The 288,358-nt window shown below is 44.8% G+C and overlaps 3 protein-coding genes, 4 long non-coding RNA genes and 1 pseudogene across 18 annotated transcripts; 6 read left to right on the top strand and 2 right to left on the bottom strand.

The window, feature by feature from the left end:
• Positions 1 to 34,089: 34,089 nt before the first annotated feature.
• On the top strand, positions 34,090 to 35,005 carry LOC133254008 (small ribosomal subunit protein uS15-like; annotated as a pseudogene).
• A 59,416-nt stretch (positions 35,006 to 94,421) lies between these two features.
• Positions 94,422 to 128,747, top strand: IFNAR2 (interferon alpha and beta receptor subunit 2). Of its 4 annotated transcripts, none has more exons than XM_061413175.1 (9): positions 94,422 to 94,512; positions 105,223 to 105,314; positions 108,735 to 108,776; positions 110,383 to 110,506; positions 112,231 to 112,403; positions 114,504 to 114,658; positions 116,054 to 116,222; positions 122,602 to 122,732; positions 127,188 to 128,747. In XM_061413175.1, exons 2-9 carry the CDS (start codon positions 105,260 to 105,262, stop codon positions 127,929 to 127,931), a joined length of 1,593 nt encoding a protein of 530 aa, XP_061269159.1. In that variant the 5' UTR covers positions 94,422 to 94,512; positions 105,223 to 105,259; the 3' UTR covers positions 127,932 to 128,747. The 4 variants fall into 4 exon arrangements, with proteins under 4 accessions (XP_061269159.1, XP_061269261.1, XP_061269235.1 ...); XM_061413227.1 differs by lacking the exon at positions 94,422 to 94,512 and adding an exon at positions 94,790 to 94,878; XM_061413277.1 differs by lacking the exon at positions 122,602 to 122,732 and having other exon boundaries at positions 127,188 to 127,281.
• Positions 128,748 to 130,180: 1,433 nt separating this feature from the next.
• On the top strand, positions 130,181 to 172,146 carry IL10RB (interleukin 10 receptor subunit beta). Of its 7 annotated transcripts, XM_061413346.1 has the most exons (8): positions 130,185 to 130,388; positions 132,750 to 132,873; positions 137,313 to 137,470; positions 138,968 to 139,134; positions 144,148 to 144,295; positions 151,705 to 151,862; positions 156,987 to 157,043; positions 157,826 to 157,915. In XM_061413346.1, exons 1-7 carry the CDS (start codon positions 130,340 to 130,342, stop codon positions 157,017 to 157,019), a joined length of 837 nt encoding a protein of 278 aa, XP_061269330.1. In that variant the 5' UTR covers positions 130,185 to 130,339; the 3' UTR covers positions 157,020 to 157,043; positions 157,826 to 157,915. The 7 variants fall into 7 exon arrangements, with proteins under 7 accessions (XP_061269273.1, XP_061269580.1, XP_061269494.1 ...); XM_061413289.1 differs by lacking the exons at positions 156,987 to 157,043; positions 157,826 to 157,915 and adding an exon at positions 161,796 to 172,146 and having other exon boundaries at positions 130,181 to 130,388; XM_061413596.1 differs by lacking the exons at positions 151,705 to 151,862; positions 156,987 to 157,043; positions 157,826 to 157,915 and adding exons at positions 144,423 to 144,619; positions 147,961 to 148,993 and having other exon boundaries at positions 130,183 to 130,388.
• A 17,781-nt stretch (positions 172,147 to 189,927) lies between these two features.
• LOC133246183 (uncharacterized) lies at positions 189,928 to 215,522 on the top strand. Its single transcript, XR_009735944.1, has 3 exons — positions 189,928 to 193,013; positions 194,523 to 194,608; positions 201,632 to 215,522. It is a non-coding gene; the product is annotated as an uncharacterized LOC133246183 (long non-coding RNA).
• A 10,273-nt stretch (positions 215,523 to 225,795) lies between these two features.
• Positions 225,796 to 256,338, top strand: IFNAR1 (interferon alpha and beta receptor subunit 1). Of its 3 annotated transcripts, none has more exons than XM_061412970.1 (11): positions 225,796 to 226,117; positions 231,997 to 232,117; positions 239,166 to 239,347; positions 241,615 to 241,772; positions 241,879 to 242,020; positions 243,555 to 243,669; positions 246,488 to 246,687; positions 246,796 to 246,953; positions 250,592 to 250,742; positions 251,234 to 251,379; positions 252,607 to 256,338. In XM_061412970.1, the coding sequence occupies exons 1-11, from the start codon at positions 226,048 to 226,050 to the stop codon at positions 252,844 to 252,846; spliced, it is 1,683 nt and encodes a 560-aa protein (XP_061268954.1). In that variant the 5' UTR covers positions 225,796 to 226,047; the 3' UTR covers positions 252,847 to 256,338. The 3 variants fall into 3 exon arrangements, with proteins under 3 accessions (XP_061268954.1, XP_061269010.1, XP_061269086.1); XM_061413026.1 differs by lacking the exon at positions 225,796 to 226,117 and adding an exon at positions 227,341 to 227,469; XM_061413102.1 differs by lacking the exon at positions 225,796 to 226,117 and adding an exon at positions 227,994 to 228,074.
• On the bottom strand, positions 250,924 to 252,608 carry LOC133246305 (uncharacterized). Its single transcript, XR_009736003.1, has 2 exons — positions 251,499 to 252,608; positions 250,924 to 251,418 (listed from the first exon to the last, which is right to left on the bottom strand). It is a non-coding gene; the product is annotated as an uncharacterized LOC133246305 (long non-coding RNA).
• Positions 256,339 to 257,682: 1,344 nt separating the features above from the next.
• On the bottom strand, positions 257,683 to 272,017 carry LOC133246230 (uncharacterized). Its single transcript, XR_009735977.1, has 2 exons — positions 270,924 to 272,017; positions 257,683 to 260,380 (listed from the first exon to the last, which is right to left on the bottom strand). It is a non-coding gene; the product is annotated as an uncharacterized LOC133246230 (long non-coding RNA).
• Positions 272,018 to 272,026: 9 nt separating this feature from the next.
• LOC133246265 (uncharacterized) lies at positions 272,027 to 286,234 on the top strand. The gene is made up of 2 exons (XR_009735995.1): positions 272,027 to 274,035; positions 278,701 to 286,234. It is a non-coding gene; the product is annotated as an uncharacterized LOC133246265 (long non-coding RNA).
• Positions 286,235 to 288,358: the final 2,124 nt, after the last annotated feature.

The following is a 288,358-nucleotide window of genomic DNA, read 5'->3' as shown; positions in this document are numbered from 1 at the left end:
AGTGGGTCAGCGGATCACAGGAGAGCAATGGAGCCTGGCAGAGCAGCAGCTGGTGGCAGGGGCAGGGGGGTGGGAAGCTGGCCTGGGTTATTTTGGGTAAGGGGGTTGGCACACAGGGACACAGAGAGGTGGAGGGAGTTTATTTTGATAAACTGAAGTCCTGAAGTCCATTCTCCTCCACATTCATTAGAAGGGCTATTAATATTATCCAAAAGACAAGGACTTCGTTGGTGGTCCAATGATTAAGAATCTGCTTTCCAATGCAGGGGACATGGGTGAGATCCCTGGTCAGGGAACTAAGATCCCACCTGCCTTGGGGCAACTGGGTCCTCGCACACCACAACTACAGAGCTTGTGCCTCAAGTAGAGAGCCCATGCACTCCAGAGCAACTAGAGAGAAGTCTTGGTGCTGCAAGGAAGAGCCCTTGCAGAGCAACATAGGACCTGACTCAGCCAAAAAAGATAGATAGATTTTTTTTTTTTGAAAAATAACAAGTGTTGGCAAGGATGTGCAGAAATTGGAATCCTTGTGCACTGCTGGTGCAAAAGGAAAAACAGTCAGTGGCTTCTCAAAAAACTAAAAATGGAATTAACATATGATCCTGGAATTATACCTCTGGGTATATACTGAAAACAGGGTTTCAAAGATATATTTGTACACCATGTTACATGTAACATGTAACATGTAACAAAAAGCATCATTCACAATAGCCAAAAGGTAGAAATAACCCAAAGGTCCATCAACAGATGAATGGATAAATAAAATGTGGTCTGTCCACACAGTGGAATATTATTCAGCCAGGAAAAGGACACAGGCTACAACATCTGAACCTTGAGGAAATTATTGCTGTGGAGTCACTCAGTCATGTCTGACTCTTTGTGACCCCCTGGACTGCAGCATGCCAGTCTTGCTGGTCCTTCACCACCTCCCAGAGCTTTCTCAAACTCATGTCCTTTGAGTCTGTGATGCCATCCAACCATCTTGTCCTCTGTCGTCCCTTTCTCTCCCTGCCTTCACTCTTTCCCAGCATTAGGGTCTTTTTCAGTGAGTCAGCTGTTCGCCATCAGCTTCACTATCAGTCCTTCCAATGAATACCCCAGGCTGATTTCCTTTAGAATGGATTGGTTGGATCTCCTTGCCGTCCAAGGGACGTTCAAGAGTCTTCTTCAACACCACAGTTCAAAAGCATCAATTCTTTGGTGCTCAGCTTTCTTTATGGTCCACCTCTCACATCTGGAGTGAGAAGAACTGATGCATCAGAGGAACTGAAGCATCTCACCTCTCCACATAACTACTGGAAAAACCATAGCTTTGACTATACAGACCTTTGCTAAGTGAAATAAGCAGACACAGAAGGACCAACACAGCGTGATTCCACCAATCCAGGGTACCTTAGTAGAGTCAGATTCATAGAGACAGCAAGTGGCATGATGGTTGTCGGGGCTGGAGGGAGAAGAGAATGCGGCATTCTTGTTTAACAGGTGTAGAGTTTCTTTTACAAAAAAAAAAAAAAGTGTTCCGTGGATGGATGGTGGTGATGGCTGCAAAGAATGTGGATGTACTTAGTGCCGATAAACTATACCATTAAAAATGGTTAAGGTGGTCCAGTGCTTAAGACATGGAGCTTCTGTGCAGTGGGCATGGATCCCATCCCTGATCAGGGAAGTAAAGTCCTATAAGCTGCATAGTGTGGCCAAAAAATAGTAAAGAAAAAAAAAAAGTGTCAAGATGGTAAATGGTATATTATGTATTTTACCACAATTTGTTAGAAAACAAAAACCTTGTCTCTTTACCAGTAGGGTAGGGAGGAGGTGGTTGTTAAAATTAAATGAAATAATTATACAGCAAACACCAAGTATGAGTTTTTGGTATTTCATAGGTGCTCAGGTGGTAAAGAATCCGCCTGCAACGTGGGAAGCCTGGGTTCGATCCCTGGGTTGGGAAGATCCCCTGGAGGAGGGCATGGCAATTCACTCCAGTATTCTTACCTGGAGAATCCCCATGAACAGAGGAGCCTGGCGGGCTACAGTCCACGGGGTGGCAAAGAGTCGGACACGACTGAGTGGCTAAGCACACAGCACAGGTGCTTAACAAATGATAACTGTCATGATGGTTTTACAAGATGCTTAGGAAATCTTGGATAAATCAATAGATCCATTAGGAGATATATTTTGTTCTCCTTCAAGAAAAGTCTTCTGAGTTTTACATGTTGGGAAATTGAATAGAGGGATGCGGATGCTGAAGGGTTTGGCCAGACTTTTGTTGCAGAGGTAAATCAGGGGTTGCAGACTGATCCCACTGCAAGAGTCCCTCCCACTGCCTGCAAAGCCAGTCCACTAGAGTCATTTCCCTGGCCAAAGCATCGTCTCCAGCAGGCCCCTCTGTAGAAGGACATATGTTAACCTAGAGGGAGAACCCATTAGCACCCTAATCCCCATTAGTAAGGAGTGTGTGGCTGGATTATCTGGCTGTCACCTGGCAGAAAGCAGGATCCTGCAGAGAAGGACGCCCGTCAGGCATATTGTGATGGGGGAGCGGAGGAGGAAAGGCCAGGAGAGCGGCATGTGGTCCAGAGGCGATGACCAGATGGAGACCACGGTCAGCTCCCAGATCCAGAGGAAAAGCCCAAGCTTCTCTCCAAACCAGCTGCTCCAGCGCCATCCACAGTCAGCGCATCGCAGCTTACAGTACATGCCGTCTTGTTGATGCTTCCAATAACTTTGCAAGGCAGGTATGGTTAGCTCCATTTTACAGACAGGAGTTATTCATTGGAAGGACTGATGCTGAAGCTGAAACTCCAATACTTTGGCCACCTTCTGCGAAGAACTGACTCATTAGAAAAGACCCCCATGCTGGGAAAGACTGAAGGTGGGAGGAATTTTCTAGCAGTCCTATGCAGTTTCTCCAATAGGCACGTGGGGGCCAGCCCCCTCTCCCCTCATTTCACAATTTCCAGGCTGCAGCTGCCCACCAACACTTGCCCCAGGGCTTGCGGGTGGACTGTCCCCTCGAGATGGAGCAGGTCTCAGCACGCCATTAGTTTTGGAGACGTTTGGGTCTCAGTGAACTGCACTACAGACCATCAGAAAACTGCATTTGTCTCCTGGAAAGTTTTATTAAAAGAAAGTGCTATTTATTTTGCTGACTTTAGCTTTCACCTGATCATTATTTTGTTTTGTACATTCCTCTTATTTTAATATGTATATATTATTTACAACCCTTACATAGGTGCTTATGTATCATACTATAATAATATTCATATATTAAATATTATTATATTTTAGAAGATTTCTTTTGTTTTTAATTGAAGTATAGTTGATGTAGAATGCTGTGTTAACTGCTGCTGTACAGCAAAGTGATTCAGTTATACATATATATACATACATATATATACATTCTTTTTTTAATAGTCTTTTCCATTTTGGTTTATCATGGGATATTGAACATAGTTCTCTGTGCTGTACAGTAGGACCTTATTTATCCATTCCACATATAAAAGCCTACATTTGCCAACCCCAACCCCCTACTCCATCCCTCTCCCAACCCCCTCCTCCTTAGGAAGCATCAGTTCCTAACTCCTAAAATATAGCATAATGAGCAATCAAAGTTATTATTAGTTGTTACGTAAGGTTTTATTTTACCCCTCAACCACCCAGAACATTTTTTTTTAATATCTGGATATATGATAAGTACATGTGTCATACATCAAACAAAATTATATGTTTTAAATACTTAAGTAGAATATGAGAACTTCGTGAATCTTGAGGCACCAGGCGTATCTCATATTCTAGTTTTCCAGAACTGCGAATTCATGGCATCATAGGAAAGGCCCTCAGCTATCAGGTTAAGGTTTTGGTCAATTGTAATCCCAACTCAGCCCTGTAGCCCACTGAATTGCTTTGGAGTTATTGGACTACTTTAGTTTCGTTATTATATCCATAAACCAGCCTACCAGCGGGAAGAGGGGAGGAGTCACCACCATTTATTATCTGTGTGTGTGTGTACATACACACAAAGATGATTCCTCCCTTCCAAAGGAAAAGAACTAGCAACTTCATGTGACTTTAAAGCATCTCTCAGAGAGAAGCGAGTCAGGCGAGAAGGATGCTGGCTTAGACGGAGGCAGGTGGGTACAACACTGTCCAGGAGCTGAGCCAGGACCCCAGAGCCCAAGTATCCACGCCTTTGCTTCTCAGCTACCGCTCAGGCAAGGAGAATGTAGCAGTTCACTGGGACAAAATGACCCTTTGAGAATGTTTTGCTTCCCCCAAATCACAGTAACATCATCTTAAGACCAAAGGCCCGTAAAATTGGAAATTTAAGGCCCTTGAAAATTTAAGGATGCTAATTTTTCCATGGCTAGCTCTTTTCTCAAATGAGTTAGCCTGAAAAACGGAAGCCATTTCTGACAAGGGGCTGAAAATATGTGCTTGGCATGCATTTATCAGCAACATGAGTCCGTGACCAAGGTTTGCACTTCACTCGGGACTTCTTGCCACGCGGCCCGGGTCTGCGCAACACAGGAACGTCCGCGGAGCCTGATTTTATCTCCGTCTGCACCTCATTACTGTGTGGTAGCTTGTTTCTAGCATAACAAGGAGGCCCGTGGTGTCTGTGTGGAACTTACTCCTTAGAGAATGAGAAATCTCCAACCGGGAAAGAGGAGATTCTTGTTAAGCCCTGGAAATAGGCTGAAATGTGAATCTGCGTCCCCTTCCACACGTGCCTAATTGCCCATAAATGTCATTAAATTGAGAAATGTTTTCCACCAAATTAACTTTGACTCATGATGTCTAATTAGCAGGAGAAGCTGGAAGATAACAACTTATCAGTCACTGTTTAAGAAAACATGTTTCAACGGGTGACTTCTGGCTAGCAGCAACGTGAAACCAGGTACTGTAGCTGTCAAAACCATGGGAGAGCCCAGCAATTAAGCACAATGTCTGTTTTTGGGGTCAAGAATTTTACAAGTCCCTCACAGATATTTAAATATCGTGGTGAGCGTGGTCTTCCTAGGAATCTGTCAGGCACCCAAACGAGGGGGTTGAAGAGGAGTAGAAAGAAAGAAGACCTCGGTGATGAACCTCTTTGGCAAAAACTCAGGGGGCAGTGCCTTTAAAAGGATTGACTCAGTTCTTAGTCTTTCTTAAAACTTTAGGAGAAAAATCTCATTGGCGATTTAAAGTTAAAAGTGCACACGTAGTGCTTTTGCTGCTTGCAAAAAGCCTGGTAAGTTCTAGATCCCTGGCATCACAGAAGAGAAAGCTGGGTTCAGAGAGATAAGGTGACCCATTCACGTTAACCCAACTAATAAGTGTCAGAAGCCAGCAACGAGGCGAATTCTCTGTCACTAACACACGTGCTCTTCACACCAGGCTCAGTGGGAGAGTCAATCCTGAAGGAAGGGACGTGTTTTCTACCAGCACGGAAGTACTCTGAAGGCATCAAAGAGTTTTAAGGCTCCTCTTTACTCCTCGTGGCTGTCAGACCATCTGGCACTTAGTAGGTACTCAATTAATGTTTATTGATTGACTGATGAATGGATGAATGAATTTCAGTCTCCTGAGGGCATAACTTGAGAAGCATTATCAGAAAGTGTTTCATATACCACATCTTTTCTAGCTGCTGGAAATGAAACAGATGGGAAACCTCTGAAATTCTGGGGTTGCTTAAGCCTGAGGGAGCCAAGTGGGCAGCCTGCGATGGGGAGAACAGTGGTGGCCCAAGTCTTTCATTCATGTTGCAGATTTTTTTTTCACACATCACACAAATATCCATCAACATCATGGGTGAGGCAGTTGCCCAAATGGACACACACTCTGCCCTCACAGAACTTAGTGATGGATGTTGCTATTCATTTGCTGTCTTGGCGACTCCATAAACTGCAGCACATCAGGCTTCCTTGTCCTTCACTGTCTCCCAAAGTGTGCTCACACTCTTGTCCATTGAGTTGATGTATAGAGACAAATAATCACATTAAAGGATGAGCAAAGGGTTCTGATGGAAAAGAGTGCAGGTCTGTAACAGAAACACCAGTGAAATCTACACTGAGGAAGATCTCAGAAGGCTTCCTGAAGGAGGTGTCCTGGGCACAGGCCTGGCTGTGAACCCAGTTAAGTGCAAAGCATGAGCAGCATCAGCATCACATCCTACCCCATCCCAGTGTTGTCCTAGTGAAAAAGATATTTCTTGCAGAAAGATTGGGAGGGAGGTCCAGCACCTCTGCGGGCTTCCTTGGTGGCTCAGATGGTAAAGAATCTGCCCACAATACGGAAGACCTGGGTTCGATCCCTGGTTGGGAAGATCCCTTGGAGGAAGGCATGGCAACCCACTCCAGTATTCTTGCCTGGAGAATCCCATGGATGGAGGAACCTGGTGGGCTACAGTCCATGGGGTCGCAAAGAGTCGGACATGACTGAGCGAATAAGCATGAATGCTAGCGCCTCTGCAGACACCTCATGGGCTGAACGAGGCAAACCTGACACGCAGACCCATCAGTCACACGTGGCGGGAGGGAGGTGGAATACCCGCCTTCTCTCCCCACCCCAAGGGGCAGCTGTCCTTGGTGGACACTGTGAAAGGACCAAGCCTTGATCTAGAAGAGTTGGGAGGGGAGCGGTGCTGAGGGACTGGGGATGGTGAGGACGCAGGCAAGCAGATCCGGCTGGCAGGGGCTTTGGTCCTGTGGGTGTTCGGAGCTGGGAGATCTCCCAGTTAGATGGGTATTCTAGCTCTCTGGGGACGGGAGTGGTGGTTTGTGCAGTTGGCCTGCACTGGCTCCAATTGTGTCTCTTCACAACTCTGTTTTGTGATCCTCTCGGGAGTATTTATACCACAGAAATTAGTAAATGCTAAAAATCAGGGCTTTCTCCACCCCACTGCAGAGAACTAGATGTTAACTCTTTATACCGCACACCACTGGCTGAAGGGAACTTTTATCTTGGAGGGTCTTAGATGCTGAGTTTTAGACTAATCAAGTCAGGGTTCAGAGGGCAAGAGAAGAGAGTTAACAAAGAACCTAGGGTGGAGAGAAGAAGGCAAAGCTAAGGGCTGACCAGGCATTTGGCTGGAAATCCCCCTGGGCTCGATCGTTAAGGAGCCTGGAGGTACAGACATAAGGATGTAAGGGGTTGGAGGCTCAGTCGTGTCCAACTCTTCGTGACCCTATGGACTATAGCCCACCGGGCTCCTCTTGTTCGCAGAGTTCTCCAGGCAAAAATACTGGAGTGGGTTGCCATGCCCACCTCCAAGAGATCTTCCTGACCCAGGAATCAAACTCATGTCTCCGGCACTAGAGACGGATTTCTTTACCTGCTGAGCCACCTGGGAAGCCCAGTTCTCAGAGCATCATCTGTAAAATGTGTATGGATGGCTGGGTCCTGTCGCTGTTCATCTGAAACTGTCAAAACGCTGTTAATCAGCTGTACCCCAGTACAAAATAAAAAGTTTTAAAATAACAATAAATTAAATTAAATGCCCCTCACCAGGCAGGTGAAAAAGGGATCTGCTTCTCTATTCTTTGGCCACTGAATAAAATTTGTGCTGATTCGATCGTAGCTTCGAACTCATCACTCGGCCACTCAAACCTGAACCGAGAAAGGACCCCTGCCCTGCCCAGGAACTCTAGGCTGGACTAGAGCCTGAGCAGGGTTCATACGACTTAATTGGAAACAGGGAGTTTAATTCCCTGTGGAGCTTCTGGAGGAGCAAAGACATGTTTGACCTAAAGTGGTTTTGGATCTGGGTCTTGCTCAAAAAAGAAAGGATGAGAGAGAGGCATCCAGGAAGGAAGGGAGGAGGGGAGGAAGGAAGGAAATAAGATGTGTACATCTTCTAATCTTACAGCTCTACCGTCACCAGTGTTTCTGGACTGTCCTAAAAGGACCTGGAGACTAGGGGATACTCAGGACAATAAATAAATTCATAGGGGCTTCCCTGGTGGCTCAGTGATGAAGAACCCATCTGCCAATGCTGGGGACACAGGCTCAGTCCCTGGTCCAGGAAGACCCCACATGCCGCAGAGCGACTAAGCCTGTGAGCCACAACTATCCAGCCTGTGCCCTAGGACCCGTGTTTCACTGCTGGCCAGAGAACCCTAGAGCCGGTGCTCCGCAGCAAGAGAAGCCTGGGTACCACGACTGAAAGCCGGCCCTGCCCGCCCCCAACCAGAGAAAAGCCCGCAAGAACAAGAGCAGATACATAGGTCATTAAACAAATAGACAAACGTGTGCCACAGAATTCAATAGTCCAAGACAGAGAGCTACAAACAGGTAAAGATAAAACTAGCTGGATGAGTAAAACTTGGCAAAGTCCTCCTTTCGAAAGGAGGAGACTCCTCTTTCTAGACATACGTTGTTACGTCAACAACGTTAGAGAAAGGACAGAGGTGCTCAGTTACGCACTCTCTGGGTCAGAAATGACCTCAAGAGAGGAGGGTGGGGTGGCCCCCAGGGGTCTCTGTTTGCCGCTTTGTCTCTGAGCTCCGCAGCCTGGCACATGTGGTTCATAATGTTATCCAAACACCATCACACATGTGGACAAAGGGGCAGCCACAGCCCCAGCAGCGGTCCCCTGTCTTAACATTTAAGGCATCAGGCTGTCTTCAACACCATTTTGATGCTACAAGAGAAGAAAGAAGGGAGGGATAATAAATAATCAGCTTTAAGCACAGCTCTAAACCACATGCTGGAATATGGGTTTATGATTAGGGAACCGTGCACACACAAAGGCCCCTCTGGAGACTCCCTGGGGCACAAGCTGCGGTCCAGGGAAAACGCATGTATAATCGGTGCCCTCCTACCCACAGCAGCAGAAGCGTGAGAGAACTGATTTATTTCAAGTTCTTCAGACCCTGGGGAGATTCATACTCCATGGGCCAGTCTCAAATCTTCCCAGCAAGCCGTTTCAGGTGAGGGATTGAAGCAAAGCGAGGAGCCCAGAATTCTACCAGGGATACCTCCCTTGCTAACACGGTGCGTTCTTAACATTTTGCTCTCCTTTCTAATTCATAAGCGCTCTCACAGGGAGCCAGACAGATCTCCATCCCGTATCTGCTCAGATGAGGAATCCACACAAAGCCCCCGAAGATTTGCAATGGAAATGGCACCCGGCCCTTAACTACAGAGCCCAACGTGACACTTGCCACGGTTATTGCGGAGTCTGATTTGGAATTCAAATTCCACTCAAGACAATCGTCCTTTATTACGTGTCTGACATCATTACCTTGCCTGCTGGCCTGCCATGTCCCATGTACCACTTATCCTGAGGGACAGCCTCATGCTTCACTCGTACACACCAAGGAGACGAACTGACCCAGGAGGGGGCCACTTGGAAAGATGAAAGGAGTGAAACCAAGTCCCACCCGTGCTACCCGCTCCAGGCCACTCCACGGCCCGGCTGGCTCAGGGGTCTTTCTGAGCCACGACACCCTTCCAGAACGGCTGTTTCTGCGGACCAGCCAAGGAACCTGTTGACCAGCCTCTCCCCCTCTCCATTGCAAATCCTCTGTTGCTGTCACTGACACATGCCTTCTGGCTCATCTGGGTGGCCCAGCCTCATTAGGAAGGGATTTGGGGCCTGTTAGTTAATTGAGGCCCGTTCCCGGCCACCTGCCACTCGCAGGCCTCATCTGCACACTAACAGCTCCTAATTGTCATCATACGGCGGGGTCCCTGCAACAACTTGAGAACAGACCTCGAGCAGCGCGCGCAGCCTCCGCACTGGGCCTGGAGCACGGCAACGATTTATCAAGGGGCCAGATGTTTGCAGAGGAAAGGCACCTTGCACCCACAGTGCTGGGGAAACTTGCTGTTCAGCACACTCTCCGGTGTGATCAGTGTGGCGATGGTCTTCTGGGGAAGACTTCATGTCGGGCGAATAAGAGGCATCGTGTGGACCAAGAGTGGACAAGAGGGCTGAGATGCTCGGCTAGCGCGTCATTTAGAAGCAGCGCCGCCCATCCAGCACTGAGCCCGTGCGTTTGGTCAGCTTCTATTCAGAGACCAAGAAATGTTTAGGGTGTCACAGTGCCATCCCACGCCCAGTCTCCAAAGGGTTTTGAGTAGGAAAAAAATGCAGAGGTGAGTACCAAAACGCGATCAGCCCCTTAGGGATAGAGAAGGGAGGTGGGGAGGAGTCATACGACACAAAGGGAGAAGGTCAAGCACACAGGTGTGCAAATGGGAGAGAGACGGGAAGCAGCATCCAGCTGCAGAGTCCGGACGGACTTCGCTGTAGGTAGAGGAGATGGGGGCGACAGAGGATGAGATGGTCGGATGGTATCACCGGCTCACTGGACATGAGTTTGAGCAAGGCTCCAGGAGATAATGAAGGACAGGGAAGCCTGGTGTGCTGTGGTCCATGGGATCACAGAGTCAAGCATGAATGAGCGACCGAACGACAACCATAAGAACATAGGTATATCATTAGTGAGTCAGACACGACTGAGCACCTGAGCAGCAACAAGAACACAGGGTACATGAGAGATGGAAGCAAATTCTAAGACATATGATGTGAGGACTACATCTCTCTAGGGAGAAAGTGAGGAAGAAAAGAAATAAGGAAGGTTCCATCATCATGGGAAATTACAGGATTCAGGAGCTCAGGAATCCACCTCCGTAAGGAATCAGTCTGGGTTTAACAGAAATCAGACTATGGCAAGTAAAATGATTAGGATTTGTGTTTGCTTGCTTGTTTATTTTCTAACTGTAAGCGCAACCCCAAGGCACTTAGCTGGGCTTTGGGGGCCTGAGGTGCCTAGGATGCCCCATCACTAGGGTATTTGTCAGGTCTCTCCACCCACAAGTGGGAAGTATTCTTTGCCTAGAGATTTCTGAGTCCTTTCTGACTTATTAGTCCCTCCGTGATGGATGAGGGATGGAAAGGAAGTAAGAAGTGAACCCCAAGAGGGGCACAGCACTAAAAGAGAGAGAAAGGAGACGAGAAAATCCAAACACCAGAGCTTGACTATGGAAGGAAAGGTTAGTGAGACACATGGCTTTTCACCCCCAGACTCAGCCCACTGATACAAAGGTTCGTCTGAGCCCCACTGCAGTCTCATCTCCTCAGCCCCAACTCCAGGCTTTCAGAAACAAGTAGAAAGTATAAACCTGCCCTGGCAGTGTGGGGTCTTTTTCACGTAGCCAAATCCTGGAAATCCGTCCCACCTTCATAATAAGAAAGAGAGAAAGAGAGGAAAACTGAGTGGATCCAAGACGGGAAAAGGCCAGGTATTTCAAGTCGCTCCCAGCAGAGACTTCAGAATTCTTGGCAGCCAACACCGAATGGAGTCCGTTCCATCCAATTGCCCCCACACATTGGGGTGAGGGCAGTTATATTAATTAAACACCCCGGAGACCTGGGAGAACAAAGTGCCTTTTTGCCAGAACACTGTGAGTTCCTCACAAATACACCTGTTCTTTTAGTTTCCTTCTCGAATAGATCAAGTGATTCTTAGAAAATCTGATATTCCTGGCTTCCTTTGTAAGTGTCCGTAAAGAACACTTCTAGTCTCCCCCAGAGCCCACATGTACATCCCAGAAGTAAAGCCTGAACACGCCCTCCTAGGTAGGATGAGTTGAGAAAGTAGCGTTGACATACGCACACTGTCAAGTGTGAAATAGTTAGTGGGAAGTTGCTATGGAGCACAGGAAGCCCAACCTGGAGCTCTGTGATGACATAGCAGGTAGGGTGGGGGCGGGGAGGGAGGCTCTCGGGGGAGGGGAAACAGAATTATGCCTGATTCCTGTTGTTGTAGGGCAGAAACCAACATGATGCAAAGCAATCATCCTCCAGTGAAAACCAGTCAGTAAGATAAAATGCCCTCCTAGGTAACTCGCTAAGTGCCCAGTCTACACTGAATTCTGCCCAGGACAATGCCAAAGCCAGGCACCCCCTCCTCCACAGTCACATCTTTCTGGGCTTGCTGCTGGCGCTCTGGCGCTCCCCCTCCAGCGTCCCTCTCTAGATGTCACTCACTGCTTTTCCCTGCTCGCCTCCTCCAGCCTGCGAACCCGAGGGGCCCAGTCTATGCGGCTTCCGAGAGCTGGCAGATTTCAGAGGAAAAAAAAAAAACCACAAAAACCACCCGAGAAAGAGAGAATGGCAGGTTGACACTGCACTGTCACTGTGAAAATGGGCCCTGCGCCTGACCCGGGCTTGGACACCGGCGCCTCGTGCCCAGTCACAGCTGAGGCTGCATCTGTCACGGTTCACGGACCTGCCGCTCCATGCTGGGGGACCAGATGCCTCTGTTTATACGCCCTCCTCCCGGCCTTCTGCCCGACGGCAGCGAGACAGGGCCGCTAGCCATCACTGAACTTCATCTGTCTCCGCGATCTTGTCTTTCAGCATATCCTTTCCTCCACCCTGGCTCTCTCCACGCACCCCCTCAAATGACCAGAAGGGGTGTTTCTCTTTTGAAACTTTGATTCCGTAGAATAAAGCAGAAGAAAAGCCTAGTCAGGAGACTTCAATTCCTGCTCTACGCCAGACAGCCTGCTAGTCCGAAGATACAGCCAGCACCCCCGTTCTGTGTGCCATCGACTTCTGCCTTTAAGTTTCGCCGGGGTTGTGTGAGACGATCACGCCGAAGGACCAACTTGAAAAACCCACACTTAACCTTGTTGAGTCAAAGTGACCTAGTTGGTTGGAAGTTGGAATCTGGGCGAACGAGAGAGATGTTTGAAGTGGGCAATCAGTCAGCTGTCATTTCTCAAAGGCTCTCAGAATGGTTCGGGTTTAGTATTTTAAGTGGGCTTCCCTGGTGGCTTGGTCGGTAAAGAATCTGCCTGCAAGGCAGGAGACCCAAGTTCCATCCCTGGGTCAGGAAGATCCCCTGGAGGAGGACATGGCAACCCACTCCAGGATTCTTGCCTGGAATAGCCCAGAGACAGAAGAGCCTCGAGGGCTACAGTCACTGCCTCCTATGCTGCCTACCCCGCAGCTGTGGGGAGCCAGGCTGGAGCCCTGGAGCCACTGACTCTCCACCTCGTGGAGCACAGAGAAGAACCAGCCCTATTCTTCTGTTGTTCAGTCGCTCAGTCATGTCCAACTCTTTGTGAGCCCATGGACTGCAGCACGCCAGGCTCCTCTGTCCTCCGCTGTCTCCCAGAGTTTGCTCAAACTCATGTCCATGGAGTCAGTGATGCCATCCAACCATCCCATCCTCTGTCACCCCCTTCTCCTCCCGCCTTCAATCTTTCCCAGCATCAGGGTCTTTTCCAATGAGTTGGCTCTTCACATCAGGTGGCCAAGGAATTGGAGCTTCAACATCAGTCCTTCCAATGAATATTCAGGGCTGATTTCCTTTAGGATGGACTGGAAATAATCCCTGGCTCCCCCAAAATACCACCAGTCAGGTCAGAGAGGGAGACAGCTGGGTTTTCACTGACAGCGCCCTCAGATGCCCAAATGGATGGCGGTCCTTCACATGTCAATGGTTGTCTTTGCTAAAGACACACACCCTCATCACAGGACCTGAAAGTCTTCCCAACAGTATTACTATTGGAAATACCTGGGACTTACTTCCTCTTCTCATTTCCCCTCCCCTTAAAGACCCTTTCCATCACCCTCTAACCTCCATACCGGACCCTTGGTCTTTCTAACACTGAACTTTAGAATGAGTTTTTGCCAATAAATGATATTACACATAGAGGTAGGTTCCAAGCACTAGAGTTTAGCCACATTACAGGTTACAGTTATATGCAGAGTACATCATGAGAAACGCTGGACTGGATGAAGCACAAGCTGAAACCAAGATCGCCGGGAGAAATATCAATAACCTCAGATATGCAGATGACACCACCCTTATGGCAGAAAGTGAAGAGAAACTAAAGAGCCTCTTGATGAAAGTGAAAGAAGAGAGTGAAAAAGTTGGCTTAAAGCTCAACATTCAGAAAACTAAGATCATGGCATCTGGTCCCATCACTTCATGGCAAATAAATGGGGAAACAGTGGAAACAGTGACTTTGTTTTGGAGGGCTCCAAAATCACTGCAGATGGTGATTACAGCCATGAAATTAAAAGACGCTTACTCCTTGGAAGGAAAGTTATGGCCACCTAGACAGCATATTAAAAAGCAGAGACATTACTTTGTCAACAAAGGTCCATCTAGTCAAGGCTATGGTTTTTCCTGTGGTCAGGTATGGATGTGAGAGTTGGCCCATAAAGAAGGCTGACTGCCGAAGAATTGATGTTTTTGAACTGTGGTGTTGGAGAAGACTCTTGAGAGTCCCTTGGACTGCAAGGAGATCCAACCAGTCCATCCTAAAGGAGATCAGTCCTGAGTGTTCATTGGAAGGACTGATGTTGAAGCTGAAACGCCAATACTTTGGCCACCTGATGTAAAAAGCTGACTCATTTGAAAAGATCCTGATGCTGGGAAAGATTGAGGGTAGGAGGAGAAGGGGACGACAGAGGATGAGGTGGTTGGGTGGCATCACCAACTCAATGGACATGGTTTTGGGTAGACTCTGGGAGTTGGTGATGGACAGGGAGGCCTGGCATGCTGCGGTTCATGGGGTCACAAAGAGTCGGACACAACTGAGCGACTGCACTGAACTGGACTGAAAGGAAGTGTAAAATCCTTAGATCTTTAGACATGCAGTAGAACCATGAATATATTTTTATTAACTCAAAGTGGACCCTTATGACCATCAGTTGTCTCTGGTAACTTACATGTCATATACATAGATACTTACATAAGAAAATGAGTGCAATGGTACTGAGGGGGTCCCTGTGACATGCAATCCTTGAATTAGACTTCCACAAGATATCACTCCATGCCCAAGGACCTGGCACAGAGAAGGTGCTCCTTGAATACTTGTTGGTTGAATGAATGAATGGATGCATTTCTAGCTGCTCTGCTGACTAGAATGATAAATAAGACTTACCTAGTGTTTTTAATGAAAAAGATATGGAGTAAATGATTGAATAAACTTGAGCTGTTTAGTCTACCAGTAAAGACTTCATATCATGGCAAGTCCTGTTTTCTTATACAGACTCAGTGTAAAAAAAGAAAAACAGTTGTGGGGAAGGAAAAAAAGAAAGATAATGGAAAGAGTCAGTTTCTTAAAAATCCCATTGACTCTAGTTCTCCCTAGATTTCCAACATATTTTTCTCAGATGTCACTTCACAAACTTCACTTTAACCTAAAAAATTTCAGCTAAAATTAATCCGCATGGTTTAGCAGGATTCATTCATGTAGCACAAAAGAGTGCTTTTGAGTATGATATTACCTGTACCAGGGCCCCACTGCTCGGAAACGGTAACACACCATTTTCCTTTTGAAAATAGTTTAGCAGCTGAGCCATAGCTCCTTGAACATGGTTCACTCATAGTGACTCCAAAATAAGACACCAACATTGACTAATATCCCCATGACAACACAAAAAAGCCCTGAAAATCTGTGGGAAATCCCCACCCGCTGGGCTTCACTGTGGATTTATTTTTAAGAATCTTGTTCTCTCTAGACTTTCTTTAATCAGTACGTTCCCCCACCCGCTCCTTCCAAAACAAAAATAAAAACAAACAACCCAGAATGTATCGTGAGTCATGTTTTTCCTCCTCTCTCTCCACTTCTATTTCTATCTCTTATCAAAGGCAGAGATGTTGGTCTTGGGTGTTGATAAACTGACCCTCTGCCTATAATTCAACATCAAGGACACCTCCCACACTTTTGGGATAGACTTAAAAATGAAAAGAGAGTTTTGATCTAAAGAGCAAGAATACCAGCCTACCAAGAAAACTATCTCACCCCAGACATAATTCCAGCCTGCTCTCACTACAAAGACTTTCAGACAAGAAAGAAAAATATGTATCTTAAATGTAATCCATACTTAGGCAAACATCTGATAAAATGTTTTCATTTGCAGTATAACAAGAAAGGCGCAGACGTCCAGCTGTGCGTGAGCTCAGAAAGTAGTTGGTACCACATACTCTTCATTTCACAGGTGATGAGACTGAGTTCCATCAAGATAGTGCCGCCTTCTTGAAGTCCCAGGCACAAAGGACTATTTTCTACCGGCCACACTTCTATGCATTCCTCGAATATTAGAAAGTCAGAAAGTGAAAATGAAAGTCACTCAGTCGTGTCCAACTCTTTGCAACCCCATGGACTATATAGTCCATGGAATTCTCCAGGCCAGAATACTGGAGTGGGTAGCCATTCTTTTCTCCAGGGGATCTTCCCAACCCAGGGCTCAAACCCAGGTTTCCCACATTGCAGGCGGGTTCTTCACCAGCTGAGCTACTAGGGAAGCCCATATTAGAAAGTCAGCTTTATGCTAAAAGAAAACATTCCTTTTCTCTCCTAAGAACATTTCCCCTATTGACAAAGTTTTAGATAAGTATGTACTTGAAAGACCATTTCTTTGGGGATTTATTATAAATTAACAACTTACAAAACTTTTTCTCCCCCTTCTCCCAACCCCCACCTCAGCCTTAATAAGAACAGCTTACATCTTTGTGAACCTCCTGTGGTGCTAAGCCCCCTTTGCACTCTAGGGTGTGGTGGCTCAGTGGTAAAGAATCTGCCAGCCAATGCAGAAGACCCAGGTTCGATCCCTGGGTTGGGAAGATTCCCTGGAGAAGGGAATGGCAACCCACTCTAGTGTGCATCCCACTCTAATTCTCATGGTAACCCTACAATTTGTGGAATATTATTCTTACTTCTACAGATGAGGAAACAAAGGCAAAAACAGCTGAGCAACTTGCCCCAAAGTAGTTAACAAGTGGTAAAATAAGGATTTTCATCTGTTCTATCTTATTCCAAACTCCCCAAAAGACACTAACTCCACATGTGTTAGTGCCAAAAAAGGTCAGCGATGTATGAGGGAAAAGAAAAATACTAATTTTTAATTGTCTGCTATTATGTCCCTCGGAGAAGGCAGTGGCACCCCACTCCAGTACTCTTGCCTGGAAAATCCCATGGACGGAGGAGCCTGGTAGGCTGCAGTCCATGGGGTCACGAAGAGTCAGACACAACTGAGCGACTTCACTTTCACTTTTCACTTTCATGCATTGGAGAAGGAAATGGCAACCCACTCCAGTGTTCTTGCCTGGAGAATCCCAGGGACGGGGGAACCTGGTGGGCTGCTGTCTATGGGGTCGCACAGAGTCAGACACGACTGAAGCAACTTAGCAGCATTATGTCCCTTCTTTAGAAACGAACCAGGCCACCTCTTAAGGAATGTCCTTAAAAGCTATGGCATTACTCTTCTATTTACATCCTAACCAACAGAACAGAAATCAGTCTCATGACCTCCTGCATCCGTGTGTGCTCAGTCACTCAGTTGTGTCTGACTCTGTGTGACACCATGGATGTAGCCCACCAGGCTCCTCTGTCCATGGGATTCTCCAGGCAAGAATACTGGAGTGGGTTGCCATTGCCTCCTCTGGGGGATCGTCCCAAACCAGGGATTGAACCCGCATCTTTTATGTCTCCTGCATGGCAGGCGGGTTCTTTACCATTAGCACCTCCTGGGAAGCCCCATTAATCAGCTATACTTCAATACAAAATAAAAAGTTTAATAATGGAAAAAATTAAATGTCTGGGCTGCATTACAGCTCAGCCCTATCCAAATCACACCATCTGGCTCACCACAGCCAATCACAACTCAGTGAGTCTAGCTTCTTGTTTCCCACTCTCTGGAATCAGGGAAAGTTCAGTGACAAGTGCCCAAACAGAGCAGCAGATCTATCTGGAATGGTCATTCCCAGCCTTGGCTTTATAAAACCCAGAGCATCTCCAAATTTCTCAAACAGCATAGTAAAATCAGTGAAATATTTTCATAAGAAAGTTACATCCATGGTGCTTAAATTGAAAATCACATGTGTATCTTTTAAAGCTCTTTTAGAAATGGTTCAAGGTGGTGGGAACTTCCCTGGTGATTCAATGGTAAAGACTCTGCCTACCAGAGCAGGAGAGACAGGTTCAGTTCCTGATCTGAGAAGATCCCACATGCCTTGGAGCAACTAAGCCCGTGTGTCTCAACTACTGAGACCGTGCTCTAGAGCCAGTGAGCTGCAGCTACTGAAGCCTGCGTGCCTAGAGCCCCTGCTCTGCAACCAGAGAAGCCACCACAGTGAGAAGCCTGAGCACTCCAACTAGAAAGGAGCCCCCACTCACCATGACTAGATAAAAGCCTGAACAGCAACAAAGTCCCAGCAGTTCCAAAACTGAGTAAACAAATAAATATTTTTAAAAACAAAATAAGGGTCATCGTTACCATCTTTCTAAATTCCATATATATGCTTTAATATTCTGTATTGGTGTTTTTCTTTCTGACTTCACTCTGTATTATAGGGTCCAGTTTTATCCACCTCATTAGTACTGATTCAAATGCATTCTTTTTCATGGCTGAGTAGTACTCCATTGTGTATATGTACCACTGCTTTCTTATCCATTCATCTGCTGATGGACGTCTAGGTTGCTTCCATGCCCTGGCTATTGTAAACAGTGCTGTGATGAACATTGGGGTACACGTGTCTCTTTCAATTCTGGTTGCCTCGGTGTGTATGCCCAGCAGTGGGGTTGCTGGGTGGTATGGCAGTTCTATTTCCAGTTTTTTAAGGAATCTCCACACTGTTCTCCATAGTGGCTGTACTAGTTTGCATTCCCACCAACAGTGTAAGAGGGTTCCCTTTTCTCCACACCCTCTCCAGCATTTATTGTTTGTAGACTTTCTGGTGGCAGCCATTCTGAGCAGCATGTGATGGTACCTCACTGTGGTTTTGATTTGGATAATGAGTGATGGATAATGAGTTTCTCGGATAATGAGTGATGTTCTGTGGGAGAAGGCTAGGGTGGGATGATTTGAGAGAATAGCCTTGAAACATGTATATTACCATATGTGAAATAGATCGCCAGTCCAGGTTCTATGCATGAGACAGGGCGCTCAGGGCTGGTGCACTGGGATGACCCAGAGGGATGGAATGGGGAGGGAGGTGGGAGGGGGGTTCAGGATGGGGAACACATGTACACCCATGGCTGATTCATGTCAATGTATGGCAAAAACCACTACAATATTATAAAGTAATTAGCCTCCAATTAAAATAAATAAATTAATCAAATAAAAAATGAAATAAGGGGAAATGTCACCTGTTAAATCTTTGCATTCAAAATTTCTGGTGGCTATTTTGATTTTTGTGAGTTTTGATTCAATCACCACCTTTATTTTGCCTATAGCACTGAAGAAAACTTAGTGAAGACAGGCAACAGTCTTAAAGAGCCATATTTGCTAAAACCGTTGCTCTGCAAAGATGGTAAAATCAGGGGCAACTAGAAGCCACCACTGAGCTGGCCAGAGGTGCTTTAGTGGCCTTGCTCTTTGCAGGATCAGTAATTCTCAACAGCCTTGACTCATGGGGTTCTGATGATGGTGGCGGTCATGATGGTGGGCATAGTGGGGGTTTCCTTATTGTTTAAATACTCTTATGTCTGCAAAGCACTTCTGACACTTGGAGGGGTCTGTTCTGTTTTCTTTTGAGGTCTTTTTGCCATGCCTTGCAGCTTGTGGGATCTCACTTCCCCAACCAGGGATTGACCCCAGGCCCTCAGCCGTGAAAGCACAGAGCCCTAACCACTGGACTGCCAGGCAATTCCCCATTTGGAGGTTTTACATCTAATACATTTTCATCAAAATGGTATAATTTTTATTTGCTTCCATTTCTTTCAAGGTCAGGTAGACTTAGCTAAAATCAGGCAGAATTCACTAAGATGGTGTTACTATTGCCAGAAACGAATTTGAAAAGTGGCTCTGATTCCTGGGCCTCCTCTGATAGAAAAGGATAAGAAGTGTGAAGTTCAAACGCATTGATGAGATAACATCAGAACAGTCTCAAAAACAAACAAACAAAAAAAAATGATAGCTCAAAGGCATCGGGTTGTTGAATCAAACATATAATAATCCAGAGGGATTTATTGCTGCCCTCACATGTTTAGAAACATGAAGTAAAGCCTCCATGCTTTCAGGGATCTCAAAGTAAAACCAGCCTTTTTCTTGGGCTCTTCTTAACCAACCTTAGGGATTTCAGCAATGAAGACAGATTCCTTGAATAGATGAACTGTAATAGATTAAAAAAAAAAACAAAAAACCAGCGTCCATATTTTTTTTCATCTCTTTCCACTTATTTAATTTGAGTTACTAAAATAAATGAGATAAAATATTTCAAACAGTGTAAAGAATTCACATTTTGTCCATTTCTGGTCCCCCCGCCACCCGTACCCCTGCCACGAGGAGTTTGAGGTCGAAATAAAACTCGGTTTGCATCGTCACTTGGAGCCCATAAGATATCTGTAGTCACTGCAGCTCATTCCGACAGAATCGGAAGGAACTGCTGTGAATCTTACAGAAGTCACTGTTCTGTGACAAAGTTCACGGCTCCCCGCACCGCCGGCCTCCACTCCCACCAGAAGCCATCATCCCTGACGAAACCGAACTCTGTCAATTAGGCCGCAGCCCGAACGCTCAGTCCGCTCTGAAAGCACTGCCAGGACGGATCTCTGCTTGGGTCACGTCAGGTCGCAGTATCCACGGGTGGACAAAATGTAGGAGAAATTTTACGGGCCTCTTGAGACGCATCGGATCGGTGCGGAACAAGCTCTGCTCGAAAAGGCGCAGTTGGCGTCAAGTTAAACTCCTCGGCATATGGAAACTTCCCCGAGATTCCTCTCGCCTCCTCAGCAGTCCGTTGCCCCCATCATTCCTCTGCCAGTGCAGACTGCACGCTCATGCTCCTTCAGCTTCATGCCTCAGATAGAACAAAGGAATTTTCGCATTTGGGTCGCTCTCCTTTGTTTAAAAACGACAAGAGCTCTTCAGGAAAAAGAGGGTGGGTGTCAGGGGTGGGGAGCACAATGGAGAAGCTTTTCCAGAAACTGTTATCTTCACCAAATGCCTGTCAGCCTCCAGCAAGTAGGAATTAATTTTGAGGAATGATTTACATAAGAAACCACCTGTCAATGCAGGGGACACAGGACACACGAGTTTGATCCCTGGGTTGGGAAGATCCCTTGGAGAAGGGAATGGCAACCCACTCCAGTATTCTTGCCTGGAGAATCCCATGGACAGAGAAGCCTGGTGGGCTACAGTCCATGGGGTTGCAAAGAGTTGGACACGACTTAGCAACTGAACAGGAATGCACACACAGTAAACTGGATCATTTCATCCCCTTGGTGACACTGATGCTGTGGGAAGACGGCAAAGCATCTGATCTCTGCCTTCGAAGGCAGACCTTGAGGGAGCTTGTCAGAACCCGGAGAGCCCTGAACATCCTGCGAAGAGATTTAGACCTGATCCTCTGTGTGTCGGGAACCGCTGTAGAGCTCCGAGCAAAGAAGCAAACTGTTCTCGGTTTTGTCTGAGTCTTGGACATCGCATCATCAGCTCCTGGACACTGCAACATGACTCCTGGAAACTGGAACGGCTTCTTCACACCCAGGGGGATCGCTTGACAGAGCCTCTAATGTGGAATCCAGAATTTACTTTTTAACTGTGGTAACCACACACACACACACAACACGAAATTGACCATCTTAATCATTTTTAATTGTACAGTTCAGTAGTGTTAAGTATTCATGTGGAAACCAGGAATTCTTAACCCTAGTTAGTCCCAGCTCTGTTATTATGCTGTGACTTGGGTCTGTTCTCTGAACCTCAGTTTACTCATCAATGAAATGGGAAGAAGTATTTCTTAAGCACCCATCCAAGTATAATCAAGCAAGTAATTTTAAGTGATACCTGAAGAAACATTATTTACAGTTTAGGTCTCAAAATGCACTTGACATATTTTCAGATGAACAAAGACTCCCAGCTCCTCACTTTCAAAATGAAAAGCTCCAACTCCTTAAGAACAGTTCAAGGACATGGGGCTTTCACCAACAGACTGATCAGCCAGGGAACTTTCTGTTTTCAAAACAATGTTTTGATTCACGGTGTAACATAATATAACATATATTTTCACACCCAGAATCAAATATATATGTATTGAAATATATATTATATATATTGGAATACATATTGTATATAATATAAAATGTTCCGATATGTATATTATATATAAACTTATACATACAGGCTTTCCAGGTGGTGCTGATGGTAAAGAACAGGTCTGACAATGCAGGAGACATAAGAGATGCGGGTTCAATCCCTGGGTTGGAAAGATCCCTGGGGAAGGGAATGGCAACCCACTCCAGTATTCTTGCCTTGAGAATCCCATGGACAGCGGAACCTGGCAAGCTACAGTCCATGGGGTTGCAAAGAGTCGGGTATGACTGAAGCAACTTAGCACACCAACATACACATACACATATATAAGTTCCAAGAGGGCTACAAGAACATCTACTGTCCCACATGATCCTCTATAGTCCATGACCACTCTGACAGTCCTTCCAGTGAGAAGTGGTGTCTACTCTCTTTGAATCTAGACAGGCCTGTAACTCACTTGTAACCAAGAGAATGTGTCAGACGTGATACTGTGTGACTTTTCAGGCCGAGTCACAAAGGGAGATGGAGCTTCCACCTTGTTCACTGGACCGCTTGTGCAGAGCTCCAAGCCCCTACACTTTCAAAAGGGCCCATGAGGCAGCCAGGCTGTAAAGAAGCCCAAACGATCCCACACAGAAAGGCCTCCTGGAGAAGCAAGTGCGAGTAACCAAGAGAGGGGAAGCCAGCTCTCTGACCACCATCTGACTGCAGCCAAGTGAAAGTCGCCCAGTCGTGTCTGACTCTTTGCGACCCCATGGACTCTACCGTCCATGGAATTCTCCAGGCCAGAGTACTGGAGTGGGTAGCCTTTACCTTCTCCAGGGGATCGTCCCAACCCAGGAATCAAACCCAGGTCTCCTGCATTGCAGGCAGATTCTTTACCAGTTGAGCCACAAGGGAAGGCCAAGAATACTGGAGTGGGTAGTCTATCCCTTCTCCAGCAGATCTTCCCGACCCAGGAATCAAACCAGGGTCTCCTATACTGCAGGCAGATTCTTTACCAACTGAGCTACCAGGGAAGCCAAATGAAAGACCCCCAACAAAACTACTCAGCTGAGCCTTTCCTGAACCTGTGACCCACAGAAGCTATGAGAGACAATAAAAGGACTGCTGTTTAACCCAAAATGGTAGTAGTTTCAGAGGTTAAGAATCTGCCTTGCCATGCAGGGCATATGGATTTGATCCCTGGTCAGGGAACTAAGGTTCCATGTGCCACAGAGGAAGTGAGCCTGTGTGAGCTACAACTAGAAGGTTTGTGTACCACAAGGAAGACTCCATATGATGCAGCTAGGACCCAATGCCACCAGATAAATAAATTAAAAAAAAAATTTTTTAATAAATATTCCACTAGGGTTTGGGGTGGTGGGCTGCACACCAGTGGTAACCAGGAAAAGTGGCAAGGTGACATCTGAGATCTCTGATCTGATAACTGATACCTGAGGCTCAGGGGGCGCTTCCCTAAAGAGCCGCCAGCACCATGGCACACCCTCCACCCCACCCAGCACATAGGCCTCCTCCTGTCCAGTCACTTACACTAGTCCCCGCTTCTCAAGAGCCAGCAGCTTACCCCATCTTCCCCAGCCTACCTCCACCCCAGAGCTTGAAGTCATGGGTCCCAGGCCTCAGTGTGTGTAACAGACACCTGCAAATACCTCTGCCTCTCCCTGCCTCTACCCAGATTCTTTGCTTGCTTGTTTTTGGCTTGGGAGGTGTTGTTTTGTTTTGTTTTGTTTTGTTTTTTGCCCCACACCATGAAGCATGTGGGATCTTCCCCAGTCAGGGATTGAACCTGGGCCCCTTGCATTGGGAGTGTGGAGTCTTAACCATTGGACCATAAGGGAAGTACTCTACCTAGATTCTGACTGAGCAGGCTCTAATGGGAGCTAGGTATTTCTGATTGCAGGTGGAGAAACTGTCCTAGGAAGACCATACGGCAGGATGAAAGGGACCCCTTTTCTTGAATCCAAGCCTCAAATTCAATCTTCCCTGGTGCCTCAGACGGTAAAGAATCTGCCTGCAATGCAGGAGACATTCAATCCCTGGGTGGAGAAGATCCCCTGGAGAAAGAAGTGGCAACCCACTCCAGTATTCTGGCCTGGGAAATCCCATGGACAGAGGAGCCTGGTGGGCTACAGTCCATGCAGTCACAAAGAATCGGACACGACTGACCAAGTGACTAACAAGCCTCAAATACCTGTTACAAGGAGCGGTGTTGAGGTTAGAAGCTCCCTTCCCCCCTCACAAAAGGGATCTTTTTCTGGATTAATTCTGAAGCTACAAGTTTTAGGTCCCCCAGGAAAGGGTTTTCTCTAAAGATTTGTTGGCCAGAGACTGCTCTCTGGTGTCAGCCTGGCAGAGACATGAAACCCAAAGCTGGGAGCTTTCAACGGCTCTCCCAGGACATCTGGGTTATCTTCGGCTGAAAGCTAGTGAAACGGGGTCAGCAACTGCTCTGTCGGCCTGCTCCGGGTGCACCCGTCCCCTTCCTGACCCTCATGGGTACGGCCCTTCCCTGCTGGCCACTGTGCGGTGGGAGACGGCCCGTCCTCCCAGGACCGTGGTGCCCAGCGGCGCCCACCCCTTCCTCACTGCTCGACCAACACATCTGCTCTGCTCTGTGGTCCACATTCCATCCAAAACCGGAGGCTCACATTCTCAGAAAGTGTCACTGCTCAGGCTTCCGTGTTATCTCTTAATATGCTGACATTGTATTTTTGACAGTGTTCAGTGGCTCAGTGTAAACAGTTAAAATGTCTTATCCTTTAGGGACTTCCCTGGCAGTCCAGTGGTTAAGATTTTGCCTTCCAATGCAGAGGGTCAGAAAGTTTGACCCCTGGTCAGGGAGATAAGATCCCACAGACTTCGCAGCCAAAAAAAAAGAAAATATATATATATATATATAAATAACAGAAACAATATTGTAACAAATTCAATGAAGACTTTAAAAAATAAATTAAGTAACTGGTACTTCAAAGAAGTCTCTTTCAGCATGTCTTGTTTTAGTCTCTTAATATGTCAGGAGCTTCAGAAAATAAAAGTAGCCCAGCCTTGCTCAAGCTCTGATTCTGAGATGTTTTGTAATTGCATATCTATTTGTCTTATACACATTCTTCCATTTTCTTGGAATAGTTTGGGCCTGACTCCACCATCAAGACTTCAGCTTGCTGAAGATAAAGCCCAGGGTTCCTTTTTTTCTGTGCAGTGAGTGCTCAGAAGTGTCTGACTCTTTGCAACCCTCTGAACTGCAGCCCGCCAGGCTCCTCTGTCTATGGAATATTTGCAGCAAGAATACTGGTGTGGGTTGCCATTTCCTCCTACAGCAGATATTCCTGACCCAGGGATCACTCCTGAGTCTCCTGTGTCTCCTGCATGGAAGGAGGATTCTTTACTACTGAGCCACCATGGAAGCCCACTTTTCCCGTATCCCCGTCCGAACCATCTGCTCACATTGCCCACAGAGGTGGTGATATATGATGTACGCCATAGTGTGGTCTTCTTTCTTAACTAGCTGTGGGGCCTCTCTGAGCATCAGGGTCCCTGCGTGTGAAATTGGGGTGATAATATAACCTAGCTGGCAGGGTTGTGGGGGTGACTGAATATGATTCTACAGTCAACACACGTAACATGATCCTGAACACATAGAAGGTGTCCAGTGAATTGCAGTTGCTTGGGGTTGAATTGTATCCCCTAAAAAAGATGTGTTGAGGGCTTCCCTGGTGGCCCAGTGGTTGGAGGTCTGCCTGCCAATGTGGGGAACACAGGTTCAATCTCTGCTCCAGGAGGACCCCACATGCCACAGGGCAACTAAGCCCTTCACCTCAACTACTGAAGCCCTTGTGCCCTGAAGCCCAAGCTCTACAACAGAGAAGAGAAGTCACTGCAACGAGAAGCCACCCAATGCAAAGAGGAGTAGCCCATACTTGCTGCAGCAAGAGAAAGCCATCACACGGCAACGAAGACCCAGCACAGCCAAAAATAAATAAATACATCTTAAATAAAAAAAGACATGTTGAAATCCTAACCTTGGCCCTCTAAATGTGACCTTATTTGAAAATGGGGTCCTTGCTGATGCCATGGAGTTAAGATGGGAGTAACAACACCAAACTGGAGTACGGTGGGCCCTAAATCTAATGCCAGGTGTCCTCAAGAAGAAGAAAAAAATTTGGGAAAGTGGTTGGGACTCCACACTTTTCATTGTGGAGGGCACAGGTTCAGTCCCTGATCAAGGAACTAAGATCTTGCATATCATGCAGATCATAGCCAAAAGTAATAAGAAATCTGGAGACACACAGTGTCCACTACTAACAAAGCTAGTGGAGGTGATGGAATTCCAGCTGAGCTATTTAAAATCCTAAAAGATGATGCTCTTAAAGTGCTGCACTCAATATGTCAGCAAATTTGGAAAACTCAGCAGTGGCCATACGACTGGAAAAGGTCAGTTTTCATTCCAATCCCAAAGAAGGGCAATGCCAACGAATGCTCAAACTACCATACAGTTGTAATCATTTCACACCCCAGCAAGATAATGCTCAAAGTCCTTCAAGCTAGGCTTCAGCAGTATGTGAACTGAGAACTTTCAGATGTTTAAATTGCATTTAGAAAAGGCAGAGGAACAAGAGATCAAATTGCCAACATTCACTGGATCATAGAAAAAGCTAGGGAATTCCAGAAAAATATCTACTTCTGCTTCATTGACTATGGTAAATCCTTTAACTGTGTGGATCACAAAAAACTGTGGAAAATTCTTAAAGAAATAGGACTACCAGACCACCTTACCTGTCTCCTGAGAAACCTGTATGTAAGCCAAGAAGCAGCAGTTAGAACTGGACATGGAACAACTGACTGGTTCCAAACTGGGAAAGGAGTATGTCAAGACTGTATATTGTCACCCTGTTTATTTAACTTATATGCAGAATACATCATGAGAAACGCTGGGCTAGATGGATCACAAGCTGAAATCAAGATTGCCAGGAGAAATATCAACAACCTCAGATATGCAGATGGTACAAATCTAATGACATGACAGAAAGTGAAGAGGAACTAACGAGCCTCTTGATGAGGGTGAAAGAGGAGAATGAAAAAAACTAGCTTGAAACTCAGCTTTCAAAAAACTAAGATCATGGTATTCAGTCCCATCACTTCATGGCAAAAAGATGGGGAAACAATTAAAACAGTGACAGACTTTATTTTCTTGGGCTCCAAAATCACTGTGGATGGTGACTGCAGCCATGAAATTAAAAGATTCTTGCCTCTTGGAAGAAAAGCTATGACAAACCTAGATAGTGTATTAAAAAGCAGAGAATATCACTTTGCTGGCAAAGGTGCATATGGTTTTTCCAGTAGTCATGTATGGCTGAGTGCCGAATAATTGATGTTTTCAAATTGTGGTATTGGAGAAGACTTTTGAGAATCACTTGGACAGCAAGGAGATCAAACCAGTCAATCCTAAAGGAAATCAACTGTGAATATTCATTGGAAGGACTGATGCTGAAGTTGAAGCTCCAATACTTTAGCCACCCTATGCAAACAGCCAATTCTTTGGAAGAGATCCTCATGCTGGGAAAGACTGAAGACAAAAGGAGAAGGGGGTAGCAGTGGATGAGATGGTGAGATAGCATCAGTAACTCAATGGACACGAGTTTAAGCAAACTCCAGGAGACAGTGGAGGACAGAGGGACCTGGGGGGCCTGCAGTCCATGAGTCTGGCAAGACTTAGTGATTGAACAACAACAACGGAGACTTTACCCATCTTGTTTCCACTGCATGGAGCACCTTTCGCCTTCATGTCCAATGATCCAAACCCTGCCATCCTCTGAGCCCATCTCAAATAACACCCCCTCTTCCAGGAAGGCCTCCCCAATTCCTCCCCACCAGAATTCACCTCTTCTTCCTCTGTACTGTGAAGGCACTTACTTGGTTTGTTTTTGTCATTCTATTCTATCTTGCTATCACAGCCGTCTCCCTGCATGGTGCACGGCGTTTCTCCTCTCTAGGGAGTAAAAGCACATTCATCATCTTCACAACAGCCACTAGGGTGTGGTGGACACAGTTGACTGTCCCAAGACCCACCTTCTTTTCACACTTTCTCATCTCTGAACTAGGAAAGTGTCTTACACTGGATAGTGTATTACAATATAACCAGAAGTATTCTCCTTAGTGCTTCTGAGAATAACAGCATGCCTTACAGCCAGTGATGTCTTTTGTTACAGTTAGTCTCTCAGACGTGTCTGAGTCTAGTGCAACCCCATGAACTGTAGCCCTCCCAGGCTCCTCTGTCCATGGGATTTTCCAGGCAAGAATACTGGAGTGGGTTCCCATTTCCTTCTCCAGGGGATCTTCGCAACCCAGAGATCAAACCCACATCTCCTGCTTGGCAGGCAGAGTGATGTCTTAGATTCCTTTAAATCCAGGAGAAGGTGTCAAACCAGTATTTGCTATAGTGGATGAGTTTAAGTCACTTGAAGTGGGAGAGAGAATCTAGCCCTGCTGTCTGGGTTAGAACACATTTCAGGGCAATTTAGGGCTCCCCCAGGCCCTCTACTTACTTTGCTGCCCACTTGAATGATGATGATGGGGGAGCCTGGAAAGACTTCACATGTTCTAAACCCATCCGGGAAGGGACTCTTGAAGGCATTTTCTCACTGGCAAAATCTCTGTTGCCTCCAGCAGCAATCTCCATCATGGACTTCTTGGTGATTCCTCACTCTGTTTCCCAACCCTTGCTTGCTGGAGTGTCCCCCAAATAAAGCACCCACACCCAAACCCTTGTCTCAGGCTCTGCATTGGGAGAATGCAACTAAGAGGCCAGGATCACCATGCACCATCTTCAAGGGGGCTATGCCTGCACTTGACAAAGAAGGGCAGTGGCGCCAGGGTCTGTGGGCAGTGCAGGAGGGTCCAGCAATCATGGTGGGCACTGCCTCTTCCGTGTCTCCCTGTCGTCCTGCTCTGTACTTGTTCCAACCCCTCCTGCAGGCAGGTAGAGAGCCAGATTTACCTAGACAATGACAACTGATTTGGGGCCCCATGACAAGGCACTTCCCAGGTGGTCCTAGTGGTAAAGAACCTGTCTGCCAACGCAGGAGACATAAGAGACGTGGGTTCAATCTTAGGGTCAGGAAGATCACCTGGAATAGGAAATGGTAACCCATTCCAATATTCTTGACTGGAGAATCCCATGGACAGAGGGCCCTGTGGTCCACAGGGTCGCCAAAAGCCGGACATGACTGAAGCGACTTAGCACACATGCTTAGCACCCGACAAGGCACTTAGGGAGGGACGGTCTCTAGGGAGAGCAGGGTAGGGGATGGGAGTTCCGCCTGGTCTGGGAGACAGAGGGCTTTGGGGATTGGAGGGGCACATTGTCCTGGGAGCAGATGGGGCTTCCTGTGCACCAGCGTTCACTAACCAGCTCAGTCGCTGAGGTCCTGGGTCCAAGCATATTCCCTGCAGCCCCGGTGGGGGTGCTGAGCACACATGGCCACACATGGGAGGGAGCCCACCAACCCCGGGTCCAACTTTGAGACCTCAGGCCTGGAGAAGGAGGGAACAGGAACAGATCATGACCACGCTCCCCCGGTCAGGGAGCAGCAGCTTCCAAGACAGATCTGGTCTTCTTCAGCAGAGACAGGAGGGGAGGGACGCGGCAGAGGGGGCAGTAAGGGAGCCCGGTCCTAAGGGGGCTGTGCCCCCACCAACTGTGCTAGGCCCACCGCACCCAGGTGATGAAAGTGGGACCCTCAGAGCTCCAGAGAGACTCTGTGTGTGTGCGTGTGTGTGCATGTGTGTGCGTGTGTGAGACAGGCATTTGACAGCAATTCAGTCACTTCATCTCCAAACCCAGGCACTGGCTGGCACCTCCCACCAGAGAGGCCCTTGGGGACTTGGTCACGCTGAGGCCCCTGCTGGTATCTGCCCTCCTCCTCCTCCTCCTCCTAACCTTCCCACCATGTTCCCTCTCTTCCTCTTTCCCTTCTTCCAAGAAAAGAACTCATATTAGGTGTTTCTGCTACCAAACCAGAAGCTATGTACGTGCCGTTTGGGGACGAGGCTGGAGAGAAACAGTGCAAGCCTTTTTATTCGAGCTGCACACGTCAAGCTGCATCTCTGGTCTGTTTGTGATCAAATGGGTTGTAAGTTGCGTATCCCTGATTAATTAATGAGCCACTTGCGACATTTAACTGGGATCAAGGTGCATTTCTAAAGTGTAAGCAAGAGAAAGAAATATCTCCCAGACAGAAAAACGATCCATACACACCTCTGCCAGAAAAGCATTTCAAGGTCTTTGTATCCAGGCTGATTTCCCAGAGCCAGCCGTTCTGCCTCCAAGTCCCCAGTACTAAACCCAGTCCTGGCTCACAGTAGGGTTAGTCAGAATTTGTTGGATAAATAAATCGGCCTTCAAAATCTAGTCCCAGGATATACACACAGAATAGCTAATATATCCATTTTTATTGAATAGGAAAGCATGTCCCAAGTAGCAAGTCAATAGTGACAAAATAAAGCTAGAATTAGCACCAGCCCACAAGCCAGGAGTGTGGATCCTTGCTGGAGCTGGCTGATGGATACCTAGGATTGATAAAAACCATTCTCTCTTCTTTGGGCATTACATTTTAAAAATATGCTTGAAAAAAGTAAAAATATGTTTGAGTTCTTCCACAATACATTTTTTTTGGTCCCTATCCTAGGAAAAATTTACTTGAAACAAAGTAGAAATTTTAGGGAAAATGACACATACGACTCACAAGGTTGGTATCACACCCTTTTTCAACAGGGACGCTCACCCACATTTCCCCTCTGTCCAGCCAAAGAAGCATGAAGCTCATAGCACGTTTATTCAGGGATGCTCTTTGGTGCTAACTTGATGCTCCTGCAAACGCGAACTCTAACCCACCAAATATGAGCGATGATAAATGATTACTTTGTGACTTCTTCAATGGCAACAGATTAAAAAGAAAAAAATAGCAAACAATCCTAAAGAAAGTGTTTTGGCTTGTGGCTCAGCACTGCGGGAAATCATTAAACCCTTTGAAAGTGAAAGTGGCTTAGTTATGTCCAACTCTTTGGGACCCCATGGACTATATCAGTTCAGTTCAGTCGCTCAGTCATGTCCCATTCTTTGCGACCCCTATATAGTCCAAGGAATTCTACAGGACAGAATACTAGAGTGGGTAGCCTTTCTCTTCTCCAGGGTATCCTCCCAACCCAGGGATTGAACCCAGGTCTCCCACCTTGCAGACAGATTCTTTACTAGCTAAGCCACAAGGGAAGACCAAGAATACTGAAGTGGGTAGCCTATCCCTTCTCCAGCGGATCTTCCTGACCCAGGAATAGAACCAAGGTCTCCTGCATTGCAGGCAGATTCTTTACCAACTGAGCTACCAGGGAAGCCCTATTAAACCCTTTAGGAAAACCGATTTTAGAAACAAATCTAGCAGGAGACACTGTTGCTGCTGCTAAGTCACTTCAGTCATGTCCAACTCTGTGTGACCCCAGAGACAGCAGCCCACCAGGCTCCCCCGTCTCTGGGATTCTCCAGGCAAGAACACTGGAGTGGGTTGCCATTGCCTTCTCCAATGCTTGAAAGTGAAAAGTGAAAAGTGAAAGTGAAGTCGCTCAGTCGTGTCTGACTTAGCAACCCCATGGACTGCAGCCTACCAGGCTCTTCCATCCATGGGATTTTCCAGGCAAGAGTACTAGAGCGGGGTGCCATTGCCTTCTCCAGCAGGAGACACAAACCACCAATTTCTAGCAAAGTTCCATTACTTCAAGAAATCTTGTACAAAATGTAAAACAAGGACAGTGAACACGAATGCTCTATCTTCTGACGGCGCTGTTTTAGTGTCCGCATTTGTGTTTATCAGGTGCTTTCAGTTTTGACCATTTGTAAAGGGTTTTATTCTATATCTTTTCCATGCAGTTGTTTTCAATTCTTGAAAACAATTTTAAAGTACCTGGAAATTTAAACCTCGATCATAATTTGAAAAGACAAGTATCATACTGCTATATTTAAAATGGACAACCCACAAGGACCTCCTGTACAGTACAGGGAACTCTGCTCAATGTTTTGTGGAGTCTGGATAGGAGGGGGGTTTGGGGGTGAATGGGCACATGTATGTGAATGACTGAGTCCCTTTGCTGTCCACCTGAAACTATCACAACGCTGTTCATCAGCTCTACTCTAATACGAAATACAAAGTTAAATAAGAAAAGACAAGTACCTAAATATTGACTATGTAAATATTCAAATAAGTGCCATTCATATGGGCAGTAAAATAAGTCAGCATGCTTGGGCATTTTAATGGGTTCCCACATGCTCTCTGAATGATTCAAACTGTCTTGTTAAACAGGCAGATTACAACAGATTTTCAAAAGGGAACACACTGCAAAGTCACAAAACTCTTCTTAACCCTGTGATTTGAAGAAGCAGAATCATTTCACAAATGCTGAGACTGTATTCCCAAACACATTCCAGAATGACCTTGGAAATTCAGTGCAAAGAATATATTATTTTTGGAGTTTGGGGGAAAGACTTAAAGATAGTTACCAGGGGCTGGGGGAGATAAGAGAGATATTATTTAAGGATACAAATGTGTAGGAATTCCCCAATGGTCCAGTGGTTAGGGGGCTTCCCTGCTGGTTCAGATGGCAAAGAATCCACCTGAAATGCAGGAGACCCAGGTTCCATCCCCGGGTTGGGAAGATTCCCTGGAGAAGGGAATGGCTACCCTCTCTAGGGATCTTCCCTGTAGCTCAGATGGTAAAGAATCTGTTTGCAATGCAGGAGACCCAGGTTCGATCCCTGGGTCGGGAAGATCCTCTGGAGAAGGGAATGGCAATCCACTCCAGTATTCTTGCCTGGAGAATCCCATGGACAGAGGAGCCTGGCGGGCTACAGTCCTTGGGGGCGCAGAGTCAGACACAACTGAATGACTGACACTTTCACTTATTTTTTTCACTTTCCAGTGGTTACGACTTGGCACTTTCACTGCAGGAAGCCCAGGTTGAATCCCTGGTAGGGGAACAAAGATCTCACAGGCCTCCTAGAGTGGCCAAAATAATAATAATAATACAAATTTGCAACTAGTATATAAGTAAGTCCTGGAGATCTAATGCACAGTGTGATGATTATAAATAACAATGTTAATTGTTCAGTCATGTCTGACAACAAATATTTTATTAGAAATATCAAACTTGCTCAGACACTATATCGTAAATATTCTCACCACACAAAAAAAGAAATAACTATGTGATGCCATAGAGGTGTCAACTGACACTACAGTGGCAATTGTATTACAATATATATATGGATCAAATCAACATGTTACGCAACTGAAACCTACACAGTATCACATGTCAAGTATGTTTCAATTAAGAAAGAAAAAAATCACACATTTATTTTTTTTTTTTAATCACTGAGACAGAAGCCATGTGAAAAAGAGAGTTCAACTCCAAAGACTGGACCTAAAATTAAAATTTGTTTTCAATCGCCACCACATTAAATGTATCCATATACACACTTTCCAAATAAACACTCAAAATGAATGATTGTGAAGGAGCGCTCCATGGACCAACCAAACATCAGCCTTATCAAAAGCAGTTGATTTGTCTGTAAAGACGGAGCTTTCCATGGGAAGTTCCACCAAAGGCTGGAACAAACCAGGCCATTTTGGTAAAAATCGTTGCTGTTCAGTCGCTCAGTCATGTACGACTCTTTGCGACCCCATGGACTGCAGCACGCCAGGCCTCCCTGTCCATCACCATCTCCCAGAGTTTGCTTACACTCGTGTCCATTGAGTCAGTGATGCCATCCAACCGTCTCATCCTCTGTCGTCCCCTTCTCCTCCTGCCTTCAATTTGGTAAAAAAATAAAAAGTGATAAACCCACCTGGGAACGATCAAACAGGCTGTGACTTTGCAGGACTAGCAGATGGTCCCCAAAAGGTCACTGCAACCTTTCCCATCTCAGTGAGTGGCAGCTGTGACTTAGGCCAAAACCTGGGAGGCATCTTCCTCTCTCTCTCTAACCCTGCATCCAATCTGTCGGCAAATCCTAAACTTGAAAGCGTATCTCTCTCCTTTGGCACCAGACTGCCTCCATCATGGGTTGCATGCACGCTCCCCGGAAAGGCCTGTCCCAGTTGGTTCTGTCCCCCCGTCACAGGGTCCCCACCTGGCTGAAGCTGACGCCTGAGGTCATGAAGGAGCAGACCTACAAACTGGTCAAGAAGAGCCTGACTCCCTCACGAATCGGGGTGGTCCTCAGAGACTCACATGCTGTTACACAGTACATTCTGTGACAGGCAATAAAATCTTGAGAATTCTTAAGTCTAAAGGACTTGCTCCTGATTTTCCTGAGAATCTCTACCATTTAATTAAGAAAGCCGTTGCGGTTTGAAAGCATCTTGAGAGGAAAAGAAAGGATAAAGATGCTCAATTGCATCTGATTCTGATTGACAGCCCTATTCACTGGTGGGCTGGATATTACAAGACCAAACAAGTCCTTCCCCTCAACCGGAAATACGCATCTGCAGCCTTTGGCTTGATTGCATAAACTTGTCTGTTGTACTCAAGCAATAAAACTAGAAAGAAAGGGGTTTCCCAGGTGGCTCAGTGGTAAAGAATTTGCCTGCCAATGCAGGAGATACGGATTCGATCCCTGGGCCAGGAAGATGCCTCAGAGCTACTAAGCCCAAGCACTACAATTACTGAGACCACGTGCCACAAGCCTGAACACCCTAGAGTGTATGCTCCACCACAAAAGAAGCTCCCACAGCGAGGAGCCTTCACACCACAACTGGACTGTCACCTCACCTAGCAGCAACTAGAGAAAAGTCTGCACAGCAACAAAGACCCAGCACAGCCATAAATAAAATTATTTTTTAAAGGACTAGGAAAAAAAAAGAAAGAAAATATATCCAAAATATGACCACTTCTCACACCTCTATCCGGGCCACCACGGTGTGATGTCTGGATTCTTTCCGAAGCCTGCCCCTGGTCTCCTGACCCCTTCTTACCTATGATATCAGGGATTATTTGTGAGAAAAAATTAATAAGTGAACAAATGATCATGGAAGCAAAACAAGAACTGAAGAGGAATATTCCAAGAATCCTTCCAGTCCCCCTCCCCACGTCCTCCTCTCACCATGAAAAAATAAATAAATAAATAAAGGTGATCTGGGAGAAGAAGGAACCATAATCTTGAGAAAGAGTGGACTTTTCCCCAAAAATTAGATTAACAGTAAACAATAAATGTAGACACTGACTGAGATCTTCTATGTCCCAAGCACCATGAGAATAGCTTTCCCTGCCTCTTCTTGCTTCTTGAAACCAACCCTAGGAGGTACTCACATCTCCTTTTGTGAGTGTGCAACTTTAGTCTTTGGTAACTCTTCTGCCACCAACTGCAACACAGTTCTAGCACGACTAGCCAGTCACTTCCCCACCCCGGCCCACTGCACCCCAAGTTAAAGTCTGGGTCCTTCACAGGACAGCCCTTCCCTCACACTCTGGCCACACTCCTGGGGGGGTCCCAGGCCATCCACACTTCTGAGACTGGCTACAAATTCAGAGCTTCCCACAACCCCTCGAGTTTAGTAATTCCCCAGGAGGACTCACAGGACCCAGGAAGGTGCTCTACTTACAATCACTGTTTTATTATAAAAGAGCCAGGCCAGGCCCAGCCAAGTGAATGCTCACATAGGCAAAGGTCTGAGAAGTCCAGATGCAGAGCTTCTGTGGTCCTCCCTGTGATCCTCCCTGTGGACGCAGGCACGCCAGCCTCCTGGAACGTCAATGAGATCGCCAGCCACCAAGCTCCATCCAGCCTCAAAGTCCAGAGTTTTTCACCGGAATCTCATTACGTCAGCCTGATAGACTGACTCATTGCCCATGTGGGCAATCAATCTCCCACCTCCCTCCCTCTCTCCCTCTCCCTCCCCACCCCTACCCCTGCCAAGGTCAGACCAACCAGACCCCAACTCTCATCACATGATTGGTCTTTCTTGTGTCCTATCCTTGGGTCATCATAACTCTTAGTATAAACTCAGGTGTGATCCAAGAGGCTCATGAGTAACAAAGGCTCTCCTGTCACCTGGGAAATTCCAAAGATTTAGAGACTCCTTCTTATGAACTAAAAATGAAAGCCAGCCAAACACTTTATTATACAACAGGGTTGTTGTTGTTTAGTCACTAAGTCGTGACCAACTCTTTGCCACACTATGGACTGTAGATAGCTAGGCTCCTCTGTCCATGGGATTCTCCAGGTAAGAACACTGGAGTGGGTTGCCATTTCCTTCTCCAGGGGATCTTCCTGACCCCAATATCAAACTGGTGTCTTCTGCATTGGCAGGCGTATTCTTTACCACTGAGCTACCAGAGAGGCCCCTTGTCTACAACAGGAGTGTCACCTGAATTCTCTTTCAAGGCCCCATTCAGCTGGCAGGAAGGCACCTCAGTCCACTTCCTGGGTAAATTTCCTCCAGGAGCCATTCCTATCTGGGGAGGAGGAGGCTCCTAGGGCCCCCAGGTGACAGGAAAGGAGGGTGCATGCATCTGGGCTTTTGTCACCTCTGCTCCAGCTGCCGGATCATGTAGCCCTTGGCCTTCCAGGGGACATTGTGAGGCTTCTAAAGCAGGGACCACCTACATGCCTGCTGACACCCACAATCTCATTTCTCTCTGGGCACTTGCTGCCTCTGCTAGAATCTGGAGCACGTAGCCAAGCCCCTGTCCTCGTCCAGCCCATAGACCTTTCTCTTAAGACCCATCTGGATTCAGCCAGTGGGGAAGAGGGGTAGAGGACCCTTTTTCTCTCAGGGACCACAAATATTCATGCACTCACTTCTCCTATTATCCTTTCCCTACAGCCACGAGCATCCTTTTCTAATTCAGAAGCAAGGGGTCTGGGTTCTTACATCATTATCCCTCTCCTAGATCTGAGAGCTACAGCTGCATCAGTTCCATTCCTCACCAAGGATTGGCTTTTGAAACCCAAAGGCCTGTTTTTCATCAGACATCACAGTAGGAAGTTCCTGAAAGCCTATTTGTACCATGGAATCTCCCCCGGAGGAGCAGAAACTGCTTCTGATGCAGAGAGAGACCTAGAGGACTAGAGCCATATGAGGTGGTTCCACGCTGTCCCCAGGCTTCCCTGGTGGCTCAAATGATAAAGAACCTGCCTGCACTAAAGGAGGCCTGGGTTGCATCCCTGGGTTGGGAAGACCACCTGGAGAAAGGAATGGCTACCCATTCCCATATTCTTGCCTGGAGCATTCCATGGACAGAGGAACATGGTGGGCTGCAGTCCATGGAGTCCCAAAGAGTTGGACATGACTGAGTGACCAACACACACACACACACACACACACTCTTCCCAGGTCAGTGTGATCCACTCCAGTTTTTCTGTGAACTTATCTTTACACTGACCACTGCTAAAATGTACTTAGTCCTCTCTTTTGTTGTTGCTGCTATTCAGCTGCTAAGTTATGCCCGACTCTTTGTGACCCCATGAACTATAGCTTGCCAGGCTCCCCTGTCCTCCACTATTTCCTGGAGTTTGCTCAGATTCATGTTCATTGAGTCAGTGATGCTATCCAACCATCTCATCCTCTGCCACAGCCTTCTCCTCTCTTTCAGTTCAGTTCAGTTGTCGCTCAGTCGTGTCCAACTCCATGACCCCATGGACTGCAGCATGCCAGGCCTCCCTGTCCATCACCAACTCCTGGAGTTTACTCAGACTCATGTCCATCAAGTCAGTGATGCCATCCAACCACCTCATCCTCTGTCATCCCCTTCTCCTCCCACCTTTCCCAGCATCAGGGTCTTTTCCAATGAGTCAGCTCTTCGCATCAGGTGGTCAAAGCATTGGAGTTTCGGCTTCAGCATCAGTCCTTCCAATGAACACCCAGGACTGATCTCCTTTAGGATGGACTGGCTGGATCTCCTTGCAGTCCAAGGGACTCCCAAGAGTCTTCTCCAACACCACAGTTCAAAAGCATCAATTCTTCAGCACTCAGCTTTCTTCACAGTCCAACTCTCACATCCATACATGACCACTGGAAAAACCATAGCCTTGACTAGACGGACCTTTGTTGGCAAAGTAATGTCTCTGCTTTTAATATGCTATCTAGGCTGGTCATAACTTTCCTGCCAAGCAAACATCTCTTAATTTCATGGCTGCAGTCACCATCTGTAGTGACTTTGGAGCCCAAAAAATAAAGTCTGCCACTGTTTCCACTGTTTCCCCATCTATTTCCTCTCTTGAAAGACTAATTTTTTTAACTTTTTTATTTTGTATTGGGGTATAGCCGATTAACATACAGTGTTGGCTATTAATAGTTTTGGGGGAACAGTGAAGGGCCTGAGCCGTATAGATACAGGTATCCATTCTCCCCAAACTCCTCTCCCATCCAGACTGCCGCACAACATTGAGCAGAGTTCCCTGCGCTGTATAGCTGGTCCTTGTTCGTTATCCAGTTTAAATACAGCAGTGTGTACACGTCCATCCCAAACTCCCTAACTATGCCTCCCCCCTACCCAGCCTTCTCTTCTCCCGGCAACCATAAGCTCGTTCTTGAAACCTGGAGTCTGTTTCTGTTTGTAAAGACTAATATTTTTACACACTTTACATTTTCCAAAGTACTTTCTCCTACCTCGCCTTACCTTGTGAGGTAGCAACTAACTGGTCATCTCCAATGAGAAAATGTGCTCCGGGTCTCAAGTGGCACGTGGAAATGCGCTGAGTTGCAAAAAGCTGCCAGCCGCATCGTGCACTAGCCGAGTGATCAACTCAGTAACTTGCTGAATTGACAGATAATGTATGGAAGTCTTCATCTCCCTGTAGATTCACTAGAGTTCCGTTCCAGTCTTTTCACTGCAGTTAATCCGTTGGCCCAGCACAGCTGTATGTTGGCCCTGCTGCGGCTTCGCGTTTCTGGGTCAAGCACTTGCCCATCACGTTTTTACATATGAACGCGTGAGTTCGGCCCTGTGTATGAGTTTCCCTGTCCTCTCTGTCTGCAGACGGACGTCCTGCCCCTAGTGTGTCTCTGCTTTCGGTGGAGAAGCCAAAATCTGTTCAGACCAAGACTGAGGAATCTATTTCCCAGTTTCTGCAAAGAGTTTTTCTGTGAATTAATTTTCTGACAACTGAACTGGAGCCCGAATAACCAGCAGGACCAGGAGAACTTGAAGGCAAAATGCAATGCTGTTTGGTGCGGAGGATGGGGGATAAACTAGGAGTTTGAAATTAGCATATACAGACTGCTCTATACAAAACAGATAATCAACAAGGACCTACTATATAACATGGGGAACTCTACTCAATACTCTGTAATGACCTATATGGTAAATGAACCTGAAAAAGAATGGATGTATGTATATGCATAATTGAATCACTTTGCTATATACCTAAAATGAACATGATATTGTAAATCAACTATATTCCAAGATAAAATGAAAATTTAATTTCAGAAGAAGAAAAAAAAAGTGCTATGCTGTGGTCCTCTGATCCTGTCGCCTCTGTTGAGCTTACATGGTGTGAGCCCCTGGCTATGCATTGCGGTGCTCATTCAACCTTCATGTTCTGGCCTGTGTGGCCTCCGTAGGGGTTCTGGAACCTCCGATTCAGCCTTGGGCATCACCCCAGGCAGGCCTGCTCTGAGCCTTCCTGTATTTGCACTCCATCTCCCAGCACCACTGGACAAGCCATTGGGTGCCTAATAAAGGGCCTGCCCTGATGATGAATAATGGTGACATGATGGCGATGGTGATGGTCACAACTGGGAGAAGCTAATGGAGTTAGGCAGGGGATGTGAAACAAAATGGAGAAGGCAATGGCACCCCATTCCAGTACTCTTGCCTCGAAAATCCCATGGACAGAGGAGCCTGGTAGGCTGCAGTCCATGAGGTCACGAAGAGTCGGACACAACAGAGCGACTTCACTTTCACTTTTCACTTTCATGCACTGGAGAAGGAAATGGCAACCCACTCCAGTGTTCTTGCCTGGAGAATCCCAGGGATGGCGGAGCCTGGTGGACTGCCGTCTCTGGGGTCGCACAGAGTCGGACACGACTGAAGCGACTTAGCAGCAGCAACAGTGAAGCCAAACAGCAAGGCCTCCTGATGCTGAAATTCACACACCTGTTGACTCCTACCTAGGGTGGCATAGAAAAAATCCTCCCAGGAGACAGCCCATCTCTCTATGTCTGTAGAAGAGTATTTTGGAAAGAGTTTCCCAAAAGTGTGCTTCCAGACTCAGGGTACATGAAAGGGATGAGTATATGCCCCTTTTTAAAAAAAGCTGCTTCTAATAACGATTCATCAGAAATCTATAGGAATGAGACGGTTGTCACTATAGTGCATTTAAGATGGCCATCCTCTCTTCCTGCGCCTCCATTGAAGGGTGGAGTCTATTTCAGCTTCTCCCATTGACTCTGAGCTGGTCTTAAGAGCGGCATTGACCAATAACACAGGGGCGGAGTCACCTGGCACCCATTCCGGGTCCTTTGCTCTCGCTGCTCATCTGCTATGTCATAAGGCGGAGTCCTGGATGGTGAGGCCGTGTAGAGAGAGGACAGGGGGATGAGTGGGTATTTTGGACATTTCAGCCTCAACTGGATGCAGCCACATATATGATCCGATCTGACATTGCCTGGAGCAGAGTAGCCTGCTAAGCCCCTCTCAGCTCTTAAACCATAGAACCCGGGGAACTAGTACGTTGTTATTGTTTGAAGCCAGCCACTAAATTTTGGGGTGATGTGCTGCACAGAAATACGTCACATGACAACAGGACACTAAAAGAATCCATTGCAAACTCTGCAGAATCAGTGCCTCTAGAGGAACTCCATTAAAAAGCCCTTCCAGTCAGGCCTGGTCCATCTTAGGGACAGATGTGAAGAGCAGTGCAGTCAGAGGAACCTTGGTTCTGGTTGAACTAATTGCCCCTCGGACTCCTAGCCAGGCCCAAGCATTCCCCGGGTATGCACTCAAATATTTATGGTGGCCGGCATATGATATGGATGAATGGAGTGGGTGGAGTGTTTGCAAATCAGTTACACAGGAATGAATATTCTTCACTTCCAAAAGGACCAATGTCTTCGCCCATTTTTCTTGAAAGAGACAGCTTTCCCTGGGTATTCTGTTGTCACTTCTGCTGACGGCATGCATGCTCAGTCACGGAGTTGTGTCCAACCCTTTGCAACCCCTTGGACTGCAACCTGCCAGGCTTCTCTGTCCATGGGGTTTCCCAGGCAAGAATACTGGAGTGGGTTGCCGTTTTCTCCTCCAGGGGATCTTCCTGACCCAACGATGGAATCTGTGTCTCCTGCATTGCAAGTAGATTCTTTACTACTGAGCCACCTGGGAAGCGCAAATCCTGCTAGAGACATATCTCTACCATCAGACAAACAACAGTTCAAGGGCAACTACAAATGACAAATGACCCTGGCTTCAGGCTCAGGGAGGTAATGGGGTGGTGGTGTAGTGGTTACTGTGGTATGCTGCCCAGATGCCCTACGGGATGAACACACTGCTCGGACTGTGGATGCTGGTGGCGCTCTGCAAAGTCATTCTCTGGGAACTGTCCTCAGCTGAAAACTGCCATTTTGCCCAAGGTCACACCCCTTCCTGGGGATAGCCCATGTCCAGGGATGGTCAAAGTGGGATATAAAGTTCTGCCTCCATTCTCTTGAGACACGACAGACCTGAAAGACCATCTTACCTCCTCCTCTGGGACGGGCCGAGACCTTGGTTGTGACTGATTCACCTCACTGTTATTCAGTTTCTCCAACCAATCCTTTCTCCTTCCTGCCATTACCAGTAACGATCCAGAGTTGTTGTTATCTGTTTGTGACCCCATGGACGATAGCCCACCAGGTTCTTCTGTCTGTGGGATTTCCCAGGCAAGAATACTGGAGGGTTGCCATTACCCTCTCCAGGGGATCTTCCTGAATCAGGGATCAAACCTGCGTCTCTTGCATTGGCATGGGGATTCTTTACCACTGCGCCACATGGGGCGCCCACGTTCTTGAGACCACTCTCCAAAATAATCCTGACTACAAATCCCCCTCTCAGTTGGTTACCCAGGGAGTCCCACTGAAGACAGGTGGAGACTAGAATGAACAGAAGTGGGCAGCTTTCAATGACTTCAGCCATTCTTCCCTGTAAAAAGAGGTTCCAAATATATTTGAGAAACAAGCAGTTAGACAAGATTAAGTGAACACCTTTAAGACTTTTCAGAGTCTTTCACATTAATATACTTTTAAAGTTTCTAAGGAGATTTCCTGTTTCATGTTAAGCAAAATTAATTGATCAGTTTGGTTCAATTCATTCATTTAGTCATGTCCAAATTTTTGCAACCCCATGGACTGCAGCATGCCAGGCCTCCCTGTCCATCACCAACTCCTGGAGGCTACTCAAACTCAATGTCCATTGAGTCAGTGATGCCATCCAACCATCTCATCCTCTGTCGTCCCCTTCTCCTCCTGCCCTCAATGTTTCCCAGCATCAGGGTCTTTTCCAATACGTCAGCTCTTTGCATCAGGTGGCCAAAGTATTGGAGTTGCAGCTTCAGCATCAGTCCTTCCAATGAATTTTCAGGACTGATTTCCATTAGGATGGACTGGTTGGATCTCCTTGCAGTCCAAGGGACTCTTAAGAGTCTTCTCCAACACCACAGTTCAAGAGCATCAATTCTTTGGTGTTCAGTTTTCTCTATGGTCTACCTCTCACATTCATACATGACCACTGGAAAAACCATAGCCTTGACTAGATGGACCTTTGTTGGCAAAGTATTGTCTCTGCTTTTTAATATGCTGTCTAGGTTGGTCATAACTTTCCTTCTAAAGAGCAAGCATCTTTTAATTTCATGGCTGCAGTCACCATCTGTACTGATTTAGGAGCCCAAGAAAATAAAGTCTGTCACTGTTTCCATTGTTTCCCCATCTATTTGCCATGAAGTGATGGGACCAGATGACATGGCCTTCATTTTTCTTAATGTTGAGCTTTAAGCCAACTTTTTCCACTCTCCTCTTTCACTTTCATCAAGAGGCTCTCTAGTTCCTTTTCACTTTCTGCCATAAGGGTGGTATCATCTGCGTATCTGAGGTTACTGATATTTCTCCCAGCAATCTTGATTCCAGCTTGTGTTTCATCCGGACCGGCATTCCACATGATGTACTCTGCATATAAGTTAAATAAGCAGGTGACAATATACAGCCTTGATGTACTCCTTTCCCAATTTGGAACCAGTCTGCTGTTCCATGTCCAGTTCTAACTGTTGCTTCTTGACCTGCATACACATTTCTCAGGAGGCAGGTAAAGTGGTCTGGTATTCCCATCTCTTTAAGAATTTTCCACAGTTTGTTGTGATGTACACAGTCAAAGGCTTTGGTGTAGTCAATAAAGCAAAAGTAGATGTTTTTCTGGAACTCTCTTACTTTTTCGATGATCCAACAGGTGTTGGCAATTTGATCTCTGGTTTCTCTGCCTTTTCTAAATCCAGTTTGAACATCTGGAAGTTCATGGTTCACATATTTTTGAAGCCTGGCTTGCAGAATTTTGAGCATTACTTTGCTAGCATGTGAGATGAGTCAATTTTTCAGTAGTTGAAGTATTCTTTGGCATTGTCTTTCTTTGGGATTGGAGTGAAAACAGCTTTTCCAGTCCTGTGGCCACTGCTGACTTTTCCAAGTTTGCTGGCATATTGAGTGCAGCACTTTCACAGCATCATCTTTTAGGATTTGAAATAGCTCCACTGGAATTCCATCACCTCCACTAGCTTTGTTCATAGTGATGCTTTCTAAGACCCACTTGACTTCGCATTCCAGGATGTCTGGCTCTAGGTGAGTGATCACACCACTGTGGTTATCTGGGTCATGAAAATGTTTTTTGTATAGTTCTTCTGGGTATTCTCACCACTTAATATCTTCTGCTTCTGTTAGGTCTATACCATTTTTGTCCTTTATTACGCCCCTCTTTGCATGAACTATTCCCTTGATATCTCTAATTTTCTTGAAGAGATCTCTAGTCTTTCCCATTCTATTGTTTTCCTCTATTTCTTTGCACTGATCACTGAGGAAGGCTTTCTTATCTCTCCTTGCTATTCTTTGAAACTCTGCATTCAAATGAGTATATCTTTCCTTTTCTCCTTGGCCTTTCCCTTCTCTTCTTTTCTCAGCTATTTGTAAGGCCTCCTCAGACAACCATCTTGCCTTTTTGCATTTCTTTTTCTTGGGGATGGTCTTGATCACTGCCTCCTGTACAATGTCATGAACCTCCATCCATAGTTCTTAAGGCACTCTGTCTATCAGATCTAATTCCTTGAATCTATTTGTCACTTCCACTGTATAATCATAAGGGATTTGATTTAGGTCATACCTGAATGGTCTAGTGGTTTTCTCTACTTTCTTCAATTTAAGTCTGAATTTGGCAATAAGGAGTTCATGGTATGAGCCACTATCAGCTCCTGGTCTTATTTTTGCTGACCGTATAGAGCTTCTCCATCTTTGGCTGCAAAAAAATATAACCAACCTGATTTCAGTATTGACCATCTGGTGATGTCCACGTGTAGAGTCTTCTCTTGTGTTTGCTATGACTGGTGCATTCTCTTGGCAAAACTCTGTCAGTCTTTGCCCTGCTTCATTTTGTACTCCAAGGCCAAAAATGCCTGTTATTCCAGGTATCTCTTGACTTTCTACTTTTGCATTCTAGTCCCCTGTGATGAAAAGGACATCTTTTTGGGGTGTTAGTTCTAGAAGGTCTTGCAGGTCTTCATAGAACTGTTCAATTTCAGCTTCTTCAGCTTTACTGGTTGGAGCATAGACTTGGATTACTGTGATATTGAATGGTTTGCCTTGGAAATGAACAGAGATCATTCTGTCATTTTTGAGATTGCACCCAAGTACTGTATTTTGGACTCTTTTGTTGACTACTAGAGCTACTCCATTTCTTCTAAGGGATTCTTGCCCACAGTAGTAGATATAATGGTCATCTGAACTAAATTTGCCCAATCCAGTCCATTTTAGTTTACTGATTCCTAAAATGTCAATGTTCACTCTTGCCATCTCCTGCTTGACCAGTTCTAATTTACCTTGATTCCTGGACCTGACATTCTAGGTTCCTATGCGATATTGCTCTTTACAGCATCGGACTTTACTTCTATCACCAGTCATATCCACAACTGGGCATTGTTTTTGCTTTGGCTCTGTATCTTCATGCTTTATTTCTCCACTCTTCTCCAGTAGCATATTGGGCACCTACCAACCTGAGGAGATCATCTTTCAGTGTCCTATCTTTTTGCCTTTTCATACTGTTCATGGGGTTCTCAAGGCAGAATACTGAAGTGGTTTGCCATTCTCTTCTCCAGTGGACCACGTTTTGTCAGAACTCTCCACCATGACCTGTCTGTCTTAGGTGGCCCTACACAGCATGGCTCATAGGTTCATTGAATTAGACAAGGCTGTGGTCCATGTGATCAGTTTTATTAGTTTTCTGTGACTGTGGTTTTCATTCTGTCCACCTTCTGACAGAATAATGTTTATGGAAGCTTCCTGATGGGAGAGACTGACTGTAGGGGAAACTGGGTCTTGTTTTGATGGGCAGGGCCATGCTCAGTAAGTATTTAATCCAATTTTTTGTTGATGGTCAGGGCTGTGTTCCCTCCCTGTTGTTTGAGCAACAGCAACAATTGATTAATTAATTGATCTGCTCAATTAATTGATGAAAGAGCCTCTTTTTCATGCATATCATCACTGAACCAGGTCTTGCAAGGTTTCAAGAAAAGCAATAAACCTAGAAGTTTATGTGAAAGCTTGTAATATTTAAATGCCAACTTGTTTTTTCATTATCTCATTTGCAATCTCTGAATTCAAGTCTCTACACCAAAGACCATAAGATGTAATTATGAAATATAGCCAACCCCTTGAACTCAGTACGTGAAATCTAGAATCCGTCTGCAATGCAGGAGACTCAGGTTCTATCCCTGGGCTAGGAAGATCCCTTGGAGAAGGGAAAGGCTACCCACTCCAGTATTCTGGCCTGGAGAATTCCATGAACTGCATAGTCCATAAGGTCACAAAGAGTTGGACGTGACTGAGCCACTTTCACTTTGCTTCGCTTCCCATCCAACCTCTTGAACTCAGTAAGCACAATCTACATACTCCTACATTTCACATTATCTCCTCAAATTCTCAGATGATTGATCAGATGTGAAAAGGGATAGTAATAGGGTTGACCTTTAGGTAGGTTAGCAATTTCATTGTACATCCACTGTTATTATGGACTAATGTTTGTGTCCCTGCTGCCCTGTAGAATTTGTAAGTTGTTGCCCTAAACCCTGATGTGATGGTATTTGGAGGTGGGACCTTTGGAAAGTGACTGGGGTTAAAAAGTCATGAGGGTGAGGCCCTCATGATGGAATTAGTGCCCTTATAAGAAAAGGAAGAGACACCAGAGAGCTTGTTCTCTCTCCCCACTTGAGTTCACACACAAAGAAGAGGGTCATAGGAGTATGTAACAAGATGGTAGTCCCCTGTAAGTCAAGGAAAGAGACCTCAGAAAGAAACTCATCTTGCCAGCACCTTGATCTTGGACTCCTCAGTTTCTAAAATAATGACAAATACATTTCTATTGTTTAAACTACTCAGCCTTTGGTATTTTGTTATAGAAACCCAAGCAGACCAAGAATTGCCTGTCATTATTCTTCATAAGGATGAGGTGATTAGATATCGAATAATATCACCAACTCAATGGACATGAATCTGAGCAAACTTGGGGAGAGAGTGGAGGACAGAGGAGCGTGGTGTGCTGCAGTCCATGTGGTCACAAAGAGTCATATACATGACTTAATGACTAAACAACAACAGTTCTGCATAATTACACTGTATCATTTAAATCCTGGGTCATTTACCCTCTTTGCACACACTGGAAATTCCTGTATCAGAATCTGAGGTGGGTCATCAGGCACAGCTCCTACCTACAGGGTGAAGATACTCCAGCTACTCAGCCTCACCATCCCGCCCGCTTGCCTTGTACTGGTTATTTGAATAGAAAGTCATGCCTTCAAGTCTGAGTGGAACAGAAATGATTGTCCTTGTGAGCCTTTCCCAAGTTGCAGATTGACATGCAAAATAAATATTGCCATTGCTTTCAGCCTCTAGGTTCTGGAGTGATAGCTTACACAGGAACAGATGCCCAGAACAACAACTCCACAGACAAGAGCATAGCACACAGTGCATTGCAGGGGTGCTGCAGTGAAGGCCTGCGCCACTCCTGCTGGGCAGAGACCCCCAAAGTTCATATCGGGGACACTGGACACCGCATTCAGTGCTAGAAACTCTGCCAGGGCTGCCCCCAAGGGTCCATGCAGATCACACTTCTTGGTGTCGGCTGGTCCTGAATCAAACTTCAAGTTGGGACGTTTGATTGGTGGGGCCAGGTCTCAGGTGGCACCGAGAGGCTGGGAAAGCAAGTGTCTGGGTGCTTCCTAGAGGAGGAGCAGACTCAGGGGATGGAGATATCTCCAAACAAGGAGAGGATGCTCAAAAGAGCCCAGGGCCAGAGCGCTCCTGTGGGCACCTCACCCGGAGGCCGTGGCCAGGGACTTAATATGCCTGTGATCTGACACTGTCAAACCAGAGGACCACCACCTCGCAGAACTCTCACTCAGGGTGAAAAACACATGTGAGGGTCTGAGCACGAGCCTGGCACAAAGTCAGTGTGCTACAGGTGAGGCTGTCAGAGAGCTGGCGTTATTAGCAGACCCAGGAGACTGTAGCTGATCGAACTCTGTAATTCTCACACTCCCTGTATCAGAATAGCTGTAGGGCTTATAACTAAGCAGATTCTCAGGCTCTCCCTGGGACTGACTAAATCAGTATGAGGCCGGAGAACTAGCATTTTAACCCCTTCTCCAGATGATTCCCTGATGTAGTTAGGCCTTCTCTCCCCAGCATTCGTTCATCCATGCATCCATTTATTCAACCACCAACTCCCAACAGTAAGCTCTAGGCTGTGCGAACAGGACTAGACAGATTTCCAGAAAGTGGGGGTCTGACTGCAAGGTGGATGGTAAGCGTGGCTGGTGGAGAGAACAGGTGCTGTGGGAGGAGATGGGGGGGGTGGGCGTGCCTCCCGCCCTGTGCCTGCTTCTCACGCTTCCCCTGCAGGAAAGACCACCTCTGGCAGCCATGTCCCGGTTCATATCCAGCCACCCCTAAGGCCTGCCTCAGCTCCATGCCAAATTCTTGGGACAAGCATCTGCTGGGCTCACCTGATTGAGGTGTCCTCCTGGGGCTGCAGGAAGTCCACCCTTCTGACCCAGCACCCTGTCATGTCGGAGGAAGAAATCCGCAGATGCGCGACCCATGTAGGTCATCGAGGCCTTTACTCCAAGGTGTGCTCCAGGCACTGTTGTGGCCAGACAAGGAAGAAGGGAAGGTGAGCAGGTGGCTACTGACCAGCTGTGTGACCTCAGCCAAGTTTCCTAACCGCTCTGGTCTCAATGTCTCTTCTCTAGAATGGGATTACTAGTGAAAAAGTGAAGTCGCTCAGCCGTGTCCGACTCTTTGTGACCCAGGCCAGAATACTGGATTGGGTAGCCTTTCCCTTCTCCAGGGATCTTCCCAACCCAGGAATCATACTGAGGTCTGGTATCTAGTTTGTAGTTGTAGTTTGTAGTTTGTGTTGTGAGGATTAGACAGACTAATGGATACAGTTGACAACCATACTTGCTCACTGAGGGTCATCATTTTGTAAATTATCTCCTCCATCGCTCTGTTTAGTGATACTCTTTCCTTCGTGGCTATTATCACTGTATGACCTAATGATATACATTTGTTCCTTTGCTTGTTTGCTCTCTGCCCTCCTTGGACTGTAAAGTCAACGCAGGCAGAAGTTTATTCTGTTATCACTGAATCCTCAGCACCTAGCACGTGTCAAGCACTTGGTAAATGTTTGCTGAGCAAATTATTGAAGAGGCTGATAATGTCATAGTTAAGATAGGGCCTCAAATAACACTAAGACAAAACAGAATACAGACTTGTGGACTCAGGGCGGGGACGGGAAGGTGGGATGAATGGACAGAGTAGCGTGGAAACATATCCACGACCATATGTGAAAGAGAGAGCCAGTGGGAATTTGTTGTACGACTCAGGGAGCTCAAACTGGTGCTCCATGACTACCTAGAGGGGTGGGATAGGGTGGGAGGTGGGAGGGAGACAAAGAGGAAAAGGACATGTATACCTACGATTGATTCCTGTTGATGAATGGCAGAAACCAACACAGTATTGTAAAACAATTATCCTTCAATTAAAAAATAAATAATAATCCAGAATGCAGGGAGGCTCATGGGAGAGAAACACAAGCTACAGGGTTTCCAGGGCAAGAGAAATAAATCACGTCAACTGAGAATTCTAGGAAAGGCTTTGCAGAAGGGGCATCTTGGGGAGGTGGATCCCAAAGGGGACAGAGGGTCCCAGGGGATGAAGATGTGCTAGGAGGTCTGACTGGAAGGGGAATTAATAACAGCAAAATCAAGGGAAGGAAAGCCAGAGAAGGCTTAGGAAATGGCCAGGGGTGTCCTTGGGCTGGTCCTCAGGGGCTGGGTGAGGCTGAGGTCACAGAGGCCAGTTGCCACAGTGGGTGGAGATCTGACACAAGAGTCCAGTCGTGTGCTCCGAAGGGTAGAGATGTCCTCTGGGTCCCAGTGCAGGCGCTGTCTGGACCCGACCCTTCCTGTGTGCGCCTGCGAGTTCAGAATAACGATCCATGGTGCCACGGCCACGGCTGAAAAGATCCCAGTAGCTTTTAGTCTTTTCCACTTTTAAGAATGTAAAAAGAGCAGAAGTTGGGTTTTCAGTTCTGATTTCTAAACCACAGAATACATCCCACCTTTAAAGCAATGAAATTGTGAGTTGCTCAGTCGTGTTAGGCTCTTACGACCCCATGGACCGTAGCCCGTCAGGCTCCTCTGTCCATGGGATTCTCCAGGCCAGAATACTGGAGTGGGTTGCCATTCCTTTCTCGAGGGGATCTTCTTAACCCAGGGATCAAACCCACGTCTCCCACATTGCAGGCAGATTCTTTACCGCCTGAGCCACCGAACCTGCCTGTAGAGCAAAGAGGCTCCCCCCAAATTATTCAGCACTGGAACCGAAAAGCACACTTCCAAAATGCCCAGTATGGTTGTTCACCCACACAGAGAGTTTCAAGTTCTACTTGACCAGTCGGAGGAAACTGCCTCCTCAAAGGAACGTGTGAGGGACAGAGTGGGAATGACTCACATGTGTGTTTTCTCCTACGTCTGAGGGGGAAAACTCAAATCTGTCACTTCTGAGCATATTCACCCAAAGGGACTCTGCATTGTCTGTTTAGAAGGCAATACCAGTACCAGCTTCCTTGCCAACGAACTGATATTCTGACGAGTAGGGTACAAAAAGTATGCCCTTTCCATCAGTGTGTTTAATACCACAGATGCAGTGAAAGTTAAAACAATTACCTACGAATGACTGTGTATGTTTGTCATCTAATTAGGTAATCTGCCCAGGTGTTTAGCACCAAGGCCTCTATGCTTTAATTGGAAAAAGTCAAGGACAGAAACTAATTAGCAGCATTAAACCAAACCAGAAGTCTAATGACATTAACCACCAATCACCATTGCAATTGGGAGTCTTTATTGTAAAACATTTTCAAAGTGGGGGAAGGGGGAAAGAGAATGTATTTTTGAACTTTAGAATATTGACTTCTAACCACCAGTTCCTGTTGACTTTGATCCACTCACTCAAAGAAACGGAAAGAATCATGATTACGGAAAAGGCAGTATGGAATAAGTGAATGAGTACCCCTTCCATACTTTTTTTTTTTGGCAAGAAAAAATTAAATACTATTTTAAACTCAATAGCCCCCAGTTCTGTTTATTCATCCTTACCTCCTTCCTGGAGTCCCCTCCAAATAATAGATGATTATCTACCTTCACCTGGAACTTTCAGAGGGCACAAAGAATTTTATGACCTTAACCTCTAAAATTTCCCTTTCGTTCTAGTTTCTATTTCAAATCGAGAGAGGAAAATAACCAAATTCCATCAGAAGAATCCCTAATTTCAAAGTGGCTAATGGATTATTGGGTTTGTAGAAAGAACCACCGGGTTGCTATTATTATGGCCTTTTTCTGTTCATATCTTTGGCTCTTTTCCAGAATGTTTCATTTCTTGTAATGTTTTTTAAGAGAACTGGCAGTTTGAAAACACAGGTAGGGTCAGAGGAGAGTTTTGTTTGGGGTTTTGTTTTATTAGCTAATATAAAATGACATTAGTACTCTGATATCTTAAGTGATTAATTAGATCAAAAGCAAAATGAAAAGGCCCAATCTGAGACGAGGCTGAAGACAAATGAAGCCTGCTCCAAGGATTAGGAAAGTCAAACAGGACCCTACTGTGTTGGAAGGAGTGCATTCTCCTGTTGCTCCTCTGCCCCGCTCTGACCTGGGTTTCGTGACTCTTGCCAGCCAAATCCCTCCCAGTGAGCGCTGACTAACTCAGACTTGGGCCCCGCCAGGAAAAGGAACTTGGACCGTCATTCTGAGACCCACTTCTCCTCTGATTCTCTGTTCCCCATTCCCCACCATCTCTACCCCCACTCCCCCAAACTCCTCCCCAAACTCCCCCTAAATAGAACAAAAGTTAAAGAAGAAGAAGAAAAAAAACTAACTTTTCAATGAATAAAATCTAGGGATGTACATAATTCAGTATCTACCTTTTGGAGGAAAAAAAAAATTTTTTTTTTAAGTTTTCAAGTGCTTTCGCTCTAGAATGAAAATTGACTCTGCTTCGTGAAAACATCCCTGTGTCCCAAGCACTGGCCCTCTAGAGGCTGCGGCTTAGAAACCAGGGTATAAATAAAAGCTGTGTATAAGGTAGTGCTGCGGCCGAGCAGTTGCCTTGGGAGGTGCTGCTGCTTTGGTTTGGGGTTTTTATGTTATTGTTGTTGTTGTTTTGTTTTGTTTTCATTCTCTCTTTGTTTGACACATGCCAGGTTTTTCCAAGCTAGCTACCAAACACAGCTCACGCTGAAGGGTTAAAATAATGGGGTCATTATTGGACTATTCCCGAGAAACAGCCAGAAGAGACGCACAGCCGACTGGCTGCAGCTGCTAGGCGGCCCAATTGCCATCCACAAGGGGACTGGCTTATTTCTATATCACCATCTCCCACCTTGACGAAAAAGAAAAAAAACACACCCATTTCATTTGGACTGTGTACTAAGAATAATTGCCACCAATATTGATTGGCCCTTGGGGACCCAGCTGAATTTAAAAATTGCAGACTGTGAAATCCCAGCTGATATAGCCTCGTGGAGCTTGCTGCTTATTTATGACATGTTCCTATGTTTAAACTTACCCACAAAAACTGTGAAATTAATATCCTCACGTTGAGTACAATATGGTGACACACCCAGCTGATATGAGCAGCTATTTTTGTTCCTATTGTTTTCATGCTGGCTTCTGTCTGTAAACACAGCAGATCTTTCTGATGATGAAGCATAAGTCCATTTGTTTCCTGGAGTCTCCTTTTCCGACCATTTTCAGGGGTTGGGCCAACACGTGAAGTTTTTCAGTTTCTTTGGCTGCACGTTTCGCTGTAATGAGTCAACGCAGCAGGGTCTCCCGGTGGCCTCTGGCCTGGGGTGAACTGACTGCGCTGGCCCCATTCAGCTTCTCCTTGGCTATGCCTGCCTCTAGCACAGGCAGCTTGAAGCTAGACATTCCTGTTAAAAGCAGGGGGGAAGATGTGTTAGTTTGCCTAAATCCACGTAATGAAGGATGACTACGTAGACTTGCACGTACATGGATTGCAAGCTTCAAATATGTCAAGGATGGAAATTTCAAATGTTTCTGAAATGAGTCACAACTATAAATGAAAAGTTAATCCTACGTATCCTTCCTTCTTACGTCATGAAGATGTACACTTTCAACCAAGCAAAACATATAAACAACTCTGATGGTGAAATTTTCAGGGCGCCACGGATTGTTACTTCGACATAAATAAAAGCAGCAGAGAACGCGGGCACTCTGTTTTTCTCTGTCTAGAAGCTCTTTGTGTCGTGTGTTATTATCGGAGTCACTGCAAAATTTCATTTTTCTTCGTCGCCATTCCAGTCTCCTTCCTTCCTCATGTAATATACAAATAAAACAAGAAATTTTAAAGAATGTGGGCAATACCATTTTTTTCTAAAAATACATGTAGAAAAAAGAACTGGAAAGAGGTACCCTAAAATTCACAAAGTTCCTCCCTGTCTGGTGTGATTATTATTGTCTTCTTTTTGCTTATCTCTATGTCCTCAATTACCCACAATATATATGCATCAATATTATACTAAGCAAAGAATTATTTTAAAATATATAACTGCTACAAATAGCATGACTTCTACAGTTAGTGTGCAAATTATATAAAGTTTCTCTTCTAAGCTACTTAATGTGAAAACTATATTCATCAACCAAAAAAAACCCCAAACTGGTATCAAACTTCCTACTTAAATATTATGTTTAAAAAATTCACCTGTAAGTTAATTTTTTTCAAATTCATGCTGATATAACCTGAGTTATAAAAATTAAAATGTGGGTAATTAAAATGTAAGTGTTCTTTCTTCTTCTTGTTTACTTTTTTGGTTGGCTGGTTAATTGCTTTTGTTTGATCTTTGGTGGTAGTTTTCCTGTTTTCCATTTTTATGGAGTATTCTACTTTCATCCTGAAGTTTCCATCAAAGAGTACAAGTTTCACATATTTAAGTCCATAACTGATGAGTAGAAAAGCCTGTAGAATGTGAAAAATACAAATGCAATACACACATCAATTTAATTCACAATCCCAAATTTTGAAACTAGTTTTTAGAATTGCAAATCAGTTGATCCAACAGAAATACTCTGGCACACCAAACAAGAGCAGACAGGGGGTCTACGCCTGTTTGCACCTGCAACAAAGCCACAAACTAACATAAACAGCAAATTAATTTCTTTTCAGATAGGCCTACTCATGTTCACTGAAAACAGAGCACAAGAAACAAAGATAAAGTATATTCCTAATTACATGGGGAAATTGTCACCTCCAGGGGTACTTTAGAATCCATGTCTTTGCAATTACTTTCAAGCTGAGTTCACAGTGCTGGCATTACTTGTACAAAATACTTCGATCAAAGTTATCCCATTGTCTGGCTCACTCCAGGCCCACCCCAGGACCTGTGACACATACAGAGAAGGATCTAGAAATTCATTACAATAGGCCACCGAGTCCCTGCTGCCAGCCACTGCCCTGAGTCAGGAGAAAGAGAGGAAGTTCTATTTCTAACACCAGCTGTGACCTCTCTTAAGCCGCACTTGTTATTGTGTGGGCTTGTGGTTGTGGCGCAGCTGGGGAGGATAGTGGGAGGATGGAGGGAAGGGATAGTTGGGGAGTTTGGATGGGCATGTGCACACTGCTGTATTTAAAAATGAATAACCAACAAGGACCTACTTTATCGCAGAGGGAACCCTGCTCGATGTTATGTGGCAACCTGAATGGGAGGAAAGTTTGGGAGAGAATGGATACATGTATATGTATGGCTGAGGCCCTTAGCTGTTCACCTGAAACTCACATTATTTGTTAATTGGCTATACTGCTGCTAAGTCACTTCAGTCGTGTCCAACTCTGTGCGACCCCATAGACGGCAGCCCACCAGGCTCCCCCGTCCCTGGGATTCTCCAGGCAAGAACACTGGAGTGGGTTGCCATTTCCTTCTCGAATGCATGAAAGTGAAAAGTGAAAGTGAAGTCGCTCAGTCGTGTCCGACTCTTTGCGACCTCATGGACTGCAGCCTTCCAGGCTCCTCCGTCCATGGGATTTTCCAGGCAAGAGTACTGGAGTGGGTTGCTATTTCCTTCTCCAGAGGACCTTCCTGACCCAGGGATGGAACCTGGGTCTCCTGCATTGTAGACAGACGCTTTACCATCTGAGCCACAAGGGGAGTCCTATTATTATTATGACATTATTATTATTATGATTATAGTTCCACCTCACATCATCAGCCTTAGATGCTGGAGGGTGGGGAAAGTGAAAGTGTTAGTCGCTCAGTCGTGTCCAACTCTGTGAGACCCCATGGACTGTAGCCTGCCAGGTTCCTCTATCCATGGGATTCTCCAGGCAAGAATACTGGAGTGGGCTGTCATTTCCTTCTCCAAGGGATCTTCCCGACCCAGGGATTGAACCCGGGTCTCCTGGATTGCAGGCAGATTCTTTACCATCTGAGCCACCAGGGACTACAGGAGGTTGGGGACCCCTGGTCTCAATGACCCTTAGGGTAAGAGAGCATCACTTTATCCTTTTGACCATGGACGCAGTAGTCAAATGTTAGATAAGCAGTTGATTAAACAAATGACATTAATTTTGATTAAAAAAGTGTGGAAGGGGTTTCCCTGGTGGCTCAGTGGTAAGGAATCCGCCTGCCAATGCAGGAGATGCGGGTTCAATCCCTCGTCTAGGAAGATCTCAAATGCTGTGGAGCAACCAAGCCCGAGTGCTGCAATTACTGAAGCCCGCGCAGAAACAAAGACCCAGCACAATCAAAATTAAATAAATAAATATCTTTAAAAACGTGGAAGGGTCATGGCTTGACTCTGAGCACAGGTAGAGGGATGTTGTGCCCTGTGTTCTGGGAAGTGGTGGGGCGGGCCCCTGGGCCACTTGCTCCCTTGAAAACAGCACTCAGGAAACGGCAAATGATACATTGTATAGAGTTTGCCTGCAAATAAATCAGGAGATTCTCCCACAGATACTAGATGGACAAAGGAACGATTGGCAATTTTTTTCCAGTGGGTGATGACTGATACAGTCACAATGCAATGTGTAACTAGAGGTATTCTAAGACGTGGGTGTTTTGTATTTTGCTTTTTTTTTTTTTTTTTTACAGGAAAGACTTTTTAGGAGAATTTAGCTCAGAAAATTCTTTTCTGACTGCAGAAGACAGGTTCAGGAGAACCCTGTCCAGCCATCACCCGTGGGGATAACACAACAATGTCGTGAACAGCCACTGCCTCCCGGGTTCCACTGGCCAAGGCCTGCGAAGCAAGCTGTGGGTTGATGGAGAAAGGAAATAGTGATTCTGCAGAGAAAGCCACCTCCTCCAGCCATGGCCTGCTCTGGGCCCACTGCTCACAGCTAAAATACAGGACACCCAGTCCAATTTGATGGGTATATGTTACATTTCAAATAAATATGTATTATTTATTATGCATATGGCCTGCTCTGGGGCCACTGTTCACAGATACAATACAGGACATCTAGCCCAATTTGATGCATATATGCTACATTTCAAATAAATATATATTATATATTATGAAATATTATATATAATATATTTCAGATAAATGGCGAAATTTTTTTAGTATGAATATTTCCCAAATATGGCATGGGATGTACTAAAATACATATATATACTGTAACTTAGGACAAAGATGTACTAACGCATGTATTAAATTATATATACATATATTATAAAAAGTTAGTATATGATGCCAAAAATTTATTACAGATCTGAAATTCAACCTCAAATTCAATTCAGAAATGCAGGGCATCTTGTTTTTTTATTTGCTAAATCTAGCAACCCTTCCACACAGTGACCCACGTAGTGACTTTAGAGGAGGGCCACAGAGGGTTTTCCCAGCCCCTCCCAGACACGTGCCCACCTTCACCTCCCTCCCCTCTCTGCTCAGAGGCCCGGCTGGTGGGACAGCCCTTCCCTGACCATCCCATATGTCACTGCACCCTTCATTCCCACACTCCCACCTTCTTACCCTGCCTTATTGTCTTCCATAGCTTATCTTCTATGACATGAAAGTGAAAGTGAAAGTCACTCAGTCATGTCCCACTGTTTGTGACCCCATGGACTGCAGCACACCAGGCCTCCCTGTCCATCACCAACTCCTGGAGCTTACTCAAACTCATGTCCATCAAATCAGTGATGCCATCCAAACATCTCATCCTCTGTCGTCCCCCTCTCCTTCTGCCTTCAATCTTTCCCAGCATCAGGGTCTTTTCCAATGAATCAGTTCTTCACGTCAAGTGGCCAGAGTATTGGAGTTTCAGCTTCAATATCAGTCCTTCCAATGAACACCCAGGACTGATCTCCTTTAGGATGGACTGGTTGGATCTCCTTGCAGTCCAAGGGACTCTCAAGAGTCTTCTCCAACACCACAGTTCAAAAGCATCAGTTCTTCTGCACTCAGCTTTCTTTATAGTCCAACTCTCACATCCATACCTGACCACTGGAAAAACCATAGCCTTGACTAGACGGACCTTTGTTGGCAAAGTAATGTCTCTGCTTTTTAATATGATGTCTATGCTGCTGCTGCTACTAAGTCGCTTCAGTCGTGTCCAACTCTGTGCGACTCCACAGGCGGCAGCCCACCAGGCTCCACTGTCCCTGGGATTCTCCAGGCAAGAACACTGGAGTGGGTTGCCATTGCCTTCTCCAATGCATGAAAGTGAAAAGTGAAAGTGAAGTCGCTCAGTCGTGTCCGACTCTTAGCGACCCCATGGACTACAGCCTATGAGGCTCCTCCGTCCATGGATTTTCCAGGCAAGAGTACTGGAGTGGGGTGCCATTGCCATTGCCATACATGTCTCTATGTCCACGGAACTCTCCAGGCCAGAATTCTGGAGTGGGTAGCCGTTCCTTTCTCCAGGGGAATCTTTCAACCCAGGGATCGAACCTAGGTCTCCCTCGTTGCAGGTGGATTCTTTACCAACTGAGCCACCGTATATATAAGTAAATATAAGTAAAGTTTATTTTCTACCTCCCATGATCAGCTCCATGAGGCCAAGGTCATGTCATCTTTACTCTCAGCCGTTCAGCCGCATCACAGACCTCACTAAGGATTTATGGAATTGCATGAACGGGAGAGATGAAAACAGAGACTAAACTAAGGTAAATGTTTCCAGGCACCTCAGCTCCCTGATAGATGTGTGTCCTAGCCAGCCCTCCTCTAACATTTGTGGGGGCCCAGCTTACCTGCTCCAGTGTTCTTGCCTGGAGAATCCCAGGGACAGGGGGAGCCTGGTGGGCTGCCGTCTATGGGGTCACACAGAGTCGGACACGCCTGACGTGACTTAGCAGCAGCAGCAACAGCTTACCTGGGGAACCCGACATGTCAGACACTGTTTCCCTGGGTCCAAGGTGGGCCAGAGGTTCTGCCTTCCTCACCGGCTTCCAGGTGCTGCTGATATAAAAAAGGGTGTCATTTAAGGGCATGTGGCTGGAGGTACCGGAAGATTCTGCAGTTCTGTTACATTTTAGGAACCTGCAATAGAAAAACATCTAAGTTCCTTGAGAAAGAATATTTCTCAAAAAAGTAGGAATCCAATCTTCCTGCATACAGTAGACCCCAATTTTATAAAAGAAAACATTTGCTTGCATTAGATTCCCTTATTTCTGAAGGAAAAAAACAAATACAGAACTAATAAACGCCACCTCTCCAAGGTGAATGGGGGAAAAGATGCCACTGTCACTGGGGAGGCTTTTTTTTAAATTTATTTTTTATTAATTTTTATTGGAGCTTAGTTGCTTTACAACACTTAATTTTTACTATACAGCAAAGTGAATCAGCTATATGTTTACATATATCCCCTCTTTTTTTGGATTTCCTTCATGTTTAGGTCACCACAGAGCACTGAGTAGAATTCTCTGATCTATAAAGCAGGCTCTCACTGGTCATCTATTTTATACATTGTATCAATAGTGTATATATGTGAATCCCAATGTCCCAGATCATCCCACGCACACCCTGGGATAATGTCTTCTATTCCGTCAGCATCTCAAGAGAAGTTTTACCTGGTGCCCAGAGCAGGGGCACAGGCCCTGCCTTGAATTCCGAACGCCTGGAGAACCACACTGAGCACACGTAACAAGGCCCTCATGAGAGAAGAGGACTTGCCTCTCTCACTCCCATCAGCTCTCAGTCTCCCTGGAAAGTAAGCAAAAGCTTACTTTAAAAAAAAAAAAAACCAGGTGATTTCCACAGAGGAAACCTTCTAAAAGACTGAATTTTGATTCTGTGCGTGCCTGCGGGGATGTTCCTACTATATCCACCCCCGATGTGTTTCACTTGCCATGAATTAGGAAAGGGGCTAAAAATGGCTACCTGGGAAGTATTTTCATTATCAGCCTTCTATCCACGAGCACCTTTTAAAAAAACCCACATGTCGTCTCAGCTGTGATCATTTAAACAGAAATCGTGTTTACGTTTCCCAAACAAGTCAGTATAGAATACAATTTCACCCATACCAATCATTTTCCTTCTTTCATCTGTGTGGAAGAGAAAAATAAATCATCCATTGAAACACAGATACATACAAATGCCTTGTATAATAAAAAACCAAAATAGATCCAACCTGGCCTGTGATTAGAAATAACAGGCATTTGAAATTCAATGACGATATAACTCTTTGGAAACATCACCAGTTTAGGTATATTCAATGATTCATTCTGTTTTGTTGTAAACACTATTAACTGCTTAATATCATTCGGACCAGGAAACCCTTAGTGAAAATTACAAAAGTGTATCATCTGGGAGACCTGTATCTAGCCTTGCTTCTGTGGTTTGGCTTCAGGAAAGAGTTCTCTATCTCTGGATCTCAATTTCCTTGCTTGGAAAAATGAAAGAATTGAACCAGATTACCTAGCAGTAACTCTATCATTTCATACTGCCTGGAAAATGAGGTGAGGGCATCCCAAGCCATCCTTCCTTGAGAAACAGCGCCACCTCCAGGTCACAATCACCATAGCGGAGAGCTGCTGGGGGGTTGCTCCTCCCGGAGACAGGAGTTGTTCACCAGACCTGCAGAAACCCACCCCACGGTGTCCTTGGGGACGTGATCACACATTTGCAAGTCTGCCAGCTGGGTTAAGATCAATGTGTGTGGACATGGAGCCAAGCTGAGCTAACTGGGCCACAGGGGACAGACGCATGACCTTGGTCTAATTATCACAGCCCCCAGCTCACAAAGTTCACCCACGGAACAATTCCTGGAAAAGAATGCAAGCCAGGAACACACGGGATTAACTAAAGCCCATAAAATAATGATAATGGACACATCTTTTCTGTACGTGATTCCACTTTAGACAGTTTCCACCTGCTCTTATTTTAGCAAGACGTCACGGGGAGAGAGCACTTGTGAACTTTTATCAAGAAAAATTGTGTGGCGGACTCCTAAGCAAACACCATTCTTTTCCCGCTCAGCAGAATATTTATCAAGCCACCACTTAATGCCAGCCCAGTGCTAAGGGCTCTCATAGAATTATTTTTATTGAATTTCCACCACAGCCCTTGTGTGGTGGGAATTAAGATCCCTGTGTTTCAGCACAAGGAAATCGAGACTCAGAGAGTCAGAGAAATGACAATTCTAGCCTTCGAGCTTGAAGGTGCAGACACTCGTGTTCACATAGTGCTCCAGAGTAAGGACGGAGCACAACCAACCAAGGACGTGACGGCAAACACCCCTTTTCAAGGCTTATCTGTCAGCACAGCGCTGTCCTGCTAAATGTAATCAGCAGTTTGGAAGCAAAGGCAGTTCAAGAACTCAATTTCTTTCTTTAAAGTGTGATCTGCACTCAGAAAACAGCCCTATCTTGGCCAGTCATACTCGGCCCCAGCTCCCTAAGCTGCATGAATGAGGCTCAGTGTAAGGTGTGATATGGTGATTCAAAACGATGACTCCTCTTAGAAATGGAGGACAGAATATTTATAGCAGTCCCTTTGAACCTTCCTACACTGCTGATGGGAATGCAAATTGGTGCAGCCACTATGGAGGACGGAGTGGAAGCTCCTTAAAAAACTAAAAATAGAACTACCATATAATCCAGCAACCCCACTCCTGGACATATATCCAGCTAAAAACATGGTTTGAGAGGATACATGCAACCCCCGCAGTGTTCATATAGGTACTGCTCACAATACCCAAAACGTGGAAGTGATCTAAACGGCCATCGACAGATGAGTGAATAAAGAAGATGTTGTATGTATACATAAAGAAATATTACTCAGCCGTTAAAAAGAATGAAATGATGTCATTTGCAGCAACATGGATGGACCTAGAATTATCATGCTAAATGACATAAGCCAGACAGAGAAAGACTAATAGCATATGATAGCACTCATATGGGAATCTCAAAAAACAAATAATACAAAGGAACTTGTATACAAAACAGAAGCAATCTCACAGACCTGGAAAAAGAACTTACGGTTAACTTGTGGGACAAGGGTAGTTGGAGGGATAAATTGCGAGTTTGAGATAGACATGGACACACTGCTATATCTGAAATAAATAACCAACAGGGACCTACTGTATAGCACAGGGAAGTCTGCTCAGTACTCTGTAACAACCTAAATGGGAAAAGAATTTTAAAAAGAATAGATATGTGTGTGTATAGAACTGAATCACTTTTCTGTACTTGTACACCTGAAACTAACACAACATTGTTAATCAACCATACTCCAATATAAAACAAAGATTTTTTAAAGATTGTCCCTTTGATATTATCCCATCATTCCCTTGGAGAAGGCAATGGCACCCCACTCCAGTACTCTTGCCTGGAAAATCCCATGGACGGAGGAGCTTGGTAGGCTGCAGTCCATGGGGTCACTAGGAGTCGGACACGACTGAGCGACTTCACTTTCACTTTTCACTTTCATGCATTGGAGAAGGCAATGGCAACCCACTCCAGTGTTCTTGCCTGGAGAATCCCAGGGACGGGGGAGCCTGGTGGGTTGCTGTCTATGGGGTTTCACAGGGTCGGACACGACTGAAGTGATTTAGCAGCAGCAGCAGCAGCAGCAGAATTCCCTAAATTTTCTTGATGGGGAAAGGGGCAGAGCACCCCCAAGACTGTGGAAAAGCATCGTGGCTAGAAATACCATGTTCCCTTGCATCCCTGAGGTGAGAGGTCCAGAACCCTGACCCAGGGCGAGGTGCTCCAGACTGCATATCTCAAGCTTTCCTGTATTCACACCCGCTGAGATGACTCCAGTTGGAAAGATTGGGTTTTCCAGTCTATCTCTCTGACTACGCTTTACAGAATACTGGGCAATAAATACAAAGTAACTAAATATTTCCTGACTAATATTAGCAAAATATTCATTTTTTTCGAACTCTGACGTTGCAGAAGATTCTTGAGAGTCCCTTGGACTCCAAGGAGATCAAACCAGTCAATCCTAAAGGAAATCAACCTTGAATATTCACTGGAAGGGTTGATGCTGAAGCTAAAGCTGAAGCTGCAATACTTTGGCCACCTGATGCGAAGAGTTGACTCATTAGGAAAGATCCTGATGCTGGGAAAGATAGAAGGCAGAAGGAGAAGGGGATGACAGAGGATGAGATGGTTGGATGGCATCACTGACTCAGTGGACATGAGCTTCAGCAAGCTCCAGGAGATGGTGAAGGCCAGAGAAGACTGGCATGCTGCAGTCCACGGGATGGCAAAGTGTTGGACTCAACTGAGCAACTGAACAACAACGACAAATATTAGTAACAAAAAAAAAGTATGATCTATGTGCAGAAAATGGAAATTATGCAAGTTGGGGTGACTTGGCATCTTTGAAGCGGCAATGAAGTTACCTTAGGACAGAGCCCAAGGAAGGAGCCTGGCTGAGGGGGTGAGGGAAGTACTGGTGAACTCTGGATCATGGGTAGAAGTGGGAACACGTTCAGAAGGAACAAATCAGCAGCGTGGAGTTGACCTTTGGGAAAGGAGAAGTTAAAATATGGCAGCTGAACCACAGGCAGAGGCCAGAAAAAGAAAAATGGCATAAGCAAAAAACTTCTCAGTTTTAAGCATCTCTTCTTATACTTGGAGGAAATTACGTTGTTCAAGGGTTGTGTGATCACCAAGTTACAGCTAATAAGAAATTGAGAACCAAATGCTTGATGGTTGTTGCTGTTGTTGTTCGGTTGCTCAGTTGTGTCTGACTCTTTGCAGCTCCATGGACTGCAGCATGCCAGGCTTCCTTGTCCTTCACCATCTCCCAGAGTTTGTTCAAACTCATGTCTACTGAGTCAATGATGCCATCCAACCATCTCATCCTCTGTCGTCCCCTTCTCCTCCCGCCTTCAATCTTTTCCAGCATGAGGGTCTTTTCCACCTCTTTGCATCAGGTGGCTTAACAGTTGGTATACAGTTTTTTGTGGTTTTTTTTTTTTGCATGCAATTAGAATGTGTCAGTTCCATGGTGTCTCGGAGGTTAGGGCTGAGAAGGAGGAAACAGAAGGAAGCCAGGGTGGCAGACAGCTAATGGTCATGCCAAAGAGGCAACGACCGAGGATGAACTAGAACAGAAAAGCAGAACTGTGTACAAGACATCTGTCTCTGAGAGAGTATTGTGCTGAGGGCCCCAGCAGCAGCAGCTGTGTCTGAGCTAACCCTGCTTGGAACCAGGTAAGATCTTTCTCAAGCCCCAGTGATGATGATGGTAGATTAGCAATCTGTTGTCGTCTGTCAATATCATCCAAGAGTCTAACCTTACTAGCTTCCTCTTTTCCTTCTTTCCGCTCTTTGACCCACGACCCAAGCTTTCCTTCTACAATTTCTATTCTGCAGGAGGCTAGGACAACAGAGAGTGAATATCAGTTATCACTGTTTGTAAAATAAGGGTTAATAAGCTAGGACAGAGAGTACCGACAGTTGTTTCTGCAGCATCCAGAGCATGGTCGTCAGGGCGTTGTTTTCTGAGACGGCTTTATTTTGTTTGTGGTGGCATCTGGAGGACTGATGTAAGTCCCAGAGAGGTGGAATGTTAGAAATTAAGAGTATGTATCCCCTTTGATGGCTGCAAGTAGCGTGCACAGAAGTGAGTGCTAAATGCATGTTATAATGAAGCCTGCATTCAGGCACAGCTGTTCCCATAGACAGGTCCCTGTGTTTTTGAAAACAGATCCATTCATTCAGCTAACGCATTTAGCTGAACACCTTCTATGTGCTATGTGCTGGGCGTAGGGGGATGACAGCAACAGACCCAGGTCTCAGGTGACTCTAATGGGATGTAAGCAGATGAGGCATTTGGTTGGATCTAGAGGAGATGAGCGGAGAAGGCAATGGCAACCCATTCCAGTGTTCTTGCTTGGAGAATCCCAGGGACGGGGGAGCCTTGTAGGCTGCCATCTATGGGGTCGCACAGAGTCAAACACGACTGAAGCGACTTAGCAGCAGCAGCAGCAGCAGAGGAGATGAGAGCTTATGCAGGGAAATAAGCGATACCTTCCTAAGGGGTAAGGTCAGTGGTTGGAGCGGGGCTTTACCTGGGCAGAGAGTCCAGGACATGTAAAAAGATGAGGACCATTATCTATGAGGAGCAGCTGGTAACTGACCAAGAGGTTTTAGCCCTTTGTGACCCGTCGTATTTTCAGTTCCATAAACCAGCCAGGCTTCAGGTCCCGCCAGCCCGAAGGTCCCCTTGTGCCAGTTTGGTAAAGACATCTCCTCTGGACTAGGACAACCAAAGAATGGGCATCGTCTCGGGGACTGAGTAAACCCACGTCCCCATACGTGGAATCGAGCCCTGCATGCCATTCCCGAGTCTGCTCTGAGGGAGCTGCTGCCTTAGACATTTGCCCAAGGTGAAAGGCTTCCCCACACCACACCCCCTCTGCCTCCCCTCCCAAGCCTCGCCTTAGAGATGACTGGTAAACCTGCCCAGCCCCTCACAGCTGGAAGTTGCTCCCATTTTTCCAGGCTCATGTCACCCTGTATTTCTCCCTAATTCGCCTCATCACGATTACAGCACGTGTGTGTGTGTGATTGTCCTCCCCATGAGCGCATAAGCTCCCAGAAAGAAGGATGTGTGTCCGTCACGCTCATTGCCATAACTCCTGCATGTGGGCTGCACTCAGTAAATGCTTCCTGAATCTGTGGGTGGTGGAACGGAAGGGAGGCCCAAGTCAGGACTCATTAGAAGCTTCCTTATCCTTCTAAGCAGAATAGCTTGACCACACTCCTCACTCCATGAAGACTGGACATGCCAGGCGGTCCTATTCAAAATGCTGAGTCTACGCATCAGACAGGATCATGGAGACTGAGCCTGGACAGGTTCTGGGCTCTCACCCTCTGTTTTCTTATTTGCTCTCTGAACAGCAGAAGACAACTCTCACTTTGCAGAAATAATCTACAATAGCCAAGTGACCACGGAACACAGGCTGCCAACCGTTTCCATTTCATGGTGTCTGGCCACTACTCGCTTATTTTAAAATTATTAATTGGACACCTACCGTGTGCTACCAATCTAGGGGCTGATCTTTCCATTCTCTTGGTAGCTTTCAGGAACACAATTTGCTTGGGTTGCCCTCTGTTTTGTAGCGATGGAAGAGATGGAGACTTTCACCCTCTAACTGTGATGCACCTGACTTAGTCTCCAGACTTGCTGTCTCATTCATAGAACTTTCCACGAGAAGGAGGGTGAGGTCAGTAGAATGAATCTGACTTACAAGGAATGTGTGTTGAATAACCACAAACCAAGGCCAAACAGTGATTTCCTGCATAGTAAAAAGTACTTGCTTGAGGACTATTTCTAGGAGCACTAACTAGGTTAAAGATTTGCAGTTTCATAAAGGAAGTACTAGAAGAAGATTTTTTGTGATTGCAAACTGATCTTCAATGGGACACCCCGAACGGCCACATCTTCTGTAAGGGGTTGGTGCATAGTCTTTCCCCCCAACTTCCTCCCGAGACTGCCCAGGCAACCCAGCCTTCCCCAGGGCCTCCCCACCCCTTCCTCCACACCTGGCACAATAGGAAAACCCCCCACCCCCAGTTGCTGAATATTTTAATAGCACCCCTACTTATTTTGGGGGCTCCAAAATCACTGCAGATGGTGACTGCAGCCATGAAATTAAAAGATGCTTACTCTTTGGAAGAAAAGTTATGACCAACCTAAACAGCATATTAAAAAGCAGAGACTTTACTTTGTCAACAAAGGTCCATCTAGTCAAGGCTATGGTTTTTCCTGTGGTCATGTATGGATGTGAGAGTTGGACTGTGAAGAAAGCTGAGCGCCGAAGAATTGATGCTTTTGAACTGTGGTGTTGGAGAAGACTCTTGAGAGTCCCTTGGATGGCAAGGAGATCCAATCAGTCCATCCTAAAGGAAATCAGTCCTGGGTGTTCATTGAAAGGACTGATGTTGAAGCTGAAACTCCAATATTTTGGCCACCTGATGTGAAGAGCTGACTCATTTCAAGACCCTGATGCTGGGAGGGATTGGGGGGGAGGAGAAGGGGATGACAGATGATGAGATGGTTGGATGGCATCACCGACTCAATGGACATGGTTTTGGGTGGACCCTGGGAGTTGGTGATGGACAGGGAGGCCTGGCATGCTGCAGTTCATGGGGTCGCAAAGAGTCAGACACAACTGAGTGACTGAACTGAACTGAACTGAACTTACAGGTGAAGGAATCTGTAAAGAATTCGATGAGGATTCTATATTCTTGATTCTATAAAGGATGCTGTAAAGAAGCATCTAAATACTTGGTTCTTTATTCTATGGTGTCCAAACATGAAATGCATTGTTTTCAGGGCATTTGGTGTTTATCACAGCAGAGGGAGCCCTTCCCTAGCTTAAAGGATGCTACAGACACGAACAAGATGGCTACTTAGCTGGCCAACTGCCCAAACGGCGTACCACAGACTGGGCAGTCTAAACAACAGACATTTATTTGCTCCGTTCCGAAGGCCAGAAGTCTGAAATTAAGGTGTCAGCAGGGTTGATTTCCCCTGAAGTCTCTCTCCTTGGCTTGTAGATGACTATCTACTCCCTGTGTCCTCACAGGGGCTTCCCTGTGCGTGTCCTAATTTCCTCCTATTGGGCACCAGTTGTATTATATTAGGGCCCAGTCTACTGACTTCATTTTCCCTTAATCACCTCTTCAGAGGCCCTGTTTCTAAACACAGTCACATTCTGACGTCCTGGGGGTTCGGACTTTGACGTATGAATTTGGAGCGGGGTGGAGTGGGGTGGGGGGGAGGGATACAATTCAGCCCTTAACAGCTAGCCATCCTGCTTTCGGTTTTGTTATTGCCAGGAGAAATATCAATAACCTCAGATATGCAGATGACACCACCCTTATGGCAGAAAGTGAAGAACTGAAAAGCCTCTTGATGAAAGTAAAAGAGGAGAGTGAAAAAGTTGGCTTAAAGCTCAACATTCAGAAAACGAAGATCATGGCATCCAGTCCCATCACTTCATGGGAAATAGATGGGGAAACAGTGGAAACAGTGTCAGACTTTATTTTGGGGGCTCCAAAATCACTGCAGATGGTGATTGCAGCCATGAAATTAAAAGACGCTTACTCCTTGGAAGGAAAGTTTGACCAACCTAGATAGCATATTGAAAAGCAGAGACGTTACTTTGCCAACAAAGGTCCGTCTAGTCAAGGCTATGGTTTTTCCAGTGGTCATGTATGGATGTGAGAGTTGGACTGTGAAGAAGGCTGAGTGCCAAAGAATTGATGCTTTTGAACTGTGGTGTTGGAGAAGACTCTTGAGAGTCCCTTGGACTGCAAGGAGATCCAACCAGTCCATTCTGAAGGAGATCAGCCCTGGCATTTCTTTGGAAGGAATGATGCTAAAGCTGAAACTCCAGTACTTTGGCCACCTCATGCGAAGAGTTGACTCGTTGGAAAAGACTCTGATGCTGGGAGGGATTGGGGGCAGGAGGAGAAGGGGACGGCAGAGGATGAGATGGCTGGATGGCATCACTGACTCGATGGAGGTGAGTCTGAGTGAACTCCAGGAGCTGGTGATGGACAGGGAGGCCTGGCGTGCTGCGATTCATGGGGTCGCAAAGAGTTGGACATGACTGAACGACTGAACTGAACTGAACTGAAAAATAATTTTAATATTTTAATACATTATTAAACTATATCTCTTTATACATTACATATGTATTACATATGGATGCATCTAAGTCACTTTAGTCATGTCTGACTCTATGCGACCCCATGGACTGTAGCCCACCAGGCTCCTCTGTCCATGGGATTTCCCAGGCAAGAATACTGGAGTGGGGTGCCATGCCCTTCTCCAGAGGATCTTCCCAACACAGAGATCAAACCCACATCTCTGGCAGCACCTCCATTATAGGCAGATTCTTCACTATTGAGCCACCAGGGAAGACCATATGTTATATATATTACATATTATATATCCACTTTGTTTATATTACATATACATGTGTGCATGCTTCAGTTGACTCTGTGTGACTCCATCAACCACAGCCTGCCAGGTTCCTCTGTCCATGGGATTCTTAAGCCAAGAATACCGGAGTAGGTTGCTGTGCCCTCCTCCAGGGGATCTTCCCAACCCAGGGATCGAACCTGTGTCTATTCAGTCTACTTCATTTGCAGGTGGGTTTTTACCATTAAGGCCACCTGGGAAGCCCACTTAATATATATTAAAAATAAATACGTGCATTAAAATTTTCATTGCTTTCTAAAAATTAAATCACCTACGCTGTTTTTACTCCCATAATGATGAACCTGTGGGTCAAAGGTCTTCACCCCACCACCATATTGGCAAGCATCAATGGTGTGCTCAAATTAATATAAAGCCCAGACCCAGTCACTCTTAGGAAAGCCACGCAAGTTCCCGTATCTAAAGATACGGAAGAAAGTAAGTTCAGGACACAAACAGGGCAGCTGGCAGTCATCTGTGGAGGCCCAGTCGGGTTCCTGACTCACCAAATGGGGAGTTGCAGATGGTAAGGCCAGGGTGGTAAGCGCCACTGCGGACATCCTCAAGCCCAGTCTCGGGGACTCTCTCTTCCCTCCCGACTCCCCCTTCCCTACCCATGCTCCCCCTAAGGCTGGAACAGTTCTGCTGCTTGGCTAGCCTGGGGTGACACAAGAAGCTTCACTGAGCCTGGGGTGGCCTCATTCATCCTGCAGTTAGACCATAGCAACCTGCCTACAATGGAGCACCCTCGCTCCCCAGGCAAATGGAGTCCAATAATACACCCTTAATTTAGAGCCTCTGAGAAGGAACAAAGGCAGGGACAGGTGTCCTGGGTGGTCAAGCTAACTGGTCCCTAGGCCCACCTTGGGTCCCACCCTGCCATCTTAAACTGTGATCTACCCAGTCTAAAGAGTTATCTTAAGGATAACAAATGCCTCCAAAGTCATCTTACTAAGCAATCAGTTCATTGCAAACAAACATCATTAGAAAGATTCTGTATATACAGCTTTATGCCTCCATGTATCAGAGACTTCATGCAAAATACACCATTACCAGGGGCTTCCCTGGTGGCTCAGATAGTAAAGCATCTGCCTGCAATGAGGGAGACCTGGGTTTGATCCCTGGGTTGAGAAGATCCCCTGGAGAAGGAAATGGCAACCCACTCCAGTACTCTTGCCTGGAAAATCCCATGGATGGAGGAGCCTGGTAAGCTACAGTCCATGGGGTTGCGAAGAGTCAGACACAACTGAACAACTTCACTTTCACTTTCACTACTAATATCCCAAATATGACCTGAAAAGAACAATCCTCTGCTAAAAGCGGGGGTGCTGCTCAGCTTTGCCTCTTTGTGACCCCATGGACTATAGCCCTCCAGGCTCCTCTGTCCACAGGATTTTTCAGACAAGAATACTAGAGTGGGTTGCCATTTCCTTCTCCAGGGGATCTTAGGATTCTTTGCTAAAAGTGCCCTTGGTTTACCATAAGGTTACTTGTACTTACTGGGCACATCAGGACATTGGAGGTAGAGCTTAATTTTTATAAAAGATGGAAAGCTAGGGAACTTCCCTGGTGGTTCAGTGGTTAAGAATCCACCTTCCAAGGCAGGGGACAAGGGTTCCATTCCTGGTCGGGGAACTGGATCCCACAGGGCAGCTAAGCCCGCCTGCCACAACAAAGATCCCATGTGCTGCAACTAAGACCCAACACAGCCCAAAATATAAATAAATTAATTAATAAAAAAGATGAAAAACTAGAGTCTGGGTCCAGAGGCAGGGCAGTCTTTCCAAACCCTCAGGGCTGTGGGATGAGGGGCAGGCCCAGTGAAATGAGAGGGGAGCGCTGAATCAAGGCTGATTCCCTCAGCCGTGCATTCTAGACCCCAGAAGTCGGCTAGGACCCCATGCCTTTGCAGGTCCATGTGTGGTGGGCTCAGGCCCGTCACTGTCATGACCTTTGAGGTCAGCCCACTGGGCCTGCATCCTTAGAGTTCTCCGAGCTCTGTCTGAGCAATCTGCTCACACAAAAAAAGCCCTGTGAGCATTTCAGAAAGAATCATGGCAGAAGATGAAGGGCTCAGTGGTTCCATCACAAAATCCACAGCAAACAGCCTCACAACACGTGCTTTGAAATATTGATTCTCCAGTGCCCTGCAGGGGGGTGGGGGTGGGGGGGGTTCCTCTCTGATGTCCGAGTGCCCCCCGTCTCCCCACTTCTCACACACTGTGCACACCCCATTGGAGCCCCATCTTCCATCCTGGAGCTCCCCCACCTCCAGGCTACCTCGAAGCCTATCCAGCTCCACAGTGGCACTTGCAGAGAAAGCCAGCTCTCCCCAGCCCCCAGGCCACCTACCATTCTCCACCCCACCTGGGGGCTCACCCAAGTGAAGTGAAGTGAAAGTCGCTCAGTCATGTCCGACTCTTTGCGACCCCATGGACTATAGAGCCCATATAATTCTCCAGGCCAGAATACTGGAGTGGGTAAGCCGTTCCCTTCTCCAGGGGATCTTCCCAGCCCAGGGATCGAACCCAGGTCTCCTGCATTGCAGGTGGATTCTTCTGAGCCACAAAGGAAGCCACCAGGGGGCTCACCCAAAACTTCCCTTTAAAGATCAGCTTAGGTTACGTACAGCTTTTACATTTTCTGTTCTCTTAACAACCCATCTAACCATCAAATGTCTTCTACATTGTGGTCACAGAGGGAACTCTGGAGCCAAACCCTAAAGTTAGAATCCTGGCTTGACTACTTACTGTGTGACTTTGAGCCAATTACTTAACCTCTCTGGGCCTTTGTTTTCTCATCTGTAAAATGAGGAGAGTGATAACAGCATCTGAATCTTCTTTTAAATTACATTTTTTAATTTTTAAAAATTTTAGACCATTGTCTAAGATTACTTTCCATTTACAGTTATTACACAGTATATTTCCTGTGTTGTATAAAACATAACACATCTTTGAAACTGTCTTATAGCACCTCCCCAGCAGTTCCTGGCTCTTTGGGTTGAAGTGAAGGGAGGACTTAGCATGTGACAGGCTTGTGCAGCAAGGCCCACGTGGAGTAAGAGTGTTTGGAGACCACTGTGTGGCAGGCACACAGCAGAGGGACAAGTCAATACTCCATGTGGTGTTAGCTATGTTCCTGAAAGTGTGGCATTCCCTCGGCTTTACGACTGAAAAGAAATGCACAAACCTAAAAACTGAGAATTATGTTTCATTTGGGGTTCCCCAGTGGCTCAGCAGTAAAGAATCTGCCTGCAAAGCAGGAGATGCTGGTTCAATCCCTGGGTCAGGAAGATCCCCTTGAGGAGGGCGTGGCAACCCACTCCAGCATTCTTGCCTGGACAATTCCATGGACAGAGGAGCCTAGCAGGCTATAGTCAGAGATCACAAAGAATCGGACATGACTGAAGCAACTCAGCACGCACACATAGGAAGTAAAGCTTGCTACTGCACAACTGGAACAGGCCCAGCATTTGAGGAGAATAAAGCTTTCCCCTCTTTAAAAAAATAATAGGGCATTCCAAATACAAAATAGGGACTAGCCTTTCCAAGTGGCTAGGGCCCTGGAAATTCAAGTTCACTAGCCTTATGGTGCAAATAATCAATAATCAATCTCTAATAAGGAACAGAAGAAAGTTTTATTTGAGCCAAACTGAGGATGGTAGCCCTGGAGGCAGCCTCTTGGTAGCTCTGAGAAATTGATGCGTAGAATCATGGTCGTCAGCAAATTCATACCTTATCAGAACAAAGGATATACATCTAACGTGACAAGGAACATTCCTTTGAGGTTTCAAAAGAGACAACTTTTTACAGAATTGTGGGAATCTGGACAGATGTTTCATTTCTGCAACTAATCGGTGAAATAGAATGAATGCTAAATTTTTCATATTAGAAGCTCCAGTCTGCTTTGGATCCATAAATACTCATTGCCAGTATAACTTTAGTTCAACAAAAGGATTGTACTGTATGAAGAGCCGATGAAAAAAATCCCCCTATAACATTTTTTAAAGAAAATACTTGTTGCGTAAAGAAAAATCTTGTATAAGCTATAAATTTTTTATTTAATTTTCTTTAAAAAAGAGACTGCTTACTACATATACAGTGAGCTGGCTGGGCCCTAGTGTCTGGGAAGGGAGTCTTATCTTCAGGGGACTGTTAACATGGACACATAGGAAGGGGGTCATTTATCCTCTCACCAAACTGGACATTCTTGACCTTGATGGTTAGAGACGTGCTGTGTACGTTTGACAGGCCTTGAGTCAGGCCGTTCTAGTTCATACAAAGTTCAGGCCAAACCACATATTAATGTAAAACAGAATGACTTCCCATAATCCAATACTTGAACATTTTCCCCATCAGACTTGAGGTAAAGTCACTTCTGATTACATCCTAATACATTCATGTCACATACACTGTGCATGCGCGCACACACACACACACACATACCCACACCATTCACCACATATACATATACACATACTGCCACACACCATATACCACACACACACACACACACCATTCACCACACACACACACATAAAATACACACACCACATACACCATTCACTACATGCACACATATACTCCCCTACACCATATACCACACACACAGGCCATTCACCCCATTACATGCATACATGTACTCCCACACACCATATGCCACACACATGCTATACCACACACAAAATACACCACACACACCATTCACCACACATACACACATACTCCCACACACCATCTACTACACACACCACACTCACACCCCACACACCACACACCATTCACCACATACACACACACCATACCACACATAAACTACACACACCACACACGCCATTCACCACATACACATACACACATATTCCCATATGCCATTTACCACACATACACACACCACACACACTCCCACAGACCATTTACCACACACACACCATTCACCACACATACATACACACACATACTCCCACATACCACTTACCACACACACCACACTCACACACCACACACCACACACCATTCACCACATACACACACACCATACCACACATAAAATACACACACCACACACGCCATTCACCACCCATACATACACATACACACTCCGACACACCATTTACCATACACACCACAATCACACACCACACACCACTCACCACATCCACACACACCATACCACACATAAACTACAGACACCACACACACCATTCACCACATACACATACACACATATTCCCACATGCCATATACCACGCGCACTCCCACACACCATTTACCACACACACACACACCACTCACTGCATGTACACCATGCACTGTGCACTTCAAACAGGTCAATACTTGTCCTTACTATGTACAATGTACTCTGCTATTTTCCACTCCATTTCTTGTTTTTTTTTTTTCTGATGTTATCTGAGACTCACTAAATTGATTTCATAACCCACAAATAGGTCCTGAACCAGACTTTGGAAAAACAAACTTGGAAGGAAGCAGAGGAAACCCACAGGTTGCTGTGAGGTGAACGTTGATCTGCTGGCTGGCTGGGCTCCCAGGGCAGCCTGGGTCACAGCTGTGGCACACGGGCACCCCCTCCCCACGGTGGCTGCCCCAGCCAAGAATGGGCAGGGGCAGAGCCTCCCAGCTGACCAGGACAGTTGGTGGCGGGGGCGGGGGGTGGTCCTTCATCACATTCGCCTAGCTAATTTTAACCTAAGCTGTAAACTCCCCATTTTTGTTTTTAATCACCCCCTCACACGAAGTGGCCTGTGGGTTTCCTCTGGGGTTCCCCTATGGCTCAGCAATTAAAGAATCTGCCTGCAGTGCAGGAGACATAGGAGACATGGGTTCAGTCCCTGGGTGGGAAAGATCCCCTGGAGGAGGAAAACGGCAACCCATTCCAGTATTCTTGCCTGGAGAATTCCATGGACAGAGGAGCCTGGTGGGCTACAGTCCATGGGGTCGCGAGGGTCGGACAGGACTGAGGGACTAAGCGTGCACGCCTGTGGGTTGCCTTTGCCTTCCACCAAATCAATGTTTTACAAATTACAGCCTGGAGTCAATTAGCGGATCATGAAATCACTGTAGTGCGTCTCAGGCAGTAGGAAAGAAGAAATGGAATAGAATAGCACATTTGCCACGTAGTAAGGACAAGTTCTGACTGGTATGAGGTGTTTCTACTATTAATATAACTTTTCTTCAAACTAGCTATTAAATAAGTGAAACTATAAATGCAGGACAGAGAGAATCGGTCACATCCAGTGATTCAGACATAGAAACACAGAGTGGAGCAACTCTGGAAACTACAGCCTGAAATGTAAAGAGAATATCCAACTCCCACAGCTGTAACTAAATCTGCCAGATGATGACTCATCGAGAGCACAGTACTTTGGTTTTGGGATGATTTTTTTTTCCTAGAAAATATTCAGTCCAACAGATGATTCTGAAACAGGAGGGAAGCAGGTAAGATACAGCCTTTGAAAGACTGACACAGCCCTAGAACATAATATAAACTAATTAGAACCAAATGGGTCCAAGACGGCGGATGAGTCAACTTCCACTAGACTGTGAGCCTCAGTGTATGCTCACTGTAACACATCAGCAAGCTGGATGACAGACCCACAGGCACCGCAACAGTTCCAAGGTCAGCCGTCAAAGACCAAAAAGTGGGCAGTGACCCAGTTCCTGGAAATCTCCACCCCCTTCCCCAAGGAGCTGGAATAATCCTCCCACTCATTAACCTATGAAGTTGCAAGTAGTGTAAGCGTAAGTCGCTCAGAAGTGTCTGACTTTTTGCAACCCCATGGAGGCCAGGCTCCTCTGTCCATGGATTCCCCAGGCAAGAATACTGGAGTGGGTTGCCCTTCCCTTCTCCAGGGGATCTTTTCGGCCCAGGGGTCAAAAGCGGTCTCCTGCATTGCAGGTAAATTTTTTACCATTGAGCCACCAGGAAAGCCCTGAGGGGGAAGCACTGAGCCTATGAAGTTACCCAACCCATAAAAGCTAACCACACCATATTTCAAGGCTGCTCTCACCTTCTGAGATGTCCCCCACTCTGTCTGTGGGGTGTGCTTCTCTCTAAACAAATCTACTTCTTGCCTATCTCTTTGTCTCTCACTGGATTCTTTCTGTGGTAAGACTTCAAGGATCTGAGCTTCATTAGGCCCTGAAACCAGGTGTGTGATCTCAGTTGGAAGACTGTGGGTTTTGGCTGAGTTCAGGTCTTCGCCACGTGGGTTTGAGTCCTAAACTGAGTTCTGTCTGGATTTGAGTCCCCGCACATGAGTTGAAGTCCCAATCTGAGGTGAACGGTTTCAATGTCTCTTGTTTCCAACCGACCTAAGTAGAACTGGGCTCACAGTCATGAAATGATTCATGCTTCACAGAGCCACTTCAAAAGCCCACAGGCCAAGGTCATTCTTTGCTCTTCTTAGACGCCTGTTTGGGCAGCCAGCCACTGCTCAAAAACATGTAGGAACTCCACCTCTGGAATTTCCCTCAATGCTTAGAGAACTCCTGATACTCTGACTGGGTTGACATGGCTTCTGGGACTGATCCTGTCTCTGCCTATCACCCTGGGGCAAGTGGACTAGAGTCCAGCTTTCTTCCGTAGATAATGCCTAACAAAGATGGTCAAGCCCTCTCCCCCCGACCTCCACTCTCATGATGGAAAAATGAGCTCATAGGTCAAAAGAGCAAAAGACATTTGATAAGCATAACAATTTCCAAAACAAACACTGGATTACAGATTCCATCAGAAACAGAGATGTTGTTAAAATCCAAGAAGTTAGGTTTGGAAGGCATCACCGACTCAAACGGACATCAGTTTGAGCAAACTCAGGGAGATAGTGAAGGACAAGAAGGAGCCTGGCGTGCTGCTGTCCGTGGGGTCACAAAGAGTTGGACATGACTGAGCGACTGAACAACAACAAATAAATTATCGAGAAATAAGGGATGAGGGGCAGTTAAAGATGGAGGTATAAGAAAATACTGAACTTCCCACATTTCATAGACACAGGAAATTTACAGACGAAGATGAATCAATTCCCTTCGGAAAAAATCTGAAAACTGGCTGAACAACTCCTCCACAACAAAGGGTAAACAAGGCACAAGAAGTTGGGAGAGGCAAGGATGTGGTCTCACCAAAATCCCCACGCTTGGTGCGGAGACCCACCATCAGGACGGAGTCTCACAAATAACAGAGCTTCTCCCTGAGGAGTGAAGCGGCTCTGCCCACATCAGGCACCCTGACCTTGGGACCAATCTCTGGTGGCCTCAGCCCAAAATACCTTCCAGTGGGGCTTGGGTTCCCAGCCAGAGACTAAGGCCTAGTCTTGGTGGTTAGAGTACCAAATTCTAGCCATTAGACCTGTGGTCAATGATGAGAGCCTTGGCCCCTCAGCTCTGCAGGAAAAAAAGTCCACAAAGACAGAAAGTAGGGAAGCAAGTAAATATTAGGAGGAAAAAGTGTACAGTACGTGTAGATAGACATACAGGCAGACTCGGAGAGAGAGTCACTGAATCGCACCCTTGTAGCTGTTTGAATTACTTTTATGGGGCATTTCTTCCAGATTTCCTTTGGCGAATCATTTTTGATTTGCCTTGGTCACAGTTCATATTTGGGATATCTCAAGATCATCCCATGTGTGCAGTCCGCTCTTAGCCAAAGTGGATATTACTGCAAAGGCCTGTGGGTAGCCTAGCATCACTTGACATCCCTCCCTTTTTGACCTCCAAGGAGCCCTTCTGCGCATGTGTGGTCGGGGAGGTCTTCTGGCTTCTCAAGAATGAGAAATATGTGGTCTGGGCAGTGCCCAGCCTCCTCTCTCAATTGTCCTGCTATTCTCATCTTACCTTTTCATACTGTTCATGGGGTTCTCAAAGTAAGAATACTGGAGTGGTTGGTCATTTCCTTCTCCAGTGGACCATGTTTTATGAGGGAAAACCACTAGATCTTCAGGTATGACCTAAATCAAATCCCTTACGATTATCTAGTAGAAGTGACAAATAGATTCAAGGGATTAGATCTGATAGACAGAGCACCTGAAGAACTATGGACGGAGGTTCGTACAGGAGGCTGTGACCAAAACCATCCCAAAGAAAAAGAAAAGCAAGAAGGCAAAGTGGTTCTCTGAGGAGGCTTTACAAATAACTGAGAAAACAAGAGAAGTGAAAGGCAAGGGAGAAAGGGAAAGATCCGCCCAACTGAATGCAGAGTTCCAGAGAATAGCAAGGAAAGATAAAAAGCCTGCTTAAGTGAACAATGCAAAGAAACAGAGGAAAACAACAGAAAGACTAGAGATCTCTTCAAGAAAATTGGAGAGATCATGGGAACATTTCATGCAAGGATGGGCACAATAAAGAACAGAAACTGTGACGACCTAACAGGAGCAAAAGAGATTAAGAAGAAGTGGCAGGAATACACAGAAGAACAATACAAAAAAGGTCTTAATGACCTGGATAACCACAATGGTGTTACCACTTACCTGAGCCAGACATCCTGGAGCTTGAAGTCAAGTGGGCCTTAAAAAGCATTACAACTAACAAAGCTAGTGGAAGTAATGGGATTCCAGCTGAGCTGTTTCAAATCCTAAAATATGAAGCTGTTAAAGTGCTGCACTCAGTTTAGTTAAGTCGCTCAGTCGTGTCCGACTCTCTGCGACCCCATGAATTGCAGCACCCCAGGCCTCCCTGTCCATCACCAACTCCCAGAGTTCGCTCAGACTCACATCCATCGAGTCAGTGATGCCATCCAGCCATCTCATCCTCTGTCGTCCCCTTCTCCTCCTGCCCCCCATCCCTCCCAGCATCAGAGTCTTTTCCAATGAGTCAACTCTTCGCATGAGGTGGCCAAAGTACTGGAGTTTCAGCTGTACTCAATATGTCAGCAAATTTGGAAAAGTCAGCAGTGGCCACAGGACTGAAACAGATCAGTTTTCATTCCAATCCCAAAGAAAGACAGTGGCAAAGAATGTTCAAACTACCACACAATTGCATGCCACATAATTTCACATGTTAGCAAAGTATTGCTCAAAATCCTTCAAGCTAGGCTTCATCAGTATGTGAACCAAGAACCTCCAGATGTACAAGTTAATTTAGAAAAGACAGAGGAATCAGAGATCAAATTGCCAACATTAGTTGGATCATAGAGAAAGCAAAGCAATTCCAGAAAAACATCTACCTTCGCTTCATTGACTACAGTAAAGCCTTTAACTGTGTGGATCACAACAAACTGTGGAAAATTCTTCAAGAGATGGGAGTACCAGACCACTTGGCCTGCCTCCTGAGAAACCTGTATGTCGGTCAAAAAGCAACAGTTAGAATCGTACATGGCACAACTGATTGGTTCTAAAGTGGAAAAAGAGTACATCAAGACTGAACATTGTCACCCTGCTTATTTAACTTATATGCAAAAGTACATTATGCCAAATGCTGGACTGGATGACTCACCAGCTGGAATCAAGATTGATGGGAGAAATATCAATAATCTCAGATCTGCAGATGACACCACCCTTATGGCAGAAAGCAAAAGAAACTAAAGAGCCTCTTAAGGAAGAGGAGAGAGTGCAAGAGGAGAGAGAAAAAGCTGGCTTAAAACTCAACATTCAAAAAATTAAGGTCATGACATCTGATTTCATCACTTCTTGGCAAATAGAAGGGATAAAGTGAAAACAGTGACAGATTTTATTTTCTTGGACTCTAAAATTACTGCCGATTGTGATTGAGCCATGAAATTAAAAGATGCTTATTCCTTGGAAGATAAGCTATTACAAACCTAGACAGTGTATTAAAAAGCAGAGACATCACCTTGCCCACAAAGGTCCATCTAGTCAAAGCTATGCTTTTTCCAGTAGTCATATATGGATATCAGAGTTGTATCATAAAGAAGATTAAGCACTGAAGAATTGATGCTTTTGAATTGTGGTGCTGGAGAAGACTCTCAGGAGTCTGTTAGACTGCAAGGAGATGAAGCCAGTCAATTCTAAAGGAAATCAACCCTGAATATTCATTAGAAAGGCTGGACTGATACTGAAGCTGAAGCTCCAATATTTGTCCACCTAATGCGAGGAGCCAACTCACTAGAAAACGCCCTGATGCTGGGAATGATTGAGGGCAGGAGGAGAAGGCGGACTGAATCCGCCTACAATGCAGGATACCCCGGTTAGATTCCTGGGTTGGGAAGATCTGCTGGAGAAGAGAAAAAGCTACCCATTTCAGTATTTTGGCCTGGAGAACTAATCCATGGGATCGCAAAGAGTCAGACAGGACTGAGCGACTTTCACTTTCATTTGTCTGCCAATGCAGGAGACTTGGGTCCAATTCCTGGGTCAGGAAGATCCCCTGGAGAAGGAAATGGCAACCCACTCCAGTATTCTTGCCTGGAGAATTCCATGGATAGGGGATCCTGGCGGGCTACAGTCCATGGAGTTGCAAAGAGTCGGACACGACTGAAGACACTTAGCACAGGAGAAGGAGTGGCAGAGGTTATGTTGGTTAGACAGCATCACCAACTAAGCCGACGTAAATTTGAGCAGCCTCCTGGCGACAGTGAAGGACAGGGAAGCCTGGAAAGCTGCGGTTCACAAGGTCACAAAGAGTTGAACAGGACTTACTAACTAAACAACAGCAAACTTACATTGTACGATAATTATATCTCAATGAAACTGGATAAATACTAAAAACAAAATAAAATAACTAATTGATTTGAAGCAGGACAAATATGGACCCATGATAAGAGAATGTCATGAACTGGAGTTGGTGATGGACAGGGAGACCTGGCGTGCTGCAGTTCATGGGGTCACAAAGGGTCGGACACAACCAAGCGACTGAACTGAACTGAACTGAACTGAATGATTATGATTATTTATTCCCACTCAGTGTACCTTGGATCTAATTTAAAATGAAGCAGAAAAGAAAGAATACTTTTAAAATGAAAGAACATGCGGAATAAAAAAGCAGGGCAGGGGAAGCCCTTGGTTTCCAGATAGCATCAAAGAAGCAGTGACTGATTTCTTCAAGACAAACTCATCACCCTGGAAAACTTCCAAAATGTAAGAGGAAATTAGCATTGATTCTTAGAAAAGCTCCCCTGTCCATGGTATTCTCCAGTCTAAGAATACGGGAGTGGGTTGCCATGCTGTCCTCCAGGAGATCTTCCCAACCCAGGGACTGAACTTGAGTCTCAAGTCTACTGCATTGACGGGCGGGTTCTTTACTACCAGCGTAGGAACCCCTAGTCTGAACATATCTGGAGAGATTGGCTGTCACTTCCACGCACTCAGACCTCAGGCTCTCTGGTTTTGTATTGCCTCCGCCTTCCCAGTGCTTCTGCATCCTTTCCATCAACCTTCAAATACACTTATGGCTCTCCCATTTGGGGGACAGAAAGGCTAAGAGTGAAGCCGGACCTCTCTCCTCCCTACAGCCAACACTTGCAGCACTAGCTCCGTCCCACGCCTTCCCAGCAAAACTTCTCGCAAACCGGTCCCCTCCATTCTCGATCTCGGCCCTAAGCCCACACTTTCACCCTCCACTGGGCAACACGTGTGCTCCGCCAGGTCACAGGAGACTCCTCAGCGCCTGACTCTCCTGACATTTTGGTGCCCTTTAACTCTGGGCCACTTCCTCTTTGCATCCTCTTCCCCTGGCAGCTGGGACAGCACCCTGATTTTTTTGTCATCTCCCTGACTCTCCTCTCCTTGTCTCATCCACAGGCTCAACTTTCTCTGCTGTCCCCTACATGTTAAATGTTGCTTGTGGCTCTGTCTTCATGTCCCTGGGTCCTACTCCCTCATCTCTCTGGAGTAGCCCATTTGCTCTCGGGGCATCGGTTGCCCTTATTACACCATTGCTGCTGTTGTTTCTCAGACAATAAGTCGTGTTTGACTCTTTAAGACTCCATGGACTATAGCACACCAGGCTCCTCTGTCCTCCACTGTCTCCCAGAACTTGCTCAAGCTCCTGTCCATGATGATGCCATCCAACCATGTCATCCTCTGTCACCCCCTTCTCCTCCTGCCCTCAGTCTTTCTCAGCATCAGGGTCTTTTCTAATGAGTAGGCTCTTCGCATCAAGCAGCCAGAGTATTGGAGCTTCAGCTTCAGCATCAGTCCTTCCAACGAATACTCAGGATTTGTTTCCTTTTGGATTGACTGGTTTGATCTGGTTCTAGTGATCGTGGAGGCTGGTGTCCTGCAGATTTAGGGAAGAGATGATGTTGCCGCTTGAGTGCGAAAGCATTCTAAAGGCAGAATTCCTTCTTCCCCAAGGGACTTTCAGTCTTTCCTCTTAAGGCTTTCAAATGACTGGATTGGACCCATCCTCATAATGGAGGGTGATCTGCTTTACTCAAAGTCTACTGATTTAAATATGAATCACATCTTTAAAAGTACCTTCATACTATATCTAGACTGAGATTTAATGTAAAGCTAGGTACCATGACCTATGTGAATAATCAAAAAACAATCTATAATAAGAATAGAAACGAGTTTTCTGAGTCAAATCAAAGACTAGCCTGGAAACTATTTTCCTAGATTAATCTGAGAAGCTACTCCAGAGAAGCCTGGTTTTTCAGCACAGTCTTATATCTTGTCTGAGCAAAGGAGATTAAATAAATTAGGGATATATTTCTCCAAGGTAAAACACACACACACAGATGAGCACACATACAGCAAGTCAGCCTGGCCTTGGCACCTGGGAAGGTTGTCTTAGCATCAAAGGAGCACCAGCATTGGTGTCCCGGGATGAGATACATTTCGTCTTTATTCTTTAACATGGACATTCTTTAGTTTTTCTTTCTGATGCCCTTTTGTCTAATAATTAAAGCATATGTACAATGTATGTTTGATAGACCACAAACAGATTGTTTTAGTCAGCATAAAATTCAAGATAACTCATGAATAAGTCAGAATGACTTCCGTATATCTCACTATGTGAACATTTATTTATCACCCACCATAGCCTGGGTACCTTAACCATCACACGTACCATCTTAGAAAATGGTACCACCGAATGTAAATTGGTACAGTGGCTATGAAGAACAGTATTGGAAGTTCCTTATGAAACTAGAAATAGAGTTATCATATGATGCTGCAACCCTATTCCTGGGCACATATACAGAGAGAACGATAATTTGAAAAGATATACGCACTCCAATGTCTACTGAAGCACTAATGACAGTAACAAGAACACGGAAACAACCTAAATGTCCACTGACAGAGGGACGGATAAGGAAGATGTGGTACATACATACAATGGAATACTGCTGCTGCTGCTGCTGCTGCTAAGGCGGTTCAGTCGTGTCCATAGACGGCAGCCCACCAGGCTCCCCGTCCCTGGGATTCTCCAGGCAAGAACACTGGAGTGGGTTGCCATTTCCTTCTCCAATACATGAAAGTGAAAAGTGAAAGTGAAGCTTCTCAGTCGTGCCGACTCTTAGCGACCCCATGGACTGCAGCCCACCAGGCTCCTCCATCCATGGGATTTTCCAGGCAAGAGTACTGGAGTGGGGTGCCATTGCCTTCTCCAACAATGGAATATGACTCAACCACAAAAAAAGAACAAAACAATGCCATTTGCACCGACATGGATGGATCTAGAGATTGTCATACCGAGTGAAGTAAGTCACAGAAAGATGAATGTCATGTGATACTGCATACATGTAAAATCTAAAAAATGGCACCAGTGAATTAACTTACAAAACAGAAACAGTGCAGACATTACAGGTACAGAAAACAAACCTATGGTTACCAGGGGTGGCAAGTGAGGGGAGGGATGGATTGGGAGGTGGAGACTGACATATACACACTACTCTATACAGAATAGGTGGCTAGTAAAGACATACTGTAGAGCCCAGGGGCTTCCCTGGGGACTCAGATGGTAAAGAATCTGCCTGCAATGAGGGAAACGTGGATTCCATCCCTGGTTTGGGAAGGTTCCCTGGAGGAGGGAAAGGCTACCCACTCCAGTATTCTTTTCTGGAGAATCCCCATGGACAGAGGAGTCTGACAGGCTACAGTCCATGGGGTCACATAGATTCAGATACGACTTAACACAGGGAATTCTACTCAATATTCCATAATGCCCTAACGGGAAAATATGTAAAAAAGAGGGAATATATGTATATGTTTAACTGACTCACTTTGCTCTATACCTAAACTAATACAACACTGTAAATCAACTATACTCCAATAAAAATGTTTAAAAAAGAAAAGAAAATGGCACCACCAAATGAGAGATGTCTAATCTAGGATGCTGGGGGTTTGCCTTGTCTTCTAATGTAACCCTCAGTCCACACAGTCAATCTAGCACCCAGTTCTATTTATTCTTCTTCCTAATATTTCTAATCCATCCCTACTGCCAAAATCCTGGTCCAGCAAGAACCTCTACACTGCACTCTGCATCCAGTCTCTCCTTCTTTAGATCTGTCCTAGACACAGCAAGGAGAGAACTTGTTAGTCTGTAAACTGGATTGTGCTAATTTCCTGCTCTGGACTCACCACGAAGGCCACAGCTGTCACACAAATTGAAACAGGCGTGATCTCTCACTGACTCAGACATCACAAATGGTGTTATTGGTGTGTGTTTCCAGAGTGGAGAACTCATGGTAAAGTTCTGAACAAAACAAAGCACAAGCTTCACTCAATTTACACAGCAGTTACATTTCTGGGAAATTCAATTATATTAAAACTATATGTCTAAGTCTGCTCAGGCTGGTATAACAGTATGCCATAGATGGAATGGTTTAAACAGCACGTCTTTATTTCTCATGGTTCTGGAAGCTGGCAGCCCACAATCCAGGTTCTGATGAGTACGGTTGCCGGGGAAAGTCTTTCTCTTCTTGTTGTTTAGTCGCTAAGTCGGGCCCAGGTTTTTTGTAACCCCATGTCTGCCCGCAGGCTCCTCTGTCCATGGGATCCCGCAGGCAGGAATACTGAAGTGGGTTGCCATTTCCTTCTCCAGGGGATCTTCCCAACCAGGGATCAAACCCATGTCTCCTGCATTGGCAGGCGAATCCTTTACCACTGAGTCACCCAGGAAGGCCCTTCTTCTTCTTAAGAGGGCACTAAGCCCATCAAGAGGGCTCATAGCATTTGTCTTGGGGCCTCTTTCTTTTTCTTTTTTACTATTTACTTATTTATATATTTAGCTGTGCCGGTCTTGTTGTGGTACTTGGGATCTTTCATCTTTGTTGCAGCATGGAAACTCTTAGTTGCAGTCCATGGGATCTGGCTCCTTGACCAGGGATCCAACCTGGGCCCCCTGCTTTGGGAGCAGAGTCTTAGCCACTGGACCACCAGGGAAGAAGTCCCTGTCTTGGAGTTTCTTATAGCCTCCCTCTGTGAACACTGATGGAATTCTCCCTGGGACCTAGGATTGAGTCCAGGCACCTTGATCTGCCAGCCTCATATGAGCGCCCTGTCTTCCTGGGCTTCTCTCCTAGAAAGGCAGGGTCTCCTGGATATCCATCAGCTTTCTGTGCACAGAGTTCTCCCAACACATGGTCAGGAGCCATTGGGAGAGTTAGGGTACATGAGAAAACAATGAGGTTTAGGCTTTAAAAAAAAATCAATCTACATTTCATTTATGTAGTAATTCACTAAATGATACATTTAGTAATGCATATGCAAAATTAATTCATTGCCACAATACAAAGTCTCAGGAGTCTTTAGGAATCACGTGGTCTATCAGCATGTTCTAGATGAGCGAGTTGTCTCAAATTCCCCGCTTTCTTTTTTCTTTCCTTTCCAGCCTTGGTGGCTCCCATTTCCCAAGCAAGCCTGGGGGATGATGTCAACCCCACTCAACCGCAGTGGCCACAGGGCCCCGGCATACTACCCCACTACCCCATGCAGGTGTGTAAGGGTGTGCGTGTGGACAGAGCCAAGCCCTAGAGGGTAGTGCTGGCTTAAAAAGAGGGTGAAGGAGGAAGGAAATGATTCACTCTGAGAACCGGATGTGGGGAAAGAGGGTCATGTGCTTATGGTCTAGTCCCCTAGCTGAGGTTGGGTGACAGAGGCCGCCCACTCTGCACGAGTCACACGGGGCCCCGAGGTGTCAGGCTGCAGTGCTCTGAACAATTAGTGGAGGCAACCTGCAGCTGGGTTGAAAGAAGCAAGCCCCTCGCTACCCCACTTCCTCCACCTGCCTGGGCGAAGGTGGGCAGCTGCATGGAGAGGCTAAATGTGGTCAAACTACCCAGGCTTGGGGTTTCTGGCCCGAGACCCAGGGGAGGAACTGACCCCCAACACGCTCACACGTGCAGCTCTGAGGGAGAATTCGCAGTGCACTGTGGGCGAGCATCGAGACTCTCGGTCTGGAGTCACCGAGCCCAAGCTAGAACTCAGCATTCAACCACACGAGTCAACTTGACCGAGGCTGAAACCAGAATCCCGTTCTCTGACTCCCTGATTTCCCATTCTTTCCACTGAACTCTTCCCCACGCCGAGGAGAGCAGAGAGGTGTAGGGCTGTGGGGTTTTATGAAAGGAAAGATCCTTCACAGATCCCCTCCCGTCTGGAAGCCTTTGACATGTTAAGAGTACTCCATGTTCAGAAATTCTCTCTCTACAAACCACCTTCATGACCCTGTTCACACACCTTGTTTTCAGCAGATGACTTTGCCTGACAACTTCTGCTTTTTGTAGAAGTTGTCAGGCACTCTGTTATCTTTGCCACCAAGTCTACCCACTCTGCCTTCCTTTCTCCTGTTACGAAAGACCTTTAAGGGGTCCCTTCCACCTAAGACAGGCCTCCGCCACCCCCAGTGTTCCTCCTATCTCAATAATCTCACTCTTTATCTCTTCCCCACAATTGATTTACCACTCTCTATGGGACCATTTTCAATAGACTGTGAACACATATAGTATTCTTCCGCCTTAAAAACAAAGTGAACTCAAGTGAAAGTCGCTCAGTTGCGTCAAACTCTTTGTGACCCCAGGGATTATAGAGTCCATGAAATTCTCTAAGCCACAATACTGGAGTTGGTAGCCTTTCCCTTCTCCAGGGGATCTTCCCAACTCAGGGATCGAACCCAGGTCTCCTGCATTGCAGGCAGATTCTTTACCAGCTGAGCCACAAGGGAAGCCCCATCTTAAAAATACCCATCCCTTAAAACAACAATGAGATAGCACTACACACCCACTAAAATGGCTAACATGTGAAACACTCACAGCAGCAAATGCTGGTGAAGATGTGAGGATGTGCAGAAGTGAAAACTCTCATTCATTGCTGATGGGAGTGCAAGATGGTATGGCCACCTTGGAAGACCATTTGGTAGTTTCTCCCAAAACTAAACATAACTCTTAAAATATGATCCAGCAATTGCAATCTTTGACATTCACCCGTGAGTTGGAAATCTTCACACCAAAACCTAATAGCCACAAAACATGGATGTGGATAGCAGCTGTATTCATAATTACCAAAATCTGGAAGCAATCAATATGTCTTTGAATAGGTGAATGGATAAACAAATTGTGGTACAAATGGTGGAATATTACTCAGCACTAAAAAAGGTACTATCAAGTCACAACAAGATGTGGAGAAACCTTAAATGAATGTTGCTGAGTAAAAGAAGCCAGTCTGAAAATGCTAGGAACTATGCGATCCCAATTGTATGTGATACTAGAAAAAGCAAAACTTTGGAGACAGTAAAAAGATCAGTGGTTGCCGGGACTACAGAGGAGAAAATGATGAACAAATGGAACACTGGGCACTTTTAGAAACTATTCTGTGTGATACTCTAACGATGAATACATATCATACCTTTGTTACAACTCTACAGAATGTACAGCAGGGAAAAAAGGTACAGCATGAACAGTAAGTCCTAATATAAACTAGGGACTTCAGTTGATAACAATGTATCAACCAAAGCATAATAGGCTCACCAAGTATAACATAGTCGTGTTGGACTCTATGCAACCCCATGGACGTAGCCTACCAGGCTCCTCTGTCCATGGGATTTTCCAGGCAAGGGTACTGGAGTGGGGTGCCATTTCCTTCTCCAGGGGATCTTCCCAGCCCAGGGATCCAACCAGGTCTCCCACCCTGCAGGCAGGCCAGGGCAGCCCAATTATAACACATGTACCACATTGTTACAAGATGTTACTAGAGGAAACTGGAGGGAGGGGAAATAAGAGGTTCCATTCTGAAGAGCCTGTTCCTAAGTCCAATTTGTTCATAAGTCCAACAAAGTTAGTCTAGGTACCCAACTAACCCTTGGCTTTAACGTACTGTACTATGATAGGTTTGTGATGCTTTTCACATAAATAATACATAAAAAAATAAACACAAAAAATAAAGAAAAAAATTTAATCTTACAGTATGGTACTCTGAAAAGTACCCGCTACATCACCACTGCTTTTACACTTGCTTCTGGACATTCTGGGCTCAACATAAAGACTCTGCACTTCTGTGCTCTATACAGTTGCTGTTCTTGTTCAGGCACAAGTCGGATCTGACTCTGCAACGCCATGCACCACAACCCACCAGGCTCCTCTGTCCGTGGGGTTCTCCCAGCAAGAATAATGAGGTGGATTCCCATCACCTTCTCCAGGGGATCTTCCCAGACGAGGGATCCAAACTGTGTCTCCTGCATGAGCAGGAGGATTCTTTACCACTCAGCCAGCAGGGAAGCCCGCTCTGTACAATACTGTGCAGGAAAGCACACAGAGCACCACCACTTGTAGGAGGTGCACGCGCGTGGCAGTGCACACCAGACACACGAACTAACATGTGATTGGAGGTGGCAACGCATGCTCACGTCTTTGAAAGTTTGCAGCTTGAAGGAGACATACTGTAAATCTAAAACTGCAGTTATTTTTGTTTGTTTAGAGTTTGTACCACCACCACCCCAACTTCCCCACCCACTGGAACATAAGCCCAGAGAACAGCAGGAACTCAGCCTGTGTCATATACATTAAGTCCCCTACGTACGGATGAATCCTGTTCATTTGTAAGTCCAGTTTGCTTGGGTAAGTCCAGCAAAGTTAGCCTAGGTACATAAAAAACAAAAAATACACACATAGAAAAACAAAGAAAATGTTTTTAGTCTTACAGTACATTACTTTGCCAACAAAGTAATGTAGTCAAAATCTACAAATCTAGTCAAAACTATGGTTTTTCTCGTAGTCATGTATGGATGTGAGACTTGGACTAAAGAAAGCTGATCACTGGAGAATTGATGCTTTTGAACTGTGGTGTTGGAGAAGACTCTTGAGAATCCCTTGGACTGCAAGGAGATCCAACCAGTCCATCCTAAGGGAGATTAGTCTTGAATATTCATTAGAAGGACTGATGCTGAAGCATAAACTCCAATCTTTTGGCCACCTGCTGCGAAGAGCTGACTCATTGGAAAAGACCCAGATGTTGGGAAAGATTGAAGGCAGGAGAAGAAAGGGATCACAGAGGATGAGATGGTTGGATGGCATCACCGACTCAGTGGACATGAGTTTGAGTAGGCTCCAGGAGTTGGTGATGGACAGGGAGGCCTGGCGTGCTGCAGTCCATGGGGTCGCAGCAAGTCCAAAGAGTTGGACATGACTGAGCAACTGAACTGAACTGACAGTACCTTGAAAATTACAGAAGTACTGGCTACATCCCCACTGCTTTCACAATCGCTTCAAGGCATCCTGGGCTTGACATAAACATAGTGTATTACTATACTCTATAGTACTGTACAGTGAAGCACAAAAAAGCACAATCATGCAGCAACATATACCAGACATATGACTAGACATGTGAACACACATTTGAGTCTTTGAAAGTTCACAGCTTGAAGGTTTGTATGTAGGGGACTGACTGTTCTGTGCTGTCTCTGAAACTTACAACAGGGCTTGGCATCAGTGAATATTCCTGAATAAATGAACAAATGTGTATTTTTAAACATATAGTAGACTTTATAGGAATATAGAGCATATAGTGGGGATTCCCAGGTGTCTCAGAAGTAAAGAATCTGCCTGCCAGTACAGGAGACACAGGAAACTTGGGTTCAATCCCTGGGTTAGGAAGATCCCCTGGAGGAGGAAATGGCAAGCCACTCCAGCATTCTTGCCTGGAGAATCCCAGGGACAGAGGAGCCAGGCTCCATGGGGTCACAAAGAGTCAGACATGACTGAGCGATTGAGCATGCACATGTTAACAGAAATTACAAAAAAAAAAAAAACCCCAAAAACCCAGGGAAGGCTGTCTCTTTAAAGAAAAATGGGAGGAAACATCGGTCCACAGATCATATAGGACAGAGAGGTCCCAAAGTCCCCTTCCCCTCCACACAGTTTCCCCATCTTTAACATCTTGCACTAGTGTGGTACATTTGTGAGAACTGATGAACCAATATTGATACATTGGTATTAACCACATGTTATAACAGTCACATTAGAACTCTCTATGTGTCTTATACAGCTCTATGGGTTTTGATGAAGGTGCAATATCATGTACCCACCTAGGCTAAGAATTCCAAATTCTCAATCCTAGTCTGGTTCTCAAGCCTACTTTGTCTCTTCAGATTGTGTTTTCCTGCCTTCTGGCATGCCTCATACTTTTTGTAGAGAGCTGGACATGATGTGTCAGATAACAGGAGCTGAGATAAATAATCATTCACTGTGAAGCACCATGCTTATCTGGCTAAGAGTTTGTGTTTAATGTTTGCTGCACCTATAGGTGTCTGATGCTTTCATTTTATCCCGTGTCCTCGTGTTTTGTCTTCCCCGTTGCCTCTGGGTTTCCCTACAAGCTCCTTCTTAAATAGAGTTGTAATCCACTGGAGTCCTATGGGTGTGGTGAAAGGTTTTGTGGAGGGGAAACATTCAGTAACCTCAAAGTTAAATTTCAGAGCCTGTTTCTCTTTTTAATGAGCCTGAACCTCTGGACTGTGACCTTCAGAGGAGCTTCCTAGCCTCTGCCCTGCTAGGTTTTTTTCTCCCCTAATGTCAGAAAAGCTTTCAGGGACTGGGTTGTCTAACTGTCTTTGAGCTGGGTCAAACTGGTGTTGTTGTTGCTGTTGTATAGTCACTCAACTGTGTCCAACTCTTTTTTGACTCCCTGGACTGTAGTCCACCAAGCTCCTCTGTCCACGGGATTCTCCAGGCAAGCATACTGGAGTGGGTTGCCATGTCCTACTCCAGAGGAACCTTCCCAACCCAGGATCAAACCCTCCCTCTGGCCAAATAGGAAGGAAGCTTTCTCTGTTGTTCACCATGAGAACCTGGTGGGACACCTGTGAAAAAAGCTCAAGAAAGCACAAGGACTCCACTAAAACTGGGTCTCAAGGAGTTTCTGACTCTCGAGCTATTAGTCAAGTATGGTTTGCTTTCCTGTTTCCTGAGGCTTCTGTTCCTTGTCCACTGATTCTCTGAGTCGCACTCTGACATCCTCTTATGATCATCTCTGTGCATTTCATATGGAGAGGCATTAGCAAATGTTAGTTTATTTGATGGATGAAAATTTTCCTTTTAATTATCTACAAAAGTATGAAACACCTTTGTTAGAAAGCTGAAAGTGAAAGTGAATGCTCAATTAGAATAACCAATATAGTAAGTATATTTTTTCCTTCTCTTTCAAAAGGATTTTAACATTTACATTTCAGTAGCTTTAATGTTTCGGAGAAGGCCATGGCACCCTACTCCAGTACTCTTGACTGGAAAATCCCATGGATGGAGGAGCCTGGTAGGCGGCAGTCCATGGGGTCGCTAAGAGTCAGATAGGACTAAGCAACTTCACTTTCACTTTTCACTTTCATGCATTCGAGAAGGAAATGGCAACCCACTCCAGTGTTCTTGCCTAGAGAACCCCAGGGACGGCGGAGCCTGGTGGGCTGCCGTCTATGGGGTCACACAGAGTCGGACATGACTGAAGCGACTTAGCAGCAGCAGCAGCAGCTTTAATGTTTAAAATATACATGTGTTTTATTGTAAATTACCTCGTATTCTAATTTGGAAATTGGCAGGATATAAATAATAGGTAAACAAAACAATGAGGGACTGCCTTGCCTCTCTACCTGCCCCCAAACATATTGATCAGTGGTTGTTCAGTCACTAAGTCTTGTCTGACTCTTTGCAATGCCATAAACTGCAGCACACCAGTCTTCCCTGTCCTTCACTACCTCCCTAAGTTTGCTCAAACTCATGTCCATTGAGTCAGTGATGCCATTCAACCATCTTATCCTCTGTTGCCCCCTTCTCTTTCCGTCCTCAATCTTTCCCAGCATCAGGGTCTTTCCCAGTGAGTCAGTTCTTTGCATCAGGTAGCCAAAGGATTGGAGCTTCACCTTCATCATCAGTCCTTCCAATGAATATTCAGGGTTGATTCCCTTTAGGATTGACTGGTTTGATCTCCTTGCAGTCCAAGGGACTCTCAAGAGTCTTCTCTAGCACCACAGTTCGATAGGCAACCAGAAGTCAAGGGGCAAGACCCACAGAGAATGGGGAGCCAATATTTGCAATGTAGACACAGGACTGCTTGAGCCTGGAACTATACAAAGCCTTTACAACTCAATGGTATTTTTATCTCAGTTTTATTGATTGGAAAATTATGATCTGAGCAGTTTTGTAGAACTTTGTGGGGGAGGAGTGCAGGAGAGAATTCATTACCTCTTTTTTTCACTATTCACTCTTTTATTCATTCATTCAACACATTTTTATTGAATGGATTAAATTGAGTGCATTGTTCTAAGTGCACTGTCCTAGCCCCTGAGGATACAACCGCCAAAATCCTTCGTCTCTTTTTTTGGGCTCCCAAATCACTGCAGATGGTGACTACAGCCATGAAATTAAAAGACGCTTGCTCCTTGGAAGAAAAGCCATGACCAACCTAGACGGCATATTAAAAAGCAGAGACATTACTTTGCCAACAAAGGTCCATCTAGTCAAAGCTATGGTTTTCCAGTAGTCATGTATGGATGTGAGAGCTGGACTATAAAGAAAGCTGAGCGGTGAAGAATTGATGCTTTTAAACTGTGGTGTTGGAGAAGACTCTTGAGAGTCCCTTGGATTGCAAGGAAATCAAACCAGTCAATCCTAAAGGGAATATTCATTGGAAGGACTGATGCTGAATCTGAAGCTCCAATACTTCGGCCAACCTGATGCAAAGAACCGACTCATTGGAAAAGACCCTGATGCTGGAAAAGAGTGAAGGCGGGAGAAGGGGACGACAGAGGATGAGACGGTTAGATGGCATCACTGACTTGATTGAGTTTGAGCAAGCTCCAGGAGTTGGTGATAGACAGGGAAGCCTGGCGTGCTGTAGTCCATGGGTTCTCAAAGAGTTGGACACGACTAAGTGACTGAACTAAACTTTCCCTATAGAGCTTACATGGGTGGGGGCAGAAGGCATGGTCTTAGTCAAGTGTGCCTGCATGCTAAGTCGCTTCAGTCATGTCGGACTCTTTGTGACCTACTCGACCATAGCCTGCTAGGCACTTCTGTCTGTTGGATTCTCCAGGTGAGAATACTGGACTGAGTTGCCATTTCCTCTTCCAGGGGATCTTTCAAACGCAGGGATCCAAAGTCTCCCATGGCTCCTGCATTGCCGGCGGATTCTTTATGGCTGAGCCATCCCAGAATGTTCAGTTCAGTTCAGGAAGTTCACGTACTGTTGAAACCTGGCTTGGAGAATTTTAGCATTAACTTGCTAGTGTGTGAGATGAGGGCAACTGCGAGGTACTTTGAACATTCTTTGACATTGCCTTTTTTGGGGATTGGAATGAAAATTGACCTTTTCCAGTCCTGTGGCCACTGCTGAGTTTTCCAAATTTGCTGGCATATTTAGTGCAGCACTTTCACAGCATCATCTTTCAGGATTTGAAAGAGCTCAAGTGGAATTTCATCACACTTCCACTAGCTTTGTTCGTGGTGATGCTTCCTAAGGCCCACTTGACTTCACATTGCAGGATGTCTGGCTCTAGGTGAGTGATCACACCATTGTGGTTATCTGGGTCATGATACAGTTTTTGTACAGTTCTTCTGTGTATTCTTGCCACCTCTTCTTAATATTTTCTGCTTCTGTTAGGTCCATACCATTTCTGTCCTTTATTGTGCCCATCTTTGCATGAAATATTCCCTTGGTATCTCTAAGTTTCTTGAAGAGATCTCTAGTCTTTCCTATTCTATTGTTTTCCTCTATTTCTTTGCATTGATCACCGAGGAAGGCTTTCTTCTCTCTCCTTGCTCTTCTTTGGAACTCTGCATTCAAATGGGTATATCTTTCCTTTTCTCCTTTGCCTTTAGCTACTCTTCTTTTCTCAGCTATTTGTAAGGCTTCCTCAGACAGCCATTTTGCTTTTTTGCATTTCTTTTTCTTGGGGATGGCCTTGATCCCTGCCCCCTGTACAATGTCATGAACCTCTATCCATAGTTCTTCAGGCACTCTGTCTATCAGATCTAATGCCTTGAATCTTTGTCATTTCCACTGTAAGGGATTTGATTTAGGTCATACCTGAATGGTCTAGTGGTTTTCCCTACCTTCTTCAATGTAAGTCTGAATTTGACAATAAAGAGTTCATTATCTGAGCCAAGGTCAGCTCCTGGTCTTGTTTTTGCTGACTGTATGGAGCTTCTCCGTCTTTGGTTTCAAAGAATATAATCAATCTGATTTTGGTATTGATCATCTGGTGATTTCCATGTGTAGAGTCTTCTCTTGTGTTGTTGGAAGAGGGTGTTTGCTATGACCTGTGTGTTCTCTCGGAAAAACTCTAGCCTTTGCCCTGCTATTAACTTCATTAGCCTTGCACTGCAAGGCCAAAAATGCCTTTTACTCCAGGTATCTCTTGACTTCCTACTTTTGCATTCCAGTCCCCTGTGATGAAAAGGACATCTTTTGGGGGTGTTAGCTCTAGAAGGTCTCGCAGGTCTTCATAGGACCGTTCAACTTCAGCTTTTCAGCATTTACTGGTCGGGGCATAGACTTGGATTACTGTGATGTGGAACGGTTTGCCTTGGAAAAGAACAGACATCATTCTGGCCCCAGGGTGTACACGCGGGTAAAGTATAAGCCCCGGTGGCTCCGCCCGCGCGGTATCCGAAAGCAGCCGGGCGCGCGCACCAGCGCCGGAGACTTGCTCCACCTCTCTGGGCGGAGACCCCGAGATCCATCCGGGGCGCCCCGGGTGCGGAGGCTGCGAGCCACCCCTACTCCCCTTCTGCTACCCTTTGCCCGGCGCCGGCGGTCCCTGCGGAAGGGGCCAACAGCAGCCCGCATCGGGGTCACGAGCGCCGAGCCGGGGTGCGGAGGGGCGGCGGCGGAGTCCGGCTGAAGCGGGTGGGCCCGAGGCTGGCACCCGGAGGGCAGCGGCGAGGCCACACTGCCAAGGTAACGCGGGCCGGCGTGGGCGGCGGGGATCACGGTGCGGGGGAGGCTGGGGAGGGCACCGGGCGACACCGTCTCTGCGCCGCCGTTTCCCGGAATCCCTCTCCTGGAGCCTATCTGCCCGGGACTCCTCCTACCGCCTGCGCCCCGGATCGCAGGGTTTTTCCGCGCGCGACACCGCACCCCTGCCCGGGGGCGTCCCCTCTCCAAGCTCCCCGCAGCCCTGGAGGGTTCCTGGGGAGCATCCACTGACTGTCCCCTGCGGCCGCGCTGCCCTCGGCCCTGTCCGGGCGTCCTCCGTTCATCGCCCCCCACGCAGCCCCCAGGGACCCGCACCTGACCCCCCACAAGGGCCCTGGCCGCTTAGAGGTGAGAGTCAAATTCCTTAGGGTCCACAGCGCCCTGCAAAACTGGGTTAACGGCTCGGGTCTCCGGTTCGGGGTCTTCCGTCCGCCCTCCAGCAGAACACAAGGTTAGGCATAGTTTGTCCCCGCGCCGGAGAGGAGTACGGAGGGACCCCCGAAGCTGAATGGTCCTTCGGCCTTACAAACCCATCGCTTGGAAGCAGGAGTGGGGACAGGGCGATGGACAGCGTCGCGGAGACAGGAGTGGACCCGCGTCCGGGGTCGGGAGGGAGTGAGGAACCGGGTGCGAGTCGACGCTTCACGTTTCGACTCTGACCGATGGAACCAGTTAAACCCAGTTAGGAGTTGGATCCTTCAACCCACTTAACGTAGCGAACGATGGCTGTGAGGAACTCTAGCTATCCTGTCTCTCTTTGTGTCTCTTTCTCTTTTAATATTTGTTTGATCTCCTTGCATTTGTTTGGCAAAAAAAAAAAAAGTCTTAGAAACTGAGTGGAACGAGGTAGGAGTTGCGGAGGCAGGTGCTGCCAGAGTCCTGGAGTCCCAGCCCCGCCTACCTGCTCCTGGTCTCAGGCAAACTGACCCCGAGACCAACTGGGCTGCCACCTGCCCCGCATCTTGGCCAGGTTTCAAAGTACCCGCCTCCTGCTGTCCTGACTGGGAGAGGACAGGGGTGAAAGCAAAACCGCAGCAAAATTTGCTCTAAAGAAAACATCCATCAGTGTGCCCTTAGTTGGTAAGATTTGACCTCTTTGTGGCAGAAAGTGAACTTCAGAGTTCTCTAGTCCATGAGTTGGATCATCAAAAATCTGTGTGACTCTTTTATCCTTACCTGTATTTCTTCTAATGTTTCTCATGTATTTATTTCAAACTTAAAGACAATCTGCCTGAGATTTGGTTCCGGAAATGTGACACCTGGTAATTTACCTTAAAAAAAAAAAAAAATAGAGGAAGAATCATTGCCTGGAGGTACTGTCTTGAAAGTGAAACTTTTATTAAAATGTATTTTCCATCCTCCTCCACTTGCATACACAGAGCATGTTGGCCTAACTGTGACATTTACAAATCTTCAAATTGTTGTAGTCTGAAGCATGTGTATTCTTTGATGGCCAATCATATTTTACCAAAAGTAAGACACAATGATGGATATAAGGTGTACTTTAAAAACTTTTATGTCACTGGGTAGGAAAAACCACTGTCAATTATGGTATGTGATGCCACCATACAGAGCACCCTAATCTCACAGATGTTCAGATGTCAGAAGGAAGTGTGTGTTTTATAATTTGTGAGATAGGCTCTCTTGGCAGAGCTTGATGATACTTTTCCCTGAGAACTTTTCATTGCTTCAAAGAATGAAACTGGTGGTGTGCAGTTCAGGAAGAATAAATGAAAACAGTTTGTGGGAGAGCAGTTGGCCAAAGTAAGGGTGGTAAGAAGTGGAATAAGGAGAATATGAAAGAGGGAAAGAGAGAGGGAGAGAGAGACATGGATGGATGTTGGGTAGGGAGTAGTTCAGAACCATTGAGAATCTTTTCAAGAACCAGCAGGAAAATGAATTCATTCAGTATCCCCATGAGCCAGGGTTTAACAAACTGGTACATGGGAGAGTTATTCTTAAACCTTGTTTTTCTGAAACACTGTTGTTTTAATTCTGAGGTTTTTTTAAATATATTTAAAATTTGAGTGTATCCGACCACCAGAAAAAAAAATGGTAGGGAATCCACAAAAATCCTAAAAGTGTTCCCTAATAAATAAGAAAGAACGAAACCATGAGTTTTAGCATGACTTCAAATCAGATCAGATCAGTTGCTCAGTCGTGTCCGACTCTGCGACCCCATGAATCGCAGCACGCCAGGCCTCCCTGTCCATCACCAACTCCCGGAGTTCACCCAGACTCACGTCCATCGAGTCAGTGATGCCATCCAGCCATCTCATCCTCCGTCGTCCCCTTCTTGCCCCAAATCCCTCCCAGCATCAGAGTCTTTTCCAATGAGTCAACTCTTTACATGAGGTGGCCAAAGTACCGGAGTTTCAGCTTTAGCATCATTCCTTCCAAAGAAATCCCAGGGCTGATCTCCTTCAGAATGGACTGGTTGGATCTCCTTGCAGTCCAAGGGACTCGCAAGAGTCTTCCCCAACACCACAGTTCAAAAGCATCAATTCTTTGGCGCTCAGCTTTCTTCACAGTCCAACTCTCACATCTATACATGCTGTTTCCTTTTCGGACAAAGGAGCAGCAGGTGCTTTCTGCTCAGGGGTGGGAGGGAAATATACTTGGGGTGGGGGGGGAGGCGCCGTACAGGACAGGAGAAGCCAGCACCAGAGTCAGGGGACCCCACAAAGGCCCCATGGTTGACCCACCCCTCCTCGACCATGCCTGCAGGACAGTTAACCGGGTGTTCCAGGAGGAAGCAGAGCCCAGACTACACTTCCTTGATAGGCGCGCCCATATCCCAGCACCTATGCCTTGGGCTAGAGAAGCTGCCCAGGCTTCACAGAACAAACTGGAATCAGGCACAGTTTTTAAAAGGAGGTCAGGATTTCACTCCACTGTATCACAATTGCAGGAGACAAAGGAATCAAAGTATGAATGAGGTAAGCAGAAGTGGTGTGAAAAAAAAGAAAGGAAAGAATATGATAATTTGCAGGATTAGTCACTCAGTTGTGTTCGACTGTTTGTGACTCCATGCACTCTAGCCCACTAGGCTCCTCTGTCCATGGAATTTTCCAGGCAAGAATACTGGAGTGGGTAGCCATTCCCTTCTCCGGGGATCTTCCTGACCCAGGGATCAAACCCCGGTCTCATGCACTGCAGGCAGATTCTTTACCACCTGAGCCACCAATGATAGCTTGCAGGAATCTTACTAAAAAGAAAATATTACTCTTGGGACAGAAGGCCATTCTTTACAATAGCTTTTTGTTGTTGTTTGGTTGTTTAGTTGTGTCTGACTCTTCTGCAACCCCACGGACTAAAGCCTGCCAGGCTTCTCTGTCCATGGGATTCTCCAGGCAAGAATACTGGAGTGGGTTGCCATGTCCTACTCCAGGGGAATCTTCCCAACACAGGGGTCAAACCCAGGTCTCCTGCTTTGCAGACAAATTCTTTACCATCTGAACCACCACAATAGCTTTAGATCCTTCAAAAATTGATTTAAAAATATGAATTCAATAAAAGAAACTCAAAGATAAGAAAAATTTTAATTGAGATGAAAAGAAGATTGCAGACTTACAGGAATACACTGAAGATCATTGAAACATATTACAGAAGAAAAAAGAGGAAAAAATAGAATAGATCCTGCTGAAAGTAAAAATATTTTAACAGAGGAAAGGCTCTTAATTCCAAAAATTCAGAGACAAACGTGAAGTCATTTATTAAGAATCCGATGTGGAAGACAGATAAAGCACAGTCAGGCATTAGGATACTTGAGTTTCCTGACATAGTGAAACCAACAAATGGGACTGAAAATGCAAACAAAAATGAGATAAATTTTATTGAAATGAAGAAAAAATGGTCTTTAGGCCAAAAGAGCATGACATTTTCCAGGAAATTTTCATATAGGAATGCTTAGTATCTTCAGTAGTTTAAATGCAAAGGAAAAGAATTATTATTATTTAGGAATTGAAAAAAGAGTAAATAAAGGAGAGAAAAATCACATCAAGTTGCTCTCAGATGTCTCCAGGGCTGTGCTAGATGCCAGAGGACAATGGTTCCAAGGGAAAAGTTCTAGGGAAAGAAACTTTTTCCCAAGAGGGTGTGTCATCTAGCTAGAAGATGTCATTCAGATTGAAAGTCAACAGAAAGGGGCTTCTTCAAAAGAACAAAGGAAATTCAGCACCCATGAGCCCTTATGGAAAAAACAAACTGCTGGAGAATAAAATCCAGCAAATAGTAAATAAAGAGAGAAGTCAAAGTAAAGAACTCAGGCACCAAGAACTCATGATATAAAGGACTGTTGGCCACAATAGAGAGTCCAAATGCCATAATGAAGACCCAGCACAGCCAAAAAAAAAAAAAAGGATTTATGTAAATGTGGAATTAATATAAAACATCTTTGGAAATTGTGGAATAAAATGTGATTATTACGCAACTCTAGGTACACACACAAAAAGAAAAAGTGATCAGGTAGGGGCAGAAGAGGAAGATGGAAGGAAATATGAGAGTGGGCCCTATAGTTCTCATCTTTGAAGGCGTGGATCAGTAAACAGAGATGTGAATATTGTATTCCAACTTCCAATGCCTTTGTAATTTTTTTAACTTTGGAGGGATATTTTAGGGAGTTATTCTTTCTTATGAAAATAATTGAAATGTCAACAATTGTTCTGCCTTTGCTTCAGTTTTTTTCCAAGTAAAATTAAATTTAGACAAAAATACCCTGTGTGTGTGTGTATGTGTGTGTGTGCTGCGTGTGTGCTGCGTGTGTACATAGAAAGATCTCTGGGATTATGTTGTTCATTAATGTAAATGATGGAACTATCTGGATACTGAGATTTTACTTTTATGCCTTATTTTTATTATTTTTTTTTAATGAGTGAGTTGAACTATTCTTACCAAAACAAGAAGTAAACCAGAAACAAATATGCCAAGACATTAACAATGGTTGATGCCCGGTAGTAAAAATAAAAATGCTTGTTACTTTCTTCTTTGTGCTTTTTTGTATTTTTTTTTAAATTTCAGGGGGAGGGGGGATATATGTCATTTTATTTGTAGAGTTTTTCTGAATCCATTCATTCACTGACCAGCGAAGATGTGCCAGGTGTCAGGCAGTGCCGGACAGAAGAAACAACACAGTTCTGCTCTCTACCCGGAGAATAGCAGGCAGCAAGTTCTGTGAGGGTTGTCTGTCTGTCTGTCTGTCTTTGTTAGGAGGAGTTGAAACTCAAAGAGTCACTTTGCCACAGTAGCATCTGTTTGAGCTGGGCCTTGAAAATTAGTAGTGTTTGTCTGGGGATCAGTGACAAGGACGGTTGGGGGCGGGAGGAAGGGAGAGGGGTCGTGGTGATAGGAGGTTCAGAGCAGGTGTGATTTGTGGCTCAGAGTTCAGAGCGAGACACTTGTGTGGCCACTTGAACAGTGGTGTTGGAGAAGACTCTTGAGAATCCCTTGGACTGCAAAGAGATCCAACCAGTCCATCCTAAAGGAGATCAGTCCTGGGTGTTCTTTGGAAGGAATGATGCTAAAGCTGAAACTCCAGTATTTGGCCACCTCATGTGAAGAGTTGACTCATTGGAAAAGACTCTGATGCTGGGAGGGATTCGGGGCAAGAAGGGGACGACGGAGGATGAGATGGCTGGATGGCATCACTGACTCGATGGACGTGAGTCTGGGTGAACTCTGGGAGTTGGTGATGGAGAGGGAGGCCTGGCGTGCTGCAGTCCATGGGGTCACAAAGAGTCGGACACGACTGAGTGACTAAACTGAAACTAGATCTAAATGCAAATATAAAAGCATTTAAGCCTGATGGTGAATCACCAAATAATAATACAGAGTTGGCATTTCCTAGCACATCTTGGGAGAATTCCTAGAAGTAGGTGGAAGCAGTAAACTCAGGCCCAGACTCAGGAGGGGAGCAAAGAGGAAGAGAGGGTTCCCATGGGCACACAGCCAGGGCCAGTGCCACTGCCCACAGCTGCCGGGGACCCTTCTGCCCTGGCAGCCCTGGGCACACATGCACTTGAACTTGAAGGCTGCCCACAACCCTCAACTGCTAGCCACCAGCCTGAGATGGACTCTGGACAAGGCAAACCCTGAGTCTCCCCTTTCCAAGGATCTGCCATCCCAACCCATAGCATGCTGGCAGACAGTGAAGAGTCTTTAAACCTCTGCTCCTGGCCCTGCTATGTACCCCGATCAAGACTGACCTTGACATTTAGCTCCCGCCAGACCAGGTAGCCACCCACTAGGCAAGGCGGGCCAGGGATAGCTTCCACTCTGCCTGGCCCAGCCTCCCTGCACACACGCCAGGAAGGCATCAATGCACCATGATTCAAGATGGCCACAGGAGAGCAATAAACCAAGGGTGGGACCCTTCTTGTGTGCAGGGCCCCTAGGGTGGCTGAAGCCGGCTCTGGCTGCAGAGATAAGAGTAACCAGAGCTTTAGGAAGGCTGAGCTGCTTGGAGTCAGAAAGTTTTAAAGAGCTTCATGAACAGTTCCAGGCGGGATGCCAAGATGGGAAATTAGATTTTCCAAGGAAGCAAGAATCTGCTATCAGATATCTAATTGGCAGTGGAGTATGAGTCACCAGGAACAAAGAAAGGGAGGCAACGTCCTGTGGCCCAGAGCAAGAGAGAGGGATTCTAGTTGTGTGGTTGTGTGTGTGTACTTTCAACTGCTGAGGAGAGGGAAGCTTCTGCAGAGGCAGAACAAGGGCAGAAATGTGCCGCCATCAGAACAAAACAGAGAGACCAGAGGCCACAGGACAAGTGGTCAGGTAGAAGCGAGTCACCCCCAAGGTGGTATTCCACGGTCTTGGTGCTCCCAGCATCTAGAGAACATCCACGACCAGGCAAGCCCTCTGCTGAGGAGTGATGATGGCAGATAACATCGCATGTCATAAAGACATCTCTGTGGTTGTTCTAATGATGGTACACTTCCCAGATGGCTCAGTGGTAAAGAATCTGCCCGCCAATGTAGGAGATGCAGGGGTTGTGGGTTCCATCCCTGGGTGGGGAAGATCCCCTCGAGGAGGAAATGGCAACCCACTCCAGTATTCTTGCCTGGAGAATCCCTTGGACAGAGGAGCCTGGTGGGCTACAGTTCAGGAGGTCGTGAAGAGTCAGACACTACCAAGCATGCACATGTCACGGGAAAAGTTGAGGTGCCTGGATAGCTCATGGGTGGCAGGTGGCAATTTTGACTTGGAGTCTTTGGGCTTGATAGCGTGATAGTCGAGGGGACTTTTTAATGTATTCTTAGCTTGAATTCACGTCTGCTACTCGGGGGTCATTTTTCACTTTGACTTGGGGCTTGGTGCTACCCCAGTGTTTGTGGGGACAGGAGAACACCCAGTAGTCTGGATGGAGACAGAGATCTGGGGGAGAGAGGGAATGAGACCGACTGGGGGCTCCGTAAAATGTTTCAAGACTTCCTTTCTCACCTTGGAGTGAAGAAGACTAACTTACTCAAAATGCAGATGCTAAGAAAGAAAATACCTTTAAGTCTAAAAGCTCAGAAGTTTCCGTTAAAAAAGAAAAAAAAAGCCGTACAGGCAAATCAAAGGACAAGTGACAATGGCGGAGAAAAATAAAAAAAGATGTGACTCATATCACAGAGGGCCAGTTTGCCTCGTACTTAAAAAGTTCCTTCAAAGTGATGTGAAGAAAGAAGTCTTAAAAAGAGGGGATATATGTATACGTATAACTGATTCACTTTACTGTACAACAGAAACTAACACAGCATTGTAAAGCATTTATATTCCAAAACAAAAATTTAAGAATCAATGTAAAAAAAAAAAAAGCAACGACTCAAAGATAGATAGTTAACTCAAAAGGAAACACCTCTGCCATATATGGTCGGTCTTACTTAGAATAAGAGAAGTACAGAATTAATGTAAGTCTGAAGACAACTTGGCATTTGATTTTGAATTTGAATTTTGAATTTGAATTTTGGCATGAATTTGATTTTCAGAAATCCAAGAGCTTGATAGTTATCATTATCATAATCATTATTTATCATTATCATTCCCTACAAGCTCTTTCTTTGTGGGGAAGCAGAAATTCTCACACACTGCAAGAGGTTGTGCAAACCACTACAGCCGTAAGGGCGAGAGTGTGGCCATCTCTATCAAAGCTGCAAATGCAAGGATGTCCCTGGTGGTCCAGTGGTTAAGACTCCGTGCTTTCATTGCAGAGAGGCTTTCATTGCAGAGGGCCAGGGTTCTATCCCTGGTCGGGGACTAAGATCTCACAAGCCTCACATTTAGTGAAGCCAAAAAAAAAAAACCAAAGACGTGCATGGTCACTTTGTGCCTGGTCTCTTCTGTCTGCCCCTGCAAACCAAGCCTCCACCTTCCCCACCTTTTACTGTGCCTTGGGATCCCATCTTGTATAGGTACAGCCACCAGCTGCCTTGTCCTATGGCTTCGATTGGAGTCAACCAATGGGGAGCCCCAAGGGAGGAGAGGGAAGACAGTGAGGAATATCTGTGCTCCTCACGCTGGACTCTCTCCTTTCTAATTCCAGGCTTGGGACGTTCCCTCTGTACCTCAAGCCCACGATGATAACAGCCCTCACTGCTGTTACTTTCAGATGCTATGCTCATCCTTATGGTTGGCCTGTAGCCTGCTCACACATTTGTATTAAATAGTCCCTTGATGAAAATCTTCCTTAACTTAGCCAGAGTTGAATGTGTTCTTACCTGCCGGGACCCTGACTGAACCCCCTTTGGCCTAGCAGTACTATTTCTGGGAAGCTTTCTCACACTTAGACTTGACATGCTCAGAATGAGGCATTTTCAAGAGAATCCACTGCAGAAACAGTTGGAAGTCACTCAAATGTTCTTTGTGGTGACTAGTCATATAAATCACGGTACGTCCACAGAGTAGACTATATGTAACTACATTAAAAAAAAAAAAAAAGAAAGAAATTCTCTTTGGTGCTGATACAGAAAGAGCTCCCAAATTTATTTTTAAGTGGGAAAAAAGCAGGAATTAGACAGGCAGTGTATATGCTATGTGTGTACTAAGTCGCTTGAATTGTGTCCCACTCTGACCCCATGGACTGTAGCCCACCAGGCTCCTCTGTCCATGGGGATTTCCAGGCAAGAGTACTGGAGTGGGTTGCCATGCCCTCCTCGACCCTTGGGTCAAGAAGATCTCTCTTCTGTCTCCTACACTGGCAAGCAGGTTCTCTACCACTAGCGTCACCTGCTATCTCCGATTTAGAAAAATAGGGTTGGGGAGAATAAGAATACATTTTTGTATTTGCTTATGCATGAAGGTGAACATGAACTTGGGCAAACTCCGGGAGACAGTGAGGGGCAGGGAGGCCTGGCGTGCTGCCATCCATAGGGTCTCAAAGAGTTGGACATGACCAGGCGACTGAACAACAACATGTATGAAGATATTCTGAAGGACTAACCAAAAAATAAAAATAAAAATAGTTTTCCGAAGGGAGCGAGACACTTCAAAATTTGCTTTTTCGTATATTTAAATTTTTGGAACCAAATGGCTATTGGTCCCACAAGCTGAGATAAAGCTCCTTGTGTAAATGGGGTGAATGATCCAGCTCCCAGAAGGGCAGAGAGGAAACCTGGAATCAGGAATTTCCTGCTGGGGACTTCCCTGGTGGCCCAGTGGTTAGGAATCCACCTTGCAATTCAGGGGATGCAGTTTTAATCCCTGATCAGGGAGCTAAGATCCCACCCACATGCCACAGGGCAATGAAGCCCACAGACCTCAACTACTGAGTCCAAGGGACACAACTAAAGAGTCCGTATGCTGCAACGAGATAAATCCCACGCACCACAAGTAAGACCCAGGTCACTTCAGTTCAGTTGCTCATATGTGTTCTTCCCATCTGGTGGCCAAAGTATTGGAGCTTCAGCTTCAGCATCAGTCCTTCCAATGAACGTTCAGGACTGATTTCCTTTAGGATGGACTAGTTGGATCTCCTTGCCATCCAAGGGACTCTCAACAGTCTTCTCCAACACCACAGTTCAAAAGCATCAATTCTTTGGTGCTCAGCTTTCTTCATGGTCCAACTCTTTTATCCATACACGATTAATGGGAAAACCAAAGCTTTGACTAGACAGACCTTTGTCAGCAAAGTAATACCTCTGGTTTTTAATATGCTGTGTAGGTTAGTCATAGCTTTTCTTCCAAGAAGCAAGCATCTTTTAATTTCATGGCTGTAGTCACCATCTGCAGTGATTTTGGAGCCCCCAAAAATAAAGTCTGTCACCGATTCCATTTTTTCCCCATCTATTTGCCATGAAATGATGGGACCAGATGCCATGATCTTAGTTTTCTGAATGTTGAGTTTTAAGCCAACTTTTTCACTCTCCTCTTTCATCTTCACCAAGAGGCTCTTTAGTTCTTCTTCGCTTTCTGCCATGAGGGTGGTGTCATCTGCATATCTGATATTGATATCTCTCCCGGCAATCTTGATTCCAGCTTGTGCTTCTTCCAGCCCAGCATTTCTTGTGATGTACTCTGCATATAAGTTAAATAAGCAGGGTGACAATATACAGCCTTGAAGTACTGCTTTCCCAATTTGGAACCAGTCTGTTGTTCCATGTCCAGTTCTAACTGTTGCTTCTTGACCTGTGTACAGATTGTCTTTGTCTGTTGTCTTTGCAGTTTAATTAGGTACTTCAGAATTCTGATCACCTAATATTGATTTCTTTTCAGATGTGAAAGGAAAGGAAGGACACATAAAACAACAAAAATGCTTTTGAGCCAGAATGTGTCAGCGATTGGACCACTGAATTTGTATCCCATGGGTGAGTGTCACTTTTTCTCACAGCTCCATCTACAGGGACCCTGTTAGGAAGTAGCCAGTTGATTTCCTGGTCCTGAGGACACAGTATAAGCTGCCCAATGTCAAGAGCCAAGTGGAACTTAGATAGGAATTCTGTGTTGATGGTTTGATATACAATGGGTTTCTGTTCTACTGGTGTTTTAGGAAAGCAACTAAATAATCATAGGCTTGAGACTCAATAATGAAGGGAGCTAGCTTCATTGTAATTTGAAGAGGAATTCCCCTTAATACTCTCATTCTAATCCAGGGTGGAGTTTATCACTCCATTCCTATATTTGGAAAGAGGCCAGACCCCTAGGACTTCCCTGGCAGCTCAGTGGTTAAGAATCTACCTGCCAATGCAGGAGACCTGGGTTCAATCCCTGGGTTGGGCAAACTGTAGGACAATATCTATGTATCCTAAGTGTAAAGAACGATTTCTTAAAGCTTATAAAGCACACATCATGACCAAAAAAGGTGTTCTATGAAAATTAAATGTTTTTCTATTCAACAAAGGGTAATAATGAAATAACAGATCAGGAGAATATATTTCAGTTCAGTTTAGTCAGTTCAGTTGCTCAATCATGTCCGACTCTTTGCGACCCCATGAACTGCAACACACCAGGCCTCCTTGTCCATCACCAACTCCCAGAGTTCACCCAAACCCATGTCCATTGAGTCAGTGATGCCATCCAACCATCTCATCCTCTGTCATCCACTTCTCCTCCGGCCCCCAATCCCTCCCAGCATCAGAGTCTTTTCAAATGAGTCATTCTTCACATGAGGTGGCCAAAGTATCTGATCTCCTTTAGAATGGACTGTTTGGATCTCCTCACAGTCCAAGGGACTCTCAAGAGTCTTCTCCAATACCATAGTTCAAAAGCATCAATTCTTTGGCGCTCAGCTTTCTTCACAGTCCAACTCTCACATCCATACATGACCACAGGAAAAACCATAGCCTTGACTAGACAGACCTTTGTCAGCAAAGTAATGTCTTTGCTTTTGAATATGTTATCTAGGTTGGTCATAACTTTCCTTCCAAGGAGTAAGCAAGCATCTTTTAATTTCATGGCTGCAATCACCATCTGCAGTGATTTTGGAGCCCAGAAAAATAAAGTCTGACACTGTTTCCACTGTTTCCCCATCTATTTCCCATGAAGTGATGGGACCAGATGCCATGATCTTAGTTTTCTGAATGTTGAGCTTTAAGCCAACTTTTTCACTCTCCTCTTTCACCTTCACCAAGAGGCTCTTTAGTTCTTCTTCACTTTCTGCCATAAGTGTGGTGTCATCTGCATATCTGAGGTTATTGATATTTCTCCCGGCAATCTTGATTCCAGCCTGTGCTGAATGGGAAAGACTAGAGATGTCTTTAAGAAAATTAGAGATACCAAGGAACATTTCATGCAAAGATGGGCTCGATAAAGGACAGAAATTGGTAGGGACCTAACAGAAGCGGACGATATTAAGAAGAGGTGGCAAGAATACACAGAAGAACTGTACAAAAAAAAATCTTCATGACCCAGATAATCACGATGGTGTGATCACTTACCTAGAGCCAGACATCCTGGAATGTGAAGTCAAGTGGGCCTTAGAAAGCATCACTACGAACAAAGCTAGTGGAGGTGATGGAATTCCAGTTGAGCTATTTCAAATCCTGAAAGATGATGCTGTGAAAGTGCTGCACTCAATATGCAAGCAAATTTGGAAAACTCAGCAGTGGCCACAGGACTGGAAAATGTCAGTTTTCATTCCAATCCCAAAGAAAGGCAATGCCAAAGAATGCTCAAACTACTGCACAATTGCACTCATCTCACATGCTAGTAAAGTAATGCTCAAAATTCTCCAAGCCAGGCTTCAGCAATATGTGAACCATGATGTGCAACCTGGATTTAGGAAAGGCAGAGGAACCAGAGATCAAATCGCCAATATCCGCTGGATCTTGAAAAAGCAAGAGATTTCCAGATAAACATCTATTTCTGCTTTATTGACTATGCCAAAGCCTTTGACTGTGCGGATCACAATAAACTGTGGAAAATTCTGAAAGACATGGGAATACCAGACCACCTGATCTGCCTCTTGAGAAACCTGTATGCAGGTCAGGAAGCAACAGTTAGAACTGGACATGGAACCACAGACTGGTTCCAAATAGGAAAAGGAATACGTCAAGGCTGTATACTGTCACTCTACTTATTTAACTTTTATGCAGAGTACATCATGAGAAATGTTGGGCTGGAAGAAGCACAGGCTGGAACCAAGATTGCCAGGAGAAATATCAATAACCTCAGATATCTCAAACCTCTCCAAAAAATTCCACCTGGAATAGATCCCCTGGAGAAGGATACAGCAACCCATTCCAGTATTCTTGCCTGGAAGATCCCATGGACAGAGGAGCCTGGCAGGCTACAGTCCATGGGGTCACAAAAAGTCAGACATGACTTAATAACTAAATAACAAAAAACTCCTATCTCCCTCCTCATCATAAAACCAAAATGTCACCCCTGAACTTTGGTTTCCACATTTCATTTATTATCATTTTTTTTCCATCACCCTATTCATTTGTGCCTTCTCTTTACCTTTGTTTTGGTTCTATTTCAGTATCACTGTGTCATCTGTTCCATAGTTTATCAGTAAGGGATCCATGGTTGGGACACTTCTCCCCCAAGAAATGTCATGCATTGGGAAGGATGTGACAGTGAGCACAGTAGGGCCTCAGCTACTAAAATAGGCCAACCCTGCCCTCCCACTTCTGAGTCGTGGTGACATCAGAAAACAAATGAGAATCCCCCTTCCCTTCACTGAGACCTTTCTCCCTCCACCAACCTTGGTAAATATCTTCGCCTCGGAAGTTTTAAAATTAGCAACATGCTTATTCACATTCTGAGAATTGTTCCAGATGGATGACTGCTTCTCAGGATGGTTCCCCAACCAGCCAACCCTCATTACTAGTATCAGTTCCCAAACAGCTTATTTTGGATCCACTGAGGACAAAACATCCTCGGAAGATGCACTGCTGATACCATCAACTCTTTAAGATCATTTTGTGTGCTCATTCAGTCGTATCCAACTCTGTGACCCCCATGGACTATAACCCGCCAGGCTCCTCTGTCCATGGAATTTTCTAGGCAAGAATACTGGAGTGGGGTGCCATTTCCTACTCCAGGAGGTCTTCCCAACCCAGGGATCAAACCTAAGTCTCCTATGTCTCTTGCATTGGCAGGTGGATTCTTTACCACCTGGGAAGCCCAGAACCATTTACTTGACCCTTTTTCTTTAGCACAAGAAAGTCTTAGTCCAATATTAATACACGTGTGTGGAAGAATGCCAGACTCAGAGCGACAGTCATAAATTGAGCCTGGAGAGAGTATTGTTTGCTTTTCTAACATGTTTTTCTTCTTTCCAGTGCACATCAGCCTCGTGTTTGGTATTTCGTATGTTGCGCCTGGTAAGAGATTTTCTTGACTTAACAAAATTTTGTCTAAGGGTGTGAGTGGGGGAGCAACCATTTAGAAGTCAAAAAATGTGGGAAATTGGATTTCTGAGTCCAAATCTGTTGCCATTTTGTTTGAATCTTTTTCCTCAAATACTTTCTCTGTAGAAGGAGAATTTAGCCAATTCTGATTTTCACATTTGTCTCATAAAACTATTACAGGAAATTAACACTAGAGTTAATTTTTAAACCCCTTAAAGGAATTGTTCTTGTGGTTGTTGTTTAGTCGCTCAGTCGTTCGATTCTTTTGTGACCCCATGGACTGTAGCCCACCAGACTCTTCTGTGTATGGGATTCTCCAGGCAAGAATACTGGAGTGGGTTGCCACTTCTCCCCCAGGGATCTTCCCGACCCAGGGATTGAACCAGGGTTTCCTACGTTGGCAGGTGGGTTCTTTCCCATTGAGCCACCAGGGAAGCCCCTTAAAAATATATCCAGCTCTCAATATTCTCACTAATAGAAGAATGAGGAGACTGTGCCAAACAAAAAAATCTTCCAGAAATCATTTCTCTTTAATTTACAATTTTCCACCTGTTACCTGGTACCTGGTACCAGATAAGAGAAAATACATTTTTTTAAACTAAATTTCTTGTCTACATATAAACCTTCCCACAAAACTTCGCTGTGGGTTAAATATGTATCCAGCCTTGTGATGAGCACTGGGGGATGAAGACTTAGCAACCAAGAGGTAAAGGTCCTAACCACAGGAAACTAAGATGCTCTTTTAAATTTTAACCATATAAGGCAGAGTTGACAAATGTAACTGTAAGGTTTCCTTTGCCACTGCCACATCCCAGCTGAGTTGCATAACTCAACTTCTCAATTTCACAGTCTGTGAAATGGGTCTGTGAGTCAAATCTACTCCAGCGTAGGCATGGGGATGAAATGCCTGGAAAGATCCGATCTGGGCACACAGTCTTCACCTCCCCTGTGTGATGGGGAACAAGCACAGTGGGAAATTCATGGGAAGGAAAGCTTGCCATGGGCTGAGCTATGTAGGGGGGACCAGAGGAGGGGTTGAGGATTGACTTGAGAGCATGAGGTAGCCCGGGATAACATAGATCATTTTGATCCAGATTGCTGCTGCAAGCCTGTGATAATTGGGTGAGCCCAAATTCTGGTTTCCCTTGTAGCTCAGTGAGTAAAGAATCTGCCTGCAATGCAAGAGTCCCAGGTTCGATCCCTGGATTGGGAAGATCCCTTGGAGAAGGAAATGGCAACCCACTCCAAATGCCTGGAGAATCCCATGGACAGAGGAGCCTGGTGGGCTACAGTCCATGGGTTGCAAGAGTCGGATATGAATTAACCACTTAAAGCACTACCACCAAATTCTCTTTACACGGTGCTGAGTTCCTGTATATTACTTGTATTAGCTCATTTCTAGTGTTCAACAAAACCATTTCCTTTGGGTTTCCAAGATCCCAGCCCTCTTGGAGGGGCTTCTCTGCTAGAAATGTGGGAGTTCAGATCCCAAGGGACAGTTTGAACCATGGCCAAGATAACAACACTGGGTTCCAGATTTCAATCTTTTTTTTTTTTTTTTAACTTCTGTTCCCTTTAGTTCTTTCAGATGAACATTGCACTTTAAAGATGAGATTCCGAAATTTCCAGTCAGTCTTATCATGGGAATTAAAAAACCATTCAATTGTACCAACTCACTATACATTATGGTACACAATCATGAGGTAGGTTTGACATTCTGTTTTTCTCTTGCTAATTTATATCATGTTCCTATTATGTGGAGAGTAGGGAAGAGGTGACCTTACTTGTCATAGAGCTTTTCTCTCTCTCTCCCCCTCACTCAGCCCCTCTCAGTCTCAGTGTTTTATTCAGAGCTTTAAAAGTCCAAGACAAAAGACTCCTCCATTTTTAATTGCACTGAATGCCTGAACACCCCAAAGTTATTTTTGACACACTTGTACTTAGAGAACCAATGCCAATTTCTACAGTCAAAGCCTCAGATGCAAAATAATTATCGTCATTATTCACAATCACTTCCCTAGTTCAGTAAGTCTGGGCATTGAAAGTGCTGCATCGTTCTGAGGACAGAAGTCCAAAGACCTGCTGACCATATTGATAGGTTATATTTACTCCTCTCTACTCAGGGAGGCACACGGGACATCAGAAACCCACCTGGTCCCGACGAGGACAGGCCCAGGTCCAAAGTCTGGCTCGGTCACTAACCAGCTGTGGCCCTCGGCACAGAGCTCAGCCTCTTTGTGCCGATCCTCCTGCTCAGGGGTGGCTGCAGGGAGTCATGCCTAATGGACGGTGTCCTCTTCGGCTCTCTTATTCCCACATCCAACAATCACACTCCTAAGCCTTACTTTGGTCCAGTTGCCCCTCGGAGTGTCCTTAGTTGGCTGTTCATCTTATTGCTCTTACTGCTGCTATCTGACCTGCTGAAGGACCTCTGGTGGGTGTCTCTTAGTTGTTGGTGTTCAGTCGCTAGGTCATGTCTGACTCTGCCACCCCACGGATTGCCACATGCCAGGCTTTCCTGTCCTTCACTATCTTCTGGAGTTTGCTCGAGTCCTTTGAGTCCGGGATGCTATCTAACCATCTCATCCTCTGCCGCCCTCTTCTCCCTCAATCTTTGCCAGCATCAAGGTCTTTTCCAACGAGTTGGCTCCTCGCATCAGGTGACCTTAGTCCTTTCAATGAACATTCAGGGTTGGTTTCCTTTAGGATTGGGTTTCTGTTTGTTACCTGCTAACACTGTAAGTTTCTCCCTGCCTTAGGCAGTCACGTGTATCATCCACCTGCCTTTCTGAAGCTCAAGAGAGCAGATGTCTGTGCTGGTCCCATATAGGCTGACTTAGGACCAGACCGTGACATCCTCAATCTGAGAAAGAAGGAGTCTCAGGGAGGGGCAGTCATGATTGTCCTGTAGAATTAAAGAGATCTGGGGCCTCTTCCATGAACACCCAACATTTGCTAATTCATTCACCCAGCAAATATTTACTGAGCACCTACCACATGCCAGGGGTAACACTCGGAACCCAGATCCCTGTTTTCTTGGGGCAGACATCCCAAAAGTAGGCAGAGGTCTCAGTCAGCAAAGATATAACAAGCCAGGTGGGGGCAAGCAGTATGAAGAAAGATAAAGACAGGAAAGAGGGATCAAGAGAGGGGGCAAGGTGTTCCACTTGAAATAAGGGGGTGAGAGCCGGTGACAACATGGAGATACTTCCCTTTGCTGTCCGCCTGAAACTGTCACAGCATTGTTAATCAGCTGTGCTCCCACACAAAATAAAATGTTTAAAATTTCAAAATTAAAGGAAAGAAAACCCACAAGGGACCTTTGAGAGCAGAGCCACACAGGAACATGCAATCGGGGCTTCGGGTTAATGGACCCTCATCACATACAGGCTAACACTTTCTTTGACCATCTCTTTGCCTTTCAAAGTAAACGAGAAGATATGAAGGTCGTCAAGGACTGTATAAACGTCACAAGATCGTTTTGTGACCTCACAGACGTGTGGGTAAACACGACGGACATGTACATCCCCCAGGTGGTTGGATTCAGAGAGAACGCAAAGCTGGTCATTTGTATGGGCTCTTTCTTCCTGGCGCCAGACAGTGAGTTTGTCTTGTTTATTACCTTCATCATCATCGCTAAGCACATCGTTACTTGCTTTGCCATAAAGCAAGAAGTTCTGTAAAGGTGTTTTAGACGCAGGGCTGGGTTCACCTCCCAGCCCTGCTACCTCCTATCTCTGTCACCCTGGAGTGGTTACTTGGCTTCTCTGAGCCTCCGTTTTCTTCTCCAAAAAAGTGGAATGATAACCTGTTCTTTGACAATAAGGGCTCTCTGTGCCTGTATAAGGCCGTCACTCAGGCAGGAGCAGCTGCTACGTTTTTTTGAAGCTATTATTCATTAAAGTATAGTTGATTTAGAATGCTGTGTTCACTTCTGATATACAGTAGCTGCTACTTTTTGCTTTGTTTCACAGCCTGACAGGAAGTGTGGAACGGGGTTCAGAAAGGCCTGTGTCTGAGCTGTCATAACTTTGGGGGTCTGTGTTTTCCTTAATACTGCAGCCCCTCCCCCAGATCAGATCCCAGTAGCGCTGGCATGTGTGAGCACCCAGGTGTGTGTGCACACGGGGCCCAGAGAGAGAAGCCTGGATGCCAGGAGTAGGCGTGCCCGCTCTTCCTTTCCCTACCGTGGGAGGCGGCTCCTTCTGGCCTTTGTGTTAACAGCTCCAGAGCAGCTGGCAGTGGCTCTCTGCCAGACTCCATCACATCTCTGGTATCCTGATCTTGCAGAGGGCTTTGCAGGCAGCTCAGTGGTAAAGCATCTGCCTGCCAAGCAGGAGACATGGGTTTGATCCCTGGCGTGGGAAGATCCCCTGGGGAAGGAAATGGCAGCCCACTCCCATATTCTTGCCTGGAGAATCCCATGGGCAGAGGAGCCTGGTGGGCTACAGTCCATGGGGTTCCAAGGAGTCAGACGTGCCTGAGTGACTCAGCAGCAAAAGGAGCCATGTTAAAGGCTGTGTGGGTGTGCATGCACACTCATCTGTGCTTCCAAAGTGATGATAGCTGAATCCCATGGAGCAAACTTGGATACTTAGAGATTCTCGGAATTGTGGGACTGCGTGTTTGTGTACGTGTCCTCGTAGAAAAGAAAGAAAAGCCCAACTTATAGAACATGGTACTCAGACTACTCAGACCATTGAAGAATGTATATTAACACAGTTATGAGATATCTTTTTTCAAGACTCAAATGGTAAATATAAAAAGTAAGTAAATACCCAGACTTAGAAGAAATGCAGAGAATATAGCTTGACACAGTCTTTCCGAAGGTATTTGGCAGTATGTGTTGAAAACCTTAACCTGGGCTTGCTCTAATCCCAAATTCCTCCAAGAATTTGTCCTAAAGAAATGATTACAGCCAAATGCAAAGACTGAGCTCTGTTAATACTCACTGATATGCAGATTCCATTCAGAAAAAGTAGAGCCAATCTAACTGTTTAAAAGAGTGAATCAATCTTTTGAAGACTGAGAAAAAAACTTCACCCTTTTTGAGCCATATATGGTCTCTGTCACATAGCCTTAATTCATTCACAACCCTTTCAAAAATAAAAACCATTCTCAACTTTCAGGCTGTGCAAAATCTAACCCACAGGCCCTAGTTTGCCAGCTCATAGGCAAACATGCATTTAATATGTTTATGAAATAAGTGAAAATATACACCATGTAAAACAGTATGATTTAATTTTAGTTTCGGTACATGTGTACACTAGTTCAGTTTTATATGTGTGAGTGTATTTATCCACATACTGCATACACAAAAGAGGATTAACCGCATTCAAAGACAATTGCCTGTCTGTATTTTCTGATATTTCTGCAATGGTTATGTATTGTTATTATATTATTATTAGATGAGAAGTCATTTTTCACTCTTATGTTTCGAATACAACCTGAAAATTGTGAAATACTTTCACCCCAAAATCTGTCCTCCATTTCTTGTGGTAATAGTAAACAAATCACTTCACTTTTACTGTTCTCAGTTTTTCACCAAATAAAATATGCATGTATATAACCCATGCCTCGAGGGCCACAGGAAATCAAAAAGAGAGCTGTAAAGAGGTATGGTTGTATCAGGACAATGGTTATCATTACGGTTATGCTATTTATTGATTAACCTTGGGGTTTATTTCATTTTCTAAACAGAGCCTTTGGACCCACCAGAGTTTGAGATTGTTGGTTTTACAAACCACATCAGTGTGAATGTGAAATTTCAATTCGACAGTCCCGGGATACTAAGTGAAGAATTACAGTTTTACTTAGCATTTATTGAAGAGCATGCAGGGAACAGTGTTAAGAGGGTAAGTGGTCAAAACAGTTCTGACTTGGCAATGAATACATTGCTAAAAGACACCTGTGATGATTTGGACAATCAAAACCGAAGGGTCTGGGCTTCATTGCTTTTGAGTTCAGGAAAGACGTCTCCAGGGTTTTCTATAAAGGGGAGTAGGGAGATGCTATGATAGCTGGAAGGGGAAGTGGGGTCTATGGAGGGACTTTTTAGATGGAAGAAATGACAGCAAGTCCCTATACGGAGGGAATGTCCCAGGTGGTAAGGGGAGTGGGGGAGGGGAGTGATGTTCTGGAGATGAGTGGGCAGACTGTCATGACCTTGGGCAGGGGTTGACCTTGGCTCTGAGCAGGAACTACCCATCTGAGTCATAGTGGGGGAGGCGGAGTCCACGGCCACCAAGGGGGAAGGAGCTTCCAGTGAAACAGGAAGCAAGCGTTGCAGACTGCAGATCACATGATGACCACAAAGATCATCCCATGTGTGGAACCCAGAGTTCTGGTGCCCAGCTACGCTTTGGTGGTTTCCCTTCCAGGCCAGAGCACTCCCACCAGGGCACTTCTGCTCCGTCCCGCCATGCATGACCTTTAAGTTTATTGCGGGGTGGGGTGAGAAAAAAAATTCCTCTTCCTTCCAAATAGAAACTTGCAGAAAAATATTATAGAATGCTGTATTTGAGCTGGTGGAAAGCTTCATTTATTAAACCTTTGGTAAGAATGTACTTTAAAGACTATAAACCATTCTACAAAAGTTATTTTTCATGCAAGAACCTCTTCAGATCATCTCTTTAATTCCAAAATGGAACAGAAGTAGCCAGGGAAGAAGAGGCAAGGTGTTTTTAGGGAAAGGACAGGGAAATTAGACCTCAGCTTCAGTTCTGCCACAGAACTGTGTGGCCTTGAGGAGGTTACTAAACCACTCTGAGCTAGTTTCCTCATCTGGAGAACGGGAATAATGCCTACTTTTCAGACTCTTTTGATAATCAGATGAATTAATATATATGAAAGCAGTTTCTGAAGTGTAGATTCATATCATTAATGAAGTAGGATAATCTTATTTTCTGATTTTTGCAAGGTGATCTTGAGTAACATCACCTTACAAAAATGACATCCTGGAGACCTTTATTCCTCATTGGGTCTTTTTCTCCTCATTTGTCAAAGGAAGTTGCTAGACTAGATTTCATGGTTAAAGATGTGTGTGTTTATACATGTGCATGTAATTTTGAATAAATCATTTGCCTGAGTAACTTATAAATAACTTTTTTCTTGCCAAGCCTATGATATTTCTATCTGTGTTTTTAAGATTTGAAGACCAATTCTCAAAGACTCTCTTAGGGCTTGCCTCTAAACGAAATTCTCACTTAATGTCTTACTGATGTTTTTTTCTCTTTTGCACATTTTTACAGCATCAACCCCAAATAACTGGAAACATCACCAAAAATTTCAATTATGTCATCGACAAGTTAATTCCAAACACAAACTACTGTATATCCGTTTATTTTGAGCCTAAAGATCCAAGAAAAATAAACAGATCTCCCTTAAAATGTACCCTCTTTCGACCCAGACGAGAATCAGGTATGACAGTTTTTGAAAATTCATGGTTTGCTTAATCTGAAAATCGCGAAGCACTAATGATATTTCATCTGACAAGGTACATCACAGAGATGTCTTCTGTTGGTCAGACTCTACCATGTGGTAGAGCTGCTTTTATGTTGCCATCCCATGGGGACAGTCAGGTAACTTCCACTTCAGGAGGCTAAAGTGGAAATGATTTATTTCTGGGGCAGGATCGGGTTCAGTTCTGTGTGGCCTTGGTTTGGCCGTTATTCAAGTCAAGTGTTGGAGGAGGCTTGGTTCCTGAAGCAACTGCCTGCAGAGGTGCCAAAGGGTAGGACGACAGTCGCAGTGAGGTCCACAGACATGGCCTGGCTCTCCAGAAGGTTGGCTGTAACTCATGGATGAAAATGGAACTTGCCAGTGTGGATGAGCTGGTCACAGATGAAGGCTGAAAGCCCTTCTGTGGCCAAGGCGTCAAAACAGCATACAACCTCCTCCCCGAACCTTCCTTCGAATGGAGGAATTTGCAGGAAGGACAGTCAGCCTTAGGAACATCCACTGCTCATTATTTTCTCAGGAAGCCAATTGTTTTGCCCAGAGTGAAAATCTATGAAAATCTCCCCCAAAGAAGCCTTTCTGAATTTCCCAATCCCAGTGAGAGTTTCTTTAGTGCTCTGATTTACCAGAGTCAAAATAAGATGAGATTTAGAAGGGAGTGACTGTAAGTGTGATGGCTTCTTTGTGGATGAAGTGAGCTCCACTAATTAGCAGCTGACATGTCAAGTTGCCTGGTGTTTGCTATAACTCCAGGCAGTGTGAGTTTATTCACCAGTGTTACTCAGAATCAAATGATACACAGATCAATTTTAAAGGAAAAAATATTTCACAGCTTTAACTTAAATGTAATGTCAGTTACATATGGGTAAAACTTTGCCCATATTTAACTCAACATTAAAAAAAACTAAGATCGTGGCATCCAGTCCCATCACTTTATGGTAAATAGGTGGGGAAACAGTGGAAACAGTGACAGACTTTACTTTCTTGGGCTCCAAAATCACTGTGGATGGTGACTGCAGCCATGAAATTAAAAGATGCTTGCTCCTTGAAAGAAAAGCTATGACCAACCTAGCAGCTGACAGAGGTCCGTATAGTCAAAGCTGTGGTTTCTCCAGTAGTCACGTAGGGATATGACAGTTGGACCACTAAGAAGACTGAATGCTGAAGAATTGATGCTTTCAAATTATGGTGCTGGAGAAGACTCTTGAGAGTCCCTTGGACAGCAAGGGGGTCAAACCAGTCAATCCTAAAGGAAATCAACCCTGAATATTCATTGGAAGGACTGGTGCTGAAACGGAAGCTCCTATCCTTTGGCCACCTGATTTGAAGAGCCAACTCATTGGAAAAGACCTTGATGCTGGGAAAGATTGAGGGAAAGAGAAGGGGACAATAGAGGATGAGATGGTTGGATGGCATCCAACTATTGGACATGAGTTGGAGCAGACTCTGGGAGACAGTGAGTGAAGGACAGGGAAGTCTGGCGTGCCATAGTTCATGAGGTTGCAAAGAGTTGGACATGACTTAGCAACTGAACAAACCTAAAACTGCATATAGTCTCTTCATGCCTATGGCTCTTATAAAAACGTAAACCCAAAATGAATGAACATAATTTGCGTCCTAACACCAATTCCTGGTATATTATAAAAGATTATAACTCAGGAACAGGCAGAAGGAAGAGATACACAGGGCAAAACAATAGGCTTCCTGAGAAAATAATGAGCAGTAGATGTTCATATCCGTTGACATTTGGAAAGTTCCCCCGGCAACCAACCCTGTGATGTAGAGGGTTGGAACTATCAGCCCCACCCCTTGACTTCTGGGGAGGGGAGAAGGGCTAGAGGTTGAAGTGACCATCAGTGGCCAAGAATTTAATTGGTCATGTCTATATAATGAGTCCTTCTTAAAAACCATAAATGATGGGGTTTGGAGAACTTCCAAGTTGGTGAACATACTGAGATGCTGGGAGGATGGCGTGCCCAGAGACGGCACAGAAGTCCAAGCTCCATCCCCCATACCTGGCCCTGTGTATCTCTTCCTTCTGCCTGTTCCTGAGTTATAATCTTTTATAATATACCAGGAATCTAGGGAGTAAACTGTTTTCATGAGTTCTGTGTGCCATTCTAGCAAATCATCAAAGCCGATAGATAGCCCTGTGGGTTCTGCACTAACTCCTAGTACTATCAGAAACGAGTCAAATCTCTGGACACCTAGTTGATGTTGAGAATTGGTGTTAGGACACAAATTATGTTCATTCATTTTGGGTTTCACATAAACCAAGTGAAGTTCAGAGGGGCTTGTTCTGAATAACAAAAAAAGCTCCTTTCACTTTCTTTACTCTTATTATTTAGGAATTTCTAAGGGTTTCAGAATTGAGGACAAAGACCAAATATGTACTTCTTATTATAAATCAGAGTGTCACAGCAATAAAAACTCAGATTAGAAATAGGACATGACGGACGGTGGTTGGCTGAAACTCAGTATGCCCTTAAGTGAACCTGCTCCTGCTGCTGCTGCTAAGTCGCTTCAGTCGTGTCCGACCCTGTATGACCCCATAGACGGCAGCCCACCAGGCTTTGCCATCCCTGGGATTCTCCAGGCAAGAACACTGGAGTGGGTTGCCATTTCCTTCTCCAATGCATGAATGTGAAAAGTGAAAGTGAAGTCACTCAGTTGTGCCTGACTCTTAGCGACCCCATGGACTGCAGCCTACCAGGCTCCTCCATCCATGGGATTTTCTAGGCAAGAGGACTGGAGTGGGGTGCCACTGCCTGACCAAAGGTCAGGTGATGTCCTTGCTCTGTGGTGACTCAGTGTCTCCCCTGACTCTTCCCTGTTTCACCTGCTAAGAATGGTCATATGGCAACATGCTGGCCCATCGCTTCATGCTTCCGTGGTGTGAACACATCACTTTGTATACTTCAGCATCTGTTCTTTTATCATTACATGAGACAGTTAAGGTACAGGTATGCCTCGCTATCCAAATATTTCATGCCACAATTCTTGTCTGAAACTTCAGGAACCGAGTAGGTTCAGATCATGTGACCCCTCTCACTGTGTAAACTGGCCATGTGAGCCACCCTCAACCAGCTAAACCCAGGGACCAGGTAGGTTTGGATGGTGGGGGATTCTTAAAGGATGAGCTAGAACCAGAGTTAAGTTACTGGGATATCAGTGGTAAAACACTGATATCTTAAAGCAGTATTGATAAAGGGGGATTTATTCCAGAGAAATGGAGAAATGCCTCCCTCTTGTCAAATCTTAAACTAATCAGCTGACTTTTTTTCAGTAAGTTCCCCAGGGAAAGGTGTCCTCATCCATTTGACAAATGTTTATTGGGGCCCACTATGGGCCAGATACTCTTCTAGATAGGGGATACAGCAGTGAATAAAACAGATAAAAATTCCTTAGTTTATAGAGTTTACATTGGGAGACAAAAGAATAAGATTCAAAAAAATAAAATATGTATTGTGTTAAGGGATGGTTAAGTATAATACTATAATACTCTGGAGAAAAATTAAGCAGAAAGGGCAGGGGAGGGGTAATGTCTGGTAAAGGATGGTCAGTTCAGTCAGTCAGTTCAGTCACTCAGTCGTGTCCGACTCTTTGCAACCCCATGAATCGCAGCACACCAGGCCTCCCTGTCCATCACCAACTCCCGGAGTTCACCCAAACCTATGTCCATCGAGTCGGTGATGTCGTCCCCTTCTCCTCCTGCCCCCAATCCCTCCCAGCATCAGTGTCTTTTCCAATGAGTCAACTCTTCACATCATGTGGCCAAAGTATTGGAGTTTCAGCTTTAGCATCAGTCCTTCCAATGAACACCCAGGACTGATCTCCTTTAGGATGGACTGGTTGGATCTCCTTGCAGTCCAAGGGACTCTCAAGAGTCTTCTCCAACACCACAGTTCAAAAGCATCAATTCTTCAGCACTCAGCTTTCTTCACAGCCCAACTCTCACATCCATACATGACCACTGGAAAAACCATAGCCTTATTAAGTTAAATAAGCAGGGTGACAATATACAGCCTTGACATACTTCTTTTCCTATTTGGAACCAGTCCTAACTGGTTCTAACCAGTTAGATTAGCCCATGTCCAGTTCTAACTGCTGCTTCTTGACCTGCATACAGATTTCTCAAGAGGTAGATCAGGTGGTCTGGTATTCCCAGATCTTTCATAATTTCCCACAGTTTATTGTGACCCACACAGTCAAAGGCTTTGGCATAGTCAATAAAGCAGAAATAGATGTTTTTCTGGAACTCTCTTGCTTTTTTGATGATCCGTCAGATGTTGGCAATTTGATCTCTGGTTCCTCTGCCTTTTCTAAAACCAGCTTGAACATCTGGTAGGTCTCTTTAACTTGAATATATGTATATAAAATTTGACTGCATTGAGTCTTAGTTGCAGTGCATGGTTGCCCCATGGCATGTAGAATCTTCCCAGACCAGGGACTGAGTCTACATCCCCTGCATGGCAAGGCAGATTCTTTACCACTGGACCACCAGGGAAGCCCCAGGTCTCTTTTAAATAGGGTGGTGTCATGTTTACATTCCCTGGAAGCAGAGCCAAAATAGAAATTCTAGTTCAAGGGACTCAGAGGGGTGGGACCCACGGGTCAAGATCCCATGACATCATATTGCTCCTCCAAAGAAACCACGTAGGTTCACAGAATCCTCTTCAGGAATGTAAGCTCTATACATGTAAGGATTTTGTATTATAAAGGTGTGCCTTTATGACTAGATCTGATTCTATAGCTGCCATTGATATGACACATCTTCATTCTTTTTTTTTAATTTTTATTGGAATATAGTTGATTTGTAATATTACTCTAGTTTCAAGTATACAGCAAAGTGAATCGATTATACATATGTATATATACACTCTTTTTCAGATTCGTTCCCCGTATAGGTCACTACAGAGTATTGAGAAGAGTTCCCTGTGCATTATAGTAGGTCTTTATTAGTTAGCTACGTTATATATAGTAATGTGTATATGTCGATCCCAGTTTATCCCTCTCCCACTTCCCCCTTGGTAACCATAAGTTTGTTTTTTACGTCTGTGAATCTATTCTGTTCTGTGAATAAGTTTTATTTGCACTATTTTTTTAGATTCCACATATAAGCGATATCATATATTTGTCTTTTTCTATATGACTTACTTCACTCAGTATGACAATCTCTAGATCCATCTGTGTTGCTACAAATGACATTATTTCATCCTTTTTTATGGCTTGGTAATATTCCATTGTATATATGTACCACAGTCTTCTTTATCCATTCCTCGGTGGATGGACATTTAGGTTGCACCATGTCCTGGTGATTGTAAATAGTGCTGAAGTGAACACTGGTGCATGTATCTCTGTATACATGCCCAGGAGTGGGACTGTTGGATCATATAGTAGCTCTATTTTTAGTTTTGTAAGGAACCTCCATACTGTTCTCCTTAAGTTTGTACCAGTCTGCATTCTCACCTGCAGTGTAGGATGGTTCCCTTCTCTCCACACCCTCTGCAGCATTTATTATTTGTAAATTTTCTTGATGACGGCCCATTCATTCTGGAATGAAAGGGGTTCATGAGTCTTCTGCCGTCTAAGGGCTCAGATCTTCACCGAGTTTCTTTCTGTCCATTCTTTAACCTTTTAAAAGACATTAGAAAGATATGAGCCATCTTTAGTTGTTTTTCTCCTGTATTGTTTTGCTTGAGGCTGTGGTTATAGGATTAATATTAATAAAAGATTTTCTGGATATTAAAGACAGCCTTAATTCTATAAGTACTGATTTCTTCTCAGCCTAGTTGGACTTACAGGAAAAAGCTGTTTACATTCAGAAAATTGAAATTTTCGAAAAGTTATTTTGACAAGAAGCTAAAGGAGAACTCATAACTGGACAAAACAAGATCTACCACACCCCAGTTCTGGGTTCTGGCATGGCCAGAGTCCAGCTTCCAAGTGACCCGATTGTCATCTTCAGACAAACTCCCTTTTTCAACTCCCTCTGGAGACCTGGCTAGTATGACTCAGAAACAGTTTTTTGTTTTTTCGGGTTTTTTTTGGATAATTTATATTTAAATGGTCACATGTGGCTAAACCACATTATTGGACAATGCAGTCATAAAGCATAATTATCAACTGGAAGAAATTTTACTTTTAGAAACTGAATTTTAACATTTTTTAAAAATGTATACTTGGATTACTTTCCATTCTTTGATATTAAACAGTAGATTTTCCAACTTTTGCCCCCATAATAAACCCTTCCACCACCAGATTAATATACATTTGTTCCCAACTGTGAGTGTTCAGTGGATTTACTCTTAAATAAAGCCATTTAATTTTTCATCAACAGAGTCATCAGAATCTGCTACAATAGGAGGAATAATTACTCTGTTTTTAATAACTGCTGTCTTCATAAGCACTGTAATGATACTGAAACGGATTGGCTATATATGCTTAAGAAATGATTTCCCCAAAGTTTTGGTATGTATTTTTTTTTCATTTCTACCTTTATTTTTCATTTTGACTTAAGAATTTTTATTATATACTTAAATATCTTCATAGAAGAAACCCTATTTTCTCAAAACATCAAGGTGTTGTATCACTCTGGGTTCTTTACCATTCCTATAAACCTATATATTGCATTTTCTGCTTTCTTTTCATACTTTGTCCACATATAATTTTCCATCGTCACAGTGTTCCATTATTATTAATGTCTCCTTTTTCCTTAATCATTTCTCAGCTGTCGGGCATTTGGATTGATTTCCTTTTCATTATTTCTTTTCCTTTCATTTCTTCGGCCATTAGGAGTAACACAATGAACATTTTAATACAGGTTGTCATTTTAGTTTGGATTACTTATGTGGAATATATACACAAAGTGAATATATCTTATATGAAAATATAAAGAACTGATTTATAATGCTAGTGTCAACATCATGGTGTACAGCTTTCTCCAAAGCTTTGCCTACATTGATTAATCTTTTTTTTCTACTTGTACTCATTTATCATAGTATAACGGTCCCCCAGGGGTCTCTTATGTGTGTCATTCGTAAGTGGAACCAGCCACTTGGTCTTGTGTTTTCTCTGTGTTTCATGAGGCATATCCTTCCCGCTCAGAATCTTTGGCACTCAACCAAGTCTAGGTACTGATCTTACATATTTCTAACACCTCCTCACATGTTTTGATTCAACCACTTTGCCCATCATTTTTCATTTTCCCTGTCCTGTCACTTTCCTTCTGCATTAGAAGATATTCAGATAGTTCCTTCTACATTAGAAGATATTCTATGTTTGAACTCATTCACCTTCTATTTTTTAAATAGCCACAAATAAATCTCTCTCTACAGGTGGTAAAAGTATAGTCCTTTTTTTTTATTCTTTTGTTTCTTTAAATGTTTTTAATTGAAGTATAGTTTATTTGCAATGCTGTGTTCAAGCATTCAGAAACTGATTCAGTTTAATAATATATATATATATAAGAATTTGAAAAAGAATATATATAATTTCTTTTTCAGATTCTTTTCCATTATAGCTTATTACAAGATATTGAATATAGCTCCCTGTGCTATACAATAAGTCCTTATTGTTTACCTACTTTTATACAGTAATGAAAAAGTAAAGTGAAAGTGTGAGTCGCTCAGTCATGTCTGACTCTTTGTGACCCCACGGACTGTAGCCCATCAGGATTCTCTAAGTTCATTTGTATCATTTTTTTTTCCGATTCCACAAATAAGTGATAGCGTATGATATCTGTCTTTCTCTCTGACTTAATATGTCTTTCTCCACTTAATATGATAGTCTCTAGGTCCATCAAAGTCTTTGCAACTGGCATTATTTCACTCTTTGTTATGACTGCTATTCTCTTCTTTTTCTTGTTCTTATTTGTTTAGGTTGAGTTGGGGGATGGACTGTTTGGGAGGAGGGGTGCTTGTGGAGTTTTTCATTATAATTAGTATTTGAACCTAGGTGGCATTTGGCTGTGGCTTACGAGAAGTAAATGGCTCTGTGTTGGATTTTATCCATACTGTGATCCCTGTCGTGGCTTTTTTTTTTTTTTTTTTAATCTATCAGTATAACTTAATCTTTTGTAGCTTTAACAGTATATCTTTTTGAGTTTTTTATGTTACTGTTCAGTTGCAGGCTTACTCTCAGCCTCCACTCCAACTCTTCCGTTGGCCATGTATAGCTGTGGCTTTGAGCTCTTAGATAAATCCCACTCCAACTGATGTTTCTCATGCAGCCTTGAGATATAAAAACCCCTAGCACTACACCCATCATGTCCTGGATAATTTTCTGCCTGAATTACCTAAACTCATTACTAACCCTTCTCCCAGGTCTCCCTGGATTTTTCCTGTCCTTAAAATGAACCCAAATTATATGCCAATTATATTTATACCAGTTATTATGTTATCTCCAAGTAATGAAAGCAAGTATAGTTATCTTGTGTCTGTCTGCTATTTCTCCAGTAAAAAGTGTTGCTCTGTGTTTAAGTACAAACTCTAGGAACAGTAAAACACAACACCCTAGGTCTAGTATGTTTGTGTATGTATGTCTAAACAAGAACAGAAGTTAAAAATTTTAAACTGTCTTTTCTTTTCTCCTCCTCTCCCCCCACCGCCTTCCCCCTTCTCTTCGTTTCCTCCTCCTACACCTCCTCTTTTGCATTTAACAAATATGTGTTGTGTATTTACTGTATATCCACATGTGCTGGGTGCTGGGGATCTAGAGGTGAATAAAACAAACAGAAAAGATGCCCTTGTGGGGGTTAAAGTCTGAAAAATGGGGGCAGAGACAATGATCATTATTAGATGATATGACTGGCTAAGTAAGAAATTCAGAATCTAGGGATGAGGTATTAGGACTAATAAGTTGAGCCACATTAGCCACTTATTTAGACTAATAAGTTTGTTACACACAAAGTAATCAACATAAAAACGCTGCTTTTTATACCCTAGCAACAGTCACTTAAAAATAAATATGTTTTTCTATTAAGTTGCTTTTCAACATCCAAGAAATTGAGTGCACAAGTCATAGCAAAAAACTGAATTTTCATGAACTCAACAAACCCACATAAGTCACATACAGATCAAGAAAGAAAACATGACCAACCCCTTCCAGAAGTCTCTCTTCCACCTCTCAGTCACTGCCCACACCCAGGATAACCACTCTCTACACTCTAACAGCATAGATTAGTCTTACCTGGTTTTGACCTTAGAATCATACAGTTCAATGGAATCATGCAATTTAAGTGAAATACAGTTTTAAAAACGTCATTACAATAGTAATAAAAATATTTTTTAAAGTATTTAAGGAAGAAATCTAACAGAAGATGTCACAAGCCCATTGTGGAGAAAATTATCAAACCCTGTTGAAAGGCATTAACAAAGATCTAGTCAAATGGGGAGCCCAGAGACAGACTCACATATGTGGAAACAAGGTTAGGCTTAGGGTTTTGTAGGAATTGCTGTGGGGAAAGGATTGAGGTCAGTAAATGCTACCCATGTGGGGAAAAATGAAATCAGATTCCTACCTCACACTATACACAAACATCAGTTTCAGGCATATTAAAGACTGTAATATGAACAGCAAAACTATTAAAAGTTTTAGAAGGGCATATAGGAGTCATACTTAAAGATAAGGAAGATTCAGCAGAAACCATGGAGAAAGAAAATTGATATACCTTCTTAAATTAAGATGGAAATTTTCTTTCCATTAAATGTCATCATAACAAGAGTAAAACGTTAAACCACAGACTAGGAGAAAATCCATGCAGCATAAACAATCAACAAATAATTAACATCTAGGTTCTATAAGTGCTCACTCAGTCGTGTTCAACGCTTTGTGGCCCCATGGACTATAGCCTGCCAGGCTCCTCTGTCCATGGAATTTTCCTGGCAAGAATACTGGAGCAGGTTACCATTTCCTACTCCAGGGGATCTTCCCAACCCAGGGATCGAATCCGCATGTCTTCTGTCTCTGGCACTGGCAGGCAGGTTCTTTACTACTAGGGCCACGTGGAAAGCCCAAGGTTATACAAACAGCCCCTATAAATAAATAAGAAAAATGACGAAACAACCCAATAGAACAATTCATCCTAAGGCTGTATCTGAATAGAGTCAGGGAAAAGTAGACTTGTCACATTGGGCAGCTTGACCAAGACAATGGAAAGGAGAAGGATGCTGATGATGATTCACGGTCTGCAAAGGGAATCTCACGACCACCCTCCTCACCATGACCCCATTGTAGCCGGTCTCCTTAGCCCACCTCACCTGTTGTATCTTGGAGGTGCTGGGTTAGAGCAACCTCCAGTCTCTCTGTTCCTTCTCAACTCTGACCCTTTAGGGGTCACCTGCATCTCTAAGGTCCTCCAGTCCAGGGACCTCTGACCCCAGTGGGATCAGCTCCCTAGAATCTCTCCTTACTCAGTTTCCTGACACCCATAAGAATGTCAGCAATCCGGAGGTGAAATCTATCCAGTTGAAATCTATCCATCTATCAAAACTACTGACGGATAGATTCCCCTAACAAGCAAGAAGCAGCAAGGGGACAGCAGTGGGAAGGAGTGGGCCAGTCTCTACTGCAGGCAGCCTCCTAGTTTGAAACCCAGACTCCACCACTGAGTGTTCCTTGCAACTTGGGCAAGTTTCCTAACCTCTCTGCATTGTAAAGTGAAGCAAGACTAGTAAGCCTACTTTATAGAGAAGTCGTGAGGATGAAATGAATTATAACGTGTAGTTTACTAAAAGCAGTACTCCGCAAACAGTAAACCCTGTGTAACTGTCCGCTATTGTTGTAGTTGCTGTCATCATCTTCATGGCCACCTTTCCCATCTCTGTGCAGTTAGTTAACTCCATTAAGTTTTAAGATGTCAAAAAGATAGAGAACAAACACTCAGGACTGATCACTCTCTCTCTCTTTTTTTGTTTTTCTTTAAAGAATTTTTATAAACTGTCAGTCTGGGTGTTTCCCGAGCTGCCCCCGTTGGAAAAAGTGGCTACCGTGGAAGTCATTCACGTCAACAGGAAGAAGAAAGTGTGGAATTATAATTATGACGATGAAAATGACATCGAAAATGAGGCAGCTCCCCACTTAAATTCAGGTGGTTACACCAAGCACGGACTAACGGGCAAGCTGTGTCCAACTTCCACCACTTCAGCCAGCTTGGAGGACTGCAGCTTGGAGGACTGCAGTGAGCCCAGTGCTGAGGAGCCGTATCTGCCTGAGCCCAAGGGGGACGCCGAGACCCCCATGGCACCAGGGCCCGGCCCCTGGCAGTCAGAAGGCACAAGTGGGGGCTACCAGACGAGAGGGACTCTGTGGCAGGACCCCACTTCCGAGGAGGACAGTGACTCCACGGAGGGGTCTGAGGGCAGAATCGTCTTCAACGTGAATTTGAACTCTGTGTGTGTGAGAGCCCTTGAGGATGACAAGGACTCAGAAGTCACTCTAATGTCCCCATCTTGTCCAGAAGAGACAGTCGAGCTGGAGGACCTCAACGAGACAGAATCAAGCGTTTTGGTGGCCAGTGAAGAAGGGACACAGCTGCCCTTCACCAACCCCTCTACGGAGTGCCCGAGGCCCCAAGATGCTCCTTCTGATAAAAGTGACACTTCCGAGTCAGATGTTGACATGGGGGATGGGTATATAGTAAGACAAGTGAATCTAAAAAAATTTAATTAACTTGGACACACGCTGTCTCCGGACATCACCCCCCACCCCCAGCACCTGCACTTGCTCCTTTGGGGCCTCCGAGTGTTCTCCCTGGGGAGGAGTAGGACACTGGTGACATCATCTATGCAAATGCTCACTCTGGGGGGAGGGGAGGTGGGAAACAGAGAATTCTGCTATTATTCAGTGCACTGTTTACCTGTTCAAGGCAATTTGCCTTGATGGGGAAAATGCCCTGCCTGTTCCCTTTCCTGTCATGGATGTCTAATGATTCTGCATCATGTTTCCCAGAGTAAAGAACAAAGTTCCCTGTGGTTTTCAGGCGATGTTCCAGGGCCCTGTAAGATTTCTGGGAAATTATTAAATCGGGTCAGTGTGGAGTAGGGAGAGAAAAGGAAGACATTCAGCAGAGTTCATAGCAGGAGCAGCAGTCAGCAGTGGTTTTTTTTTTTTTCCCCCACAGGCTTGAGGAAAGACCAGAAAAGCCACAGAAAAAGAGAAGGGAGGGTGGGCAGTTAGAAAGCAAGGACACGCACGAGGAAACAGAAGCACATGCTCTGGGTTGGGATTGGAAAAAAGGAAGCCCCAACCAAGTCTGGGGCACCCCTAGATAATATTGTGTCGCCTACACTCTTGAGAATTCAACTCTCAGCCCTCCTCAATCTGAGTGAGGAAGACAGACACACACACACATAATAACTCTGGTGCCAGACAGGTGACTAATAGAGAAACATTTGCATAAGGGAGAGGGACAGGGTCTGTGTCATATTTTAAGATATAATTTTGTACAGTGGTTGGTAAAAAATAAAACATACTTTTTAATATGAACTTGGAAATGTTTCCACATTTGTTTCTTATTAGACAGGAGATATATGCAGCAGATGTGTAGTTCTGCTGGCATCTCTGGGTTACACAAAACTCCCTCTACTTCGTGGCCTCTGGGAGCCAAAGGGACCTTCTGCCTCCCTGAGCTCGTGTTCCTGTGGAATGTTCTAGCGACAGAAGTCAGCCAGTGTCTTACATCACCTAGTACTTACCCTGCTCTGGGTTTTCCAACCTCATCACTGCTACTAACGCATTGAAAAGGAGGAAATTAAGCCTTTGTCAGCAGTCTTGTGAGAGAAATGATTCTGGTCACGTTAATGACTTGGTTCTCTGTTGCCGCTTATCCCTGAGGGGAGAGGGGAGTTAAAGTAAAGAAGATCCTCTCAAGCTAGATTTGCTAATGGAATGCTTTAAAATCAGTTTATTTGCGGGGGAGAGGCGATCATAGAGACTGCAACCGTTCACTGGAGAAAATTTGGGGAATACGGTACAGTGTTAAGAAAAACCTGAGTCGTTGGGAAAGACCCTGATGCTGGGAAAGATTGAAGGCAGGAGGAGAAGGGGATGACAGAGGATGAGATGGTTGGATGGCATCATCGACTCGATGGACATGGGTTTGGGTGGACTCCAGGAGTTGGTGATGGACAGGGAGGCCTGGTGTACTGCGGCTCATGGGGTCACAAAGAGTCAGACACGATTGAGCGACTGAACTGAACTGAACTGAACACTATATGAGTTAGCATTTACCTGGACAAAAACTAATATAACAGCAAGAAGGGAGGGAAAAATATATTTTAAAAAAAGAGAGACAGAGGATGAATTAGAATTAGCTCAAAATGAATTGCTGTATTTTCTGATAGACCTCTGTATTCCCAAATATTGAAGATCATTCCTCATCTTCTTTGAATAAAGTACAAAGCAGGAAAAACAGAAGAAGAAAAAAAAAAAAAAAACATCACCACCCTTAATCCCACCACCCAGATACCAACTCTGGGTTGGCTCTGTGTTAGTCTATCAGCCGTATCCGACTCTTTTGAGACCCTACGGACTGCAGCCCCCCAGGCTCCTCTGTCCACGGAATTCTCAAGGCAAGAATCCTGGAGTGGGTGGATGGCCATGCCCTTCGCCAAGGGGATCTTTCTGACCCAGGAAGCAAACCCGGGTCTCCTGCGTTGCAGGCACATTCTTTACTATATGGAGTGTATTCATTTAACTTGAGGGCTCCTTTCAAAGCATGCGTTTAATGTAATCGGGGACACTGCATGTACAATTTCGCACCCTGTTTTACTAACGGTGTTTTCCACTCACCCGCAGGGGAAAAGTCCCCTTTCACCTCCTTTTCTGCCACAGTCAAGCGGCTGACAGCGGCCCCTGGAGCAGGGAGCGAGAGGCGGGGCCCAGACGGGGGCGGGCCCTGCAGGGCGGGGCCTCTATCGCCCCGCCCCTCCCCCGGTTCCCGGAAGCAGCCTCGGAGTTGGCAGGCGGGCGCGCGTACGTGCGACCCCGGCGTAAGGGGTCGGGGGGTGTGCCCCGGTGCCTGGCGGCTGTCCGCGGGGCTCCCCCGCTTGAGCGCCCTCCTGGGTCCCGGCGCGACTATGGCGCGCAGCCTCCGGAGCTGGCTGGGCGGCTGCCTCCTGATGTCAGGTGAGGGGTCTGCGGGGAGGGGACGCCGGGTAGCCTCCGGGGCGTCAGCTCGACCCCCGGGGCTGCCCGCGCTGGGACCCCGTCTCGCCTGTGGCGCTGCGTCCCGACTGGAGGAAGTGAGCGCGGGAAGCGGGAGGCGTGGCTACGACGCCGGGCAGCGTTGACCCCCAAAGACAACCCCCCCGCCCTCCCCCGAGCACACCCCCAGAGGCGCGCTCAAAGTTTAAGTTCCTGGGCGGGCTGTTAGGCCCAGCACTCCAAAGTCTGAATTCTGCCCCTCAACTCCTACAGCTCTAGGGCTTCTGAGTTCTAAATCCAGTGAAACCTTTCCTGCCCTGCTCCAAACTGTGTGTGTGTGTTAGTCACTCAGTCGTGTCCGACTCTTTGCGACCCCATAAACTGGGGCCCGCCAGGCTTCTCTAGCGGTTCATGGAATTCTCCAGGCAAGAATACTGGAGTGGGTTGCCGTTCCCTCCTCCAGGGGATCTTCCCGACCCAGGGATTGAACCCTGGTCTCCTGCATCGCAGGCAGATTCTTTACCACTTGGGCTACAGGATAGTCCGCCAAACTGCCTGCCCAGGTTCAAATAACACTATGGATCCCTCCTTCCTTTCTGATGGATCTCTCATTCTCCGGCTTCCCTCCCACCTATATCAGGCTGTTTCTCCCTGGGATTCTCCACCTCTATCAGCCAAGTTCATACCCAGTTCTCTTCTCCCGTTCTCCTACACTACTACCTCTCTGGGGGCTACCAGCAGAACTTTGGCATTAAATACCAACTCTGGGCTTCCCTGGTGGCTCAGATGGTAAAGAATCTGCCTGCAATGCAGGAGATCCAGGTTCCTTCCCTGGGAGGGGAAGATCCCCTGGAGAATGAAATTGCAACCCACTCCAGTATTCTTACCTGGAGAATTCCTTGGACAAAGGAGCCTGGCCAGCTGCAGTCCATGGGGTGCCAAGGAGTCTTAACACTGTGGCGGGACTAACACTAACACTGGACTTCCCTGGTGGCTTGGTGATAAAGAATTTATCTTGCCAATGCAGGAGGTGTAGGTTTGATCCCTGGTTAGGGAAGATCCCCTGGAGTAGTAAATGGCAACCCACTCCAGTAATCTTGCCTGGGAAATCCCATGGTTAGAAGGAGCCTGGTGGGCTACAGTCCATGGGGTTGCAGAAGAGTCGGACACAACTTAGTGACTGAACAACAACAACATGGGCTCGTGACTTTCAAATTTCTATCTGTTGGTGCTAGTTGGGTGATGGTCCAGTGGCAGTTATTATACTCTTCTCTGTACTTCTGTGTATGTTTGGCATTTTCTGTTAAAAAGTTTAACAACTATTTCTATCTCTAGCTCAAATCTACCCTCTGTGCCCCAGGCTTATTCATCCAGCTGTCTCTGACATTCCTACTTATGTATCCTTCAGTATCTCAAACCTAATGCAAATCCTAAAATTGTTGTTTTTGTTCAGTTGTGTCTGACTCTTTGCAACCCCGTGGACTGCAGCACACCAGGCTTCTCTTTCCTTTCCTTTGCTGTCTCCTGGAGTTTGCTCAAACTTATGTCCATTGAGTTGGTGATGCCATCCAACCATCTCATCCTCTTTCGTCCCCTTCTCCTGTCTTCAATCTTTCCCAGCATCAGGGTCTTTTCCGATGAGTCAGTTCCTTGCATCAGGCGGCCAAAGTATTGGAGCTTCAATTTCAGCAACAGTCCTCTCAGTGAATATTTGGTGGTGTTTGATTTCCACCCCCAGCCCCAGTCAGAGCATAAGGTGCTTAAGCAGGGAGTGGCTATTAACATCTACTTCTTCACACCGAATGTATCAGGAAGTCTAAAGTTTATACATCTGGAAATAGATTTAAAATCTACCCCCTCACACCTTTCTGTTGTTGTTTTAGTCACTCAGTCATGTCCTACTCTTTGGTGACCCCATGGACGGTAGCCCACCAGGCTCCTTCTGTCCATGGGATTTCCCAGGCAAGAATACTGGAGTGGATTGCCATTTCTTTCTCCAGGGGATCTTCTTGACCCAGGGATCAAACCCACGTTTCCTACATTGGCAGGTAGATTCCTTACCACTGAGCCACTTGGAAAGCCCTCACACCTTTCTGCCACCACCCAAATTCCAGGTCACCTCATCCATCCCCACGTCTCTATTGCTGTCCTCCCCTTAGCAATTTCTTCTCTTCAAATACCATCTCAGACTCCTCAGCACTGCTAAAGCGTGTCTCCCTCTCCCACAAGCCCATGTGAAGACTTTGAGCCAGAGTACATGACCTGAGTATTGGACATGGTTATTTTCTTGGGCAACTATTTTGAGAAAGAGAGTTGCCAACTTTTTTCCCTTTATGTTTACAGCATTAGGAATGGTTCCACCTCCTGAAAATGTCAGAATGAATTCAGTTAATTTCAAGAATATTCTACGATGGGAGTCACCTGCTTTTCCTAAGGGGAATCTGACGTTCACAGCTCAGTACCAAAGGCAAGTCTGGGCCGCTCTTGGCAGGAGGGCACCAAAGGATGGTGGCCTTGGCAGGGCTGGTCACTGGGCTGGACCAAGGAGAGAGCCTGACTGCTGTCACCCAAGTGACCATAATAGCCCAGGGAGAGCATTTCCCCTGGCCTTTTTCATTCTGTCCCAGAATTCTTGTGAAAGCTCTGTTCCCTGAAAACAGACAGTAAAATCCTTTCTCCTGTTTCTTGTGATGGTTCATGGTGTGACAGACATTTTAGCCTATAGATCGTGGGTGTCATCAGCCACCAAGGCAGCTTGCTGCAATGTGAACTTATCAGGCTTATCACTGTTGATGTTTTTTAAGAGAAAAATGCCAATGATGAGACCATCTTCCAGTTATTAGAGTAGTATTGCTGAAAATGAGAGTGTTAGTTGCTCAGTTGTGGACAACTCTGTGCCACTCCATGGACTGTAGCCCACCAGGCTCCTCTGTCCATGGAATTCTCCAGGCAAGAATACTGGAGTGAATAACCATTCCCTTCTCCAGTGGATCTTGCCGACCCAGGGATCGAACCCAAGTTGCCTACATTGCAGCCAGATTCTTTACCGTCTGAGCCACCAGGGAGGCCCAGAGTAATATTGCTTAAAGTCAACAGTTTGTAAGTGGGAGCTATCCAAGAAAACCGAGGTATGCAAAGCAGGCAGGAAGCCCCTTGCTAGCTTACCACTCACCCGCCTAGGTTATAAACTGCATACCTCAGTGCTGGGAGGTACAGATCATTTGCATAGTGGGTGCTCAGCTACTCTGAGGTGGTGTCCCGAAACTGAATTGTAAGAGAGCTGCTGGCTGTTGAAAGCTGTCTCCTCTGAAGACAGCAGAGGCTTAAGAAGAAAGGGTGAGTGTGACCTCAGTGATGTTCCGAGCTCCCAGGACCTGCCCTCCCTGTCAGTTTCTCCCTGTGCCGGGCCTGCCACCATATGTCACAGGCTGGGCTGCAGGTGACGCATCTTTGTGACGGGTGCAAAACAGCAACAGGAGGCCAAAGGGCAGTGAGCCGCACACCTGCTTCCTGTGTGGCTCAGAAACAGATAAAGGCAGATACACGCCCTCAGTGAGCTGGGAGGGGGTGCAGACACCCTCCGTGAGCCGGGAGAGATGCAAGTCTCAGATGCTTTGATCCTACACTCCTCGTTTTACCACCATATCCAGAGCTTGCTGAGTCAAAGAAGAAGGAGAAAGATAAATAAGATCACCTTGTTTACACTTTTTTTTAAACTTTTTAGTTCAAAATAATTCCCAAGTAATAAAACATTTCAAAATATCAAGTATAATGCAGAAAACTTCCAAATAGCCTATATCCACATTCACCAGTTTTTAAGGTCTGCCATAGTGTCTCTAGCAGAGACATTACTTTGCCAACAAAGGTCCGTCTAGTCAAGGCTATGGTCTTTCCAGTGGTCATGTATGGAAGTGAGAGTTGGACTGTGAAGAAAGCTGAGTGCTGAAGAATTGATGCTTTTGAACTGTGGTGTTGGAGAAGACTCTTGAGAGTCCCTTGGACTGCAAGGAGATCCAACCAGTCCATTCTGAAGGAGATCAGCCCTGGGATTTCTTTGGAAGGACTGATGCTAAAGCTGAAACTCCAGGACTTTGGCCACCTCATGCAAAGAGTTGACTCATTGGAAAAGACTGATGCTGGGAGGGGTTGGGGGCAGGAGGAGAAGGGGACGACAGAGGATGAGATGGCTGGATGGCATCACTGACTCGATGGACATGAATCTGAGTGAACTCCGGGAGTTGGTGATGGACAGGGAGGCCTGGCGTGCTGTGATTCATGGGGTCGCAAAGAGTCGGACACGACTGAGCGACTGAACTGAACTGAACTGAACTGATAGTGTCTCTGTCCTACATAATGCCTTCTGCCCCTTGATATGTCATTGTGTGTTTCATAAGAGCAAGGATAACCTTTTACATTACTGCAGCAGCAGCATCAAGATTTGGCAGTTTCGCCAGTGGTGCTGTCCTGGCATCTCAGTCCATGTTCCAGTTTTGTCAGTCTCCCCGAGGACTTAAGATGGGTCAGCCGGAGACTTAATTTTTTTCCCATGCTGTGTATTTTCTAGCCTTGATTGGTTAATTTCATCTCTGTGTTTTCTCCACTCTGTCTTGATAGCTCTGGGGGTTTCGTTGTGGAAAATTAGCTTTCCTCTCTGTCTCTCTCTCTCCCTATAGTGTATTTCTTATTGTTCTGTTCTTTGTTTCTTTGCCATTGGAGTAGAAGGGTTTGGTTTTAGATGTTTGTCTTTTAGATGAGAGCTGCAAATAACTAAGAGTGAAACCTGGATTCCAGTCTCCTGAGCATAGATGTGTAGACCGAGCCGGGCCTCTGCTGGGGAAAACAAAACATACGCTGGGTGTGGAAGAAATTTGACCCTGAAAAATGTGTTTACCCTTCTATGGCTCTAGAAAACATTTGATTAGAATTCAGCCTGAGTGGTCACACAGCACAAACTCTCATTGTCTGTGTGCATTGCATAGGGGTGGCCAAGGGTGGGGCTTCAGAGAATGTACTGGTGTTTTTAATATGGAAACATCTAAAACAACTAGGTGTAAATACAGAACTACTTAATGGAAAGAAAAGTATGTGTAGATACTATTTAAAAATGACCTAATGAAAGGGAAGTCACTGCAGAATAACCTGAAAGACTCTGTGTTCTGCTCAATTGATGCGTTAATTTAAATGTATGGACGAAATGGCTACATGTGGGAAAAGCCCCTTCAAGGAATGACCCCTGGATTTTCCCAATGATGGGATGTTAAGCAGCCATAAAAAGTTGATTGATTGAGAAAGTGTTTATGGCCTATTTAGTGAAACAAGCAGACAGTAAGCCCAATTATCTCTGCCTCCTGAGAGTGGGGTGGAGTGTGCAGGTGGCGCTCTGAAGTCAAGCAGACCTGAGTTCCATGAGCGAGTTTCTAGACTTTCCACCCTGTTCCTTGTCTGTAGAATAAGGGTGATGTCATTTCTGCCCGCCTGTGAAAATTCAGTGAGGTAGTACTGTTGAAGTAGCGCACTGCTGGACACCTGCATGCTGACAAATGTTGGTTGTTACTATTTTTATCACCTTTGTTGTCACCTCTGAGAGCAGCTAGATTGTTTTTGGCACCAAGGCAGGAGGGTGCCAGTCAGACAAAATCTTACTTTTTGCAAGACAAGATCCTGGATTTCCTTACATCAGGTGGCACTGATTATAGTTCCTGAGGCTATTATGAGGTTAAGTTACATCCCTTTCCTTCCACACCATGTTTCTGCCACCCTCCCTCTGGGTGTTGGCCTGGAGATCTGAGACCAGTGAGTTTTTTTTATAATTTTTCCAGCATAATTGAGCCACAGTCGCATATAGGGCATTATTTGAAATCGTTGTGATATACCTATTTTGGCTAATGTGTGTATATCAACATTTCACAAACTATGCCTCACAACTTTCAGAGATACATAATCAAAAAGGGAAGCTTTCTCGGTCAAATATGTTGAATACTCAACCCCTTTTTGGAGAAGGCAATGGCAACCCATTCCAGTACTCTTGCCTGGAAAATCCCATGGACAGAGGAGCCTGGTAGGCTGCAATCCATGGGGTCACTAAGGGTCAGACACAACTGAGTGACTTCACTTTCACTTTTCACTTTCATGCATTGGAGAAGGAAATGGCAACCCACTCCAGTGTTCTTGCCTGGAGAGTCCCAGGGACGGAGAGCCTGGTGGGCTGCCGTCTATGAGGTCGCACAGAGTCAGACACGACTGAAGCGACTTAGCAGCAGCAGCAGACACGTGCTCTGAGAAGTTCTGTTGAGAAGAGACATCTATTCATGTTTCACCTTGTTTTTGCCCCAGATTGTTTGACCGTGGGATGGATTATTTTTGAAATGTCTTAATGATACGTCAAGGATCATTAAGGTCCCACGGAGCACAGTTTAGAAAATGCACATATACAATGACAACCTCAGAGAGACTGAAACTGAGACCCCCAGCCACCAGGAGTGGTTGGCCAGACCTCCAGGAGCTCCCTGGTGGCTCAGCTGGTGAAGAATCCGCCTGCCATGTGGGAGACCTGGGTACAATCCCTGGGTTGGGAAGATCCCCTGGAGAAAGGAACGGCTACCCACTCCAGTATTCTGGCCTGGAGAGTAACATGGACTGTATAGTCCATGGGGTTGCAGAGTCAGACACAAGTGAGTGACTTTCACCAGAAGCTCAAGAATTCCAAGGTCCAGTCCCTTTCGTATCTAAAATGCTACCTGACTAGCTGTGCTTACGGGCAGGCATGGAATCCAGGCAGTGTCCAAGCAAGTCAGAAGCAAGGTCAAGGGCCTGCTTTCCTGCTTCTGAAGCCTGAACAAGACTTCTTCTGTTTTAATTTCCCAAATAGAATTCTCATGATTTTTTTTTTTTTCTCTGATTTTGTAGTTACAGGAAATTCCAAGATACATGCACGAGTATTTTGTTGACGGAATGCGATTTCTCAAGTCTTTCCAAGTATGGTGACCACACCTTGAGAGTCAGGGCTGAATTTGCTGATGAGAGTTCAGAGTGGATAAACATCACCTTCTGTCCTGTGGATGACAGTAAGCCACCTTAGTTTTCATCTCATTGTCATGTCATCACCCTGCCTTGATTATTTCCCCCTTGGTTGGCCCATGGGCAGAAATTCTTTGAGTGCCCACCAAGTGGATGGCCTTGGATGAGGAGCAAAGGGGTTGTAACAAAGAAGGCTGTGACCTTAAGGGAGTTTGTGGGAGAGACAGGCCAGGATCAGTGTAAGGCAGAAAACACAGTACAGGTTTCTGCTTCTGCAGTGAGCAGACTTACAGGTTCCTGACTGGTTCCAGATCCTATCTTAGGGCCATTTATGGAAGTTCTCTTTAGCAACTGATGCCAAATATCAGTAGATATGCGGTTTGCCCCAAGGCCACAGGGGTGATGAGCAAGCAGCACAGGAATTCACACCCAGGCTTCCTCTGTGGCAGGGCTTTCAGCAATGACAACCCCGCATCCGATATTTGCCTCTTGAAGTTTATATGATGGGAGAGTGCTTCAAAATGTCACGTGAACCTATTTATACTTGCTTCGGTAAAACACATGATGAATGTTCTTATCTGGTCTTCAACTTCTAGCAGAGTAGAAATAGGGTAGAATGCTAACCCAGGCCTATTCGCAGCCCCCCAAATGTAACAGTCGCCACACAAGAATACAAGGTATAACTCAAACAGCATGATTGCCAGGGGCCATTCATGATTCATTCCACAGTTCTTATTGAGCACCTTCTGTGTGCCAGCACCTACTGTGTGCTGAAGCTACCGCGGTGAACAAGACTAAAACCCCTGCCCCGTGAAATGTACATTCCAATCGGGAAGACAGACGATAAATAGACAGGTACGTATTTTATGACAGATACTGACCGTGGCTCTAAAGAAAATAAAGTAAGATGCCAGGACAGGGAGTGGTGGGAGTGCTTTTTACATAGCATGGTGAGACAGTTCTCTCTGAGGTGGCAGCAATTGGCCAGAGACCCAAATGAGTTGAAGGAACGCATCATGTGAATGTCTTGTAAAAGAGCTTTGGGGAGAGGGGAGTAGTTTCAGACTTTGTTGGAAAATGTATTTGTTGGAAAGTGGTTTAATTATATAGGTTAAACACTAAAAATAGAAATACCATCTCTTGCTTCCAACCCAGCAATGGAAATAAAGAAAACTCAACCCAACCAAAAAAAAATTAAAATAAAAGGGAGGTGGGAAAAGGAATGAGCCATTAAAAACAAAAAAAGCAGTCTTTACAGAAAACACAAAGTAATGTAGTTGGAGTAATTGCAAATATATCAGAAATCACAATAAATATGAAAGGACCAAACCTGATTAATAAAGGCAAAGGTAAAAAGGTTTTTTTTGTTGTTTTAAGAAACAAAATCTAACTGTTCTCAGCCACATCGGTCAACATCACCACAGTGGTGTATCAAGGACAGAGTATTTCAGTAGCCCAGTTGGGCTGCCCAGTTACGAAAAGTAAATGTTGATGTTTTTAACATGGGAATTTTGATTGTCATTTTGCTTTGTTCTCGTCCTCAGCCACTATCGGACCTCCCAGAATGCAAGTAGAAGCACTTGCTAATTCTTTACATGTGCGTTTCTTTGCCCCAAGAATCGAGAATGAACCTGAACCGTGGACCATGAGGAACATTTATAACTCATGGACTTACCATGTGCAATATTGGAAAAATGGCTCTGATGAAAAGGTAAGTGCGGTGAATCATGCGCATTGCAGAGGCCAGCTCCCTGTCCTTTGCTCAGCTGGAGCATGGCTGGAGGTCATGATGATGGAGAAAAGCTTTGCCAGGTGGCAGCACCTTATGGTCCAGAGGCTCTCAGGCCTGGTCCTTTGAGCTCCAGAAGCTACCCATTCTGGGGGTGACTGGTATGTCTGGTCACACTTCCTGGGCTTCAAGGGCAGACGTCCTGGGTGGTCTGGTGCAGGAGAACAAGCCTTTCTCTCCCCAGAGGGAAATTGCTGGAGAAGGCCAAGCTGACTCAGCAGCTGGCTGGGGGAACTTGGGGTCACCAGAATCAGGTGACCAGTGAATGACTACTGTTTCATGGCATGAGGGCCCACATACACCACAGAATAGTCAAGTCCATGGTCAGGGCAGCCCAGCCCTGGATGAATGGTGGGTGTCACATTTTATAGGACTCACCCCACCTCTCCCCATTGCTTTCTTCCTCTTTCAGGAACAGTGCTTTTCAAAACATGAGCTGGGAGTGGAAAGACCCTGCTGGCATGTTGCCCCTGCCACTGTGTGACTCTGGTCACATTCTTGACCTCAGCTTCTCAGGTCTGAAAAATGGGCATATAACCCATTTCATTAATAAAGTGGGGATAATAACCTACTTTGGGGCTTCCCTGGTGGCTCAGCAGTAAAGAATCTGCCTGCAATGGAAGAGACCTGGGTTCGATCCCTGGGTCAGGAAGCCCCCCTGGAGGAGGCCATGGCAACCCGTTCTTAGTACCCTTGCCTGGATAATCCTATTGACAGAGAAGTCTGGCAGGCTGCAGTCCATAGGGCCGCACAGAGTCAGACACGACTGATGCATCTAAGCAGCAGCAATAACTTACTTCACAGGGTTGTTGAGGAATTTAATGACATATGAAAAAAAGTAAAAAGAAAGGTAAACGTGTCCCATTGCCTGAACAATGTGTTATGGGTCAACATGTGAGATTGCCTTCCCCTTGTGTAGACAGGTTAAAATGCTGTTTTCATTCATCTTTGATCACCTTTAAGTCTTTCAGTGCTTCTGAGCCAAATGTCATTTCTGGTCCTAAACTGACTTACATATATGTTATGTAAGTTATGTTACATATATGTTATCTCCTCTACATTAAATCACTAATGCTCATGCATTTGGCAAGAACAGGTCACCCATATGTGTTATCTGAAGTGAAAGTCGCTCAGTCATGTCCGACACCTTGCAACCCCATGACTATATAGTCCATGGAATTCTCCAGGCCAGAATAATGGAGTGGGTAGCCTTTCCCTTCTCCAGGGAATCTTCCCAACCCAGAGATCAAACCCAGGTCTCCTGCATTGCAGGCGGATTCTTTACCAGCTGAGCCACAAGGAAAGCCCAAGAATACTGGTGTGGGTAGCCTATCCTTTATCCAGTGGATCTTCCCAACCCTTGCCAGGAATCGAAACGGGGTCTGCTGAATTGCAGGCAGATTCTTTACCAGCTGAGCTACCTGGGAATCCTGTATTGTCTGAGGAATGATGTAATTAAATTTATATCTACATGCTCTGTAGTCCCCCAAAATCTCAAGTTAATTTTCCCCAAAAAAGGCTCCGTTGTGATCAATTCATAACGTATACAAATATCAGATCACACTGTTGTACACCTGAAACCATTAAGATATTGTGTATAAACTACACTTCGATTTTTTTAAATGCTTTGTTAAATGATACAGGATATCTGCCTTCTTCACAAGAAAGATGATTTTGCTTATAATCAAGACCCTGGGATTTCATGTACCTAGGAAGCAATACAGAACCATAAGTTTTATGATCACTTGTTGAACACAGGGGTCCCTGCTAAACTCTGAGATACAAAGATAACTCCTGGAGCTAGCAGCCTACTGTGATTTTTTTTTTTTTAATTGGAGGCTAATTACTTTACAATATTGTAGTGGTTTTTGCCATACATTGACATGAATCAGCCGGGGGTGTACATGTGTTCCCCATCCTAAGAATCAGATTCCACAGTTACCCAGGGCCTGAGTGCCTCCTGCCCCAGGCACGAAGTGCAAACCTAGTCTATCTTTAGCTTCTTATCTAGAATATGCCCTCAGGACTGGCATCTGGTTACACGTTTGTCCCTTCCTTCTGCCTGGGGTTTGAAGACTTCGGTGTGAACACACAGAGATCTGGAAAGGCTGCATGCTCCCCAGTGCACGTCTCTCACCAGCGCCTGCAGGGCCACCTTTGCCAGTTTATCTTGCTATCAACTCAGTGTTTTGTCTCTTTACCTCTATCCCCACCCTCACCCTTCTGCTAATTCACATGTTGAACTCCAATCCCCAGTGTGATGGTGTTAGGAGGTAGATCATAAAGATGGAGCCCTTGTGAATGGTCTTAGCACCCTTTGAAAGGAGGCCCCAGAGAGCTCCCTCACCCCTTCCACCTCTTGGGGAGGACTCAGCAAGAAAGCCTAGTTATGAACCAGGAACCTCCTGAGAGGCTAGATCTGCTGGTGCTTTCATCTTGGACTTCCCAGTATCCAGAGCTGTGGGAAAGAAATGTGTGTCAATAAGCCACCCAGTCTTCTGCATTCTATTTACAGCAGCCTGAAAGAAATAGGATTAAATGGTTCCCTTTTAGAATGCAGGTGTCTCTGAGAGAGTGCCACCAGTTCGGGTCCCTGAGCTAAAAACATTAAAAGCTTCTAGAAATTCTTTCTTCCTGGCGGGAGACAGCAGGGAGAAAAGTTGGGGCTTCCCTGGTGGTCCAGTGGTGAAGAATCAGCCTTGCAATGCAAAGGACATGGGTTCCATCCCTGGTCCAGGAAGACCCCACGTGCTGTGGAGCAACTAAACCATTTGCCACAACTCCTGAAGCCCGTGTGTCCTGGAGCCTGTGCTCCACGAGAGAAGCCACTGCGGTGAGAAGCCCATTCACCTCAACGCAGAGTAACCCCAGCTTGCCAGAACTAGAGAAAGCCTGAGCACAGCAACAAAGACCATCACAGCAAAAATATAAATAAATCTTTTTAAAAAAAAAAAAGAAAAAGAAGAAGCTGTCCAGAAGTTAAAAAAAAAAAGAAAAAAGACTTCACATCTCTTCTCTATCTACTTCTGACGTGTCAGCCTCTGAGTTTAGCCTTGAAAAAAATGCATTGTAAGGTTTTCGAGATAATTGGGTTTCTGGAAATGAAAGCCAGGGATTTTTGTTTTTATTTCTGTTTTTAATCATTAGAAGTTATACTATACTCTTCATGTTTCAATTGGTAAAATCCAGTTCTTGCCTTCAGTGAGCTCAGCTTCTAATACAACAAAAGAAAAGAGACAAGCTATCAGCAAACCCAGCACCCAAAGAAAAGTAAACAATTACTAAAGTAAAAACAGAGTCTTTGTTCAGTTTCTATTGAAACTCCTATTCACATGGCAAATTTTTCATAAGGCCCTTTTATAAGGAATTTGTAACCATGCTGGAAATACAGGCTGTATGTATGTACTCTTTTAATTCCCTTTATTTTGCTGGAAACTATTGTTACCAACTCCATGCTCACTCTGCTCACCACACAACACGCCAGTAAATCAGAGACAAGATATTGAGCCAAGGAAAAATGACTTTATTTGAAAAACCAGAAAACCGAGAAGATGGCAGACTAATCTCTCAAAAATAAACTTCTTATCAGGCTCTGGATGCCAGGTTCTTTTATAGAGTAGAGAGGGAGAGGAAGTGAGGAAGTAAAAAGGCTATTAATCTTGCAAGTATCTCCTGGAATGGCCAACCTTGGAGGGGTTGGGGGAGGGTGTGTGTTCATTTCTTCCTTCCTATAGTCAGCTGTTCACAGGTGGACAGCATCCTGAACAAAGAAAGACACTTTGGTTTAATAGTAAAGGAGAGGGGCAGGGTACCCGCAGGCAGGCCATTATGTATAAATAGTATGCTCGTAGTGAACAAAAACAAATAGTATCCTCGTAGGAAGCAAAGGTTAAAGTCAAAGAAACAGATGCAATGTGGAGTCAGATTTTCTTCCCTGCAACACTATTTTGGTTTCTCAAATTCAGAAATATGTCATCAATTATGATATATTCAAATTAAACTAATGAGTCTGGGATGGCCCCACCAGAGGCAGGCTATGGTGTATATCCTTGAGGTGAGATGAGCCGCTCGGGGAGGGCAGCCCAGGTGCGTGAATGGAGAAGTGATTCAGAGGAGAACCCCAGGCAGCTAGGGCCAGAAATCACATTGGGTCTTACTGTAGATGGCTGGTGTGTTCGTTTGCCAGGGCTGCAGTAACCAAGTACCATAAACTGGATGGATGAAGCAATAGAAATGTGTCGTCTTGAGGTTCTGAAGGCTAGAAGTCCAAGATCAAGGTGTCAGCAGGATTGGTTCCTTCTAAGGACCAAGAGGAAGGATCTGTTCCAGGCCTCCCACCCAGCTCCTGGTGGGTGCTGGCCAATTTTGGATCCTTTAGTATATAGAGGCATCAGCCCAATCCCTGCCTTCATCTTTATGTGGCATTCTGTGTGCCCGTCTGTGTCTAAATGTCCTCTTCTTTTAAGGACACCAGTCATACTGGATTGGGGCCCATGCTAATAACCTCATTTACGTTGATTACATCTAAAAAGACCTTCTGTCTAACCAAGTCACTTTTGAAAGTACTAGGGTTTTAGAATTTTGATGTAAGAATTTGGGAGGACAAAATTCAACCCATACAACTGGTTTATCTTTAAAAAAAGAAAAAAAGAATGCGGGATGGTTTGCATATCATTTAAACTAGGGAATTCAGGGAATAAAGCAGTTTGCCAGGACCATGGTCAGTCCTTTCCCTTCCCCCTCCTCCCCACTTAGAATGATCTCAGGGTCACCTGAGGTGACATGGGAGGAGCATCTGCTTCCTTTATCCTCCTATTTTGAGCCTGAAGTAAAGATTATAACCAGTAAGTGGCAGGTGGCGGGGTGGGGTGGGGTGATGGGAAATGATGTCCCTTCACTGCTGAGGCATGTTCTTAATTTTTTCTCTGTTACTAGTTTTTAATTTCTGGTCAGTATGACTTCGAGTTCCTCCGAAATCTTGAGTCACAGACAACTTATTGTGTTCAAGTTCGAGGGTTTCTTTCTGATCGGAACAAAGCTGGAGAATGGAGTGAGCCTGTCTGCGAGCAAACAACCATTGACGGTGAGTTTTGAGACGCACTATCTGCAGCTCTGTGTCTCTGAGCACCCCCCCCTTTTTTTTTAACATGTGGGTAATGGTGGTTGGGCCCCATGCTGCAAGGCTTGTGAAATCTGCATTCCCCAAACAGGGACTGAACCCGTGTCTCCTACAGTAGAGCAGAGTCCTGACCCCTGGACCGCCAGGGAATTCCCTCCTCTGAGCATCTTAAGTGGCTTTAGAGACTTCCACCGAGTGTGCCGGCTGAAAGGCTCCTTGGAGATTATCACCCAGCTCAAACTCCAGTTCATCTCTGACTGATCCACCAGCTCAGATGCATACAAGGAGGTCTGATCCTGGCTCTTTTCATTTATGGAGTCCCTTTGGAAAGCAAAGCAGTGATCTGGGGATTGCAGAATACAGAGGAGAGCAATTGTAATAAAAGAATTCCCTCTGGAGTTTGAGGGAGACTGGAAGCCTGTATTTGTACGGCTGGGTCGCTGTCCTGTGCAGCTGAAACTGTCACAACATGGTTAATTGGCTATGAAAGTGAAAGTGAAGTCCTCAGTTGTGTCCGACTCTTTGCGACCCCATGGACTGTAGCCTATCAGGCTCCTCCGTCCATGGGATTTTCCAGGCAAGAGTGCTGGAGTGGGGTGCCGTTTCCTTCTCCAGGGTATCTTCCCGATCCAGGAATCGAACCCAGGTCTCCCGAATTGCAGGCAGACGCTTTACCGTCAGAGCCACCAAGGAAGCCAATAATTGGCTATACTCCAATATAAAATAAAAGGTCTGAAAACAAAAAGCAACAAGAATGATGCCCAGCAACTGAGTATTCATATGCAAAAAAAAATATTTCCTCCAGAGAGAGGGGAAAACTTTCCATCTTCTGTGTCACTGCAGTCCCGAGGCCACTGTGTTGCTGCCGTCATGATACTTCATCACTTCAGCTTATCAAGTTCTTCCCGAATGTGGGTTTTTGTCATTGGACGTATTTCTTGCCCAATTTTGCGTTGTCTTATCAAAGAAAACTGATTTGCTAGGAAGAGCTTCAGGATCTTTACCAGTTTGTGGTTTAAACTGTTGGTGTGTCCAGGATATGCCTTTCTCTAGACCCCTTAACTACTTAATGGTCACCAATCCATAGGAACACACTGGACTGTTTTGTAAGCTGTTGTGTTTGACTGTCCGCAAAGTCACCGTGAAAGACTTTTTGGCAAATCTCAGCTGAAATCAACACCCCGTGCCACGTGCTTATTGTCCCAGCTGTGTCCCATGAGCGCTTATGAAGCATTTCTCAGAACAAGAGCCCTGTGGTCAGATGGGCCTGAAGGCTCACCCCATCTCCTTCTCAAAAAAAACACGCTATATATGAGCATTTTTAGCACATTTGATCTTTCAGTACCTTTTTTGAGAAGGAGCATTTCCAAGAACACAGCTTGAGAAAAACAAGCCCACAATAGAATGGGAAAGACAAGATATATATTCAAGAAAATTGGAGATATCAAGGGAATATTTCATGCAAGGATGGGCACAGTAAAGGACAGAAACAGCAAGGACCTCACAGAAGCAGAAGAGATGAAGAAGAGGTGGCAAGAATACATAGAAGACCTGTACAAAAAAGATCTTCATGACTGGGATAACCACGATGGTGTGATCGCTCACCTAGAGCCAGACATCCTGGAGTGTGAAGTCGAGTGGGCCTTAGGAAGCTTTACTACTAACAAAGCTAGTGGAGGTGATAGAATTCCAGCTGAGCTGTTTCAAATCCTAAAAGATGATGCTGTGAAAGTGCTGCACTCAATATGTCAGCAAATTTGGAAAAGTCAGCAGTGGCCACAGGACTGGAAAAGGTGAGTTTTCATTCCAGTCCCAAAGAAGGACAATGCCAAAGAATGTTCCAGCTACTGTACAGTTGTGTTCATTTCACACCCCAGTAAGGTTATGCTCAAAATCCTTCAAGCTAGACTTCAGCAGTATGCGAACCAAGAATTTCCAGATGTACAAGCTGGGTTTAGATAAAGCAGACGAACCAGAGATCAAATTGCCAGCATACATTGGATCATAGAGAAAGCAAGGGAATTTCAGAAAAACATCTACTTCACTGACTATGCAAAGCCTTTGACTGTGTGGATCACAACAAACTGTGGAAAATTCTTCAAGAGATGGGAATACTGGACCACCTTACCTGAGAAACGTGTATGCTGATCAAGAAGCAGCAGTTAGAACCAGACATGGAACAACTAACTGGTTCAAAATTGGGGAAGAAGCATGTCAAGACTGTATATTGTCACCCTGCTTCTTTAATTTATATGCAGAGTATATCATGTGAAATGCTAGGCTGGATGAATCACAAGCAGGAATCAAGATTTCTGGGAGAAGTATCAACAACCTCAGATATGCAGATGATATCACTCTAATGACAGAAAGTGAAGAGAAACCACAGAGCCTCTTTATGAGGGTGAAAGAGGAAAATGGAAAAAGCTGGCTTGAAACTCAGCCTTCAGAAAACTAAGATCACGGCATCCAGTCCCATCACTTCATGGCAAATGGATGGGGAAAAAGTGGAAACAATGACAGATTTTATTTTCTTGGGCTCCAAAATCACTGCAGATGGTGACTGCAGCCATGAATTTAAAAGACGCCTCCCTGGTGGCTTAGATGGTAAAGAATCCGCCTGCAGTGCAAGAGACCTGGGTTGGAAAGAACCCCTGGAGGAGGGCATGGCAACCCACTCCAGTATTTTTGCCTGGAGAATCCCCATGGACAGAGGAGCCTAGCCAGCTACAGTCCTTGGGGTCACAAAGAGTCAAACATGACTGAGCATTTAAGCACAACGCAGCACAGCTCCTTGGAAGAAAAGCTATGACAAACCTAGACAACATATTAAAAAGCAGAAACATTAGCTTGCCGACAAAGGTCTGGATAGTCAAAGCTATGGTTTTTCCAGTAGTCATGTATGGATGTGAGAATTGGACCATAAAGAAGGCTGAGTGCCAAAGAATTGATGCTTCTAAATTATGGTGCCTGTGAAGACTCTTGAGAGTCCCTTGGACTGCAAGGAGATCCAACCAGTCAATCCTAAAGGAAATTAACCCTGACTATTCATTAGAAGGACTGATTCTGAAGCCAAAACTCCAGTGCTTTGGCCACCTGATGCCAAGAGCTGACTCATTGGAAAAGACCCTGATGGTGGGAAAGATTAAGGGCAGGAAGAGAAGGCACTGCAGAGGATGTGATGATTAGATAACATCCCCAAGTCAGTGAACATGAATTTGAGCAAATTCTGGGAGATAGGGAAAGACAGGGAAACCTAGCATGCTGCAGTCCATAGAATCTCAAAGAGTCAAGCACAACTTTGCCATAATTTCAGCCTTCCCTAGTGGCTCAGTGATAAAGAATCTGCCTGCCAGTGCAAGAGACGCATGTTTGATCCCTGGGTTGGGAAGATCCTGGGAGAAGGAAATGGCAACCTGCTCCAGTTATTCTTGCCTGGGACATCCCATGAACAGAGGAGCCTGGTGGGCCATAGTCCAGAGGGTCACAAAAGAGTCGGACACAACTTAGTGACTAAACAACAAACAACAAGTAGCCACTTAACAATCCATTTTTGTATTTTTTTCTGGACACTGAATCAGGCTTACCAGCCTGGAGTCTCCTGATTGAGGTTTCTTTCCCTTGTTTTCTAGTTGAACAAAGTTACTTGCCCAAATCCAGAAATCTCTCATCTCACCTGGTCACGTGATCTTTCCAGTGTCATCCAAAGTATTCTGCAGTAATATTAAGCACGGTTTCTCAGGATGACAGAGCCGCATAGAAGATGGAGTCTTGCTGTCTCTCTAGAGGGGATTCCCTGCCTCTCTGTTTTTTCTGTAGCCTCCAGCTAGTGCCGAGGCACTGCTGTCCAAGGCTAAGTTCCACCTGCCTGTGTTCCACCTTGTGGCTGAGCCTCTCAGCAAGTGCCTCTAAATAACAAAAGCCTGCCTTAATAAAAACCAAAAAAAAAACCTTTTTTTTTGGCTGCCCCGCAAGGCTTGTGGGATTTTCGTTCCCCAACCAGGGATTGAACCCAGGCTCTTGGCAGTGAAAGCACAGAGTCCTACCCACTGGCCCACCAGAGACCTCCCAGAAGCCTACCTTTTTATTCCACTCGTGAATCATTTGTACCTGAATGAGAATTCTGTGCCCTGGGAGCACCCATCATGTTTAAATCACTAGAATCCTGACTTGGGGATCTTCGCTCTTTCCTCTTAAACACCTGCCAACTGCTATCTCCAGGCCTGAGTACGTGCCTGGTTCTGTCCCATCCTTCCCTGCTGTGAATTCCAACACAGTGAGTGACTTGGGGCAGATCCTGAACTGCCCACTGCCTCCGTTGACTCATCTACAAGATGAGAGTAATCAAAGGTGTCACCCAGGACAGTGCCAGGCACAGAGTCAGCCCGCAATACAGGTTAGGTGTCATTACTGTTATTAATAAGGACATTATTCACATCATACTTTTAGGGACTTCCCTGATGCTCCAGTGGTTAAAAACCCACCTTCCATTTCAGGCAATGCAGGTTTGATCCCTGGTTGGGGAATGAGGATCCCACGTGCTACAGGGCAGCTTAGCCCTTGAGCTACAACTACTGAGCCCATGTACTCTAGAGCCCTGCAACTAATACCTGACAGCCAAATAAATAAAAATTTTTAAAAATAAAATCACACCTTTAAATATTACTTAAGGCTTATGTCATGAAACATGGCATGAGGCACACACTTGGACCAAAAAGAAAAGTATTTCAAATATCTTCTAACTCTAAACGATCACTCATTAACTAACAAAATCCAGACATTTTATAAAAGAAAATAGCCGACTGAAAACCTGCTTTTGTCAAACATCAGTTTAGGGTTTTGTTTGTTTGTTTGTTTCAATGTAGTTCTGTTGAAACCACACAAGTTTTCAGTGAAAGTGTGGAAAGGTTCTTTTCCCTTTTCCCAGAAGGAAGGTGAAGGTTCAGAGAGATGAAGTAACTTGCCGGAAGTCAGCTCAACCAGTAAATAACAGGAAGTAACATCTCCACCCATGCCTACAGATTGATCCCATACAGAAGCCAAAGCAAGACTTGCCCGAGGGTGAGACAGGAAAAGGGAGCTCACCTGAGGCATGACCAGCCAGACTGAGGCAAGTTAAGAGCTTCACACAGAGAGTGTTGGTTACTAGTTCAGTTCAGGACCAGATTCTTCCGCAAGTCACAGTCTGTGTAAAGCAGTATCCCCTCTCCTTCCCTGGGTTCAATCCCTGGGTCGGGAATATCCCCTGGAGAAGGAAATGGCAACCCACTCCAGTATTCTTACCTGGAGAATCCCATGGACAGCGGAGCCTGGTGGGCTACAGGCCAGGGGTCGCAAAGAGTCGGACACGACTGAGCGACTTAACTGTCTTTCTAACTTTCTCTCCTTCCCCATTCCCCCTTCTTGGTAAGTCACAAAAGCATCTTTTAAATTTTATTACCATCAACCGATTGTACCCACGGAATAATGTCCTGTGTAAGATGCTGAAACCTCTGAGTTGGAGGCCCAAGGAGACCCAGGAGCTGCCCCCAGGGCAATCATCACAGTGTCACCAACTGTGCCAGGGTGGGGCCCAGGAGTCAATGTTTAATGAATATTTAATGAGTAATTCTGATGTATGGCAAAGTAGAGAGCCACAGAAATATTAAGTGGAAAGATAGAGAGATGAGTAGATGGGTCCTGGAACTTCCTCCAGAGCTGGGACGTCAGATCGCAAGCTGACCTACCATCATCAGCTCTCGTAAAGCCTGGGGGCCACCCCAACCAGTTCCCTTGCCCCACGACCCTGTATCCACCCAGAAAACCCATCTGAGTTGAATCTGCTAAAGGCATCACCACTCGATTCTAGTAACTGAAATGAGAATTCATAGGGTGCAGGGATAAGGAGTGAGTTCCCTGAACTCGGCCAGGGCACATCCTGGACAGGCTGCAAGGTCACTGCCCGTGTTAATCACAGTGCAAGAGAGGGCAGCAGGCCCGTCCAGCCTCTTCCCCATGACGGGTGCCCTCACCATTCACTAGATGTTTAAGGAGTGTCTATGGCCACGCAGTGTGCCAAGTGCTGGGAGAGGCCAGTAGGGGGCCTGCCGTCCAGGTGGCTCCAAGACTGTGTGCCCATCAGGGTTCTTTGATCTGCCCTGGGGAAGTAAGAGTTGATACTTTGCTGCAATCCCCATAGAGGGACCTGCTCTTCCAGGGCAGGGTTCATTCTCCTGGCCTCTCTCAGCACCAAATGCTTTCAGTTTGCATCAGGAGGGTGGTGCTGGCTGACAGGGCCGGTCACAGGGAGGCCAGGAGGGCAGTTGGCAAAGGGGCCTGGTGCTAAATGAGGGGAGCTGGGCCACCCAGGGTGACTCCCTGGAGACAGTCCAAGATACAGCTGGACATCAGTTAAGGTGGTAAAAACAGGTTTGATTCATTTCGTGACTGGAGGAGGGGAAAGAGCTGATGGGGCATTTTAAAGACAGAACTGGGAATCGGGACGAAAAGAGGTCGGGGTCACGGAAGTGACAGATGACCGAAACTGGGTGGATGCATGGGGTGGTGGTAATGCACTTAGGCTGTTCTCTGTGTCTGCTGCTAACTGGGTTTTACCACCTGCGGTGTTCTTCCCACTGGGACTGAGACAGGGACTCTTCCTCTGTCATGATGCTCCATCCTGATGATGACATGTCAAAGGATTGGCTTCCAGATCCTTGAGAAAGACACTCCTGGATTGTAGGAGCTAATTTAGGTCTCACTGGGAGAGAGGAAGGCTTTCCAGCCCTGAGCTTTTTAGGAAATGCACTAAGAAAGGAACGTCAGGAGTTGGTAGAACAAAGGTGGATTCTTTCGGTAGCCTCGGGTTTTTCCAGACAGGAGCTCCCAGAGGTGCTGGGGAGGGAGGGGGCCACCCGGAGATCAGCTTTAGGCTGCTGGGCACCGCACTAGCGTTAGGGGAGGTCTCTGCGCACAGGTAGTCAGAGGGGGTCCCCTGTGCAGTTCTCAGTACAAAATGCTGTAGCACGTGTGTGTCACTGGGGCTCTGGAGCCCAGGGAGCCCCATTTTCTGCTGATGGAACAGCAGAACATGGAGCTGATAGCTCCCCTGTGGGTAGATAATGGGGATCAGAGTTCGTGCAGCTGCTGCTTTTTGGGGCATATCAGCATTCATGCCCCAGAAACCCAACTTGGAGGACGGTAGGAAAGGGTGAGACTTGAAAACCTCCAGATCCTCAAATAGCTGCTGTGTTTCCTTCTGAGACACACCTGTGCCCCCCACCCCAGCCCCGCCCCAGCGGTAAGGGGTTACCATTAGAAGGGTGAAAAGAGCATTAAGGTCACCGTCACCCAAGCCGGGCATGACGCAAATATGACCCAGCCCTTTATTCCTGCAGAAACCACCCCGTCCTGGATGGTGGCCAGCGTCCTGGCAGCCTCCGTGTGCGCTGCTCTCCTGCTACTGCTCGGCTGCTTCTTCCTGCTGCGGTGTGTTTACAGGAAGGCAAGGCACGCCTTCCCCCCGAGGAATTCTCTTCCGCAGCACCTGAAAGAGGTAGGTAGTGGCATGGAGCCAGATGTGGATGCGTAAGAAGGCGCTGACCTTTACAGTCAGAGCCGCCCAACGCAGCCCGGCGTGGTTTCTTGGAGGATGACACAAGTCTTGCATGCAGGTCCCGTTCCTGGTGCCCTTCCAGATAAGTCTGAGCTCAGGGAACAGCTCTATAGGGAGGGGGCGGGGGGCAGAGGTTTTGTTCCTAAAAGCCCTCCCTCCAGCCTGGATGTTTGTTCCTTCTCTGACCTTCCATGCCTGGAGCCCCAAGTCATCAGAGAGCCAAGGGGCTGGTCCCAGAGCAGAAAGGGACCAAGCCAAGCTCAGAGCAGAAAAGATGGGAAAGAGGGGACTCTGGGCTGAGTGCCAGAGAACAGCCAGGGACAGCGGAGGGGCAGGAGCAGTGTCAGAGTGGGGAGTGTCTGAGAGCGACTGAAATTACAGGATGTGTGTCCCAGGCTTTAGGAAAGCAGTTCTTCTTTTTTTTCCTCCAGAAAAGTGGAAAAACAAAAAAAAAAGGAACGTGAAAGTCGCTCAGTCATGTCCAACTCTTTGTGACCCCATGGACTATACAGTCATAGAATTCTCCAGGCCAGAATACTGGAGTGGGTAACCTTTCCCTTCTCCAGGGGATCTTCCCAACCCAGGGATGGAACCCAGGTCTCTCACATTGCAGGCAGATTCTTTACCAGCTGAGCCACCAGGGAAGCCCAAGAATACTGGAGTAGGTAGCCTTATCCCTTCTCCAGGGGATCTGCCCAACCCAGGAATTGAACCGGGGTCTCCTGCATTGCAGGTGGATTTTTTACCAACTGAACTACAGGAAAGCTACTTTCAAAACATTTGGGTAGAAGAAAGAATGTACCTGGATAGAGCCTGTAGGACAGAAGTGGCTTTAAGAAATGAAATCTTATATTCTCATTAGAAATGAAGTGAAAGGAAATGTGAAGTGAAGCCCGCTGGGTGTGGGCTCCCCCAGGAAGGAGGCACAGTTCGGATGGAGCCGTTCCTTCAGCTCAGGGAACCTCCCAGGGTAGGGGGTGGGGGGACCCCCACTCCCAGCAGCCGAGGGAGCAAGCCCCTACTTCCTAAAGATTGGGGTGAGGGTGGTACATCGCAGTGTCCACTCCAGCCTACACGTAAACCGCTAGGACCCAGGGGTGCAGCTTCTCTAAGAGCCGAGTCGATCTCCTCCCCCGGGGAAGGTTACAGGAGGAAGGTTAAGGGAACAAGGGCCAGCCCCGCCACTGCAGCTGGTCCCAAAGGCACAAGTGACACCCGTGACCTCACTGCTCTGCTGTCTCTTCTCGCCTGACCAGCCGCTGCTGACCTGACAGGGGCGATTCAGACCCTCCACTCTGCGAGGACTGAGCCCCTGGTCACAGGACACCAGAGACCCCGGCTCTTGTGCTTCTCCACGTGCCATGAGAATTGGGCAGGAGTCGCCCCTCCCCCCGGGCCCCATCATGTAGCAGCAGCCTTTTCTCCTCCTGATGACCCAAGTAGTGACTCCTGACTGCATTCCTGGCCGGCTAATTTTTTGGCACAAGGATCCTGACGTGAGAAGGTGGCAGCTATAACTTATAGTTTGATGGAATCCCTAATGTGTCCCCTCGTGGGAACGTCCCTCTCTGGGATAATAACTGTTTTAGGCTTTGTAACCAAGACTGAGGTAGTGTGCGGTTGTTGGTCTTTAGTCACTAAGTCGTGTCCAACTCTTTTGCAACCCCGTGGACTGTAGCTTGCCAGGCTCTTCTGTCCATGGGATTTTCCAGGCAAAATAATGGAGAAGGTTGCTGTTTCCTTCTCCAGAGGATCTTCCCAACCCAGGGATCTAACCTGTGTCTCCTGTATTGGCAGGCAGATTCTTTACCTATGAGCCACCACGGGAGCCCCAAGATATTACATACTTATATAACCTTTGCCTTTAGCTTCTCTTCTTTTCTCAGCTGTTTGTAAGGCCTCCTCAGACAACCATTTTGCCTTTTTGCATTTCTTTTTCTTGGGGATGGTCTTGATCCCTACCTCCTGTATAATGTCATGAACCTCTGTCCATAGTTCTTCAGGCACTCTATCAGATCTAATCCCTTGAATCTATTTGTCACTTCCTCTGTATAATCGTAAGGGGTTTGATTTAGGTCCTACCTGAATGGTCTAGTGGTTTTCCCTACTTTCTTCAATTTAAGTCTGAATTTGGCAATAAGGAGAAAAGAAGAGAAGCTAAAGGCAACGGTGTAAATGAAAGATATACGCATTTGAATGCAGAGGTCCAAAGAATAGCAAGGCAAGAAAAGAAAGCCTTCCTCACTAATCAATACAAAGAAATAGAGGAAAACAGTAGAATGGGAAAGAATAGAATGAGAGATCTCTTCAGGAAAATTAGAGATTTTCTAATTTCTAAATGCAAGGGAACATTTCATGCAAAGATGGGCACAATAAAGGAGAGAAGTGATATGGACCCAACAAAAGCAGACGATATTAAGAAGAGGTGGCAAGAATACACAGAACTATACAAAAAAGATCTTGATGACCCAGATAACCACAATGGTGTGATCACTCACTAAAGCCAGACACCCTGGAATGCGAAGGCAAGTGGGCCTTAGGAAGCATCACTATGAACAAAGCTAGTAGAGGTGATGGAATTCCAGTTGAGCTATTTCACATCCTAAAAGATGATGCTGTTAAAGTGCTGCACTCAATATGCCAGCAAATTTGGGAAACTCAGCAGTGGCCACAGGACTGGAAAAGGTCAGTTTCCATTCCAATCCCAAAGAAGGGCAATGCCAAAGAATGCTCAAACTACCGCACAATTGCACTCATCTCACACGCTAGCTAAGTAATGCTCAGAATTCTCCAAGCCAGGCTTCAACAGTAGGTGAACTGTGAACTTCCAGATACTCAAGCTAGATTTAGGAAAGGCAGAGGAACCAGAGATCAAACCGCCAACATCCACTGGATCATCGAAAAAGCAAGAGAGTTCCAGAAAACCATCTACTTCTGCTTTATTGATTATGCTAAAGCCTTTGACTGTGTGGATCACAACAAACTGTGGAAAATTCTGAAAGAGATGGGAATACCAGACCACCTGACCTGCCTCTTGAGAAACCTGTATGCAGGTCAGGAAGCAACAGACAGAACTGGACATGGAACAACAGACTGGTTCCAAATAGGAAAAGGAGTACGTTAAGGCTGTATATTGTCACCCTGCTTATTTAACTTAATATGCAGAGCACATCATGCGAAATGCTGGGCTGAATGAAGCACACACTGGAATCAAGATTGCTGGGAGAAATATCAATAACCTTAGATACACAGATGATACCACCCTTATTTATGGCAGAAAGTAAAGAAGAACTAAAGAGCCTCTTGATGAAAGTGAAAGAGCAGAGTGAAAAAGTTGGCTTAAAACTCAGCATTCAGAAAACTAAGATCATGGCATCTGGTCCCATCACTTCATGGCAAATAGATGGGGAAACAGTGGAAACAGTGACAGACTTTATATTTTTGGCTCCAAAATTACTGCAGATGGTGACTGCAGCCATGAAATTAAAAGACGCTTGCTCCTTGGAAGAAAAGTTATGACCAACCTAGAAAGCATATTGAAAAGCAGAGACATTACTTGGCCAACAAAGGTCCATCTAGTCAAGGCTATGGTTTTTCCAGTGGTCATGGATGGATGTGAGAGTTGAACCATAAAGAAAGTGGAATGCCAAAGAATTGATGCTTTTGAACTGTGGTGTTGGAGAAGACTCTTGAGAGTCCCTTGGACTGCAGGGAGATCCAACCAGTCCATCCTAAAGGAGATCAGTCCTGAATATTCATTGGAAGGACTGATGCTGAAGCTGAAATCACAATACTTTGGTTACATGATTTGAAGAACCGACTCACTGGAAAAGACACTGAGGCTGGGAAAGACTGAAGGCAGGAGGAGAAGGGGACAACAGAGGATGACCTGGCTGGATGGCATCACCGACTCAATGGACATGGGTTTGGGTAAACTCCAGGAGGTGGTGATGGACAGGGAGGCCTGGCATGCTGCAGTCCATGGGGTCGCAAAGAGTCGGACACGACTGAGTGACTGAACTGAACTGAGCCACTAAGCATGCATGCACAGTTTTGTCAAAAGTGAAAAGGAGCAGGGGACTTCCTTGGTAGTCCAGTAGTTAGGACTCCATACTTCTACTGCAGGGGACACAGATCCCATCCTTGGTCGGGGAACTAAGATCCTGCATGACATGAGGCATGGCCAAGAAAACCAAAGCAAAACACAAAACAACAACAGATAGCTCGCAGGAACAAGCTGTAAGCGCAAGGAGCTCAACTCAGGCTCTGCGATGACATAGGTGGATAGGATGAGGAGGGGAAGGAGGCCCAAGAGGGAAGGGAAGATACATAAATGTATGTATGTATACATATAGCTGATTCACTTCACTGTACAGCAGAAACTAACAACACATTGTAAGGCAATTAGACTCCAATTAGTAAATAACAAACAGAAAGGAACAGCTGAAATATTAATAATACATTTTATGCAACACAATATATCCAAAATATCATTTCAACATGGAATCAGTAATTTTTTTCATTTGTCAAAACATCTACATTCTTTTTTTTCATACAAAGTCCTCAAAATCTGGTGTGTGTTTTACCTCTCAGCACACATAGAGTCAGACCGGCCACATTCCATGTGGCTGGTGGCTGCCATACTGAATGGCACAGGGCTGAAGGCTGAACAGAGGGACACTCGGGGTGCTGGGGAGCACAGGAGAGTGACTTATTCCAAGGCACAGGTATCCCAAGCCGGCTTCCTCAAGGCAAGGATGCCCCAGGCAGCATCGGGACCATCCCTAAGTCTCCCTCCGGGTTTACAAGAGGAACTGTCAGAGGAGGACCTGTGATCACTAAGCAAAGGAGGTGCAGATTTATTGTCGAATTTTTAAAATTGTGGTAAAACACGCATAACGCAAAATTTGCCACCATATGCAGTTTTCAGCGTACACTTCAGTGATACTGAGTAAATAGACATTGTTGTGCAACCCTCCTCACCCTCCATCCTCAGAACCTCTTTCGTCTCACAAAACAAACCGGATCCACTAAACAGAAGTCTCCCCCTCCCTTCTCCCCCAGCCGCTGGCCACCACCGTTACTCTCTGTCTGTGAATTTGCCTAGTCTAAGTACCTCATGTAAGTGGAATCATGCCGTTTGTCCTCTTGTGTCTGGCGTATTTCACCTAGCATAAGGTTCCTCGACAATGTGGTATGTATCAGAACTTCATTACATTTTGAGGCTGAAAAATTTGCATTATATGGATAGACTACATTCTGTCGGGTTGGCCAAAAGGTTTGTTTGGATTTTTCTGAAAGACATAACAAAAACCCAAACACATGTTTGGCTAACACAATATCTGTCCAGTCATACATGGATGGGGTTTCCCAGGTGGTAAAGAGTCCACGTGCCAATGCGAGAGACCCAGGAGACGTGGGTTTGATATCTAGGAAGAAACTGATCCATGCGAAGATCCCCTGGAGGAGGGCATGGCAGCCCACTCCAGTGTTCTTGCCTGGAGAATCCCCTTGGACAGAGGAGCCTGCGGGCCGCAGTCCGTGGGGTCGCACAGAGCCGGGCACAACTGAAGCGACTGAGCGCACACACGTATGTGTGGGTGGGCACTTGGCCCACTCCCACCTTTGGCTCTCGTGAATTATGGACTCTGAAGACAGGGGGATGTATTAATGTATCTCTCTGAGACACCGCTTTCAGTTCTCTCAGGTGTATACCCAGAAGTGGAATTGCTGGTTCATACGGTAATTCTGGTTTTAATTTTGTGAGGAACTGTCATACTCTTATTACATTTTTTTAAAAACAGCATTTTCCAGCCAGGAGTTCTGTAGAAAATTGTGAGCCCAGAAAAAGAAGTGGGAAAATTTGTTAATTAACTCTTTTTTTTTTTTTTCCCTCCCTGCAGTTTATGAGCCACCCTCATCACAGCACTCTTCTCTTATTCTCCTTTCCACTGTCTGATGAGAATGAAGTCTTTGACAAACTGAGCGTCATCACAGAAGTGTCTGAAAGCTGCAAGCTGAACCCTGGGGCCGGCTGCGGTCTCACGACCTGACGTGGGCAGGGGTCCTTCCAGCTGATGTCCAAGGAGGGAGCACACTCAGCCGGGCGCAGTGACCCCCTCCTTGTCCTGTCTCCCCCCAAGGGCAGTCAGAGCAGCCAGCCAGGGCGGGCCGAGACCGCCTGAGTAAACCCCAGATGGAGAGCTCACGCAGACGCCGGGGCAGCGTCCACACTGCCAAGGAGCTGGACTCCAAATGCTCATGTGGCAAAACCTTGGGAACTTGCCACTTTTTAGAGGCCTTAATGATTTGAAAAAAAAGTTGGCCACTGTGATTTCCCTGATGGTCCATCCCAGTGGTTAAAAGACTCCATGCTTCCAATGCAGGGGGCACAGGTTCCATCCTTGGTTGAAAAACTAAGATTCCACATATCACATGATGTGGCCAGAAAAAAAAAAAACAAAGGTTGAGGTTGGCCACCGGAGATATGATTCTCAGGTATGATTCTCCTGTGTATTCACTAATATAAAAAGGTTTTAGGGAATTCCCCAGCAGGTCCAGTGGTTAGGACTCCATGCTTTCACAGCCGAGGGCCGAGGTTCAGTCCCTGGTCACGGAACTCAGACCTCACAAGCCATGTGGCAAAAAAACAAAACCACCAAAAAAAAAGTTTTAAATGGTTAGAAACAAAAATATATAAAATGAGGAAGAAAGACCAAGGCACCGTGGAATCTGAGAGTGCCGACATTCTGACGGGAGAAATGGCGTCGACTCAGAAGTCGCTATCACCAAGCACTGTACAGAGTGCAGACTCTGGATTCTCAGGGACACTTGGACTGGGTTTATTTTTCTATGCAGACACGTTTCGTATAATGCTGGTGCTCAATTAAAGCCTTATTCTCTATTTAGTCCACGTGCGTTAAATGGCACTCCATCTGTGTGGCTGTTAGAGTGAACCAGGTCTCATATGCTGTCTTTACTGTTGACTCATTCAGTGGATATTCCTCAGTCCCCGCTTGGCGGTCAGCCAGGGACTGTGCCAGGCACAGGGGCCCGACAGCAACTGGGAAGCTTCAGAAAATAGAAGGCCCTCAGCTTTGAATTCCAGGCTTGCCAGGTGGCTCCGTGGTAAAGAACCCGCCCGTCAATGCCAGAGATGCAGGAGACGCAAGTTCGATCCCTGGGTCGGGAAGATCCCCTGGAGGAGGAAATGGCAACCCACTCCAGTATTCTTGCCTGGAGAATCCCATGGAGAGGGGAGCCTGGCAGGCTACAGTCCATGGGGTCACAAAGAGTCAGACAGAACTGAGCAGCTGAGCACGCATGCATCAGCTTTGAATTCCACCTCAGACGCTTAACAGTTTCCTCATCTGTACATGAAGATGAAAAGACCCAAGGATTAGTGACACTCAGTGAAAAATGCCCACCCCGGTGCCATCACATAGCATTCACTCAATAAATGGTAACTCATCATCTCATGGGTATGACTGACTTCACAAACCTAGGTCAGCAACAAATGTCCCTTCCTCTGGGCCAGGTTGCTCAATCAAAGTTCCCCAAAATAAAAAAACATTTTTTGAAGTAATTTGACATTTTTTTTAAATGGAAACAACATGGGGGGAAGGCCAAAAGTTTGTTGGCCTGTTCAGTGTTTTTAAACTACGTTCAGTGATGTGAGGGAGCAATCACCACGTTCTGGTTTCTCAGCCCCTGACTCGGGTTTGGAGCTAGTCTTAACGACAGGGGAGAAGTCAGTTCCCTTCCCCAGTTCAGCTCATCATCGCTGAAGGAGGCGTGACAGGAAGGCCATCAAGTTCTATGCACATGAATGTCTCTGACTTGGGAGAGAAGGAAAGGAATATTCCTTTATTGCCCATTATTCATCCAGTCCTTGCCTAAAGCCCTTCACGTGTCTCAGGAGTCTCCATCTTGGAAAGTGTGAACCCTTCTCCCTTTTTAGGGGCTTAAAATGCCACCTGCTCCTTTGCAGCCCCCTAGCTGCCGGGCTTTGAGTTGGGAGACGGGGAGGGGCGTGCAGGGCAGCAGTAGAGGCCAGGGTTCCAGTGGAAGCATCCAGTAGCCTGGGAGACTCGGCACCAGCAGTTAAGTGTTGAAAGGGTTAGTCGATCAGTCGTATCCAACTCTTTACGACCCTATGGACTGTAGGCCACCAGGCTCCTCTGTCCATGGGATTCTCCAGGCAAGAATACTGGAGCAGGTTGCCATTCCCTTTCCTAGGGGATCTTCCAGACCCAGGGATTGAATCCAGGTCTCTGACACCGCAGGCAGATTCTCTGCTGGGTTTGGTTTGGACATTGTTCCTGCCTTCGCCTCCCAAGGCTGTTCCTCCAACCCTTCCTGAGATTCTGTGAGCTCCCCCAAATCAGGCTGAGACACTCATTTTAGCCAGTCAGTTGCTAATGGTTGCAGCTAAAACCCTGAGCAGGCTTCCCAAAGCTAAGCAGAGTAGATACGGATTTTGCAGTCCTAAAAGCCCACCCAGGTGGGCATAGAGGTACGACAGGAGTGAGCCATCTCTGTGTGGTTCCCCAGCAGAGGGCCTGACAGCAGCGCTCATCCTCTAGGGCTGGGAGGTCCTGGGGGGCTGCAAGGGGACCAGCTGAAGCCTGAGACTGACTAGCTGGAGACCGCAAGGGTAACAGCCTCCTACCAAGTATGGGGGAATTCAAAGCCCATATGTGCATGCTCAGCTGCTCAGTTCTGTCTGACTTTTTGTGACCCCATGGACCATAGCCTGCCAGGCTCCCCCTCCATGGGATTCTCCAGGCAAGAATACTGGAGTGGGTTGCCATTTCCTTCTCCAAGGGATCTATCTTCCCAACCCAGGGATCGAAGCTGTGTCTCCCACGTCTCCTCCTACCACAGTGCAGCTAAGATGAGGGCAGAGAAGGGCACAGGCCCTCTTGGGCCAGGAGCTGACCCCTGAGCTACTGCCTACCCTGCCCTGAATACGGTGTTGTGGGGGTGGAATCAGAGACATCTCAGGGACCAGGGCCTCTAGCCACACTGGGGGATGCGCTGTCTGTTTGCACACCTCACACACACACACCCCTGTCTCCCACCACTGATGATGGATGTCTGCCCAAGTTGCCCTCGTATTCGCCACCCTCCTCACGACTCCGTGTGTCTCTTGGCCGCCTCTTTCATGAGGAAATATTGCTCATGTCTCTGCACAATGAATAGGAGGGGGACATGTCTACCATTTGGCCCCCAAGATGTCAGCAATCTTAGGGAATCTCATCTAGGCTTCCCTGTCCCATAGTATGGCAACTTCCCTGACCCTCAGACGAAGTCAAGTAGAATGCTGGACATAATGTTTAAAAACACAACATTTCAAATGAACCCTAGTGAGGAAGGAAGGAATATGCCACCTTTCACCCTGGAGGGCAGTCAGCAAACCCTGTAGGATTTCAGCCCCTTGCAAGGACTCAGGGGACAGAAGACAAGACTAGGGGCTCACCCAAGGTGGGGTGGAAAGGACACCTCCCCATAAGTCTGAAATCCCAAAGCGCATCCCCTCCCCTGTGTAAGTGTGAACTAGGAATAAATGAATCTCATCCCACTCCCGTATCAGTTTCCTGCCATAAGAAAGTGTCATAAGTTGGTGACTTAAAGCCACAGAAACTTACTCTCTCACAGCTCTGGACTTCAGGAGTCCAAAGTCAGTATCACTAGGCTGAATTCAAGGTGCCAGAAAAGTCTTCAAAGGTTCTAGGGGACAGTCTGCTCCAGCCTTTTCCAAATGCCAGCAGTCTTTGGCTTGCATCAGCATCACTGCTATCTCTGCCTGTATTCAGATCACTTTTTCTTCCTCTGTTTGGTTCTCTCCCTCTGCCTGTCTCTTTATTATAGAGACACCTGTGGTTGCATTTTAAGGCCCACCCAGGCATCACCGACTCAATGGACATGGGTTTGGGTAAACTCCGGGAGTTGGTGATGGACAGGGAGGCCTGGCATGCTGCAGTTCATGGGGTCACAGAGAGTCAGACACGACTGAGCGACTGAACTGAACAGAACTGAATAGGTAATTATCCAGGATAACTTACCCAACTCAAGATCTTTAATTTAATCACATCTGCAAAGACCCCTTTTCCAAATAGGTCACATTCACAGATGCCAGAGACTAGGACCCAGTGCCTTTGAGTGTCGTGATTCAGCTGATACCTTTGTCGTTATTCAGTGGGTACCTTTGAGTGTCGTTATTCAGCCTACTAGGGACTGCAAGTGAGCCTTTTTGGTTTCAGTGTTGTTTCTGATTGGAGAGGCAAAGTAGTATCTTTCCTGAGAAGTTATAATCTCAAAAGAAAACATCACAAGGAAAAGCCAGCAGAAACAGCAGGCAGCTGGGCCTGATCCACCAAGACTTCAGATGCCGACATAAACGGTCCAAGGAAAGAGAGCACGCAGAGTGCAGTCAAATAAATGTAAGAAGCATTGATAGCATCAGGATGGCACAAGAGGCCGAGTGATTCCCAGGAACCCAAATCCCAGTGGCTTGGAGAACAAAGACTTCTTTCTCACACATTTTGTGTGTGGCTGGCAATCAACTGAGGGTCTGTTCTTTTCTCAGTGATGTCTTTATTCTAGAATCTAGGCTGAAGGACCTGCCAAATGGGGACAGAACTACCAGACCACAATCGTCCTCAGAGCTTCTGCTGAACATGGAGCATGTCACTGCCCTCCACTTCCTATGGCCAGAAGCTTGGCCAAGTCCAATGTTAGTAGAATGGGGACGTGTGCGCCTTCCCTGGGAAGAGTCAGGACTGTATGATTCCCTCACAAGGACGAGAGAGAATAATTGGGAGCAGTAAGTAAAAGCTGCTGCAGACTAAGTTTCAAATGGATTTGGTGACGGGGTGAGGGCATGGTAGAGGAGGTGCTAAATAGATCTCTGGAAATGAAAATTATGATACAGTTGCTTCAACAATGCAGATTCGAATCGTGCAGTTCCACTTATACACAGATTTTTTTCATTAAATACATACCATAATGTTACACAGTCAGTGGTTGTGGAACCACAGCTATGAGAGCAAACTGTAAACTTGTATGTGAATTTCAGTCACCCTAATCGCCACATTGTTCAAGGGTCAACCGTAACTGACATTTAAAAGTCAGAGAATGGGCTTAACAGCAAATTAGGAAAACTGAAATTTTTAATGTAAGTAAATTGGGCAGAAACGGGAGCATAAGAGTCAGGATTCAGACAGAGTCAATGAGAAGCGAGACATTTCCATTGTTAGGGAATTGACTCATGGAGTTGCGGAGGCTGGCAAGTCTAAAGTCAAGCAGACTGACAGCCAGAGACCCAGGGAAGCGTTGATGTTTCAGCTGAGTCCAAAGGCAATATGGAGACATAATTACTCCTTCCTCTGGGGACCTCAGTCTTTTTTTCTCTCAAGGCCTTCAACTGATTGGAAGAGACCCACTCACATGATAAAGAGTAACCTGCTTTACTCAAAGCCTTCTAATTTAAATGCCAACCTCATATTAAAAATAACATCTTCACAGCAACATTCACTGGTATTTGATCAGATATTTGAGTATCTGAAGTAATTATCAAGAATGCATTAACATAACATAAGGATGGGAAATATGAGAGGGGCTTCCCAGGTGGCGCTAGTGGTAAAAAACCTGCCTGCCAATGCAGGAGACATAGGACACATGGACTCGATCCCTGGGTGGGAAGATACCCTGGAGAAGGGCATGGCAACCCATGCCAGTAATCTTGCCTGGAAAATCCCATGGACCGAGGAGCCTGATAGGCTACAGTCCATAGGGTTGCAAAGAGTCAGATACGACTGAAGCGACTTAGCACACACGCATACGAGAATAGAATGAGAGGATCTATTACATGTCTAATCACAGTCTTTTTATTTTTTTGGACTCCAAAATCACTGCAGATGGTGACTGCAGCCATGAAATAAAAAGACGCTTACTCCTTGGAAGGAAAGTTATGACCAACCTAGACAGCACATTAAAAAACAGAGACATTACTTTGCCAAGAAAGGTCCGTCTAGTCAAGGCTATGGGTTTTCCAGTAGTCATGTATGGATGTGAGAGATGGTCTATAAAGAAAGCTGAGCACAGAAAAATTGATGTTTTGAACCGTGGTGTTGGAGAAGACTCTTGAGAGTCCCTTGGACTGCAAGGAAGACTCTTGAGAGTCCCTTAGACTGTTGGAAAAGACTGTTGAGTGTCCCTTGGACTGCAAGTCCAACCAGTCCATCCTAAAGGAGATCAGTCCTGGGTGTTCGTTGGAAGGACTGAAGCTCAAACTGAAGCTGAAACTCCAATACTTTGGCCACCTGATCTGAAGAACTGACTCATTTGAAAAGACCCTGATGCTGGGAAAGATTGAAGGTGGGAGGAGAAGGGGATGACAGAGGATGAGATGATTGGATGGCATCACCGACTCAATGGACATGAGTTTGGGTGGACTCCGACAGTTGGTGATGGACAGGGAAGCCTGGCATGGTGCAGTCCATGGGGTCACAAAGAGTCGGACACGACTGAGTGACTGAACTGACTGAACTGAATCACAGTCTCAGGAGGAGAGGTGAGAAAGGATGAGGCAAAAGGAGTATTTGAATATTTGAAAAGATAATGACTGATGAAACACACCAGTCTACAAGCTCAGGACAACAAATCCCTAGCTGGACAAAGAAGAAGAAATCACATCAGGGCAAAACTTGCTGTTGTTCAGTTACTAAGTCGTGTCTGACTCTTTGCAACCCATGGACTGCAGCATGCCAGGCTCCTCTGTCTTCTACTATCTCCCAGAGTTTGCTCAAATTCATGTTCATTGAGTTGGTAATGCTATCTAACTTTCTCATCCTCTGCCGCCCTCTTCTCCTTTTGCCTTCAGTCTTGCCCTGCATCAAGGTCTTTTCCAATGGTTGACTCTTTGCATCACATGACCAAAGCATTGGAGCTTCACCTTAAGTATCATTCCTTCCAATAAATATTCAGGGTTGATTTTCTTGAGGATTGACTGGTTTGATCTCCTTGCAGTCCAGGGAACTCTCAAAAATCTTCTCCAGTACTACATTCAAAAGCATCAGTTCTTTAGCACTCAGCTTTATGGTCCAACTCTCATGATGACTGGAAAAACCATAGCTTTCACTATCCGGACCTTTGTCAGCAAAATGATGCTTTTTAATATGCTGTCTCAGTGGGTCAGATGGTAAAGAATCTGCCTGCAATGCTGAAGACCCGGGTTAGATCCCTGGGTCAGGAAGATCCCCTGGAGAAGGGAACAGCAACCCACTCTAGTATTCTTGCCTGGAGAATCCCATGGACAGAGGAGCATGGTGAGCTACAGTCCATAGAGTCCCAAAGAGTCAGACACAACTGAGTGACTAACACACACGCTTTGGCTTCCCTGGTGGCTCAGCTGGTAAAGAATCCATCTGCAATGCAGGAGACTGGGTTCGATCCCTGGGTTGGGAAGGTCCCCTGAAGAAAGGAACAGCTACCCATTCCATTATTCTGGCCTGGAGAATTCCACGGACTATATAGTCCATGGGATCGCAAAGAGTCAGACATGACTGAGTGACTTTCACAGACTTGTCATGGCTTTCCTTCCAAGGAGCAAGTGTCTCTATTTCATGGCTGCAGTCATCATCTTGTCGTGGCAAAGGGGCTTGCATAACTCAGTGAGGCTCTGAGTATGCGGTGCAGGCCCACCGAAGATGGACGGGTCACAGTGAAGAGTTCTGACAAAACGTGGTCCACTGGAGGACGAAATGGCAGCCCACTCCAGTATTCCTGCCACAAGAACCCTGTGGAGAGTATGAAAAGGCAAAAATATATGACACCTAAAGATAAGTCCCTTATGTTGGAAGGTTTCCAACGTGATACTAGGGAAGAGCAAAGGGCAATTACTAATAGCTCCAGAAAGAATGAAGCAACTGGGCCAAAGCAGAAATGACACTCAGTTGTGGACGTGTTTGGTGGTGAAAGTAAAGTCGGATGCTATACAGAACAATATGGCATAGGAACCTGAAATGTTAGGTTCATGAATCAAGGTAAATTGGAGACGGTCAAGCAGGAGATGGCAAGATTGATCATTGACATCTTAGGAATCAGTGAACCAAAATGAATGGGAATGGGCAAATTTAATTCAAGGTGAAACTGCAGGGCCTCAAAAACAGAGAAGGCATATTATCTTCAAAGAAAAGATAATTAAATTATGGATGATGATCTCAGCAGTAAAGAAGTCAAAGAGTGATAGTATACCTTTCAAGTGCACTAACATTTTTGTCAACTTTGAATTATAAGACTGAAAAAATATCTTTCCGGAAAAGGGATAAAATAAAGACTCAGACAAAAGTCAATGATATTTGACATTAAAAGATCAAATAAAGATCTAAGGGATATATTTCAGAAAGAAGGAAATCATTCCCAGATGGAAATTATGATACATAAGAAGAAATACAGGAAAGAAACTGGTAAATACATGAGCAAATCTAAACAACTATTTTCTGTATAAAACAATAACAATATATCCTGGGTTTAAAATAAAATACAGGGAGGAAAACAACTGAAAATGAAATGTTTTAAGATCCTGTTTTGTTTCAGAGGAGAATAAGATGAATCTGAGGTATGGGTAAGTTAAGTATCATAAAATTTCTAGAGTCACCTCAATTCTAGAGAAGTGGTTCTTAACTGGGGAGGTGTTTTACTGAAAGTTTTACTTTTGTTTTAGGTTCAAAGGATTTGTTAACAAAAGAAACCACTTGTAACACACAAACAATTTCAATTTTCTAAAAAAGATCACTTGACTTAATTTCAACATACAGTCTTTAAAAGAAGAGAAATGGAAGCAATAGAAAAGAGTAACAGCACATACATTACCAAATTGGGCTGACCTACATCCAGACTTTAAAACAGTACTGGGAAGTCCCTGGTTAACAGCAATCTGGAATCCCAACCAGGAAAAGGTCCCAGGCAGTGCATCCACTCTGTGGCTGAGACATCAAATTGCAGTTCCAGGGGTTCCCACTCATAATCCCAGGTCACAAACTGATACTGACTTCAATCTTTCAGGAAAAGAGATAAAAAAGAATCAGACAAACAAAAGTTGATGACATTTGACATCAAAAGACCTTTTTAGAGAAAGATCTCTGGGATATATTTAAGGCAGAAAAAAAAACATTCCCAGATGGAAGTTATGATATGTAAGAAGAAATATAGGAAAGGAAAAAAGAAAGTAATACAGGAAAGAAACTGGTAGATATATGAGCAAATCTAAACAACTATTTTCTGTATAATATATCTTGGGTTTAAACCAAAACACAGGGAGGAGAACAACTGAGGATGAAACATTTCAAGGTCTAATTAATATTGACTTTAACATTTTTACAACGCTGTTTGTTTTATCTTGTGAGTCATAGGATTTCTTTAAACTCCCGGCATGACTGGCCAAACCTCCAGGGGTTCAAGAATTCCAAGTCCTACTTCCTTTCTCATCTAAAGTGCTGCCTGACTAGCTATGCTTGCGGGCAGGCATGGAATCTGGACAGTGTCCAGGAAGGTCAGAACCAAGGTCAGAGGCCTGCTCTCCTGCTTCTGCTTCTGATTGCACTTTCCTACAGGCACTTCTGGCCCCACCCTGCAAGACTTCCTTCATTTTAATTTCCCTCATAGGATGGGACAGATTTGTCTCCCACAGGACATTTCCCTCATAGGATGGGACAGAAGTGTCTCCCACAACACTTCTGGTTGTCTCAACTGACATCAAGGGAGTAGCAGCCAGGCTTTGTAGTAAATACTTTACATTGATTATCTTACTTATTCTTTGGGCCCAAACCCTACACAGGACCCTCTGAAGCCCTGTAAGGAAAGCCCGAAGCAGGCTGCAGGGCTCCACTGAGAGTTCAACCCTCATGTGTAATGAGGGCTGTGGCTCAGGCCCTGCCAGGGCTCAGGGTAGATTCTGTGGCCTTGCCAAGTCTCTGGAGCCCAGTTCTCTTGAGAAGGATGTGGGCAATCTAACTGCTAAGGCTGCAAGCTTTGCAGCTAGGAAGTGAAGAAGGAGGGGAGAACCTCACTGGTGAGAAAATGTCCAAGAATTCTGAGATCAGAAAGGGATTCAGCAGGTCATCTTGTGGGCCCCCATGAAGACACCATAGCAGAAACATATGTCAGGTTTGTTTGAAAGACCCCCTGAAGGAAGCCAGCTTGAGCCAACTTCCTGTCACCCCCTCCCCAGGCTTCCCCTTGCCAGCTTCTTCTGGAAGAAAAAGAGAAGAGTTCACTGTGCTTCCTTACTGGCACTTCCAATCCTTCTCTCCAAGACCAGATCAGCCTCTCAGTCACCCTGTTCTTCCTCACCATTGTGGTTCTCAGCCATAGCTGCCATTGCAGCCACATGGCGAGCTTTAGAAGTGTCAATGCCAGGCCTTGCTCTAAATTAGAACACTCTGGGGTGGGATTCGGGTGTCCTGGGTATTAAAGCTTTCCCAGGTTTTTTCCAGGGAGTGTGCAACCAAGGTGCAGATCGCTGCTCTGCCAGAGAAGGTGTGAGAGATGGTAATTAACTGTTATCCTGCACTCCTGTCTGTTTTCCTGTTCTCTTGTCTTTAATACCCAGCTAAAGGGTCCACAGGGCTCCCCAGATGGCTCAGCAGTAAAGAATCTACCTACCAGTACAGGAGATGTGGGTTAGATCCTTGGATCAGAAAGATCCCCTGGAGATGGAAACAGCAACCCACTCTGGTATTCTTGCCTGGGAAATCCCATGGGCAGAGGAGTCTGGCAAGCTACAGTTCATGGGGTCACCAAGAAGTCAGACACAAGTCAGTGAATAAACAACAACAACAAAAGGTCTACCCATCACCTTCTGCTTTTACAAGAAGATCAGAAATTATTCAGAGTTAGGAACATCTCAGGGAAATATGTTCATAGCCGAAAATTTTTCCTCCCAGCACTGCTCCAGGCTTCTGAGCTTCTCACCACTGGTCATCTGGGAAGTAATTCTCCCTGCTGCTACCCCTTTCTCTATGCTGGCACTTGACACAGACCTACTACTAAGAAGGGTCTGTTGAAATAATAGATAATAAAAATGTAAACCGAAACCTTGAGTACCTGACAGCTACACTGCAAATCAGATAGAAACTCATTAACACATGCAGATTAAATAGAGCTAATTCTGTTTAAATAAGTTAACAAAACACCAAAACACAGGCAAGAGAAAAATATAATCAGTGAAATCAGGTAAAGAAAAAGGTTATATTCTCTTCTGTCTACTTTTAAATTGAGTTGAAGTTGTTTTTCACCTTCAACTGCACATCAGAAGTCACAAAATTTTACAGTATCTCAGTTCTATTCCCCATTTTTAATATTTTTACTTCTTGTTGCCAATTTTTGCTTCTTATGCCAAAATAAGATTAGCCCTTATTTTAGTTAGCAGCAGAAGAGTGGGTTAGAAATCAAACCCTCAGTGGCAAACTTTGTTTTAATGTCAAAAGCCATCTTTGAGCACAAGGACAAATAATGGAATATTTTCACCAAGTGAGCTTTTAAAATTTAGCTCTTTAGAAGAAATAAAATGGAGAAATGTGATAAGGATGGACCAAATACCCAGGAAGAAACTTAAGGGTTTTAAAAATAAATAAATAAATAACAAGTTTTTTAAAAGTTCTGTTTCAAAAGAGAGAGAAGATAGCAAAGTAAGAAGACCCTGAGCTCACCTACTCCCATGGACACACCCAAATTACAACTATTTACAGAGCAGCTATCGATGACAAAAACCTATGACCCAGAAATCCCACCACTGGGCATATACCCTGAGAAAACCATAATTCACAAAGACACATGCACCTCAATGTTCATTGCAGCACTATGTACAATAGCCAGGACACGGAAGCAAGCTAAATGTCCATCGACAGATGAACAGGTAAAGAAGATGTGGTACATACACAGAATGGACAAAGGAAGGCTATCGGGCCATTTGTAGAGACGTGGATAGACCTAGGGCCTGTCATACAGAGTGAAGTAAGTCAGAAAGAGAACAACAGATTTGTGTGTTAACATATATATGTAGAATCTAGAAAAATGGTACAGATGAACCTATTTGCAGGGCAGGAATAGAGATGTAGATGTAGAGAACTGATGGGTGGACATGGGGTGGGAGTTGATGAATTGGGACATTAGGACTGATGTATGTACACTGCCCTGTGCAAAACAGACTAGCTAGTGGGAACCTGCTATATGGCTCAGGGAACTCAGCTCAACGCTCTATGATGACCTAGATGAGTGGGATGGCAGGAAGGTGGGAGGAAGGTCCAAGAGGGAGGGGGTATATGGATACATATAGCTGATCCATTTCACTGTCCAGCAGAAACTAACACAATATTGTAAAGCAACTATATCACAATTTTTAAAAAAAGGTACTTGGAGACAAATGAAAAGAGAGATCAATGATCAAAAATCTATGGGACCCTGCAAAAGCCATTCAAAGAGGGACATTTACAGCACTAAATCCTACCTCAAGAAACAAGAAAAATCTCAAATAAACAGCCTAAAGTTATACTTAAAGGAACTAGAAAAAGAATAAAGAAACCTTAGTAGGAGGAAAGAACTATTAAAGATCCTAGCAGATACATTTTAAAAGTTTTTCTTTGAGAAGATAAAATTGATCAACCTTTAGGCAAACTCATCAAGAAAAATAGAGAGGGCAAAAGTCAGTAAACCCAGGCATGAAAGAAGAGAAGTTATGACCAACACCACAGAAACGCAAGGCATCATAAGAGATTGCTACAGACAATTTTATGCCAATAAAATGGACAACCTAGAAGGAATACATAAATTCCTATAAATGTACAATGTCCCAAGACTGAATCAGTAAGAAATAGAAAATATGAGCCAACTGATTACCAGTAATGAAACTGAGTCACTAATCAATAAACTTCCAACAAACAAAAGTCCAGGACCAGGTGGCTTCAAAGTTAAATTCTATCAAACATTTAAAGAATTGTTAATGCCTAGCCTTCTCAAAATAGTCCACAAAATTGAAGAGGAAGGAACACTTTCAAACTCGTTCTCCGAGGCCAGCATCATCTAAATACCAAAACCAGACAAAGACACCACACAAACTAAAATTAAAGGTCAATACCCTGATGATGGAGAAGGCAATGGCACCCCACTCCAGTACTCTTGCCTGGAAAATCCCATGGGTGGAGGATCCTGGTAGGCTGCAGTCCACGGGGTCGCGAAGAGTCGGACACGACTGAGCGACTTCACTTTCACTTTTACTTTCATGCATTGGAGAAGGAAATGGCAACCTACTCTAGTGTTCTTGCCTGGAGAATCCCAGGGACAGGGGAGCCTGGTGGGCTGCCGTCTATGGGGTCGCACAGAGTCAGACACGACTGAAGCAACTTAGCAGCAGCAGCAGCAGCATCCCTGATAAACATAAATGCAAAAATCCTCAACAAAATATTAGCAAGCTGAATTCAGCAATATATTAAAAGGATTCTACACCAAGACCAAGTGGGGTTTATGCCAGGGATACAGGGATGTTTCAATACCTGCAAATCGATATGGTATACTACATCAGCAAGTTGAAGAATAATAATCATATCATTTCAATAGATGCAGAAAAAGCTTTTTACAAAATTCAACATCCATTCATGATAAAAATTGTCAACAAAGTGAGTATAGAAGGAATATTGTTGTGTAACCACTAAGTTGCATCCGATTCTTTTGCAACCCCATGGACTATAGCCTGCCAGGCTCTTCTGTCCATGGGAATTCCCAGGCAAGAATACTGGAGTGGGTTGTCATTTCCTTCTTCAGGGGATCTTCCTGACCCAGGGATCAAATCTGCATCTCCTGCATTGGCAGGCGGATTCTTACTGCTGAGCCACCAGGGTGGCTGTAGAGGGAGTATACATCAATGTTATAAAGGTCATACATGATAAACCCACAGCTACCATCATATTTAATGATGAAAAGCTGAAATCATTTCCTCTGCAATCAGGAACAAGAAAAGTATGCCAACTCTCACCACTTTCATTCAACATGAAATTCCAAGCCTCAGCAATCAGATAAGGAAAAAAACATAGAAGGAATCCAGTTGGAGAGGAAGGAGTAAAACTGGCTGTTTGTAGACAACATGATATCATACATAGAAAATCCTCAGGCTGGCACCAAAAAAAATACTAGACCTCATCAGTGAATTCAGTACAATGATGCAAAATCAATACACAGAAATCTATTGTATTTCTATACACTAAACAACAAACTATCAGAAAGAGAAATTCAGAAAACAAACCCAACATTGTAACAAATTCAATAAAGATTTTACAAATGGTCCGCATCAAAAAATAAAAATCTTTTTAAAAAGAGAAATATTTCTCTGTAAAGGTCTTTAGTGGATTGATGGGCCCTGAAGATTAGAGGACTTTAAATCAGCAGAAGTCTCAGCAAGCATCTAGTAGCCCCTTTGTTATCCTAAGTGCTAGGGAAGACAAGGATCTGGTCCCACCACTCTAATAACCAACACTGTGAAAAACCAATGCTGTGAAAAGTCTGGCAGTTCATCAAAGAAATACACATAAAATTGTCATATGACCTAACAATTCCAGTCCTGGTTATACAACCAAGGGAACTGAAACTACAGATCTACACAAAGACCAGCTCTACACAAATATGCATAGCAGTGTTATTCACACTAGTCAGAAAGTGGAGACAGCCCACTTGTCCATGAGATGATGACTGGATACAGGAAATGTGCTAAACCACACAAGGAATAGTATGCAGCAATGAAATGAGTATCCCTACATGCACTTGACCTTGCCACTTGACCCAGATGCCACATAAACCTTGAAAACATGCTAAGTGAGAGAAGCCAGTCACAAAGGGTCACAAAGGTTTGATATCTTTCCACTTCTTTGAATTGTCCAGAATAGGCAAATCCATTGACACAGAAAGTGCTGGGGTTGCGGGGCGGAAGAGGAGAAGAATGGGGAGTGGCTACTCATGGATAGGGGACCTCTTTTGGGGTGATAAAAATGTTCTGCAATAAGATAGTGATGATGGCCATCATGTATTTATGAATATACAAAAACTGTTGAATCCTACATTTTAGATGGGTGAATTATATGGTACTTGAATTATATCTCAGTAAAGGTGTTATTTATTTCTTGTTAAGTGCTGAACTTGCAGAACACACAGGATGCCAGGGCAGGACTGAGGAGGGCTGCTTACGTGACTTAAAGGTTGCCTGAGAGCTTCCTGTGTTCTTTGTACTGATATCACCAGCATCACTTCTTTGCACAGCTTCCTGGAGCCGCCTGGCATTGTCATTAGTCACAAAAGCTTCCACTGGTTATAAAAAATAGAAACCATCTGTGTGTTGTTTCCTTGTTTTATTTGGCAAATGCAATCTGTTGTCATTCCTTAAGGTTGTTTTCTTAGCCACGAGTTCTACATAGTATTTCTAGAAGGCTAGAACAAGAAGGGGGAAATATTAATTTAAAAAATCGAAGTATAACTGACCTACTATGCTATGTTAGTTCCAGGTGTACAACATGGGGATTCAATATTTCGATACATTGCAAAGTGATCACCATGATAGATCTAGCTGCCATGACCATGCAGAGTTATTACAATATTATTGACTGTATTTCCCATGATGTGCATTTCATCCCCAAGACTCATTTATTTTGTAACTGGAAATTTCTATCTCTCAGTTACCCCTACGTATTTTATTCCTCCCCACAGCCCCTCCCTTCTAGAAACGACCTCTTTGTTCTCTGCATCTGTGAGTGTATTCCTGTTCCTGTTTTTATTATGTTTGTTCTTTTGTTAAGTTTTTTAGATTCTACATCATACAACGTTTGTCTGTCTTTGTCTAACTCATTTTACTTAGCCTAATATCCTCTAGTTCCATCCATGTTGTAAAAGACGGTAAGATTTCATTCCTTCTGTGGATAAGTGATATTCCATTGCATATTTACCACACCATCTTTATCCATTCATCTACTGATTGTTTCCATATCTTGACTACAAATAATGCTGTGGTGAACATAGAGGTCTGTATATCTTTTCAAATTAGTGTTTTTCTTTTCTTTGGAAAAAATATCCAGAAGTGAAATTCCTGTATTATATGGTAGTTCTATTTGTAATTTTTTGAAAAAACTCCAGACTGTTTTCCATAATGCCTATACCAGCTTACCTGCCTGTCAACAGTACACAGTTCAGTTCAGTTCAGTTCAGTCGCTCAGTCGTGTCCGACTCTTGGTGACTCCATGAATCCCAGCACACCAGGCCTCCCTGTCCATCACCAACTCCCGGAATTCACTCAAACTCATGTCCATCGAGTCAGTGATGTCATCCAGCCATCTCATCCTCTGTCGTCCCCTTCTCCTCCTGCCCCTAATCCCTCCCAGCATCAGAGTCTTTTCCAATGAGTCAACTCTTCGCATGAGGTGGCCAAAGTACTGGAGTTTCAGCTTCAGCATCAACCCTTCCAAAGAAATCCCAGGGCTCATCTCCTTCAGAATGGACTGGTTGGATCTCCTTGCAGTCCAAGGGACTCTCAAGAGTTTTCCAACACCACAGTTCAAAATCATCCATTCTTTGGTGCTCAGCCTTCTTCACAGTCCAACTCTCACATCCATACATGACCACTGGAAAAACCATAGCCTTGACTAGATGAACCTTTGTTGGCAAAGTAATGTCTCTGCTTTTCAATATGCTATCTGGGTTGGTCATAACTTTCCTTCCAAGGAGTAAGCGTCTTTTAATTTCATGGCTGCAGTCACCATCTGCAGTGATTTTGGAGCCCAAAAAATAAAGCCTGACACTGTTTCCACTGTTTCCCCATCTATTTCCCATGAAGTGATGGGACCAGATGCCATGATCTTCGTTTTCTGAATGTTGAGCTTTAAGCCAACTTTTTCACTCTGCTCTTTCACTTTCATCAAGAGGCTTTTTAGTTCCTCTTCACTTTCTGCCATAAGGGTGGTGTCATCTGCATATCTGAGGTTATTGATATTTCTCCCGGCAATCTTGATTCCAGCTTGTGCTTCTTCCAGCCCAGTGTTTCTCATGATGTACTCTGTATAGAAGTTAAATAAGCAGGGTGACAATATACAGCCTTGACGTACTCCTTTTCCTATTTGGAACCAGTCTGTTGTTCCATGTCCAGTTCTAACTGTTGCTTCCTGACCTGCATACAGGTTTCTCAAGAGGCAGGTCAGGTGGTCTGGTATTCCCATCTCTTTCAGAATTTCCCACAGTTTATTGTGATCCACACAGTCAAAGGCTTTGGCATAGTCAATAAAGCAGAAATAGATGTTTTTCTGGAACTCTCTTGCTTTTTCGATGATCCAGCGGATGTTGGCCTTTTCTAAAACCAGCTTGAACATCTGGAAGTTCACGGTTCACGTATTGCTGAAGCCTGACTTGGAGAATTTTGAGCATTACTTTACTAGCGTGTGAGATGAGTGCAATTGTGCGGTAGTTTGAGCATTCTTTGGGATTGGAATGAAAATTGACCTTTTCCAGTCCTGTGGCCACTGCTGAGTTTTCCAAATTTGCTGGCATATTGAGTGCAGCATTTTCACAGCATCATCTTTCAGGATTTGAAATAGTTCCACTGGAATTCCATCACCTCCCCTAGCTTTGTTCGTAGTGATGCTTTCTAAGGCCCACTTGACTTCACATTCCAGGATGTCTGGCTCTAGGTCAGTGATCACACCATCGTGATTATCTTGGTCGTGAAGATCTTTTTTGTATAGTTCTTCTGTGTATTCTTGCCACCTCTTCTTAATATCTTCTGCTTCTGTTAGGTCCATACCATTTCTGTCCTTTATTGAGCCCATCTTTGCATGAAATGTTCCCTTGGTATCTCTAATTTTCTTTAAGAGATCTCTAGTCTTTCCCATTCTGTTGTTTTCCTCTATTTCTTTGCATTGATTGCTGAAGAAGGCTTTCTTATCTCCTCTTGCTATTCTTTGGAACTCTGCATTCAGATGCTTATATCTTTCCTTTTCTCCTTTGCTTTTCGCTTCTCTTCTTTTCTCAGCTATTTGTAAGGCCTCCCCAGACAGCCATTTTGCTTTTTTACATTTCTTTTCCATGGGGATGGTCTTGATCCCTGTCTCCTGTACAGTGTCACGAACCTCATTCCATAGTTCATCAGGCACTCTATCTATCAGATCTAGGCCCTTAAATCTATTTCTCACTTCCACTGTATAATCTTAAGGGATTTAGTTTAGGTCATACCTGAATGGTCTAGTGGTTTTCCCTACTTTCTTCAATTTAAGTATGAATTTGGCAATAAGGAGTTCATGATCTGAGCCACAGTCAGCTCCCGGTCTTGTTTTTGCTGACTGTATAGAGCTTCTCCATCTTTGGCTGCAAAGAATATAATCAATCTGATTTCGGTGTTGACCATCTGGTGATGTCCATGTGTAGAGTCTTCTCTTGTGTTGTTGGAAGAGGGTGTTTGCTATGACCAGTGCATTCTCCTGGCAAAACTCTGTTAGCTTTTGCCCTGCTTCATTCCATATTCCAAGGCCAAATTTGCCTGTTACTCCAGGTGTTTCTTGACTTCCTACTTTTGCATTCCAGTCCCCTATAATGAAAAGGACATCTTTTTTGGGTGTCAGTTCTAAAAGGTCTTGTAGGTCTTCAGAGAACTGTTCAACTTCAGCTTCTTCAGTGTTACTGGTTGGGGCATAGACTTGGATTACTGTGATATTGAATGGTTTGCCTTGGAAACGAAGAGAGATCATTCTGTCATTTTTGAGCTTGTATCCAAGTACTGCATTTCGGACTCTTCTGTTGACCATGATGGCTAGTCCATTTCTTCTAAGGGATTCCTGCCTGCAGTAGTAGATATAATGGTCATCTGAGTTAAATTCACCCATTCCAGTCCATTTCAGTTGGCTGATTCCTAGAATGTCGACATTCACTCTTGCCATCTCTTGTTTGACCACTTCCAATTTGCCTTGATTCATGGACCTGACATTCCAGGTTCCTATGCAATATTGCTCTTTACAGCATCGGACCTTGCTTCTATCACCAGTCACACCCACAGCTGGGTATTGTTTTTGCTTTGGCTCCATCCCTTCATTCTTTCTGGAGTTACATCTCCACTGATCTCCAGTAGCACATTGGGCACCTACTGACCTGGGGAGTTTCTCTTTCAGTATCCTATCATTTTGCCTTTTCATACTTTTTTTTAAAAATATAAATTTATTTATTTTAATTGGAGGCTAATTACTTTACAATATTGTATTGGTTTTGCCATACATCAACATGAATCTGCCATGGGTATACACGTGTTCCCTCATCCAAGGTAAGGAGCAGCAGCTGCGCTTTACTGGAGCTGCCCTGAAGAGATACCCCACATTCAAGGTAAGAGAAACCCAAGTAAGATGGTAGATGTTGCAAGAGGGCATCAGAGGGCAGACACACTGAAACCATAATCACAGAAAACTAGTCAGTCTAATCTGCTGGACCTCTCCACCATGACCTGCCTGTCTTGGGTGGCCCCACAGGGCATGGCGTAGTTTCACTGAGTTAGACAAGACTGTGGTCCTAGTGTGATTAGATTGACTAGTCTCTCAGCCCTCCTGCACCCGTGCAGCCACCGCTCCTTGGACCTGGGGTAGCTCCTCCCGGCCGCCGCCCCTGACCTCGGACGCAGGGTAGCTCTGCTGGGCCGCTCCTGCGCCGTCGCAGCCTGGCACTCCCGGCCGCCGCCCCTGACCTCGGACGCAGGGTAGCTCCTCTCGGCCAGCTTCTGCGAGGTCCGTTGCAGCCGGTTCGCCACATCCTCATCAACAGTGGCTTTTTTTTTCTTGTCTTTTTGATACTAGTCTGTGACAGGTGTGAGGTGGTATCTTATTGTGGGTTTGTTTGTTTTTTTAAACTATATTGGTCTTCATCACTCCACGGGCTTTTCTCTAGTTGTGGCAAGTGGAGGCAACTCTCTAGCTGCAATGCAAGGGATGTTCATTGCTGTAACATATTTTGGTTTTTTTGGCCACAAGGCATGTGGGGTCCTAGGTCCCTGACCAGTGATGAAACCCACAGCCCGTGCACTGGAAGGTGAATATCTTAACCCCTGGACCAGCAGGGGAGTCCCAAGAAATATTTCTTGGTAAAGCTTTACATGCTTTTATTCCCCTTCTCCAAGTTAACTTGGCCTTACTTCTTCTTTAAGTGGTCTCTGCCCATTTATAATTTCTGCTGCCAGCCTTTGGCTGGTTCAGAGCTGTCAGTATTTCCTTTCCTGGGCTCCATGTCTTCATCTGCCTCATTTATATTCATGGGGGAAAATGATGGGGTGAGGGGGGATCAGCAAGAAGATCCATGTGCAGACTAGGTTAGGGAATGGAGCAGGGGAAGGGAACTCCCAAGAACTGAATCCAGTGGACTCTAGAGATGCGCACTGTTGATTCTCCTTGAAAAAGACAGAAGAATAAACATTCAGAGAGAGGGGTACCTGGTTAGCTGACTCTATGTATCAGAACTGGATAAATTGCGTTATTGATTTTTCAACCAAATAGCTCCATCCCCGACAAGTCTCCCTAGACTCAAAATTACCCTTTGGGCCATGGTTAATGAACTCTCTACAATCTGGGTCAGACTGGAGAATTTCATGATCTGAGGACCCTAATCTGCTTGTGGGCGCCTGGAGCCTCCTTCACCCTCGCTCCACTGGCTCCTCTCCAGCATCCCCATTGTATTTCTCACTGGTCCGTAGCCAAGTCTGCCAAGTCTTCTAGCCTCAGAAGCCAGAGTTCCTTCCAGTGGGCCCCTTAACTACGTCTGTCTCTGGCTTTGATTTGCCCAGCAGCATATTGTCACCCCATCTGTCCTTTCCCATCTGAGCTGCTTTGATGGTGAGGCCAGAAGCAAAAATAGCAGGTGAACAGTTTTGTTTCCTCTTGGTTCATTTACAAAACACCTTCTACCCATGAGAGAGGGCCTGCCCTTCCTTCCTCTTTCTGCTGCAAATGTGGTTTCTCAGAGCTCATCTCTAGAAGATTCTTGGCTCATTCTGGTGCTGCAGTCTCTCTGGCACTCTCGCTAGAAGGTTCTGGATGCTCTAAAACACTTGCCTAGAGCTGTGTGCCTGCCTTCAATCTTTAGAATGGATCCTGTAAGTCTGAGCTCAAAAAACATGAGTGAGTAAACATTTAGTTACACTTCTCTTCATCTTCCCTGGTGACTCAGAGGTTAAAGCGTCTGCCCGCAATCCGGGAGACCTGGGTTCCATCCCTGGGTCGGGAAGATCCCCTGGAGAAGGAAATGGCAACCCACTCCAGTATTCTTGCCTGGAGAATCCCATAGACAGAAGAGCCTGGTGGGCTACAGTCCACGGGGTCGCAAAGAGTCGGACACGACTGAGCGAATAGTCTCTAGTCTCATCTTCATGGGTTGTCCCCTCCCCTACTGTGCCTTGGGGAGAACCTTGATTTGTCCTAAAACATTTGAAAATGCCCTTCCTACAGTCCACGATTTCAGCACCTCTCACTTTTACATAGCTGGGCTGTCATCTCCACTTTTTTTTTTAATATAAATGTATTTATTTTATTTGGAGGCTAATTACTTTACAGTATTGTATTGGTTTTGCCATACATCAACATGAATCTGCCACAGGTGTACATGTGTTCCCCATCCTGAACCCCCCTCCCACCTCCCTCCTCATACCATCCCTCGGGGTCATCCCAGTACACCAGCCCCAAGCATCCCATATCATACATTGAACCTGGACTGGCGATTCATTTCAAATATGATAATATACATGTTTCAATGCCATTCTCCCAAGTCATCCCACCCTCACCCTCTCCCACAGAGTCCAAAAGACTGTTCTATACATCTGTGTCTCTTTTGCTGTCTCGCATACAAGGTTATCGTTACCATCATTCTAAATTCCATATATATGCGTTAGTATACTGTATTGGTGTTTTTCTTTCTGGCTTACTTCACTCTGTATAATAGGCTCCAGTTTCATTCACCTCATTAGAACTGATTCAAATGCATTCTTTTGAATGGCTGAGTAATATTCCATTGTGTATATGTACCACTGCTTTCTTATCCATTCATCTGCTGATGGACATCTAGGTTGCTTCCATGTCCTGGCTATTATAAACAGTGCTGTGATGAACATTGGGGTACACATGTCTCTTTCAATTCTGGTTTCCTCGGTGTGTATGCCCAGCAGTGGGATTGCTGGATCATAAAGCAGTTCTATGTCCAGTTTTTTAAGGAATCTCCACACTGTTCTCCATAGTAGCTGTACTAGTTTGCATTCCCACCAACAGTGTAAGAGGGTTGTTTTTTCTCCACATCCTCTCCAGCATTTATTGCTTGTAGACTTTTGGATAGCAGCCATTCTGACCTGCATGAGATGGTACCTCATTGTGGTTTTGATTTGCATTTCTCTGATAATGAGTGATATTGAGCATCTTTTCATGTGTTTGTTAGCCATCTGTATGTCTTCTTTGGAGAAATGTCTGTTTAGGTCTTTGGCCCATTTTTTGATTGGGTCGTTTATTTTTCTGGAACTGAGCTGCAGGAGTTGCTTGTATATTTTTGAGATTAATTCTTTGTCAGTTGCTTAATTTGCTATTATTTTCTCCCATTCTGAAGGCTGTCTTTTCACCTTGCTTATAGTTTCCTTTGTTGTGCAGAAGTTTTTAACTTTAATTAGGTCCCATATGTTTATTTTTCCTTTTATTTCCAATACTCTGGGAGGTGGGTCATAGAAGAAGGATCCTGCTGTGATTTATGTCAGAGAGTGTTTTGCCTATGTTGTCCTCTAGGAGTTTTGTGGTTTCTGGCCTTACATTTAGATCTTTAATCCATTTTTAGTTTATTTTTTGTGTATGGTGTTAGAAAGTGTTCTAGTTTCATTCTTTTACAAGTGGTTGGCCAGTTTTCCCAGCACCACTTGTTAAAGAGATTGTCTTTTCTCCATTGTATATTCTTGCCTCCTTTGTCAAAGATAAGGTGTCCATAGGTGCATGGATTTATCTCTGGGCTTTCTATTTTGTTCCATGGATCTATATTTCTGTCTTTGTGCCAGTACCATACTGTCTTGATCTGTCATCTCCACTTTGTCCACAGAGCCATCATTCAATCATTCCGTAGTGAAATTACTCAAGCAGCAGGACAGGAAGTCCTGAAAAATAGTCCCCTAAAAAGATACCCAGGTCCTAACTCCTGGAATCTGTGGATGTGACTCTATTTGGAAAAAAAGGATCTTTGCAGATGGGATTAAGTTCAAGGTCTTGATATACACACTGTCTTGGATTATCCAGGTGGGCCTTAAATGCCCATACAAGTGTCCTTCTATGAGAGGTGGAGTTGGGGGGGATTCTGTGGATAGGAAGGCAAGAAGCGGTGTAACCACAGAGGCAGAGATTGGAGTGATGTGGCCACAAGTTGAGTCATGTCCAGAACCATCAGAGGCGGAAGGAACTGGTTCTCTTTGAGAGTCTGTGGAGGAGCGCAGCCTTGACGACACAGAGTTCTGGTCTCCAGAACTGCGGGAGGATAACTTCTCTGCTTTTTAAACCACTCAGTTTATGGTCATTTGTCAAGGCAGCCACAGGAAACCGGCAGAGTAGTGAAGGGCTCCATTGTTTTAACCTGCCCAGCTTAACCTCTTTTTAATGTTTAAAATGGGAAGGAGGGTGGGCGAGCGAGCAGCTGACTGTACAGGAACGCCATTCCACCCTCTGCTCAGCCAAGAGGAGTGACTGCAAACTGTCTCATACCCTGAACCCTAGTTCAGACAGTGCCCAAGCCAATCTACTTCCTCTGGGGTAAAAAATGGGTAAAAGAAACGTAAAAGTCTGTCTCGTGCAACAAAGACTCAATGTGATTTTCCTCCCTGAGTCATGTTCACGTTCTGTCTCCTGGTTGCCTCACGACTCACGTCTGAGCCAAGTGAGAGTGAGTGAGTGAGTGAAGTTGCTCAGTAGTGTCTGACTCTTTGCGACCCCATAGATGGTGGCTACCAGGCTCCTCTGTCCATGGGATTTTCCAGGCAAGAGTACCAGAGTGGATTGCCCTTTCCTTCTCCTGGTGATCTTCCCGATCCAGGGATTGAACCCGGGTCCCCCGCATTGCAGGCAGACGCTTTACCCTATGAGCCACCAGGGAACACTGCCTTAGTTTCCACACCCATCAGAGCTCTTCATTCAACAGCCTGGAACGTACTGGCTGGCACTCGATGAGCTAGATGATTGCCCTGGGTTTGTGACTAGAAATATGCCCAGAAGGTTAAAGCTATGAGGGTAAAGTCTCTGAGCAGGAGAAATCAGGGCCAGGACAGGCTCTGGACTGCATTGAGGTATTCTACCAAAACAGGAAACCCAGGGCCGCTGAGACATCTTTCCTTCTGAGGACAACACTGTGTACTTGCCCGGATGAAGCAGGAGTGAATAGCCAGTCTTGTGTGCAGCTATATAAATAAGCACTTCCGCATGCTAATTTCATTCTCACAATAGCCCTATGAAGTGGATACTGTTGTTTGCCTCATTTTTCAAAGGTTGAGACTCAAGCACAGAGAGGTTGTGGAACTCACCTAAGATCACATGGGAAAAGAGTGGCGCAATGGGGAAGTGAGGCTAGGCGGTCTGGCTCTGGAGTCTGTGTTCTTACCCACCTGTGACAGGCAGACTCTGGGATGGCCACCGCTGATCCCCACCTCCTGGTGCTCACACCTCAGAGTAATCCCCGCCTTTGCGTAATCCACTCTTCCTGAGTGTGCATGGTACCTGTGACTCGATAGAAGCTAACAAAGGGATGCTGCTTCTGTATTTAAGTTACAGATGATGGTGGTTCCTGTCTTGCTGGCTGACTCTCTCGAGTGACTTCTCAGCTTGCACCCTTTTAAAAAAAAATTTATTTCTGTGGCTTTCTGTAGTTGCAGCGCAGGGGCGGAAGCGGGGTCTGCCGTTTGTTGCCAGGCGCAGCTTCCCTTGTTGTGGAGCACAGGCTCTATGTTGTGGAGTATGAACTTAAGTACTGCAGCTCCCTGGCTCTAGAGCACAGGCTCAGGAGTTGTGGCACACGGGCTTAGTTGGCCTGCAGCATGTGGAATCATCCCGGACGAGGGATCAAACCTGTGTCCCCTGCTTTGGCAGGCGGGTTCTTATCCACTGAACCACCAGAGAAGTGCTCAGCTTGCCTCCTTTGGGGAAGCAAGCTGCCAGGGTGGAAAGGCCCATGTGGCAAGGACCTGAAGCCACCTGCACTCGCCAGTAAGGAATTGAGCTCATCGGTTTAACCGCAGTAGGAAATAGATGGGCCCCGGGACTGGACAGCTGGTGTTGGTCAAACAGAGTAAAACTAGACCTTGGTTCTCACCCAGACACTCCAAGGACAAAGTTAATGGCAAGAGCTGAGTTCTGCCAAAGCAAAGAGATAAGATGCCCGTTCCTGAGGTCAAGGAGAACCTCCCTGTCTGCACACGCACAGGAAGGCTCCTGGGGAGTCAAAAAGGAGAGGATGCCATCTCATAATAGGTGATGTCAAGCTTCCCACAGGCCTCTGCACTGGAATCCATCTTGGGGAAAGATGCTCATGAAGATGGGGGAGGACCTTAGGACAAGTCAGAGGTGGGAAAAGAAACAAGATAACTGGCCAAAGGTAAACAAAGACCTGGAAGAACTGACCCTATGTGAGTGGTTTAACCTCCTCTCTACTGTGTTCTTCATTCCAGACACCCACAGCCTTTCTCTCCGGGGGTGTAGTTCTGTCTTGTTTCTGACTTAATAAGTAACTGTTTCTTTGTGTGCTCTCCCATATGCAGTGCTGTGTCTCTAAACATTGTACCTGTTTATATAGTCTTTGGAGAAGGCAATGGCACTCCACTCCAGTACTCTTGCCTGGAAAATCCCATGGACAGAGGAGCCTGTAAGGCTGCAGTCCATGGGGTCACTGAGGGTCAGACACGACTGAGCGACTTCACTTTCACTTTCATGCATTGGAGAAGGAAACGGCAACCCACTCCAGTGTTCTTGCCTGGAGAATCCCAGGGACGGGGAGCCTGGTGGACTGCCGTCTCTGGGGTCACACAGAGTCGGACACGACTGAAGCGACTTAGCAGCAGCAGCAGCATACAGTCTTTGCCTCCTTAAAACATTCTTCCTTTCAAACAGGGGTAAGACCTAGGGCCATTTTGCTTCTAGCCTCTAGTCCCTGGTGGTCTGAAAGCTAGGATTCCTGGTTTTTCATCCAAGCCACCCAGGTTCAGTTCCTGGACAGGCAACTAGAATATCTCTTCAGGACCACTACTGTGTCTCTCTGAGATAATGAGAGTGAAAGTGTTAGTTGATCAGTTGTGTCCAACTCTTTGACACCCCATGGACTGTAGCCCACCAGCCTCCTCTGTCCATGGAATTCTTCAGGCAAGAATACTGGAATGGGTTGCCATGCCCTTCTCCAGGGATCTTCCCTACCCAGGAATCAAATCCAGGTCTCCTGTATTGCAGGCAGATTCTTTACCATCTGAGCCATCAGGGAAGCCCCTCTGAGATAAAAATGGCCCTAAGGAAACTGAATTCCACCAACAACCCTGTGATCTTAAAAGTGGATTTTTCCTGTACTACACAGAGAATATGGGCTTCCCTTGTAGCTCAGTCTGTAGAGAATCTGCCTGCAATGCAGGAGACCTGTGTTCGACTTCTCAGTTGGGAAGATCCCCTGGAGGAGGAAATGGCAGCCCCCTCCAGTATTCTTGCCTGGAGAAGCCCATGGACAGAGGAGCCTGGTAGCTTCCCAGCCCATGGGATTGCAAGGGTCGGACATGACTTAGTGACTAAACCACCACCACCACACAGGGAATATAGCCAATATTTTATAACAACTGTAAGTGCCATCTAACCTTTAAAAATTGTGAATCATTGTATTGTACACTTGTAATTTATAAAATATATAATTAATAATATTGTTTATATACATTTTATTTAATTATATAATAATTTATATAATATATAATATTGTACATCAGCTATACTTCAATAAAAGCTTCTGCACAACAAAGGAAACTATAAGCAAGGTGAAAAGACAGCCTTCAGAATGGGAGAAAACAACAGCAAACGAAGCAACTGACAAAGAATTAACCTCAAAAATATACAAGCAACTCCTGCAGCTCAATTTCAGAAAAATAAACAACCCAATCAAAAAATGGGCCTAAACAGACATTTCTCCAAAGAAGACATACAGATGGCTAACAAACACATGAAAAGATGCTCAATATCACTCATTATCAGAGAAATGCAAATCAAAACCACAATGAGGTGCCATTTCATGCAGGTCAGAATGGCTGCTATCCAAAAGTCTACAAGCAATAAATGCTGGAGAGGGTGTGGAGAAAAGGGAACACTCTTACACTGTTGGCTGGAATGCAAATTAGTACAGCCACTATGGAGAACAGTGTGGAGATTCCTTAAAAAACTGGAAATAGAACTGCCTTATGACCCAGCAATCCCACTACTGGGCATACACACCGAGGAAACCAGAATTGAAAGAGACATGTGTACCCCAATGTTCATCACAGCACTGTTTACAATAGCCAGGACATGGAAGCAACCTAGACGTCCATCAGCAAACGAATGGATAAGAAAGCAGTGGTACATATACACAATGGAATATTACTCAGCCATTCAAAAGAATGCATTTGAATCAGTTCTAATGAGGTAAATGAAACTGGAGCCTATTATACAGAGTGAAGTAAGCCAGAAGGAAAAACACCAATACAGTATACTAACGCATATATATGGAATTTAGAACGATGGTAATGATAACCCTGTATGCGAGACAGCAAAAGAGACACAGATGTATAGAACAGTCTTTTGTAGTCTATGAGAGAGGGCGAGGGTGGGATGATTTTGGAGAATGGCATTGAAACATGTATATTATCATATGTGAAACGGATCACCAGTCCAGGTTTGATGCATGAGACAGGGTGCTCAGGGCTGGTACACTGGGATGACCCAGAGGGATGGAATGGGGAGGGAGGTGGGAGGGGGTTCAGGATGGGGAACACGTGTACACCCGTGGCTGATTAATGTCAATGTATGGCAAAACCACTTAGCCTCCAATTAAAATAAATAAATTTATATTTAAAAGAAAAAGTGGGTTCTTCTCTAGTGGAGCCTCATTCTGGCTGACACATTGAGAGACCCTGAACTGAGGGTCCAGTCAAGCTCTTCCCGGATTCCTGGCTCATAGAACTGAGAAAGTAAGGTTTTGCTTTCTGCTTGTTTGTTTGTTTTTGGCCTTACCGTGCAGCATGCAAAATCTTAGTTCCCCAGCCAGGAATGAAGCCCATGCCCGCTGCATTGGGAGGGCAGAATTTTAACCACTGGACCTTCAGGGAAGTCTCATTTTAAGCTGTTATATTGGATACTCGTTATGCAGCCATAGAAACTGACACGGCCCCCTGGTGTTGAGTTCCACCTCAGCCACAAGCCCACTGACCATGCACCATGCCAGGCCTCGAGTTCCTCCTCATCTCAGAGAGTGATGGTTTGTCTCATTCATCCACTCGACAGCTATTTACTGAGCATATACGCATATACAAATACACATGCACTATATATATATACACACACATGTATGTGTATATACGCACATAAACATGCATTTGTGTGTATATAGATGTACGTGTGTGTATGTCATGTCCTATCAGTTCTGTTTCTTTGGAGAAATGCAGCAGCAATGGCAGACACGTAAATGAGTCATATGGCAGGTTGCAAGAAGTGCTCTGGGGGGGAAATAAAACTGAGGTTTGTGGATAAGTAATGCTGGGAGGTAGGAGGCAGATCATAGATGGCCTCAGTGAAGATAAGACATCTGAACAAGAGACCTGAAGGCAGTGAAGAAGCAAGAGCGGAAGGCGAGGGTGGGATGATTTGTGAGAACAGCACTGAAACATGTATATTACCATATGTGAAATAGATGCCCAGTCCAGGTTCGATGCATGAAACAGGGCACTCAAAGCCGGTGTACTGGGACATCCCAGAGGGATGGGATGGGGAGGGAGGTGGAGGGGGGTGTCCGGGATGGGGGACACGTGTACACCCGTGGCTGATTCATGTCAATGTAGGGCAGAAACAACCACAATATTGTAAAGTAATTAGCCTCCAATTAAAATAAATAAATTTTTTAAAAAAGAGCTGCAGCTATCTGGGGAAGAGCACTCCCAACAGAGGAAGCAGCAAGTGTTCCCTTTTCCTGAGCCAGGACAGGCAAGGGGGCAGTGTGACTACAGTGGAGAGAGGGAGTGAGAGGGGGCACACAAAGTCCTCCAGGTCCCACAGCTGACAGGTAATAGACTGAGACTGGGCGAACCTGAGTCCTGAGACTGTCTTCATCGGCATTGTTCCCTCCTTCTCCTTCTGTTGCAATACCCTGCAGGTAAGAGGTGTGTGACGATTATATTGCGGGGGTAGGGGAAGATTCCAGTCCTTCTTTATACATATACACAGACACTTTCTTCCCTGCCCTCCATTTAAGCCTCTGTTAACTGACTTGCCCAGGTCCAATGTACAACTTATTTGTAGTGTCTGCCGGCCAGTTCAGAGCCAGTAGGGGGACTTTGAATTTTCCTCCTTGTGTGTTAAACAAGAGTCAATTCTTTAGTGCCAAGTTGCCTCACAGGTACCTTGATGTTTTTGCTTGATTTGAAAGACACAAATCTTGCAGTCAAAAGTGATGTCTAGGGACTTCCCTGGCTGCCCAGGGTCTAAGACTCCAGGCTCCCAGTGTGGGGAACTAGACCCCACATGCCACAACTAAAAATCCCACATGCTGCAACTAAGACCCAGCGCAGCCAAATAAATAACTATTTTTAAGTATTTATTTAACTTTGTTTATTTTTGGCTGTGCGTGGGCATTCACTAACTGTGGCGAGCAGGGGCTGCTCCTCATTGCGGTGCGCAGGCTTCTCATCGCAGTGGCTTCTTTAGAGCACAGGCTTTAGTACCTGTGGCACTTGGGCTCGCTTGCCCCACGGCATGTGGAATCTTTCCCGGCTAAGAATCAAACCTGTGTCCCTTGCATTGCAAGGCAGACTTCTAACCACTGGATCACCAAGGAAGTTTCTAAATATTTTTTTTAAGAGATTTCTAGTATGGTGAGTTTGTGCAAGAATAACAATGTAAAACTCCACTCAGGAATTTCATATTCAACAGAAAGCCCTGAGCCCCTCGTCATGAAACCCACCCCATTGGACACATTTATTTATCTCTATCCTTCCCCTAGGAGGGCAAACAGACCTCCACCCTGCATCATTTTCTAACCGACCACCTTGAGGACTTAAGGTGTCGAATCTGCCTCCAAGTACAGAAAACTTCAACCCAAGTGACATTAACTGAATAAAAAAGCAGAAACCCACATGTACCATAGTGGAAGAAGAGCAAAAAGAGCCAAGAGATAGTGACACATATTTGGAACCTGACAATTTAATAAAAGAACGGCACTAAGCAGAGTGGAAAAACCTGGAAATTATGTATCTAAGGAAAGGGCTGCCTGTGAGAAGCCCCCAGAAAGGCTCTGGAAAGAGATGTGCCAAGCACCCCAGGAGGCAGGACCAGGGGGTAGAAGGTGCAAATGGGGGAGTTGGAGGTGTGTTGAGCAGTTTTTGGTCCCTCCAAGTCCCCTCGAAGCTTGCACACAGTCAGCTGTGTGTGTGTGTGTGCTCAGAGGCTTCAGCTGCATCCGACTCTTTGTGACCCCATGGACTGTAGCCCACCAGGCTCTTCTGTCCATGGGATTCTCCAGGCAAGAATACTGGAGCGGGTAGCCTCTAGGGGATCTTCCCAACCCAGGGATCGAACTCGAGTTTCCTGCATCTTCTGCTTTGCAGGTGGATTCTTTATCACTGAGCCACCAGGGAAGCTTGCACACACTCAGCTGCATTTCTTCAAATCCCACACTGGTTTATTCTCTTCAAAAAAAAAAAACTGAGAAGTTGAGAGCATCCCATTCTGGGCAAGTGGGAGTGAGATACTATATTTAGAGAACTCCTTCATCCAATCCTCCTCCCCTATCACAGCTTTTCTCTCCCTGCAGCACTTAACTTGGCTCAGTGTATATCAATAGAATACATCACTGTGCAAAGAGGTGCTCTTGAACCTGGGTATCCCTTCTCTGTCGGTCTCTGCTCCCTGGCTCAGGCTCTCATGAAATTCCTTCTCCTTGGGCTGAAATACAGAGACCAAAACAAACCAACAACTACAGGCCAAGGAACAGGGCACAACTGCAGACAACTACAAGGAGAGGAGTGGGGGGAAGGCGAGGGGAGGAACAAGGTGGGAAAGAGGGAAGAGGAGACGGAAGGAAGAGGAGCAATTGTGTTTGATTCATCTGTTTTCCTGGGTTGAAATTTCTGAAACTGTGGGGGTTACAACAGGGGAAATATTAAATATTAAAAATCAATGAACTAATAATTGCACTCCTTGGTATTTACCCAAAGGAGTTGAAAACTTACGTTCACACAAAACCCTGTGCACCTAATGTTAATAGCAGCTTTATTCATGACTGCCCAAAGTTAGAAGCAACTGAAATGTCCTTCAGAAGGTGAACAGGACAAACAAAACCAGACAATGGAATATTATCCAGCACTGAATAAATGAGCCATCAAGCCATGGAAAAAATGTGGAGGAAACTTAACCACATATTACTTGGTGAAAGAAGACAATTTGAAAGGCTACAAGCTGCACAAGTGAAGTCGCTCAGTCGTGTCTGACTCTTTGCAACCCCATTGACGGTGGCTACAAGGCTCCTCCGTCCATGGACTTTTCCAGGCAAGAGTACCAGAGTGGATTGCCATTTCCTTCTCCAGGGGATCTTCCCGACGCGGGGATCAAACCCAGGTCTCTCGCATTGCAGGCAGACGCTTTACCGTCTGAGCCACCAGGGAACACAAGCTGTATAATTCCAACTGTATGACATTCTGGAAAAGACAAAAAACTAAGGAGACAATAAACAGGTTGGTGATTGCCAGGGGTTGGGGGGTGGGGGAGGGAGTGGGGACAGCAGAGCACAGAACATTTTTAGGGCAGTGAAACTGTTCTACGTGATACGATGATGGTGGATGCCTATCACTACACATTTGCCAAAACCCGTACGTGTCCAACACCAAGAGTGAACTCTAATGTAAACTATGAACTTTGGGTGATAATGTTGCATCATTGTAGGCTCATCGATTGTTTCAAACGGATCCCTCTGGTGTGGGACGTTGGTAGTGAGGGACGCTGGGCAAGTGTGGGGTCAGAGTGTAGACAGGAACTTGGTCCTTTCCACACAGCTTTGCTGTGGATCTAATACTGCTCTAAACATAAAATTCATACAGCAGAAATTAACATACCATTGTAAATCAACTATACTTCAACGTTTTTAAAGGTTATTAATTTTTCAAAAAAAATTAATGAACATTGGGAAATAACTTTAAGGGAAGAAGGTAAATGCAGAGATGGTTAGATAGCATCACCGACTCAATGGACATGAATTTGAGCAAACTCTGGGAGATAGTGGAGGACAGAGGAACTGGGTGTGCTCCCGTCCTTGGGGTCACAAAGAGTCAGACACAACTTAGTGACTGAACAACAACTTTTTAAATCATCTCGTATTCTAGCCAGTAGTGTAGAGCTTAATCAGAGCTCTAATTATCAGTGCAACTGGTGGGCAAGGACTAACCTGTTCATCACTGTATTTCATCATTTAAAGGCTCTCAATAAATGTTTGCTTTCTCCCATTTAACTGAGGAAGTTGAGGATTTGGGGGATGTTTTTGAGTCAAAAAGCCAGTCATTGGATTGTCATTTAGACTTGAAATAAGGGTGTGTTATCCGCAGATGAGTCTGCAAACTGCCAAGGGGTGCAGGGAGGTTGGCAGTACCCAAGGATAGGTTAATGCATGCTGGCATTACCCACGGACATGTAGAGGCCTTGATATCTCCTAGAGCCACAACACCTGTCCTTTGTAAGATTCTGGCATTACCAGAGAACCCTGGTGAATGCAGCAGTAATCAGAAGCCATCTTACTTTGGATTTCTGGAAGTTAGGGCTTGGCCGTCAGGAGGAGAAATTCCTTAAGAAGGAGACAGCTGTTTCCTATGTGTGGCTGTCCCCAGGCCCCTGTGGCAGGGCAAGTTACTAACACAGAGAAATCAAATGCAACTGAACACACAGTTTGCAAATTCTCTGCCACCTGCAGTGCCTTCAAGTGCCTCTTAGAAGCTGTCCTGGGAAAGGGATCTGCCAGGCCAGGAGTGGTTTGGTGTACAACCTCGGTGCTCACTGAGCGGACTTTGGTTTTCTTGGAAAACTAAAAGACAGGCCTCTGACTGCTAACCATGTTATCCGTATAACGGGAGGTGATTTCAGTGGTATTTCCCTCTTAAAAAAGATAAATTGTGCCATTTGAGTGCAGCTGTCACTGATTGGGTCTATGTGAACAGGATAAAAGAGTTATGTTCCCCAGCAGCTCTGTGATATATTGAAGAGCCACAGCAATAAACAAGAAAAGCTGACCACAGGAATGTCCCAGACAGAAAGGAAAAGGCCAGCAAGGAGGCTCCCCAGGGGGCTGTCATGGTCTCTCAGGGACCATAGTCAGACTCTCTGCTGTGGTACAGCCCACACACCAGCCCAGGACCACCATCCTCTGGTACCCTCCTACCAAGAGCACCCCAGAACCACCTTTTGCACTGAGCCATGAAAATCAGATTTCCTTTGGGAAAAGCAGGTGACTCCCACTATAAAATACTCTTAAAAATAGTAATAATAATCTTATTTATTTATTTTTGGCTTGCTGGGTCTTTGTTTCTGGGTGGGCTTTTCTCTAGTTGCAGCAAGTGGGGGCTACTCTCTCGTTGTGGTGTGCAGGCTTCTCATTGTTGTGGCTGCTCTTGTTGCAGGGCAGGGGCTCCAAGATGCATTTGGGCTTCAGCAGTTGCGGTTCCCAGGCTCTAGAGCACAGGCTCAATAGTTGCGGCGCATGGGCTCAGTTGTTCCGAGGCATGTGGGATCTTCCTGGACCAGGGATGGAGCCCGTGTTTCCTGCATTAGCAGGCGGATTCCTCACCACTGAGCGACCAGGGAAGCCCTCCTTCCAAAGAATGTTCTTGAAATGAACCAAAGTTCACTCTGATATCTGGAGGAGGCGACCCCACACACCACACTCAGGTCTTTTCCAGGACTCCACATCCTTAAATACGAGAGGGTGAAGCCGCGAGCACCAGGGGCTGAGGTCGGAGAAGAAGATGGGAATCCAGGAAAGAAGCTTGTGCCCAGCACAGAGGAGTTGGGGTTCCACCTGAGTCAACAGTGGACTCTGTGGGCTGCCCTCAGGGACTGCCCAGTGGAGGGCTTGGGGTGGGAAAAGCGGCAGGAGGCCCTTGCTGTAGCCAAGCTAGAGATAATGGTGGGGTCTGCTGGAGGTGGGGGCAAGACAGCAGCGGAGGGATTCTCGGAGGCAGAAACAACCAACTGAAAGGGAGAAATCTGGGCTACAGACCAGGCTTCTAGCTCTGGACAACTGGAAAGAAGGGGTGCCATTTTCCTCAATGGAAAAGGTCAGCCGGAGAAGGAGCAGCTATAGAGTGAGCTGAGAAACCAAGACATCCATTCTGGCCATGCCGAGTATGAGATGCCTGTGAGATAATCAGGTTAAGATGACAAGTCGGTAGCTGGTTGTAAGAGCCAGAAGTTCGGAAATCATTTTGGGCTAAAGACATTAACATTGGCATCAAAGACATAGTTTGTTGTTGTCGTTGTTTCTGTTTGTTTTCTCTCTCTTTTTTTTTTTTTTTTTGTAATTTGCCTGCACCGGGTCTTAGCTGCGGCACGTGAACTCTTAGCTACAGCATGTGGGATCTCATTCCCTGACCAGGGATTGGCCCCCTGCACTGGGAGCATGGAGTCCTAGCCCACTGGACCCCCAGGGCAGTCCCAAGGATGTAGTGTTTTTTAAAAAGATAAGATGGTACAAGAACACTTGAGAAGAAGAACCAGAAGAATGGAATGCCCAAGAGAAGAAAGGGAGCTTCATGAAACGGCCTGAGCAGAAATAGTCAAACAAGTAAGAAAAAGAAACCCACAAGAGTATGACATTCTGGGAATTGAGGAAAAAGGATTTTTCTAGAAGGAACTGGTCAGCTGTGTTGAAAGCTAGTAAGGTAGGTAAGATAAGGACAGGAGGTGTAATAGATGTAGTGGCCCAGAGGACATGTAGTAGACACGGTGGGGTACCTCCCAGTCCCTCCGTCAGGACAGAAGAGCTGAGGGGAGGGCTTTGTGCAAGCTCCCACCTCCCTCGGGGGAAGCCCACATCCCTTGGGGGAAGCCCACGTCCAATGTCTGCTTCAAGCAGGAGTGCAAACCCAGTCCTTGCCTCGACTCCAGCATCTCCAAAGTATCACCCCTCGGCAGAGCTCCCTGAGGGTTTGGCTGAGATGTGACCGAATCCGAGTTCAGCGGTTCCCTCTACCCAGCCGTCCATTCCTCACCCCTTACAAAAGTTGTTCCCAAAATCATTTCCAGATGCCTTTCCCTTCTGGGTCCGACTAATAGGCAATTACAAGGCTTTACCTGGCAGGACCTGAGGAATGTTCCCTCCCTACCTGAGAACTGGTGACAGCCAGGCCTGAAGTCTCTGACCGGAGCTGCAGTCCGGGACTCGGGTCCCTGGCTGTTCATGCTCTGACGCTCTGTGCTTGCAGCCCTGGCACCTTCATTCCTAGGTCTCTTGATCTGTGGCCTTCTTCAGGGGCCTCTGCTGAGGCCCCCTTATGAGGGAGGAGGAGAAAGCCTTGAGGTACGGTTGGCCACAGTGCCTTGCACCCAGTCGCCCTCCCCTCTCTCCAGGCCCAGATCCACAAAACTGCAGAAGCCTTTGATTCAGGCTCCCTCAACAGCGAGACAACCCCCACTGATCCATCTGACCTGGACCAGGGCATGTTCTACCGGAGGATATGGAAGGGGTGCCTCTGTGTATGCCATCGCTGTGAGAGATAGAAACCTCACTGGTACTCTCGTCTGGGGCTGTTGCTTTATCAGCTACCCCGATCCCTGGCAGCTGGGATCTCCCTCTCCAGCTCAGCTGAGCCCTGGATGCAAACACTGATGATACCCATGGGAGCTGGGAGGATGCCCTTGGAAAGGACAGGAGAGGGTGGCAGGACCCAGAGCCCTGGTCCTGGCCTTGGGCAGGACAGACAGAAGAGAGCATGGGTCGTCACAGGCAGGCTCGCCGACTGGGGAGCAGGGAGGGAAATTCAGAAAGTCTGGCATCTCCTCCATTCCTAATAAATGTCATCAGCTAAAGGAGGGAGCAGAGGAGTTTGGGGGAGAAATAAGGAGACGTGAAATGATTCTCCGGGACAGTGATACAGTGAACTCACTCAGTGAGGGAGCAGGCTAACTGGGCAGTGCTGGGAGTGTACTTGAAAACCCAACTATCTGCAAAGTGCCTGGCTCTGCGATGGGCAAACAGCAGGTGCTTCGCTTCATTAGCTGGAAAAAGGGCTAGAAGAAGAGCCCTCCCGGGGGTGATGCTCACCTGTTGCTATGTTTCTTGTTTCCACAACAGTCCTGGGAGAAAATGATCCAGCAAGTAGAAGAAAGTGTGTCTGAAAGTGACTTAGAGGCACCCAGTTGAGCAGCCCACGTCCACAGGTGGGGAAATTCAAATATCAAATTGGTTTTCACAGTACAAGCAGTAAAACTGCCACACCTACTCACACATTACAGTTTGTATCAGAAAGTTCTCAAGTGTGAAATCTTGGGGTCTTTCTCTTCTTGACCCCTGGGCAGCTAATGAGACTCATCACTATGGTTGTTCTCTTGAAAGCCTGAAATTGCCCCAGGCAGGCTACCCTAAAAGGCCTTTTGACCTTGTCATTTTGACCGTACTCGCCGCCCTGGAGGCTTCAGTTGTCCCTGAGGTCCTAAGCAGACGGAGAGGTAGAAAGGCCTCTTCTTGTCAGTCTTAATGATTACTGAGAAATAAAAATCATTGTCTATCCCATACATGCGGAGTCTAAAAAGAAGTGATAAAATGAACTTACAAAACAGAGACTCACAGACTTAGAGAAAAAAATGTATGGTTACCAGGGGGGAAGGATGGTGGAAAGGGCTTCTTAGGGAGTTTGGGATGGACATGGACAGGCTGCTATACTTAAAATGGGTAAGAAACAAAGACCTACTGCATAGGCACAGGGAACTCTGCTGTGTTATGTGGCAGCTTGGATAGGAGGGGAGTTTGGGGGAAAATGGATACATGTATGTTTCTCCGAGTCCCTTCACTGTTCACCTAAAACCATCACATTGTTAATCAGCTATCAAGTGCTCAAGTGTTAGTTGTTCAGTCGTGTCCGACTCTTTGCAACCCCGTGGACTATATCCCGCCAGGCTCCTCTGTTCTTGGAATTCTCCAGGCAAGAATACTGAAGTAGGTAGCCATTCCCTTCTCCAGGGGATCTTCCCAAACCAGGGATCACAGCATTGTTAAATCAGGTTAACAATGTTAACCTGTTAATGTTAATCATAACACAAATTTTTTTTTTAATTTGTAATTTTAAAATTAAAAAAAAATATCGTTGTCTAGGTCCATTGAATTGACCATGATGAGTCAATCCAAACCAGGCACTTCTTGGAACAAGCAGTTGCAAAATGACTTCTATTGGATGCATCATAAAGACTTATGTAATTGGACATAGTCCATTATCAGCCTCTACTTTCAAGATAAGACCTCCAAACAGCATCATTTCTCAAGGAATTACAAGACTGAGGACATTAAAAAAATTGAACTGAAACTATTTAGAGCCAATAACCCGGGCAGGGTCTCATGTAATAAATAAAGTCCATGCAAAAAAGATAAAGAGGCTCTTCTGCCTGGACACATCCCTTGGATGGCAGATCCAAGTCTCCTGTCCCTGGTTCTGAGCTATCAACTGATAATGCTGTATTGATTATCGCGGGCTTCCTATGTGGCACTAGGGATAAAGAACCTGCCTGCTAATGCAGGAGACATAAAAGACACAGGTTCAATCCCTGGGTCAGGAATATCCCCTGCAGGAGGGCACGGCAACCCACTCCAGTATTCTTGCCTGGAGAATCCCATGAGATTCTTGCCTGAGAATCCCACAGAGGCAGCTGCTGGGCTAGGGTCCATATGGTTGCAAAGAGTCAGACATGACTGAATCGACTTAGCACACATGAATGCATTGAACAGCCTAACTGGTCAGCAAAGGTCACTCTGCTTTTGAAAGTTAGGCAACTGAAATTGTAACCTGATTATCAATCAGGGGTCTAAAAAGAAAGAGACATCACACTCCAACAGAGCAGTTGAAGAGGATCACAAGAGGGACTATCCTTAGCGGGGTGGACAGGGTAAGCGAAACCAACAGGAAGAATGCTGTAGCATGAGGGTGGTGGAGAGCTTACTAGCTCCAGGCCTGGAGGGGAATGGGAGGAACCATTATTCCAGAGAGAGTAAAGGGGTCGGCAGCAGGGTCTGTAGCCAACCCACGGAGACCCTCCAGGAAGGGATCTCGCCTCAGTGTCCCCCATCCTCCAATCTCTGGCTGATGCCTCCCCCTGGCAGGACCCAACCAGAGTCATAAGGTAAAGGACTCCATTGCTGCATTTTATACAAGTGTATCCCAGGGCAGACCAGGGGGAGAGCGGATCTGGAGGGGCAAATGGAGGGCTCCAGTACCCCAGAAAAGCAATAGGAAAAAGAAGGAGCTCAGCTTGGTCCTCTGTGGTGACCCAGATGGATGGGATGAGGGTTGAGTGGGAGGGAGATTCAAGAGGGAAGGGACACAGGTACACATGTGGCTGATTCACTTCGTTGTACAGCAGATACTAGCACAACATTGTAAAGCAACTCTACCCCAATTTTAAAAAAGAAAATAAGAATAAGAACAGAGATTATAAAGGAGAAAATTTAGATATATGACAGTGGCATTTTTGCAACAAAGTTTTGTGGGCTGAATATTGAAAATTTCATAATCATTGCATTTATGTATGTCAGATTTTTAAGATATTTAAGGCATTTTATACTATTATATGGGGACTTCCCTGGTGGCTCAGTAGTAAAGCCTGCCAACACAGGAGACCTGGGTTCCATCCCTGGGTTGGGAAGATCCCCTGGAGAAGGAGATGGCAACCCACTTCAGTATTCTTGCCTGGGAAATCCCATGAACAGAGGAGCCTAGTGGGCTACAGTCCAAGAGGTTGCAGAGTTGGACACAACTTAGCAATTAAAGCAGCAGCAGCAGATACTAACTCATAATTTGGCTTATAATTTTCATCAAGTTTTCATTTGGAATAGTTTAACTGATTAAGATAACTGTTAAAATGTTTGGGGAACTCTTGTTTGTGAAATTCATGTTTTTGATATAATAATCATCTAGAGAGAATGTGAATATTTAGATAATTGTTAACTTTGAAAAAAAAATAATTTAATGTGCATTCCTATCGGTATACAAGAATCCCTTGGACATTAAGATTTCTAAATGGGGTAAGTGCAATGTCATTATAAGCCAAGAAGGAGGTAAGTGTCAGGTGACCTTGAAAATCTCCTTTCCCAAGTTCCTAGCTGATTCTGTCCTGGGTTGGCCTTCAGAGCCCAGTTCCAGAGCCGTTTCTTAACCTGAGGTCTTATACAAGTTGTTCTAAGTAGAAGCACTGGGGCTTTCAAGAGCCTCACAGGGTAAAAAAAGACAAATAATCCAATTTAAACATGGGCAAAAATTCTGAACAGACATTCCTCCAAAGAAGAAACACAGATGGCCAAGATGCACGTGAGAAGTTGCTCAACATCATTAACCATCACAGCAACACCATCCAAACCACAGTGAGATACCACTTCACGTCCAATAGGATGGCCGTAATTTAAAAGACAGATGATAACAAGTGTTGGCAAGGATGTGGAGAAGTCAGAACTCCTGTTCCCTGCTGTTAGGATTGTAAAATGGTGCAGCCACTTCAGAGAAGAGTCCAGCTGTTCCCTAAACAGAATTGCCATTTGACCCAGCAATTCCACCCTTAGAGATATACCCAAGAGAAAGGAAGACATGTGCCAATATAAAACTTTTACTCTTGCTATCCAAAAGAAAAAGAAGGCAGCTAGCAGCTGACCCTCAGGGCATGCTAGTGTTAACTATGACCTCACTTGCTCCTCACCACCAGCCTCAGATGGGTGCATTTCACAGATGAGCAAACTGAGGTTTGGTCCTTCCATTTCTGTGTATTGTCCAGTGTTCCTTAGAATCTTGGACTCTCAGTGCTGGAAGGAGTGTTAGACATGGCCTAGTCAAATCCCCCTCGCTTTATATATGAAGAACCAAAGACTTACAGAGTCAAGGACCTGGCCAAAATGTTGGAGTCATCTTTTTCTCCTCTTTGTCTCTCACTCTTAAATACAATCCATCACCAGACTTGTATGGCTTACCTTCAGAACAGTCCAATGTGGAGCTTTTGGGGGAGGGAAGGGTGCTGTGCAGGGTCTTCGTTGCCTCTCATGGGCTTTCTCTAGTAGTAGCTAGCGCGGGCTACTCTTCGTTGTGGTACTCAGCCTTCTCCTTAAGGTGACTTCTCTTCTTGGGCTCCTTATGGTGGCTTCTCTTGTTGGGGGGCACAGTAGTTACAGCACATGGGCTCAGTAATTGTGACTCCAGAGCACAGGCTCAGTAGCTATGATGTATGGGCTTAGTTGCCTGGAGGCATGTGGGATCTTCCCAGACAGGGATTGAACCCATGTCCCCTGCATTGGCAGGCAGAATCTTAACCACTGGTCCACCAGGGAAGTCTTTTTTTTTTTTTTCCTTTTTTTGCTGCAATGTGCAGCAGTTCTGTCCACCCCAACCAGCCCTCCTTTAACCAATCACCTGGATTACTACAGGACCATCTCAACAGGTTTCTTTACTTCCTCTCCAGCCCACCACTCAATACTGTAATCAACATACAGAAACCAGAGTGATCCTTTTGAGATACAAGTTCATTCCTCTGCTGAAATCCCTATAATGGTCTCCATTTCACTCAGGACAAAACCCAAACCCTCCCCAGAGCCTGCAGGCCCTACAGACTACTTGCCTGGCTCCTTTCCTCTGCACCCCTCCCTCTCTGCACTCCAGCTCCTTCATCCTCCTTGCTGTGCCTACGACATGCCACACATGTATGTCTCAGAGGCTTCACACATGTTTCTCCTTATGCCCAGAACATTCTCTGTTTACACAGCCCTCTCTTCATGTCCTTGCATTTCTGCTGCAATGTCTCCTCTTTGGAGAGGTCTTACTTATCTCTGTCCCTTGTCTTGCTTGGTTCTTTCTCATAGCAGGTATCATTACTTGACCTTCAGTTCAGTTTAGTCGCTCAGTTGTGTCCAACTCTTTGCGACCCCATGGACTGCAGCATGCCAGGCTTCTCTGTCCATCACCAGCTCCCAGAGCTTTTACGTTATTTCAGTTCAGCTCAACAAATATTTGTTTACAGAGCTGTTTGTGTCCATGTTAAACTGCAGGCTCTGGGAGGTCAGAGACTGTGTGTCTTGTTCACTGCTAGATCCCCAGCCCTTAAGACAGAAAGCTTCGCATTATAGTTGAATCTGCTGCACCACAGGCAATGTTTTTTCTTTTTTCCCCACTGAAGTGAAATTCACATAACATAAGATTGACCTTGTGAAAGTGTACACTTGAGTTTCATTTAGCACATTCACAGTGTGGAACAATCACCACCCATATCAAGTTCCACTTTCATCACCCATACCTATTAAGTAATCACTCCCCATTCTCCCCGCCCCCCAGTCGGCAACCACCAATCAGCTTTCTGTCTCTACAGATTGGCTTATTCTGACTGGAATGTGTATAAATGGGGTTACACAATATGTGCCCTTTTATGTCTGTCTTCTTTCACTTAACGTGAAGAATAATAGTCATATACACACATGCACACAGCACTTGCTCATTCACCCATTGATGAATATCTGGGTAGTTTCAGGCAATGCTTTTTGCAGGGGATCTGTAAAGATAAAGCTAAGACAGGAATTTAGTGCTTTCTAAGTAATGAAAGAATCTCGACCACAGTGAAGAATTAAAATAATACAACACTGGTTTAGCAGATCAGTTAGTTTTGGCATAGATTAGAGTGGTATGTTAAGTATGACTAGTGTGCTTATTTACCATCTTTGGAGCAAATTCCATTTCCAAAAACAAACAGACCTCATGTATTTGTCATCAAATACATTATATTTCTCCAGAAAGCCTCATTTCCTTTTTCATCTTAACTCTTGATAAACTTGAGAAGATTTGGCATGGCAGAATGGATACACGCGTATGCATGGCTGAGTCCCTTTGTTGTCCTTCTGAAACTATTGCAACATCATTAATCAGCCCTAGGCAATATAGAATGAAACATTTAAAAAAATAAAATAGCCTCTAACCTTTTTTGTATCTTGCTCTTCAACAGAGCGGTTGAAGCTTACAGTGTTTCTTATTACAGAAAATGGTAGCATATTTCCTGATGAGGGCCCTTCAGAGACAATTTCTGCTTAAGTCACACTGGTGGTGCGACAAGCAGCTACATCTCTGCTGCTTCCAACTCGGGGAGTTCTTTTGGCTCCCCACCCCACCCCTGGGACCACTTTTCTCTCTCTCCTGCGTCTGTTCCTTGCTCCGCGCCTCCCTCCTCAGAGCCGCCTAGCCCCTGTTCCCTTGCTCCTCCTCTCCAACCTGCCCGCACCGTCTGGGTCCCCACGGTGCACCGGTAAGCTCTGCTGGTGGCATTCCTGTTTGCTGGCCACGCTTGCCAGGGCCTCGCAGCACGGGTCTTCCCTCTCCTCTCTCCACCCCATTCCTGGTACCAATTTTCTACCTTCCAGAAACACTGCAGTCCACAAACTCCTTAGGGGACTTTGTTCTTTATTCTGGGAAGTACAATACAAATTATTCAGACTTAGGAAAATCAAAGCTTTTCCTTCAAAGGCAATCACTTTATGCAGGTAAAGAGTGTCCTAAAAGATTGGAAACTTTGTACCTTTGACAGAAACTGAACTGCCTTTGCAATATATTTGGCTATATTCATTGTCACATCTGAGAATAATGAGATTTCCGATGGCATTTAAAAATCAACGCAGTAGGCTAATATTTTATTGGGACTAAAGAAATGCTAGTGGAAGAGGCTAGCCTGATATAGTAGAAAATTCTGAACATCCTATCATCCCTAATAAGAAACTTTGAATCCACTAGATGTTGGGTTAGCCAAAAAGTTCATTCAAATTTCCCATCACATCTTATGGGTTAAAAAAAAAAAAACAAGCAAACTTTACCCAACCCAATACAATACAATCACGTGGAAAACTAGAAAGATTGTGTTAGAAAATTCCATGAAAGGAACAGAGGCTAAAAAATATAATCACCAGTCTCAAAATTTCTTAAAGCAATGATTCTCCAAATGTGCTCGTTGGACAGCAGCAATCACCAGAAAAACCTATCAGAAATGCAAACTCTCTGGTCCCAGCCTGACAGTACTGAATCAGAAGCTCTAGGAGTGAGACTTATAAATAACTCTCTGTCCTGACACAGGGACTCTGAGGCACACAAAAGGTGGAAGGATGCTCCCTTAAATGATGCAGCAATTGTTACTTTATTATGAAATCTGCAGATTTCTGTATTGTTGTGCCTTCTTATTTTGCAGGACTCACAAAGCACCCATGGTGGTGGAGATAGTGGATGTGAAACACCAACATCAGCAGAAGAGATTCTTTCTGACAGCTGAGGTCTGTGCTGCTGCCCGGCTGGCAGGTTTGTGTTCTTTGTGGTTTAACAGTCTTAGAGACAGATCTGCCGCATTCTGAGTACAGGCATTCTTCCTCCCATTAGCAGGGGTAGATACACCCTCGGAAGCACAAGAGTAGATATCTGTCCCTCCTCACCAGACTCTCTTTATGAATCTCCAGAGAGAAAGGACTGGGGCTTTTGGTAGAGGTAGAAATGGAGAAGGTGTCAGCTTTCGGTTCACATTACGCTCTATCTCAACTGGATTCCCCGCCGAAGAAGATCCTAAGGTGATGACTGACAGCATGTAGTTTTCCTGGCAGGTGCAAAGACAAGAGCAGTGAGAACATGACACAGGGAAAGGAAGATTTCCAGTGAACCAGCTTTCAAAGTGGATGAGCAAATCTTAATCCCATGGAGAAGCTCAAGAAAATGGTGTCGAACACATTCCTCAGAAGTATCCTGTCAAGGGATTAGGAAGCTGGGGTATTTGTACCCCCACGTATCATTCCTGACAACTTCTAGGCTGGATCCAACACAGGTATAGATGTGTGTCCCAATAGCAGATGTACACAGACAGGTAAAGGGATCCCCAAGGGTCATGGTTTACAACAGCATCGGTATACTCAAGACCAGGCAATAATGTCTGGTCCCAACTCTAAGATGGAAAAATAGGACTCAGGCCCTCTTAGGATGGAGTGCTATTTTAGTTTATTCCTGAAGCAGGAAATAAGCATTGCAAATGATCAAAACAAAAAACAGGTGGGTACACATGGCTCTCAGTGGCTTCCCTTATGAATCACTTTCATAATTCTGTGGTCTCAGCAGTTGCACCAAAAAGAGCCTACTGTTGTGGATTCATAACCTTTTATTACCTCCAACCCAGACACAACATATTCTATTAAATAATACATCAGTTATGATGCTCAACAACCATTTTTGGTGCGTTTTGAAAGAAAAAAACAACTTTTGATCAGTTAAATATATGCCCAAAGATTACCAGACAATGAGAAAAGCTAGTGGCATAAAAGAAAAGTATAAAGATAAGCAAATAGAGCAAATTGACTCGGGACAAAACAGACTATTGGAACAGAAAAGAATGTCACAAAAACCCAAGTTCAAAAGATTTGAGGTGCTTGTGGATCCATAAAACAAGAAAAGGTGCTACTTTAAAAAAAAATCAGAATAATAACGTGCTTTCACAATTGCAGAAATAAAAATTTCATTAGAATTCAAATAAGTCCTCCAAAATCAAGTGCAGAAGTACAAAGAAATTTAAAAATAGATAGAATGAGCAGATTGAGAGACACTGAGGGTCAATGAAGAAAGTAAAATGTCCTAGTAATAAGAAAGCAGAGAAAATGGAGAGGACAAAGTAGCTGAAAAACAGTACAATGGTGGGACTTCCAGTTCTGATGATCACAGAACTTCCGGTTCTGATCACAGTCAGGACAGCAATCCTTGAGAGAAGAGAAACAACTGAAATAAGCTCTGTGATTGCCCAAGCTGATTTTCCAGAGAGAACTGCCAGGCATCAGCAAAGAGAGGAGGAAGAGGAACCCAAAGCCCCTGTGGGTTGAAGAGATGGAACTAGGAGCCCACAAAGACTGAGGCAGCTGGATTTCACAGGGCAGGATAACAGGGAGGAGAATTCTGACAGAGAGAAAGCTCTAGATATCTGCAAAGGGGCTCCCTCAAATGTTTGCTTAAGTACTGATCAGAGCATGTGTTATGAGAAAACGTGAGGCTATGGGAAGACCCACCCAAAGAAACAGTGAGGTCAATACCTCGGACTCATACAGAGTAGGGATAGTTCTCCCACCAGAGCAGAAAACCTGATGACTCATGGGACATCAGGCAGTCGGGCAAATTTAGGACATACTGAACACTTCTCCACTCCCACCTAAGAAAACCAAGCCTCAAAACAACCAAGCTCTTTCAAAATGCCTCAACTGCATCTCAGAAGAAAACTCAAGCATACTTACAGGAACACAGAAACTTCAAGCACCAAACAATATAAAATTTACAATATATGTCATCTGATCAAAAATTACCAGGCATGCAAAGAAGCAGGAAAATATAACCCATAATGAGGAAGGAAATCAATTTTTTAAAAAGCATGAATAGAATTCATAGGTTGGAACATTAAAACCATTCAAGAAAGTAGAAGGAAGCATTCTTATGTTAAAAAAAGAGATATGAAAGCTATAAAAATTCAGACTCATGACGATGAAAAATACAATGTCTGAGATGAAAAATATACTAAATTAACAGCATATTAGACTCTGCAGAAAAAAAAAAAAAGACCAGTGAACTTGATGACATAGCAACAGAAACTATCTAAAATGAGAGAAAGAGAGAGAAAAGATTGGGAGAAAAGTGAAAAGAATATCAGTATGTTGTGGCACAACTTCAAGCAACCTAATATATGTGTGTTTAGAAAGAGGGAGCAGTAAAGAAAAAAAATCTTTGAAAAAAAATCATGCCGAATAATTTCCCAGGCTTGACGAAAATTATAAATACACAAAGATCTAGAAACTCAACAACTCTATTTCCTTAAGCCAAAGAGAGACACAGTTTTCAAATTGAAAGGGCCCAGTGAATTATGTCAAGCAATCAAAGTGTCCAGGTAGTCCATTAGGGCAAGAGCCAAACTGAAAGTAACAAGCAAGCCTTTATTCACTTAATTGTATGAGCCTGCCAAAGAGCCACCATGGAGGCTCTCCTGTGTTCCCTTTCCCCGCAGCACTGCTCAGGCCAGTCAGTTTCCTGACCCAGGGATCGAACCCAGGTCTCCTGCATGGCAGGTGGATTCTCTACCATCTAAGCCACCAGGGAGGTCCCAGATACAGCACAGACAGGAGAAATGTCTCACTGCCAAGGACCCCTGAACAAAGGAGGTCAGGGAGGGAGAGAAAAGGTACTGAATCAAAGCAGAGAAAAGGTGACTTCCCAGGTGGTCCAGGGGCTGACTCCACACTCCCAATGCAGGGGGCCCAGGTTCAATGCCTGATCAGGGAACTAGATCCTGCATGTCGCTACTCAGAGTTCCAGTGCTGCAACTAAAGATCGCGCGTGTCACAACTAAAAAGACCCCACGTGCCGGAACTAAAGAACCTGCATACTGACACAAGGGTCAAAGATCCATGTGCCGAAACTAAGACCCAGCACAGCCAAATCAATCAAACAAACAAAGTAGACGAAAGTACCTCAGCTGAGACCTCTGAACAGACATCCCTAGAATGTAGATATGCCTTTGAACTCAGCTAGCCTTGCTGAAGGTGGGGGGCTGGTATATGGAACTTAGCTTCCCTTTACTGAGGACCCCTGCCAGGCAAAGCTTTATTCTTGCCTGTGATCTGGACTGAAAAGTCACACTAGGATTTTGGCCTGGAAGCAGAATCCTCAAATGGGATGCAGAATGACTGAGAAATATTTCTGATATGCTGCTGGGTATCGAATCTGGAAATCAGGAGAGAGATCTAAGCTAATAACAATTTGGGGAGCTATCAGTGTATATGACAGTCAATAAAGTCATGGAGGGGAAGAGATCATGAGGGGAGATCGTTTAAAATGAGTAGAAAGAAGGCCCAGGACAAAGCAGTTGAGGACATTAATATTAACTAAAAAGCACTGGTGTGAGTTTGCAATGGAGATTGAGAGTGGCCAGAGGGATGGAAGAAACAGCAAAAGAGTGTGAAATGAAATGAGGCCTGAGAAGAAGGGAATAGGGAAAGATAGGCAATGCTATTGAGAAGTCAGATAAGATAAAGCCTGGAAAGAGTCTTAATAGCTTTGAAGAAACTAGCTGGTGATCTTGCTGAGAACAAGGTAAGCACAATGGTAGAAGGGAAAGCCAGACTTAGTATGTGGAGGAGTACATGGGAAGTAAGAAAACAAAGAGAGTGTGGATAAATGTATCTAAGTTCAGTTCAGCCACTCAGTCCAGTCTGACTCTTTGTGACCATGGACTGCAGCACACCAGGCGTTCCCTATCTATCACCAACTCCCAGAGCCTGCTCAAACTCATGTCCATCCAGTCGGTGATGCCATCCAACCATCTCATCCTCTGTTGTCTCCTTATCCTCTCACCTTCAATCTTTCCCAGCATCAGGGTCTTTTCCAATGAGTCAGTTCTTCACACAGGTGGTCAAAGTATTGGAGTTTCAGCTTCAGCATCAGTCCTTCCAATGAACATTCAGGACTGATTTCCTTTAGGATGGACGGATTGGATCTCCTTGCAGTCCAAGGGACCCTCAAGAGTCTTCTCCAACACCACAGTTCAAAATCATCAATACTTCGGCACTCAGCCTTCTTCACAGTCCAACTCTCACATCCATACATGACTACTGGAAAAACCATAGCCTTGACTAGACGGACCTTTGTTGGCAAAGTAATGTCTCTGCTTCTCAATATGCTATCTAGGTTGGTCATAAGTTTTCTTCCAAGGAGCAAGTGTCTTTTAATTTTATGGCTACAGTCACCATCTGCGGTGATTTTGGAGTCTACGGAAATAAAGTCTGTCACTGTTTCTATTGTTTCCCCATCTATTTGCCATGAAGTGATGGGATTGGATGCCATGATCTTTGGTTTTTGAACGCAGAGTTTAAAGCCAGCTTTTTTACTCTGCTCTTTCACTTTCATCAAGAGGCTATTCAATTATTCTTAATTTTCTGCCATAAGGGTGGTGTCATCTGCATATCTGAGGTTATTGATATTTCTCCCGGAAATCTTGATTCTAGCTTGTGCTTCATCCAGCCCAGCGTTTCTCATGATGCACTCTGCATATAAGTTAAACAAGCAGGATGAAAATACACAGCTTTGCCCTACTCCTTTCCCAATTTGGAACCAATCCATGATTCCATGTCTGGTTCTAACTGCTGCTTCCTGACCTGCATACAGATTTCTCAAGAGGCAGGTAAGGTAGTCTGGTATTCCCATCTCTTGAAGAATTTCCCACAGTTTGTTGTGATCCACACAGTCACAGGCTTTGGCATAGTCAATAAAGCAGAAGTAGATGTTTTTCTGAAACTCTCTTGCTTTTTTGATGATCCAACAGATGCTGGCAATTTGATCTCTGGTCCCTTTGCCTTTCCTAAATCCAGCTTGCACATCTGGAAGTTCTTGGTTCACGTACTGTTGAAGTCTAGTTTGGAGAATTTTGAACATCACTTTGCATGTGAGATGAGTGCAATTGTGCAGTAGTCTGAGCATTCTTTGGCATTGGCTTTCTTTGGGATTGGAATGAAAACTGACCTTTTCCAGTCCTGTGGCCACTGCTGACTTTCCCAAATTTGCTGGCATATTGAGTGCAACACTTTCACAGCATCATCTTTTAGGATTTCAAATAGCTCAACTGGAATTCCATCACCTCCACTAGCTTTGTTCATAGTGGTGCTTCCTAAGGCCCACTTGACTTTGCATTCCAGGATGTCTGGCTCTGACTGAGTCATCACACTATTGTGGTTATCTGGGTCATGAAGATATTTTTTTGTATAGTTCTTCTGTATATTCGTGCCACCCCTTCTTAATATCTTCTGCTTCTCTTAGGTCCATACCATTTCTGTTCTTTATTGTGCCCATCTTTGCACGAAATATTTCCTTGGTATCTCTAATTTTCTTGAAGAGATCTCTAGTCTTTCCCATTCTATTGTTTTCCTCTTTGCATTGATCACTGAGGAAGGCTTTCTTATCTCTCCTTGCTATTCTTTGGAACTCTGCATTACAATGGGTATAGCTTTCCTTTTCTCCTTTGCTTAGCTTCTCTTCTTTTCTCAGCTATTTGTAAGGCCTCCTCAGACAACCATTTTGCCTTTTTGCGTTTCTTTTTCTTGGGGATGCTCTTGACCCCTGCCTCCTGTACAATGTCACGAACCTCTGTCCATAGTTTTTCAGGTACTCTATCAAATCTAATCCTTTATATCTATTTGTCACTTCTACTGTATAATCTTAAGGGATTTGATTTAGGTCACACCTGAATGAAAACCCAGTAGTTTTCCCTACTTTCTTCAATGTAAGTCTGAATTTGGCAATAAGGAGTTCATGATCTGAGCCACAGTCAGCTTGCGGTCTTGTTTTTGCTTTATAGAGCTTCTCCATCTTCAAATAATGTAATCAATCTGATTTTAGTGTTAACCATCTGGTGATGTCCATATGTAGAGTCTTCTCTTGTGTGGTTGGAAGAGGGTGTTTGCTATGACCAGTGCGTTCTCTTGGCCAAACTCTACTAGCCTTTGCCCTGCTTCATTTTGTACTCCAAGGCTAAATTTGCCTGTTACTCCAAGTGTCTCTTGACTTCCTACTTTTGCATTCCAGTCCCCTATGATGAAAATGACATCTTTTTTGGGTGTTAGTTCTAGAAGGTCTTGTAGATCATCATAGAACCATTCAACTTCAGCTTCTTCAGCATTAGTGGTTGGGGCATAGACTTGGATTACTGTGATATTGAATGGTTTGCCTTGAAAACAAACAGAGATCATTCTGTCATTTTTGAGATTGCATCCAAGCACTGTATTTCTGACTTTTTTGTTGACTATGAGGGCTACTCCATTTCTTCTAAGTGATTCTTGCCCACAGTAGTAGATATAATGGTCATCTGAATTAAATTCACCCATTCCATTCCATTTTAGCTCACTGATTCCTAAAATATTGATATTCACTCTTGCCATCTCCTGTTTGATCACTTCCAATTTACCTTGATTCATGGACCTAACATTCCAGGTTTCTATGCAGTATTGCTTTTTACAGCATCAGACTTTACTTCTATCACCAGCCACATCCACAGCTGGGCATTGTTTTCGCTTTGGCTCAGCCTCTTCATTCTTCTCTGAGCTACTTCTCCAGTTTTCTCCAGTAGTGTATCAGGCACCTACCCATCTGGGGAATTCATCTTTCAGTGTCATATCTTTTTGTCTTTTCATACTGTTCATGGGTAGCTAAACTTGGCTGTAAATGACAGGAAAGAAAAACTACTTCTGGGGAAGTAAAGGATACATACTTTTTGAAGATGGGAGAGACCTGGGAATGTTTTATTGTTGATGAGAAGGAGTGAAGGAGAGAAAATGGAAGTCACGGAACTGTTTTTGTTCAGTCGTTATGTTGTGTCTGACTCTTTGCGACCTCATGGATGGTAGCATATTGGGCTCCTCTGTCCTCCACTGTCTCCTGGAGTTTGCTCAAATTCATGTCCACTGAGTCAGTGATGCTATCTAACCATCTCATCCTCTCAAATAAGCCCCAAATTTCTTACTTTTCTTACTAGAAACTCAGCCTGATTTAAATTTATTTGAGGAAGATAAATCTTGAAAATATATCCAAGTTAGTCTCCAGGCCATACATGCAAATAAAGTTGGATTAATACTCAGTGCAGACATGAAAAGATGCTCAACATTGCTAAATATTAGGGGAAATGCAAATTAAAATTATAATTAGGTTTTTCCCCTCACACCAGTCAGAATGGCCATCATTTAAAGCTCTTCAAATAAGAGATGCTAGAGCTTATGTGGAGAAAAGAGACCTCTCCTATAGTATTGGTGGAGATTAAGTTGGTGCAGCCAGCATGGAAAACAGTATGGGGTTTCCTCAGAAAACTAAAAATGCCAATCTCACTTCTGGGCATATATCCAGACAAAACTATTGGGCTGATCACAAAGTTCATTTTTCACTAAGACTAATCTTATGGAAAAACCTGAACAAACTTTTTGGCTGATGTTGGGAAAGATTGAAGGCAGGAGGAGGAGGGGACAACCAAGGATGAAATGGCTGGATGGCATCACCAACTCAATGGACATGAGTTTGAGCAAGCTCAGGAGTTGGTGATGGACAGGGAAACCTGGTGTGCTGCAGTCCATGGGGTGTCAAAGAGTGGGACACAACTGAGCGAGTGAATTGAACTGAATATAATCCCAAAAGATTCATGCACCCCTAGGTTTATAACTGTGAGGTAGAAATTACTAGGCAGTTAGTGTAGAACTCTGAGTCTTGTTTTCAGTAAGCATCCTGCTCCATTGTCCTGAATTCCTAGAAAGTGTCTTTCAGTTCAGTTCAGTCCAGTCGCTCAGTCGTGTCTGACTCTTTGTGACCCCATGAATCGCAGCATGCCAGGCCTCCCTGTCCATCACCAACTCCCGGAGTTCACTCAGACTCACGTCCATCGAGTCAGTGATGCCATCCAGCCATCTCATCCTCTGTCGTCCCCTTCTCCTCCTGCCCCTAATCCCTCCCAGCATCAGAGTCTTTTCCAATGAGTCAACTCTGCATGAGATGGCCAAAGTACTGGAGTTTCAGCTTTAGCATCATTCCTTCCAAAGAAATCCCAGGGCTGATCTCCTTTATGATGGACTGGTTGGATCTCCTTGCAGTCCAAGGGACTCTCAAGAGTCTTCTCCAACACCACAGTTCAAAAGCATCAATTCTTCAGCACTCAGCTTTCTTCACAGTCCAACTCTCATATCCATACATGACCACTGGAAAAACCATAGCCTTGACTAGACAGACCTTTGTTGGCAAAGTAATGTCTCTGCTTTTCAATATGGTATCTAGGAAAGTGTCTTTAGTCTGATAAATTATCAGCACTCAGATCCAGGGAAGGGCAGTAATTAAATTCTGTTCCACATGCTTGAGGGAAAAACAACTTGTGATCATTAACCTTAAGCCCATACATCAGGTTCATGGCAAAATGGCCAGAGGTCATGAAAAAGGGTGGTGACTTAATTCAAGGATCAAGAGAAAATGTTAAGTATCTTGACCTTTAAAAAATTGATTGGTTATGAATAATGCGATTTAAGGAAGGATATAAAAACTGCTGTAAGTCCCACCATGGGGGGACCCTTTACCCCCTCTCGGTGTCTATGCTGAGAGTTTTGTACTTTCCTCCTCTTTAATAAATCCTATTCACTTGCTACTGTGAGTGTTTGCATGTTCATGGATTCCATTCTTCAGCGCCTCAGACAAGATCTCGGATTCCCGTCTCAATAGCATTATTCACAATAGCTAAGACAGCCTAAATATCCATCAACGGAGGAGTGGGTAAAGAAGATGTGGCATGTACATACAATGGAATGTTACTCAGCCATAAAAAAAAAATAAATAATGCCATTTGCAGCAACGAGGATGGACCTAAAGATTATCGCACTAAGTGAACCAAGTCAGAGGAAGACAAATATTGTATATCACTCATATGTGGAATACAATTTTTAAATTATGCAAATGAACTTATTTACAAAAATAGAAACAGACTTACACATGCAGAAAACAAACTTATGGACACATGGTGGGAAGGGATGAATCAGGAGCTTGGGATAAATGTGCACACACTGCTGTACAGAAGATAGAAAACTAACGAGGACCTACAGTATAGCAGGGAATCCTACTCAGTATTCTGTGGTAGCCTATATGGGGAAAGAATACAAAAAAGAATGAATGTATGTTTATGTATGACTGAATCACTTTGCCGTACACCTGAAACTAACATATTGTTAAAAATTGTTCATCTGAAGCATATAACATTCTACATCAACTATACCTCAATTTTTTAAAAAATTTAACAAATAAGTAAAAAGAAAGAAAAACTATGCCACTCCCTTGGTTTCTCTTTTTTCTCTGGTTAGCCCTTCTGGGACGCATTTGCAGATTTTCTTTTCCTTTCTGATTTTACATGCCTGTTCCTCAGTTTTCTGTCATTCTCATTCTATAAGCCTTCCCTCTTAGGGACCTCATACACATGCATGGATTCATTTAGTAAAATATAAGGCGGATGACTATGAAATCTATTTTTCCAATTCAGACTTCTATATACAGCCATTACCTGCTCTAACAGGTCTCAACATAAACTCATGTTTTCCACCTTTTTCTTTATTCCTTTTCTATTTTATGTCTTGGTTATGGGCTCACCATAAAGTCATTCCTCAAGGTGGAAACTTAGGAGTCATCCTTACTGACAGAAATAAACAGTCTATAATTGGAATAGAAAATAGTTTTATTTGAGCCAAACTGAGAACTGGAGATGGAACAACAGACTGGTTCCAAATAGAAAAATGAGTACATCAAGGCTGTATACGATCACCCTGCTTATTTAACTTATATGCAAAGTACATCGTGAGAAACACTGGGCTGGAGGAAGCACAAGCCGGAATCAAGATTTCCAGGAGAAATATCAATAACCTCAGATATGCAGATGACACCACCCTTATGGCAGAAAGTGAAGAAGAACTAAAGAGCCTCTTGATGAAAGTGAAAGAGCAGAGTGAAAAAGTTGGCTTAAAGCTCAACATTCAGAAAACTAAGATCATGGCATCTGGTCCTATCACTTCATGGCAAATAGATGGGGAAACAGTGGCTGACTTTATTTTTGGGGGCTCCAAAATCACTGCAGATGGTGATTTCAGCCATGAAATTAAAAGATGCTTACTCCTTGGAAAGAAAGTTATGACCAACCTAGATGGCATATTCAAAAGCAGAGACATTACTTTACCAACAAAGGTCCATCTAGTCAAGGCTATGGTTTTTCCAGTGGTCATGTATGGATGTGAGAGTTGGACTGTGAAGAAAGCTGAGCGCCAAAGAATTGATGCTTTTGAACTGTGGTGTTGGATAAGACTCTTGAGAGTCCCTTGGACTGCAAGGAGATCAAACCAGTCCATCCTAAAGGAAATCAGTCCTGGGTGTTCATTGGAAAGACTGATGTTGAAGCTGAAACTCCAATACCTTGGCCACCTGATGTGAAGGGCTGACTCATTTGAAGAGACCCTGATGCTATGAAAGATTGCGGGCAGGAGGAGAAGGGGAAAACAGAGGATGAGATGGTTGGATGGCATCACCGACTCAATGGACATGGGTTTGGGTAGACTCCAGGAATTGGTGATGGACAGGGAGACCTGGTGTGCTGCGGTTCATGGGATCACAAAGAGTCGGACACGACTGAGCGACTGAACTGAACTGACTGAGGACTATAGCCTGGAAGATGCAGATTCAAGAAGTACTTGAACTGTGCTCTGCTGGATGACAAGATAGGGGAGGCTTATAGAGGCAAAACCCACAAAATTATATAAGTTTGTCAAGAATTATAATTGGAACTGACAAGAAATATGGGTGCTTGTCAAGCAAGGATTGGTTGGGTCTGAAATGGTTGCCTGGTTACAGAGAAGAAGTTGAGACCAGAAGGCTCCAGCTGGCAGCTGCTGGCAGATAATTGTTTTGAGAATGGTCTGATGGTGTCTTCAAGTTAAGAAAATTCAAGTTCCCAGTAATGCTGGAACATGTCTGAAACCACATCCACAGGGACTAACCAGTTCCATTTTCAATGCTTGAAGTATAGCTATTCCATATTGAGTTTTAAATGCATTCTTTCCTTTAATGGTTAAAGCAGATGTACAATGCATGTTTAATAGGCCACAAAACAAGCTGTTCTGGTTAGCATAAATTTAAATCATGTGTAAGCTAGAATGACTTCCTCATTCCTCAATATGTGAACATTTCTTCCATCATCCTCAACTACAACCTCTTCTACAACTAATTAGCAAAAGATAGATGCTACTCCATGATATTCACTAGCTCCTTCCCTTATCCATGACTCCAGTTCTGCCTTTAAAGGCCAACCCTTTCATCCAAGCCTTATTGTAACTGTATTTTTTTGAACTCTTTATTTTATATTGGAACAAAGCTGACTCACAATGTTGTGATAGCTACAGGCTCTGGTTTCTCTTCAGATCCTCTAAATCTTTCAGCTGTTTAACAATGTTGTGCTAGTTTCAGGTGTACAGCAAAGTGACTCAGTTATACATATACACGTATCCATTCTTTTTCAAATTGTATTCCCGTTTAGGTTGTTACATACGGAGAGCAGTATGGAGGTCCCCTAAGAACCTACAAATAGAGCTACCATATGATCCTGCAATCCCACTCCTGGGCATATATCTGAAGAAGAACGTGATCCAAAAGGATGCATGCAATCATACTTTAAGAAACCTTTCCTTCTCCCACTGTTCTCTCTAACTCATTCTCCACCCTGCTGCCAGAATGTTTCTACATGGAAAGTTGGAGCAAGTTATTTCTCCTTTTGAAGAACGCCTTTTGGATAATCTCCATAGCCTTCAGTCTAAAAATCAAACCTCTCAACTTAATAAAGGGCTAAAAAGAGAGAGAGAGAGAAGGGCTGCAGTTTCAGGTGTGTGTGAGATTTTGGTGGTGAGAAACTGCAGTCTGATCTGTTGGCTGCTTGAATTTTCGAAGAAGGTAGGAGTTGGGTGGGACATCTGTTGGAAGTGGGAAGCAGGGGGGCAGAGATGTGCAGTGAGGGCAGAAGGTTTAAATTTCAGCCCAGCTGAGGTTAGACAAAGAAGTTTCGATCTCTGGGGCTGTGTGATCCTTCAGAATAGCAGACTTGGGTGCACCCCCTGAGCCAAAAGAGAGGTAGCCAATGCAAGAAAAAACTGACCCTCCTCTGTCCCCTTGAAAAGCAGGAAATAAGTCTCCCATGTGAAAAATAGAAGTAGGACACCTTTATCAGGAGAGATGGGGAATTCAGAAGACAGGGAATCCAACCTTGTTATTTCTTTAATTTACTACCCAAGCCCAAATTCTGTTTAGATTAGTCACTAACTAAGCACCTAAAACCAAGTTTCTTTGTCCTGTTATTCCTCAGAGATTTATTTCTTTATTGAAAAAGTACAGAAGCTGCCTGCTTTGGCCACTTCTTAGAGTACATTTCTATGAGAACTCCGTGTGCATGAATTTATGTTTGTTTCTCTTCTCCTGTTAACCTGTCTGTGTCTATTTCATTAGTAATCCACCTGCAAGAACTCAAGAGGAGGATGTTTCCTCCTCCCTGACAGTTGGTAAGCCAGCCAGGAGACTGGCCAGACTGCCACCCTAAGACTGCTACAGCTGAGAAATCCTGGGACACATAACAAAGACCAGCTTGTGGCTCAGAGGCTAAAGAATCTGCCCGAAAGGCAGGAGACCTGGGTTCAATTCCTGCGTTGGGAAGATATCCTGGGGGAGGAAATGGCAACCCGCTCCAGTATTCTTGCCTGGAGAATTCCATGGACAGAGGAGCCTGGCTACAGTCTATGGGATCACAAAGAGTCAGACATACTGAGCAACTAACACACACGCACCCAGGTCTCTGCCTACAAGGTCTGGTTGAGGGGAAAGTCGTGGGAGTTCCCTTTCTCTCTTCTGTTTAGATTTGCAGGAGGTTTTGGAGCCAGTTCCTTATGACATAGAGCCTCCACCATTTGGTAAATGAGTATTCTTGCTTTATATTGATTCCTTCCTCCCAGATGGTCACTGTTTTCCCTTGTCTCTCTCTGTTGTGTCATTTGTCAGAAGGAAGAAGAAATACCGGCCAGAACATATGCATAGGACCCGTAAGTCTGCTGTTTAAGCAATACTAGAGGTCTTTCCCCCAGAATTACTTGGTCTGAGGTGGAATTATACACTCAGAAGAATGGAGAGCATCCAAAGTGTTTGTTAAATGTTTTATACAAACTTTTCAAGGGCACACAGCACTGCAGCTGAAAGCCTTAGGACACAGGGATCTCCTCATGTCTGCTTTAGTGGGAAATGTTTTCCCTATTATTAAAAGCAAATTAAAAATAGTGTGGTCAGGGACCTCCCTGGTGGTCCTTTGGCTAAGACGCCACCTTCTTACTGCAGGGGGCCCAGGTTCCATTCCTGGTCAGGGAATGAGAACTCTGCAACTAAGGGTTCACGTGCCACCACTAAAGATCTCACAAGCCTCCAAGGAAGATAGCAGATCCTGCATGCCACAGCCAAACAAATAAATAAATAAAATGTATTAAAAAAAAAAACACATGGCACTAAAAAAAGATGGTGTGATTGGTTTGTCTGGGCAACCACTAAGCTAATAATGGAAGCTGCAGCCAATTCTTTGAAAATAGTCTGCAGGAATAAATGCTGCAGGGGGAAAAGAGTTATTAATAAAAGAAACAGTTCTTGCTTTGCAACTGGAATCTTCAGAAAAACAAAAGCAAGACCCTAAGAGCAACTCCAAGACTACTCAGAGATCTTCCTATTTGCCTCCAGACAATTGCAGATATTGTAAGAAATCCAGACATTGGAAGAGAAATTGTCCTGCACTTAAGAGGAAGGAAGGTTTAAGACCCCTCTAGGCCCCAGTACTCCCACGTTCATTTTTCTCCTCCTGAGGGACAAAAATTCCCTCAAATGACAGTGTCAGCTGATCCTCAATTCAACCCCGAAAGCCTACCATTAAGCTTAGAATAGAGGCTCCTAATTGGATTTCTTAATTGACACTGGTGAGACTTTCTCCCATCCACTCAAAAGCCTTCTCTCTACCTGTCACTTCTGAATCTATTCAGCAGCTGGAGTCTGCGGGCATTGCCTCATCGCCCATGTCTCAGCCCACCCTAATATCTTCAGGGCCTCACCAGCAAGCCTTTTGCTACTTTTCTGGCAGCCTCCAGATAGACTGTGGCTACACCTCCAGCTGTTGGCTTACCTCCTTTTGACAGACCTTTTCATCATGCTGCCATGAAAGCAATAGAGTGGCTACAGGCATTACCGGACAGCCTTTTGCCTCTTGGATGAGTCTGTAGCTTATCTCTCATGCCAAAAAGACCCTGTAGTATTAGGTAAGGCCCCACGCTGACCTGCATGGGCACAGCTGCCACCTGGATTGACAAAGCTAGTACTCTAACCCTGCCAGGCTCCTCTGTCCATGGGAGTCTCCAGGCAAGAATAGTGGAGTGGCTTGCCATGCCCTCCTCCAAGAGATCTTCCCAACCCAGGGAAGATCAGACACAGACACACAGGTTCAATGCGTCTCTTACATCTCTTATGTTGGCAGGCAGGTTCTTTACGACTAGCGCCCCCTGGGAAGCCCCAGTACTCTAAGAAGAGGCTCCCAAATGCAGGTTTCTGTTGCCCACTCTGTGTCCTCTACCTTACAGATCATAATGCGCAGCATCTCCCTACAGAGGGAACAAACCACCCATGAGCAGGCTCTTTTAACTCCCCCTTCCTTCATCTTCCATCTTCGTAATACTCTAAATTCAGCTATTTCATGCCCCTCCCTGGTGACGGAGAGCCCAGTTCATTTCACATGATTGCCTTGCAGCCACGAAACAGTCTCAAAGCCACAAGAAGACCTCTCAGACATCCCTCCAGACAACCCAGACTTCTCTTTTGTGATGCCTCGTACAAGTGAAATTTTCACAGAAACATAATAGCTAGTTATGCCATAGTCTCTCCACAAGAAACACTTGAAGCCACTGTAAAGCCAGTCCAGGCTGCTGAACTCATAGCCTTTACTAGAGTGTGCACATTAGCGAAAGGGAAAACCATCACTTTCATCAGAGTCTGTCCTGCTGTTGGCTCAACTTGGAAATCCCCCGGATTCTTAATCTGTGCAGGCACTCCTACTGCTAAAGGGCATGTAATTGCTGCCCTATGACAAACCACCCACTTCCCTTCTAAAACTGCTACCAGTCACTGTTCAGCCCATACTAAGAAAACAGATTCTACATCTTTAGGGAACAGTTGAAGAAGGAAATGACAACCCACTCCAGTGTTCTTGCCTGGAGAATCCCAGGGATGGGGGAGCCTGGTGGGCTGCTGTCTATGGGGTCGCACAGAGTCGGACACGACTGAAGCGACTTAGCAGCAGCAGCAGCAGAGTCCACCTGCAATGCGGGAGACCACCTGCAATGCAGGAGACCTGGGTTTGATCCCTGGGTCGGGATGGTCCCCTGAAGAAATATGGCAACCCACTCCAGTATTCTTGCCTGGGAAATTCCATGGACAGAGGAGCCTCATGGGCTACAGTCCACGGGGTCTCAAGACTCAGACATGACTTAGCGACTAAACTAGCACAGAGTTGACAGAGTAAAATGGACTTCCTTATCCTTTATCCACCCAATTTTTAAGCCTACCTTTATCCTTGACTGATATTATTATCAGTCAAATGTTCCACAGTCTGGAAAAAAAAAAAAAAAAGAAACAAAATGGTGCTAAATGGTTATCTGCTGGATTAGACACTAGGCCAAACAGACTTCCTTAGCTCATTTCCTTTTGACTTTGTGATTTGCATTTCTGTAATTAAAACCAAAGTTTCAGTGCCCTGATCTTGGTTTCTAAATACTATAACCCACTAAAAGAAGCCTGGGTCCCTTGGAGAGATGGCTAATTTCAGGGCTGGGGCAGGAAAAGTATAAGATGAGCCTAGAACATCTTATCCCTGAAAGTAAAGAAATGATTAAAAAAAAAAAAAGAGGTAGAAAAAAGGTAGATTGTATCAAAAGAAACAGGAGCCAGCTTGAAATGGCTCTCACTGGTCAAAACTGGGACAATCTGAGCACTAATCATGAAGAGGGTGAAGGGATTTCCCAGGTGGTCCAGTGGTTAACCGTCTGTCTTCCAATGCAGGGTATGTGGGTTCGATCCCTGGTCAAGGGAACTAGATCCCACATGCTGCAACAAAAGAGCCCATGTGCCACAACTAAGACCCGATGCAGCCAAAAAAAAGAAAAACAAAAAGTTTTCTTCGTGTAAAAAATAAATAAATAAATAGGGTGAATAGCTGGAGTACAGGGGATTTTTGGAGCAGTAAAACTATTCTGTATATTACTGCAGTAGTGGATAAATGACATTAACCATTTGGCAAAGCCCATACAACTATACAATACAGAGAGAGAATCCAAATATAAATGATGCACTTTATTTTTTTTTTAATTTTATTTTTAAACTTTACAATATTGTATTGGTTCTGCCATATATCGAAATGAATCCGCCACAGGCATACATGTGTTCTCCATCCTGAACCCTCCTCCTTCCTCCCTCCCCATACCATCCCCCTGGGTCGTCCCAGTGCACCAGCCCCAAGCATCCAGTATCGTGCATCAAACCTGGACTGGCGACTCGTTTCATATATGATATTATACATGTTTCAATGTCATTCTCCCAAATCATCTCACCCTCTCCCTCTCCCACAGAGTCCAAAAGACTGTTCTATACATCTGTGTCTCTTTTGCTGTCTCGTATACAGGGTTATCGTTACCATCTTTCTAAATTCCATATATGTGTGTTAGTATACTGTATTGGTGTTTTTCTTTCTGGCTTACTTCACTCTGTATAATAGGCTCCAGTTTCATCCACCTCATTAGAACTGATTCAAATGTATTCTTTTTAATGGCTGAGTAATACTCCATTGTGTATATGTACCACAGCTTTCTTATCCATTCATCTGCTGATGGACATCTAGGTTGCTTCCATGTCCTGGCTATTATAAACAGTGCTGTGATGAACATTGGGGTACACGTGTCTCTTTCCTTTCTGGTTTCCTCAGTGTGTATGCCCAGCAGTGGGATTGCTGGATCATAAGGCAGTTCTATTTCCAGTTTTTTAAGGAATCTCCACACTGTTCTCCATAGTGGCTGTATTAGTTTGCATTCCCACCAACAGTGTAGGAGGGTTCTCTTTTCTCCACATCCTCTCCAGCATTTATTACCTGTAGACTTTGGATCGCAGCCATTCTGACTGGTGTGAAATGGTACCTCATAGTGGTTTTGATTTGCATTTCTCTGATAATGAGTGATGTTGAGCATCTTTTCATGTGTTTGTTAGCCATCTGTATGTCTTCTTTGGAGAAATGTCTGTTTAGTTCTTTGGCCCATTTTTTGATTGGGTCATTTATTTTTCTGGAGTTGAGCTGTAGGAGTTGCTTGTATATTTTTGAGATTAGTTGTTTGTCAGTTGCTTCATTTGCTATTATGTTCTCCCATTCTGAAGGCTGTCTTTTCACCTTGCTTATAGTTTCCTTTGTTGTGCAGAAGCTTTTAAGTTTAATTAGGTCCCATTTGTTTATTTTTGCTTTTATTTCCAATATTCTGGGAGGTGGGTCATAGAGGATCCTGCTGTGATGTATGTCAGAGAGTGTTTTGCCTATGTTCTCCTCTAGGAGTTTTATAGTTTCCGGTCTTACGTTTAGATCTTTAATCCATTTTGAGTTTATTTTTGTGTATGGTGTTAGAAAGTGGTCTAGTTTCATTCTTTTACAAGTGGTTGACCAGTTTTCAAATGATGCACTATAGTTAATAATAATGTGTCAATGGCTTCCCACGTGGCTCAGATGGTAAAGAATCTCCCTGCAATGCTGGAGACCTGGGTTTGATCCCTGGGTCAGGAAGATGCCCTGGAGTAGGGAATGGCAACCCACTCCAGTATTCTTGCTTGGAGAATCCCATGGATAGAGAAGCCTGGTGGGCTACAGTCCATGGGGTTGCAAAGAGTCAGACACGACTGAGCAACTAACAGTTTACTTTATCTTGTAGAATCAATATTTGTAACAAGTGTACCATACAAGATATTAGCAACAAGGGAAACTGAGGTGGGACGGAAGGGGATGGAAGGGAACTGCCAGTACTTTCTGCTCAATTTTTCCAAAAATCTAAAACTGCTCCAAAAAGTGAAGTCTAATTAATTTTTAAAGTTTTTAAATAAATAAGGATAGTAATAAACTATAAACATTAAATAAAATAAGAATCTATAAATCCATGTTGTTGCTGTTGTTGTTGTTCAAGTCATGTCTGACTCTTCACTACCCCATGGATGGCAGCACACCAAGCCTCCCTGTCCACTATCTCCCAGAGTCAGCTCAAGTTCATGTCCATTGAGTCAATGATGCTATCTAACCATATTGTCCTCTGCCACTCTCTTCTTTTGCCTTCATTCTTCCCCAGCATCAGAATCTTTTCCATAAGTCAGCTCTTTGCACCAGGTGGCCAAATTATTGGAGCTTCAGCATCGGTCCTTCCAATGAATATTCAGGGTTGATTTCCTTTAGGGTTGCCTGGTATGATCTTCCTGCAGTCCAAGGGACTCTCAAGAGTATTCTCCAGCACCACAGTTTGAAAGCATCAATTCTTTGGCACTTAGCCTTCTTTAAGGGCCAACTCTCCCATCCATACATGACTACTGGAAAAACCATAGCTTTGACTATCCAGACCTTTGTTGGGAAAGTGATATCTTTGTTTTTTATGCACTATCTAGGCTTGTCATAGCTTTCCTCCCAAGAAGCAAGTGTTTTCTAATTTCATGGCTGCAGTCACCATCCACAGTGATTTTGGAGCCCAAGAAAAGACAAGCTGTCACTGCTTCTACTTTTCCCCGATCTATTTGCCATGAAGTGATAGGACCAGACACCATGATGTTAGTTTTCTGAATGTTGAGTTTTAACCAGCTTTGCCACTCTACTCTTTCACCTTCATCAAGAGACTCTTTAGTTCCTTTTCACTTTCTACTGTTAGAAAGTGAAGTATTATCTACTTGAATGAGATGGTTGGATGACATCACCAACTCAATGGACATGAGTTTGAGCAAACTCTGGGAGATGGTTAAGGACAGGGAAGCCTGGTGTGCTGTAGTCCATGGGGTCGAAAAGAGTCAGACATGACTTAGCAACTGAACAACAACAATCAGTATATCTGAGGTTGTTGGTATTTCTCCAGGCGATCTTGATTCCAGCTTGTGAGTCATCCAGCCTGGCATTTCTCATGATATACTCTGCATATAAGTTAAATAGGGTGACAATGTACAACCTTGCTGTACTCTTTTCCCAGTGGATCCATACTGATAATAAATGGAAAGAAGAGAAATCTCTCTCCGACAATGTGTCAACCAGTACTTGCATTTGGAGAGACAGTTGAAAACGACCATTTCCCAGCCATCAGAGTAGACTGGCTCAGGCAGAGATCATCAAAGGATGTTCTTTCTAGATGTAAAAATTTGCTAAGAGCTGAGTATTTGCAGGATCTCAGGGCATCTCTCCACAGATTATTGTGAGGAGGCAATAGGACATTGGATAGCACCTTGACCATCTGCTCAAAATTAGCATCACCAAACAGGCACTAAGGAACACAGTGTGGCTTCAGGTGAAATATCAGACGACACAACACAATTTATGCAGTATTCCATTCAGGAATGCGTTGTTATTACTGTTTAGTTGCTAAGTCATATCCGACTCATAACCCACCAGGCTCCTCTGGAGTGGGTTGCCATATACTTCTCCAGGAGACCTTCCCAAACTAGTGACTAAACAATAGATAAAATAATTAGTTGTATTTAAAAAAGTAAAGTAGGCGTTGTGAAAGACCAAGACCAGGTAACTGCTCCAGATTAAAGAAAGCTAAAGAAGTTCAAGGAAAAAGAAGTTTGTATGCATACTTGTGTGTGTAGCCAGAGATTACAAATATGGCAAAATATCAATTTGGTGAATCTGAGTAAAGGATGTACAGGAGTTCTTTTATTATTTTTGCAACTTTTCTCCAAGCTTGAAATTATTTCAAAAGTTAAAAAGACCATGCATGCATGCTAAGTCACTTCAATTGTGTCCAACTCTTTGCAACTCTATGGACTGTAACCCACCAGGCTCCTCTGTCCATGGGATTCTCCAGCCAAGAATACTGAAGTGGGTTGCCATGCCCTTCTCCAGAGGATCTTCCCAACTCAGGGATTGAACTGGAGTCTCTTAAGTCTCCTGCATTGGCAGACACATTCTTTACCATTAGAGCCACCTGGGAAGCTCCAAAATACTACGCTTTATAGAAAAACTGCAAGTGTCACTGATGCCAAATCTCAGCCTCTGTATACACTGGCACTGGATTACATTCTGGAGACAGAGTTTGCAATGAAATAGAAAGAAAGGGCTTTATTGCTTTGCAGGGCAAAGGGGGCCACAAAGACCTAAAGCCCTCAGACTCTGTGCCCCTCCCTGGTGGAGGGAGATGGTGAGGAGTCTTATGGTGTTCTAGGAGTGGGGTGTGATTGTGGACAATCTTCTGACTGGTTGGTGGTGAGGAAATCGGGGGTCAGCATCATCAACATTCAGTTCCAAAAGGTCTGTAATCTGTGTGCTTGTGGGCAGTTTACGGTTAACTTCTTCCACCCAGTGGGGCTTTCAGTATCTGCAAAACAGCTCCAAGGACATGGCTCAGAATATTATCTATAGTCTCTGAGGAAGAACTAAAGGTCTTTGACTTTAATGGCTAAAGTATTAATACTACTATTTTGTTTTGCTTGACTGTTTTCCTTTCTTTCTGCATTTTCTCACTTCTCTGGCCAATTTTATTCTTTGACCAAAGTTCTTCTACAGACAAAGGGGAAGGTGGAGAATACAGACGTGGGGGCTCTATTCTGGGAAGGCCTCACAGGGTCCTGCTCAGTTATCTAACCTCAGATGGATTGTTTTGACTTGAATAAAAGGGGTAAGAGAGGTTCTAGGCTAAGGTTACAGAGCTAGCACCACACAGGAAATTAGTTAATGCTTCACCCAGAGACAAACTTTTACAGCAAGTAAGGAGAAAATGAAGTGCACAAAGTAATACAGGGTGTCATGCCTGTGGTCATGTTTTTTAATTCAATTTTATTAAAATACAATTCAAACTTTACAGTTATTGTATTAAGATGGGAAAGACCATGAAAGTCTTCTGTGCCATGCAAGTACTGTCAACTTAAAGGTGAATTGTAGTTTTATAAAATATGATTGACCTTTCTTTAACAAGTGGAAAACATTAGCATGTCATGTGGCAATACTGAAAAACAAAGCATTAAATCCCCTAAAATTGTTTTTATTGTATAAAAATGAAAATCAAAAGAAACTCTATAGGTATTCACTAAATATAATTCTTGCATTTAAAAATGTATTTGGAAATATTTCCATTTGAATGTGATTCTCATTGCCAAATGTTATGTGCATCTAAAAAACCTCTATCAGTTCAGTCACTCAGTTTTGTCCAACTTTGCGACCCCATGGACTGCAGCACACCAGCCTTCCCTGTCCATCAGCAACTCCCGAAGCTCGCTCAAACTCATGTCCATAGAGTCGGTGATGCCATCCAACCATCTCATCCTCTGTGGTCCCCTTCTCCTCCCACCTTCAGTCTTTCCCAGCAACAGGCTCTCTTCCAAGGAGTCAGTTCTTCACATCAGGTGGCCAAAGTATCGGAGTTTCAGCTTCAGCATCAGTCCTTCCAATGAATATTCAGGACTGATCTCCTTGCAGTCCAAGGGACTCTCAAGAGTCTTCCCCAATATCACAGTTCAAAAGCATCAATTCTTCAGTGCTTAGCTTTCTTTATAGCTTTATAAAAACCTCTAGCTGCCCACAAAAGTGGAGGGAAGTTTTTCAACATATTTTAAAAGACTTCAAATGAAATATTTCCGTTCATGAGATGTTTTGGGCCCACTGTTCTATTCCAACTAGTTTGTAAAAACAACTTTTGAACAGCAGGAAATAAAACTTTTAATGTAAACTGTAAGTCAAAGAGTCATTGTCATAGATTTCAATGAGAGTATGATTAATAAATGCAACCAAGAACTTCCTTCTTCCTTTTAGATCCACATGTTCTCACCGGGTATTTTTCCATCTACGACCTCACTGAAGCAAACACTGGCATACTTGGAATCAAACCTAAAAATTTATGAATCACAGAGATACGAAGTTTTTAAAAAATAGGCCTAACAACTAGACAGATTCACTAAAAATCACTGTGCACTTGGAATGAGTGAATTTCATGGTATTTAAATTATGTGTTAGGACTTCCCAGGCAAGCACACTGGAGTGGCAGCCCCCACGGCTTGAACCCAGGTCTCCTGCATTGCTGGTGGTCTCCTAACTCTGAGTCACTAGGGAAGCCCCTCTAAATTATACCTGTTGTTTACAAGGCCACACTCAAGAGCAAAGTTCTTTACAAAAACTCATTTTACCTTACAGTTGATAATTAAATTGATTGTTAGAATTAACAGCTACATCTTTGACTGCTTATTTCATCACTCATCCTTTATATTTTCCCTTTTATTTTTATAATGTGCATAATCTATTATTAAGGTACTTAATCGTGGATTAAAAGTTTGGTGCTGCAGTCCATGGGATCGCAACAAGCGGGACACGACTTATGGACTGAACTACGAGGGCAGACGACCAAAAGAGCTTACAGACCTCTGTTCCAGACAGCATCCCAAGGCCATCCTCTGGATCCTCGCCAGTAGGTAACCACGTTCGCACCCAGGTCGTCCCCCCAAAAACGAGCTCTTTACATCAGTTCAGTCGCTCAGTCGTGTCCGACTCTGTGACCCCATGGACTGCAGCACGCCAGGCCTCCCTGTGCATCACCAAATCCCAGAGTTTACTCAAACTCATGTCCATCCAGTCGGTGATGCCATCCAACCATCTCATCCTCTGTCATCCCCTTCTCCTCCCGCCTTCAATCTTTCCCAGCATCAGGGTCTTTGCAAATGAGTCAGCTCTCTACGTGCCTAGTCTTAATTCTGGACACACCTACCCAGATGGCAAACGACTCCAGTAATTCTTGCTTGGGAAATCCCATGGACATAGGAAGAAGCCTGGTGGGCTACAGACCATGGGGTCGCTGAAGAGTTGGACACGACTTAGCAACTAAATATCAACAAGCCTTGGCTCACAGAAAGAGAAAGTGAAGTCGCTCAGTCGTGTCCGACTCTTTGCGGCCCCATGGACTGTACCATTCTACCAGGCTCCTCCATCCACGGAATTTTCCAAAGCAAGAGCACGGGAGTGGGAAGCCGTTCCCTTTTCCAGAGGATCTTCCCGACCTGGAGATCGAACCCCGGTCTCCCGCATTGGAGGCAGACGCTTTCCCGTCTGCGCCACCAGGCAAGCTCTGCACAAAGGAAATGGCTTGACCCGCTCGGAGAGTCTTCATTCCTTCCCCACTTAGCCTCCCCGACACCGTTCCCCCAGGCTCCCCAGTCCGTGACGTGGCCTCCCAGCCCCCCGGCCCGCCCCCAGGGCCAAGAGCGCCCAGAGTGCCCTCCCACTGCCACTAACAGGAAGGGCGGACAGCGGGCCTCGAGGTTTGCGCAGGCGCCCTGGCGACCTCCGCGTTCCCGCCCGGGGTCAAGGCCTCCAGTGAGGCGCGGTCTTCCCGGAACCCGGTGTTGCAAGGCTTAGTAAGCAGTCAATGCCGAGAACCAGGGGGCGGGCGGCGGAGGCGGGGCCGCCCCTCCCCCCTCGACACCACCACCCCTTCCCCCGACACCACCCGCCTCCGACACCACCCCCTCCCACACCGCTGTCCCGCGCGCGTGCGCGGACCGGGACACACGAGGTGAAGGCACGGCGCGTGCGCAGGTCGGCTGAGGGAAGGGCCGACGCGGAGTGGGCGGGGCCGGAGCGGCTGGAGGGGACACGGCGAACTAGGGGCGCTGGCCTTGGCGGGACGGCCTGGGTGCCTCAGTCTCCGTCGCGCCGCCGCGCGGTGCCTGCCGCGGTAGTGGGTGGCCGAAAGATGTGACTGGAGGGCTACCGGCGGCCCGCGGACGATGCTCGCTCTCCTGGGCGCGACGACCCTGATGCTGGTCGCTGGGAGATGGGTGCTGCCCGCCGCCTCAGGTGAGAGAGAGAGGGATCCCGGCGCTGCCGCGTCAGCTGGACTGCGGTGGCGGCGCGGGAAACGTCGGCCCCGGGGACGGGGGTGGAGGGACAGACGCCCTCATTGGGAGACCTCTGGTTGTCCGCGGTCGCAGTGCCTCATTGAAACGGACTCAAATCAAACTTCAGTTTCAGTCGCTCATTCGTGTCCGACTCTCTGCGACCCCATGGACCGCAGCACGCCAGGCCTCCCTGTCCATCACCAACTCCCGGAGCTTACTCAAACTCTTGTCCATCGAGTCGGTGATGCCATCCAACCATCTGTCGTCCCCTTCTCCTCCAGCCCTCAATCTTTCCCAGCATCAGGGTCTTTTCCAAGGAGTCAGGTGGCCAAAGGATTGGAGTTTCAGCGTCGGTCCTTCCAAAGATGAAACAACAGAAAGTGATGTTCGAGATTCTTCCCCAGCCGCTTGCTCGGGGGCGCCCTCGCCTGTGCCTGCTGCCTGCCCCCACCTTCCACCCCCGCAGGGCTGGGTGTGCACTGCTTTGGTGACCAGTTTGTTTCCTTCCTAAAAGTCAGGCAACTCCACTGCACAGTTAAATAATAAACAAGGCTTAGAGCTGTGCTGCTGGTTTCCTCTATTCAGTAGAGAGTTCTTGATCCCACGGGTAAATGCCCAGTAAGGTGTGCAAGGATTTCTGTGCCCTCAGGATTCAATCAGTCTAATAATAATAGTAAGACCAAGTGAAGTCTCTCAGTCGTGTCCGACTCTTTGCGACCCCATGGACTGTAGCCCACCACGCTCCTCCATCCATGGGATTTTCCAGGCAAGAATACTGGAGTGGATTGTCATTTCCTGTTCCAGGGGACCTTCCCGACCCAGGGATCGAACCCAGGTCTTCTGCATTGTAGGCAGACGCTTTACCGTCTGAGCCACAAGGGAAGTCCTAACAACAAAATCCCCCAACCAGAGATGGAACCCTCCTCCCTTGCATTGCAAGGCAGACTCTTAACCACCGGACCACCAGGCAGGGCCAAATAGGAAGGCTGGGAGCCACCAAGCTAATTTGCCACCTTTCTTAATTTAGGGGGGATACATGGGGGAAATAGCTATTGGAAGATTGACGTGGTAGTAAGAAGATATACCAAAGACAAACAGGGCCTCGCAACAGAGCAGAAATCGGGGAGTTGGTGAGGCCACCTGCATGCTTGCTAAGTCACTTCAGTCCTGTTTGACTCTTTGCAACCCCGTGGACCGTAGCCCACCAGGCTCCTCTGTCTCTGGGTTTCTCCAGGCAAGAATACTGGAATGGGTTGCCATGCCCTCCTCCAGGGGATCTTCCCAACTCAGTACCTTTACCTACATTGGCAGGTAGGTTCTTTACCACTAGTGACACCTGGTAAGCCTAGTGGCTTAAATGCTTATTTGCTTTGAAAATCATACTCTGATTTTCTGGGGTACATGATATCCTATCTATCTCGTCCTAAAAATATGTTGTTTTTACCAACAAAATGGGTTTATTCCAGAATAGCAGAGGAATTGCAATTTAGGGCAACCAAGCTTATAGCAAGGGCTTCCCAGATAGCTCACTGGTAAAGAATCCACTTGCCAGTACAGGAGACATGAGTTTGATCCCTGGGTGGAGAAGATTCCCTGGAGAAGGAAATGGCAACCCTCTCCAGTGTTCTTGCCTGGGAAATGCCATGGACAGACGAGCCTGGTGGGCTACAGTCCATCTAATCGCCAAGAGTCAGACACAACTTAGTGACTACAACAACAAGCTACAGCAAAAACCATAGCCAAGTCCAACAAGGAAAGGAGAACATTACTTTATAGAGCAAAAGAAGGAAGTTGGTGGGGTTTTAAAAGAAATTCCGTTGATTGAAGGTGAGAGTTCGGGGTGGTGCTACTCTTCGCATTGTCTGTGTTGGTTGCTGGGAGAGGAGAATTTTTCCTTTTGGGGTCTGGAATTGCTGGTGAGTGAACATACATGAGGGCTCTGGCTTCTGGCCTCCTGACTTCATTTTAAATGAGGTTTCCTTTATTATGTTTCACACCTATTTTTCAGACTGTCCCACAAATATTGTATATAATATATGGGTACTAGGGTCCTGGTGTAACCCCTAATAATTGCTTTGGAGTCTTTTGTTCATGAAAATTTTGCATTAACTTATGTTTGCTTTCATATCAAAAGAATTTCCCCAGAATTTTCATGTAAAATTAACATTCCAGGAAGCTGTTCATTAAGATCATAATTGTAATCTGTATTAGAGGAGAGCTAAAATAAACTTCATACACAACTGGCATTTTTTGCTCTCTTAACTACGTACCAGACACTACTCTGAGTGTTTTAAAGGTACAAACTCATTTAGCTTTCAAAATAAAGCTGAGCACCGTTATCCTCATTTTACAGAGAAGCAGGCTGAGGCCATATAGCTAGCCTGTGCTTTAGGGAGAAATCAGACCCTGAAAATCTGGCCCCAAAGCCCTGGGGCTTACAGGCTAGCTGTTTTCTGAAGACCACACAATTTAGTTCTTGATTATCCACCTATATGTTAAGGACTTAGTTCTCTTTCAATTAACTAATCTAGTTTTTTTCACAAAGGAAGAGTAATGTTCAAAACTAAATGTAATGTTAACTCTGACCTGAGATCATAATAAACTCTGTGTTTCAAAGTAATCAAAATGTTTGTACTTTCAAACCTAGTAAATGCAGCTCTGAGATCCTAGTCTAAGAAAACTGTCCAAAATATAGTAGGAAATTTATATTTGTATAGATGTTATGTGTTTGGGTTTACGTCAGACTTGAAAATACAGTAAACTGTTTCTAGTCATCATTATGAATCTGAAGGGCTGGAAACAACCAATTGTATAAAAAGTATTGGATTACATACCCATTTAGGGCTTCCCTGGTAGCTCAGTACATAAAGAATCTGCCTGCAGTTCGGGAAACTCAGACTTGAGTTCGGTTCCTGGGTCAGAAAGATCCCCTGGAGCAGGGCATGGCAACCCCCTCCAGTATTCTTGCCTGGGAAATTCCATGGACAGAGGAGCCTAGCAGGCTGCATGGGGTCACAAAGAGTCAAACACAACTGAAGCAACTGAGCACGCACGCATGCAGCTACCCATTAATATATTTTACATGCTAAAGGTTGAGGTAAATTATTATTAAAGGGCTATTGCTAATACTTTACTGTCTGAGCCACCAGGGAAGTCCAACAGAACAAAATCTATGAACTCTAAAAGCTTATTTAATAACTATTTCCAAGTCCCTGTCCACACCTGATAGCTCAACTGGTAAAGAATCTGCCTGTAGTACAGGAGACCCCAGGTCGATTCCTGGGTTGGGAAGATCCTCTGGAGAAGGGAATGGCTACCCGCTCCAGTATTCTTCACTGGAGAATCCCATGGACATTTGTTGGTCTCATAAAAGCCAAGATGCCTGTAATTCCAGGGTCTCCTTCCATTAGAACAGAAGGATTTCATCCCAAAGGAAATGCCTGGCTGTACCCTGGGTATCAGATTTCCTTATCCTCTCTCAAGGCTGTAGACTAAAAATGCCATCAAACCTTTTATTAATGCCATAAACCCAGTCGCTCTCTTTTGGCTGCATAGAATCTAAAATTCCAACAGCTTGGCATGGGAATTAAGTTTAGAGTGGGATAAAGGGAAGTAATTCTATTTGGTAATGAAGTCTCAGAGAATACAAGTGTAAAATAGGTAATTGAGGGTGGGGAGACTCAATAAATACCTCCCCAAATTAAAAAAAATTCAGAAAATATTTTCTCAGGCATCTCCCTCTTTGACTCCGTACCATAATATCTCTAAATGGAAACCAGAGGCAGCAATCCATTTTTTTAAAGTTCTTTTTTTCAGTTCAGTTCAGTCGCTCAATCACATCCAACTCTTGGCAACCCCATGGACTGCAGCGCACCGGGCCTCCCTGTCTATCACCAACTCCCAGGTTTACTCAAACTCAAGCCCATTGAGTCGGTGATGCCATCCAACCATCTCATCCTCTATCGTCCCCTTCTCCTCCTGCCCTCAATCTTTCCCAGCATCTGGGTCTTTTCCAATGAGTCAGTTCTTCACATCAGGTGGCCAAAGTATTGGAGTTTCAGCTTCAATATCAGTCCTTCCAATGAACATTCAGGACTGATCTCCTTTAGGATGGACTGGTTGGATCTCCTTGCCGTCCAAGGGACTCTCAAGAGTCTTCTCCAACACCACAGTTCAAAAACATCAATTCTTCGGCGCTCAGCTTTCTTTATAGTCCAACTCTCACATCCATACATGACTGGAACAATGTATTTCTGTATGTATATATTTATTTTCATGTTTAACACCAGAAACATTTTATATTAGGGTGTAGCCGATTAACAATGTTGTGATAGTTTCAGGTGAACAGCGAAGGCATTCAGCCGTACATATTCCCGTTCTTCCCTGAACGCGCCCCCCACCCCCCCACATCCAGGCCACCACGTAACATTGAGCAGTGTTCCGTGTGCTATACAATAGATCTTTGTTGGTTATCCACCCCTATAGTAGAAAGTCTGTAAGGAGATAGCATCCTTGTCCTATGGCAGAACTACCGTAGGAAAAAGAATAAACTTAAAAACTGGTCTTTTAAAAATTGCAATTTATCGTAGTGAAAGATCAGTCTTCTCTGGTGAGGAAAAAGTTCTTCTGAACTCAGCATTAGTCTGAGGATGCTGAGAAATGCTGATTAAGTTTAAAGCTGTACAGACCCTGCCTTAAGGAACTTGTGTTGTGGTTGGAGGTTGTGTTTAACATAAGCAATTTTTAAAAAGATGTCTTCACCTTCACACATCAAGTTTTTAAGCCTACTAGATGTCAGTACTGTGCTGAGTACATCTGCTTCAGTGTAAAATTGAGTGGTGCAGATTCATGGTGCAGAGTGTGAAAAGAGAGCAAGGTTGCATTTGCTGCAATATTTGAGAAAGGTTTTCTCTTGGAGGGCAAGCTTGAGCTGGGTCTTGGAAGGTTTGAGTGGTCAGGAAGAGAAACGCTTTTTGGGTGGGGGGCCAAAAAGGAAGAATCAGAAGAGACAGAGAGAGCATCCAGCTGGTGGAAGATTTGTACTAGAAGTATAAATATAAATATGTACATATCACCAAATCACTTTGCTGTACACCTGAAACTAACACAATATGGTAAATCAACTATACTTCACATTTTTTAACAGTATAGGAAATGAAATAGGTCTCTAGATGGAAGTCTGTAAAATAAACAGAAGGGCTCAGACTTCATATGTTAAGCAGTCAAGACCTTTTCAGGGTGCTAAAGGACCTGGCTGACATGATGAACTTTCATATCTCTTATCAATTTTGTATGTGAATGTTTGGCTTCTATAAATAGTTGTCAGTTCTGAAACCACATCTGTTCAGTTCTGTGTCAGAGTATATCCCTGTCTGAACACAGTATATGAGAAAAACCAAGTTGAGGGTGTTAAACAGCCGAGCCCATGTCCTTTATGTCAGTATCACTTCTAAGACAAAAGAAAAATACTATTTTTATACACAGACTTTTCTTCCCAGTTAAAAGAGAAGTACCTTTTTACAGTTCATTTTTTCCACCTTTATGGAGCTATAATTGACATATAATATTTGCTTTTTATAGATTTTAAAAACCTCAACCATTTTCCAGTTCTCTTGAATGCAGAGATAGAGGTAATTAGCAGTCTTCCCATGCTGAGAACAAGCACTAGGTTTTTTTTTAGATTTTTTTATTTACTTAATTTTGTTATATTTAAATGTATTCACTGTCCAGTCAGTGATGTCAAGGAAAGAATGATTTTTAAAAATATCTATAGCATGTATATACATATAACTGTATGGTATGTCTGTCTAACTGTCTTCTGTCTTATTATCTTGACAGGGGAAGCAAATCTGAAGCCTGAAAATGTCGAGATCCACATCATTGATGACAATTTTTTCCTGAAGTGGAACAGCAGCAGTGAGTCTGTCAAGAATGTGACTTTTTCAGCAGATTATCAAATGTACGTTACTCTACACTCAGGGATCTGCTGAATAATTTTTATCACTTTAACACCATAAATTTTCAAATTTGGGAAACATTTGGTGTTTCCTCTTTTTTTAAAGAAAATATATGGCAGTTTTGCATACTAAGTATAACTTCTTTGCTACAGTTAGAGACTTAGTCTAAGAGTGAGAGTTCAGATTTCATCTTTGGGTTTTGAAGCAAAAGATTTGGGGGATTGTGCTAGCCATACGCTCTCTGTTCTGAACGCTCCAGCTTCTTAAAGCAGAAATTAGGGTCTGACCTAGAGCATACCCTGAGAATATGGGAGACTGTCCCTAAAAGCCTAGCCACTGTCTTGGAATCAGCCACCAGGTCTTCTGTGGTCAGGTTTTCCTCTTTCCTCCATCACGCACAGTCTTAGTTCTGGACACCCTGGCTGAGTATCAGTGTGCTGGGCCCTGAACTTCCTCAGTGTTTCTGGAGGTTCTGCCTCCTCCCTAGGGCTAACTTTCCACCTACTGATTGCCAAGAGGGTAGGCAGACTGGGAGTTGACAGCAGAAAGGATTTCCAAAGCAAAGAGGAAGTATAGCACTTTGTTTTGGGTCCTAAGACCCTGTCTGCTCACTGTGACCCCTGTCCCAAGCGTAGGCAGGAAGTCAGGCATGAAGAAACAGGGTGTGGGGTCTCTAGAACCAGGGTTCCGCCATTTCAACCACAGCCCTGCTGTTCTCTGCATGTGTGCGTGCCCAGTCCTATCCAACTCTTTGCAACTCCATGGCCTGTAACCTGCCAGGCTCCTCTCTCCATGGGATTTTTGTAGGCAAGAAGACTGGAGTGGGTTGCCATTTCCTTCTCCAGAGGATCTCCTTGACCCAGGAATTGAGCCCGCACCTCCTGTCTCCTGCATGGGCAGACAGATTCTTTACTGCTGAGCCACCTGGGAAGCCCCAGTTGTTCTCTAGTTGATTGTGAATAAGCTGTTAGTGTGTGTGTGGGTGTACAGCTGACCCTTGAGCAATGGCGGGAACAGGGGTGCCTAACCCACTGCTCCTACCCGCTGCCGCTGCTGGCTGCGGTCAGAAATCTGAGTATAACTTCACAGTAGACCCTTCGTATCTGCATCCGTGGATTCACCCACCCCCAGATCTTATAATACTGTAAAGTGTGTATTTACTGAAAGAAAGCTGCGTGTAAGTGGGCTCACATAGTTCAGACCCATGTTGTCAAGGGTATATATGTATACACACACTATATATTGTTTTCCTCACAATGGATCGTGTAAAATTTTTCATCTTTTTCTTTAAATTGAACTTTGAGTTTTGTTACCAATTTTGTTCTTTGCCTTAGTTCTTATTAAACAACTATTTTTTAGGCATAATAGAGATTATTTCATATTCCTTTATTTTAAATGACCGTTGTATTAAAAGAGCAGAGTCATAGACCGTGGTCTCGTGTTCATGTTCCTTCACACATTCTGTTGCTTTTACTAACTTCTCCAGTTCATGACAATCTCTTACTCTTTGTTCTAACTTTGGTCCAGGGCACTGTTTCAGTGTGTTCTTAGTCTGTCCTTTCTCTATTCTGTTCTGCTAGCTTTATAAGCACTTGCCTTGTAAGAATATGCCAGGTTACAAGTTTGGAGAGCCAGTTCAGCAGTTAGTATGGGATAGTATAGTATGGGCTTGAGCCAGGCTTGTTGTTGAGTCGCTCAGTCAAGTCCAACTTTTTGCAACCCCATGGACTGCAGCACACCAGGCTTCCCGGTCCTTCACTATCTCCCAGAGTTTGCTTAAACTCATGTCCATTGAGTCAGTGATGCCGTCCAACCATCTCATCCTCTGTCACCCACTTCTCCTCCTGCCCCAGTCTTTCCCAGAATCAGGGTCTTTTCCGATGAGTCGGTTCTGCTTGGGTTTTAGTCCATCCTCTGCTACTTACTCTATCAGTTTCCTTATCTGTGAAGTAAAGATAAAAAACTAATATGACCACATGTAATTTATCTTTCAAACCAAGATACTTCTGAGAGTGAACAGAAGCACTTGATTTTAGATAAGCTGCAACAACAAATTTAAAGCAGGACAGTGCCAGGCAGACTGGTCTGGGACACCCCAGTGATGAAGCATCTAAGACAGAAGCCTGTTGCAAGTGTTGCTAATTGTGTATAAAGTGCACAGAACAATGGTACAGAGTATGTGATCAACTAAAATGAGGTTAATAGCAGCAGCAGACACATTTTTCAGTACAGTATTTCTCAGAACATAAGACACATCACTGGTGATGAATGATGCACAGACACATGAATAAGCTACTGGGATGCTAGTGCCTGTAGAATATACACCACCTAAGCTGGATCATGGAAAAAGCAAGAGAGTTCCAGAAAAACATCTATTTCTGCTTTATTGACTATGCCAAAGCCTTTGACTGTGTGGATAACAATAAACTGTGGGAAATTCTGAAAGAGATGGGAATACCAGACCACCTGACCTGCCTCTTGAGAAACCTGTATGCAGGTCAGGAAGGAACAGTTAGAATTGGACATGGAACAACAGACTGGTTCCAGATAGGAAAAGGAGTACGTCAAAGCTGTATATTGTCACCCTGCTTATTTAACTTCTATGCAGAGTACACCATGAGAAACGCTGGGCTGGAAGAAGCACAAGCTGGAATCAAGATTGCCGGGAGAAATATCAATAACCTCAGATATACAGACGACACCACCCTTATGGCAGAAGATGAAGAGGAACTAAAAAGCCTCTTAATGAAAGTGAAAGAGGAAAGTGAAAAGGTTGGCTTAAAGCTCAACATTCAGAAAACGAAGATCATGGCATTCAGTCCCATCACTTCATGGGAAATAGATGGGGAAACAGTGTCAGACTTTATTTTTTTGGGCTCCAAAATCACTGCAGATGGTGATTGCAGCCATGAAGTTAAAAGACGCTTACTCCTTGGAAGGAAAGTTATGACCAACCTAGGTAGCATATTCAAAAGCAGAGACATTACTTTGCCAACAAAGGTCCGTCCAGTCAAGGCTATGGTTTTTCCTGTGGTCATGTATGGATGTGAGAGTTGGACTGTGAAGAAAGCTAAGTGCCAAAGAATTGATGCTTTTGAGCTGTGGTGTTGGAGAAGACTCTTGAGAGTCCCTTGAACTGCAAAGAGATCCAACCAGTCCATTCTAAAGGAGATCAGCCCTGGGTGTTCATTGGAAGGACTGATATTGAAGCTGAAACTCCAATACTTTGGCCACTTGACGTGAAGAACTGATTCATTGGAAAAGACCCTGATGCTGGGAAAGATTGAAGGCGGGAGGAGAAGGGGATGACAGAGGGTGAGATGGCTGGATGGCATCACTGACTCGATAGACATGAGTTTGAGTGAATTCCAGGAGTTGGTGATGGACAGGGAGGCCTGGCGTGCTGCGATTCATGGGGTCGCAAAGAGTCGGACACGACTGAGCGACTGAACTGAATTGAACTGAAGACATCAGTGTTTGCTGTTGTTATTTAGTTGCTCCGTCATGTCTGACTCTTTGTGACCACCTGGACTGTAGCCTGCCAGGCTCCTCTGTCCATGGGATTCTCCAGGCAAGAATACTGGAATGGGTTGCCATGCCCTCCTCCAGGGGGTCTTCCAACCCAAGGTTCAAATCCACGTCTCCCGCATTGTGGGGGGCAGATTCTTTACTGTTGAGCTACCTGGAAGCCCTCAGTGTTTGTGACTGACATCTAAAATGTATAATGGCGGGGATTCCCTGGCGGTCCAGTGGTTAAGAGTCCACCTGCAGTGCAGGGGACACTGGTTGATCCCTGGTCTGGGAAGATTCCACATGCTGTGAAGCAGCTGGGTCCATGCACCACAACTACTGAGCCCACACTCTAGAGCCCGAGAGCCACACCTACTAAAGCCCACGGGCCAGAGCCTATGTTCCACAACAAGAGAAGCCACGGCAGTGAGAAGCCCGTGCCCCGCAGCTGGAGGGCAGCCCCTGCTCTCCACAGCCAGACAGAGCCCACATGCAGCAGCAAAGAGCTGGCACAGCCAAAACTTGTAAAACGCTTTTTTAATTATAAAATGTATTATAGGTAGCGTGGAGTTTTCATTCAACAAATACCGATTGCCTTTTATGCCGAATACTTTCCTCAGTTCTTGGGATTACGTTAGTGAATAGGAGAGACAAAGATGGCATGAAATTTTATTATGACACTGGTTTCATGAAATGAATTTTCTATTGATTGCATATTTATTTTCAAATTATATTTCTGCTCTGATCTAAGTACTGTGTATGATAAAGTTTTTTTAAAAGAAAATGTAAAAGAAGCTGCAGTAGCCCTCTTATGTGCAAAAGCAATTATAATAGAGCAAGTAGCTGTGTCTCCCGAGCAGAAAGGACGGACGTGGAGTGAGGGTGGGTTGAAACCATATCAAGGCTTAGTTACAAACTTTTTATAACGTTTTCTGCTTATAATAAGAGCTCTCCAGGTAACAGGAGAAGAGATGCGTTACTGGCTTTTTGCCTGGAGCTCATTTTATTTGGACCCTCTGTGCCCGATTGAAAGAAGTCTGTGTACCCTTCCCACTTCCCAGACGTCCTTATATCTCCTGATTTCTCTAGAACTGTATTTTCTAATAAATGACATGAGGGGAGGACTGAATTTTGGTTTAGATGTTTAAAATCTGAATTTTAAAAAATAGATTCTGATGTGGAGGAGTTTCTCAGGAAGATTTGCATGTGAATTAAGGTGTTAATACTGCTTGTGAAAGGGAAGCCACAGCTGCTTGACGCAGGTCATTCTGTTTGGGAGCACTTCTCACCGCTGTGGTTTTTCTGACTAAATCCAGACTTGTCCACATGTTACGTATACAGTCTCAGGAAACAGACGTTTCTGGGCAAAGGATGTCCTGAGTGAGGGAATATCATGTATGCCACATATGCAAACAACTGGCAATCAGGGTGCCAGTCATGATTTCCAGAAGCTTCGTGAAGGATTTCTATCCAGACGAGTTATCTTTCTGAACAGAATTGTAGAAATGCCACAGCACTTTTGTGTACTCCACTGTTATGCTGTTATTTGTTAAGTTATTTCTGATAATTTAATAAAAGGTTGTGAACATTAATAAGTAAATAAACAAAGGTGTTACTAATGCCAAGTCTACTCTCAGGGTTCAAGCAGGTAAAGTTAGAAGAGCAGACTGGCCAGGAATGAAGTGTGCCCATAGGGTAGTTTTTATTATTGGCACCTTTTTTAAAATGCTTCTTTTTTTGAAAAATAAGGTAGACTTGAGTTGGAGTCAGCACAAAAATTATTTAGATATCACTCCTAGTTTCTATTGCTTTTAGTAAAGAATATCCTTAGCTTTTTAAACAGTTTTTATTTATTTTTGGCTGCACTGGGTCTTTGTTGCTGCACACGGGTTTCTCTAGTCGCGGCCAGTTGGAGCTATTGTTTTTCCAGAGCACAGGCTCTAGGTGCGAGGTCTTTAGTCGTTGTGGTGCATTGGCCCAATTGCCTTGGAAACTTCCCCGACTAGGGATCGAACCCATGTCCCCTCCACTGGCAGACAGACTCCTAATCACTGGACCACCAGGGAAGTCCATCCTTTAGCTCTTTATTAAAGACACTTTGCTGCTGCTGCTGCTAAGTTGCTTCAGTCATATCCGACTCTGTTCGACCCCACAGACGGCAGCCCACCACGCTCCGCCGTCCCTGGGATTCTCCAGGCAAGAACACTGGAGTGGGTTGCCATTTCCTTCTCCGATGCATGAAAGTGAAAAGTGAAAGTGAAGTCGTTCAGTTGTGTCCGACTCTTAGCGACCCCATGGACTGCAGCCTACCAGGCTCCTCCGTCCATGGGATTTTCCAGGCAAGAGTACTGGAGTGGGGTGCCATTGCCTTCTCCAAAAGACACTTTAGCATCTTTAAAATGAGGTCTATAATATATAAACATGAGCTTATGCTAGAACTGTGCATTAGGCTTAACAAAAATGTCTTCTCAGAGGTTAGTTTCCCTGTTTGATATGAGGCAGACAGGGCTTTCCAGAGGCAAACATTTTGAAATCTAGTATTTGTTTTCTGTTGCTCACCTTCACTTCAGCCTCTCCTCTTTGTGGCAGCATGGCCTTTTTGTTTTAGGCACCCTGTGTCAACTTGATTTCTTCATGTGCTTTTAAAAAAAAGTCTAGTATCAGTCACTTAAGCTTGCTTCATGATGGACTGAGTCCACATGGAGAAGTTTGTTAGCTTATGTTAACATGTTAAGTTCTTTGTTTCTGGTGGTGTAATAGAAGGAATTACAGAGATCAGTATGCAGAAGGGATGGTTTGGTTTTTAGGAGAGCAGAGGAAGTTCTCAAACCATACTGATTCTGAGGTCTTGCTTAGGGCTAGTAAATCTCTTCATAGGAGGAGATCAGAAGGGAATCAAATCCACTTTACAGATTTTCAGTAGGGAAGAGAGGATCCAGAATAGAAAGCAGTTGGCCAAAAGTGACACAACTGTTTTTAACAAAGCCAACACTAAGTCCTCTTTCGTCTTAGGGGTTCTTTCTCTGCTTCTTTGAAATCCTAATGCAACCACCCACAGAATTACAGAACTTTATTAAGTTGACTGTATGTTAGAATGATTCCACTGTATAAATAATAACTTGGCTGTGTATGCAATGAAAAAGAGTAGTAGAATGTTACACACAAAAATATTATCAAAACATTAACTGAAGTAGAGTTACTAGAAGGAATAACTACTTGCCTTAGCTTAGAGGCTTCCCTAGTGGCTCCAATGGTAAAGAACCCGCCTGCCAGTGCAGGAGACACAGTAGACGTAGGTTCCATCCCTGGGTCAGGAAGATCTCCTGGAGGAGGAAATGGCAACCCACTCCCTTATTCCTGCCTGGAGAATCCCACAGACAGAGGAGCCTGGTGGGCTACCGTCCATGGGATTGAAAGAGTCAGACACGACTGAGAGACTCACACACACACTGGCTTTATAATGTTAATGTCAATAGAAAACATGTTTGTCACTCTTGTATTTATAATGTTCATTCATTCCTTTGCTTTTTTATCTTGAAGACTAGGAACGGATAACTGGAAGAAATTGTCTGGGTGTCAACATATTACTAGTACCAAATGCAACTTTTCTTCAGTCGAGCTTGAAAATGTTTTTGAAAAAATTGAATTGCGCATAAGAGCAGAAGAAGGAAACAACACTTCCACATGGTATGAGGTTGAGCCATTTGTACCATTTCTAGAAGGTAAGAAAAAGTTGCCAGCTGAATTATATTGAATTCTTTATTAAATATTACCAGCACAGCTCACTTCCCAAGCCCATTCATTTGCATAATATAAAATCTCCCATCTTTAAAAAAATCAAAAAGAACAAAGATTCCCTTAAACTGGTATCTCCTTCCTGCTATGACTTTATTTTCCTGCTTTCCTTCTAGTGGTGGTTCTTAGAGTGTGGTCTCCAAGAGATCTATCAAGTCAAAACCATTTTCCTAATGGAAACTTACTTAATAAAACTTACTTGCCTTTTTCATCTTCATTCTGTCGTGGGTGTACCCTGGAGTTTTCTAGAGGCTGTTTGATGTGAGATGGCGACTGACTGGTGATGCAGAAGTAGGTGTGAGACACAGCTGTCTTCCTTATTAGGCCAGACATTAAAGAGATTTGAACAAAATGTTCAAACTGCTCTTCTAAGTTTTTTGGCTTGTTTGTTTTGGAAAATACAGACATTGTTTTATCATACAATAGGTTTCATCATTACTGTTTTTTAATGAATTGATAGATATTTTACATTTTTATCAATTTTGACATCTGATATGCTGAACATTGAAAGACACAGCCCATGTAAACAAGAACTCTTTAGGACCCTCGATTTCTCTTAAGAGTGTAACGGATCCCAAGACCAGAAAGTTCAAGAACCACCACCCTATTCCATAACTCACACAAGGATGATCCGTATCCCTTCTCTGTACATGTACACTTTCCCTCCCACTCCCTCTCCAGCCCTCCGCGTTGGAGCTTTGTTCCCCATCACTACACTAAAACCACTTGCCAAGGTCACCGTGACCTCGACAGTGCCGGGTGGATTCCCAGGGAGTGAGTGTCACTCCCTTCTGAAACCCTTCCCTCTCAGTTCTCGAGGGCACTGTGCTTTCCAGGCTCTCCTCCTGCTCCTTGGTTGCTCCTTTGCCAATTTCTTCTTGTCTCCCAGACCTTAAAATGTTGGACGGCAGTGGGCCTCAGTCTGCAGGGCTCCGCCATTGAATCTCCTCTCTCAGTGCAGCCTCCACCAGGAATCGTAAGGCTTTCAACACCCTCTGTGCTCTCAACTCCTCAGTTTACGTCCCAGCGCCATCCTTCTCCTACCTCAGCGAGCTGCGTCACCAGCTCTCCAGTCAGCATCTCCTCTTAGAGGTCCGAAAGTCATCTCAAAAACTCTTTTTAAATTTTATTTATTTATAGCTGGCCATGCTGGATCTTCGTTGCCTCTCATGGGCAGGTGGGGGTACTCTTCAGTCGCAGTGCTCGGGCTCCTCATTGCAGTGGCTTCTCTCGTTGCAGAGCACAGGCTCTAGATGCTCAGGCTTCAGTAGTTGCCGCACACGCGCTTATTTGCTCCAAGGCGTCTAGAATTGTCCCGGACCAGGGATCAAACCCATGTCCCCTGCTTTGGAAGGCGGATTCTCAACCACCAGCCCCAGGGAAGTCCCTCGTCTCAAATTTAAAATGGCCAGAGTTCTAGCGTTCCCCCCTCCAGACCCACTCTTCTTGCAGTTTTTTCCATCTCTGTTAATGACGTCACCTATTATTTGCTCAGGCAGGAGCCCTGACATCACCTTTGATACCTCTCTCTCATCTTCCATCCAGTCCATCAACAGATTCCGAGCGATCAGACCGCTTCTCACTTCCAGCCCGGCTGTCAGCCCTCCCTGCTGCTCTCACCTGCCCAGGAGCTTTCCTGCTTCCTGACATGCTACCTGGGGTGGTCTTTCCCAAATGTAAATCAGGTTCTGGCGACCTTACAGTCCCAGACTACAAGTTCTGCCTGTTAGCCAGAGTCTAGCTGCATCTCGCATCTTATTTTCTACCACCCAGGCACTTGAGTGCCCCCTAGTGTCTCTTGAAAACGGTGAGCACGTTCCGGAGCCCATGGGGTGCTCTCAGCCTGCCTTGCTTGACCTCACCGTATTCAGACCTCACCTCGATCAGGCCTCAGCTCAAACATCTCAGGGAGCCTTCTCCTCACTGACTCACCTAAAACAGTCGTTGCCACCCTTCTCTGTCCCTTTATATCACTTCATTTCTTCTTACAGCATGCATGACATTATAACATTATATATATATATATATATATTTGGGATTTTTGGCCACATTTCTCAGTAAAGTGTAAGCTCCATGAGGGATTTTCTCCTTTTTTAGATGCCAGGCACATATTTAAGTGCTTAGAATTATTTATTGTATGAATGTTTTGACTTGTATTAGTGAACTTACATAGTAAATGTTTTGATTTTCACAGCTCAGATTGGTCCCCCAGATGTGCATTTAGAAGCTGAAGATAAGGCAATAATACTGAGTATCTCTCCCCCTGGAACAAAAGATAGTATCATGTGGGCTATGGATCGTTCAAGCTTTAGGTATAGCGTCGTTATCTGGAAAAACTCTTCAAGTCTAGAAGTAAGCATTGTTTTTATCTTTGTTTGATGTGAGAGAAGAATAACATGAATTAATTGTAAAATTTGACTTTTTTTAAAGAACAGACTTCTCTTTTTTTAAATTATAGGAAAGAACGGAAACTGTTTATCCCGAAGATAAAATTTATAAACTGTCACCAGAGATTACTTATTGTTTAAAAGTTAAAGCAGAACTGCGTTTACAAAGTAGAGTTGGTTGCTATAGTCCAGTGTATTGTATAAATACCACAGGTAAGAAGGAAGTTTTGCTTTCAATTCAGTAACTATATATATAAGTTGTTTGTTGTTGTTCAGTTACTAAGTTGTGTCTGACTCTTTGCAACCACATGGACTGTAGCCCACCAAGCTCCTCTGTCCTCCACTACTTCCCTAAGTTTGCTCAAATTCATGTCCATTGAGTTGGTGACTCTATCCAACCATCTCATCCTCTGCTGCCCTCTTCACCTTTTGCCTTCAATCTTTCCCAGCATCAGGGTCTTTTCCAGTGAGTCAGCTCTTTGCATCAGGTGGCCAAAGTGTTGGAGCTTCAGCTTCAGCAACAGTCCTTCCAATGAATATTCAAGGCTGATTTCCTTTAGGATTGACTGGTTTGATCTCCTTGTAATCTATTAATTAATTGGCAACCTTTTAATTTTGGCATTTTTCCCATAGTTGCTGAATTTTTTGTGTTGGTTTAGTAGACATCAAAACAAAAACATTCTCATGTTGATGTAGGCAGAATCCAAAGCAATATTGTAAAGCTATTATCCTCCAATTAAAAAGAAATACCTTTTAAAAAAAAAAGCACACATTTTAACAGCATTTACACAAGCAAGAATGTTATTTGGGATTTTTGTCTCAAGTAAACAGTAATGAAAATTCTGTGTAAAAGTCCAAGTATTTTCTAATGACAGAAATTTTTACTTGTTCAGAATCCATGAGAAGGGGAGATAGTCACTAGAAAAGCAGTTAGTATTCCAAAAAGCATACGTTTATAGGTGAAAAGTTAAATTATGAAAGCATCCTGATACATTTTATCTGTGGCATCTTGCCAGCAATTAAGGTTTAAGGGTAGGAACTTGAATTTATTGTTTTAATTATAAATTTAGTATGCTTTGTTCTTAAAATCAAGCAGTGTAGAAGGGAGTTAAAGGAAAGATCTCCTCTCCTGCTTCCTGACCCCACTCTGTTCACCAGAGACAAGCATCCCCAGCAGTGTGCACACAGTGTTCCCTGCGTTTCCTCAAGGCTTATATTAGCATATACTCAGACTTACAGTTTCGGGTTGTTTTATCTTTTAAATTAAGGAATAAAGTTCTGTGTACACTCTTCTGTATTTAAAATGGATAACCAACAAGGACCTACTGTATAGCACATGGAACTCTGCTCAGTGTTACGTGGCAGCCTTGATGGGAGGAGAGTTTGGGGGAGAATAAATACATGTGCATGTATCTCTAAGTCCCTTTGCTGTTCACCTGAAACTATCATAGCATTATTAATCTGCTATACCCCAAACAAAATAAAAAGTTTTAAAAAATAAATAAAGTCATGTCAGATATATTTTAAACTTGCTTGCTTAACCCAATATATTGAGGTTCTCTTTTTATGTCAATACATATAGATCTATCACATTCTTTTAAATGGCTGTATAGTATTACCTTGTGTGAATACACACCATTATTTAGCTATCCTTTTCTCTTCTTGCCCATGCTGTTAAGAATTCTTGCCATCTGTTCTCTCACTAGAGTAAATGTGTGTGCTTTCTTGTGTGTTCCTTGTCTTCTAGAGAGACATAAAGTACCTTCACCAGAAAATATACAAATCAATGCTGACAACCAGATCTATGTTCTTAAGTGGGATTACCCATATGAAAACGCAACTTTTCAAGCTCAGTGGCTCCGGTAAGTTCTTTCCCATAAATGTCCTTTTGCAGTTTATTTTTGCCCAGTGTGTTAGGTTTCTTTTCACTCTGCTTCAGCCACCTGTTGTTCTTTGCACACATTCGGCCTGATGGAAAGGTGGTTATGATGCATTGGAACTGGGGTGTTTAATTCTAGTCCCAGCTCTGCCAATAACCGTCTGGAGTGTCAATGAGACCCAGTCACTTCTTTTGGCCTCAGTTTCTTCACTTCTGAAATGGGTGTATTATAATATCTAGTGTTCTTAGTAATGTTAGTTGTTCAGTCACGCCCGATTCTTTGTGACCCCATAGACTGTAGCCCGCCAGCCTCCTCTGTCCATGGAATTCTCCAGGCAAGGATACTGGAGTGGGTGGCCATTCCCTTCTTCCGGGGATCTTCCCGACCCAGGAAATGAGCCCACGTCTCCTGCATTGCAGGCAGCTTCTTTACTGTCTGAGCCACCAGGGACTTACTGGCTTTTTTTTTAAGGTGTAATTCTAATTACATGTGTATTTCCTCAGTCTGGAATATTTGACAGATGACCAAGATATTTTCTTCAAAACCCACTCCTTCCATGAGTCTTTGAAATTATCTCAGTCCAGTCACTCGGTCTAGTTCAGTTCAAGTCAGTCCTCCTACTGTCTTGATTGTTGTGGTGGCTTTGGCAGGTTCCTTAGTGATTAGTGGGAAACTGAGGAAGTTGGAGAGAACTGTGCTGTCTGTGCTTGAGTAGAGACCAGCCAGACAGGAGCAAAGCTCAGCACGACAGGAGTGGAAGAGGACCGGGTGTAGTTTATATTGATTGGAAAACTGGAGAGGATAAACGGAGAGGGAGAAGAGAAGAGGGTCATCAAGCGGAAGGTGAAGTGAACTCTGGGGGTAAAGGGGGCCACAAAGACAGTTACCGAGGGCAGAGGAACTGCGGGACCAAAGGCGAGTGTAGGTCAGGTAGGGAAGAAAGAGACTAGAAAGACAGAGAAAAGGTGAGGGAGAAGGGAAGTCGATACTGCTGCAATTGATTCCTCTCCACTCTTCGGTGTTAGTTTTGAAGCAACAACAGTCTGGATAATAAATGCATTCGTGTGTGGAGTACAGACAATAAAGGTTGCAGAGGTCAGAAATGTAGAGGTGAGCACAGGACTGGAGAGTCCGCAGAAGCCATTTGGAAGGAGAGGTTTCGTGAAGGAGGTTTTTCAATGACGAGAGATGGCATTCCAGGCTGGGGCTACACACACATCGGAAAGCTTGGATATGAAGAGACAAAATCAGATCAGGGTAACGAGGAGGTATCCATTTCCCTTTGCTCTGTAGTAAACTAGCACAAACTCGGCAGCTTAAAAAACACGCCTTATTATCTCTCAGTGACTTCGGGTCAGGAATTCAGGTGTGGCTTAGTGGGGTCCTCTGCTTGAGGTCTCACAAGGCTGCGGTCAGGGTGTCAGCCGGGTCTGCTGTCTCATCCAGACTGTCTCGTGGTGTCTCCTAAGCTCACGTGGTGGTTGGTAGAATCCATTTCTGGCAGCTATAGAATGCATGGTGGCCTGCTGCCTCAGAGGCCGTCAACAGAGACAATCTCTGCCCCATAGACCTTCCTTTAAAGGCTCATCTGATCAGGTCAGGCCCAACCAGGATAGGGTCTCATGTGATTAACTCAAAGTCCACTGGCTTGGGACTTTGATTTCATTTGTAAAATCCCTTCACCTTTCAAGTAATGTAACCTAATCAAGAGTTCATGGATTCTGCCTGCCCGCAGTCAGGGGGAGGGGATGATGTCCGGCTCATGCACCAGAGGGTAGGAATCTTGGGGGCCAGTTTGGAATTTTGCCTACAAGAGGGGAAAACCTGCTTCGAGAATAGCAGAACACTGGGTCTGGGAGAGCAGCGAGAGGGAGCCTTGAGTTAACAGGATGGAGTAAAGTCAGGCTTCGCCTTAGACTCTGCTACAGGCATTCAAGAGCCACTGGGAGTCTGGTGTTGAGCGATGGGTAACATGAGGCCTGTGTTCGAGGAGCGTGACGATGGCCATATGGTGTGTGGTGTGGGGGACTGAAGACAAGGGAGCCCGCTTGCAGGCTGCCGTGGTTCCGGGCTTGAACTGACAGGCTTGGAGCTGTTGGTCTCAGAGCAGTCCATTAACCTATCCAGACCCGCTCTGACTGTTCAGACTCACTCTCAGAACCCTGGTGTGTGTCTTAGCACTGACCCATGGGTATGCTGGTACACGTCTAGCAGCTGGCCTTCCAGAAGGGAAAAGTTTTACTTTAGTGTTTGCCGGGTTTTATAACACAGCTAATCCTGCTGTGGCCACTTTGAGGCTCCCAGCAGCGTATCTGTCCACTGGACATGGAGTCGGGAAGAGGCACAGTAAGCCCTCCACCATATTCCACTGTTCAGACACGATAGATGTAAATAGCATTGAGCATAGATAAAATGTAGGGAAAACAATTAGGAGAAGATGAGTTTTGTATTTTTATCACTTTAGTTTTTAATACAACATATTTATTTATAAGTTTACGTAACTTTTAACAGTGGCTGCATTTAACAGCTAGCTGGTTGCATTCCTGAAAATTTAGCAGTTGTTTTTGTGCACTGGCATGAGCCAACCCTTCACACTACTTCCTTATTGCACGCTTGAGCACGGTCTTTGGTTTTCTTTTGTGAACACATCTCTTCCAGTGTCCTGTGAGTTTCCCAAGGCTGAGGAGAGTTTACCTCTGTGACTTCGGCCTCTAACAGAATGTCTGACCTATTACAGGTGTTCAGTAGATGTTTACTGAACTAATGTGTTTAGAATGAAAAATATCTTTTTGTCTTAAAGTGCCTTTTTTAAAAAGATTCCTGGGAATCATTCAGACAAATGGAAACAAATACCGAACTGTGAAAATGTCACAAGTACCCACTGTGTCTTTCCTCGAGAGGTTTCCTCAAGGGGAATTTACTATGTCCGTGTACGAGCATCTAATGGAAATGGTACCTCTTTTTGGTCTGAAGAGAAGGAATTTAATACTGAAATGAAAAGTAAGCCAGTAGTTTTTATTTTACTTTGTGATTCTCCAATTATGAATTCTTACAATTGTTTTGTAGTCTGATTTGAACTTTGTGTCTTTACACATTTTTTTCCCCTAGCTATCATATTTCCTCCAGTCATCAGCGTGAAATCCGTTACTGATGATTCACTGCATGTCAGTGTTGGTGCTTCAGAAGAGTCTGAAAACATGTCTGTGAATCAGCTCTACCCGCTAATTTATGAAGTAATTTTTTGGGAAAACACTTCAAATGCTGAGGTAAAAAGACTGTGTAGTATAGGTTTATAACTTAGAGTTATGACTATGATTTGGGTAAGCAAAGCTTGAAGTTAAAATTGCAGGGAAATTTTTAAACTTTTAGGCTATATGATTAACTCAGATATTTTCCGTAGGAAGAAATTGGCATTTCATGTTTTACTTGGTAAGAGTTACGGTCATCTGCATCTGGGTCCCAGTTAGTTGCTGTTGGTTTGGGGGAGTTTCTTGGCCTCGCCAAGTGGCATGCAGAACCTTAGTTCCCTGATCAGGGAAGGGAACTCGCCTGCCCTGCCGTGGAAGCATGAAGTCCTAACCACTGGGCCACCAGGAAAGTGCCCCCAGCTAGTTTCTAAACCTCAGATCCTGAGTTCATTTGTACTCAGTCAGAACCTCTGAGGGTAGAGCCCAGGAGTTTTTATCATGATCCTCAGGGATTCATGAACCAGAGTTTCTCAACACTGCTGACATTTGGGTTTTCGGTCAGTTGCAGGAGCTGCCTTGTGCATTATAGGAGGGCTAGTAATGCCCTCCCCACTCCTCACTAGGTGCTGGTAGCCCTCCCTCCCAGGTGTGACAACCCAGACCACCTCCCTGCAGTGCCAGACATTGAGGCACCTCCACGAGGACAAAGACTGGCTTTTAGGGGAAAAAAGACTCTTAGCTGTTATTATGCTTTGTCAGACCCTAAAATTCGGAAACCACTGACAGGCTAATGCACATCAGATAATCCACATTATTCCTAGATCACTTTTCCCTGTGGAATTACCATCAGGGAATCAGCCTTTAAAAATCTGGTACAGTTGGTGAATTTTGTAACTTCATTTTCTGTTGAAAATCTAAGAAAAGTCCAGTGATTTGGATACTTTGATTTTAACTATCTGAAAACTCTGCACAGTTTAGCCTTGTTGAGTATCGTGGTTCTAAGTCCTCCCTAGATCTGGAAAACCTAAATTTGTGTCTCAGACTACCAAATGGTGTAAGCTTAGGCAAGCTGCTTATCCACTGAAACTCGTTTCCTCTTCTCTAAAGTGGCAGGGGTCATAGCAACTTAATTTTTTTTTAAACAGATTTTTTTAAGGTTTAAAATGAGGTAGTATTTATGGAAATACCTACCGCATTGCTTGACAAATAGAGATTCAATAACCTTTGTTTGCCATCCTGTCTTATGCTGGGTAAGACGTCAGTAATTACAGTCATAATAACAGCTCATACGTCAGTAATTACAGTCATAATAACAGCTCATATTTATTGGATACTCATTATGTATGGGGTGCCGGGGCTAAGTATTTTACATGAATTGTCTCAATCGGTCTTCCAAACAACCCTGCCAGACAGTTGGATCGATTAAATTACTCTTCAGCAAATACTTAGGATGGAGTATCCATTACTGCTTCGCTGATGCTGGGCCGTAGGCAGTGAAACATGAGTGGATGTGGTATGACTGAGGCCCTAAGTGCGCCTATGGGGTTTGGCTTGGCTCTTGCACTTCTCACATTTGCCAAGAGGAAATCAAGCTCCAAAGAATGCTCAAACTACTGCACAATTGCACTCATCTCACACGCTAGTAAAGTAATGCTCAAAATTCTCCAAGCCAGGCTTCAGCAATACGTGAACCATGAACTTCCAGATGTTCAAACTGGTTTTAGAAAAGGCAGAGGAACCAGAGATCAAATTGCCAACATCCACTGGATCATGGAAAAAGCAAGAGAGTTCCAGAAAAACATCTATTTCTGCTTTATTGACTCTGCCAAAGCCTTTGTCTGTGTGGATAACAATAAACTGTGGGAAATTCTGAAAGAGATGGGAATACCAGACCACCTGACCTGCCTCTTGAGAAACCTATATGCAAGTCAGGAAGCAACAATTAGAACTGGACATGGAACAACAGACTGGTTCCAAATAGGAAAAGGAGTACGTCAAGGCTGTATATTGTCACCCTGCTTATTTAACTTCTATGCAGAGTACATCATGAGAAACGCTGGGCTAGAAGAAGCACAAGCTGGAATCAAGATTGCTGGGAGAAATATCAATAACCTCTGATATGCAGATGACACCACCTTTATGGCAGAAAGTGAAGAGGAACTAAAAAGCCTCTTAATGAAAGTTAAAGAGGAGAGTGAAAAAGTTGGCTTAAAGCTCAACATTCAGAAAACGAAGATCATGGCATCTGGTCCCATCACTTCATGGGAAATAGCTGGGGAAACAGTGTCAGACTTTATTTTTTGGGCTCCAAAATCACTGCAGATGGTGATTGCAGCCATGAAATTAAAAGACGCTTACTCCTTGGAAGGAAAGTTATGACCAACCTAGATAGCATATTGAAAAGCAGACATTACTTTGCCAACAAAGGTCCGTCTAGTCAAGGCAATGGTTTTTCCAGTGGTCATATATGGATGTGAGAGTTGGACTGTGAAGAAGGCTGAGCACCGAAGAATTGATGCTTTTGAACTGTGGTGTTGGAGAAGACTCTTGAAAGTCCCTTGGACTGCAAGGAGATCCAACCAGTCCATTCTAAAGGAGATCAGCCCTGGGTGTTCTTTGGAAGGAATGATGCTAAAGCTGAAACTCCAATACTTTGGCCACCTCATGCGAAGAGCTGACTCACTGGAAAAGACCCTGATGCTGGGAGGGACTGGGGGCAGGCAGAGAAGGGGACAACAGAGGATGAGATGGCTGGATGGCATCACCGATTCGATGGACGTGAGTTTGAGTGAACTCCGGGAGTTGGTGAGGGACAGGGAGGCCTGGCGAGCTGGGATTCATGGGGTTGCAAAGAGTCGGACACGACTGAGCGACTGAACTGAACTGAACTGAACTGAAGCAAGCTCCACATGGTCTGTCGGCCAAGGCGGATGAGAGGCTGTAGAGCACACCTGAACGTGGTCCACGGCCTCAGAGAGAGCTCCCCGGGCCGATCAGCGCGTGATCTGCTCATGAGTAACAAAAACAAATACGTCTGTATACATGTATATGCATGGCTGAGTCCCTTTGCTGTCCACCTGAAACTCTCACAGCACTGTTAATTGGCTATACCCCAATACAAAATAAAAAGTTTAAATCTTTTTAAAAAAGAAAAATATGTTTTGAGCCACAGCTGTTTTGTTACACAGAGTTGCACAGTGTTATTTTGCTGTACTTGCTGTGTTTTGTTACACCACAGTAACAAAACAATAGCAATAGCTAGCTGATTAATACAAATAGGAGTAGTAATTGTCCTCACTTTATAGATCTGGGAATAGGGCCCAGGAAATTAAATAACTTGCCTAAGGCTACATAGCTATAAGTAACATCTTGATACAGGCAGTTTGAGACCAGAACCTCCCCACCCCCGCGCCCCGCACTTAATTGTTCTGCCTCTAACCAGAGGTAACACGTGGTAATTCAGCCAAGTCGATATGTACTGATAAAATAACTTCAAGTTGTCTTATGGTATTCTTTTGGCAGGAGCATGTTTCACTTTTGAGTTTGGTAATGGCGTATTGTCCAAAATAAATTTATATTTCTTAAAATATACCAACCAAGTGTTTGGAAGAGGTTAATCTTAGAATGAATATTTAAGGAATTCAGAAAACAGATATTCCCTCTATGATTTCTTGGGGTTCTAAATTTTATCGATGATTTACTTATTTTTTTTATAGAGAAAAGTTCTAGAGAAAAGAACCAATTTTATCTTTCCTGACTTGAAACCGCTGACTGTGTATTGTGTCAAAGCCAGAGCACTCATTGAAAATGACAGGCGGAATAAAGGGAGCAGTTTTAGTGATACTGTGTGTGAGAAAACAAAACCAGGTCAGGATCTTTTATTATACTTTTTCTTTTTTAATGTTGCTAGATTTAATTAAAAAAACAACCAATTCATTGAAAACTGTAAAATGTTTGTGTTTTGCTGCGAAAATATAGAGAATATTTTCTTAATGGACTATGTAAGTCAAAATCAGACCTTCACACCTTCACAAAACTTCACACTGAGTTTTAGAAAATATTTTTAATACTCAACTTAGTTCAGTGGTTTCTGCATGCTTCATATTTCATGCATAGCCACATAATTAATTTCTTGCATTACTCTTAGAATTTAATGAGACTGCTATTTTTATATAACCTTTGATATAATTATCATGTGGAAATCCCTTAGTTGTGAATTTTTTATGTTATTGGTATTATTTAACAATGTAAATTTCCTTTCACATGGCTGTATTTCTTTCACACAAACTGTCAGCAGTCTTAATGTATTTGTGTGTCAAAACCTATATTGATGCTAAACACCATTTATTTCTTTTCAGGAAATACTTCCAAAACCTGGCTTATAGTTGGAACTTGCACTGCATTGTTTTCTATTCCTGTGGTCATTTATGTTGTGAGCGTCTTCTTGAGATGTGTCAAGTATGTGTTCTTTCCATCAAGTAAACCTCCTTCCTCTGTTGACGAGGTAGGTTACTTTTCTTGGTCAACAGCTAGCTGGATTTTTCTGAAAATGAAAGGGAAATATATTTGATTGCAACAGAATATAAATGTGTTCCTGATATTCAAAAAATAATACAGACGGACCTGGGTTTTTTTCTTCAGAGTTTTAGAAAATTGACTTCAGAAGCAGCCATGTAACAGAGTAACGTGGAATAGAAGGATGTGTCCTTAATCCCGTGTTTTTCTGGCAGTTTGGCTGCTGGGGCACTTGTTTTACCATCTATATTCCCAAAAAGGTTAAAACATTGTCGCCAGCGCAGAAACTTTATTCTGTGGATGAAATCACCGAAAATGAGACAGGGAAACGCGCGTTTCCTCTCGCAGCACCTCGGTGTTTTGGCTGGCACGTCTGTGTGGTTGGCACAGTTCGTGGAAGCACAAAGCGATGACCGTCAGTGTGGACGCTGCCCGGGGTGGCGTCTGCACCTGGAGTGGCTCCCACGCTGCCTGCCTTGCTGCAGGTTCTCAGGCCGTGGAGCTGGAGGCCAGAAGGTGGCTCACTGACGGGCTGTAGTGTATTTGCACTGACTGGCTCTGAACTTGTGCAGCTCAGTCATGAGCACTTGCACAAGTGCCCATAGCTGTACAGCAGCGCCAGCAGTGCCATCCCGTAGAACTGTGAGGAGCGAGGGCGGGGGACCAGAAAGACCCACCGCTGCGCCAGCACTCTGTCCACGTGAGCTGTCTCACCCTCTTATCCCTGAGTTTTCTAGTGTCATTTCTATGTGCTCTTCTATTCAGAGCTGTTACTTAAAGAACTTTAAGACTAGCAAGTTACTCTTAGCGGAACTGGGAAAAAGTTAACTCTCCCTTGTGCCTCTTCTGGATGTTTTCGGATTGGATACCAGCATTTTATTATTTCACAACAAAATGTCCCCCATCCCAGTGCCCTCCCGTTCCTTCCTTACCCACCACGCTCTTCCACCCTGACCCCTCGTAGCACAGTGGACTTTCTTAGAGACTGTTTGGATAATTTGCCCAAAACAGTACTGAGATGTGCGTGACCTCACTGTTGGTGCCTTTATTCTAAACACGATAGTGCGGTGGATATGCTCTTAGCTCGCTTTTAATACGCGTGTCAAAAGATAGGATTTCTAGATAAAGGATTTAAGAAACTGAAGCTTATTGGAACTCGAAAACCACTTTTTGTTCTTTTAAATAATCTGTTTCTGTTCTTTCCCTTTTGAATTAGTATTTCTCCGATCAGCCACTAAGGAATCTACTCCTTTCCACTTCTGAGGAACAAACGGAAAGATGTTTTATAATTGAAAATGCAAGCATTATTACTGAAATAGAAGAGACTGATGAAATTGATGAAGTTCACAAAAAGTACAGTTCCCAAACTAGTCAAGATTCAGGAAACTATTCAAACGAAGATGAAAACAGTGGAAGCAAAATAAGCGAAGAGTTTCCGCAACAGGACAGTGTGTGACCAGGAATGACCCTGAAACATTAGGGAGTCTTGCAAGAGTCAGAGTGGGAGCCTGGGCTTTTTGCTCTTCTCAGTAACTGTCAAAAGAAGATTGTCCGTGTCGGGGAAGAAAAAGCGTCTTCAGATCGCAGGTCCAAAAAATACAGGCAAGCACTTCACTATTTAAAATGAATTTCAAGAAGTTTTCTGCGTCCTTTGCCACGTGTCAAGTCTTGAAAGGCCTGTCATTGGACCTGCCTTGGATGAGAGGCGTTAAGTCCAGAAGATACCCTCTGTCTCCCTCACGCTACTGTAAGCAGCCCTGTGCTGGCGTGGGGTTTGGGGGTGCTTGTGTTCCCATCAGCTGGTGCTGTCGCTGTGTAACGCTGCGCTGCTCCCTCTCCCCCACAGCATTATAGTTCACTATTTTTCAGGAGATATTCAGAACATTTGGTCTTCTTCAAAGAAGAACCTGAATACCACCATCACTTGATTTTCTGAAAAAGTAGCTTACTCTGGAAAACAGCTGCAGATGCCAGAAACGAGGTTCTTATAGATTTTTCAGGGGGATTCTCTCTGTTTATACCAATCACATTTATACCAGTTGCAAGAAATGTGGGTTCAGTCCTTGGGTCGGGAAGATCCTCTAGAGGAGGGCATGGCAACTCACTCCAGTATTCATGCCTGGAAAATCCTATAGGCGGAGGAGCCTGGCGGGCTACAGTCCACGAGGTCACAGAGAGTCGGACACTGAAGCGACTGAACGTGCATACACGCGTACCAATTACATTGGCCTCTGCATCACAGTTACCCATCCCTTCTACAGTTTAGAATTAAAACCATGTCATCTTTTACTATATGTACATTAAGGCTTCCTGTTTCAGAACATTAGGACACTAGCTTCTGATTAGAAGGCATAATCCCTAAAATTACAGAGAAATGGGGAACAGGCTGAGTAGAGAAGTTACTGTTATCTCTTAGGATATGGGAGTGTGGAACGTTAGTGGCAGTGTATGTAAAGTCTTGGGATCAGAAAATGCTACTGAGAAACAGTAAGTAGTGTGAGTCAGTGGGAAAGAAGCAGGTGGCTTTAGTGAAAAATAAGAATAATGTGCATCGTCAGCTTCTGATTACTAACATCCTGAGGGGTGGCATTTGTTTTCACGGCTCATCTGTGTCACTTCTTAACATAAGCTGGCCGGCTTCTGTCCACTGTGGGGCAATATTCACAGGCATGCAGGTATCGCTTCCGCTCAGCCTGCATGCACTCAAGGAAATGCAAGTTATTTATCATCAGAGTGTGGGAGGAAATGAACTAGGAAGGAAACCTGAGTTTTTAAAATTATGTAAAACCTCTCAAAGGCATCTATAATTTATGTTTAAATGATTTTGCTGTTTGGGCTTATTCATGGAGTTCCTGCAGAGAAAGGAAGTGTAGGAATTCTGGCTACCTCTGAGGCCAAGTTCTCAGCTTCAGTCGTTGCAGCAGGACTGAGGAAAGAGAGATGGCACCACCCAGCACATCAGGTCTGGCTGGGCTCATTTAGACTGGTCCGCAGGGTCTTCTGGGTGGAAGAAGAGGTTGAAAGCAGCTGCGCTGAGAAGGGCTGTGGTGCCCCGCCTGTCCTCTCCAGAGCACCTTGGGCTCCGCTGGGCCTCCATCCAGCTCCTCAGGGAGCGCATGGTCAGGAGGCCCCAACCAGGGCGTTTCTCTGCTGCAGAATCCTTCCAGAGTCCCAAACGCACCTCAGATCCTCTGACCAGAGGCATTTGGTTTAAAGCAGATCAGGACTCGCCCTTCGCTGGGAAAGGCCCCGTCCGTCCTTGGGAACTTGTCACTGTCGAGAGGACCCTGCCCCCACCGGCTTCCGCGCTGGGTCAAGGCGGCCGGCCTGCCCTGCAGTCGGGCCTGGGATTTTCCACAGGAAAAACACTGCTTCGGACTGGGAACAGTGCCTTTGTGGGACGTGGCAGAGGGAAAACTAGGGCATTATAAGGCAGAGATGCTGCTAAAGTCGCTAGGTCCCTGGATGTAGGAGTATGTGTGTCTGGGGTTTAAGATCCCCTGTGGTTTTCAATAAACAAGCATCTGAGCGGCCTCGAACAAAAACCCCTCCGTTTTGCCGCATCTTGCAGACCTGAAAATGCAGTTCCATCCCATTCTTCATTGTGGTCCACATGTAGCTTAATGAAGATGTGCTTACTTGTAAGATGGTAAGTATTTTTTCTGAAAAAATAGTTTGCTTGCAAACACTATATACTTGAGAGCAGCAATAAACTTCCTCAAATCTGTGATACTGATAACTCTTGGAGAGGCTGGATATAATGTAAGCATTTATGTAGAAGATTTGTGTCATTGCAGCCAGAAATCAGGTATTCATATGTAATGTAGATTAATATATACATAGTGACACGGGTCTGTAAACATACGTGTTCACATATGATGCTGGCTACTGTGCCACTGCTGCTGCTCCTGCTAAGTCACTTCAGTCGTGTCCAACTCTGCGACCCCATAGACGGCAACCCACCAGGCTCCCCCATCCCTGGGATTCTCCAGGCAAGAACACTGGAGTGGGTTGCCATTTCCTTCTCCAATGCAGGAAAGTGAAAAGTGAAAGTGAAGTTGCTCAGTCGTGTCCAACTCTTAGCGACCCCATGGACTGCAGCCCACCAGGCTCCTCCATCCATGGGATTTTCCAGGCAACAGTACTGGAGTGGGTGCCATCGCCTTCGACTGTGCCACTAGTACATCCATAAACACTTAGCATAGGTTCTAGTTAGAAAAGGGTAAATGCTGCTCTAGAACTATGAGCTTCTAAATCTTGACCAGAAATTTGCAACATATAAAGTTATTTCTATATATTTAGGGACTTCTTGGTGGTCCAGTGGCTAAGACTCTGAGCTCCCAATGCAGGGGCCCTGGGTTTGATCCCTGTTCAGGGAAACTAGATTCTACATGCCACGACTAAGACTCGGCACTGTCCAATAAATTTTTTAAGTGTATATGTGTATATATATATATATATAGTTTGTATAACATCTTTTCCCCAAACCTACCTTCAAAGCAGCCTCAGATTGCTTCTAAGAATTTGGAAGTGTCCAGCTTTTCCTACCTCCTCCCCATCCCTGTAACCCTTGGACTACCTGACACGTTTGTGTTTGTTTCAGCTGGTGTCTATCTGCCCCTCCCAGGGGACCAGAAGCTCTGTGAGCTCAGGAATATACACTTAGCACTGTATCCCCAGTACCTACCAGGGTGCGGTGCTCACGCGGAAGAATTGCATAGGAAATAATTGTCAAGTGAGGGAAACCTAGAATTTGAACCAAGTGGGTGTTTCCGTTTGTCTGTCTTATTGAGGCAGAGGACACGGCCATATTTCCAGTGTTTCTATGAAAACACAGCGAGTGTTGCCAGTGTTTGTGTCTTATTTCGTGGGTACTTTGTCTTAATGCCCACTGCCATTGTTTTTTAAACATTTGTAACAGTTTCTGTAATAAACACTGAGGCCAAAAGTCTTGGGTTCCATGGTGGTTTTGATTGAACGTAAGCATCACGGGTGCGGTGGCTGCTGCCTTTGTGAGGTGTTCATAACAGAGGGGGCTGGTCCCGTGCCAGGTGGGCCGCGCCCAGCGTTGGTGTCCTGAAGGGGCCACCCCGGCGGGGAGCTCTCGCACAGTCTTTGCTTTATTTTCACAACCTTGTGTTTAGACTTGGCCGGACACAGCCTTGAGCCAGTGGGTCTGCAGTTGTAATGCAGACCCTGCCCCCTCAAAGCATGCTGTTCCCTTTGACCAACGTTTCTTCTCCAGGTACGCTCTTGAAGGAGACTCCGCAGTCCCACATGTAAATTGATCTGAAGTTAAACACCATTGACATTCAGGCTGAGAACCCTCATGTGTTTTTAGTAAGCGTCCTCAAATACTTTCCCAAAATGTACAGGGAAGTGAATGTTAATAATTTCATCTCTGATGCACAAGAGACGCCCTGTTACTTAACACTAGTGACAGATACTGGTAACATCCAGTTTTTTTTTCTTCTGCATGGTAGCTCATGTCAACAGCTCATGGTAGTTGACCAACCATGAAAAGAAAGAGTGGGCAGAGTCGATATTCTGGCTTAGAAAAAGGTCTTGGGAAGAGGGAGAAAATGGAAAAATTAGGTCTCTCAGTAGCACTTTTAAATTAAACATTTCTTAGTCTTCCCTGGTGGTCCAGTGGTTAAGACTCCAAGCTCCCTGTGCAGGGGGCAGGGGTTCAATCCCTGGTTGGGAAAGATCCTGCGTGGCATAGCCCCAAAAAAGTTACTCAATAAACTTTTTCTCCTCACAGTGACTTGCCAATCCCTCCACGGTCCTACTTCCCCAAATTTCCTGGATCCCTCAGAAGGAGCAGAGGAAAAAGTGAATGACTGAAGAAGAAGAAAACATTTTCCTATCTCTCCACTAGAAAGATGGACCATTTTTCCAAAAGACTGGATTTAGGCCTTAAATGTATGATAAAATAGCGAAGTGTCTTTTTGTGTACCACTGTCTGATCCAGATTTTATAATGCTTTAATCCTCTGGAATTTAACTTTTAAAAAGACATGGAGAATTTCCTGGTGGTCCAGTGGTTAGGACTCCGAACTTTCCACAGCTGTGGGCCCAGGTTCAATCCCTGGTCAGGGAACTAAGATCCCTCATGCTGTGGTGGAGCAGCCAAAAAAAAAAAAAAAAAGATGATTCTGAGTGTTTCAGAATAAAGGGGCACCATCCAGTCTGAAGTCTTCCTGGAAGACCTCCACGATGTGCATACATGGAAGTCACTTTTGTGCCCACCTGCCCCTTCATGTCTGTCAGAGACACTGCCTTAGGAGAGATTTTATAGCATCCCCCAGAATACATCCCCTTCTCTAGGCGGTGAGCTCCATAAACGCAAGGACCTTTTTTTTTTTTTTTTCACACTTTGCAGCTGACAGTAAGTGTTTAGTTAAAGTGATTAAGTGCGACCTTGAATTACCACTTGACTGGATTCACCACTAGGGGAAGACAAGTCACCCTCTTTAGGTTCACAACTAGCTGGTATTTTCAAAACAGGTTCCTAAATGGTTGTATCATGAGGAAACGTGAAGAAAGTGGTATGTATCTGAAGACTGTATACTGTTTAGGGTTGCTACATTTAACAAAAACACAGGACACCCAGTGAAACTGAGTTTTCATTTCAGTGAATAATGAATAATTCATAAACAGTGAATAATTGTTTAGTATAAGTGTGTTTCAAACAGTGCATGGGACATTACTAAGAATGTTTTGTTGCTACACAATGCTTTGAATACTCTGGCATTTTACCTATGGAAAGAGATGATTATGAAATTTTATAAAAAAAACTTTTGAGGGACTTCCCTGGCAGTCCAGCAGTTAAGACTGCGCTTCCATGCTGGGGGTATGAGTTTGATCCATGGGCGGGGAACTATGGTCCCAAATGCCACATAACATGGCAAAAAAAGAATACCTAGGTCACTATGTCACTCACAATGGCTCTGCTTCTCTGATTGAATCCTGATACATGCCGCAAACCAAGGGCTCCATTTTATGTCAAAATGGGCATGTGATAATGGGATCCAGTGATCCTGCTGTGTAGAACATCACCTGGAAGTTACCAGTTTGATTAAACATTGTGATGGCCTGAAATGGCACAACGAAGGCACCCGTTGGTAGGCGAATCCTGAGGGATGGGGGTGCTGGATTCCAATTGGTAGAATCCCCAAAGTTCTGGGAACCAAGGGATGGATGTCTAGTGGCATCTCTCATCACCACTCCCAGGGTCTCCCTGAGGAATCTGCATTTCAGGTTTGGCTGGACTAGAAGTCTCAATCTCCTGATGGGGGATAAGGAGGTGTTCTGCAAAAGGATATAGAACTCCACTGTGTGGCTAAAACCTGGTTATTCTGAGCTCCTCATGCCAATAGGGGCTTCCCTTGTGGCTCAGCAATGAAGTCCACCTGTGATGCAGGAGACTTGGGTTCAGTGCCTGAGTTGGGAAGATCCCCTGGAGAAGGAAATGGCAACACACTCCAGTATTCTCGCCTGGGGAATCCCATGGACAGAGGAGCCTGGTGGGCTACAGTCCGTGGGGTTTCAAAAGAGTCGGATACAGCTTGGCAACTAAGCAACGTGCCAATAAACCAGAAGACAGAAAAGGGAAGTGCTGTAGGCCAGAGTAATTCATCTCCAATTATTCTGAGGAGATACAGTCACGTCTACATAATGAGGTAAGAAGGAGTGTTTGCAGAACACAGGGAATTCCCTGGGGCGTGTCTTCATGCTTTCATGTCAAGTCATGACTGGGAGTGGATAATGACCATGACAGCCTGGTAAGGCCCCAGTTACGGGGGTACAGTCTGGGTCACCCCCCCAGGTGAGCAGTTCAGACCAGAAGTGCTAGTTGAGGGCTGCCCTGGTGGTCGAGTTAAAATAATTCTGGAGGCTACAATTTCTGTCCTTCTATTGCAGGGGGAACAGATTCCATCCCCAGTCATGGAAGTTCCGCAGGTCACATGTTGTGGCCAAAAAGAAAAAAATTGCTCACCAAGAGTGAGGAGAATCTCAAATGGGTGGAAGAGGAGGGAGAAGATGAATGTCTAATATGGCCTTAAGACCATCTCAAGAAACAGGAAATATAGCTGTCCCCCTAACCTCTCTATCATGATGATTTTTTAAATTCTTTTTCAATCGTGAGCAGCCATCACCTGGAAGAACCAGTACAGCATGAAGTGAGTTAATGTAGGACAGAAATGGTTCTGAGTGCTGTGTGTGTGCTCAGTCATGTCTGACTCTTCACAACCCCATGGACTGTACCCTGCCAGGCTCCTCCGTCCATGGAGTTTTTCAGGCAAAAATGCTGGAGTGGGTTGCCACTTCCTTCTCCAGGGGACCTTCCCGATCGAGGGATCGAACCCTTGTTTTTCGTGTCTCCTGCTCTGCCAAGCAGATCCTTTACTGCTGGTGCTACCTGGGAAGCCCATCTGAGTGCTATAGGGGTTAACTGTAGCAGATGCTGCTGGTGCCTCCCCACACCTCCTTGGCATATAATGCTTCCAAGCCTGAGGGAAATTCCAAATCTCTAGTTTCCAAAGCCCATTTTACCCAAGAGTTGATGAGAATTGGCATCAAGCAAGTAGAAACCAGTTGCTGTTCAGTCGCTCAGTCATGCCTGATGCTTTGTGACCCCGTGGACTGCAGCACGCTAGGCCTCCCTGTCCATCACTCCTTCCCTGAGTCTACTCAGACTCATGTCCATTGAGTTGGTGATGCCATCCAACCATCTCATTCTCTGTCACCCCGCTTCTTCTCTTGCCTTTAGTCGTTCCCAACATCAGGGTCTTTTCCAATATGTCAGCTCTTCGCATCAGGTAGCCAAAGGATCAGAGCTTCAGCTTCCGCTTCAGTCCTTCCAGTGAATGTTCAGGGTTGACTTCCTTTAGGGTGGACTGGTTTGATCTCCTAGCTGTCCAACAGACTCTCAAGAGTACAGGTCAAAGGACTCCAAGGTAGAGGCTAGAGATGCTGCTAACTATCCTACAAAGCACAGGACGACAAAGAATAAATTTTAGGATCAGCTTTTCAATTTCTACAAAAGAACCAGCTAGATTTGACAGAAACTGAACTGAATCTCTAGACCAAGTTAGGGGAATAGTGCCATATTGACAACATTAAGTCTTCCAATCCATGAATACGGGTAGCTTTCTGTTTAGTTTTCTTTTAATTTCTTTCAATCTCTTTTAGTTTTCAGTATGATAGCCTTGTACTTCTTTAGTTACATTTATTCCTAATTGTTTTATTCTTTTTGATGCTTTGAAGTAAATGGAATTATTTTCTTAATTTAAATATCAAATTATTCATTGCTAGTATGAAACAAAATTAGTTTTACATTTATCTTGTATCCTCTGTGTGTGTGTGCGTGCTCAGTCACTCAGTCATGTCTGACTCTTTGCGACCCCATGGCCGCTCCTCTGTCCATGAAATTTTCCAGGCAAGAAAATTGGAAAGGGTTGCCATTTCCTACTGTAGGGGATCTTCCCAACCCAGGGATCAAATCCATGTCTCTTGCATCTGCTGCATTGGCAAGCGAGTTCTTTACCACTGCGTGACCTGGGAATGCCCTGTATCCTGCAATATCACTGAATTTATTATCTCATACAGGTGTTTTGTTTTCATGGTGAATTCCTTAGAAGGAATCTATATACAAGATTATGTCATCTGTAAATAGAGACAGTTTTACTTCTTCCTTTCTAATCCAGATGCCTTTTATTTGTTTTTCTTGCCTCATTGCCTCAACTAGAACCTCTAATACAATGTTGAATAGAAACGAAAGAGTGTGCTGTTCGTGAGCTTGGTGAGAAAGCTTTCGGTCTTGCACCATTAACTAAGATGTTAGCTGGGGTGTGGGTTGTAGATGTCCTTTATTAGATTGAGGAAGTTCCCTTCTATTCCTCGTTTCTTTTCTGTTTTTATCTTGAACAAGTGTTAGACTTTTGTCACAGGCTTTTTCTGTGTCTACTGAGATCATTTCTCCCCCTTATACTATTAAGATGGCACATCACATTGGTTGGTTTTTGTACGTTAAACCTACCTGCAGTTCTGGAGTAACTCTCACTTGATCATGGTGTGTAATCCTTTCTACATATTGCTGAATTCAGTTGCTAGTATTCCACTGAGGATTTTTGCATTTATACTCATAAAGGATATTGATTTGTAGCTTTCTTCTGATGCCATTGTCCAGTTTTGGTATCAGGTTTTGGTCTCATGGAATGAGCTACAAAAGATTTCCCTCTCTTCTACTTTTTGGAACAGCTTATGAAGAATTATGTCAATTTTTTAAAATGTTTTGTAAAATTCAGCAGTGAAACCACATTGATTTGAGCTTTTCTTTGTGGAAAGCTGGATGATAACTGGATTCTTCGGCATCTCCCAAAATTGACAATTTTGAAATTATAACATTCCTTAAATATGTGTGAATTTAAAACCAAATGTAGGGTCTTCCCTGGCAGGTCCAGTGGTTAAGACTCTGCACTTCCCCTGCAAGGGGTACTGGTTGGGGAACTAAGATCCCTCACGCCATGCAGTCAAAAAGTAAAAAAACTAATGCATAAAATAAAAAATAAAACCAAATATAATCTTCAATTTGTAGCTCTCATACAACCACAAAACTAAGTCAAATTTATAAATGACTTCTAATCAAAACTCCAGAGGGCTTCCCAGGTGGCACAGTGGTAAAGAACCCGCCAGCTAATGCAGTAGACATAAGAGATGTAGATTCGATCCCTGGGTTGTCAAGATCCTCTGGAGGAGGAAATAGTAACCCACTCCTGTATTCTTGCCTGAAAAATCACATGGACAGAGGAGCCTGGAGGGCTACAGTCCATGGGGTCACACAGAGTCAGACATGACTGAAGCAACTTAGCGCAGGCACAATCAAAACTACAAGATGATAATATTGAAGCAAAAGCATTAATTCAATATTTAGAATAATGTTACTTTGATGAAATTAAATTGCCACTGACAGAATGAATCTGATCAGGATGAAGGTTCTTCTGACTTCAGCATGGTTTGTCTCCCCTGTATTATTAGTTGTAACTAACCAATTTAGCACTTACTTTTTTATGATCAAATTATGATGACTCTCTGTTTATGCAATACATGGTTAATACAATTTGACTACACTTGGCTGGGGATTCCCTGGTAGCTCAGCTGGTAAAGAGTCCACCTGCAATGCAGGAGACCTGGATTCAATCCCTGAGTTAGGAAGATCCCCTGGAGAAGGGAAAGGCTCCCCACGTCAGTATTCTGGTCTAGAGAATTCCATGGACTGTATAGATCAGGAGGTCTCAAAGAGACACGGACACAACTGAGCAACTTTCATTTTCACATTTGGCTGGAATAGAATATATTAAGTCTGTCTCTCTTTAGGTCCCATTATCTGGAAATTATCAGAATAGTGCTGGTATATCTAATGGACTGTAGCCTGCCAGGTTCCTCCACCCATGGAATTCTCTAGGTAGGGATACTGGAGTGGGTAACCATTCCCATCTCCAGGGGATTGTCCCAGACCGGGATGGAGCCCTGGTCTCCTGCATTGCAGGCCGATTCTTTACCATCTGAGCCACCAGGGAAGCCCAGTACATCTTAAGGAGACCCTAAACACAAACACATTCTGATGTTCAATCTGATGATTTCAGAATATGCTTGTATTAGTTTTTTTAAAGATTACCACCAAAGTGCAAACAAATTCTTAAATTTCTGGAGAGAGTTAGTATATCCTACCTGCTGAAAAACACTGGCTTAAAACTTTTCTTAAATGGTATGCCTCAATCCTTTCTAGCCCTTAGAGGTAGCTCAGTGGTAAAGAATCTGCCTGCGAATGCAGGAAACTCGGGTTTGAACCCTGGGTCAGGAAGATCCCTGCAGAAAGAAATGCAATCCACTCCAATATTCTTGCCTGAGAAATCCCATGGACAGAGGAAACTGGTGGGCTAGAGTCCATGAAGTCACAAAGAGTGGGACATGACTTAGCGACTGAACATGCATAATCCTTTCCAAAGGGCTCCATGGGAATCCTTAGGTGTTGTTACCCTCAGAGGATAGTCAGTCAAAGTGTGGTTATGCAGGGAGCTTCTTGAAGTTCTTCTATTTGTAAATATCTCCTCTTAAACAATGAGGGAAGGAAAGAAAAAGTAAGAATCTTGTGTTGGTCACCGTGACCTGACCCAGAAATGGTTTGGTTATTGGTTCTGCTAAACAAGATAAAGCAAATGAGTAGAGATCCATAGCCACCACCTCCTCTACTACAACCACCTTTGTCTTTTAACAACTAGGACTTTGCAGTAAATGAATCATTCAGAAGGAAACCCCACATCTGTAGAAATACCCTTGGGGACGATGGGAAGAAGTAGACCCTGCTTCAGAGCTGAGTTGGACTTGAAAGGAGACGCCTTGGCCCCTCCTGCACCCCTCCTGGCTGAGTTGCCTCTGACTCATCTCTTTCACCTTTTGAACAAGCTACTGAGGATGGAGTGGTACAGAACTATCCGAGCCATTACCCAAGACATAACCAACACGGTAGCTTCTCCTGCCCTATCCCCTACCTCCAGGGGAGGCCAGACCACAGTGGTACCAGTTTGAGTTTGAGCATAGAGTACAACGTGCAGACAGAGTCTGGTATCACTCCTTCCTTCTTTGCAAACTTAACTCACTAAAAATTTTGATGGTACATATCCTCCAATACTTGGGCCACCTGATTCAAAGAACCGACTCATTGGAAAAGACCCTGATGCTGGGAAAGATTGAAGGCAGGAGGAGAAGAGGACAACGAGGATGAAATGGTTGAATGGCATCACCGACTCAGGAGTTGGTGATGGACAGGGAGGCCTGGCATGCTGCAGTCCATGGGGTTGCAAACAGTCAGACATAACTGAGCAACTGAACTGAACTAAACTGGTCCTCCAATAAACTTTGAGAAGGGTACCAAGACCACCAATGGGGAAAGGACAGCCTTTTGAAAAAATATATATATATATTGGGAAAACTTTATATCCACAAGCAAAAAAATGAAGTTGGACACTTACCTTATACCATCTATTAACTCAAAATATATAAAAGGCCTAATCGTAAGACCTAACTGTAAAACTCCAAGAAGAAAACATAAGAGAAGAGCTTTATGACACTGATTTTGTCAGTGTTATTTTTTGGATATGACACCAAGAGCACAAGCAACCAAAAGAAAAATAGACAACACAGGTGACATACAACTCGAAAATGGCTGCATATCAAGGGGAACAATCAACGGAGTGGAAGGCAACCCACGGAAAGAAAATATTTGCAAATCACATGTCTGTTAAGGGCTGAGTGTCCAGAACATGTAAGAACCCCTACAACTCAAAAACAACAACAACAAAATACTTAGCAATGGACAAAGGATGAGATACTTCTCAAACAAAGATGTAGGAATGACCGTAAGCACATGAAAGATGCACAGCGTCACCAGCGCTCAGGGAAAGGCAAGTCAGAACCACAACGTGATATCACCTCACAGCCATTAGGATGACCGTCATCAAAACAAAACAGAAAAACATTGGTGAGACTGTGGAGAAACTGGAACTCTGTGCACTATTGTTGGGAATGTGAATGGTGCAGTTGCTATGGAAATCATGCAGATGTTCCTCAAAAAATTAAAACCAGACCTAACATATGATCCAATAATCCCACTTCTGTGTATATATCCAAAAGAACTGAAGGCATGATCTTGGAGCGAGAATAGCACATCCATGTTCATCACAGCATTATTTACAACAGCTAAGACATGGAAGCAACCCAAACGTCCAATGATGAGTGGATGGATAAAGAAAACATATTAACATAGGGTGCGCCTCCTGACAGGGTAGTCTACCCCAAAAAAGAAATCCTGACCTGATCAAGCCTTGGAGCCAATTACCAACTTACAGGAAGTACGGGGGACAAAGAAAAGTCCTCCATACCGATGCAGTTAGCGAGCTCCAGACTCTGAGCAAGTCTCCGAGACAAATGGTCTAGTTTCATTAAAAATCAAGTTCATCAGAAAAGAGAGAGTTCATCTAGTCTCAATTTTGATTTAAACAAGCAAACTTGAGAGAAATAGGGGGAGAGGAGGAGGGAGTCATGACATTTATGAGACAATTTAAAAACTGGGGGCTTCCCTGGGATTCTGGTGGTTAAGAATCCGCCATGCAATGCAAGGGACACCGGTTCAATCCCTGGTCTGGGAAGACCCCACATGCCACAACTAAGCCTGTGAGCCATGATGACTGACCCTGCATGCTGGAACTACCGAAGCCTGCTGGCCCTAGAGCCAGGACTCTGCAACAAGAGAAGCCACTACAATGAGAAGCCCCCACACCACAGCTAGAGAGCAGGTTCTTTAAAACATTTTTTAAAATAATGACGATAATAGTGGTTTTTAAAAATTAGCACTAACTGCATTCTTATAATATGAATTATTAATGTATTTTGGATGAGATCATGAGATCATGGTTTCTAGTATTTCAAAGACATGCTGAAATGTTTGTAGATGAAATAAGACTGAAATGTTTACTGATGAAGTCATGTAGTATACCACTCCAGTATCCTTCCTGCAAAAACCCCATGAACAGTAGGAAAAAGCAAAAAGATATGACACCAGAAGACAAGCCCCAGGGTCAGAAGGTGTACAATATGCTACTGGGGAAGAGCAGAGGGTGATTACTAACAACTCCAGAAAGAATGAAGCGGAAATGACACCTGACTGTGGATGTGTCTGGTGATGTAAGTCAAGTCTGATGCTGTAAAGAACAGTATTGCACAGGAACCAGGAATGTTAGGTCCATGAATCAAGATAAATTGGACATGGTCAAGCAGGAAATGGCAAGAGTGAACATCAACATTTTAAGAATCAGTAAGCTAAAATGGCCTGGTATGGGTGAATTTAATTAAGAAGACCATTGCATCTACTACTGTGGGCAAGAATCTCTTAGAAGAAATGGAGTAGCCCTCATAGTCAACAAAAAATGCAGTACTTGGGTGAGATCTCAAAAATGACAGAATGAGCTTGGTTCATTTCCAAGGCAAATCATTCAATATCACAGTGATCCAAGTCTATGCCCCAACAACTAATGCCAAAGAAGCTGAAGTTGAATGATTCTATGATGACCTACAAGACCTTCTGGAACTAACACCAAAAGAAGATGTCATTTTCACCACAGGGGACTGGAATGCAAAAGTAGGAAGTCAAGAGATACCTGGAGTAACAGGCAAGTTTGACCTTGGAGTATAAAATGAAACAGGGCAAAGGCTAACAGAGTTTTATCAAGAGAACACACTGGCCATAGCAAACACCCTCTTCCAACAACACAAGAGACAGCTCTACACATGGACATCACCAGGTGGTCAACACCAGACTCAGACTGATTATATTCTTCGCAGCTGAAGACAGAGAAACTATATAGTCAGCAAAAATAAGACCAGGAGCTGACTGTGGCTGAGATCATCAGCTCCTTATTGCAAAATTCAGACTTAAATTGAGGAAAGTAGGAGAAACCACTAGACCATTCAGGTATGATCTAAATCAAATCCCTTATGATTATACAGTGGAAGTGATGAATAGATTCAAGGGATTAGATCTGATAGACAGAGTGCCTGAAGAACTATGGATGGAGGTTCATAACATTATACAGGAGGTGGTGATCAAAACCATCTCCAAGGAAAAGAAATGCAAGAAGGCAAAGCAGTTGTCTGAGGAAGCCTTACAAATAGCTGAGAAAGAACAAAATCAAAAAGCAAGGGAGAAAGGGAAAGATATACCCAACTGAATGCAGACTTTCAGAGAATAGCAAGAAGAGATAAGAAGGCCTTCTTCAATGAACAATGCAAAAAAGCAATAGAATGGGAAAATTTTTCTCTTCTAGAAAATTGGAAATATCAAGGGAAAATTTCATGCAAAGATGGGCAAAATAAAGGAGAGAAATGGTGTGGACCTAATAGAAGCAGAAGAAATTAAAAAGAGGTGGCAAGAATATACAGAAGAACTGTACAAAAAAGGTCTTAATGACCTGGATAACCACGATGGTGTGGTCACTCACCTAAGCTAAACATCCTGGAGTGTGAAGTCAAGTGAGCCTTAGGAAGCATCACTACAAACAAAGCTACTGGAGGTGATGGAATTCATCTGAGCTATTTCAAATTTTGAAAGATGATGGGGTTAAAGTGCTGCACTCAATATGATAGCAAATTTGGAAAACTCAGCAGTGGCCACAGGACTGGAAAATATAAGTTTTCATTCCAATCCCAAAAAAGGGCAGCGTCAAAGAATGTTCAGACTACCAGATATTGCACTCATTTCACATGCTAGTAAGGTTATGCTCAAAATCCTTCAAGTTAGTCTTCAACAGTATGTGAACTGAGAACTTCCAGATGTACATGTTATGTTTAGAAAAGGCAGAGGAACCAGAGATCAAATTACCAACATTCGTTGTATCATTGAAAAAGCAAGAGAATTCCAGAAAAGCATCTACTTCTGCTTCACTGACTATGGGACAGCCGTTGACTGTGTGAATCAGAAAAAATTGTGGAAAATTCTTCAAGAGATGGGAATACCAGACCACCTGACCTGTCTCCTGAGAAACCTGTATGCAGGTCAAGAAGCAACAGTTAGAATCTTATATGGAACAACAGACTGGTTCCAAATTGGGAAAGGAGTATGACAAGGTTGTATATTGTCTCCTTGTGTATTTAACGTATATGCAGTGTTGTTGTTGGTATTCAGTCGTAAACTCAGGTCCAACTCTTTGCGACCCCATGGACTGCAGCACACCAGGCTTTCCTGTCCTCCACAGAGTACATCATGCAAAATGCAGGGCTGGATGAATCATAATCTGGAGTCAAGATTGCCAGGAGAAATATCAACAATTTCAGATATGCAAACGATACCACCCTTATGGCAGAAAATGAAGAAGAACTAAAGAGCCTCTTGGTGAAGGTGAAAGAGGAGAGTGAAAAAACTGGCTTAAAACTCAACATTCAAAAAACAAAGATCATCGCATCCAGTCCTCTTCAATCAGTTCAGTTCAGTCACTCAGTCGTGTCTGACTCTCTGCGACCCCATGGACTGCAGCACACCAGGCCTCCCTGTCCATCACCAACTCCCGGAGTTTACTCAAACTCCTGTCCATTGAGTCAGTGATGCCATCCAACCATCTCATCCTCTGTTGTTCCCTACTTCTCCAGCCTTTAATCTTTCCCAGCATCAGGGTCTTTTCCAATGAGTCAGCTCTTCGCATCAGGTGGCCAAAGTGTTGGAAGTTTCAGCTTTAGCACCAGTCCTTCCGATGAATATTCAGGACTGATTTCCTTCAGAATGGACTGGTTGGATCTCCTTGCAGTCCAAGGGACTCTCAAGAGTCTTCTCCAACACCACAGTTCGAAAGCATCAATTCTTCGGTGCTCAGCTTTCTTTATAGTCCAACTCTCACATCTGCACACGACCACTGGAAAAACCATAGCCTTGACTAGATGGAACTTTGTTGGCAAAGTAATGTCTCTGCTTTTCAATATGCTATCTAGGTTGGTCATAACTTTCCTTCCAAGGAATAAGCGTCTTTTAATTTCATGTCTGCAGTCACCATCTGCAGTGATTTTGGAGCCCCCAAAAATAAAGTCAGCCACTATTTCCACTGTTTCCCCATCTATTTGCCATGAAGTGATGGGACTGGATGCCATGATCTTAGTTTTCTGAATGTTGAGCTTTTTAAGCCAACTTCTTCACTCTCCTCTTTCACTTTCATCAAGAGGCTCTTTAGTTCTTCTTCATTTTCTACCATAAGGGTGGTATCATCTGAATAGCTGAGGTTATTGATATTTCTCCCACCAATCTTGATTCCAGCTTGTGCGTTTCTCATGATGTACTCTGCATATAAGTTAATTACCAGTCCCATTACTTCTTGGCAAATAGAAGGGGAAAAGGTAGAAGTAGTGACAGATTTTGTTTTCTTGGGCTCCAAAATCTCTGTGGATGGTGATTACAGCCATGAAATTAAAACATGCTTGCCCCTTGGAAGGAAAGCTCCTAGACAGCATATTAAAAAACAAAGACATCTCTTTGCCAACAAAGGTCCGTATAGTCAAAGCTATGGTTTTTCCTGTAGTCATGTACAGTTGTGAATTGAACCATAAAGAAGGCTGAGAGCCAAAGAATTGATGCTTTTAATTTGTGGTACTGGAGAAGTTCTTGAGAGTCCCTCAGACAGCAAGGAAATCAAACCAGTCAATCCTAAAGGAAATCAACCCTGAATATTCACTGGAAGGACTGAAGCTGAAGCTTACCCAATACCACCTGATGCGAAGAGCTGACTCACTGGAAAAGACCTTGATTCTGGGAAAGACTGAAGGCAAAGGAGAAGAGGGCAGCAGTGAATGAGATGGTTAGATAGCATCACTGATTCTCAACGAACATGAGTTTGAGCAAACTCCCGGAGATAGGGAGGGACAGGGAAGCCTGGTGTGCTGCAGTCCATGGGGTCACAAAGAATCGGACACGACTGATCAACTGAACAACAGCAATAAGCTAGCTAACCTTCATCTTGGGGAGCTGATTCTACAAGAGGAAACAACTTTGGCGGAATTCAAAGAGGGTGCTCAAGATCCCCACACCTGGTATAAACATCCTGCATGATCCCCAGGGCTGTGAGTATAATGGGTTTTACACTCGTGATTAACAAGTTAGAGTATAGAACACAGCTGACTTTGGGAGAGGAAGATTATCCTGATGGGCGTGACTTAGGAACCCTTTAAAAGCTGAGCCTTTTCTCTGGTTCATCACAGAAGAGGAAGTCAGAAGTTTGAAGCATTGAGATTTGACACACTGCTGCTAAAGGGTGGGAGCCTCATGGCTGGGAATTCAGGTGGCCTGTAGTTACTGGCTCACATTCAGCATGGAAATAAGGTGCAAGTCCTCAGTCCTATACCTCAAGGGATGGAATTCGGCCAACAAGAACAACCTTCAAGGAGGGTTTTTTCCGCAGAGCCTCCAGACAAGCATTCAGTCCAGTCAACACTCTGATTTTCCTGCCTTATGGCGCGTTGAGCAGAGCACCTTGCTGTGCCTACATGGTGTGGTTAACAAACCTGCAGCCCTAGGAACTGGGAGAATTCATCTTAAATGACCACTGACTTATGGGATTTGAATACATATTTACCCAGAATGAGAACTGTTCATTTGATTTTATTAAAATCATAACCATAGGGAAAATAATAGATGCATGTAGTTTTTGTTTTTTTTTTTAGAAAAGATTTGGCAAAATGAAACATTTGTCTTGCATATATGTTTTCCTCAGAAACTATACTGAGGTTGTACCCAAAAGCTTTCTTCCGTACTTGGGCCTGTACCAGCTGGTATCTGCTTCCTGTAGTTCACATTTGATAACCATCAACAGTAAATAAGTCAACTGAAGCCTGGGTCTTCCTAGTTCCGTTGCTGTCTGTCATTTCAGGGAAAGGAAGTTGGAAAAAAAAAAGAAGAAGAAGAAGAAGGCCGAGAGCACTCATTCACCCTACAAACCTTGATCGTGTATTGTATTACACACCATGCCGGTCTCTTCATTAAGGATCATCAGCTCTGACTGCTTACAAATTCAGGATGTTTACTGCTTCTGCATTGTCCAGTCTTCAACAATTATCATGGAAAAGTGTGGATTTCTCTGATTCTTTGTTGGCCTCTTGCCCAGGCCTCTTGACTTCTTGTTGGCATGTTAACCCACTTCCTCAAATGTGTACTGTCTTTTATTTCAAAAATTTCCCCTTGACTAAGCTTGCAGTTATCTAGTTACACTTCCTCTAATGCAGGGAAGCTCATCTTTTTCAAGGGTGGGACTTGAGCAAAAACTCAACTGCCGCAAGAACAAATAACCTACTGAGTTCACTGTTCTCGAGCATGAGGATGGATAATTCAGAATGTTTTCAAGCCCTTCTTTCTGATGGGGCACGATATTCAGTTTTGCAATTAGGCACCAATCTGTGTCAGAGGGGCAGGCGCTTCAAGGTCCAGGAAACAGGTCCCAGGTCTGCCAACAACCGATTAGATAAACTTGGGTAAACCTCTGCCTGAAGCCCAAGAAGTGCTTGCTAAGCATGAGTGACCTTTAATTACAGCACAACAAAATACATCATACAGCAATGAACCAAAATTTGGCAAGTCGCACCATGTCACATGGATGAGCTAAGATAAGCAGTTATTGAGCTAAGCAGTGATGCATGTGTGGTTCTTCAGACAATTTATGGTTGCAGAATATCTAGAAGATTCTAGAATTGTGTGCCTCAGATACAGTATCTTTTTTTCAAAAGTCATCTGTTATGAAATGAGAGATGCTGATGCTGACTTGAAACCAAATCAACCTTCCCGCCCCCTCAGGCTTCTCCATCACAATAAATAGCAACTCCTTTCTCCCATTTTTCGAGGCCAAAGAATTTGTGCTGCTTTTGACTCCTGGCTTACATTCTATCTGCTGGGAGATTCCACTAAAACATCTCGAATCTGACTACTTTCACACACTCCTCGATTACCACCTCATCTTAGCCACCATCATCTCCTGGAAAGTGATTGCATTGTTTCCTGGCTGATCTTCCTTCCTCCTCAGCCCTTGCCCGTCTTCCATCATTTTATCAGCCAATCACACTGCTCATTGACCCCACGCCCTCCCGTGGCTTCCTTCTTACAGTAAAACCTCCAAGCCTTCAGTGACCTCCAGGGCACTTCATCAGCATTCTGACATCACCTCCCCCTTGACCCTCCTCTCCAGCCACCTCAGCCTCCTGCTGCTCCTCAGGCACAGCAAGCCTGCCCCTGCCTCGGGGCCTTTGCACTTACCAACTTCTCTCCCTAGTTCTGCTCTTCTACCATGCTTGACCCCATGACTCATATGTTGATTTCAAGTTTTGACTTCAGTGTTATTTTTTCAGGGTGGCCTGTTCTGCTCCCTCTCCTTAAATTGCACCCCCCCGACCCTGCACACACACACACATACCACATATTTCCTAAGTCCCTTCCATGACTTATTTTCTCTCTTTAGGAAAAAAAAAAAAGCATCTTTTATCTCTTGAATATTTTCTGTCTCTCCCACTAGAATGTGAGTTCTAGTTGGGGAGAACTTTTGTGCTTTTTGTTTTCTTCTTTTAATCTTGATCACTGCAAAAGAGATTAGAGAGTACCCGGCACATCTACACAGTAGACGCTCAAGAATCTAAATGGTGAATGAACAGATAAATGATTTATTCACCAAGTGTTAAGGAAAGCTGAAAGAGTTAAGCCCTATTTGTTGTCTTAACCTGAAGTGACTTGTAGGAAGGGAAATCAGGCAGAGCTCAACCTTCTTTACAGATTTCGATTTACTCTACACTTTTGAAAACTTGAGCAAACACAAACCACTAAGGCTGCTGTCATTCTCCAGACATCATCGCTTTGACAAGAATGTTAAGTTAAACCCTTAATGAGCTCAGAGGATTGAAAATTAAAATTGGGTGTTGTGGACTGGAGTGTTTATGTCTCCTGAAAACTCATCTGTTGAAACCCTACCTGCCACAGTGCTATTAGGAGGTGGAGCTTTGGGGAGGTTATTAAGATTAGATGTAGTCTTGAGGGTGGAGCTCTCATGAGTGGGATCGGTGCCCCTATAACGGTCGTCAGAGAGCTCACTTCCCCTCTTTGCTCTCATCAGAGTGAGGACAAAAGAGGAAGTCACCAATCTGCTACTCGGAAAGGGCTTCCACCAAAAATCAACCCTGCCTGATCTCAGACTTCCAGCCTCCAAAACCGTGAGAGATAAATTTCTGTCTATAAGCCACCAGGCTGTGGTGCTGTGCTATATCAACCCAAACTGACTCTGAAATTCTTATTTTCAATTGAATGTCTCAAGAGGAAAAATAATTTTTAAAAGTTTAAAGGAAGTTAGTCAAGTAGACTAGCCTTCCATGGGCCTAACTGTGTTTCTTCTCATCCCCTGTAAATGTTGACGTTGAAGTGGTAACACCCAGTAGCTCAGAATGACTGTCTTTGGAGACATGGTCTTTGAAGAGGTGACTGAGGTAAAGTAAAGTCAATATGGTAGGCCCTAATCTCATACAACTACTGTCTTTATGACAAAAAAAAAGACTGGGACACATCTAAAAAATACTTTCACAGAAACATCTAGAACAGTGACCAAATATCTGGGTGGTGCAGCCAAGCCAGGCTGACACACAAAATGAGCCATTAAGTTGAAACAGAGCAGAAGACAAGGACCTTACAGTCCTTGCCCTCCCCCACACCAGCACCGCCGTGCCCTCTGCCTGCCTCTTGTCTGTGGAAAACCTTAGTCAATGAATAAGATTAGTCAGAGAAATGAGAACTGCAGAATCAAAGAAAAACAGTCAAAGGGGACTAAATGAAAATGTAGTCATTAAGCGCAGTCAAGGACCTTTAGTTCCCTCTCAAGGGCTGTAGATAATATTCTGCGCCACATCCTGGGAGCTGTCTTATAGACACCAAAACACCAGGTGGGGAAGCTAACTACGTGACAACCAGACGGTACCCAGGAGACGAGCTGCCGCAATTCCGAGAACTGATCACATCGTAAAGAAATGGGGACAAGTGCACCCTGGAACTGAAGATTAACTGTACCTGAAACGGGCTGATGCTGGTGAGACCACTGATGACCGATTTAAAGATGACTGCTAGAGACGACTGTGTGTTTCTGCACGTAGCCCCCTGCCCCCTCTGTCTATAGGAGCTCTCGCCTCCTGCTTGTCAGGATGGGGGAGTGGGCCTTTGGACAGACATCCCCCTGCCTCAGTTGCCAGCGTCTGAAATAAAGCAAACCTTCCTTTCCACCAGCCTGGCCTCTTTATGGGCTTTTGAGCTGTGAGCAGCTGGACTCACCACACACAGAGCTCTCGATAACGATGTGATGCTTGATAAATTTTTCCAGATCTATTTTTGGCTGTGGTGCATCTTCATTACTGCATGTAGGCTTTCTCTCGTTGGCTTCTCTCTAGTTGTGGTACGTGGGCTTCTCTCCAGTTGTGGTACTTGGGCTTCTCATTGCGGTGGATTCTCTTATTGTCACATGTAACTTTCTCTCTCAGTTGCCCCATGCGTGGTATGTGGAATCTTCCCAGCCCAGGGATCAAACCTGTGTCCCCTGCATTGGCAAGTGGATTCTTACCCACTGGATCACCAAGGAAGTCCTTAATAAATTATTTAATAATTGACTGACATTAAAATGAGTTCAGTTGGCTTAGTTTAAGACATAGTCACTGAAGGAAAAAACACTACTTTAAAATACTTTCAAATTTCAGGGGTTTTTTTGTTTTAAAGTAGACATCCATATTTTCTCTAATGCTAATTGTACTTAAGATATTTTAAAGAGTCAAACAAAAATAAGCAAATATTTTGGACTGTGGTGGTGGTTGCCCAATTCTATAAAATTATGAAGAGTTATTGAACTGTAATGGATGTTTTATGGTATGTAAATTATAGCTCAAAATAATAATGAATAATAAATGAACTGTTAGTCATGTAAAAGCATTTCTGTTTCATGAAAAACATCTGAACAACAGAATTCCAGGGCTGAGACAAAACTAGACGCTGCGTATTTCAACATAATTAGAATAAAGTTTTGGGGATACTTGAAAATTAGTACCATGAACAAAATTCTGACAGGCACAAAAAATAATAATTTTAAAAAGGTTTTTTTCTGTTTACAAAGGAAAGAAGCTTTTTTGTTATCAATTTGAATGACCCTGAAAATGTCCACTGCTTTAGGATAAAGAGACTAATAAGCATCTTTTAGATTTAACCATAAGAAGTCATGAGTCTCCTGGAAACGGCTGGGGACCATCCTGTCTGCCCTTTAATTCCATCTGGGAGCCCTAGAAGGAAAGACTAGGAAAAAGGAACCTCTGAAAAGCCTCAACTCCCAGCATCATGCGCCATGGATTGCTGAGATTCCAGATTTTCTATAAAGGTGATACAGTGGATACACACACACACATGGTGTGGGCCTAGGACATTCTAGAGATGCTGGTAAACGGGAAAGTAACTTGTCTTCACATATTTATCACTACCACTGATTCAATGGACATGAACTCGGGTGAGGGACAGGGAAGCCTGGCATGCAGCAGTCCATGGGGTTGCAAAGAGTCAAACACCACTTGGCGACTGAACAAACAAACATTTATCATTTATCCAGTCACTCTGGCAAGCTAACAGACGCTAGTAAAACTTTGAGCTGAGTCTCCTGAGTGTTCCAGAACAGTGGCTCTCAAAGTATAGCCTCAGAAACCCTTTCAGGAGGTCGGCAAAGTCAAAACTATTTTCAAAATAGAGAAGGGGAGGGTGGGATGATTTGGGAGAATGGCATTGAAACATGTATATTACCATATGTGAGATAGATCGCCAGTCCAGGTTCGATGCATGAGACAGGGTGCTCAGGGCTGGTGCCCTGGGATGACCCTGAGGGATGGGATGGGAGGGAGGTAGGAGAGGGGTTCAGGATGGGGGACACATGTACACCCATGGCTGATTCATGTCAATGTATGGCAAAACCACTACAATATTGTAAAGTAATTAGCCTCCAATTTAAATAAATAAATTAATTTAAAAAAAACTATTTTCAAAATAATAACCAAGAGGTTATTTGCATCTTTCACTTTCATTCTCTCATGAGTGTGAAGTGGAATTTCCCACCGACTGTGTTACGTGTGACAGCCCACCTACTGTGTGCAGAGCTGCCATAGGACCCAGCTACTGTCCACCAGAAGCTACTGTCCAGAAGTTAAAGAGATCTGTGAAGCTATGAAAGAGTAGCACGGTTCTTAGCAAATGCTTTTTGTTTGGGAAAATATAATAATTTTTCCTAAGGATTTGTTGCGTTCGCATGTAACTGGCTTTTTTCTACTTCTGAATGACTTGATAAGTAATTTTTGTTGATGTATTTACTTTTGGCTGCGCTGGGTCCTTGTTGCTGAGTGCGGGTTTTCCTCTAGTTGCGGTGAGCAGGGGCTGCTCTCCCTCATGTCATGTCGACTTCTCACTGCGGTGGCTTCTGCTGTTGAGAAGCACAGGCTCTAGGCCCAGGGGCTTCAGTAGGTGCAACTCATAGGCCTAGTTGCTCTGCCTCAGGTGGGACCTTCCCGGACCAGGGATTGAACCTGTGTCCCCCGCGTTGGCAGGCAGAGTCTTAACTGCTGGACAGCCAGGGAACTCCTGATAAGTAAATATTTTGAAGTTTTTTTTTCCCCAGTCTTAATTTCTAATATAATAAATAACCATCGTATTCTAGAAAAGGTATTATACTGTACGCAAATAATGGTGATTTTGTATTCTTATTTCTAGCAGTTATACTTCTTTTTTAGTTTTTATCATTGTTAGCCAGAACCTCCAGAGCATGACGAGGCTTCCCAGGTGGCACTAGTGGTAAAAAAAACAAAAAACAAAAACCCCGCCTGTCAATGAGGAGACATAAGAGACGCAGGTTCGATCCTTGGGTCAGGAAGATGCCCTGGAGGACAGCATGGCAACCCACTCCAGTCTTCTTGCCTGGAGAATCCCCATGGACAGAGGAGCCTGGCGGGCTGCGATCCATAGGGTCAAAAAGAGTAGGACACGGATGAAGTGAGTTAGGAAGCACGAACCCACGCTGGGGCAGTGGCCATGAGAGAGTGGGGAGCCAGTTTCACTCCTGGATGAAACAAAAAGGCTTCTAATGTTTCTGAAAACCTGGTTGTATTTTGCAAGCCAGGCCCTGTTCTGGGAAATGTTGACAGGAGTTCTAAAAGAACAACAGCTTGAGATGCAGTACTCTGGTGTTTCGAAATTTTTCAAGGGAAAGATTTTTCTTTTGGTATCAAAAAAAACACACACACAGCCTTTGATTGCTAGTTCTTGTGTGATTTTCAGCAAATCTTTATACCTCCACGAACCTCGGTTTTTCTCATCTATAAATGAATAGATTTTATCGGTGCTTCCAAATCATAGTTGGTTGACATTAAAATTATCTGTGAAATCAATGAAGGAAAGCTTCCTTTATTCTAGAATTCCAGCCAACAAAAGCAGAATGAGTGAAGGAATCTGATAATTAGCATTATTGCCACTCCCAGTGATATAACTGATTCAGGACAGGCTCATCAATGTTTGTTAAAACCATGCAGTGGTAAGTCAGGGAGTGCAGTATCTGCACACTGACAACATACGACTCCACTGACTGCTTAGTAACTGCAGTGGGTGAATGGACCTGTACAGTGGACAGATCTAGCTGTCAAGCCACCGCCTGAACTGAGTGCTCACTTGAATTGAGATACACAGACAACCTGGGAGAACTGATGTGATGTATAAGTATGAGGGCTTCCCTGGTAGCTCAGCTGGTAAAGAATCTGCTTGCAATGCAGAAGACCTGTGTTTGATCCCTGGGTTGGGAAGATCCCCTGAAGAAGAAAAGGGCTACCCACTCCAGTATTCTGGCCTGGAGAATTCCATGGACTGTATAGTCCATGGGTTGCAAAGAGTCGGACACAACTGAGCGACTTTAACTTTTACTATAAGTATGAAATATTCTTTCCCAAATGTTAAACTTGAACCTACGTGAACATTTAGACAAGATACATGCTAAGTCATTTCAGTTGTGCCTGACTCTTTGCAACCCCATGGACCATAGCCTGCCAGGCTCCTCTGTCTATGAGATTTTCCAGGCAAGAATACTGGAGTGGGTTGCCACTTCCTACTTCAGGGGATCTTCCGGACTCAGGGATTGAACCCGTGTCTCTTCCCTCTCTTGCACTGGCAGGCAGATTCTTGACCACCAACGGCCACCTTTAGACAAGAAAGTTAGTGAAAGTTAAAGACTCTTTGCACCCCCATGGACTATACAGTTCATGGAATTCTCCAGGCCAGAATTCTGGGGTGGGTAGCCCTTTCCTTCTCCAGGTGATCTTCCCAACCCAGGGATCAAACCCAGGTCTCCTGCATTACAGGCAGGTTCTTTACCAGCTGAGACACCAGGGAAGCCCTCAAATAAGAGGCAGATCCCAAATGTTTGGGAGCATAAAGCTCATAGAATCCTGGGAGTCCGTCTTTAAGAAAAGAAAACAAAATTAGATGCAAAAGTGAATGTTTGTGTACAACGAGAAAATAAAATCACAAGTTACAAATCTCAAAAAGGAATCAATTATCATGGATATCACAAAACCCCAGAAAATAACACCAAATTTGTATTAATCAACTGCTGGAGACATCTCTATAATATTTATTTTCCCCCCTCTGTTTTTGCCTGCGTGCAATTTGATCTATTGTGCAATATTTTCTGCAGAACAAGGGTTCTTTTCCTGGCTGAAGAGTCAAAGGTGTGGGTCCCCACCATGCACCTCAATTGACTCAGACCTGGGGGACAAGGCTGGGTGTGGCCAATGTTGAAACAGACCCAGACATCTCTAAGGTGTGGGCAGAACTGAGAACCCTTAGCCTCCCACGCCTGAAGTGACGACTCGCTCTAACTCACACAACAGGATGGCAAACAGAAGCTTGGCAAGAGACAGGAAATTGAAACCTCAAGGCCACCAGCAGCTCTGTGCCCCAGAAACCCACATTTGAGCAAAAGAGACTAAGGACGCCAAGAGCACGTGGGCCGCGTTGTCCTCACTCTGGCTGGGCCTGCCTGAACTCACCCTCCTCACCATCCCCAGGTGTCAGAGACTCTCTCACGAAGCTGGTCTTGGCTTTCCTGGCAGCCCAGTGATGAAGAGGCTGCCTTGACGTGCAAGGGACATGGGCTCTACCACCCACGAGCCACGGACACGGAATCTGCATGCCGTGCTTACGGAAGTCCACATGCCTAGAGCCTGCGGTCTGCAACAGTGAGAAGCCTGCACACTGCCATGGAGAGTAGGCCCTGCTCGGCGCAGCTGGGGAAAGGCTGCGTGCAGCCACGAAGACCCAGCACAGACAAAAGATAAGATAAAAACAGCAATCTATAAAGAAGCAACAGTAACTAAGAGCTGGTCTTGAAGCATAAACAGACCCCAGAGATGATGGCGCCACAGGAGGTAAACGGCATGGCCCCTGAAGCACACAGGGGGGATGTGTGGACCCCAAGTTGATCTTCTGAACCCCCCACCAACGTCCCTTCTCATCCCCTTTCCTCCCATCCCCTGGCCTCTCTACTCTGTCCATGGATTTCCCTAGCTGCTACATTTCATGCAAAGAGAATCATACGCGTGACCTGTGACTAGTCTCTTTCATTTAACGCAAGGTTGTCAAGGCCCATACATCCTGTAATATATGAGCCCTTGGGATCTCCCCTGACCAGGGATCAAATGTGTGTCCCCTGCACTGAAGGTATAGAGTTTTACCCACTGGACCACTAGGAAAGTTCTTCTTTTTTTAATTGCTGAAATTTTTCCTTACATGGATAGACCAGAGTTTGTTTATCCACTCATAAGCTGATGGATATTTAAGTTGTTGCCACTTTGGGGCTGTGACAAAGAGTGTGTTAGTCCCCACTTTGAATTCACAAGCATCCACTTCCCACAATGCACAGCGGCCGTGTCCCTCACAGGCTGACCCAGACGAATGCTCCTCCCAAATGCCTTAGGCTCTGGAACCACCATTCAGATCGCCTGAGTCCTAACCTCTTCAGACCCCTGGCCCTTATGGTGAATCAAGGCCCCCACCTTGATTTTCTTTCTTCCATCAGCCTCAGTCCAGCCCCCATGCATCAGACAGGCTCCAATAACACTGAACATCAAAGCAAAACAGTAGAGAGTCCCAGTCATTCTATCTCAGAGTCTCCTTGGCATCACTTATAAATTTGCATCTCCCAGGTTGAGGCACCTCCGAATTTCCCCCACTGCATCTAAGTCCCAGATCCTTGCCCAACCTGAAGGGTCCTGTCAAGCTCCATCAGCATAATCCGTGGGAGGTTGCCTTGCATCTCTGTCCCCTCTTTCATCCTGGCTGCAAAGTGGACCTCAGAAAAAATTCCAGTTTCCATTATGAAAGGAGAAGTTACTCCAGCCCATAATCTAGTGCTGGTCCAGCTTCACTAGTCTTGAGATGCAGACTTCTGGGAATTCCCCAGTGGTTCAGTGGTAAGGACTCCCTGCTGCCACTGCCAAAGCCCCAGGTTCAGTTCCTGGTCAGGGAACTAAGACCCCACCAGCCACATAGCCAAAAAAAAAAAAAATCCTGGCCCTTGGGAGCCCTGTAATATGTCTCTGTAATGTGACCACCATGAGTTGGGGGAAGGCCATTTCACGGTGAGAGAAGTTGGGACTGTCCCCCAAAATTGGAGCGATTATACCCTTGACTTCTGCAAAACACTGGAGCAGAGCATGTGATAGGGCAAACCTCCTCACCTCAGTTTCAGGGCTGAAAGTCCCTCATCTGAGGAAACGCTCCATCCCAGCTTAGCCAGGACCGTGAGACACCCTGCAGAGCCTGGTACATTTCAGTCACAACATCAGCTACAGACTGAGGTACATTTAAGCTCTAGGAAGACGCACCCATTCACGCTGAGGGGAGGAGAGCAGGAAGCCTGCTGGGATCGTGGGGAGGCAGGCAGTTAACCAGCCCGATCACTGTGAGGACCTCATTTCGGAGACAAGCAAACTGTGGGCTTCGGTGACTTGTCCGCATAGCAAGGCTGTTTTTTAATCCCTAAGTTATGGCCGACTCTTTGCGACCCCATGAATCACAGCACACCAGGCCTCCCTGTCCATCACCAACTCCTGGAACTTGCTCAAACTCACGTCCATCAAGTCCATGGTGCCATCCAACCATCTCATCCACTGTCGACCCCTTCTCCTCCTGTCTTCAATTTTTCCCAGAATAGGGTCTTTTCAAATGAGCCAGTAATTCGCATCAGGTGGCCAAAGGATTGGAGTTTCAGCTTCAGCATCAGTCCTTCCAATGAACATTCAGGACTGATTTCCTTTAAGATGGACTGGTTGGATCTCCTTGCAGTCCAAGAGACTCTCAAGGTCTTCTCCAACACCACAGTTCAAAAGCATCAATTCTTTGGTGCTCAGCTTTCTTTATAGTCCAACTCTCACATCCATACATGACCACTGGAAAAACCATAGCCTTGACTAGACAGACGTTTGTTGGCAAAGTAATGTCTCTGCTTTTTAACATGTGGTTTAGGTTGGTCATAACTTTCCTTCCAAGAAGTAAGTGTCTTTTAATTTCATGTCTGCAGTCACCATCTGCAGTGATTTTGGAGCCCCAAAAAATAAAGTCTCTCACTGTTTCCACTGTTTCCCCATCTATTTCCCATGAAGTGATGGGACCAGATGGCCATGATCTTAGTTTTCTGAATGTTGAGCTTTAGGCCAACATTTCACTCTCCTCTTTCACTTTCATCAAGAGGCCCTTTAGTTCTTCTTTGCTTTCTGCCATAAAGGTGGTGTCATCTGCATATCTGAGGTTATTGATATTTCTCCCGGCAATCTTGATTCCAGCTTGTGCTTCCTCCAACCCAGCATTTCTCATGATGTACTCTGCATAGAAGTTAAATAAGAGGGTGACAATATATAGCCTTGACATACTCCTTTTTCTATTTGGAACCAGTCTGTTGTTCCATGTCCAGTTCTAACTGTTGCTTCCTGACCTGCATATAGATTCCTCAAGAGGCAGGTCAGGTGGTCTGGTATTCCCATCTCTTTAAAATTTTTGCACAGTTTGTAGTCATCCACACAGTCAAAGGCTTTGGCATAGTCAATAAAGCAGAAATAGATATTTTTCTGGAATTCTCTTGCTTTTTCGATAATCCAACGGATGTTGGCAATTGATCTCTGGTTCCTCTGCCTTTTCTAAAACCAGCTTGAACATCTGGAAGTTCACGGTTCATGTACTGTTGAAGCCTGGCTTGGAGAATTTTGAGCATTATTTTGCTAGTGTGTGAGATGAGTGCAATTGTGCGGTAGTTTGAGCATTCTTTGGCATTGCCTTTCTTTGGGATTGGAATGAAAACTGACCTTTTCCAGTCCTGTGGCCACTGCTGAGTTTTCCAAATTTGCTGACCTATGAAACAAGGTAGACCTCAGCAAACACATCTTCTGGCTCTTGTTTCTAATCTCACAAATATTCATAGGTTCCCATTGTAAGACAAACAAAACTCAAAACAATGCTCATCAAGTGATGAAACACTCGTGCTCTGAATGTGTTCCAGCAGTTAAGAAGCATGGCTAGGTCTGCACACGGGGCATGGAGAGGGCTTGGTGATCATTGTCACATGTTCTGTACCTTTAATCCCTCCTCCACCGATGCCTCCTCCCCATCTGTAAACACCCCCAGGTCTCCCTCTACTTTAAAGAAAAAAAAAACACACAAATTTCTGAGCCTTACCACTTCCTGGGTTCACCACCGTGCCCCATCACCACACTTTTCTCAGCATCCTCACACCCACTCACTGATGAGTCCCTCTCTATCTGGCTTCTTTGCAGGCGGCTCTCTGAAAGCGCTGCTCTTCCCGGCAGCCACACCCCACGCTTTGGTCCAACCTCTCCCATCTTTTCGCTCTTCAGCAGTGACCAGACCCCTCGTTCTAAGAACTCCTTTGCCTTCTTCCTCCTCTGCCTTCTTTGTATTCCCATCTAGTTCTCCTATGTCATTGCAAGACCCTGGAGGCATAGTCTATGTTATCATTTTACACCCTCTGGAATATCATGTGCCTGATCAGTTCTTCCATATTGGTTGGTTTGACATCACTTGAGTTCTTTATTTACATTTACTTCTGGAAGGAAACCAGGTCCACCTCTCCCACTGTAAACTCCCCTGTGTCTCAACAAAATGATCAAGAACCTCTCAATTGCTTTTCTCTGGGACCTTAGAAAGTACAGCATACACATATACAATGGAATACTACTCAGCCATGAAACAGAAAGAAATAATGCCTTTTGCAGAAACATAGATGGACCTAGAGATTATCAGACTAAGTGACGTAAGCAGAAAGAGAAAGATAAATACCATGTGATATCACTTCTATGTGGAATCTAAGGTATTGTGGAAATGAACCAATCTACAAAACGGACATAGACTCACAGACGTAGAGAACAGACTGATGATTGCCAAGGGGGAGTTGGGGAGATGGGAGTTCGGGATTAGTAGATGCAAACTATTGCATATAGACTGGATAAACAACGAGGTCCTACTGAATAGCACCGGGAACTGTAGCCAGTCTCCTGAAATAAACCATAATGGAGAAGAATCTAAAAAAGAACGAAGAACGTACATATGTGTGTAACTGAGTCACTTTGCTGCACAGCAGAAATTAACACAACGTTATAAATCAACTATACTTCAACTAAAAATTTTTTAAAAAATGTACAAAGGAGACTGTTTCACCAAGGTCTGATTTCTCAGCACCCTGGGCGGGGGCTTTAGCACCTGATCTTGACCTGAGAAGAAGCTACTTGATTTCTACCCAGTACTGGCTGTATTCAGACGGCTTCGAGGAATAGTTTCCTGAGTTTCTTGATGTTTGCAGTGCTTACGATGACTTTCACACTTAGTTAAGCAACCTTTGATACTGTGTGGTTATAACATAATAACCACATGTCGCTTTGTCTTCAACAGTGAAAAATCCGAAGGGCTTTAACCACTGGTAAAAGTGTCTTCTCACGTCAACCACATAGCAGCACGTAGTGTGATGTGAGCTAGATGGCTATTTTCATGAAGCGGGTTGAGCTCAACTGACAAGGCAGTTGCATAACCGCCTAGGCTCCGCGCAGTGTGGGCTTGCCGAAACACGTGCCTTGGGAGAGACAAATCTCTGCGTTCTCTTTCCTGCCAGCTCTTCACCAGCTCTGGGGCTGACTGATGACACATTCCAAGGTCTGTTTGATGCTGCCATCGGGAGAATCCAAGCTCTGTTTAGCTAAGCATGTTCAGGGCCCTTCAGCTGCCATTGCACCTCCTTCCTTTGCCATCTGAACTTCCTCCAGCTTTAGTGGAACGTGCTCCCAGGAGGGCAGGTCCTGCCCAGTGGGTGTGTGGGGCAGGGACTGGCCACCAGGATCAAGGGTCTGGGCTCGCCTCCTGACCACGGTTCCCCTCTCTCCTCCCCAAGGAGGAGCCCAGACCCTCCCTGCCCTGAGAGTCTACCTTCCCTGAGGGACCCAGCAGTTCAGGCGCCTTCATTGCCCCACAGTGCCCCCTCTGGGAAACTTGCTCTCCTATTTCTCTGGCCCCAGAGGTGGAGGGGGACGCCCCTGAGGGAACCACCAGCTGAGAAACCCAGGTCCCCTCCTTAATGAGTCATCTCTCCCCTTCGACTCCTAGGGAGTTGCTGAAATTCTCAAGAATTTCCAGTCCTTGCTCTGCCATTTTGGATGGTGAAACTGACCCCAGAGTTAAGTGGTAAAGTCTGTCCTAGGGGTCCCCCATCCTCCAGCCCCCAGCACCTTTTTAGGGCCCACCTCCTTCCAGGCAAGAGTAAGACTCTTCAGAATCCTACTGCTCCAGACTTCCCCAGTGGTACAGTAGCTAAGACTTTGCACTCCTAATGCAGAGGGGCCAGGGTTCAATCCCTGGTCAGGGAGCTAGAGCCCACATGTTGCGACTAAAGATCTCCCGGGCCACAACAAAGGTCGAAGAGTCCAAGTGCCACAACGAAGACTCGGCGCAGCCAAATAAATGAATAAATATTAAACAAAAAAACAAAGAATCCTACTGCTCACATACCACTCTCCTTTGGGGCGGCCCTGCCAGCACGCTAAGGGGAGATGCGTTAAATAACCAGTGCTGTACACTGGCCACCAAGCCCCCCAGTCTAAGTCCTGTCCAGAGCTTGGAGACAGAGGAGCAGCTATCTAAATGTTCACAAGCAGGCTGGGCAAGAGGGCAAAATCACAAATGCCAACCATCCGAAGCCTCATGCCTGGACCCCCCGCCAGCTGAGGCCGTGCCGCTATTTAGAAACACCAAAGTGCCGTTCGGGTCTGTGCGTTTTTAGGTCTCTGGAAACATCACATAAGAACATGGGCTTCATCCGAATGTTACGTGATGGCAGGTGAAAGAGGAGGCCAAGTCATTCCTGCTGAAGACGACGTGAGAGTGAAGGAGAGGAACTGAAGACAATCAGTGAGAAAAGAATTAGAAACAGTCAGGACATTCAATCATGGAACGCATTGCAAAAGTAATCTATAACACGCACATTTCTAGCAGAGAAACAAGAACCAGTTCAAATCGATACCATGGCTGCAATATTGTTCATCCATAAAAAAAGGCGAGCCTGCCAGTTACAACAACATCGATGAACTTTGAGAGCATCACGCTAAGTCAGATGCACCATGAGATGAGTCAGACAGAGAAAGACAAATACTGTATGATCTCACTCACCATGGAATCTAAAACAAAATAAAGGAACCACCTCCTAGATACTGAAAGGAGACTGGTGGTTGCCAGAGACAGAGGATAAGGTTCGGAGCAAAATGGGTGAAAGGCGGTCCAAAGGTCCACACTTCCAGGAACGAGATGAATAAGTCCTGGGGATATCATATACAGCGTGGTGACTAGGAGTTAGCAGCCTTGTACATCTGAAAAGTACTAAGAGAGTTGCTCTGAAAATTTTTCATCATACACACAAACAAAAAGTTGTAGTGATGAGTGCAAACTAAACCTGTGGTGGTGATCATTTTATAATATATACATATATCAAATCATTGTGTTGCACACCTAAAACTAACACTATGTTATATGTCAATTACCTCTCGGTTTTTAAAAAGCTGTACATGTATTACTTCCAATACCTACACCTTCTTTCAGAAGGACAAAAACATTAAAAAGCACTCCCTAGTAATTAGCCTCCAATTAAAATAAATAAATTTATATTTAAAAAAATAAAATAAGAATTAGGCCTTAAAAAAAAAAGGCACTCCGTATTAGAAAAACAAATAAACATAATGGAAGGGGAGATCTCTTCTACAGTCATTGTAACAGCACATCAAAAGATGAAATGCTAAGGCATAAACTTAGCAAGAACTGTAAGGGATTATTTTGAAGAAAACAAAAGAAAACTTGAATAAATAGAAAGATCCCCCTTGGTTCTTCTAATACACATCAATTCTCACCAAATGACTTTCTATATGCAGGAGTATCTCAATTAAAATGCCAAAAGGAAAAACAGGATGGAGACCCTAACTTTATTCTTTACATAACTATGAATTACAATTAAATAAACACAAAACAATGAAAGTCTTAGAAGAAAGCATGAATGGATCTGCTAACAATGTTAAACTACAGAATCCATTTCTTTCTGAGGAAACAAAAAATTCAGAAGCAGAAAGGGAAGGAGTTATCACTTTAATTGCATTAAATGATTGATCTTTTTTTAGAAGGTAACATATCCACAGATCATGAAATTAAAAAAATGTTTGTCTAAAGGGTATATAAGCATACAGAAACAATGCCCTGAACCGGCATTAGTATTTTCTTGTATGTCTTTACAGGATATCCAGTACATGCACAACCATATTCTTTTATCTATTAATGGGATTTGCTATACACACCCCCCTGCCCCTGAGATTTTTCACTTGCTCCAACCAAGACATCAGTCTCTATCTGCCAACTTGGCTCTGACTCATTCATTTCCAGTTATATAGTATTTTATTGTTCTAAAATTATTAACTTAAAAAATTACTTATTTCTATATAGGAAAAATTGTCACAAACCAATTTAAAAGACAAAATATGATCTGGGGGACATATTTGCAACACATCTGACTGAAAGGGCTAATATCACTAATACAAATCAAAAAACTTGTCAGATTTGTATCTTTTGACTATATATGGGATTGACTAAATTTTGTTAAGAACACTTGAGCTTCCTTTTTGGAGTTTTCCAAAAAAAGGTTAAAGATGTGATCAGACAGTTCATAGAAAAGGAAACTCAAACGCTCCTAGACAAAAGATAGTCAACGTCATTCATGGTTAAAGGATACAAATCTGACAAGTTTTTTTTTTCCTACCACAAGAGCAAAAATCACCCAGTTTACCACCTCCAGGTGGTAGGAAAAGAACAGCGAGGCTTTAGGAAAAGAGCGTGTCCAGTAGAATGCCCAGAGTGACCATGAAGTACCCCAGATCTGGTTTCTGCCTCTTCAAGGATTCTGCTTCCTAACACCCTTTCAGACACTTGTTTTCCATCTGATCTAGCTAGGATGGGTTCTGTTGTTTCCAATGTAGACTCTGACCTCTGATGGAGAGCCTCAAGTAAGAAGGGGAAGCCAAGTTCGTCTTTACAAGGTGACTGAGAAGATTCCCCAAGATACACCACGTACAGATGTGTAATCAATGGGAATGGCCACCAGCACAGACACACAACCTTTTACCTGGAAACCGCAGGTCAGTCATGTTTTGCAATTTGGGGTTTTAGAGTTGTGACCTGACCTTGATATATACAGCACGGAACTCTGCTCAGTGATATGTGGCAGCCTGGATGGGAGGGGAGTTGGAGGAGAATGGATACATGCTTATGTGTGGCTGAGTCCCCTGGCTGTTTACCTGAAACTATCACAACTTGGTTATAGTCCAATATAAAAATTAAAAGTTTTTTAAAAACCTAATTAAGGGGGAAAAAAAGTGACCTGCTGCGGGTGATACCACATAGTACCTACCTACAGCAGTGTCAGGTACACATACCTACATCAAAGACAGTCATACCATTTACCAGTCTCAAGGGAAATGCATGCCTTTCACACTGCGTGGCATAATTAAACACTATATAGCCTTGTGTTAACTCAGGTCGTGAGTTATGAAAGTCTGCGATCTTCAAAGCTCTTTGGATTTTGGATTTATGGATTAGAATTGCACACCTGTATTTTGAGTCTTCCCTAGTGGCTCAGACAGTAAAGAACCCGCTTGCCAATGCAGGAGACATAAAAGACACAGGTTTGATCCCTGCCTGGGTCAGGAAGAGGCCCTGGAGAAGGAAATAGCAACCCACTCCAACTTTCTTGCCTGGAGAATCCC

Source organism: Bos javanicus, chromosome 1 (assembly GCF_032452875.1).
Source record: "Bos javanicus breed banteng chromosome 1, ARS-OSU_banteng_1.0, whole genome shotgun sequence".
In the NCBI taxonomy this organism is placed as follows: domain Eukaryota; kingdom Metazoa; phylum Chordata; class Mammalia; order Artiodactyla; family Bovidae; genus Bos; species Bos javanicus.
This window is presented reverse-complemented; position numbering and strand designations above follow the sequence as displayed.

Bases quoted from the DNA above. Each gene is read 5' to 3' on its own strand.
- IFNAR2 (XM_061413175.1), top strand. From the start codon at position 105,260: ATGCTTTTGAGCCAGAATGTGTCAGCGATTGGACCACTGAATTTGTAT. The intron at 105,315-108,734 runs GTGAGTGTCACT...TCTTCTTTCCAG, and splicing joins ACTGAATTTGTATCCCATGG to TGCACATCAGCCTCGTGTTT. The intron at 122,733-127,187 runs GTATGTATTTTT...TTTTCTTTAAAG, and splicing joins ATGATTTCCCCAAAGTTTTG to AATTTTTATAAACTGTCAGT.
- IL10RB (XM_061413289.1), top strand. From the start codon at position 130,340: ATGGCGCGCAGCCTCCGGAGCTGGCTGGGCGGCTGCCTCCTGATGTCA. The intron at 132,874-137,312 runs GCAAGTCTGGGC...CTGATTTTGTAG, and splicing joins TTCACAGCTCAGTACCAAAG to TTACAGGAAATTCCAAGATA. The intron at 151,863-161,795 runs GTAGGTAGTGGC...TCTTTATTATAG, and splicing joins TTCCGCAGCACCTGAAAGAG to AGACACCTGTGGTTGCATTT.
- IFNAR1 (XM_061412970.1), top strand. From the start codon at position 226,048: ATGCTCGCTCTCCTGGGCGCGACGACCCTGATGCTGGTCGCTGGGAGA. The intron at 239,348-241,614 runs GTAAGAAAAAGT...TGATTTTCACAG, and splicing joins ATTTGTACCATTTCTAGAAG to CTCAGATTGGTCCCCCAGAT. The intron at 243,670-246,487 runs GTAAGTTCTTTC...TTTGTCTTAAAG, and splicing joins TTTCAAGCTCAGTGGCTCCG to TGCCTTTTTTAAAAAGATTC.